The sequence below is a fragment of the Tachysurus vachellii genome, chromosome 10, assembly GCF_030014155.1.
Source record: "Tachysurus vachellii isolate PV-2020 chromosome 10, HZAU_Pvac_v1, whole genome shotgun sequence".
NCBI classification, from domain to species: domain Eukaryota; kingdom Metazoa; phylum Chordata; class Actinopteri; order Siluriformes; family Bagridae; genus Tachysurus; species Tachysurus vachellii.
This window is the reverse complement of record NC_083469.1, coordinates 20196716-20465292: the sequence shown is the minus strand read 5'-3', so window position 1 is coordinate 20465292 and position 268577 is coordinate 20196716. Positions and strand designations below refer to the sequence as shown.

Sequence of the window (268577 nt, the reverse complement as noted above, 5' to 3'; positions counted from 1 at the left end):
ATCATTAAGCTAGAGCTTTTTCTTGCAACCTTTTCAGTACGAGCTGAAAGGAACTGAGACCTAATGTGGTATTCCAGTGTACAAGCTCTGATAAGTATATCAGTGTGTGATAAGTATATCTGGCCCTGAGGAATGGCTGCTGTGCCTTGAGCTGAACTAATGAAGCTTCAGGTTTGAGTCTCACCATCTCAGAGCTTTCCCACCTTTCACCGGCGCTACCAGGGGAATCCGCTTGAATAAATATGGAACATATTGTCGCAGGCCTCATTGTGGAGCTAATTAATGGAGCAGACGCTTAAAGAAACTCTGAGTACACCAAGTCCCAATTATTGAGCGAGCCAGGCAGTAGCTGATTTGCCATTTGTTATATTAAGTATTTCAGATTAGCCAAGTCCAGGTGTAATTAAAAATTGTGCCACTTGCACCCACAACATGTGGAAACTTGCTAATTCCCAACTTTTTTCCCATTCCCTTGTGACTTAACAGATGGCAGTAGAATGAAAGAAAGGGCATTCTAAATAAATAAATTAAAAAACATGTTAGTGTTGAACGTGAGCACAGCATACCTTAATAAATTGGAATTTGGCAACACATTCTCATTTGACATACTGTACAGTAGAAGAGAGGGCAATGAATAAAATTCAGTGGGGGAAAAAAATTGCATTGTATCCTTAGAGCAATATGAAGGGTAAGTCAGAAGATACTGACTAATTATATGTTGTCTGTTCATCTGCATCTCATGGGTATGGAGATCTGTCTGGCTGGGTGGTGTTTCTTATGTGTTTGGAAGCCTGAAATCACTGTCCTTTCTAAATGTTTGGAAATTGCTCACAGAGTAGAGAGGATGTTTTGCCGTGTTGCTATGGTGATGCTCCATCTGCTATACAATAAAAGGCTTATGCCTTTACCTCTGAACAATCATAATTATGTGTAAACATTTCTGTGAATTGAAAAAAAACCTACAAAGCCCAAGGATGGAAATGGGAACACTCGCTATATAAGGCTCATTCATGAGCATCTATGTGTGTTTGTGTTTGGTCCTTCAACCTTGATAGGAAGCAAAACAGAGAGCACAGGCATTACACAAGCCATCGATCCACACATCCAGCAAGCTGGCAAGAAACAACGGGACATGCATCCCACAAAGCCGTGTTCCTTTTTTATAAGTCAGCATCTCTCAAAGTCGCCTCTGAAGACTGTATTTCATACTGTTCTTACCCATAATACACCCCCCAAACATTTCTTTGGCACTACCAGCACCCATCCTCCCACACTGCTTGTTCCCCTTCTTTCCCTTTCTCTCAATCTCTATTTCATTTTCTCTTTCACACCCAATACAATCTGCCCTGAAGCTACTGACACTGACAGTGGTGACTGGTTAGCATAATGGGAGTAAAAAAAGTAGAAAAATCCTTACTTTTGGAATAACAAGCTCCTTCCTACAGCAGTCCAGGTCCTTAGAACTCTTAACCAGTATTTATCTATTTCATTTTTCTCCCATCAATACATAATAATCCATTTCACATAATCCATATGAAATCTTTTTTTGGAATAAGAAGGTGAGTAGCCTAGTGTGCTGAATTGGCAGTAATCTCAATTCTATGTATTACTCAACCTTTTAATCACAGATTTCTTTTGTTATTGTCATTATTGTTATTTGTCCAAAAACACTTAAATAGGCATAGCCCTGATGGGGTGTTGTTTGGTTTTAATTCAAAATGCCTTTCTTCCAGACATATTAACAACACAAGGTATTAGGAAAGTGGTACCACAAACAAGTCAAATTAATGAGCGAAAAATATTTTGATGATGCATTAATGTGTCAAGGGATATGATTTCAAAAGATTTTTTGTCTAATTAGGTTTTTGCACAGAGACCAGCCTGAGGTCAACACACACAGAGAGGGGACCTGGGCATGAATCTTTGTTTAGCACTGCCATCTACAGGTCTCTGGAGATGTGGTATTTGTCCATACGACAGTTAAATGTTGAAATGTTACATTTATGACATATATATTTGTAGCAGATCAACCAATTTTTGGATGATGTATTTGTTTTCCTTAATGTCTGTGCCCATTGCTGCTGAGTTTCTACATTTGACTGCTGTTTCAGGGGTTATAATGGTGATCTTGTCACACAGCTTTTTAGTATTCAAGTTAAAAACAATGTTCTGGCTAGGGGGCGCTGTGTATCACACCTGACTAGGATTAACTGTGCATTTGGGGTCTGGTACCACATTTGTAACCCATTTGACACTGTAGTATTGTGTTAAAGCATGAAATGTTTCCCTATATATTGGCCTGTGTGTGAAAGTTCAGGTTGTGGTACAATTCAGGGGTATTTGGACATTTAACTCAGCACATCGATGAGGTGAATGTTTTTCTATGCCTCACTCAAAGATAAATCTTTCTGAAAATTAATTATCTGTCTGAGAAAAAAAGCACTATCACTAGCATAACTTTCCCTAGAGAGTTCTGCTAGCATGTTTTGCTAGCCATTATAGTCATCAAGGTCATGCAGCACATAACTCAACATGTGTGGAATCATGTGTGACTTCAAGTAGTAACCATTTTTGTTCACTTTTGTCAATGACACTTTTAGTCACATGACTACTGATGTTAAAATCAAGAGCCTCTACCTTGCAATGTATATAGATTACATTTAAGAATATCTTTCAATTTTTCTTGTCACACCAGAAACACTTTAATTCAGCCTACTGTTGACTGTCTTAACAGCAGGTGCCCAAAAAGTATTAATCATCTACTATAATGTTTCAACATTTTGCTATGTTCATCCATCTTTACTTTAACCTGGTCTGGTATATTCAGAACCTAAACCCAGGACTAAAAGGTCTATGGCATGAATAAAACCTGGATAGTACATCAGTCCGTTGCAGGACACTATGTAAATACACATTTTATGTTTTCAGGCAATCAGAAGAACCTGGAGAAACCAGAGGAAACCTGCTGAACTCGGCACAAACAATTCGATTAAATTTATTTGTATAGTGCATTTTTAAAATCCGCATTGTCTCGAAGCAGCTTTATATAAGTATGGAAACAAAAAAATAATAAATACAGTAATAATAATATAATAAAATAATAATAATATAGTATATCTCTAACAATTTTGCCTAATGTTCAAGCTGGAGGTGACATTGACAAGGAAAATCTCCCTGAGATGAATTGATCATGTAGATGGCTGAGACAGAGAAAATCTCCCTGAGATGAATTGATCATGTAGATGGCTGAGACAGAGAAGTGCTGTTGAATCACAAACAAGTGATTAGGATTGTCTAGTCGAAGGACCAATCCATAAACATATCTTGCACAGTCATAACAAAACTACAAAGAACAGTATGGAAGTAACATTTTTTTTCACAGATCATCAAGCTTTATTCGGTACAATTCTGGACAATTATTATTCAGTCTTGCAGTCTACAGTTTAGAGTAGAGAGTTAGTCATGACCTGTGCAAGTGAACTTTTTAATAATGAGACACTTGCAGCAAGTCGTCTTTTAAACAGATTAATATCATATAGGTACAGTAATTAGCATGAAATCTAGCTAATGAACTATCTTACTATTAGATAGACTCGTCAAGATTAGATAAACTTATAGATTATGTAATCTTCTTTAATCTTTACATCTTGAATTACAACACAGCTTTGATCATTGATTGATCATGGCTAAAAGGAAAGGAAAGCCTCTATCATTAATCATTTATGATATGGTTCTCTCTCAAACATTACAGCAACACTGTCAGATAGTATTCCAGGTGTAACCCCTTCGAGAAGCGCAACTATCTGAAGAACGCTTGAGGAAACATTTGTACTAAGAATGTACTGCTAATAGTAGTTGTAGCCAGTTATGTAATTAACTTTCCTCAATACTCAGTGTTTACATTATCAGACCATGCTGTCCATCTGGTTGTGCGTAGTGGTGTGAAATGCGAAGAAGGCTTAGTTGGAAATCAAATTCAATGTTGCTTTTAATTATACCAAAATAAAGTAGTTTGGTGGGTTATTGGGGAAAAAAGATCTGAAGCAGAAAGAACAGCTGACAAAATTCACAATTAATTTTATGCAGAAAAAAACATCTTACATGATAGGCCACAAGTACGTAATAAAACTAGCATGTTAGTGTCATGTCTTAGCGATAATGATCTGGCAACAACATGCATGTGAAAAGAATAAATCAAGAAAACTATTTACTGATTAATTATCAGGAATCAGCACAACGGACTTACAAATGAAGTTGAGTGGGGTTTGTATTTTGCAGATACAGAAGTGTGTGTGGAAACGTGTGTAGCGGACACTGCAAATTACTGTATGGGGTAGTGTGCAAAAATCGTATGCTTCGTATGTTGTTTTTGGGTGTAGCCCATGTAATATATGATCTATTAACGCTGGGCCAGTAAATTTTGTTCACTCATTTTACATGTGTGTTAATCTGCAGTTTAAAACAGACAGCTTCTCTGAGTTTGTGCTGGGTTGATAACAAGATTGTATTAGACCACAGATTTGTTGGTTTTTGGATTGTCGTAATCGACTTTACACTGTGTGTGTGTGTGTGTGTGTGTGTGTGTGTGTGTGTGTGTGTGTTGTTCATTAGCTTTTCATACTTTCGGTGGAAAAGTAGTGACTGCTGATGCCTGATGGTTCAGAATGGAGCAAGCTACAGCTGTGTGTATGTGTGTCCATTTTCCTTTTGTGTGTGTGTGTGTGTGTTTTCTGTACTGTACATTACATTTTCATATTTTTGGTGGAATAGTGACTGATGCCTGATGGATCTGAATAGAGCAAGATACAGCAGCTTCATGCCATCATTCTGTAGAGCTTACACAAATAGAATGAGAGGTCAGCAGCAGGCCAGCAGCAGGTCATGTGACAAGAAGGAATTACGCAACCATTAAAGGCATCTTCACTTGAATTCATACGATGTGCATTATCCTGCTGAAAGAGTCCACACTGGCACACTGGCTCTGCTGGCTAGACTTCTAGGTAAGTGAAGCCATGCACATTATGTAAAAAACAATATGATTAATCAGATGAAGCCACCTTCTTTTGATGCTCAGTGGTTGAGTTCTGATTCTCACATGCCCATTGTAGGTTTTTTGGGGCTTTCAGTGGTGGACACAGGACAGCATGGGTGCTCGGACTGGTCTGCGTCTACACAGCCCCATATATAACATGCTGTTATGCAGTGCATATTCTGACACATTTCTATTATGACCAGCATTACATTTTTCAGAAATTTGTGCTATATTAGCTCTACTGTGGGATCGAACCAGACAGGCTAGCTATCTTGCCCCGTGCACATCAATTAGCCATAGACGTCCATGACCCTGTCACTGGCTGTCTTTCCTTGTATAACTTTCAGTAGGTACTAAACCCACTGCATCCCAGGAACCCCCCACATGTCTGGCATTTTTTGAAGATCCTCTGACCCAGTCATCTAGCCATCACAAGTATATATACTGTACATATGTATATGCATGTATCAAGAATGTATACAAGTGAAGATTCCTTTGACGGTTGTGTTGTGGTTATTAATGTATATTATTTCATATATAACAGTGTATATCAGTTTCTTTGAGAGGGTTTTGTACATACAATTAGTCAATTAATTGAAGATAAAATAGTCTAATTGTTCTTATCTGTAAATACAACAATAAACCTTTTGCAGATTATTATCACTATCATAAGATGCATTCTCAACACGTTCTTTTGTCCTCAGCAATGTGAAAGTCGCACTTTTTAAGTTCAGTGCAAGAGCTACATTTTTAGCTCAGCACAATTTGTCTGTTTAAATGCTAATTTGTGTGGGAGAGCCTCTGCAAGAGCGCTGCGGGTTTATTTGCTCATTCGCATTACTTATGATAATTTTATGATATCTAATGTAGACCTATATATGTATACATAATGTACAATATGTTAATTTATATAAATAAATAAAGCATGCAAGCCACTTTGGATGTAGCATATAGTAATATTTGCTTGGCTATTCTTTATTATAAGAAAGCTGTAACAAGCTGCTTCTGGCAGTGGTTTTGCAAAGTAGAATTATTTTAATTGCTGTATTTTTTGGATTTTTTTTCACTGTCTGTCCACTGACCATTGCTTTTAATGGCCTTCTCACTAAAGGGAAACAATTTGCTTCTAAAAGGGGTAAAAACTAATAAAATGTGAATTAGCCCCTTCATTTTACAACTCATTATCCAGCTATTTGTCTCAATTTGTCTTATATCTTTCAGTAATTGCTCTGAAACTAATAAGAAAGGTTTGTTGTCTGGAAAGACTGGAAATGCCTATGGTCCTGAGAGCACAACAATAAAGTGAATGGCTATAATAGCACTTAGGAATTAACCTCATATAGCCAGGATATTGACTGCGGTTGGATGAGGATAAGGCCATGTAGGAAGGAATCTATCATAAGTTAATAGACAATGTGCCCAACCATGCACATAAACAAGGCCAATAAGGAAAAGAAATTTGATTGAGCCAATTGATGTCATAGTGTTTGGATGGTTGGGAGCTGTTGAGTGCCACCATAAGAACTACAAAGTCGACGTGTCGCAGCTTGCAGCATTAATATCTTCTGAAAAACCAAAAAGCATGCAGAAAAAAATGAAGTGAGTGAAGGAAAGAGGGTGAAAACAGCGTCAAACAAAAGTCCAGCTGTGAGCCTGTAGAACCAGCAGCTAATTGAAGACGGAAAAGATGGAAAGCCGAATGTGTCAGAATACCGTAATTTACATTTGAAATGCATCCACAGCGCATTACTTTCACAAAGCCTTTCATTGAGCCGTCAAATGAGTGTTTCTATGGATTTTTTTGTCTTGGTTATTTATTTATTGATGTTTTCCGTCATCACTGTGAATAGTTAGCTGTGTGAGGCATGAGTTTGAGCAGCATTGCAACAGCAGGTGGCAACTCTAGTGGCATAGACAAATTTGAACGCAGTTGAACAGCCTGCCAATCAATTCCTGTTTCCCCCAGAAGAGTGTAACATTAGTTTGTATGTTAGGCCTACCATGTCAGTGTAATCTTTTTATATGTGTGTAAACTTTTCTAACAGAGCTGTCTGTAGGAGCAAATGAGACTAGTTTAAGGCCAGATTTTATTTATATAGGCGTTTTACTTACAAAATGATTCAATGCACCTTACTTGAGGTTTCAGAGAATATTAAAAATGTGACCTTAGCTTCTTCTATTTTCTCATGAAAAATGTACGTTAATACCCTAAGGGACATCAAATAGCATATTCACTTCAAATAACTCAAACTGATGCCATATGTTCATGATGTATGATGCAGTTTATGCAAGGGGAAACATTAGTAGACAAATAACAGATCAGGCCTCTTAATCCACCTCTAATATTTATGTATTCATCACAGAATTTGAGAGTGTTGTCACTTTAAAGGAATTCCAGGAGTGTCAAAAATACAGCAAGCACTCTGCTGAAAAGGTCCTACAGCCTTACAACATGCTGCTGGATGCTGAGTGTGGTGGATTTGGTTCGTTATCGGAATTAACCAGACAAATCGCTCCACCAACTAAGAACCACCCACAGAATCGAGAAAGAGCTATCAATCTGTCAATCCTTTCCGTGTCCGGGCCAGGTGAGGTTTCCCGTGTTGGGTCAAATTAAGCTGCAGGCTCTACTCCTGGTGGTGCCCTTCCGCAGAGAGGGTATGAAGAGGAAGCTCTGAGGGCAAGAGAGCAGGTATATTTTCATATCTTGGTGGAGACCAAATAGAGGCCAAGCATTTCCTTTTGGTTACTGAGGTGAAGGGTAGGGTTAGGTGTGAGCATAGCATTAATAAATAATAATAATGTCAATGGGAGGCACAAGGAGGTGTGTGTGTGTGTGTGTGTGTGTGTGTGTGTTTGGTTTATATTTTTAGCTGTTTACAGACCAATATCAGTGCATAGCTCTGGAATGATTAACCAACTTTAAACTAGCCAATAACTAATTAAAACCTGAACACATTAGTCACACAGCAAACTTTGTTTGCATGGACTGCCAAAGAGTTTTGACATCAGTGTGTGACCAGTGAGGCCATCTATAAACACATGTCATACAGAAGACAATGTAGAAAGTGCAACAGCCTGTAGCGAAGACCAGGTGCACTGATCGAAAGGTCTGAGACTGATAGAGCCATGTAAAGATTAGCTCAAGGGTGTTAAGAGTTAAATGGGGATCAAAATGCTCTGTCAAATGAAATTGCTAATTACGACCTCCACCAAAATCCCACAGTGCAGTAGGCACTGATGGCCCCTATAATGGGATCCATTGGCATAATGAGTGAGAGCGAGAGAAGCCACATAAAAAAGGAGAGCTGTGCGTTGACTGACATCTTTGATGCCGAAACCAATTAGATTGGGCCGAATGAAGCAGACCTGATGCTAAGCCCTCACTACCACCACCTCCTCCTCCAGTCCACCACACCCCACCCGCCTCCTTTTCTCAAATTTATTATATTCTGTCACAGATGCAAGGCTCAATTTGTCAATTCGGTATCAGGATGTGTGTGCGCAGCAGAAGGAAAAAGGGGAACAAGAGAGATTGACAGGGTTTGGAGGGCCCAGGGAACAAATGAGGGTGTCTGATAATGGGCATTCCGAGCACCGTGTGACATTTCCTACCCAGCTGTCCGTGGGCCCTGTCTGCTGCCGAGAAGAATCGGGCCCTTTGTTCGGGCATGGTGCTGAATGGAGGCCCTGAGCAGTTTCCCAGAGAGGAAACTGAGAGGCTAATAGAGCGAGTGCAATGTGTTGCCAGGTTCTTTCATTATGGCCATATTTTCCGAAGGGCTGTGTTAACGAGGCGGCGCCTCAGGTTGAGAGTAACAAGCTGTCTATCACTCCACACACATACACACAGAGAGTGAGGCAAAGATGGAGAGAAAGACAGAGGGACATAGGTATGGTGTTAATGAGAGTCACAGAAAGCACAGGCTTTCCTTCCAAACCAGTCAGCGATGAGGTGAGTGTAGTGCCATGCCTTTATGGTTTGTAAGTGGCTTCAGACTTTTTAATAGTGGTAAAAGTGGAAGGTAAAGACATGAACCTTCTCATGCACTGAAGTTTGTAGGCTTTCAATTCAAATTCCTATGTTTAAATCAGACACATTTAGATAAAAATCTAATCTAAATGTTCTGCTGTGTAGGATTATTCATGTTTGTTAAAAAGATAATTATCTACTGAACATATAAGTACTAGTTACCTCCCTTTATTTAGCAGTAAATCTTACAAACAACTCAACATTCCTCTACTAGAATTCAAATATGCAGTGTGGAGGTGTGTCATTTGGTGTCCTGTCCGGTGACCAGTTTTAAAAAAAACTGGAAGCACATGTAGGTGGTAAAAGTGTTTTAAATTAGATCCTGCTGGTAAAAGAGCACGACAATAATCATGCTTTCCAGCTGAGACTGAAAAAACAGCTATGCGTTTAACTTGGTTTTAGCCTGTACAGTTTACTCCAGGTCAAGACATTTCATGCTAATTGGTGAAGTGCTGTTCTCAGACCATCGTATCATTGATATAATCATGTTAAGTTTACGTCAATTACATTTTTTAAAATAGAATATTTTTAAAAAAGGTGTCTGTCTCCTAATTTATTTTTTGGCAGACATCAGTAATTTGCATAGTTTTTCATGACCTATTTATTACTAGTTGCATATTCATTACTTATTATCATTTCATATATTATATAATTTATCAATTTACATATTTCATGTTAGTCTGTTACAGCTGAATTTAATGATCCTCTTATGGAATATTTGCTTGTTTTATTCATTTAAAAAAAATGTATTAGTTCATTCAGGACTGTATTTATTTACTTGTTATTTACACGTTTGTTTAAAATAATAATAGGAGCGTATGGTTGGTACTGTACTTTTGTAATTGTCAAAAATGTTCAGATCTATATAGCTTAGGCATGGAACATTGTATCATTAAAGTGAGGAAGAGTGAAGGAAAACGGTACGTGGGCATTCTGATTATTCCAAGACTTTTGCATTTAGATAGATAGATAGATAGATAGATAGATAGATAGATAGATAGATAGATAGATAGATAGATAGATAGATAGATATCAATTAGATATTTATTATCTTCAAATTTTTTAAATTATTATCTTAACATTATATTTTTATATTTATATTGTCATAAACTATATATATATATATATATATATATATATATATATATATATATATATATATATATATATATATATATATATATGTGTGTGTGTGTATATATATATATATATATATCTATGTGTGTGTGTATGTGTGTGTGTGTTTGTGTGTGCGTGTGCATGTACACATGCAGATCAGCTGTAATTGCGATTAGTAAGGTCTCATGTGAGCCTGTTATGGGATGACATATAATTATTAATAGAGCTTTTAGCTCTTACTAACACAAAGCCAACATTTTTGTGATTTTCTTAATTAAAATTTAAAAGTAGTAAATTATGCTTTATTTTATTTGCTTATATATGAGGTATATATCAAATATATCGAACTAGAAATTCAATTGTAAATGTATACAGAGAGCAGGAGGCATTTAGCACAGTCTTACATATTTTGATATGTGATATATATCGAGATATAGCTATTATTATGAACTTGCATTTCAGAACAGATATAGTAAATGGAGAAAGTGGTAGGATCGATGTTTATTTGCTACAGAAATAATTATCGATAGAAGGTCATCTCAAAGACATGTGCTAGTCTCTGTGCATTTATGTTTGAGTTTGTGAGGTACTGAAAAAGTTGAGGACGGTTATTGTCATAATCATAATCACTTGCCCTCGGCAATCAATTTATCCTTCTCAGGCTAGCAGTAAACCCAGAGCCTTTATCTCAGCTTACTGGCATGTTTGGGGAAGGTGGGAGGAAATCAGACAACATGGAGGAAGCTCATGCAGACACAGAGACAATCTGAGCTTAGGAGCAAACTGGGGATCCTGGAGATGTGAGGCAAAGCTACTTAGAGCACCACAGTGCTGACCTATGGAGTACATACAGAAACTATAAAAACTATATGGCTTCTTCATTCAACTGCTGCTCAACTTTAGCGTTTTTTTTTTTTTTTTAGCCACTGGCCATTAATCACTCTAGATGGGATGCTAGTCTACACTAGCCACACTTACAGTAGTGTAAATGGTGTATAAAATGTATTTAACTGTTAAAACATGTTATTCATTTTTTGTACAAAAATTATTTATTTATTTGTTTGTTTGTTTGTTTGTTTGTTTGTTTAATGAAGGTTTTATTTTGCATACCGATCTTCACCTCACCTTCATCAATGTTTTCTACAGTATAGGTGTTTCAAAACAATTAGCTTGATTATCCTGACATCAGTTTCAAACAGATATTCCAACTTATTTGGTGTAAAATAATGAAAATAACAATAAATATCTTTAATCGAAATAAATAAATAAATAAATAAATAAATAAATAAATAAATAAATGTATGTCTGGCCTTTTTGAAGAATTTTGAAGGGAGCAGAAGCAGTGGGGTGGAGTCTTCCTGCCATGCTCTCTTTACTCTGACCTTTCAGAACTTGCATACTTGTCACAACATATCACCTTCCGGCACTGACCTAATAAACTGTACTGGCCCAAGTCACTTAGCTGAACACATCACCATCCAAAATCAGTTGCATATGGTCTTCTTAATGCTTCTCCCAAAATGCCAGCTCATAGAATATATAAATAAACAAAGAAGGAAGGGATGATATAATACAAACAGTGAAGGCATATGATAGTGTATAAATACTGAAAGCACCATATCCTGATCTATAGATGACTGGCATTATGCAGGTTATGAAATGAGCTGTCATAACTGATACATTGAACCTCCGGTCATAATGCACTGTGATGTGTTTTAAAAGTGTGGGCAGACCACTGGTGGCTCGATCATGTGGTTGTCTTCTAAATGTGCCATCAGTGCTTAATTAGGTATAAATAATTATAATGAAAACTCATATTAATGTTAAACAATATACAATATTATTATTATTAGCAGTAGTAGTAGTAGTAGTAGTAGTAGTAGTAGTAGTAGTAGTAGCATTCAGCGTGAATAAATAAGTAAATAAATGAATAAATTAATTAATTTATGGATGGATGGATGGATGGATGGATGGATGACATCACTGATGCTCCAAATCTGTACAACGATGCTCCAAAATCTACTGGAAATCCTTCCCAAATGACCGAGGTTAAGATAATAGCTAAGGAGGATTGAATCTAAAATGGGTTCAAAAAAGTTCAAAAAAGCACATAAGTGTGTGATAGTCATGTACACATACCATTGCCATAAAGTGTATGTACTTTATCTTAATGACAGCCTCAAGTCATCTAAAACAATACACCACATCAATATTGAAATGTATGCCTTCAGTCTGATTATATTAAATTAATGAATAAATAAGTGAACTTGTAAATGGATGAATGGAGGGATGGAAGTAATGAATGAATGCCTGAATGTATCAGTTTATTTCTGATTTATTTGCCACTCTATCTTACTATCTATATAGTCATTTAAAAGAAAAAAAATCTTTGTTATATTAAACCTGGGGACATCTTTAAAAAATTCACCTAAAACTGTCTTGTATATTAGTAACTGACATTTACATGTTTCATCAAGATTCTTGCCATTACATTAGCATTATATCATTTTACAGAACATCTTGTTGTAATTGAGTGCTTTGTAGGTTCTGTTTAGTGCTAGTAGAAATCAGACCCTGGTCTGTCACTAATACATGAGTAACAGTGCGTTAATTCTCCCCTGTGTCTTCCTTCTCAAACTGCACGACTATTTACTCTACGCCTTATTTCCTCTTTATCCTGCATGTCAAAGGCTGTGAATTTAATATTGATTTAATAAAGTACTTTTACTGTAACATGTCATGCCGCATTAGGCTCAGGCAGCGTGTAGCTCGAGCAGGAAACCGCCTTGGCACGCGATGTGGCTCTCTGTGCTCGCTTTTTATTTATTAAAGTGACAGTAGTGGGCCGGGAGAAATCATGAAACCTCTGTGTATTCGTCGGGAAGTGGATTAAGGTATTGGTTTGTGGGACCTAAACAAACATCCTAGACTTATAATGCATGAACCCCTTGTGCTCAGGGTGCCCAGGCTTTGAAAAACAAAGGTGGTGAAAACGCACAGCCTTAACCACAAACCCCTCCCTGCTTCTCATCCATCTCTCCACTTCTTGGGCTTGCAGGGAGACGGAGAGGAGGAGGCCGCACGTGTCAGTTTGGTCATGGCCGCTTGTTCCTGCTTCGACAGTATCAACACTTTTATATGATCCCACACAAACATGCACACCCCAGGGGCACGAGCACCAAACCATGTAATAGCTTTCTACAAACGCAAAGAATCCTATAAAAATCCTTTTCATATGCTGGTAGTCCGAGTAGCCTACTACAGTAACACATTGAAAGATTTATTCACTTGATGTTTTCATTTGCATTCAATTAGCCAACACTAATCTCATTGTTTCTATACAGGAATCAAATTGAGGGTGCATTTTTACTATGCAAAATGTGTTATCAATTCTTCGTCAGATTCGAACCGTCTGAATGAGAGTTTAATTCAAGCATATGACATATTATTTTTGGTCAGAACTTCAACATCAACAGAATCTCGCTTGTCCCGATCATGGCTATGATCAGTCACAAGTGAGATCAAATGTGTGTTACAGTTATATAGCTATAAACTGAAATCATATTTGAATAACTTGGTTATTTGTATTCATACTAAAGAAGGAACATATTTACTTGGTCCTATTCAGTCAACCACAGAGTTAAGCTAGTAAGGTGAGTTAGTGTAAGCAGGGTGTATTTTTTTAATCAATTTCACACTTGTAATTATATTATTGTTCCTAACAATCATATCACACAGTTTACAATTCCCAAACTGAAATCTTTTTAAACTGAAGCTAAAACTACAGGAAAAATATAATTTCAACAATTATGCAAAAAAAAAAAAGACATCACATAGTCTACATCTATAGGCTGTCTATATTCTCTCCACTTGTATGAAAAATCTGTTGTCTGGTAAAATGTTTTTGATGAACTGTGTGTGAGATGAACTCAGAAAAGGCAGCATTGTGGGACCTTGCTAAATATTCAAGATGTATTACCTGAGATATTTATACGCTACAAAATGTAATTCATTTTGAATTCTTTTTTTATTTCTTTTATTTTCTTAATTGAGATGCAAAATGCTATTTGAGAAGGTTATCTGTAGTTGGGAGTCATAGTTACGCAGTGTGCAGTCAGCCCATCTTACTACTGTCTCTCACAAAAAAAAAAAAACACATTCATATTCACAGCTGTAGTATAACTCTGGATCTAGTCATGTTACAAACTTCACAGCAGTCCTGGAGTGGGACGCATGAGTAAAGAAATAATGGAAATAGTGTTTGACAGACATCCTCATATCAACAATGGTGTGCAGGTTGGGGGAGGGTAAAGAGAGATGTCCACATGCCCTTATCCTTGCTGTTTTGTGTCTGCATGGTGTGTCATAAATACATGTTCAAGATGATAAGACAGAAATGGGAGGAAGAATGATAGTTTGGACCTGGGAAAGGCTTCTGCATTCATTCCTCAATACCCTGTCTCTCATACTGTTTTGGTAGGGATTGGTAGAAGGCCCACAACCATCTAATAACGTGGGCACTGATCAGTTAAACCAGGCACAATTTTCAGGCAGAGGCATTAGAGGAGCTGGATAGCTCTTAGCTGGTGCTCCGAGCTGTGCACTTCCCATCATTAACTTGAGGCCAGGGAAACAAGGCAGAACAAATTATTCCACCTCTGAGACCCCACTACCACAAGGAGCACAGCCATCTTGACAGAGGCCATAATGGAAGGTGCATTAATCAAGATTTTGAAAAAATATTGAGTGCTTTTGCTTTGCTTTACAAGGCTAAATAAAGTTCCCATTTAAAAGTTCACACACATATATGTTACTTCTATTATTCATATAGGAATTTATGACTGCTGATCATGCAAAGTATGTAAAAGCTTATAAAAGCAGTTATGCTGATATTTAAATATGAATCATTCAATAAGCATTTATTGTACAGACATGTATTGTGTGAATTGTTGTAGTCCTAGCAGATGTTCTGCAGAACGATCCCTAGAACAACTGCTTTGCTTATGAATAAACATCAATGTGATTACATAAATGTGATTACTGAAGTGAATGTCACTATGTGAAAGGCTGTGTCAAATTTTAATAATTAATTGAACAACATTCAACAACTGAAACCTTTCAACATTAAATGCTGAAAGTATGACTACCTGATTCACAATCCGAGTATAAACATATCCAGAAAAAAACTTCACTGCCATGTTTTCACCTGTCCCATGAGTTAGCAGTCTCCCTATTGGTGGCTATTATGAGAGATTGTAGCATTGGTCACACTGAGGGTTTTAATATTTAAATAAATATCTGACACTACCAAATTTTATCATTCTGTCTTTGATCACTGTAGCACTAAATTGGCCATCGGTGAGCATGCCACATTATGCGTGCTTTAAGACAATAAGCCAATCGCATCTCACAACCATTGTTATTTTACAATGTAAAATGTTTATTTAAGACCGTTTGAACCAGGCTGTAAATGCCAGTTCATTAGGTACACCTACACCAATATACACCTACACCTATATGTTATCAGGTATCGTAAACATTTTTTCACCCCTTCGCCTTCAGCTACAACCAGCATTTGAACATCACTTAAGAGATAACTGGGTGAACCATTTTGACTACAGCAGTGAGGCTGAAATAACACTGTGTGTTGCACTGGTAATTCTGTATATAGAGCCATTATATAAATGACTGTAAAGCCATTATTCTAGCAGGAAGATAATAAGAAGGGGTACGAGTACGAGGAACTGTGTATATGTATTTAACTGTGTGTGTATATAGATAGATAGATAGATAGATAGATAGATAGATAGATAGATAGATAGATAGATAGATAGATAGATAGATAGATAGATCAACATTACATAAAGATTATTTAACATCTGATATTTTAGTTTAGTTTACATTAAAGTAAGACGTCTTTAATCTACCACTTTAAAGACTACTTGTGTTTTCTGTGACCAGTCATTTACAACAACACGTTACAAATAAACATGAGCTCTAAACCATTTGACCTTGGCTTGCTTGCAAAATATTCTTGCCTGAATGCACCAAATGCCCAGATGAGTTCTGATTGAGAAATCTTCTCATATTGTGAAAAAAAACCTCTTTGAGTAAATTACTTCAAATGAGAGGAGATCTTTTGCTGTTGCCAATGGTTACCACCACCAGGACAAACACATGCGTGTTGGGTTATTCTCTCCATTAGTTTCTAGGCAACATGTTTCTGGACCTTGTACTGTAACCTGTCACACTGATATTCCCAAAAGACAACAAACAAATACACATTCATGCTTCTAAGGAAGCTGTTCAAGGCTTTATATGCTTCAGTGTTGTTGATGTGTCTTAATTTGATAAAATGTTATGCTCTCAGAAAACAAGAGGATGATTTGGGGCTTTCCACATTTGAGGCAAATTAATGAGGGTGCTAAGGTTATATAATAATGTCTTTTTATTATCGCTTTAAAGCATATTAAATGAAACAAGAGTGAAATTACATGGGGTACACAATGGGCAGCTTGGAGGTCAGAGCAGCTTCGTGAACCATGGGGTCAGTAGGTCAGTAGAGAAATCACTGCTTCAGCTTTGCTCGGTGTAACAGCGCCATCTGCATACACTCTTAGAAAAAAATGGTACTGCATCTACTACTATATCTTTAATATGCATGTTTCACATGGATATAGTCTACAATTGGGGTTAAAAATGTCCATACACCCAGGCTAATGAGATGCAAACTCAATTTCTAACACCTGCACACCTTTCATGGTACCATACATTTTCTGTGTTCACTGGAGTATCTATTTCCTTTATGGTCATTTTAAAATCATTTTTCTATTTCAGATTTTCAGTAGTCAGATGTTTACATACCCTTTGTTAGAAGTTGGTGGCATTGCCTTTTAATTGCTTAAAAATGCTAACCTTCTACATGTTTCTCACAATACTTCAGGATTGTGGGCTTACATGAACAGACAGGCTTTTTAATTCAGTTCACAATTTTGGTGATTCGGGTCAGGGCTTGACTCCAATACTTTTACTTTGTTGTCTTTAAGCCATTTCATTACCATTTTGGAGGTATGCTTAGGATTATTGTCCTGCTGCAGGAACCAGTTGTTTTAACTCTCTGACTGATATTGAGATTTTGCTTCACTATTTTGTGATGATCCTCCTTCTTGCACAAGTCCCCCCAAAAAGAGCCCCACAACCATATGCTTCTACCCCCTTGCTTCAATGTTGTGAATGTGTTCTTCAGATTAAAAGCCTCACCCTTCTCTATTACAGACAAATAGTTCAGTTTTTGTTTCATCTGACCAGAAAACACTCCTCTAAAATGCTGTTGATTAAACTTCAATCTGGCTTTTTTCATCAATAGTTAATTTGTGCCTCCCAAGTGGTCCCAAGTTTTCATATTTACATCCAATTATTTTTACACATGCTTGTGGTACCTTCAGATGTTTGATTCCTTCTAAAAAAGGAATCAGACATGTTGAGGTCCACCATTTTGCTCAAGAGCACCGTCTCTAAATGTAGTCCCTTTTACAGCCACATGTGCACACCTAATTAACTCTTAGATATGACAGTTGCCAGTCAGAATGTCATTACACCAATAATAATTGATAAAGTCAGCTTAGTGTATGCAAACTTCTGACCCAATGGAATTCTTATACAATTAAATGAATCTGATATTAATCTCTGATTAATCGATTGGTTTAAAATGCCCGCTTATATTAACAGTATAAGTGGCCTCAAATGACTTTCCAAAAGACAAAAATAAAAATAAGTGTTGTTGTGGAAAGCTAAGATTGAATATCTTTAATGTAAACATCAAATGTAAACATTTGGCCTCAAATGTAACTTAAAATGGTTACCGCAGTCTAATTATGGACACCTTTAAACCACGTAAATCTTTTTTAAAGGTACATGGTGTGCACATTAGCAGGTGGATGAGATACATATCCCGCTCCTGCAACAAATAGCCCTTTTTTCTGTGAGAGCAGGAAAGCTCAGCTTGCTTACTCTTTAAGGCTCTGCCTAAGTGCCATGAATCTGATGTAATGTGACGTATTGTGAATAGTTCAACTAGAAAGTACATGCACAAGTTCACAAACACACACATGTGCACACACACACATACACACACTCGCCTCATGTTACTTTCAGTTCGACATGCTTACAGGCACTGGCTCTGTACTGCTTTTTTTTTTAAGTTTACCTAGTTTTATCAGTCAGTGATTGCTGTACAAAGGATACAGCTAATTTCCGTTTACCCTCCACAAGCACTGCTCCTCCCCAGTCCTAAGCAAATGCGCCAAATCAGACAAATCTTGACTATTTCAGCCCCAGTTCAGGCGGTTAGCAATTTGAATAACGACCCATCCCAGTCAATGTTGGTCACTACCACTGACTGTATACCTATTATTTGTACCAGCCCAATGTAATTCCCTGGAACTGGCCCTGACACACACACACACACAAACACAAACACATACACACACACAAAAAGACACAATAGATAGATAGACAGATAGATAGACCAGCATGACCTTCACAAGAGATGTGGGATTTATGTAGACAATCAAAATTACAGAGAACAGTTTTTATGATGTAATATTTTCCTTCTAGTTTTTAACAAAAAGGATAATAAACATTACTCATCACATTAAACTCTATAGCTTGTTGCTAACATAAGATGAACATGGCTGCATCCATGTTTTTCCTGACTTTTTAGTTCAAATGTACAGATGTTGACAATCAATGCACTACGAATGCAGCAATTATCAGATATCAAGTATGGGTTTAAATATAAATTGTGACACATGACATGTATTGCTATGCAAAAAAAATTGTTGATGTGTATTAAGGGAATGTGGAAGTCATCTCCTGTATCTCAGCATTCTATTAATTATGCATCTAATGCAGTTGCAGTGCTTGAACAGCAGAGGACCAAGTCTGCACAAGCTATGAATGAAAGCATGCTGACTGACAGCTCTACATCACAATGACAGACATGCATTATAGCTCATAAGGTTAGATGACCATGTTATAACAGTTATTCAGAAGCTTTTAAAGAACACCAGCCCCAGGCCGCCGTGATCTACTGTGGCCATGATGACGGCAGCAGGGTAACCAGGCATTTTATTCGAATTTGGAGCTCATTACATTTCCAACTATTCTATTTTCCTGAGTCAGAAACTTTGTTTATTAAATCAAATTTTGGGGAGAATATATAAATGTACATATTTGTTTGAAAATTTAGAGATCATATAGTCTTCTCTATAGTCTGTTTTTGTTTAGTTTTATATATACAAAACACGTATCATTTATTATATTAAAAAATATTTAGAGTATATCAGGAGTGAATCTTGAGTTAGTAATGTGAATGAAATCTAATCATGACAAGAGTGCATTGTAGCACACCTAGTATTCAATCATTCACTCTGCTTAAATATTACTAACATTGACTGCTCTATTTGTTCACCCCTAAGCAGTTGCCAGTCAATCTGAGCACCACAACTAATAATAAGAGCCCTTTACATATTGCAGTTTTGCTATTAGTTACTTTACACTGATAAACATTGATAACCATTGAAGAGATTTATGTCTATGGTTGAATCAGAGATGCTTAGAACTGAGGATTTGTAATACAATGAAAGGACATTTCATGTGCTTTGCCTGGAAGTAGTCAAATCTCTCTTTTGGATTAATTAGCTTCACCATTGGCCATGAGTTAAACATCTTGCTAAATGTAAATTAAAGCTGAAATTAGGCAGTAGTGATTATTGTCCTTGGTAACTATTTAACTCCTTTTCCTATTGGGAGAGTGTAGGTGGTAACATTAGCATCCTAATTGACTAAATGAACCAATTAGAATACAAAAAGGCGTTTGGGTGTTTTTCCTGCTCACAACCGTTCATCTGGGCTTCTCAGTGTGCAGCAAATCCCTCTACACAATTTACAGATTTTACTGAAATATATTTCTCTCTTGGATTTCTTGAGCTTGTGTCCTGCTGTTTGTCCACAGTTATCAATAATGACCTGGTCAGAAGAATTACACTCATTTTTGCATTTAAAAACAAAAAATGCTGGAACAGATTACATCTCTCTCTACCCACCTCATTCATATGTGGAAGAACCCTTGACGGAACCAGACTCATAAGGTGACACCAGAGAGTGTGAAACAATATACTGCATAGTCAAGTGGAATTGTGTTAACCAGGAATAACTTATTAAATATGAGCATCAGTATAATTTCTGAGTTCATTATTAACTTCTGTTTCTGATTCCTGAACACCAATTATTATGCAATTCTATAACTGTGGGGCTTTCTAAAAAACACAAAAGATTAAGTAGAAGGAAGTTAATAAGCATCCACTGTTTAATGTCCTTTACCCATTTACAAATTATTTTACCCATATGTAGCATATATAATAAGAAAAGCAGTGGGCCTAAAACAGAACCTTGTGGAACACCGAACTTAACCTTGGTATGTAGAGTAACTGTTTACTGTTATCTACAAACTGATAATGATAAGTCAAATAAGACCCGAGCCAGGTGAGGGCTCTCCCCTTAACACCAACAGTGTTATCTAGTCTATCAAGTAGAATAGCATGGTCAATGGTATCAAAAGTTGCACTAAGATCAAGTAACACCAGCTAGGGATCACAACTGTTCAGAGGCCAGTAACAGGTCATTTACCACTTTAACCAGTGCTGTCTCTGTTCTAAGATGAGGCCTAAATCCTGGCTTATAGTTGGACAGCTGACAGGGGTTGAGATCAGGTTTTTTATTTAGGGGCTTGTTTAATTTAATTGTCTGGTTTATAGTTAATAGTCGGACTTTTGTGCTTGATATTTTTGCCGTTAAAATGATTCAGATTCAAATAAATCAATAAAATAATTATAGTAAGTCATTGCTGCTCCACATTGATTGTGTGTGCTTTTCTGCAGTGGTGTTATTCCTAGTTAACTTTGCTACAGTTTTAAATAAAAATTTAAGATTAAATTAGAGTTGAGAGATATGTTGGTCTAGAAAAGATTTCCTGTAGCTCAGGATAGCAATTTAGTTTGATGCCATTTACTTTAAAATTTTCTAGTGGTCTGTATTAAGGTGCTATAGACTGTAAAATGTGATTATTTTCTATATTTATTTATAATGCTAAAATGAGATCAAGAGTTTGAACACCATTATTAATGTGTCCTATTACATTTTTGATTAATGGACACAACTGCCGTTCTCAAAAGGTCTTTTGAATTATTAAAATTAGTTTTGTCTCCCAGAATTAGTGCTTTGTCTTGAGAAACAACAAGGTTTGGAATTATATCCGCAAATTCACAGGGGAATTCTGAGTTTGGCCCTGGGAGTCTGTATATATCAGTTAGGAATCAACTTGATAAAAACCTTGGTATTTAATACAATACCCACAAATACCTTCTGGCTTTAGAGATTGTTTAAAATATATATTTGCCTTCAAATACAAAGTTTCCACTCATTTTTACTCATGTTAAAATAATATAAAAATAAGTACAAGCATGTTTATATAATCTGGTACTTAACTAGTAGTGAAATAGTAGTGATCACTGGTTGAAATGGGATTCATGGTGTATTATGCAAGATATTGTGGACTATTGAAAGATGACAATTTCCACTGATACTTTGGATAAGAGTACAAATTCAAATACTGTATCAGTATCTATCCTTCTCTCCAGTCTACTTCCATCATGAATTCAAATGTCACATCCCCTCACTTCCCCTCACAATGCAGGCTTCCTTCTGTGGTTGCTATGAAACAATATTTTATTCTATCTCTCAGGATAATTCATTTACCCTGGGCATGCAAATATATGGACAATTAACCCCCTTTGTTTGCATAATAAATTTGGATATTTAATGGGAGCACATCCAACATGCAGGCACACAGTGCGTCGCAGAGAAACACAAAGCCGGGCCGCATTGTTCCGGGCGGAACGCCCTATCCACTGCAATCATTTGCTGCTACCTGATTTCAGTGAGAGAGAGAGAGAGAGAGAGAGAGAGAGAGAGAGATCGAGAGAGAGAGCGCCAGGAAAGGGACGGTAAATTACCCCGAGCGCCATGCACTACTTTAATTACAGCCTTCAAGACAAGAGAAGGGCTCCATTGATGTGCAGATGAGGGTGGACTGCTGGATGGGGTGTTGAGCTGAAAAAGCCCATGTTTTGGTGATTCGCTGTCAAAAGAACAGCTGGTTTGCCATTTTTCTCTCAAATTAGATTTCAGCAAAGCAATGCAATGTGGAGCGTTCTGCGAGGGCGAAAATCTCAAAAGTTATTCCTCTTTTGCTTGTTCCCTCGCTTTTAACCATGAGCATTAGGGGAAAAAAAAGTCAATCCGGAGTTGTGTTAATTAGCCTAAGAGGAACGAGGAAGCAAACATCAGCATTCACTATGGGTTCAAAGGTTGAATTGAGATGTTCTTAGACAGGATGCCTTTTCAGATCTGGCTTTTCAGGTTTTTCATAATAGACAGTAATTCGGTATCAAATTGGCATATACCATTTTCATTCAATAATATATTCTAATCACTATTGGATATTCAAAATGAAACAACTAAGATCTGAATGAATAAATGAGTAGCAATAAAATGTAATAATACGTAAAGTCGATAACAGTTCCTATAGCAGAGAGGTTTGGTGTGGCTGATGGGACAAAAAGTCGAGTATAAAGGTATTAACTACAGCAGTGCAGAGCTCTGTGACATCAACAGCAAGTAGTGGTTCTGGGATAAATTATTGGTCTTGGTCAAGCACTATTTAATCAAAAAATTTGTCTGTCTTGCATTTTATTTCAAATGAAATAAATAAAAATAGTCTAAATTTACTGAATTAAAAATATTGTGTCTATGTATAGATAGATAGATAGATAGATAGATAGATAGATAGATAGATAGATAGATAGATAGATAGATAGATAGATAGATAGACAGACAGACTGACCTTATCTAAACTTCAAGCAGAGTTACGATGATACAGCCACTGTGTCTTTTCCACAGCCTCGTATTTCCACTCCTGCCCTTTGTCTTTTAACATTTTTCTGATTAGCAGCCACATTCTATCACTCCACAGACAACTCAATTTTCATTCAGAGGGGGAGGGAGATGGGATGGTGACATCGAGGACCCCAGCGGGCCGGCTGCCGAAGCTGATAATTAGACTCAGCCGAACCGCCAGGGTCAAAGAGGCAGAATTATTTGGCTTGTGTAGACAGCAATTTCCCTAAGCCACACGAGAAAAGCCATCGCAAGCTGTTGCACATGTGCACCAGGGAAGCCTTCCGCCTGGGGTAGGAGTCCATCCTGTATTCCCTACAGAAATTCTAGTATTGAAAGTAACAACGAAGGGGTGGGCTGGAGCATTTAATTTGATTCTTTCTGAGGGATCGTCCTGTCAATTTCCAGGACTAGTTCACAGCTCTGACACAGTTCAATAATCATGGCAGGCCTTTATTCTGTTTTTTTTTGCCTTCACAGCTCTTCATCATTTCTTTCTGAGGACAGAGCTGTGCATTGGGGTCACAACCTTCACTTAGCCTATCAAATGTGGGAGAATTTAATGATGAGGTTGCTGTCCCTTGTGCGTTGTACACATTCCAAACAAAAACTGGAGCAAAATGCCATCAGGGTACAATAGAGGGTCTTGGAAATAGGTGTAAGAAATATAGTGTGACGTGGCAGTTAGACAGAGGATTGTTCTATTCCTTCATACAAAATGCAAGAATTGAAGGGTTGCCAGATTATGGCTCATAAACTGGAAAATGCTTAATCCTTTTGGGAAATAACCTTGAGCTGATGGATATAATTTGGCTTGTAGTCAAGAAGGTTTTAAACTGAATGGTTTGGAAACAGTCCATAAAGTTCGACTACAAAATGCCAGAATATTTTTTTAACTTGTCTTTAAAACCCTTGGAATGAGAAACAGTTCCTGCATGCCTAGTCCAACCCTGATTCTGTATAGTTTGCTAAACATTACAAAATTGACACACTCAGATTTAATTTTCCCATCAGGTGCACAGAAATAATTTTCAGTGTCAGTTTACAGTGCTTAATCTGTGTAGCACCTAATGAAAAAAATCAGTACAATTAGTGCTATCGTGATTGGATTTTTTTTTAACTCAAGTGGTTCTATTTTTACTTTTACGAAGCCTGCTGCTTGTTTCATACACCTAATGGCGTTCCGATAAATATTTTATGTTCAGCTACATATGTGCCGTAACAGTGTTTCTTTGGCCAAGGTAAATTACTAAGTATGACTATATGCCGCAATAACGTGTTGTTATTATTAGGATTCCCCCTGGCATTATGAGACCTCAACTTGTGAATATTCACCTCTTGTCAGGTGCAACAAAACAAGCAGAAGTTGGGAAAGTTGTGGCAAATTCTTCCAGGCAGCCTTTCCAGAGAAGTGTTTTTGTGAGACAAGAGCTGTCGCAGTGGCAGTGGATGCAAACAGGGGGACAGCTGTGTAATTATACTATTTTTACTGCCAGCAGCTCAGTGTGTGAGAGGAGAATTAGCATCACACCTGTGCATAATTGGCTAAATTAGCTTGCATAATGCCAACGCAGATCAGCATTGGCCGCTAGTGGGGGAGGGAGTAGTACATGGAGAATCTCAGGAGTTGTTTGGACTCCCCCTGGAATTTGAGTCAGAGTAAGAAAAGCACGGCCTGTAATCTTATAGCTCAGGCTGAGGGTGCATTTGAGGACCCCCTTCGCAAATGTTGTCAAACAATAGGCAAGTTGAGGCGCTGATCTAGATTTCGTAGATCTGTTTGAGCAGGAAAAAGAAGCAAACAACCCAGCACTTATTTGCTCTAATCCACTTTTCTGCTTAACTTAACAGTGAGATCTTCAAAACAATTGCAATAGCTTTGAGAACAGCCCATAAACGCATTATAGCTAAGTACACATATGATATGACTAATGTGCAACGTAATAAAATAATAAAGTGACAAAGAGGATGCTGTAGCAGGCTGTATCGAGCAGGCTGTATCGTTCTACTCATTGTCAGCTTATGGACGGTTATCCTCTAACACAACTTAGTTAACACTGCTGTCCTCTAACATTGCTGTCCTCTAACACTGCTATAGTTAAAATCTAGAAGATCTAAAGCTTTCCTTATTACACATAAACTAACTTTGCTTACAGCATTGGATTTAAGATCTGGGCTAACAATCACAAAGTTGTTTTCAGCATCACCAAACAGTGCTAGAGAACAAAGGCCCCAAAACCCTTCAAATGCTCAGTTATTATCTATACAGAACTATAAGACAGTAAATAACAGAAAAATGAAAAAGCAGGCAAGCTGCACCTACACACCAAAATCCCAATGCCATTTAGCCCTGTTTCATTTTGAGCTGCAAAGATTCTTCCTCTTTGCCAAGGCATAACATTTAAGTAAGTTTTTGTTGATGGAAATGTTTGTGTTTCTCCAATTAGTTTATGAAGAAAGACATCCCAGAGTGAAAAGCTGTAGTAGTGTGACATTGTCAATGTGTGGAAAAGTAGTGCGGTGCTACATTTACATACCTGCATCTCATTCAGGGTGAAACTCTGCATAGGGTTTCCAGGATTCAACACAGTCCTGAGCTGAATAAAGTGGGAACTGAAAATGAATGAATGAATGAATGAATGAATGAGACGCAATACTCCCCCAAATGGTTTATAAATGTTATTACTGTTAATATCTTGCATTCTGAACACAAGCATACCAGATATTCTCTCTCTCTCTCTCTCTCTCTCTCTCTCTCTCTCTCTCTCACACACACACACACACACACACACACACACACACACAAACACACACACTGTGTCAAGATACACATGCTACTCCTGCAGTATCACTGTTCCTGACCACGTCTGCTCTCCAGACCTGTCTGATCCATTCTGATATCAGGCTTCTGGTTTATTGTAATTTCATCCATACATAGCTGTTCCAGTAGTGAAATAAAACATTTCTCCAGGACCATAGTGCTACATAAAACAACACAGCGCTCCACGAGACAACAAAGAGCTATGGACTAAAAAGTAGTTGTATTATAGCCACATAAAGTGCATTGTGTGCAACCTAGTGCAAGACAAAAGACAGTGCAAACTGACAATACTATACACTACAGGAGAGGTACATAAAATAGCCACCAACCATTATAAAGTCTGTATTGACCATTGTGCAAATAAGAGGTATTGTAAACAATAGGAGGATTTTTAAATCATATGTACAATTACAATAGCATGGTTTCTTGAATCTGGTTCCCCCAATAAATATGATTCTTTCTAATAATATGATTATTTGGGAGTTTTTCCTTGCCACATAGGGATATGTACATTTTAAAACAGTTTATATCCTGAATGTATATATTTCTGTAAAACCATGTCTATTTTTAAAAACTGCATTTTTTTTATTTTTTTCTGTATACATTCTGTACATTATTCTATTTCATTCACATTACATGTCTCTGTAGTCCACTTACTTTGTTATATGTTTATTATATTTAATTATATTCTATTTTTATTATGTATATCTTTGGTTAGGTTGTTGTTGGTTCTGTTTGCGGTTGCAATGTGGGAGCTAAGGAAACATTTCACTACATCACATGTATGTAAATGTATGTGACAAATAAAGAAGCTGGAATATCAACACAAAATGTTTTTTGTTTGTTTGTTGGTTGGTTGGTTGGTTGGTTGGTTGGTTTATTTCAAAATGGCCAGTCAACTTTATTTTGTCTTACAAATTCAGTGCTGTTCATGACCCCTGGTTGCAATTTTCTCTCATGGCTAAATAACAACACTCAGGGAAATTTCAGCAAAAAATGATCATAGAGAGGCTACAATTTTTTAAGGGCACATATTAAGAGAGTAATAAGTCTGCTGAACTGTTTCTGTAGTGTTCTGTTATAGTCCCAAAAGTTCTTTAAATGTTTCTTTTATTAAGCAGCATACTGTATATACTTTTATACTTTATATATGTAATTATATATTTATATTTTTTATACAGTTCTGGGCATTAGACATTGTGAGTCTGGAAATGAATTCATAAATAACTACAAAAGCTCTCTAGCTGGTGACTTCAATAAAGTTTGTTCCACAGTCACAACTTCCTATTTACATAAATAAAGGTCCATATATTGTTTTACCATGGGTTATTTAAGCCTACAGATAATATTCTCGATCAAATTTGCATTAAGCATTTTTAAACAGAGTAAATTTCCTCAACGGAAATTGGATTGACTCTGATGGTGACTGTGTTGTTGAGCCTGAGTGTGAACGGTGTGAATTGTTGTGTTTTGTCGCCATCTACTGGACGTTACTGGTAGTGCTGCAGATTGGAGGCATTATTCAATTCGACTGTTTATTTGTTTTATCTTGTATTTTTCCAATAAGCAATGATAAACTATTAAAAACAAAGATGTTGGAAAGCATTGACTGACTGGGTGTATGAAGGAAACTAAAAACTGCTTCATTTATTGGTGAAAAACGGTGAAAAGATCAACACATCAGCTTGTAGATCTCACAAAACAATCGGCTGATCACAGAGAACACAAGCCGGCTCTTAATAAATGATGAATATTAATAATTGTACATTATTGTTAATAGTTGTTTGTGCCTCGGTGCCCAGTTTAGAGTCTCTTAAAATTAATCTAAATAGTAAATGAACCAAAATGATCGATTTCGTTCTGATTATCAGTTTTTGCAGCTGTGAAAATCCGGAATGAATATTTAAAATTTTAAACCTTTATTTTGATATTTTGTCGAGTGAATTGTATCCAATTAAAAACAACGTGAGGCACCGCGCTTGTTCCTATTTGTATTACTTTTTATTTATTATAAAAAAAAATATATAAAAATGTTTCGCTTTAATAACAGATTGTCACGAAGTGTTAATTATGGTCCTCACGGGACGTATTAAAGTTAATTTACAATGCGTTCACACACACACACACACACACACACACACACACACACACACACACACACACACACACACACACACACACACACACACACACACACACACACACACACACACACACACACACACACACACACACACAAATCTTCTGCAGGACTTTTACTATGAATCTCTTTGACCCGGAAGCGGAAATAAGGACTGAGGTTTTTTTTCGTAGAATGTTTCTGTTTGAATGTAACCAATCAGAATCGGGCATGGGTTGGTTTTTCAAAGCAGAGGGGTTTTCAAAAAAAAAAAAAAAAAAAAAAATCTGTTACGATAGTCTGCGTCTTCTCCAAAAGAACGTTTTATTTTCAACACATACTTTTTTTCGTATTTTATTATTATTATTTTTTTTTTTTTAACTCCGTACTCGGATCCGTTATTGACGTCATTGTTCGGCTGATGAAAGCACGTCGGTTTTGTCCGTTAAACGAGTGGCAGGTATTTAAACAGCTAGTGTTTGTGTAAACAACCGTTACAAAGGTTCTTACCTCTAGTCTGTTATTGTTAATAAGAGACATGTAGTCAAATGTTTACTGTTCATTACGACTAGAAACTTCTTTTAAAGTAACGTTAACGGACATCAGGCTGTCGTACAAACAAAACATATTTATTACCAGACGGTGGAAATCTAACCATGAAGCCGCTGAAGAAGAACCGTGCTGTTGAAGAAGATGGCTCCAACAATGAAAGTACGTGTTGTTCTTGTTTGTGTAGAAATTACTGTAGAAAAATAATACACATCTTTCTATACGCTCATTTGGTACAACGCTTATTAGTTACGCTTCAAAATCGAAGACGATGAAGCTGAAGACTGAAAGCTGTTTTTTTTTTCAACATTTGGCAACCAATGTTTTGGTCTGTTCTGTGATTTTCTAGTCTGTGAGCTCTGCAAGCGTTGTGATGATTCCCCAGATAAATACGGACAGAAGATAACGCTGGAGGAACCTAAACTCACTGTGCACTATTTTTGTTTGGTAAGGAACGACATGTATGTGGATAGAGTATAAACATGTCATGTGTTTTGGTTTTGCTGGACTTATTCTCTGCTGTTAAGAAAAGAAGTAAACAGGTATCTCACAGCAGGACTGTCAGAGAGCAGTTGATTAGTAGTATAGTGCTAATGGCTCTGTGGTTAAAGGCTCTAGATTATTGTCAGAGGTTTGGTGGTTCACGTCCCAGCTCCACCAAGCCTCCACTGTCAGGACCTTGAGGCTCTTACACTATGTTCACATACGTGCTGCTGTGAGTAGATGTATGTGTGAACGTAAATCAGAGATCATTCCTTTTAAACAATACCTGGTGACGTGAGCATCAGTGACCGCTGATGACCAAACGTGTCCAGTGACAGACACGTCGATATGGAGTACTTGGTGCCACATATACGTTACAGCACAGTGGAATTCTTTTCTTTACTTATCCCAAACTGAGGAGGTTGGGGTCAGAGCACAGGGGCAGCTATGATACATGATACAGCACCCTGGAGCAGGGAGGGTTAAGACCCCCCAACAGTAGAAACTTGGCAGTGCTGAATCCTCTGATTTACATCCCAGAGCCTTAACCACTTGGTCCACCACTTCCCCATAAACCACCACTGCCACAAAAAACCCCTACGAATGGAAACCACAATAGAAGTTAATGCAGTACAGCACACTGCTTCTCCTTCAACTCATATATATGATTCACAAACGCACACAATTTTTTAAATACAAATGCGTGCTCTCTAAAATATTTAATATTAACCAGACGTGCCAGCCACTGATAAACATTATTATTATTATTATTATTATTATTACATGAAATCTCAGTATTTTTTAGCTTGGCTTTGACAGGGGTGCCATATGTCTGACCTCTTCTCTGACCCTGAATACTTACTAAGCTAATTTGCGAATATGCTAATTTTATTGCACTGTAATGTTTATGGGACATGGCTGGGTCCATGAGCATAAAAGCATGGTTCACATGAGAAAATACAAACCCTTGCAAATCATGTTGCAGCTGATGTCCAGTGGAATATTCCAGCGAGGAGAGGAACACGAAGGCATTCATGGGTTTCTTGTGGATGACATCAAAAAAGAGGCCTACAGATCTGCAAGGCTGGTAAATTGACATTCTTGAAGCGAGTATTTTCTTTATCTGCCATTTAAAGTGAAATGATTACTGTTGGAATATAAGACCATGGACAGAATCGAATGTTTCTTTGAATAAGGCTTTATTTATTTTGTTTTAATGCAGCGGTGTATGGGCTGTAAAAAGCTTGGCGCTTCCATTGGCTGCTCCATCAAAAGATGTAGACAGATGGTCCACCTGCCTTGTGGAATAGAACAAGAGTTTATTTTCCAGTTTACTGACTTGTTTCCGTAAGTAACTAGGCTTTATTTCTATCCGCAGAGTAAAAGTTACAAGCCATATTCTTCTCAATAAATTTATCTAATGAAAAGTTTTCTTTAGTGTTCTGGTAAACATGTAAATATTTTTCATAGCTTCTGAAGGGCAGTATGATGTGAATGCACCTTTTGTAACAGTTGTGTATGAGTCCCTCGATTGTCCTCGGTGTGAAAAAATAGATCTCAAAATCATACAGCAACAGTTAAAAAAGGGGTCCAATATGCAAAAGATGCTGGAAAAGCAAAGAATCTGCAGGACCTCATGATGAACGATCCCAAAACATAAAAACCAGGCAACAAAGCATGTGAGGGGATGAACTTTTGTTCATTTGTGTTCTTAATTTATCTTGTGGACTAAATGTAAACGCATTATGTGAAATAGCTTATTCAGGGCAGAACTAAATAAATAAATAAAACACTGCAATGTTTTTTTTTTTTTGTTTGTTTTTTTTTTTTCTCATTTTAAACTGCAGATTAAGCAAGGGGGATGTAAACATATTACCTATATTTTGTGTGTGTGTATACATATATTAATATAATTGCATTTTTATATATGACCCAAAACATCATCAGAATTTCACACAAGTCCCAAAAGCAGACAAAGTGAACCTGATCAAACAAAGTAGACTTATTATAGTTGGAAATGTTGTTATTCAGGAAAATGTTCCAATATTATATATTATAGAAGTTTGTATGCAAACTTCTAGGATTAGCATTTACTTTCATGGTCAAATTTGAGTCTATCTATACGAGTCAATGGGATTACAATCAGGTCTCCGTGAGTGCCCTATTTTATTTAAAGAACAGAGATAAATCAAAGTCTGATGTTCATGCTGCATGTTTGTGGAAGTGGATCATGGCAAAAACAATGGAGTTTTCTGAGGCCTTAAGAAAAAGACTGCTCATCAGACTGGAAAAGGTTACAAAATCATTTTGAGTGGGAATCAAATCAAGTGTTTTTGTACTCCACAAATCTATAGTCAGACAGATTCTGTACAAATGGATCTCGGGTGAATACTGATCAACCTTGGTGTGCAAGGCAGAGTTGCAAGGAGAAAACCACTACTCTCCAAAAAGAACATTTAGTTTGCTAAGGCTCATGTGGACAAGCCAGAGGACTGTTGGAAAAGGACATTTTTGTAGGAATGAGACCAAACTAGAACATTTTGGTTTAAAAGGAGAAGGCTTATTTTTGGAGAAAGGAAAATACTGAATTGCAGCATAAGGACCTTATACCTTCTGTGAAACGGTGGTGTTAGCATAATGCTTTGTGCCTGTATTGCTACATTTGGGCCAGGACAACTTGCCATCATTGATGGAACAGTGTATTCAGAATTATACCAGTGAATTCTAAAGGAAAATTGCAGGACATGTCCAGGAACTGCATCTCAAGAGAAAACGGGCCATACACCATAATGACATGCACAATCACTCAAGTCTGTTTACCAAAGAATGATTAAAGAGGAACAAAGATATTGTTTTAGAATGGCCAAGTCAAAGTCCTGAGCTTAATCCAAAAGAAAAATTGTGGAAGCAGTTCACGTGAGGACACCCATCAAAATTTGAGTGTTGAAACTGTTCTGTAGCTACTGAGGAATGGGATAAAATTCTCCCAAGACATTGTGCAGGACTGATCAACAGTTACTGCACACTTTACATGCAGTTATTGCTTCACAAGGCTTCACATCAGATACTGAAATCAAGGGTTCACATACTTTTAATGCTCACAGATATGTAATATTGGAACATTTTGGAAAGGTACAAGAAACATTTCATGTCTACTTTTACCGAAGTATTCAACAGCTTTCTGATGTGATTTGACTCACAAAACCCTGCAAAAATTGCATTAATGCGGACGTTTCCACCCTGGTGCATTATTAGCTTGAACTACTGTAATTACTAACCCTAAATCATTACTGGAAACAAATTTTGGTTCAAATTATGTCAACATATTTACTTATGTTGCTGTTTGGAAAGAGACATTTTTCTTTTTAATAAAAGTTTTTTATTCTAAATATTACATTAATGTTATAATAGTGCCTAATGAGTTGTGTGAGTATACTTGTTGAAATAAAGTGAAGGGATTTAAACATGTTGTGAATGCATTTGTCCATGTAAACATGCTATTTCTTTTTATCAGATCTTTTTGTAGAAAGCATCGTCCCACTCAGATCTGCTCTTCCAGCCCCACTCTGCCTCTGTCCTGCTCCATCTGCTTGGAACCCATAAAGCCTGTTCTCTCCTACTCTGTGCTTAAGTGCCCTGCTTGTCACGGAAGCTGGTTTCATAGGGACTGTGTTCAGGTAAACCTACCACAATTTTTAAATGCTCACTTATCAGTATTGTATTCCAGTCCGAGTCAAGACCGAGTCCAGAGAGGGTTGAGTCCGAGTCAAGACCGAGTCCAGAGAAGGTCGAGTCGAAGTTGGGTCTGAGAAAAGACTTAAAAGTAACCCTCAAGCATATGTTAAATTATTTGGTGGAAGCAATAAAAATGAGCAACAAGCTCAATCAGAAAAGCACATATACCATTAATACTGTATAATACTCTCACTGGTTAAAAAATGATGTCAGTTGAGGGCAAAAAGGAAACAGTTGCCACATATGACGTATAAAGACAATTTTATTACAAACAATTACAGCCAGTACCACCAGTACATAACACAACTGTACCACTTTACTAGCCTACATGACAATTCTAGTACACATAACATTACTGTACCATATGTTAAACTAAAATATAACAACTTTTAACTTTCAAAGGTTAACTACTGAATTTGCCTTGAATTACAGTATGTGCATTTAAAAAAAAAAAAGATTACAGATGGGTATAATTGCTTTTCAAATAGATAAGTGAGGACACCATCCTGTAACCCAGACGAGCACGATGTGGCCTCATGATTACTCCACCCCGACTAAAAATTCTCTCCACTGGTGCAGAAGAAGCGCGGGCTGACAGGTTTTACTGCTAATGTATGCAGTTGGGGATATTTGTCCTTGTTTTTAGACCAGAATACAAGTTCTGTGTCAGTACATGGATCCTGAATGTCAGTGAAGTATTTACTTATCTGATCAGAGACACTGGCATCCACTGTAAGGTTGCGCTGGCTTTTGTGGGCTTTGTAGCGGGCTACTAGCCGTGGCAATTTGATTGGTGGAGAATCTTTTTGTGAAGAATCATCTGCATTCGGCTGCTGAGAAGTGTCACTCTCTGCCATACTCTCAATGGCTGAGATCAATGTATCTAAAACAGCATAATACAATATTGCATTAGTATAAGCATGATATAATGTGCTGATAAAATAGCTTGTTTATGTTTCTTACTGGAATATATTTGTGACCCTGTCTCTGAAATCCAGACTTAAGTCCCATAATCTAATTTTGAGACTTTTTCCCCACCAGCATTTTTTTTTAAGTTGCCAGCCAGTGCCAGCATTTTTTATGATTTTCACAAAGGTTTAATGCCTTCCAGAAAATGTTCTTCTTTAAATATATAACCATATAATATATCAAATGAAAGAACAGACCCTCTGCTTTCAAACAAAAAAAAAGTGTCTTCATTTTTCTTCATTTGTTCTCTATTATCACCTCTCAAATATGGGTAGGTTTCTTCATAAATACCAAATTTTGAGCAAAAAGCTGGGATAATTGTATTTTTGTAAAGCACTTTTGTTAGAGATTTGTTAGAGTGGGGAAAGAGTTAAAGTTTGATTTCAATCATTAATTTTACTATGATTTCAATCTTTGACATGATCAGTGTTAAAGATAACAAGGTTATAGATGTATGTTCTTTACATTATGTAAGATGGTTTTATGTAGAAAACAGTAAATCACAAAAAATACTTTAGCTGGGTTTCCACAGGCAGGGTCACATAAATAAGTTTTAAATAATATATGAAATAATAGTGGCATTAAAATGTAGTGGAATGGAGAAAAATACTAACTGGTCAGAGTCCTCTTTACATCTTCTCTGAACTTCTTTAGTGGCATCATGGTTGGTAACATCTAAGTCCACCCAGTTAAGACCAAATCGTGGATCAAGCATTGCAAAAAGAAAGTACACATCTTGGTAAAAAGGCATGGGTTCTTCACACTCCATGGCCATTTTAGCTTTCACAAATATTCCTGAAAATCTTCTTTGTAGAGAGGTGTGAAGGGCCTTAATTAAAAGCTGGCACTGGGATCTTGTCTCTCCCATTTTCAGAAGATGTGTGTTTAGGTCCAAAACAGTAGGAACCACCATGCTTATAGTCACAGACTTTTCACCTTGTGTTAGGTCAGTTGCCTGTAAGAATGGTCCTAGAACTGCACTCAGCTCTTGAAGTTGGTTCCATTCACGGAGAGTAAACATCACATTTTCAGAGTCTTTAACACACTTCTGCCAGAATTTTGTAGTCAAGACCTGTAATGGCTTGCACCGTCTGACCTCGCGCCAGTCTGATGTGCGCAAAAAATCACCAATCACTGTTCATGTCAATCTTACATCAGTTTAAAGAAACAGTAATATATATATTTTAATAGGGACTCGTGTGGACTCGAGAATAAGTCCAATTCCAAATGTATTTGAGTACGAGTCGAGACCGAGTCAAATGTTCACGAGTCCATGACAAGACCAAGACCATTAAAATATGGTCTCAAGACCGAGTCCGAGTCTCGAGTACTACAACACTGTCACTTATTCTACCACTGCTGGGGACTTAAACGTTTCTAAGCTGATTTTACTTTCCACAGAACCAGGCACACAGCGCTGCCTTGTATTTCTTCAGATGTACGCTATGCAACAACTCCAACCAGTTCCAGCAGGAAATGCTCAGAATGGGAATACACATACCAGAAAGGTATACCGTTTCTTTATTCAGCAAAACAATCATGTTTACAAGTTCTACACATTTGAAATATCAGACTCTCACCAGCCTTTAACTTTCATGGAACCAAATCCATTCTGTCTTTTAGAGATGCATCATGGGAGCTGGAAGAGAATGCTTACGAGGACCTGTTACAGGTGTATGAGCACTGCGATGCTGTTAAATGTTTCTGTGAAAAAGGTCGCAGTTACAACGCGCAGTCAGGGTAAGCAAAAAGTAACTTGATTTTTAAAAAAAAACGACGAACCCTTTTATGTTTGCAGTGAAGCAATCTGGATTCTTTTGCGTTAAACCTGCAGTTCCAAAATGTTTATTGGCTTAAAAATGAATACATTTTGTACATTGTTTCGCACTGTATGTTTGGCACTGCAAAAGTGGCGCAAACCCTGCTTCAGAGGGTAGTTTTATTTTCCAAGGTCAACAGCTTTGCTAAGGGGGGCACGGTGGCTTAGTGGTTAGCACGTTCGCCTCACACCTCCAGGGTCGGGGTTCGATTCCCGCCTCCGCCTTGTGTGTGTGGAGTTTGCATGTTCTCCCCGTGCCTCGGGGGTTTCCTCCGGGTACTCCGGTTTCCTCCCCCGGTCCAAAGACATGCATGGTAGGTTGATTGGCATCTCTGGAAAATTGTCCCTAGTGTGTGATTGCGTGAGTGAATGAGAGTGTGTGTGCCCTGTGATGGGTTGGCACTCCGTCCAGGGTGTATCCTGCCTTGATGCCCGATGACGCCTGAGATAGGCACAGGCTCCCCGTGACCCGAGGTAGTTCGGATAAGCGGTAGAAAATGAATGAATGAATGAACAGCTTTGCTAACCCTGTTTCAAAATTACAAATGTGAAACGTCCCTCTACCCAGCATTAAAATCAGAGTTTAGAACAATGATAATTCAGCATTATGCACAGTATGAAAATGTTTTACATATTCTATGTATTTTTAGAATCATGTCCAAGGTAAAAAATCTTTCCAAAAGTTTAAGAAAGTTCTTATCTATGAATCAAGTGATTAAATTGCTCACAAATCTATCTAGCCATTCAGTAAACTAAGCACCGCTTCTTTCTTTGGTTTATAGGTTTTTTGTGATTGTACGTTGTACGTTTTGCGGCTCCAGTGGAACGCATCGAAAATGTTCATCTCTCAAGCTTTACGATACCAACTGGAGTTGTGATGATTGCAAGGCTGCTGTAGAAGGAACAGGTAACCTAAAGCAAACTAACAATCAGCCATATTGTGTTATATTCATCAAAATGCTGTTTTTTTTTCCCTCAATGGGGGATAAATAGTGTTTAGGATGAAATATTTGTTACAGCTTCCTAGTCTCTAACAATCTATAACTTCTAATAATCTAGCACTGGGTGATTGTCGTGTCTCACTTCTAAATAACAAGAGATTTTTTTTAACTTGAATGTAAACTTAATGACTACCTTTGGTTTGTAACAGTGTCTACATTGCCAAACCATGTTAAATCACCGCTAGCAGAGAGGCAAGAGAAGAAAAGGCTGATTAAAAGATGTCTCTCCAGCATTCGCTCATCGTTCATCTCTAAAAGGTAGCAGTAAAGCATGGCACTTTGTTTGATCTGGTTCATTCCAATTTGCTTTCTCAATATCTCAATATTATTTGCTCAGAAATAAATGTTATTTTTAAGAAACGACCGAAGGTTTCATAGTAGATTGTTTATCCACATCAGGTTCTGCATGGACGCAAGTCCCTCTGAGATCTTAAGGAATCTGGCATCTCAAATATCAACGCAGCAGATCACAGAAGTGCAGGTGAAAAACGATGGGGTGCTTGAAGCAGCCCTTCAGGCTGTGCGGCAGAGTGACTTCAACCCCTGCCACACACTGTCCGTGAGCTTTAACAGAGAAAAGCAGAGCCAAACAGTGGGCACACAGCGCCGCTTCCTCAGACTCCTCCTGCAGCAATTAAGGGACTCTGGGATCTTTGAAGGAACTCACAACAGCAAAATCCTGGCTCTCAACTCACAAGGTATGAGAACATAATAATGCATTCATGAAATGATTAGATTATTTTATTGGTATATCTCAAGTTGAATGTTAACTTCCTTCAGATTTCATGATTTCACATCACAACGCAGTATTTGTGCTCTACTCCTCAAGTTTAGTTTCAGTAATATCTGTGAACTGTTCCAGCCACCATACCTGTAACAGATTAGCCTAATTCAAATATTGAGGGTGACTGACTTTTATAATGCCAGCGATCTTGTGTGCAGCTCTGAGAGATGATCTGTATTTCGAGATTGGAAGTCTGCTGGCTTTTTCTCTCGTTCATGGCGGTCCTCCAGTGGCCTTCTTCTCTCGTGCACTCTACTATAGCTTGTTTCATTACCCCACTGACTACAACTTCACTGCTGAAGACCTGGTAGATGTCATGCTAAAACACACAGTTACAAAGGTACATCTTACAGTCTATCATTATAGGAAAAAACTTTCTAATATATACACCTTGGTGCTCTCTCTCTGTCTGTCTGTCTGTGTCTGTCTCTCTCTCTCTCTCTCTCTCTCTCTCATTTTATATATATATATATATATATATATATATATATATATATATGAGAGAGAGAGAGAGAATGTTTTTTTTTTTGTTGTTGTTTTTTTTGTTTTTTTCCCCCTCATGTATTAAGAAAGCTAATCTAATATGTTTCAGATAGCGAACTCGAGCTCTTTGAAGGAACTGAGAAGAGTGGTGCGGTCCATGATGGGCTATTTGCAAGTAGCAGGCTGCTGGAGAAAGATCACTAAACTGTCTGACAAACATCTGCTGATGGAGGACATTCTAAACTTTTACTTCATTGTGAGAATGCAGTTGCCTCTTCAAAGGTTGGTCCCGCAAGCAGCAAAACTATAAGTGGTTATAAACAGTTTATCAGTTTAACATTAACACATTGTTAAAGTTACTTTTTGCGTTTAATAAGTAATTTCTTATTCCACTCAGTCCTTGTGGGTCTACTAAAATAGCACATCTTGATGTGGCAATTTTATTCTACTCTTACTTGCAAAATTGCTCCAGATCTATGAAATTTCAATGAGCTTTCCTGTCCACACTACTCTAAGTCATTCCAAAGGTTTTCAGTAAGATTTAGATCTGACCTCTGAGCCCTTACAAACACCATCTTCTTCTAGAGCCATTCCTTTCTCGATTTGGACTTGTGCTATGGATTGTGATCGTGCCAGAAGGTAGTGTTAATTTTGTCACCTATTTTTAATTTAGTCTTAGACTTGTGCCAAATGTCCTTGTTAGTTTTAGTGATATTTAGTCATTCACATCTTTTTTTGTTAGTCAAGTTTTAGTCGACTAAAAGTCTCGTCATTTTAGTCTAGTTTTAGTCAAAAGAAAATTCAAGGTATCTTAGTCAAGTTTTAGTCGACTAAAAGTTTTTTAATTTTAATCTAGTTTTAGTCAAAAAATTGTAGACTTTTTTTTAAAATAACACATTATTACTGATAGACATTTCAGTAAAAAAGTGTTTCACATATGTTTCATTCGAACTTGACTGCACATCACATTTTTTACTTTTATTGATACTGCTTTTAATCATTTTAATCAACAATGAAATCATTTTCATTGTTTCTACGCACACACTAAACAGCGCAAATACGCAAACTCGTTCTGAATATTTTAAAGGCATAACAGCTGATGAAAAAGCAGAGACAATTCTAGACGAAAATGAAGAGAGATTTTATCTTTTTATTTTATACAAAACATTTCCGTCTTGTCTTTTTTCGTCAACAATAATGCATGTTAATTTAGCCTTAGTCAGCGTTTTTGGACAGTGGTGCAGTCTTGTCATCGTCCCGTCTTAGTCATGAAAAAAATGGTTGTTGACGAACATATTTCGTCTCGTCTCGCCTGACGGAATTAACACTACCAGAAGGTGAAATTTATATTCAACTTCAACTGTCTAACAGAAGCCTGTAGGTTTTTGGCCAAACTACTAGTAGATTTTAGTCCTATCCATGATTCCTTCTGTCTTGTTGACTACAGCCTCACTTCCAGAAGAAGAAGCCTTATAGCATGATGTTGCCACCACCATGCTTCACCAAGGGTATGGTCTACAGAAACAACTGATAAATTTTGGCAGTTCAACAGAATCACCTCATTAATGAATGTGTATGATGATTTCTTTTGAACAGGAGTCTGAATGTGATTAGTGTGTTCTGAGCAAAATCATATGCCCCATTATGTAACCAACCAGTATCATATCTTTTTTCTCTCTCTCTTTTTCTGAAACATTATACTATTAGGTTTCATGTAGACTTTCTTGGTTGCTATGTCATGTTAAAGGTGGAAAATTATCTACCACGATTTCTTGGACAATGGTTTCATTTTATTTCACAAAAAAACTGCAACATGTAAAATTTCAATGTCCACTATACGTGAATATTATAATACTTGGGTTTATAAATCAGTAGTTGATTGGGACAAACAGATTGTTCTTTTTTTTAGGGTGCAAATGTTCAGTGAGGTTCACAACAGGGTGATAATGGGTGTGTGCAATGTGTAAAATGCTAAGACTGTGTTTGCCCAACGATTCTGGAGGGCACCATGTAGCTAAAGGGTCTTTCCTATCAATAACTGTCGGTCCTGTGACATGACCTCCTGTCATACAAAGGGCTACAGTGCAATAGCACAAAAACAGTTGAATAAAATTTGTTGATCCTTATTTGTTGAATAATTTCAATATAAACAAATTTCTTTGCTTTGCTCTTTGTAGATTTCGTGAAGGCCTTAAAACATTAGGCGTGTTTGATCGAGTTCAGGCATGTCCAGAGGCCTTCTGTTCAGTTTTTTGTGGCCCAGAAGAACCGATGACTGCAGACACTGTGCTTTCCCTTTTCACTGCTCGTTTCTCTGAGGAAGAAGAAAAGAAAGCAAAAGAAAATGAGACACTAGGTTTCTGGAAGCAATACCTACATGAGTGTGAAGGTTTGCTTTTTGCTATTTGTTTTAACCTTTTGTAATTGGTGCATAATTGAGCTTAAACAATCTAATTTGAGAATTCATTATTAATCGTCATGTTTTATGAACAAAGACATTTAAATTGCATTTTTCTTCTTCTCTTTTATTCCAGATGGACAATGTGCTGCGTCACTAGAGGACGTTCTTATATTTGCCACTGGTACTGATGGGGTTCCTGCCATGAGCTTTGACCAACCTCCTTCATTATCATTTTTTGTGCCTCTGGAACCTTCCTTTGCTTTTCCTCAAAGTCGAACTGAAACAAGCCACCTCATTCTGCCTGTGCTCTCCTCTTATGAGCTCTTCAAGAAGTACATGGAATATGCTGTGTGTCAGATCTCTGTAATGCAGGGCATGTGAACTCTTCTCTGAACATTAATGACTCAAAATTTCATTTTTTTTAAATTGTATTTGTGCTTATAACAAATGTGTGTCAAAGCAAATGGTTAACAAGGACATATGGCCTAGACGAAAGGTTCTGGATGCCTGGATATTACACATGCTTTTTTTAAAATCCTATTCCAGACATAATTCCTATTACAGCCAAATGCTGTAAACATAGTCACATCTTTGCTTATAATATCCTACTTTTCTGGGAAAGTTTCCACTAGTTCGCTTGTGTATGGATATGAAGGGCAGGTGTCAGAAAGTGTATGTGTACAGTTTTTGTTAGTTTTATAAATAGTATAGGCCTTTTGATGTTTTAATCTGCTTACCTTGTAAAATAGTGTTCATATCTCAAGTGTCATTCATTATATATACCTGAAGAATTATTGCTTATTCGTTTGTGCTGATGATTACAGTTGAGCTTACAGTCATAATTTCAGATATTCTGAAGTTGATTTCATCATCCATACTTTTCATTCTTCTGAATGGAAGCCATTTCTCCCCAAGCAATATCCAAGTTCAGGTTGGGTCAGTGTTTAATTATAAGTAGCAAATTTAGGGGGTATAATACAGGCATTAAAGCTTTTGAGACTTACACAGTTAAAGTAGAATTGTGAAGGTTTACTGGATTTAAAACGGTATCTTGTTAAATATTTTTCCTTAATGGAAAAGTATTTACTATTTCTACAGTGTAAACACTAGACTGAATTCATGTAGCAAATCCAAGGTGAATATTTGACCTGATCATTTCCCTCAGCTAATAAGTATTGTGTAAACAGTAGCAGAAATTGGGATGTGCACTTCAGCCTGGTGTGAAAGAAAGAGTGGTCAGTTATTTACAGGTCAATTGTAGGAATTAAATAGTATGTTCTCAGCTCAACTCGGTGTAGTCTAAAGGCTAATTATAATTCTGGTTCACCTGTAGCAAAGCAAGGCAAATAAAAGCCTCATGTAATTTCAGTTACTTCTTTAACCTGGTCGTGCTGGTTCTTGGGTCTATCACTGAACACTGGCTGTGAGGTGGTGAATACCCTTGGATCATACAACAGTCAATTGCAGGGCATAATCCACAATTAATTTAATTCATACACATATTTGCATGTTATTGGGAGGTAGGAGGAAAACTAATAACCCACACAAGGCACATAATGGCAAGGGCAGCTCATTACTGCTTAAAAAAAAAAAAAAAAAAACATTGTTTTTTGGGAGCGAAATGAATTACAAGAAGTGTAAATTAAACATTCACAAATGCACTGATAATCGGTTCTGGACACTTGGGTGTATGGTTTTCTGTTTTCTTTAGTTTTTTTTTGTTTTGTTTAATCTGAAATCAACATTTGTTCTGCTTCTTCTGATGTCTTAAAGCATGTAAACAAAATTATATTCATGCCATTTATTTATTAAAGATTTCCATTTCTTATATTCAGTGTTTTACAAAACTCTTTGGTTCTCTGCAAGTATCAGAAAGATATATAATGTAATTATTAACAAAAGTACTAAAACGATAAGGTAGGTAAGAATTAGTTTTGTGTTGTTCACAAGCATGATGGCTTCGGTGTAGAGCTGTTTTTCAGTCTTGATGCTTTGGCTTTCACATTCATGTAGCGTCTGCCTGATGGTAAGAGTTTAAAAGGCTGTGCTGGGGTGACAGTTGATGCTGATGATGATAATGGTTATCTTGTAGCATAATAGAGGCTCTCAGGTGATGGTAAGGACATTCCAGATATGTTTTGGACAGAGGAGAGGACACTTTCAATTGCACATCTATAAAAGTTATATATCTGAAGCTTCTCACTCTCTCCACTTTTCTCTAACCAATATGCAGTGTTAAGTGCTTCTCCCTCCAACTCTGGATTGACAATCATCTCCTTTGTCTTGCTGACATTCAGGGAGAGATTGTTGTCCTGGCACCACTTCACTAGGTTAGCCAATTTCCTCCTGTATGCTGACTCATCGCCTCCTGTTATCAGTCCAATGACGATCGTGTTGTCAGCAAATTTGATAATGCTGGCATTGTATTTGGAGGCCACACAGTCATGGGTGAAGAGTGTGTAGAGCAAGAGGCTCGGCATGCAGCCCTGCAAAGTTCCTGTGTTGAACTAATATGATATTGACCTGAAAGTGTGGTCCCGAAACTTAACAGATTGGGGTCTGCATGTAAAGAAGTCCAGAATCCAGTTGCAGATCTTAGGTGGCAAACCAAGATTGTAGAGCTTGAGTTGTGAGCTTTGTTGGTATCACTCTGTTGAATGCTGTGCTATAATAAATAAACAATATTTAAACATAGCTGTCTATATTTTAAAGGTGAGTGTGTATAGTTGTGCTGATGCCACCCTCTGTGTTTGGTCTGTATGCAAACTGGAGAGGATCAGGCGTGGTTGTCTTGATGTAACTTGTGACAATTCTCTTGAAGCGCTTCATTACTACTGAACTAAGCAATTTCAGATCATTATCTCATCTTATTTAAAAAGAGATATTAGTAATATGCACTTGCTGATATCAAGTCAAGTCAAGAAGCTTTTATTGTCATTTCAACCATATATAGCTGTTGCAGTACACAGTGAAATGAGACGTTTCTCCAGGATCAAGGTGCTGCATAAAACAAAGACGGAGCTAAGGACTTAGTAAGTAGTTCTAGGTACATAAAGTGCATCTGTGCAACCTGGTGCAAACACTGCAAGACAAGACAAAAAAGACAGTGCAAGACAAAAGACAGTGCAAACAGAAAATAGAAGACATTACACAAAAGACATTACACAAAAGACAATACACAAAAACAGCCCGACCAGTGTATCAGGTCAAACATATATTCATGTAAGAGTTATCAGCTTTGATTTGATCACCATCTGCCCACACAGAGCTTGGCGAGGTAGCAAAAATTCTGCATTCCACTAGATAATGTATTAAAATTTACATTATACAGTATTATAATTAGAGAGGAAAAACCAGCACCCTGATATAATGATCACACACACATGTACACGTGTAATATGCATTTTCAATATGCACGTATGCATTTTCTCTACCCCAACTATTCACAAGTTAAAAAGTCAGTACCTATATACATGAAGCATGGGTTGATTATGATGGTTCAGCACAAATTGTTTTTTTTGTTGTTGTTTTTTTTTATTTGTTTTGCCTGCTCTGTTTTCTGTTAAATCATCATTTAAACAAACCATTTCGAATCATTCAAGTGGTCTAAAAGCTCTTTTCGGCCCACATGTACAATGCCAAAAGCACAAAGATCCCATCAGATAGTTTGCACGCTATGAATAAATTGTGTTATTTCTTTTACTTTGTTTGGATTGTAGCCGCGTGGCCGTTAGATGACGCTGTGCTCGTGTGTCTAGTTGCCACGTCACCCACCGACCTGTCAGTGCATAAACAGTAAAGATGGCGGCCTCCATCCGAGAAAAACAGACAGGTCTGATAATTTCTTATTTAATCGTTTAGGGAAGCGTATAGCGTTTATTAAATTTATCTTAAGGAATGTACATTTAAAATACACCTCCGTAGCCTTTTATAACCGTTAAGAAATATAGCGTTTTGTACTTTTAGCTGCCCGGCTAATAGCTAACATTCTGGTCTTGTTGCTAAAAAGCATAACCGGGTTTCGTTATAAGATAACGACTTCTGACATTTCGTTCAAATATTCAGCTTTCAGTGAGTATGTCGTTGTATTCTTAAAAAAAGTGTTTAAAATACAGGTAGCAGTATATATATATATATATATATATATATATATATATATATGTGTGTGTGTGTGTATGTATGGATACATTCACTTCAGTGTTACAAGGTTGGCTAGCTTGCTAATCAAAACATACGAGACTCGTTGTTTTGTTCGTTATGTTATAAATATCTCCAAATCTCATGCTATTTAAATGACAATCTGACTATTAGCTATGAAGATGAAGAAGGCTGAATTACGACTGGACTGTAAAGATGCAGCTGCAATATGTACAGAACAGGATATGTGACGTGTTTCGTTAAACTAAGCAATTTCCGGGAACAGTGTTTTGAAGATACGTGAAGAGGCGTGAATTCTGCTTTACCAGATATTCTATTCTATTCAATTCAATTCAGTTCAAGTTTATTTATATAGAGCTTTTTACAACTGACGTTGTCTCAAAGCAGCTTTACAGAGCGTAAAATTTAAACATAAGGTTATTATAAAAAATAATATAAAGATTAATATGATACAAAATTCAAGGTTAATATTAGATATATTTCAATGTGTGTATTTATCCCCAATGAGCAAGTCTGAGGTGACTGTGGGGAGGAAAAACTCCCTTTAATGGTAAAGGAAGAAACCTTGAGGGGATCCAGACTGGGGAACCTCATCCTCATATGGGTGACACTGCAGGGTGTGATTATAAATATACAGTACAGTCTGACAAATGTTGTATTGATGAAAAAGACCACATGGAGTTGGCATCTCCTCTTTAGTATAGCAGAGTCCAACTGGAGCTGGCAAATCTCTAGATGCCTCAGGATTCTCACAGAGTCGGCCTCATCTCAGTGGAGGTCCAAAATCTTCATCGCACGGAAGACGATCGGAGCTGATACAATAAAATATATTAAAGATAACCCGATGAGTTTAGGAATCGGCGACAAATGAACATTATCTTCCTTTCGGAATGAAATATCTAGCCTTTCATACGTGTGTCTGCAGTGATGTGGAATACTTAGCTGTATTTTCACTGTCTGAGTACACACAGAGAACTCACCTCTGATGAGTAAATAAAAATTAGTCATCGCTACGTATCTAGGGGTCTTTGCAGCACACAACACATCAGAATTTAATAGTGCTGTTTAATATAATCATTTGTATTTGTAAAGTCAACCTTATTTGGCTGACGCAGTCCAGAGTGAAAGAAACAACATTTCTCAACTATGGTGCTACAAAAAAACGACATAAAGCTACATAAAACAGCTTTATGTCCTAGCCGCATAAAGTTCAACGTGTACTAAATAGTGCATCAGTGCAAACAGACAATACAAAACACTGCAAGACAAATCTGATGGCTCGAGGGAAGAATCTATAGCACAGTCTGGTTGTAAGAGGCCATGCTGAGTAGGAATGGGGTGGCATGGTGCAGCAGGTAGAACTGTTAGTCCCTGCTTGGATCCTGAGGGGTTAATATATGGGTTAAAATTACTAGCTGTTTCACATGTTTTTTGTGTGGATTTCTTCTGTTCTGTATTCTCCAGTTCCTCCCACTGTACAAATTCCATGGAAATAATCGTTTTACGTAAACTAACCTGTGTATATGAGGTCCTAAGGTATAAGAATTGTGGGTATAAGTATTGTGGTTTATGTTTACATAATGTTTGTTTACATAATTGGTATTTTGAGTTTGATTTAATAACTAATTATGGTACTAATCTTTCCTTAGCTGCCTTGAAGCGAATGTTAAACTTTAATGCACCACCTCTAAAAAACACTGCAGCTGAGCCAGTATGGAAGGTAAAGTAATGAATATTGCTTCTGCACACTAGATGTTATATAATTCTTGTTACAGGAGTAACATGTTTTGCATTTAACTGCTGCTTGTTTATCTTTTCAGGTACTTATATATGATCGCTTTGGTCAAGATATCATCTCTCCCCTTCTCTCTGTGAAAGAGTTAAGAGACATGGGAATCACTCTCCACCTGTAAGAAGCTCACATAAGTATAAAATTTCTACTGACACTTTTCATTGATCACTCTTCGATAGTTCTGAGTGTCTTTTACTTTGTTTTCCAGATTATTGCACTCAGACAGAGATCCAATTCCAGATGTTCCTGCCATTTACTTTGTGATGCCCACAGATGAGAACATAGACAGGATATGTCAAGTAAACATTACTGTAACCATAAGGATAAATAATGTTTAAATTGGTCCGTTGTGGATGCAGAACTAGAATCTTTAGCACATACCAAGGCTTGTAATGTAACATGAATCATAACCATTTACTGATTTTATTTCGAAATTGCTTTGAAACTTACAGGACCTGCGGAGTCAACTCTATGAGTCATACTACCTGAACTTCATCTCTGCAATCTCCAGAAGCAAACTGGAAGACATAGCAAGTGCAGCTCTTGCAGCAAATGCTGTGAATCAGGTGACCAAAGTAAGTCAAATCAAATAAGATAGTACTATCCCTCCAGAGTTTGTACAGTAATGATATACAGGGTTTCCCGCAGAAAATTTGTTAGTTAAGGCGGTATTGTTGGGCGGGGGGCGGGGCCTGGGGGGCGGGGCTTCTTTGTGAGATAGACCACAGACTCTGTACTACGTTTAACAATTATTAAAAACAGGCATGTGCAACCTAGCTAGCAGGTGAAGAACTCAAACAAAAAAAATCACCAGTTAACTTACTTTAAATTTGCAAGAACTATAGACTAATACCATAACAGGCTTAAATAAACCCAAAACATAAGTCCACTTACAGTTCTCACGGACACGTGTTTTATCAACTGGCTAGTTATCCTCCAGACAGTGCCCGTTCGCGGTGCGAAGCTTAGGCGGGCCGCCCGAACTGCAAAGTGCTGCCGGAAACCCTGATATATGTGTTTATTTTATGGCTTCTTCATTTTTGAGTCAGTACACAAACATTTTTGGTTTCCAACAAACAAAATGTTGAGGCAATATGTTTGTCTGTTAACATATTAGGCATTACTTTTTAAACAAAAATTATAATGAAAGCTGCTGGGATTTGCATGCAAAAAATAATCAATTTGAAAATAAATGTCTCCAAAATAACTGATAAATATGTCCAATAACATGTACTGTACCGCCAGTTTATATCTAATACTGAAACTACTGACTTTTTTTTTAAGCAAAGGTATGTCACACCAAATATAGGCGTTGTTTACTTTTCTTTATACTATATTTTTATATAAAAGAATTGATTATTTTTGCTTATATATATTTTATAAGCACTTCTTTGTACACTCACTTGCACATTGCTGAATGTCTGCTGACTTTACTTTAGCTCTTCCTGCTATACACTTGATTTGACACATTGTTGACACATCGTAGTCACATTGTTGACACAGTCAAATCCCAATTTCATCACCACTATTAATTTGGTGAGTCTTATAAATTGGTGACACACTTAATAGTTGATTGGAGAATAAGATAAACTGAATGACAAGTGAAATCTGATACATGACTCCTGCCTGTTCGGACTGAAGGCCTGCATCCACACTGGCTGTTTTTGGATATGATTGAATACCCATGATTCCTATAAAAATCCACAGCAGTATTAGGTGCTTCTATGTAATAAGTTCAACCCAACACACAAGTATCTACTTTTTTACATCTGATTTATTCCTCTTATACCACAGAAATTTGCCAGTGAATATAAATTAATATAATATAATGTAATATAAGCATAATAGAAAATTAAGCATTTTAAATCATATTATTTAAACATAGAATTGTATAATAAGTGAGATTGTAAAGTTTGGAGACATTTATTTAACATTCAAGTCACTATTGGAAGGGCTTCACAACAGAGGACTCTTGATTCTTGGTAATATAAACACTTTTTTGTCTTTTTAACTTCCCCTCACCAGCCTCTATTAAAGTTAAAAAGACAAAAAAGTGTTTATTTTACCAAGAAACAAGAGTCCTCTGTTGTGAAGCCCTTCCAATGAATGTTAAATAAATGTCTCCAAACTTTACCATCTCACTTATTATACAATTCTATTTTTAAATAATATGATTTAAAACGCTTAATTGTCTATTAGGCTTATATTATGTAGAGATAAGTTCCTATGCTGCTAAATGTATGAGGCTGCTATAGAAAATTAATCAACACCTTCTTGTCAATCTTTTGATATATCAGTGTGCCTTGGTGTACATTAAGCTAGCTAACAGTACTTCTGTTGTTTTTTCTTTGTCTGTAGGTGTTTGATCAGTATTTAAACTTCATAACACTAGAAGATGACATGTTTGTCCTCTGCAATCAAAATAAAGAGCAGATCTCCTATCATGGTAAGCTATATTCGAGACATATATGTACCCATATATTCTCTGTTCTTTTGTAATCAGATAAAGTCAAGTCAAGAAACTTTTATTCAACCATATATAGCTGTTGCAGTACACAGTGAAATGAGACGACTGTTTCATCTTGCATTACTGTTAAAAATTGTAATAATTAAATATAATGTAGAGGCACACAGTACATGAAACAATATCCTATCACACTTACACAAACACTCTTTGCAAGGGTGAGCAAATAAGAATTTTAAGAGATCAGCAGGTGTAGAAATGCTCAAACTAGCCTGCCTAGCACCAACAATTATTAGCCTATACATATATATAGAGATAGATAGATAGATAGATAGATAGATAGATAGATATCTTCCTTGTACCATAAAAACAGCTCATTGAGACAACACTTCTGAAGGTGTGCTGTGGTACCTGCATCTGACTCATTTGTCCAGCACATCCCACTGCCATTCGACTTGACTGATATCTGTGTATCTAGGACTAACTTACTGAGTTTGCCTCCATTGTACACAAAGTGCATCTGTGCAACCTGGTGCAAACAGTGCAAGACCAGACAAAAACGACAGTGCAAGACAAAAGACAGTGCAGACCAGTGTAAATACTGTATGTTCAATCGATTTTGCATGTGCAGAAATACTGGAATAAACACATTAGTATTATAGCAGCAGTTACATGAGATATTGTAAAGTATTGTGCAAAACACCAATCGAGTGAAACACAGCATGTGCAAAGAGCAAAAACAGTGTGTAAATCAGCATGTAAACAGTTTCGAGAAGAATGTGTATATGGTGTGGGTCACTGGAGTCTATACAGTTGATTGTGTGTGTGTGTGTATATTGTGCTTGGTTCAGTTCAGTTATTGAGGCATCTGATGGCTTGTGGAAATTAACTGTTAGACAGTCTGGTCGTGAGGGCCCAAATGCTTCGGTACCTTTTTCCAGATGGCAGGAGGGTGAAGAGAGTGTGTGAGGGGTGTGTGGGGTCATCTACAATGCTGTTGGCTTTGCGGATGCAGCGTGTTGTTTAAATGTCCAAGATAGGGGGAAGAGAGGCCCCGATGATCTTCTCAGCTGTCCTTACAATCCGCTGTAGGGACCTGTGATCCAGGATGGTGCAGCTCCCAAACCAGACAGTGATGCAGCTGCTCAGGATGCTCTCAATGGTCCCGCTGTAGAACGTAGTCAGAATGGGGAAGGGAGATGTTCCTTTCTCAGCCTGTGTAAGAAGTAGAGACGCTGCTGGGCTTTCTTGGTGATGGAGCTGGTGTTGAGTGACCAGGTGAAGTTTTCCGCTAGACGAACAGGAATGTTGTCTGGTCCAGCAGCCTTCTGTCGGTTAACTCTGCATATAGTTATCCTCAAGTCGGCCAGGGATAGACAGAGTACCTGATCGTTGGTGGGGTGGGATGGTCTTCCTTGCCGCTACGTTGTTCTGCACCTCAAACCAGCGTAGAAGTCATTATTGAATCTGGGAGGGAGGCACCCTCACAGGCAGGTGAAGCTGTCTTGTAGTTCGTGATTGCCTGTAAGCCCCGCTGTATGCATTTCTGTTGGCACGAAACGAGGTGAGCCCATCTAGCTTAATGGCGGCATCCGGAACTCTGTTACTGATTTTGTTAATTGGTACGATTGTTGCCAGACTTTGTATGGCATGGCCTTAAGGTCAGACTGTCCCAGTGCTCACAGTAAATACCATAAGGCACCTTCACTTCACTGAACAAATCATCTTGAATAAATTTGAAATGATATGCAAATATTTACGGTACCACTGTGTTGATGGCTGTTTTTCCATTTTCAAAATAGATGCCATTGAATGACATTACACTTTATTAGCAGTGAAAGTATTAAATTATTTACATTCACATTCACATTTCCAACATTTGGCAGACTCCTTTATCTCTTTTTTTGTACAACTGAGCAATTGAGGGTTAAGGTCCTTACTCAGGGGCCCAACAGTGGCAGCTTGGTGGACCTGGGATCCGATTTAAGGTTTTGGATCATTTTCTGTAGAATAGCAGAGCTATTCCGTAAAGATCGTCTGTAAAATGTTTGGCAAAACAGCTTATTGACCATTACAATGTGCCAACATCAAAGACTCACTGATTAGTCTTAAATAATATAAAGCATCTTCTATCTGCAAGTTTGTGTGAATCAGCTGTTACTATTGAAACAGTAATAAATTAGAAAGCTCATATTAATATAAAACTTGTAATTTGCCTTGATAACTGCAACTAATATCAGAGCTGTACTGTTGTTTGAAAGCCAATGTTGATATTTGAAATCACAAAAACAAACACGCCCCTAACCCAAATGGGTCCCACCCCTGTATTGATAGCTCCGCCCATACATACATATGCAACCCAGGCAACTAATGGAAAGAAATGTCTTTATCATAGCTGAAGGGAAGAACAATACGATTGCAGATAAACAAACAAGCAAAAATGACACATAAACATGCAAAGGACGGCATATATTAGTTCTGTGTAACAAAGCGAAACCAACGTTACTCACCAATCGAGAAGGAAAAAGGCGGCTCGGTGTCTTAAGTAAAGTTGGTGCATATTCACAGATTGGAGTTTCCCGAGTCAATAACTCCTGAGCTAAACGCTGTTACTACACAAAACGTGGTTGTAGCTGCGTCTCTACATTACTACGATAGAAAAGAGGTGTTATTTGTGTAGTAACAGCATTTAGCTCAGGAGTTATTGACTCGGGAAACTCCAATCTGTGAATATGCGCCAACTTCCTGCTCCTTCAGTTCTCTCCAGCGCTGGAAAGCTGATCCTATATTAACACGTCCTACTTCTTGCCTTATCGTAAGCCTTTATTAGCTTTCTTTATTTATTTTTATCCTCCATGTCAATGTTAAAATTGCTTTCTGCTAATGTCACACATGCGCACTGAACACTCTCTCTGCCGCATATTGACAAGCCCCGCCCCTTTCTGCTCATTGGCTGCACGTTTGTTTTGATTTTTGTTTAGTTGTCGGCCCGACTCAGTTTTCTGAAGCATTTCTCAAAAATCAGAGACCCTACCTTTAATTATCTTTCAAGAATACCGGTCAAATTTCAACATCTCACATTTATGCAATTGAAGTAGTGTTGTTTAGTGGCTGACAAAACTACTGACCTTCTTTCAGCAATCAATAAACCGGATATTATGGACACTGATATGGAGGCTATTATGGACACCATTGTTGACAGTCTCTTCTGCTTCTTTGTCACTCTTGGTAAGTAGTATTTTAGATTATTTATTGCAACGACAGCTGTGCATGTATTTATACTTTCAAATACTTTATTCTTTATACTTTACACATACTAAATCAGTATGGGCTGGGGGGGGCAGTGATACTTGTCCATTGTTATATAAACTATCAAAACAGTTTAGGAATAATTGAATAAATAAATGTTGGAATTCTTTTCACATTGGGTATTTTTTTATATTTGGAACACACGTTACTGATATACACTAGTGCACAGATGTATTATTACTAAATTACACAGACACTATTATACTGATGCTACACATCTTGTAAACTGTTATTTTGGTAATCATTTCTAACAGAATTTGCGGTTATTATTTAATTATGCAGTTTTGTTTTTTGGCTTAAAAAAAGTGAGTGAGGGGATTTTCCTGTTTATTAATAAACTTTAGCTTGCACCATTTCTACTCTGCAATAAAATGTCGCATTTACCATTACCATGCACTTCTCTGATTAACTTGTTTATTATTATTATTATTATTATTATTATTATTATTATTATTATTATTATTATTATTATTATAGCCATTTGTTCCAAAACATATTTGACATATGGTGTCATTGTTAAATTATGGAAAATGGAATAAGTTTAGTTTACTTTTGAAACGATTTCACTATTATCTCTATATTTGAAATGCAAAAATAAATCAGCCCCTGGAACATTCTTGTGTGCCTTGGAAAATGTGCGCAAAGTCTAATGTGCCCTCCTTTTGGCAAGTGATTGGGATTTCCTGTTTCCCTAGGTGCTGTTCCAATAATCAGATGTCCAAGAGGAAACGCAGCTGAAATGGTAGCTGTGGTAAGCTGCTGTCTCACCTTTCAAGCCATGAAAGCTCGTCTAAGGAATCTTTGTCTTCTCTTTGCCCCTGAATAAAGACTCATTTTATGAGTCTTCAACTTAGAATTTATTTTGGCTGTTAAATGTTGCCTGTATGCAGTGGCTGTAGATCTATGAACTATATTGACCCCTACTCTCTGCATTGTTTTTGCAGAAACTTGACAAGAAACTGAGAGAGAATTTGCGAGATGCTCGTAACAGCCTGTTTACTGGTGATACCATGGGCACAGGCCAGTTTAGGTGAGAGACACAAACACACACACACATCTACACAAAAAATCACTTGAGGAGCATTTGTTCAATTGCCTTAAAGTAAAGAACTTAATATCTTGGGCATAATCCCCAAAGAAACTCCAGGAATCCATTAAGATGGTTCTTTGGCCACATACTCTCATTGGAGTTTCAGTATACCATGAAATTAAATAGAAATAAAAGTGCGGTCCATCCTCCTTGAGTAAACAGATCCCAATCTTATGAAGCTCAGGGAAAGATCCTGTAGAGATTGCATTCGCTGCTGGACCTAAGAACTGAAGCCCAGGAAGAGGACACATGAATCATTTACTATTTTCTCATTCTCTCTTTTTTTGCACCATATTTTTGTTCCCTTTCTTCTCTGTCTGCACTTCAATTCTCTTAGTTTCCAGAGGCCGTTATTTGTTCTTGCCGACCGCAACCTGGATCTTGCTACCCCACTCCATCACACATGGACCTACCAAGCTCTCATTCATGACGTCTTGGTAAGCAAGATGTCAAAGAATCTCATAGTACCCGTCATTAGCATTACACCATTAGTTTGTTCAAACAAGGCTGCCAGGTTCTCTATCTAATTTTTCCTCCCAAAATGGAAAATGCAATTTCGTCCAAGCCATATGGAAAGATGAAGCCATTGCCATTTGCAGTTATCATTTGTATGAAAAAGATTTCATTGAGTGTAGAATATAAGCACCAAGCTGTTGAAGTGTGCCAAAGAACATAAATACTTAATTTTTAGAATCCCTCTAAAAACACTTCTGTCTTAATGGGGTATGTCTCCAGGTCTGGATAGAGCTGTTAAAGTTATAATGGAGGTGGCATGCTTTTTGTCTGAGTTTTTTTTTTTGTCATTATCATGAATAGATGTGTTGAGAATGTTAGAATAACTATATTAGATATTATGATATGATAAGATGTGTGAGCAGGGAAAAAAATTAAGCATTTGCATTTTTTTTTCCAGTGTCTAAATGTCCTTTGACAGAATCATTATGTACAACATACAAGATTAAATAATGCTATGTAACATAGTGTGTGTGTCATGTGTATCAGGACTTCCATCTAAACAGGGTAAGTCTGGAGGAATCTAAGGGATCAGAAGTTAGCCCAGCTGGGGCACGGCCCAAAAAAAAGAACATAAAGAACTACGATCTCACTGCTGCAGACAAATTTTGGCAGAATCACAAAGGAAGGTGTGTAACCAATCTTGCTATGACATGCTGTAGCAGTGAATTTACATGCAGTTCTAGGGAATAGAAGAAAGGTTTGTGTTGACAGGGAAGGCAATGATCTATAAGTAATCGCTGCTGTATGAGCTGTAGATAGATTAGGGTACATTTTAAGTGACGGGCTACAAATTAATATTTTATTTTGTTTGTTTCAGTGTGACAGCATAAATTAAGATTTTACTTAAAATCTTTTGCTTAATTATCTTTAATTCATTTTGCCTCTTGTTTTGCCTGAAGTACTACTTGAAAAATATTCTAGGCCAAACTTGGCTTTATGTGCTGTTTAGTGTTTTGCTATGTTCATTGTTTCAGCCCATTCCCTGAGGTTGCAGAATCAGTGCAGGAGGAGTTGGATAAATACAGAACCCAGGAGGATGAGGTTAAACATCTCAAGAGCATCATGGTAGGCACACAAAGTTGCTTCTTAAGAAGACACTCCAGTATGAACATGGATTGTTTTTGCATTGACTGTTACACAGCAGGTATTTTGTTTTTTTCTAAAGGGCTTAGAAGGGGAAGATGAGGGAGCCATTAGCATGTTGTCAGATAACACTGCCAAACTTACCTCAGCTGTCAGGTGAGACAATGAGAAGTGCCACTCCAAAAAAAAATAGAAGTATAAATCCATACATAATAAGTATAAAATTGTCCTTGTTGTATAGAGTAAGATGCAGTATACAATTCATGTAACAAACACAGACCTAATATGTTGCCTAAAATATCTGTGTTCTTGTGTAACAAGATATTTCTCTCCTCAAACAGTTCTCTTCCTGAGCTTTTAGAGAAAAAGAGACTGATTGACCTCCACACCAATGTTGCTACAGCAGTTTTGGACCACATTAAGGTGAGGATTGCAAAAGACTAATGCTGTATTGACTGCAAAAGGAGGCCCAACACAACACCAATAAATTATTGCGGTCTAAAGCCAAGAGTTTTAGTTTCATGTATATATGTGATTACTGGCTGACCTTTATGTTCTGTCTGTAGTCTCGCAAGCTGGATGTGTACTTTGAGTATGAGGAAAAGCTAATGAGCAAGTCCACTCTGGATAAATCCCTGCTGGACATTATCAGTGACCCTGATGGTGAGCTTCTGTTAGATTAAACAATAGGCCCATCCTAGCTACTAATCTTTTTTTTGGCTGTGGTTTCCTTATATAATGATTGAGTAACTTAGGCATTATATCCCTTAATAGAAACTGAATATCTTCTTTTCATCTGGTCTTCATCTGCAAAATATATCTGTTCGTGAGTAGACGTAGTCAGCTTTAAAGATGTTGAGTTAAATAAACAGTGTTGAGTTTTTCTTTAGATTTTTCAATAGTTATTTTGATCTCTCCATGCCCTTTAAATTCATAGGGTTCTGATATGTACACAAGACCTTTAACTAACATAACCATAGTAATAACTATGTAGTTTGCCAGGTTTTTAAACTATACAGAGCTCCATTCTCCTGCACATGAAGTTTTTATTGGCTGTTTTGGGAATAATCCTGCTTACCTCTCACAGTCCATTCAGTTCTTAAAATAAATCTTGTGAATTATTACTGGACAGGAAACTTTCAATGATGGATTCTTAATTTTTGTTGGTAGCTGGAACTCCAGAGGATAAGATGAGACTTTTCCTGATCTACTATATCACCTCCCAGCAGCCTCCATCTGAGGTAAAATTACATACTTCTTATCCTCCAGTCTCCCTAGATTGTGTGGGCCCACAGCAACACAGTGTTTATTAAAGATGGCTTGTGGTATGCTCTCCTGGTGTGCACTTTCGGTAAAAGATTTATTGTAATTAGCGGTAGATGCATGGGTGCCTATGTGTAACACAGAACCAAGCCAAACACAGTATGTGTGCTCCATGCGATACCATTTCTGTGTTCTTAAAACCTATTTTCAGATCCTGCTCAAAAGCCTTGTTGTTCTTTGGTTCAGGTTTGAGGAACACTGACACCCTTTGATGTCATAGCCAGGCTTTATTACTCTTGTAGCCAATAATGCAGGATTGTTCTACTCATGGCAGGGCCTCTTCTGCTTGATGTTACTTAACCGGACAGAAGTATTACAGTGCAAGTTCTCTCCAGTCTTCAGATGTAGTGGCAGGAGCCAAGAGCTGGGATATGGATGACCTTATACTGGACAGTATCCAGACTCTGCCTTCACAACATTGACCACAGATTACCCCTAGAGCTTAGAAAGTATTCTGACCAGGGCTATGAGCAGAGACCCTGCTGTCTCTGATTATTATGTTGATTAATGCAGGCTACTTTAGAATGTCGTCTTCAAAAGAGGATGTTGTGTTTATAAGACAAACAGTCAAAGTTAAGCAGGAAATCTTGTCCCACATTTCTGATATCCTTCCTTTCATCCGAGTCTCTCTGAAGCTCATTGTTTTTGGCTAATACTTTGCTCAAACTCTGCCATTTTTTGTTTGTCTTCTGTGTTAGTAATGATGGTGAAATCAAAATGACTTTCTTGTTGATGTGGTGTAAACTGAAATGTTTCTAAAAGGGTTGGGGGTTTATCGTCATCCTTCATACAGCATGGTGCTGATGACCTTAATGACATTTAATTTAGGTCAAATCATAGCAGCTTTGTCACTTAAGCACTTTGTCAATAGCTTTTTGGATTTGTTTCCTGATTAAAAATGTTGAATAAATATTTTTAGAATCTCATTCTGTTTGTTCCTTGCAGGGTGACGTTGAACAATACAAAAAGGCTTTGACTGATGCTGGCTGTGACCTCTACCCCTTGAGCTACATAAAGCAGTGGAAGTGAGTTCTTGCTAGTGTTATTGCTAGGCAATACATAATAGTCACAGTTTTATAATAACTGCAGTAAATTCAACAAGAAAAATATAAAAACTCTTATTACAACTTGTATAATTCACTTTTCCAGAGCTTTCACAAAGATGGCTGCTGCACCAGCAAATTATGGTAACAGTGGAGTGAAACCAATGGGGTATGAAAATTTAGCAAATTATATAATTTATATTAAAGAAATGAAGTCATTTTGTAGATGCAATTATTTAAAGTAGCCTGTCTGTTATTTTTCAGCCTTTTCTCTAGAGTCATGAACACTGGCTCACAATTTGTTATGGAAGGTGTGAAGAATCTGGTCTTGAAACAGCATGTGAGTATAGGCCCACTGATGTCAGGGGGAAATCTCTTAGATTCTCAATAGCTTTTAGCTCCTAGAAAGAAATGTGATCGTATGCGTATCTTTTTCAATGTGTGAATCCAGGCTTATAAAAATATAAACCAAAAAAATCTATAAAATAATAATACAATAATATTAAATAATAATTGATTAATTAATACAGCCATGTTTTTATTTACAACACCACTGTTTACAACTATTTTGTTGTGTACTTTTGTGTGGTTTTGAGAGGCTTAAAATGAATATCTCTCTAGAATCTTGAGCAACGTATTATCATATTTCACTGATGGCATAACAACAACTTCCAGGTCAGCATTACACACACATTGGAGACTAACAGTAAATATTCCACCTCATTCAGGTTAAGGATCTGCAAAACTGAGTCTGGAAATGGCCAGCTGATGACATGTTATGCATATGTCAGTGAAACTAGCTGAAAAATATTAGAGCAAACAGAGATCAAATCCCAACTGGCAATGACAGGCTTATTACACTTAGCCCACAGTGTCATTTCATATCACTGTGTGTTTTTCTTATTACTGCTGGTGGTGCTCTTGTGCTCATTTCCACAAAAGTCCAATATAATTTGCTTTCAGGCTTTATGTTAACCACAAATAATCTGAATCTGAATCTGAATACCCCAAATTAAAACTTATGTTGTTATTGTTGGGATTTTGTCACTGCTAGTCCATTGATTGATAGTGGGGTTTTTTTTTTCACCCTTCCTAATCACCAGTTGCAGTGGAAAAAAATCTTCTTTTGTGCATGTGCACACATAGAATCCATCCACATTCCGACATGATATTGTTTGCAAAAATATATCACCTCCGTACATCAATCTTTCTCTTTTCTTCTTTTCTCATACTAAGCCATACTACATCAACACATTATGTATCTATCCACTTAGCAGCTGGAGCTTCAGCTCTTTATTGCTGAATGTGCTAGCTGGATTTCTGCAACTACCCAGCTATTGTAGTTTATTTTTTCCACTTTGCATTTCTCTTCATTTGTGTCAGAATTCCCCCTTAGTTCTTTCTGCAAAAAGAGAGTTATCCTTCAAAATTGTCATATATTATTGTGAGTATTTCTATTCATAATCTAAAACACAATGGATGAAATGTGTCTTTGTAGAAGGTAGCACTAGCTTGCTAGAAACCCAGGGCATTATTTTTTCTTTACTTCTTGGAAATGGTGCCCCAGTAGATAGATATAATCAGCAAGGATGCCTTTCTTACAAGCTGAGGAGCAGTGTGGTGCCACAGGGGGAATATAGAATCAGGACACATCAACCAGCTGGAATTGATTGTTTTCCAACTGCCAGTTCTTAGCAATTTGAAAACATTTTCACAATCTGTTCTAACCATCATCAACTTCTAGTAGCTTTGCAGCCCCAACCAGGTCATTTGTGCCTGTGAGTCTTGGTCTTCAGACTAGTTGTCTAGGAATAGGGTTGGGTATCAAGAAATTTTCCGATTCCCGATTCCGGTTCCAGTTCTGCCTTACGATTCCCGGTTCAGATTCTGATTCCATAATAAAAGAAATGTGAAAAATAATGCACAATACTTAAACAATTCCATTTGTGTTTATTAATCACTCTATAAATATTTTAAACAGAGCATCTCAATTCATACCAATTTAAATTAAAATAACTCCAACATCAATTTTAACATCCAGAATTACAACTTAGCAAAACAGTTAGCATTTTTTATGAAGAAAAATTAACGTCTGCTTTCTCTGGGAGAAGACGAGACCTTTCCTGGCTTATTGTATCTCCAGCTGTGGAGAAAAACCCCTCAGAGGGGGTAGATTTGCTTCATTGTTGTAGCTTTGGAAATGAATCCACACTTTAGACTTTTTTTAGACACGTTTAACACAAAGTGTACCTCAGCACAGCAGCGCGAGTGACTGATTTCTGTGGTAAGCTGCGTTAATTTGGTTGCACTGTAAACAATTAATATTCATGAGGTAAGACATGGCGATTTAAAGTGACCGCTCCCAGCGCTTTGCCCGTCTTCGCATCGGAACCTTCACATCGGAGTTCCTGTTAAACAGAATAAGAACCGGTTCTCGGTTCCCAAACCTAGCTAGGAAGCACTCTGGAATGCAAGGGCCACTAGCTCACAAGACTTGTCGAACCATAGGTTAAAGGTGTTCTGTGAATAGTATTTATCTCATAGGTTGGATCAGGTCCATTCTCTTATTTGCAAGATAGAAATTATTCTTTAGGTGTGTTATTTAGCCCTGTACAAGCCAATGATGTGTGTGGCAGTAATCATAGCATACCACACCACCATGGATGGCATCTGTCAGAGGTTTTATAAGGTTAATACTGTCTATCTGAACAGAACTAGGTGCATTTTTTTTTTTACAACTTTTTACAACATCTTTTTCCCTTGGTTGCCATCTTTATCCAGGTACTTTACACCATCTCTCATGGATAATCACAAACCCTGGATTCTCCCCAGTGTACCTTGCCAGTCTGAACCAGCTCTTACATCAAGACCATCAAGACAAGACTGTGTTCACAACGTGCAATATTTTAAGCGTAACAGCATAAACATAACAGTGTTCATAGTTTAAAAAAGATGGACTTTTTCCCTACTAGAACATCAGGTTTTTACATTACCCTAGTTCTTTGATAGCTTTACTGCATTATATCATACATACAGTTGTGCTCAAAAGTTTGTGTCCCTTTGGAGAATGTGCAAGATGTGTACCATTTTTTTTTAAAGAAAACCTGAGTGAGAAGGCAAAACAAATTTATTTTACTTCTTATAGGGCTCAAGTTAATATGTAAGGCATAACGTAATGGCACAATCCTCAAAACAAAACAACAAAAAAGAAAATAATTTCTGTTCAAAAGTTTGTATGCCTTTAGTTCTTAATATCGTGTATTGCCCCCTTTAGCATCAATGATGACATGCAGTCTTTTGTAATTGTGCATGAGCTCCTTAATTCTCTTAGATGGTATAGTTGCCCATTCGTCTTGGCAAAATTCCTCCAGTTTCTGTAAATCTTTTGGTTTTCTTGCACAAACTGCACTTTTGAGATCTCCCCAGTGTGTCTCAATGATATTGAGGTCAGGAGACTGATGCCAGTCCAGAACCTTCACCTTTTCTGCTGTAGCCATTAGAGGGTCAATCTTGCCTTGTGCTTTGGATCATTGTCATGTTGGAAAAGCAAAGAATGCAAATTGTCTGCCAGTAATTTCTAACATGCTGCATTTATCTTGCCATCAATTTTTACTTCCCTGTGCCACTGTAGCTCACACAACCCCGAAACATAAGAGATCCACCAACGTGTTTTACAGTGAGGATGGTGTACTTTTCACCGTAGGCTTAGTTGACTCCTCTCCAAACAAAGCGTTTATCAACCATAACCATGACTAAAAAGTTCAAGTCTCATCACTCCAAATGCCTCTGCTCCAGAAGCTGTGAGGCTTGTCTAGGTGCTGTCTGGTGTACTGAAGGAGGGCCTTTTTGTGGCATGTGCGCAGTAACAGCTTTCTCCTGGCAACTCAATAATACAGGTCATTTTGGTTCCAGTACCTCCTTTATTGTGCGCCTTAAAAACACCACCACCACTATTTTCCAGAGCAGCCTGTAGTTCTGGCAGTAGTGGGTGAAATCTTTCTTCGTCTAACTGACCTTGGCTTTATTTATTTATTATTAAACTCCACTTTACTTTCCACCTCATTGAACAGTATTAACTGGCATTTTCATGTATTGATATATCTTTTTATATCCTTTTCTTATGACCACTATCCTTAAATAAATTCCATTATCAGTCATATTTTCCAAATAATTGGCAATGATTAACAAATTATTTCAAGGTGTGCTTAACTTTTAAGCACAACTGTATTATCTCTGCACTGACTACTTTCAGTATGTCACTTTAATTAATTGGGAGCCATGACTAATGGGTTGGGGAGGAGATTCGCCTCAATGGCACTCAAAATGAGAACACCTTATATGTTCTCTCATGCTATCAGAGAACCAAGCTGCAAAAAAAATATATGGATGAAGTTGTTCTATTCCATGGTTTGAGGAGTCCCTATGTGTCTAGGTCAGTAGACCTCTGCACAAAGTAAGGGGCCAAGGCTGCCTTTCCAGTAGTCAAATTATTTCTGCAAGCCAATTCAGGCAGTTCTGAGCTTTCAGGATGCGTGGTCACCCTTGCAAAAGTTTCATTAGTCTCTCACTTTGGCCAAAGTGTCATTAGGGTCAAGACGGGATCAAATAAAGGTGAACTTGCAGGTGCAATCACCCTCCCTGGGATTCCCTGATTGATCAAGGAGTAATCAGAGCATACTGCATATTCGCTTTTTGGCAAATAGATCTGTGATGTCTTTCCTAAAGCACATCCATGTTGTGGCTCATCATCAATGATAGAAAGAGTGATCTGCCCCATGCTCAGTGCTCACAAGCTATAGCATTCTCATTGGTGTTCCTTTTTTCTGGGTGGGTGTAATTCAGTGTAGTTTGTGTCATTTATTGAACTGATACAATAGGCAAATTCCACATGGTCTAATGTGATAGGGAGCTTGGACCAGATCAGATTTCTAATATGCTACTCAAAGCACTTGCTAATGATGGAGATGAGGGCTACAGGTCACCAGATATTAAGATATGATAGATATCTCCATATTGGGAGAACAAATGATTTTGAGTGTTTAATACATTCTGGTGATTGCATTTTTTGGGTTCACATTTCTTTGCTTTTATCACACCCTTCAAGCTCAGTGGATTTCTGGTATGTCTTCAGTTGGCCAGGTTTCTGTTAGGCAGATTAAACTGCAATCTTGTGTTTCTCATCTGAGGAGAATCTGCAGTCTCAGTTCACAGTGTTTGTTGTCTAGGGATAACTGGATATTTGCTAGATCAAAACTAGGTGTGGAGTGGAGGGTTACAAGCTCATCATATGAGCCAAATAAGATCCAGTCTTCCAGTGGCATCTCCATGTTGGGGTACCTCATACTTTTTGATAGCGTACCCAGCAATGGGTTGTGTTCTGACAAACTAAATGCTAGTCTTCATTGGGGGCTCTCTAATGAGAGAGGCTCACAGAGCTTGCAAAAACCCATTGAGGCTAATTCAGCCTGGCAATATTGCAGCCTGCGACACAAAGTACATTTGAGGGTTTGTGCCTGCGATTTTGTTGCTGCATGGGAAGGTGAACGCATTTCTCTTTCTATTTTGTGTGGGGACCATATTGAAAAACTGCTATAGTGGATAAAAATGAGGTAGGTTGATACCTGGAGGTTGGGTTGTTAGTTTGTTTAGCCAATTATAAAGGTTAGCTCTATCAGGGTTCTGATTAAAGCAAGAATATTTAAATAATGATGTGACTGTGTGACTGCCTTTAACTATAGGGAAAGAGGATCTCCGTTACACATTGGCTTTCACTATAGTTGGCATATTGAATTTAGGGCTTCTGAGGACTATGTTGAGGGGCATATTCCTACTGTGAGATATCAAACAAATGCTTGAAAGAGAACTGTTTGAAAGAGAACTGTACCATTGACCACTTGCCCAAGCACTTAGAAGTTCTGTTGGCTTCAGTTTAGTACAGTCCACATTTTGGAAACCATACCACTATCACAGTGGTCAGTAATGGATTTATCAGGATCAAGGATCCAAAGCCTATTCCAGGAACACTGGGCATGAGGCTGGAATACAACCTGGAAGGGATGCCACTCCATTGCAGCTCACAATTCATTCACATATTCTAGGGACAATTTAGCTCAGTCAGTCCAACTACTGGCAAGTTTTTTGAAGGTAGGCAGTAACTGATGAAGCTGAAACCAATGGGAAAACAGGGAGAACTTGAACCGAAGACAGTGCTACCAGCAGTGCTAATTTTTTTTTTCGTCTTATTTTCTGCTCATTTGAGAAACAAATTGAAAATGAAAGCAGTAAAAACACAACATTGGTATTTAACAAGATATGGAACACTGAAAAACAGTATAAATACCATTATTTCAGATTCCTTTATCACACCATGTCATCATACTGCACAGCATAGCCATTCTGAACACTTTAACACTACACAGTTTTTTTGTCTTTGATTTGAATCTAAATTGGTCCAATCTTAAATTTTGTTGAATATTAATATTTTTCTTTATCTTTATTTTTATATAGAATTTGCCGGTTACTCGAATCTTGGACAACCTGATGGACATGAAATCAAATCCGGTAAGTTATTTTCCCCCATGTAAGATTGCTCTTTTGCTGCAACACATACAATAGAGTTTAAAGAACAATGAATAAAGACAAATGAATATTTCTGAAAAAATTGTGAATCTTTATTGCTCAAAATGTGAAGGAATATTTGGTGTGGGTACAATTTAATTCTGACTAGTCACAATTTCAGTTCAAGATATCTATAATCTAGTTTTGACTAGTTAAAACTGAGTTTAAGATATCACAAAAAGACATTATAGATATCTTTAATTGAAGGGAGTTGAGGATATCTGGAACTGGAATTGTGACTAGTCAGAATTAAATTGTAGATATCTCTAACCGGAATTATGGATAGTCATAATGTAGTTGTAGATATCCACATTTCACATCGTGGATATAAAGATATCTGTAAAGGGAAACTCCATAGACATGAATGGGAAAAGTGACCTATTCGTCCTAGGAAGAATGAAGTTGTGTATATCTGAAAAGACAGTTGTGGATAGGAGGAATGCCATTGTGGATATCTGAAATTTTCATTTTGACTAGGCAGAACTGAATTACAGATATCTATAATACATATCCAGACTAGCCATAAAATGTTAAAACGGCTTGCCATATATAACACTGTTCTACTAGCATGTTTTACAAAATAACCAAGGCACTTCAACAAAAACCTTTATATTCTGGAAAGTAATCAAAAATAGAGAATTGTTTCTTATCAATAACATACTTGTCCTAAGTAATCCCAACATTAACGTTTACCATATTTTGTGGTAATTGGATTTATTTTAATTTTATACCATGATTTGGCACAATTAATATATGTAACATTTAAAGGTAAAAAAAATTTTATTATGAAACTAGGTTTAATTAAACAGAAAAATGGAAGGACGTTTGTTTTCATATCCACCCTGCTTTTTACAGTTGCGTTGTGTCTCTAAATTTCGCCAGTTTGTCTTTGTCCGATTGGAAAGAGACCATTGGTGAACAGATTTTTTTCATTGACATTCTAACACATCTAGATTGCGGGTTTTGAGGCACTCCAGTGTAAGGTTGTCAGTATGATTAGTCATTGTCCTTTAACCCAGTCTTAGGTGCAGACTGTAAAGGACTGTATGGCTCCATTCATCTTGCCACAACCCTGCAGTTATTTACAAAACTGAATGCTTCCACCAGCATGCTTCACTGCGGGGATGTTGTTCTGGTACCATTATTACCAAAGTTCAGAGAAAAGTTTTCTCAGTAATGTCTTTCTTGCAACTCAGGGCCATTCAGTATCAACTCAGTATTATGTTCCTACTTCTAGGAATACATAATGAGTGGTGAATACTTATGTAATTATTAGGGCACAGAAAGAGTCAGAAAGTATATTCCAGTTAACATATGCCTTGCAGTCTGGGAAAACCAGTCAGATGTCTCAATTGCTCAATCATGGCAAACATCGAAAAAAAGAAATTCTGGGTTTTATAGAAAAGTTAAGCTTAAAATATTTTGAACACAATTTTTTATATAAAACCTAGAATGGCTGTTGGTTGTGATGGACTTCTGCCTAGACTGTCAGTCAATAGGCTTGGAATAAAGGTTATATATTTTATTGTTATAACTTATTTTGTGTTATTTATAACATATGATATTAAATGAAAACTATATTCATAAACAGGTGGTTCAGTGAAGTCAAAATGGAGATTTTTAAATGCAGTTCAAGTTTTGTTTTTTTTTTTACCTTTTTGGTGTTACCATTTTCACTTTTTGTTGTTGACATTTAAAATACTGTAAGTTCACATTGTGATTCAGAATATAAACAGAAATATATTTAAATTCAGAAACGTATATAGTTTTCTTATCTTTTCAGATTTTCTATATATTAGAAAATGCCAAAATAACACAATTTAAAGGTTTTCTCAGGTAAAAGTACCATATCTTTGTACAAACCATATTATTGTTTAATAAATATCTGAGTACCAAAGCCAACTAGTTAATGCATATATATTATGTACAGTATAGTACAGACACTATACTATACATGTCATTCAGAACTGAAACAGTAAGGTGAGAAGGCTTTGCATTTTCATATCACTATGATTCCTTAAATCCAGAAGCCTTTTGGACCTCATGAGCTTTTGTTGGTAGAGACATTCCCATTTAGCACATTGCTTCATTTTAAGTTATTGTTGGATTGTTTTAAAGGAAAAGTCTGCCTTTGAAAATGTCTCTAACTGCTGAGGTTGTGTCTCTAACTGCCGGGGGTGTGATTGATGCTAATCTTTTATAAATGTGGAATTGTGTACAGAGGATATGATGTGGCAAATTTTCAACACCCTTCCAGTAATAAGATTTCTAGGAGCTCCATTCAAATGAGTCACATTAGTCAAAAGTCATTGGTCATAAGTCATATCATAGTTTCCCAGAATGGCATTTTTAGAATAATTCTGATGGTTGAACCTTTGTAATGTTATAATTATGATACCAGGATTAATCTTCTTCTTGTGTCACCTCTCACAATTGTCATCTATACATATATAATACTAACTAGATTCTTGCTCTCTAGGTGACACAAAAACCCTCAGGTAACACACACTCAGCTTTCTTCTGCTGGTCCTCTTTCCAAAAGCTACAGATTATATTATTCCAGTCTCAGAATCTGTGCCCACATTGGATCAGACATAAGAATATTACCATTTTCTTAGCAGCTGACGATCAGAGCCCAATACAGTGTATCTCTTGTTGGGGGAAAACAGAGGGAGAGAACTGTCCAAGTCTTAATGCTTCTGCTCGCTCTTCAGATGAGAATCACAGAGACACATGTACTCAGCCTAGACCGACAAAAAATCCAATAGCGCTATGAGCTATGAATAGTGTTCCCCACTTAGTATTAGTGTTAGCCATCAACTGACAAAGGAGTAAACTGATAGCACAAAAATCTAGAGCATTTATCCATTTGGAAGCAACCATGGTGCTCCTCTTTCAGAGAGCTGATGGCAAAGTATTCCTTATGTGCGGGAGCAGGGGATCTGCCAGGCCACGCTGACTGAGGTCCTGTGGGAGAGGAGACAGGCTTGGCCTCAGCCAATTGGGAGGATGAGTGTGGGGGAGCAAAGTCATTGTCCCGTCCCCTGAGACACTTCACTCATATTTCGCAGACAAAATGGGACAGTGACGTCTGAGTCTAACTCTCTGAATTATTTGAAAGTCATTTCCCATAGATATCTGGCTAGAAAAAATTGATTCTGATTAGACCTGATGATTTGAACTAATGTATGTGTCTGAATTTACTGTGATCCTGTAGGAAACGGATGAGTACAGATACTTTGACCCAAAAATGCTTCGTGGCAGTGAAAGGTAGGTCCTATGGTACATCTGAGACATCTGTATGAACTTCATTCACAACGCACGCTGAAGCCATTCAATCATGGCAACAATTTGTCTTTCTTACCCATGTTTTTTTGTAATCAAATCAAGTCATGGAAAAAACAACCATGTATTGTTGGTGCTGTAACTGACTACATCAACATATTTAGAGTATGAGCAATATTTTATTTTGATAAGATACAATACATTATTTTAATGTTTCATTTACTGGCACTACAAATTAGAACGCTGTCATGCTAAATCATTAACTCTGCTTAATATCTAATCCTTCCAGTTCCATTCCAAGGAACAAGAACCCATTTCAAGAGGTAGGTTTGACCGTTTGCTGGTGCTTTACAAATAAACTGCAGAACAACTGTATCTGTCATTTCTATTTCTGTAAGCTATTATTTAAAAGAAAAACATATATACTACATATACTTATATATACTTATATACCTGGCCATTTCCAAAGCGCAGCTTATCTAGACATTCTATTAAGAAAAAATATATATATTTATATTTATAGGGACAAAATATTGAATCTTGAGGTGAATGTGCAACACCAGCATAAGAACATTTCTCCTCAGGTTCCTCTCCTGTCAGCCAAAAACAGGGATTTGAGGCTATCATGGGCAGAAGCTAATCCAAACTGGAGATTTAAATATTGAATCAACATTCACTTCAGTCTGAGATGCTTTTCTGTTCACCACAGTCATAAAGAATAATTATTTGAGTTCCTAATGACTCGTTTTGGTCATTCTTCTCTCATCTCAATCATCAACAAGGTGTTTCAGCCTGCAGACCATCTACCCATGTTCTCAGAAGCTAATGAATAAACCTGAAAAATTGTCACTCGTGGTCACAAATTTTGTCTCTTGGATTGTCACTGTTAGCACACAGTGTTTCTTGTTTGTCTATTATAAAACTTTTCATTTATCTAATATACTAATCCTGCCTTTTGTTTACAGGCCATTGTTTTTGTTGTTGGCGGGGGAAACTACATAGAATATCAAAATCTTGTTGACTACACGAGGGTATGTTCTTCTATTGTAAATGGATTTCTTAATAAATATAACTAGTGCTGATATTGAATCAGTGATGATTCTCTTCGCAGACCAAGCAGGGGAAAAAGGTGATGTATGGCTGCAGTGAGCTGTTCAATGCAGCTCAGTTCCTGAAACAGGTATTATTCCATTCTACATGTACATTCTACATTCAAAATCCTTGCAATACATGCAACAATAATGAATGTACATCAGTTTACATAATACATGAGTCTACAATGCATTAGGCATGAACAAAGAACATTTGATGAGAAGACAGCAGTTGTAGGTGTAACTGGTTCATATATTACACATTCATAGACTAAAAGCATGAAAAATACTCAGCGCAGTCTGCTGTAGTACAATTTATTTAAATGAAAGCCACACATTTTCAAGTGTGGCTTTATGTGCGTAAGGCTTATGTCTGCGTGACAGTTATGTATCCGTTCTACTTTATGGAACATTTTTGGAGGCAGGAGGTGGAAAAGGAGGTCCTTTATTCCTGGGCTTATCAGATGCTATAACTTGTGTTTGCAGTACATTTAAGACAATATACAATCCATTCCACACATTCTCAGACACACACACATTACTTATTTTATGTATTTTTTCTTCACAGCTCTCTCGGCTGGGGCAGAAGTAGGTCCAATATTGGGAATCCTGTTTTTCCTGCTTTCAGATCAGCTTTCAACCCTTTTCCATTTATACAACATTGTCATTCTAACAAATCAATAAGTCAATTGCTTAATGTTCCATATACTTTATAACTTTAGCATACTGTTATTTAATGAAGCAAATAATACAACTGTCAATAAAGTTTGAATCTTTCACAAAATAGACTACCTGACTGCATTTCATGTGAATTTCAGGCACTATGAATCTGATAAACATTGACAGGTTAATTTCATATGTACAGCTAGCTAGTACAGGAGCCTGTTAGTGAAATCAGTGAACATAAATCTCACTGTGATACATCTTACACAATAAATCTTTTGTGATTTGATAGCAGTGACGGGAAACACATTCCAGACCTTAGGGTTGGGAGAATAAGCGCATAAGAACATGTACACATGTACAGCCTGTTTTCTCTTATTCTAGCATATGTAAGTTGTAATTTACGGACTATGTGTCTGGTGTGGTGACTCACAGGAGGTTATGTTAGATTTCCAGCAATGTAAAGAGTTAAAACAGAGCTGAGTCCAATTCAGCACATTTTATTTAAAAAAAAGAAAATTATTTCTCACATATGTAAGTATGCTTATTTCAGATGGAGAAAAGTCAGTGACATGTACTCTCATTGAATCCTTTAGGTTTGTGATGTTCAAGCTAACTGATACAGACATTTTAAAGCTGAGCATTATGTCACTTAGGGATAAAGACTAGGCGGAGTTAAAGGATCCACTGTCCAAGAGAGCAGAAATATAGAGGGAATATCACAAGCAAACCACTTGTCAGCAGTAAGAATGTCAAGGCGAAAGGAAATAAGGAGCCGTAGTGATTCTGGAACCAGAATTTACATCTACAAAAGTTATAAAAAGTGTGAAAAAAAAATAATAATAATAATCTGCTGACTGTGGAGGTAGCGTCAAGGCTTCTGAAATGGGTTCACTCGTTTTTATTGAGGTAACTCATGATTCAATTCAACAATCTTTAAACAATGGAATCTTTCTCAAAGCAGCTTTGCAGAAATATAAAAATATGGAATAAAAAAATTTAAATTCAATTAATATTTGTCCCTAATGAGCAAGCCTGAGGGAATAGTGACAAGAAAAAACTCCCTGAGTCGATATGAGCAAGAAAGCCTGAGAGGAACCAGACTCAAAAAGAAACCCATCCTCATCTGAGTGGCAATGGAGCATGAGAATAATATAATGTCCTTTCTACAACTGTTTATAATCAAGTGGAATTGTGCAGCCAGGAGCTTCTGAGCAACTTCTAGGTCAGTGTAATAAGAGTAGCAGGAGATGAATTCAAAAATCTACATTCTGGCTGCCAACCTACAAAGAAATCTGATCGAATCTGAATGGAACAAAATTCCTCAAAAACCAAGACAACTAACCAAAACATACCGGCAACACAACTTCATCAGGGACTTCATCAGGTGGAAGGTTCTAGACTGGCCATGTCAATCACTAGATTTACAACCCCCCCTGAACATGCATGTGACCTCCTGAAAAGGAGTCTAAACCCCTCCAGAACTAACAGCATCTAAAAGAAAGTGGTACAAACCTGGAAAAGCAACACACAAAAAACTATATGATGTTATATAGTTATATAACAACTATATGATGTCAGTGAGTCACTGGTTTTATGTATTTATGCAAGCTAGGGAAATTTGCCCAAATATTAATAACAATTTTTGTATAAAACATTTTGTGTTTTATTTAGTACTAGTGCCAGTGCTCAGCTGAAGGTATTTATTGGCAAGAAAATGCTGGGAAATCAGTTGTAAGGTTGCAAAGACAGATTGTGGTTGTATTATATACTAAACCCTATGTCATATATTCACCTAGTGAATTTGTGGAAGCTCTTGGCACATGTACAAACAGGCACACAAGTGAGTAACATTGCTCATACTGAATATTCATTATTCATGGAACTTTTGTTAGACACATTTTGCAGAATAACAACACTGTACTGTAGTAATCACTGACATTAGAAAACTACAGAAGACATCAAATGAACTGGTAAAGTGAAAGTGTGGAGAACAGCAGTATTTTCTGAACCCGTTCCAACAAATAGGCACAGCTATCCTGTAACCTTCTTAGTTTGATCCTTAGGACACTTGATGAAGGCTGATGACATTACATTAGAGCAAATACTGCCTAGTTATAACTTTGCGCTGCGTTAGGCCAATTGATTGGATTCTTAAGCCTCATCATTATCATCAAAGTGCAACAGCTCTGCCAAACCCAGAGTATGGCAGTAAGGGCAATAAGACTAAATCCTTGACTTTTTAGTTTGTCTATCCCATTATCTGGATCCTTCACAATGTTCGGCCCTCTTTCTGATCATTATTGCAGTTATCAGTTCTTGCCTGAACTTCATTGTCAAACATACTTTTTTAGATCACAGACAGGACAAAATTCCCTTTTTCCTTTATCATTAATGGTTAAACTATTAATTAATCTCAACTTGAAACCCTTTGCATGTGCTAAGTCTAGATAAATTAGTGGATATGTTTTTTGGTCTTATGTTAGAAGATAAGATCGTATTTGGCTGAACAAACGGCAGATAAATCAGTATACGTTACAAAGAAAAATGCTGACACAAGAGTTTGGTTTTTCAGCTCATCACATCAACAAATATAAGCTTGGCTTTATAAACAGCCGCAGTCTGGTTTTTCTCCTTGTTCTAGACTGGGGCAGAGGTATGGTTTGAGAGGTAGAGTCTGATAGCGACTATCAATTTACTTGTATTCATTACAATATTTATAGATGTGTAAATACACATTTATAATCATAGAGAAATAAATTCCTGCAATTATGGAAGATGCGGAACTGCCTGGAAAGAGACACATTTTTGGTACTGTTCAAGTTCATCAGCATTTTTTTGTTTGACTTTTTTGTGCCAATAATGGTCACAGTATTCATGCATGTGTCCCACATCCACACATTTAATTATAGCTACAAAACTCCTAGAGGGTGATTGATCGCACATTTAATTATACACAATTAATTATAGCTACAAAACTCCTAGAGTGTGATTGATCACAGCATAACACAGGTAAGGTTATTTTATTATTTGTCATCTCTTGTTCTCTTTGATGGATATCAATGCCCCTCTGCAGGCATTATTCATTTTATGGTGGCAATCCTGTTGGCCAAGTCCCATTTCCTTGTGGTCTGCATGGGGCTACCAAGTAACTAAGTCAGCTAAATCAGCAAGTTTCCACAATCCTTTCATTTATACTGGCATGTGATCCAAGTTCCAGAAGGATCTCCAGGCTCTGTTTTGCTGCCTAAGGCCCAGTGCAGCTCAAAGCACTTCCCCAGAAAGCACACCCTGAAGATGTGCAGCTTCATCTGGACTAATTTATGAAGATTTTACCAGAGTAATGAACATGGCAGTAAGGCCAAAAAGGATAACAAAGAATCAAGAAAGTGCCATTTCTGCAGAAGAACGGCAACTCTGGATAGATTATTTTTCCAGCCGATGACACAACTTCATGTAAATCAGCTCCTAAATCAACACAGTGCGTTGCTGACCAGATGAATTTCACATAAAGATATCATATTATTGTTTAGCATTTGAATCAAAGAAATTACCGTTTTAGAGAAACAGAGTGATTCAGTGATTCAGCAAGCAAAATCTTACACAGGTTTTCATATGAATAGGAGGTGAGTGCAGTATACCTACAGCTGCCTGTTCTGCTCCAGAAGCCTTGAAGCATTTGATACATTAAGGTTAGCATTAGGATTCACTTTAATAGAAATAAAAGGCCCTAAATCTGTTCCATTTTGACAAGACAAAGGCCCTGCACACAAAGTCTTGTGTAAGGAGACATGATTTGCCAAGTTTAGTGTGAAAGAACCAGAATGGGCTGCAGAAAGACAACTTCAAACCCACTGAGTACCTATGGGGTGAATAAGGCCTTCTTTCCCAACAACAGTGCCTAATTTCACTAAATTCTCTTGTATCTAAATGAAGCATTTCCTAACAGCCTTGATCCAGAATCAAGTGGAATGTCTTCCCATAAGAGGCTGTGGATGGAGGGCATGTGAGTTTTTATAGCAGCAAGGAGGAATCCAACTCAACAAGCACATATGTATGTGATTGATAGTCAGATGTCCACATACACGACCCTATTGTGTATGCATCAGTACCATATATTTTTAATCTTTGTCCTTTATTTCTGGAAAATGGAAACAATGGAAGATTGTATCATCATGGCCTCATCCTTTTTCTCATTAGCTATATGTTTATTCATGATGAAAGGCAGAAGCAGCTTTGGAGGACAATATACACTGTACAGTATACTATATGGGAATCACACAGCATATGTGCTTGTTGTACACTGCATTCTGAATACATTAATATGGAGATGTCCTCCATTGCTGCTATAACAGCCTCTACACTACAGGGAAGGATCTCCACTAGCTTTTGAAACATTAATTTCTCCTTAATTTGATCTCACCACTTCATACCCACTAGCCAACTCTTCCCACCATGTGGCATCTATCAGCCTATGAGGGTGGGGCTAGCGAGTGCTTCGTCTGAGACACATAAAGTTAACCTTTATAACTTTAGGAAAGTATTACCTGCCTTGTGTTCCTGCATGAGCTCACACATAGCTACGATTGGCTAGTGTCCCTTTGAGTGACAGGGGAGACAGAAGACTCTGCCATCCCTTCCACTCTGAGAGCACGATCAATTTTGTTCCTTTGGTTCTCAGCCACAAATGGCATCTGTCCAAACTTGTGAAAGCTTTTTTGTGCCATTTGGGAACCACAAACATACTTTTAAATTCTGTTTATCTTGAACGTCCACCACAAAACTCCATGTGTAATTTTTAAGTTTAAAAAAAATTACATTTTACATGTGCACTGAACATGTGAAAAAAAGGTTCTTGCAGTCATTGTATATTGTTAGCCAGAATTCATGTTTACATAGGTGATGATTGCCTTAATGAGACATCCATTGAGATATTGGACAGCTAATGTAATATATTTGGAATAAATTTGTAGTTCATAAATTTTTTGGTAGAAAGCGATGGCCTTGTGGGAGCACAAACACATTAGGTAATGTGACAGTGAGGCTTTTGCCCATGTAGAAAAAAAATTGTCATGTATCAACTTAAACTCACACTTTCATCTGCTCACCGGCTTCAAATTCAAGAGTTTCCACATAATGACTACTGCTTTAGTAAACACTAAAAACAATTTACCTGGATTTATGCTCTACTCATGATTTAATGATGAGATCATCTTTTCATTGACATGATATATGACTGTAGCTATTTCTTATACTTTCTGATGATTCTTGCATGCTGTTGTTGGTGTTGTTTTTCTTCAGCGGCTCCCTGTTGAGTCGCCATAGCAGATTATCCATTCCTCATTATTTGATTTGGCACAGGTTTTACAACGAATGCCCTTCCTGATGCAAAGCTCTCATTTATTCCGGGCTTGGGATCGACACTGAGTGTTACCTCCTGACTAATGTTCCTGTTACATAATTTTACTATTAATTCTAAATGAAACTTTTAAAAAATGTTTCCTTTCTAGCACTGGTACACATTTTCATGCCTGAATATAGCTCATGTTAGCATTGTGAAACACAGCCAGAAACCTAAATGTGTATAAGAAAAAAAGAAAAAGAATTGCTTTACCTGAATTTTGATACAATTTCAGTCTACAACACACAGTCTAAAGGACTGAGCAATCTACAGACTAACCCTCACAATAATTTTGTTATTGAGGACCACTTTAGTCACAGACTTTCTGTGCCATGAAATCTGAGTCATTCATTTGGAAATTGGGAGAGTTCCCAGTCATTACAATAAGCAGTTGTTTTATTCAGGCCACAACAAATGGATCAGGTGTCATTCCTTGAAAAGCCCTCATTTATCTCTAAGAATAAGTGTCATGTCACAGACCACATTCCCCAATAAACTTCCTCTGTATTTAATAAGTACATGCCGGTATGTTTGGATCATTTCCCCTGTCTACCTAGATCATTTAACCACCTGGACTGCCCTTTAAATTGTATATGGCCACTTAATAACAGGTTAAATATTAGGAAATGTTTTCATACCAAGAAATAAATTATTTACTGACTTGCGTCTGATAACAATCACTGATCTGGTTGACTCTAACATAATTGTTTTGTGTTTTAGAAAATTAATGATTCTCAAATGTGGCTACATAAGTCCCCTCTGGAAGACAAACTCTGTTGTAAGATTCTTAAGAACCTTTGTGTTCCTCCAAAGGGACAAACCCAAAATACATTCATGCATCTCTTATCTAAAATTGTAAGAACAGCATAGAGGTTTCAGCAATAAAGTTATTTTCATATTTGTACATCCTTTATTCAGTTTCGTGTAGACTTTAATTTTACACCAAAAACACAGACATAAATTAGAGAAATTACTTTTTTATTGTTCTAAAAAGATTAGAAAGTGAATTTGATAGACATATCAGACCCCTTCACAGCTCTGTAACTGCACATGTATCTACAAGAGAGAGACGTGTTACGGTATTATTGGACTTTAGAGATCAATCGATCTGTTTCGTTTTTGCTCTTTCGGTTCTTTAGAACAACACCAAAGTTAAACTTAGATCCACAAATCTTAAAAGCTGGTCAGGATACTTCCGTGATTCTTAATTTAAAGGAACATCATTAAGCAGTCATTCAAAAAAATGCCTGCTGACTTGGGTTTCAGTGTATGGCACGATTTTGAGGTGTTGCATTCTTTTTCAGCTGTAATAACAGAAGAGTCCAAACAGAAAGACATTCAGCTCCTTTCCATCCATTACACAAACCCAGAGAGCCCAAGAGACCTTTCTTTCAAATATAATATTAATTCAAACTAATACTTACTAAAAATGACTTACGGAAACACAACTGGGGGACACTATCCTATCCTAATACTGGTGATCGTTATAGGCTTAATTCCAAAACCTAAAAAGGCCTAGGATCCAGTATATTGATGCGCTTTACACTGGAGCTGGTTGGTCCACAGGCTGTGATGTCACCATGAAATCACTAAGGCTTTCAGGGAGATTATATAAAGGACTTAGGAGACCCTCAAATTTTAGGCACTGCAGGAATATCATCCGCAAAGGATTATTTTTTTTTAATCTTACTAAAGCTTTTGAGGCTGGAAGCCCAAAGAAACGCCATCCTGTATAACACCCGTGAGCTTATATCTAACCCAAGGTTTGTTTATTCCAACCATTTTTATACTGAATATTTTACATCACAATATATGTTCATTCATTCTCTGTGTTTACTGCAAGATTAATTGAAGTATGCACTTCTAAATGAGCCTGTAGTAATGGATGTGTCTGGGAATTAAGGTTTTCCTGTAATATCTAAACCCTGTGTCAAATACAAATATTACAGTTTAATTGTAAATAGACTTTGTGGAATATTTCTTTCTTGTTTTCTTAGACAAGTTAATGTTAACTTCTTTTTTTTTTTATCAGATACTCTGCAATATAAAGTGTTCTGATTCTGTTTTCTTAGCTTGTGTGACTAACGTGGTGTGACAAATCTGCTATGTCCCTACAGATGTCTTCAGTAACTATGTCATTTCGGTTTGCATTTCTTCATGTCTTAGGTAGGTTAGTTATTGGTTATAATGATCATGATTATGTTCTGTTTGTTGTGTGTAATCTTTTTCTTTTGAACATTTCATTCATTGTTCTATTTTTTATGTCTGACATATGTATTTATTTTACACAGGCATTCTGTCTATGACACCCATCAGCTTTGGAGCTGATTTAGGTGGTTTGTCTTTACTATTCCTTTTATCCACATGTCCATATGCTTTTACGTTTAGTTTGAAATGAATGTTATAATCAATAATTAATCATTATAAAAAAAAAAAGAAGAAGAATTCAGCACTGATATTTTAACTGTGTAGCCAATGTGGTTTTCATGTAATCTGCCCCGTTGTTTACTAGTTGCGGTTCCCATTGAATGCGGCACGCGCGCGGCGGACTTGGAGGACTCCCCGGACTCACGCGCGATGGTGTTGTGTCCTGCAAACTGCGCGCTTTGGAAACTGTCAGTGTTCGGCTCCGGGATTTACGCCTCCATCTCTAGCGTCTGTGGTGCCGCACTGCACAGGTATGTACATCTTAGTAAATATTCATTAAAGACACACAGACACACAGACAGACACACAGACACACACACAGACAGACACACAGACAGACACACAGACACACACACAGACAGACACACAGACACACACAGAGACAGACACACAGACAGACACACAGACAGACACACAGACACACACACAGACAGACACACAGACACACACACAGACAGACACACAGACACACAGACACACACAGACAGACACACACACAGACACACAGACACACAGACAGACACACAGACACACACACAGACAGACACACACACAGACACACACAGACAGACAGACAGACAGACAGACAGACAGACAGATAGATAGATAGATAGATAGATAGATAGATAGATAGATAGATAGATAGATAGATAGATAGATAGATAGATAGACAAAGTTGATATACAGACAGATAGATAGATAGATAGATAGATAGATAGATAGATAGATAGATAGATAGATAGATAGATAGATAGACAAATTTGATATACAGACAGACAGACAGACAGACAGACAGACAGACAGACAGAGAGACAGAGAGACAGACAGACAGACAGATAGATAGATAGATAGATAGATAGATAGATAGATAGATAGATAGATAGATAGATAGATAGACCAATGCATATAAAATGAGTCCAATTCTATATGTACATATCAGCCACACATGTAACCCCAGGGGCGGTTCTAGACCTTTTTTAGGGTGGCTCCAGCCCCCTGTCTGTGATCTCAGCCACACTAAAACTATAAGTATCATTTTTTCTTTCAAAAATAAACAATAAAAATAACGTTAAAATGCAGGACGTGTCGTCGATGGGAAAGAAAATTATTTATCAGTTTGATCCAAGAGCGAATTTTTTTACTTTGCTTTTACTCACGTGAGTCTTTCAATAGTGCGTCATCAGCTGTCTGCTTTATTAGAACGGAGAAGCACAGGCACGCGCAGCGTGCACGCGCAGTCAGAGCTGGAGGCGTTTATCTATAACGTTAATCGGCGGAAATCCGCAAAGACGGCAACCAAAAGCAGTGAAATTTCACTATTCTTATTACCAGAGTTGTAGCACAAACAAAATATTAATGCAAACAATCCATTCAATACTAAATAAAAATAACATTTATTGATTTGGACTTTGTCTTGTGAATATTTTTTATTAATGACTGCATTGGACACACTGTTTGTAGAGAATGCACACGTACATGAACTGATCTGATTCAAGACTGGCATCATTACATCATGCATAAAATTTTGGTGTCCACTTTTGCCATTTAATAATACCATAACTTTTGGCTTACTATGTAGTCATATAATATATAATATAAAACTCTTCTTGTTTTAAATTCTCACTGAGGGCTAAAAAAACCCCTTATAGATGAAATCCTAGAACCGCCCCTGTGTAACACCATCATTATTCATGTCTATTATACATGGTAACTATATGTACACATAAAAAAACATCCCTTTATTTTTTAGTGTATCCCTTTTTTCACTTTATTAGAATAAACACATGCAACAGCTACACAAGCAAATTTAACTTACTGCATCACCGTGAATATTCCTACCTGGATTGTTCACACACCATGTAATTAAAATGTTCTTTTCTTAAAACGTACTGTTCCTAACCTTCCCTTTAAATGTGCCAGTGGGATTATAGGTGTGTCGGGAGGAGCTGTGGAGGTTCAGAAACTGGCTGGCAGGAGTCACTATCACAGCTCTTACGCACACGGCATCCAGACTCAGTCTCTGTCCAGCTGGAGTGCATCATTTACTGTAACCAGTAGGTGGCGATATTTCCAGTCTCTGCGGTTAGATCGCGCCAACCAGCACCCAACAGTCTCCATGTTTTAGATCTTTTGTTTCTATTAATCAGCGAATTACCTAATTAGCTAATCAGCTAATGGGCGTGTAAGCACAGGGACAAAAAGATGTACATACACCAGGACCAGGGTTAGAAACCAGGACTATGAACAGTAATTAAAAAAAACAAACAAATCTGAATTACTATATGTCTATCATTCACCCTGTTGAATATAAAGTGCAATATTTTTAAAGAATCAAACCGTGGTCAAAAAGTAATGTTGAGATTTTTTAGTGCACTCAAGTAATCCCACCATGCACTACGATGACTTTAATGTAGAGGTGTGCGGAACATACTTCACCATTCCAGAGAAAGTTTCAATATTTCCAAATGCTACCTGCTCACTTTTAAAAGACTCAAGAAGACACTTTCAGATTATCAGAAATTAGTTGAACTATGCAGTTATTTTGAATGATCATCATCAGAATGTGTTCTTCCTTCTCTCTCAGGATCAATCAGCTTGCCTATGGAAGTGTCCAGTCTAACCATTACTGCTGAGAACCCAGTGTCTGGACCAGGTAGGACTCTAATTTGGGCACATGTATTACTTTTATATACTGGAGGTTAACATTTAAACAATGTTCTTCTTCTTGCAGCAAAGAAAGCTGTCAAGAAACCCCCAAAGAAACCTCAAGTAGTAGAAAACAGAGGTGCATTTGTTTAATACCTGACAAAGCTCAAAGGAACAATTTGTCCTTTTTAAGAAGGAATAATTCTAAGGTAGTTTCATGTTGCCTTGTTTCAGATTGTCTTGTGGATATAGCTCTAATTATTGACAGCAGCTATCATATAGGACAGCGGCGCTTCAACCTACAGAAGAACTTCATTGGTAGATTAGCAGCAATGATGAAGGTTGGGCCAGATGGACCACATGTGGGAGTGGTGCAAGCCAGGTGTGTATTATGTCTTTCTGGTTTGTTCAGGATCACATACCAAAAGAAACATTTTTAACATGTTCGCGTTTATGTTTTCAGTGAGACACCTCAGGTTGAATTCTACCTGGGCAACTATAGCATGCCTAAAGATGTGATTTTTGCCCTCAAAGAGGTAGCTTTTGGTGGAGGCAACACCAACACAGGTGCATAATTCTAATTTAAACATGACATGTATGACGGTTAGTCATGCGACCAGCCTTGTGTGTGAACCTTATGTTTCCATCAAACCTGCATTGTCTGTGCTTCACATTTTGTTAATCTGTGCGCAGGCAAGGCCATACTCCATACAGTAAGGCACTTTTTCAATCCTGATTTTGGAATGCGCAGGGGTGTTCCACGGATTATCGTGGCATTTGTTGATGGATGGCCCTCTGACAACCTGGAAGATGCATCAGTAATGGCTAGAGAGTCTGGAATTAATTTGTTTTTAGTGAATGTGGCCAAACCTATCCCAGAGGAAATGGGATTGGTGAGGGATCAAGACTTCATGAAGAAGGTAGGTTTCACAAAGACAAACAGAATGGATTTAATTATTCAAAATATTTTGGAGCCTCTTTGTCATGTTGGAAGAAACTACTGGAAAAGATGAGTACAAATGTGTCTTACAGGCAGGCTGCAAAGACAATGGTTTCTTTACACTGACTATGCCAAGCTGGTTCAGCACAAGTAAGTTTTTGAAGCCTCTGGCTCAGAAGCTTTGCTCTGTTGACCAGTTGCTCTGCAGCAAGACATGCTATAACTCAGTCAACCTGGGCTTCCTGATTGATGGATCCAGCAGTGTGGGTGATGTCAACTTCAAACTTGTTCTAAGCCTCCTAAGCTCCATTTCTCGCAACTTTGACATTTCTGAAAGTGGCTCACGCATTGGAGCTGTGCAGTTTACATATGACCAGAGACTGGAGTTTGGCTTCAGTGATTTTACTAAAAAGGATGAAGCCTTGAAAGCCCTCCAGAGCATCCCATACCTAAGTGGTGGTACAGCCACTGGAGATGCCATCACCTTTGCTATGGAGAATCTCTTCCAGCCCCGTAGCATGGGTACAGGCAAGAAGTTTCTTATCATTGTTACTGATGGTCAGTCCTATGATGATGTTAGAGGGCCAGCCATAGCTGCTCAAAGGCAAGGTAAGTAAATAGACCAAAAACTAAGCTGCTTTCTTAATACAAGCATGATGACCAAATATTGAAGGCAAATATTAGAAGTGACCTAGAATGGCTATCCTAATATCTAAACCTTGTCCTTTTACAGGGATCACAGTGTTCACTGTGGGTGTAGCTTGGGCTCCAATGGAGGACCTGAGAGCCATGGCATCAGAGCCCAAAGACACGCACACCTTCTTTACCCGCGAGTTCAGTGGCCTTGAGCAGTTTGAGCAGCCCATTGTACGGGCAATCTGCAGGGACTTTACAGAGTTCAACTAGAAAAAGTTATATTGGGGAAGTAGAAAAAAGAAAGCAATAGAGAAAACTAGTTACAAATACCCAATGTTTTGGTTTAGATTGTCTGGTCAGTTTTTCACCTATTAGAGATTTTTTTTTAACCTAGGCATATTCTTTGTGCAGAGATAGCCCCTATAGTGTATTGTTTTGTCATGAGAGGAGTCTGCATGGTTGCTTTAATAGTATGATTGAACCAAAGGATTCTATGACTTATTGACTGTGTAACTTTATATTAAACTCATACTAATAATGGCAGATGTTATCATCAGAGACACATCCTGATTTCTGAGTATGAAAAATAGGTTTGCTATATCCATCTTTGGCTGCCCAAGAGAGTGTTGTCCCCGTTGATGATAAACAGCAGGTTTGACAAGGCTGCCCTCTTGTGCATATCATTGGTACTACAGACAGCCTAAGTTCTACAGGATAAAGGCCAAACATAGTATCGGCTGGTTTATCACACACCACACACTTACACAAGCACTGTAATGCACACAGCTTTTTACATAGTTCCATTTTCTCATAATATAATTATGGTCACATTTTATATTCATATTTCTCATTCTACATGTTCACAAATGAGATGTTTAGAATTATATTTGGATTATACGTACTAACATTCTGATCACACACAACTATCTGTTTCCTAAATTATGCTTAATGCTCAATTATTTTCTTACAATGTTTTTCTTATATAAAACACACATATGCATGCTTAAGTGCCTTGCAAACTGAGAAGCAACAGCAGAGTGATTGTACATTTCTGTTTAATTTATTACTTTCTTCTCAATAAAGGACAAGGTATTTTTACAAGCTAATTACTTATTTGTCTGAAAGTGTGCCAAATGAATGTAGAGACTGATTTCCTCTTGTTTTAATCTAAAACAATAGTATGATAAACACTTGGTATACTTCTGGTTATTAATCACTATAAAAAAGAGGCATGAGTTATAGTGAGAGCTGGAACAGGTTCAATATACAGGTACACCATTTAATATTTATTATAGACATTTTATATACATGACTTTTCAACAGGTGAATTTTGCTATGTGGTACAGTCTTTAAAATCTGCTAATTCATAATTTGTAAATCAAAAAACCTTAAAAAAAAAAAAAAAAAAAATCATCAAAACTCTTCAAACCGATCAGAACCTTTTTGGGAAGACTAGAAAAAATACTTTTTTTGTATTAACCATGCATTACACAAACAAAAGGTCTTTAGTTACAACCATAAATTGTAGTTTTGAAAATAAAATGGCTTATAAGATAAATGGTAGGGGCAGAATAACAACTCTGCTGTTTCACCCAATGCAAGGTGTCCAGATCCCTTAACTTATAAAAAATGTAATAAAGATAAATTTAAACTTCATCTTCAGCCAAGGACGAAACTGTACTTTAAAAAGAGCAAAACATTTCTTTTTGGCTTGCTCTTTTATCCATCTTAAAAGCCAAATCTTACAATTATTCTCAATTTTTACAAAAGAGGCTAAGACTAACCCAAAACAGTGAAATAAATAAGCGTTCAGTTGTCTAACCTGTGATAAATAAACTCAGTTACATTAAGATGTACAAAACCATCACATAGTGATAGGATGCTGCTGTTTACATGTAGATATCTAAAGAGCCTGGAGGACGTGTGCTTCTACTGTAGTTCCATGATTCAGTCAAATAAAGTTAATAACACTAGGAAGAGCAAGATGTGTAGAACGTCTTCCTGTGATGTAAAATGGATTGAGATGGAGGGTTTGAATGGGAAAATGTGTATTTTTATTTTTATTTTAAAAATGTCATCTTCTACCAGAGTCTTCAATTATATAAAAAAGGATTATAAAAACTATACTCATTTTTTACACAAAATTGCTAATGCAAAGGAGAAGCGATTGAGCTGAATCACATTTTTCTTTCCTAATTTATAAATAACGCTACATCAAGGTCAAGAGGGCAACTCACACACCTGATGCGGTACGAGGGATTGATTCCTCTGGAGCATCATCTTTGCCCTTGTTGTGGTCACTGATGACCTTGTAATGAACTTTATACCAATCCATGGTCACTGAAACATACCTAAAATACAATGTAATTACCTCATTTTAGACCCAATCAAAAAAATTAAAAGACAAACACTGATGTAACTCCAGCTCTGACTTACAGTTAGGTACAGTAAACCATTTTTTGTTCTAGTTTGAAGGGGAAAAAAACCATTAAAACTAAGTGGGCACTTCACCCAGGCTTCACTAAGCCAACAGTCCACTGCCTAGCCCCGGCATGTTCACGCAGGTGCTATCAGAGGCTGATGCAACATTAGCAGCTATTGCTACGGTTTTCACAATGGCAGTGAAGCAGTAAGATCTTTCTCTCGCTGTCTGATTGTGAGGGCAAGCTTGCACCAAATTTTGTGAATTAGGATTTATACGAATACTTTGGCCAGGGCATCTGCTCCGGCACTCCCTATGAATGCCTTAGAAGGGTGGAAGGCAACGTCGTATATGGACTCATCTGACTTCTTCCGGTGAGAGGTGACTTCCTGTACGCATGTCTTGCTGTCCAGGTTCCACAGCCGAATTGAACAGTCATGACCTGTGCAGGATTATAAAGTTATTCTCCACGTTTTCAGATGTTTCAAGGTGTTCTCAATCATTTCAGTGGTAAGTGAAACAGACCTCACACGGTCATGCAGTACACAGAAAATACGCTTAACTGCAACTTAACTATACATGACTCACATGAAAGCCAGGCACAAACTTCCTAGACAACAAAAATGTGGACAAACAGACTTGCCATATCCACCAAACCCTGTCTGAAAGGTTTGAGAAATAAAATAGACCAAATTAACCAAGTAAAAGAGTACTTCCTTACTTCCTGACATCAGGTAGATGCCATTAGGATCCACTGCCAGACTGGTGACAGCATCCAAGTGCGCCACCATTGCATGGATAACTTTACCTAAATTACAAATAAAAGCAAAGTCGAGTAAAAAAGAATAAATATTTCTTTTTACACAGCGAAACAGACAAAAACTATTTCTATTAAAAATGCATTTTCAAAGAATACTTTACTGTTATGACAAATTCAAAATACATTTAAAAAGGAGATCATTTTGTATTTTATTAAGATCAATAAGCTCTCAGCAGTAGTCTTGCATTACTTCAGAATCCTCTTACCTGATTTATTGTCATAGAATTTGATGTGTCTGTCCTCATGAGCTGTGATTGTGACTGGCAGTGTGGGGTGACTCACAACTTTATTAATGTGGTTACCAAAAGGCAGTGCTGAGGGAAAGAAAAAACCCACACACAAAGCTGAACAATGACTTTCAGCTTTAATTTAACAGTATCTGCACATTTATATTGCATTACATATCATTTGGATGTACAATTAAATGTGGTATCCACCTTTCAAGAGACTAACAGTTATTTGCCAATTATTTGCTCAGCTGCTACTTGGCCTGATGTGTGATAGTTACTCATTTTACCACTTATAAGCAAACAGATTACATTTCTAGCGTTGATTTCAAGTGTGACATTTGCATTTAGAATTATGAGTTCAGTAAACTATGCAGTCATTAGACTGAAAAATCCAAACAAACCCTTCAAGGACGGAGATAGAAAGAATAGTAAGTGTGGCCAAATGAACTAATGGTATATTGTTTAAGCACTGATTAGCTCAGGATGACAAAGACCACAGGAAAAAAAAATGGATGATTTTGAGTTCACTGATGCATGAAGGCATTCATTTCTTAAATGTGGTTGTAGTTTGGACTTTGACTTAGCAATTCCAACCCCATTTTTTCTTCCTAACCATTAAGATGGCGATTTGCTGGTATACTTGGTATCACTGTCCTGTTGCATGACCCAGTTCTGGCCCACTTTAAGCTGCTAGACAGATGGCATCACAGTTGTTGCAATAATATCCTGGTGTTAATGTTTATCGTTTCAAATTCTACAAGTTTCCCAGGTAACAAAATTGCTCTACCACCTTGTTTGACAGTTGAACTGAGTCCTGTGCATGTTGATCAGACAAAATTGTCCACCTAGGATATGTCAGAATGTTTGTGGCTTGTTAAGACGCCGATGCCCAGCCTCACGTGGACAGAGCGTGTGGCCAGTTTATGGATGTCAAAGGCATTGATGCCATTGACATGCCCTCAGGTTACCCATTCCTGAATCCAATTATGAACCTCTGGGTTGTTATATGTATTGGTGCAACAAAAGCCACCAAGTAGCACCCAAGACTGTCCTCACAGAGTAGCACACTGTTGCCCTAATCCAGGTCTTGGAAGAGATCCACCAAGACACCATCTCATCTGAAGCAGACCCAGATGTTAGCTGGTCTGTCTGTGTGTCTATCTGTCTCTATCCATCCCAAATCTGGACAGTTGAGACCGGAAAAGACCAAATTTTAAATTTATTACTCTGTTAAATAATAAAATAATCGTCAGCTGTTCAGTTTCGATGAGCCGGTGCCTGTGTGGCCCATCCATGTCAATGTTATGTGAATACAAAGATGCTTTTCTGCTCACTACAGTTATAAAGGGTGATATATTACTGTATCCTTCCCGGAAGCTCCCACACACACACCCGCACACAAACACACAACATTCTTGGTTGGAAATGAAATAGATGGTCTTACTGCTGTCCCTCTGTGTTGAGCACTCCATGATTGGCTGTGACGTCTCCAAATCATAGATGATAACTTTGCCCGTGTTGTAGGAGGCCACCATAAATGCTGGATCACAACCATTAAAATCAACAGATGTGGGAATGCCATGCTCTACAAGACAAAAAGACAGCTCTAGTCAAACGTTTGCTTCCCTTCACATTCCATCAAATTAATAAATAATTAAATTAACCATTTTTGATAGCAGGTAATGACTAAGATCATCTTTGCTTTGCCATAGAAACGCTTGACATTTCATTTGTTATAAAAAACAATTATATTTCCTTGGAATGAATATAAAAAAAAATACTGTTCTAAATACATTATCTTACACTCAGTACCTTTACATTATCTAATACTGTAATAAACTGCTTTTGCCCCTTTTCCACCGAGGCAGTTTGAGTGCTGGTTTGGAGCCGGAGCCTAATTTAGAACCAGTTCTTTCTTTTTTGACAGCCAAAGCACCGGCTCTGAACCAGGAAACGTTCTTAAGTAGCACCAAAACGTTGTTGGTCTAGACTTAAGAACCGCTTGCGTCAGGGGCTGTGGGCGGGGCTACTGTTAGCGCCTTTGATAATGTACCTTAAGTAGGGGCTGGGGGCGGGGCTACTGTTAGATAATGTACCTAAAGTAGGGGCTGGGGGCGGGGCTACTGTTAGATAATGTACCTTAATTAGGAGCTGGGGCGGGGCTACTGTTAGATAATGTACCTAAAGTAGGAGCTGGGGCGGGGCTACTGTTAGATAATGTACCTTAATTAGGAGCTGGGGCGGGGCTACTGTTAGATAATGTACCTTAATTAGGAGCTGGGGCGGGGCTACTGTTAGATAATGTACCTTAATTAGGAGCTGGGGCGGGGCTACTGTTAGATAATGTACCTTAAGTAGACCGATGTTTAATACACTTTTACTTTACCGCAATATGATCAATTATCAGCACACATGTTGTGTAGTTAGCTACATGCTAAGGCTAAACTTTTTTCTGTGTTAATGATAAAATAACGTTATGTACTTTCTCGATTACAACCTCCGTTTATACAAGTTACATGGAGCTGCACGTACACGTTGGAGTCGCCGCGTTTGGGTGTTAATGTAGATTCACAAAGCCATGAGCATTAACAGTAAAGTAACATCCGCCATTGTTGATGTGTTTGTGTTTGCCGCTGCTGTGCAGTGACATCAGACTCGGCTCTGTGATGCTCTCTAGCCGATGCAAAGACAAACCGGTTCTTAGAAGGTTCGCCAGTGGAACCAACTTTGAACCAGCACCAGCACCAACTCTGAACCAGCACACGGTTCTTTTTGGTGGAAATGGGGTATTAGTGGGCCAAAGCATATGACAAACACTTCTGGTTTGGTCAAGCAGTTTGATAAAATCATTTAAAACCAAATGAACAGGTCAATAAGACATCAACACAGTTACAGTCGCTAAAGAGAATAGTTACTTTACAGTGTGCCAAAAGAAGGAGCAAAAAGTACAAATGTGAAAATGATGTGCATGTGTATGCACCCACTGAGGCAACAATAAACTAAACATAACCATTAATCTGAACTGCCAGAGTTCTGACCTGGAGAGATGAGAGATCATTATATGGTCTCACACTAACCTCTCTCAGAGTTGAAGCTGTAGAGGCAAGGAATCTTCTCCTGAGGGTTCCACAACTTGATGGTTCCATCGGCCGAACAGGACAGCAGCCGATTCTTAATTCCGCTGTAAGCCAGTCCCCAAACTGCATCAGTGTGGCCCAGTAAAGTTCCAGCCAAAACACTGGGATCTGAGAAATGCAGGATGCTTTAGAGATACTAACCTGTGCAGACCTTTTTAATAAACAGCATATATTATGATGTAACACATGAAATAAAACTATAAGGCCAAAAACATACGGGCACTCCAAACTATCACAGTCCTGTGTTTGCCGAACATCCCAATCTATAACATGTCCTTGGCACAATAACAGCCATTACTTATCTCTGTAGGCTTTATGTTATATTATAGAATGCTGTCTCTGCAGACCAGATATCTTCTTCCACACCTGCTTTGGCTAACCATATTGTTATGGACCACTAATTGTCATAGACAAGTGTACCCTTAGGTCTGGTGAAAAACTTGATGGAAAATCAGGAAATCCTGATGCTACAACAAACAAAGACATCAAAGACAATTCTGTGTGCCCGACTTTGTGGTACCAGGTTGGAGAAGACCCAGGCGATTGCCAGATGCACATACTTTGCCATATAGTGTAATGACTAACAAAAAATCTACACAACATAATACAATACCATACAAGATATTTAACAAAAAAATTTTTTTTGAAAAGACCCAAATGTTGCATGTGAAAAAAGGCAACAGATACAAGTATTCTCACCATATGTGTCATAAGGGTCTATGTTAGAGCTGGGAATATTCCACCACTGTATCGTTGAGTCAATACCACCGCTGAAGCACTGCTCACCATTTGCAGTAATAGCCAAAGACAGCACAGGCCCACTGTGAAATGGCATAAATGGAAAAAATATCAAACATCAGGTGAAGTTTCACATCTCACCTAAATGAGCACAATGAGAATGAAATTTGTTGGTGGTTGTTTTTGGCTTAAACAAGCATTTACCATGGTGTTGTTATTAAAAAAACAAACAAACAAACAAACAAAAACACACTTACACATGTGCTCTAAACGTGTATATGGGCTCCACATCAAAAGAGGCACTTCTACAAAAAAGAAAAGATTTGTTTAGCACACTGCACAGATTTGAATTGATACAGTTCACTATAAGAAATTCATAACCAGCCATCATCTGGTTAAAATCATTTCATAATCATCACCCCATGACCTGCTAAAAACAAAGCACTTGCTTTTTGGCAGGAACTGTCTTCTGGAGGTTCCACAGTTTAAGGGTATGGTCTTCTGAGACAGTGACCAGCACAGGTTCTACAGGATGAAAAGCCAGAGCACGCACGCCATCAAAATGACTGCGGAGGGTGTATTTTGGATTCCACGTCTTCCTGAAAGCATCCTTACTGGCTGAAAGCTGAGAATAGAAGAGTATACGAAAAGGTGCATTTTAACAGCAGTGAAATGAAACCAGGAGGTGACGGATCAAATTCGTGCAATGTATCAGTATATAATAATGGCAGGCGCCTCTCACATCACCTTGCTTTTCAAGGTTCATTAATTTGCAAATTTCAGTAGAATACAGTGAAGTCGTAACAGGACAACAGAAAAGATACCTGAAGTACAGGAAACAGGGAAAGGGGAAAGTTGAATAAATTCAGTTCTGAGGTTATTGGCACCCTTATAGAGTTATGTTTAAACAAACACAAAAAAATAAAAATGTTAATAGGCTTGAGCAAACACTAAGAGAAATTTAAACACTTATAAATATGTAAGAATATTTGGACCACAGAACCATGTGCGATTATAAGGAGGGTGATTTTGAAGTAAAAAGTGCTTGTCTTATGGGCCATAAGGTCCCTGTATAACTGGAGCAAGAAACTGGACTGTATTATCAACATGAGCTCAGACTTGTTTCCAGTGTTCACTGAATGTGTTCATGATTTTCAAGGACAGAATCTCTAGGTGAAGCCAAGGGGGCTTCTGGTTAAGATGCCTCCTAGACAACTTCCTGCAGAGATGTTTCAGCCATGTCCAAAGAAGTGAAATCCAAAGAAGTGTCCAAAGAAGTGAAGGATTAGATAAAGAGATTATATGACAAGCTGCTTCAAAGAGGGAGGTCTGAGCGTTAATGCTTTGACTGCTGTCACCATGAAACTAATCTGAACAATGACTTCATGCTGTCAAGAACAGCTTTTACATATCTTTTACATGACTCTTAAATGTACAGAAAAAATAACAGTAATCTGCCTTTGAGTTTGCAAGTGATTTTGTTGTCATTAAAAATATCACTTCTATTTTTCATAAAAAAAAGTGTTATTTGTTCCAACGTGTTAAACAAATTAACATTATAACCAGTATAAATATAGTAAAATGGTACCACCACAGGTTTAGCCCACTATATACTAGTTAGCAAAGCTAAATCTCCAGAAAGACAGAAGGAAAATGCTTTTCAAAGTTAAATTAAGGAAGAATAAAGTAAATTAATACATTAAATACCAATATATACATGCCAGTCAGAAAAATAGTGTGTAAGGCTGAGGATAAGAATGAGCACATCTAACCTATTGTCCTCTTTGACTTATTTACATACAATAAAACCACATTACTCCATGTGGTGGCTTCAATCGGCCTGGTTACTGACAGTCCCATTACTGCAAGACTAAAGACTAATGACAAACGTCTATACCTTAGGGAGCATTAGGTGCTTTCACAGCTACTAACCTGGGTGCCAAGTCTGAAATAACACAAAATATACTTTTGGTTTGCTGCTATTTGCTTTTTTTTCTCACTTGTTTAAAACAAACTTCGCTGTTCCGCCTCACTTAGCTCTGTCCTTTTCTCAGTTTGCTCCCTGAAATTCATTTTATAAAACTAAAGAGGAAAAGACACCAGGGTTAGATCTGAATTGACTAAACATGAGTATAAAATAGCCAGAGTATACTTATGGGAATGAAATAAAACTATTATTCTATACTATTGTTCTTAGATGTATTAATATGTTTAAGCAGCTCATTATGATATCTGATAAACCTCTTTTCCAACACAGATCAATCTAAAGATCAAACATATTATATATTTTAAAGAAATAACCATTACATTTTACTGTTACTATAGTTTCTATAGTTAGAGCTCTGGGATGTACATAACATAAAGCTAATAATAAAGACATTCACGTTATTTAACAAAACACTATCTATAGAGATCTCAGACATGTTTTTAGAAGGAGTATTCGATAAGAGAGAGAGAGAGAGAGACAGAGACAGAGAGACAGAGAGAGAGGGAGAAAGAGAGAGGGAGGGAGAGTCAGAGAGAGAGAGAGAGAGGGAGGGAGAGTCAGAGAGAGAGAGAGAGAGAGAGAGAGAGAGAGAGAGAGAGAGAGAGAGAGAAAGACACAGAAGGAGTCTGGGGAAATAAACATTTATAGCATTATAATGTAAGGGTTGACAGGAACTTACTATCTTGACGATGTTACACAACATCAAGCTTAAGTCATTCAAAACTAAATAGAAATTACAGCCAAATTGCTATGCTTAAACGAGAATAAAACAGTTTGGGAGGTTTGGGCTACATCACACCACCCTTTCATGGGTTATTTTCCTTTTTGTTTTATTTATTCTAAATATTTTAAAAGAAACTTTCTGCAAAAGGTATTTAAACTTTTCTTTTTAAACTAAAAATTATACAGTGGGCTTCAAAAGTTTGGGCACCACAGGTAAAAATTTGTATTAATGTGCATAAAGAAGCCAAGAAAAGATGAAAAAATCTCCAAAAGGAATCAAATTACAGATTCAAACATTCTTATAATTTGTCAAAAAAAAGTTAGATTTTATTTCCATCATTTACACTTTCAAAATAATAGAAAACAAAAAAATGGCATCTGCAAAAGTTTGGGCACCCTGCAGAGTTAATACCTTGTACTGCCCCCTTTGGTAATCACAGCTTGTAAACCCTTTTTGTAGCCAGTCAAGAGTCTTTCAATTCTTGTTTGAGGCATCTTCGCCCATTCTTCCTTACAAAAGTCTTCCAGTTGTTTGAGATTTCTGGGCTGTCTGTCACGCACTGCTCTTTTAAGGTCTATCCATAGATTTTCAATTATGTTGAGGTCAGGAGATTGTGAAGGCCATGGCAGAACCTTCAGTTTACGCCTCTTGATGTAATCCACCGTGGATTTTGAGGTGTGTTTAGGATCATAATCCATTTGTAGAAGCCATCCTCTCTTTAACTTCAGCTTCTTCACAGATGGCATCAAGTTAGAGTCCAAAATTTGCTGAAATTTGATTGAATCCATTTTTCCTTCTACTCGTGAAATGTTCCCTGTGCCACTGACTGCAATACAACCCCAAAGCATGATTGATCCACCCCCATGCTTAACAGTTGGACAGAGGTTCTTTTCATTAAATTCTGTGCCCTTTCTTCTCCAAACGTACCTTTGCTCGTTCCGGCCAAAAGGTTCTATTTTAACCTCATCGGTCCACAGAACTTGTTTCCAAAATGCATCAGGCTTGTCTATATGTTCATTTGCAAACTTCAAACACTGATTTTTGTGGTGAGGACGTACAAGAGGTTTTCTTCTGATGACTCTTCCATGAAGACCATATTTGTACAAGTATCTCTTTATAGTGGAATGGTGTACCACAACTCCAGTGTCTGCCAGATCTTTCTGTAGGGATCGTGCAGTCAAACGTGGGTTTTGACTTGCTTTTCTCACAATCCTGTGAGCTGTTCTGTCTGATATTTTTCTTGGTCTTCCAGATCTTGCTTTAACTTCCACAGTTCCTGATGACTGCCATTTCTTAATTACATTCTGAACAGAGGATATTGGCATCTGAAAACGCTTTGCTATCTTCTTATAGCCTTCTCCTGCTTTGTGACCATTTTCAGCTTCAGTTTTCTAGACAACTGCTTAGAAGAACCCATGGTGCTGATTGTTGGGGCAAGGTCAGATGAGTCTGGGCATTTAAAACCTTTGAGATTGACATCACCTGGTCTTTCCAGACGAACAATCCATGACACTGTCAGGTCTCAGCTTTTCAAAGGGGTGGTGCATGCTATAAACTCTGCAGGGTGCCCAAACCTTTTTTTTATTTTCTGTTATTTTGAAAGTGTCAATGATGGAAATAAAATCTAACTTTTTTTGACAAATTATAAGAATGTTTAATCTGTAATTTGATGCCTTTTGGAGATTTTTCCATCTTTTCTTGGCTTCTTTATGCACATTAATACAATTTTTACCTGTGGTGCCCAAACTTTCGAACCCCACTGTAGGCATCTGTGTACCACGGTTTAAACCAGATAAATACCCGTTTAATCAGTGGAAACATTCAATTGTTTGGATCCCTGGATCATGACTGAATACCTTCATGTTCTCAGATCTATAGCACGTTAGACTGTGTGATGGAGTCAGGAGGCGCATCATTAAAAAAAATTCAAGGCATGCTGGGCCACTCACGTCATAGCCATAATCAGCTTCATCATTGGACACTGTCAGGTCAGCGAGGTCCCCAAGGCCTAAAACACTTTCCAAAACGTCATCCGAGCCCATGATAAAGGACTTGCCACCTCCAGAAGGAAACGGCAGTGGTTCAGCTAGGTTTGGGAGAAAAGAAGGGAAAAGTTTTTAACCTGCAGTTTGTTATGTTTTATTTATTTTACCTGAATAGCACTGTCTGATCCATCTCGCACATACTATATTAACACATACAGTATTAACACTGGTCGGTCGGCGCTGTTTCTGTGACCGTTTACTATTTATTGTCTTTTGTGTACTGCATTTTTTGTACTTTTTGTATTGTCTTGTAACTTTGTGTCTGCACTGTCATTGTCCTGCACTGTCTTTTGTCCTGCACTGTCTTGTCTGTCTTGTTTGTCTTGTCCTGCACTGTTTGCACCAGGTTGCACAGTTGCACTTTATGTGGCTAAGACTACTTACAAGTCTTTAGCCCTGTCTTTGTTTTTATGTAGCACCTTGATCCTGGAGAAACGTTGTCTCATTTCACTATGTACTGCAACAGCTATATATGGTTGAAATGACAATAAAAGCTTCTTGACTTGACTTGACTCTTGACTGATTGAGAACACAAGAGTGACTACACATTCAGTTCTAAGTCTGGTTTTCTCCAAAATGCTTTCCATTCTGTTTCACTTTAAGAGTATTTAGAATGCCAAGCTGACAAGGACCTAAAGGACCTGCACTCGAATAACTGCACCAATTTAAACTTTTTGGCCAAAATTTCATGCCCTACATGGGCACCATGTTTATCATTTTGACATAAACTGGGTCATATGGTGCAGAGAAGCCTGAACTAGCTGACACCAAAGGCCCAGAGGAATGCTGATACATTTTATGACCCGTGTGTAACTGTGCTAGGAGAGCAAGCCTGTAGACCAAAATATACAGAGAAGACACATACACACACATGCTTTAAGACAGGGCTAAATTAGAGCCTCTCACCCCACTCTGTACCGTCTCCTGAACTTCGAGCCTCACCGGCACCCTCTCCATCTTCTGCATTCACAAGGAAATCAAACTCCTTTAGCGCTTCTTCTGTGTCTGCATCGTCTGGCAGGTCTGACGCCAAACCCTCATTACCAACCTGAGGAAACAAGAGCTGTTTTAAATCTTATCTTATGACAATAAATATATAATAATAATAATAATAATAATAATAATTATTATTATTATTATAATTATAATTATAATATTATTATTATTATTATTATTAATAATAATAATAATAATAATAATAATAATAATATATAATTAAGATCAAGTAGGATGATTTGGAATTCCTGAGGTTGCATTTCACTGTGCCTCAAAAAGTCCTTTTTCAGGTCTAATTATTTTCTTAAGTAAATTAAGAGTTAGTGGATCTTTGTGAATCATTTTACTAGGGTGGTGAATCAAATTTTTACAGACATATAAATTGTACAGGGTGGTAGGATCATACAGTTCATGTATAATTTTATATTTTTAACAGACCATCATGTGTCTATAATAGTGAAGAATGAATCTATATTATCCTACTAATATAAAATTAAGTACAGAAAATGGTGGAACTATTAAGCAAACTCTGCAAATGTTGGAAGGCCAATATTAATGTTATCTAAGAAACTCTTATTTATAACATACTTTAATTTTATGCTTCTTTACTCTTTGTTTATCAGTCCTGTTTGAGACATCTTCCATTAGGTCGCCCTCTTCATCCTCCTCTTCATCGCTGTCATCAGCGTTTTCTAAGAAGTTAAATGTCTCCAGAACATCTCCTGCATTCCTGTAACACAAGCAAACAAGATGATTATATCAGCATATCACAAAGGTTTAATCCTATATTTTAATCCGTAGCAGCAAAATGTAGGCACTCTGGCAAAAAAAAAAAAAAAAGTAGCACATCATGATGGTTTTCAGGGTGGATCAAGCAAACTTATAACGATCATGTTTAAAACGTATGGTCATGTGGAAAAAGGAAGATCACACCAACAAACAAATAACCTCAGGTTACGACAAACAAATTCAACAGACTTTAATCAGAGATTCCAAAAAGTAAACCAATTTTCAGAAAGCAGATGGGGTAAAAAAGCACAACTTATAATTCAGCAACATGATGCCAAGACGTTCTGTAAGAGTGTCTCAGACCATGGCATTGTTTTAGAAATTTTGTTTAGAACATTCATTTATGCAGCGCTCTCAAGATTCCACCACATCATCTCACTGGGGCTTGATTCTTCTTTAACCATTCAGACGCTGCTGGTGTCCTGTTTCAGGACGCAATTTTGAGTCAGCTTAAGCTGCTGGACAGATGGCCTCACATTTGTCTCAAGAATATTCTGGTATAGTATTTTGGTATGTAATATTCAGGTGGAGGTCATCATTGCCTCAATAACTGCAAGTTTCTCAGGTCTTGTTGCCATAAAACAAGCCCCAATCATCATGCGTCCAAGCAAAATGCTTGACAGTTGATATGGGTGTTTGTTGTGTGCTGTGCATGATGTGCTGTGCTCTCAGCCATGATCTCATCCATATTCTTTTTGGGGCTTTTTTCTAGCCTCCCTTCTATGAAAGCAAGACTTGCTCAGTGCGCTATCATGAACATTTATCATACTTACAGGAGCCTGTAGGTTGCATGATGTAACTCTTTATATCTCTAAGAATTAAATTGTCTGACCTTGGACTGAATTTTGGGGGGTTTGTGTGTGTGCGCCTGTATATCTATATTATATATTTTTCCACTTTTTTTTGTTTAAAGAGAGGACCACATTAATCATAGTATAACATGCATAAGCAGGCAAGAGAAATCTGAGCTTATCAATTTTGACAAAAATCTGGAAAATATCTGTAGTAGAACTAGCAGAACAAATTTGGTTAAAGACATCTCTTCGTTTCATTTCATTTTTAATTGTCTGCAAGCTTTTGAGGTTGTAAGGTTTGTTTACCTGCTAGTGGCTGCTTGAATTGTCTTGGCATTTTTAGGCTCCGACCTATAAAACTTATACATCCATGCAGTGTAAATGACACTGAGAAGCAGTATTTGCACAGCATAGCACTTTTATCTTGCTCATACTGTAGCCATGGAAAAGCTTCCAGCCATTCCTTTCTGAACCTGTAGCATTTAGCCACAAAGGAACGTGTCTGTTTCTTACAAGCAACAGCAGAAGCATCATTTTTTCTTGCAACCCAGTCATAATGAGGAACAAAATTTTTAGAAGCTGCTTAAAACCTCTCAAACATTACGACTTGTATTACAGTGCAGACCGGTGCCCTAATGTCACTGTATCAGTATTTAAACCTTCCAGGGTTTACTTGTTTCCTCAAACACATTTGTTTACTTTAGAGCTGTTTAAGTGTTGTGTATTCACATGTTTTCACCCCGCTATCTGATCTTTTGGGTTCTTTTTTGTGTGTTTCCTCAATGTGCCAAAGTGGCCTTATTATTTTGCAAATTAATCACTGTCTGTAGCATGTGCATTAGGATTTCTCATGGGTGTCAGGGAGAATGTGAGCTGGACCAGCAAAGAAAGTAAGGCTGGTTCTTAAAACCTGTTGTGTCATATCTGATATCTGTTTTCAGCGCAAGGGACAAAATGTTTTTTTAATCACAACACATATCTCTCTATAAAAACAAAATTCACAACCTACAATAGTAATTTCATCTACTACTAAGCCAAGACATCATTGCGTACCTTTTCATGTCATGCCCCTTCCGTTTGGCTGGAGATTCTCCTCCATTGAGGAGCTGCTCCAGGTTCTTGGTTTCCACGGAACCATTCTGCTCTGAGCCAGACAACCCCAGTAAAGAGCGCACACGCTGGGACCGCACATCCAGTATTGTGTCCGTGTAACCTACTTCCTGAAGATATCTTACAATGACAGAAAGGGACCATTACTAAACAAGAACTATTAAATGTCACCCTTTACAACATAAGTCACTGCTAGAAGTGCTGTATTACAATAAACTTTAATAACATATAGCTGGCATGTAGGCTTGATCAAAGGTATGCAAATAAAAATTCATTTTTGTGTAATATTTTACAGCATCTTCACTGTAACGTGCACAACTATCTGAAAATTTCAGAAACTAAGTTAACTTTATGAGAAAACTCACTGTCTTAGCAGTTGCCGGCCTTGTTTCCAAGTTAACTGACTGTTCTGAGGTACACTCGACACCTCTGTATCTTTGGTATCTTCTGAAACAAAAATAAATGTGTGTTATAATTTATTTGTGTGTGTGTGTTGCACAGTTGCTCTCATGTAAGAGTACACTAACCTGATTCAAAGCTGGGCATTTTGACTTCACTTTGATTGAGTTCTGTGCCATATTTTAATTTATGGTATTTTGCTCTGAAAGAAAAAAAAAAAATATTTTTTTTTTTCCATTCTGATTTAACATGCTTGGTACATAGCATGTGGTCTGACTCAGAAGCTTATATACAGTCAAATGCAAAAATCGCACAGAATTAAAAATAAAAAATAAAAAAGACAGTAATGCACTAAATTGTTCAATCACTACAAACCTTTCTTGTTTTAATGCATATTCTAACATCTTTATTCTTCTAACCAGGTCATTCTTTAAATTTTCTTGACCCTTTCTCTCTCCTTGGAGGAATGCTATTCGAGCCTGCAAGACAAAAATAGAGGATATGAGTACACTTAATAGCCAGTAGTTAATTGAATAGTTAAGCTACTTAACATGGCCCCAAAATAAACAACAAATCTTTCACATAAAATTCTACTTAGACCTCTATAACGATACTTCCCAGTAAACGTGTACTAAGCCTTACTGACAAAATAAACAAATTAACTTAACAAAATAAACATGAAACAGTACATAAAGCCTTTATAAATGCACATCAGCAAATACTGCAAAACAAATTTGATATTTTAACGTACTCTATGGATTACAGTTAACAATTAAGCCATTAAATAGTCTTCAACCACCATGTGATCCTTCTGTAGCTGGAATACGCCCGGCTACATGTAAAATAAAAAGGACAGGAGAAGACAGGGGGATCGTACAACTGAATTTGGCCTGAAATAGGCGTACGGTTACAACACAAGTGTCTAGAATTGAGAAAAGTGAACAAGGTTTTGTCTTTAGTTTTACAGTTGTGTTTGAGCAAACCGGCCATTAATTCTTACCCTCTACACCAGACAACCCTGGTGATGGACATAATCTAATGTACATTATATTATTATTGTAACAGGTAATTTACAGATGGCAAGTTTGGTGTAAACCGATGTTTATGTTCTTTGAGATTTTAAAGGTTAAGCAGCACATGGCAGAGAGGACAGTAAACGATTGAGAGGACTACAGGATATTATTGAGACAGAGCAGCTGTGTAACTCAAGTCCCCATAAATGCTAGTGTGTGTGAGGCACAGAGGAGGGGTATTTATAGTCTAACACATTCCCAATCAACCCCCTGATAGCATCGCTCATGACTACACATACAGACAAAATTTAGAAATGACGCAGAACCTTATTTCCTCCATATACGCCTGAGGTTATGGACCCTGAAGACCCAACATTTGCTCTATGGCCTTGTTTGGATTTGAACTCGACCACTACCCCTGCCATTAAGATCACATTGTGAAAGTTCATTATACACGAATCTAAGAATAAAAAGATATATAAATAATTGTTATTCAAAGTTCAATCGCCACTTTCCTACCACAGCTACCAGTCTCATTGGGTGAAGACTGATGCTTTCCCTGAGACATGTGCAGCTCTACCCCCACAAATTTTTAAAATGCTTCTTCATTTTTTACAGGGCAGTTAAATGGTCTTGGAGAACAGCACCAACAACTAACAGCGCTCCCTTCACTATCTATCTCTCGATAGATCAATAGTTTGATAGATAGCTAGATAGCCATAGCCCTGTCCACTGCTGAAAGAACCTACATTCATGTGGATGGTAATTTCACAAGTACAAAGCTTCATGGAAACAATATACCCTAATGGCAGTGGCCTGTTTCAGCAGGATAATGCACCATGCTACACTGAAAAAAAAATTGCTCAAAGAAAGTTTAATAAACATGACAAGCAGTTTAAGGTCTTGAGTTTGCCTTCATTGTACACAGATATCAGTTGAGTCAAATGGCTGTGGGATGTGCTGGACAAATGAGTAAGATCTAGGTACCACAGCACACCTTCAGGAGTGTTGTCTCAATGAGCTGTTTATATGGTACAAGGAGGATATATATATATATATCCTAATAATTGTTGGTGCTAGGCAGGCTAGTTTGAGCATTTCTATACCTGCTGATCTCTTAAAATACTTATTTGCTCACCCTTGCAAAGAGTGTTTGTATAAGTGTGATAGGATATTGTTTCATGTACTGTGTGCCTCTACATTATATTTAATTATTACAATTTTTAACAGTAATGCAAGCGTGTAGAAAGTAATGCTGAGTGCTAGATGAGGGTGAACCCCTGACATTCAGGATTCCTTAAACAGCAAAAGCTTCTTGATTTGACTATTATTATTATTATTATTATTATTATTATATAGATAAAGGTAAAGAAACAGAGCAAAAACATTTTAATGGAGTATATTAAAGAAGAATAAGAAACAGTAAATAATAAATTAACTAAGTATAATCATGTAATAGAAGACAAAAAAAAGAGTTAGAAATCTTAAACACAGTGAATACTTCGCTTTAGCAATTATAAATAGCCAATTTATTATTTTTATTCTTATTTTTGTTTTTTCTTAAGGTGCAAGCTAACTTAGTATAAGTCAGTAACTTAGTATAAGTCAGTAACTTAGTATAAGTCAGTAACTTAGTATAAGTTTTATAATCTGAGGTCATCTTTTTGTATTAGACTGTTATCAGTCTATATAGCCACTCACCACTAAACACCATCTCATGCTCTTAGGGAGGACTTTATTTTGTTTCTGTCTGAGTACCTTCTGAAGCCCTTCTGGTCATTTGCACTCATTTCACAGCTTCGAAATTGCTGTCTAATGTAGCCAACTCTTCTTCTGTGTACTGCCAGGATCTGACAGCTGGATAGAGGAATGTGTCATGCATCAGAGAGGCTTATTCTTGCCTGTTCTGAAAAGCCCTCTCCTTTGAGACTAGTTTAGCACAGTGACCTCACCATATCTCCCTGGAGCTGACACACTGTGTCTTAATCGAGCTGCTTCATACTACGTCTGGAATGGCATATGCAATTTGAAATGCTGGCAGTAGTGTTAATTTAACAATGTCCACTGTTAAAAGTGATAAATAGATAAAACTGAGTCGAGTTATCTAGTGCTTTGATTAGGTATTGACCCCATCTAAAACCCCATCAATGGATTTAATTGGTGCTTTGAAACCCCTAAATGAATTCCTGCACTAGCAGATGCCATTAAAAAAAGTCACAGGATTAGATGATTAGTAGCTACCTTTGTGCAATTAAAGTGTAACATGACCCCAAAGTAAATACATCTGTTCCTGGAAAGCTGCAGAGTTTACTAGCTGAACACACAGGCTCACAAAGACCACAGATGATCACCAAGTCTTGGGTTCTTCAAAGTTCTGGAAAACTACCAGACAAGGTTTGTGTATAAATTAATTAACCCAATTTTGAACATTCTGCATTTGTGACAGTATTAACAAGTCACACCATTTTTCAAAAGAAATTTGAGCTCATATGGCCTGACATAGCATGGCCAGTTACAACTATTTGTGTACTGTCGCAATATTCTATGCCCAGAAAGCCTTTTAATTTAATTTATTCATTTTATTAACTGACATTTGCAACATACAGGTGATGGTCATATATCATGAATATCACCAAAAAGTTGATTTATTGCTGCTGACCAACTTTATGGAGATGCAGATTTCATTTTCCAACAGGACTTGGCACCTGCACACAGTGCCAAAGCTACCAGTACCTGGTTTAAGGACCATGGGATCCCTGTTCTTAACTGTCCAGCAAACTCGCCTGACCTTAACCCCATAGAAAATCTATGGGGTATTGTGAAGAGGAACATGCGATATGCCAGACCCAACAATGCAGAAGAGATGAAGGCCACTAGCAGAGCAACCTGGGCTCTCATAACACCTGAGCAGTGCCACAGACTGATCGACTCCATGTCACGCCACATTGCTGCAGTAATTCAGGCAAAAGGAACCACAACTAAGTATTGAGTGCTGTACATGCTCATACTTTTCATGTTCATACTTTTCAGTTGGCCCAGATTTCTAAAAATCCTTTCTTTGTATTGGTCTTAAGTAATATTCTAATTTTCTGAGATACTGAATTTGGGATTTTTCTTAGTTGTCAGTTATAATCATCAAAATTAAAAGAAAAACATTCAGTCTGTGTGTAATGAATGAATATAATATACAAGTTTCACTTTTTGAATGGAATTAGTGAAATAAATCAACTTATTGATGATATTCTAATTATATGACCAGCACCTGTACACCTAGGTCACTCAATAAAGGAAATGGTGTGTAACTGTGTCCCTCTGTGCTATATATCATCAGCGCCACCCTAACAGAGTAGTTATGCAGCATTACACCTCGATACTCTGGATGAAATCTAAATGTGTGAACAGATTGGCATGGCTTTGGTAAACAGTCCCTGTATGTCTGGTACTATAGTAGTTATCTTGGCTTGGTTTTATGCTTTTTGTTACTTAGCTTACAATTTTTCGTTTCCATTCAGGGCTCAAGATGCTGCCAGCACTCCAGGGTGATGTAGCAGTAAGATATTTAAGGATATTTTGAGTGTGTGAATTGTGTGTAAACCACCTAGACCACCTGTGCTTCACAGTGGCATGATGTAAACCACAATCCAGTACACTGATGGACTGAAACTGCAGACCAATGTGTACAGAGGAACTTCCTCCTAGTATTTAACTCTTCTAGTTTACTAAAGTCCATAATTGCCAGTATATACAGATATATTTATATAGATTATAGGAACTCGAGTGTACTTGGGCAAATTGGTGAACGCTGTTTGTGTTTTTGGCTTTCTATAGTGGTGTCTCTGTGGCTCGGTCAGAATGAAATCCTGCGGAAAAGACCGCGGCATTTTCACCTCACACCTTCACGAGTTGCTTTTTTGTTTAAGGAGAGGTGATAAAATTAACATGGAAAACATACTGTTTCATTAACCTCGTGTTCATAGTTAAAAGCAAAGTGTGTGCCGAAATCCAAAGAACATGTGGAGCTCATGTGAACCGCACCACAGCCTTATAAAAATGAGCACTGGTAAGACACCACTAATGCAATGACATTTTACCTGGAGAGAGATATAATAATCATGAAGATTGCTGAATTAAGGTTCTAAACATCTTCTAAATATAGTTGATTGTTACGAAGGAGTTGAAAATATTTTTGCAAACACTACCATCGGCTTTATACAGAACACAATAAAAACAAACACCACAACATGGACTGCTTATTTAAAAATTATACAAAACAATGCAAATCAACTCAGCTAATGTGTTTAGTATTTAAACACATTTAAATAATCACTTGTCTGACAGTCACTTTTTCACTTTTAGTGTTCATTTTTTTAAATACTGAAAATCTTATTTAAGGTGATGTACCTTTCTTTACCTTTTAAACCTGCTATCCATAAATGAATGTTTTCCTTTTAGATTTTTTTTTTTTACACATTCTGATGAAAAGGTGCCTTGAGTTAAAAGAAAGGTACCTAGAGAAAAGGTACCTAGGCTAAAGATGCACAATTCATTATTCTCTACTCATTGCATTTGTTTTGGGGGATAAATTAGAGCACTGACTTCAAATCAGAAGTCATTAAAAAAATATGATTGCCAATTGTCTTAATTAGGAGTTCATTTGGAGTGTATATGTGGCTCTAAACGGACAACCTTTAGAGACACTGCCTTTTTTAACCCTTGATACCATGGGAAAAATACCAGCAAATCAGGCTCTCCACAAATCTGAAGAATTCCTGGTTTTTTCCTGGAAAATTCTAGTGCACTGAAAAATACATGATATAATGAAGAAAGAGGATTATTTGAAAAAATACTGACACAACACCATCATCAGGCAGAAATATAAAAACTTGGTCAGAACAAGTGTCTTCCAGAAGGGCAATAACCCTAAGCATATCTCCAAAGTCATCACAAAATTGCTTGAAAACCACAGAGTGAGAGGTTTGGAATCCCATACGAAACTGAACTAAAAAAAACCAAGAAGTCCCACAAACCTGACTGAGTTGCACCAGTTCCGTCAGGAGGAATGGGCAGACATTCTGCAAAACAAGCTTGTGGAAGCCGACCCCCAAATGTCTGACACGATTTCAAGCATTTAAAGGCAAAGCTACCAAATACTAACAATGTGTATGCAAAGCTGATACAGTAAATAAAAGCTGAAATATATTACTCACATAGCTATTATTTAAAAATTACCTCTTAATGAAATTACGTAAACATTAATTGACTTAACAAGAAATTTTTGGTACCATGCGTGCAAAGTCGGGACAAATTGCGTTTGAATGCATGTAAACCGTATAAAGTCTCAACTGGAAGTTGTCCTTGTTCAATAACCTGCAATATAGTTTTAGGAAATATAAAAAATAATAGTGATGATATAGAGGATCAATGTGGATCCAAACATAATAAATTGCCCACCCCTAACAACAGCCTACATATTACAACCATTTTTGGCTCAACTCAGCCATGCTTCTATTATGGTACTAGCTATATGTCTTCCATTGCTGTGCAGTTCTGATTAGCAGAATGTGTTATGTGATTCATCCAGGGTGGCTTAATTTACAAATATTAAACAATGCACTGGGTTACTTCATTGGAGCGACAGCGAGCAGTTGTAATTTTACAGTGAGATAACTTTAAATAGTCCTTTCATCTGTGAACACAATTCTGGCACATATTTCATACCACCATTTGTAAAATATCATTTAAATGATATTAACGGTCTAGAAACACAGTTAAACGTAACACAGCAGATAATTAAGACTGTTTAATTTTGTCAACGGTGTTTCATATGCCTCACTGTTGAACAGGAATTGTCTAATGTTTAACAGCATCGAACATACCAAAGTTTACCAACTGGCTGTACCAGGTAAAGTATCTCAGCAGTCTGAACGAGTCTTTACCAACAGTGTAGCAAAACCGATTAACTTTGTCTAAAAATGGCCATAGTTCAATAAATCTGTTTCAATTTTTTTTCCCTTTAAAACAAACCAGTTCTGAAAGTATATTCTCTGTTCATCTTATCCAATCACATGAACTTAGGTCACTTTACAAATCACACGAGACAAGCTACAGAGTTGTTAGAACAGAGTTAGAGTTGTTGTTTTTTTTTTTTTTACCTTTTTCGGTCTAATTTGTAAATCGTGAACATTAAATTAAAAAGGCTGATGACAAAAAAAACGTAAAAAGAAAACGTGAGTGCATCAGGTCATTAAAAAGTAACATGGACGGGCGTTTTTTGTTTTTTTTTACTTTAATACAGAAGAACACACATGAAATTAGTGGGACACGAGCAAAATGTTCATTTGTTTTATAAGAAAGAACATGGCTTTTCTATGTGGCTTTTACAGATGTGACAAATATCACCTTTATTCATACCTGTAACTGATTTAATCAGGTCAGTCCCTGAGTCAGACACCTAAACATCTCATTATTTTCTATTTTGGGAAATAAAACTAACCAGAAAGTGTTGCAATGTAAAAACAATGTAAAAACACTGCAGGATCTGGTGGAAGTGGGATTAAATATGATCACGTTTCAATGGTAAAGTAAAGCACTACTATGGGGGGAATAAAACTTCAAACGATCTTATTTATAGTCATCAGTAACAGTGAAGGGTTAAAATTTCAGACTCAAACTCTTACTCAGTCCAAGTTTAAACGTTACACAATGCTCAGTATCCTGAACAACATTTATTATTTCGAATACATGCAAGACTCCTGTTTGCTCGGTCTCTCTTGTCTACTGTATCTGCACCTGTCTCTAACAAAACACTACAGAGCAACCGGCTGGACGATTAAAAACAAATAAAACTTTATATAATAATAACAATAATAATGCACATGCTCACAGTTATTGTGGCTTCATAGAACTGTGGTATAAACACTAACAGAAGTAGCCGAGCTAAACAAACTCAGAGGCTAACAAACTAGCTTCATCCGTGATCTACCTGGAAGAGCTGGCTTTTTAAATTAAACTCATCCTCTTGTACTATCAAAGTGAACTTGCTATATATATATATATATATATATATATATATATATATATATATATATATATATATATATAAAACCATAAGCACTCGCATACCATCCGTTCATACACTCTTGAGTAGAATAAAAGCAGCACTAACACCAGCCCGGACTGGCGCGCTAGCTCAGTGCACAGCCGAACCGTCCTGACGCCATGTTGACCAAAACAAAATGGCTGAATAGGAGATTAGTTGACAAAAGTCAGCTGGATGCGTTTACGGTTTCTACCGGCTGCTTTTCAGAGTCTACCGCAACGCCATCATATGGCGTGTTGTACGCTTAACAAGAAGACGCACAGTGCTGTTAAATACACAGGTAAGGTTCACTTATTATTGTTATTACTAATCAATCCCAGTGAGCTAAGCGAGGCCTTTTTTTTTTTTTTACAAGCTTGACCTGCTAGTCCGCGATGCTTCACTTCACGGCGCTCTGAGACGGTAACGTAGAGCGGAATAACGTTTAACCAGCCAACTGCTAAGGTGTCTGTGAGCCTAGCTAGCCGCTTAGCACGAGTGCTAACGCGCTGCGGCGACTCTATACCTGTAGTTCGGCCCGCTCGACTTCCCAGTGCGCCCTGTCCATCTCGAACCGGGCCCACTCGTGCTGGATGTAGTGTAAAATCCCGGGTATCGTGTACTGCTGCGGCCTCGGCGTCTCATCCTGCTGCTGCTGCCCCATCGCCGAGCCTCCAGCCCCGACTAGATGAGCGTTAACGTTGCTGTTGTTACCGTGCTGTGGGGACTGCTGCTGTCTCGCGGTGGCCATTCCTCCTCCTCCTCCTCCTCCTCCTCCGGGGTGTTCATCCATTTTTATACTAAATAAGAAAGGTCCTGGTAAAACAGAGCCCCCGGGTAACGAGAGTTAATCACAAATGTATTCCCTCTCACTGTCGGCGTCGTAGTAAAACGTCACCGCGTCGGCAAAATACGCAAACGACGCGTCCCTCGGGCCGCACGGTGTTGTGCCTTTTCTGTCTCAGCGCCCGGATTTGCCGGCCGCCATTACTCCGATCCCTGGATGTGGATGTGAGACACCGTACTGTAGAGGGAGAGACGGAGCCGCGCTGCATGACGGGATGCGCGCAGGGAGGGCTGCGTCCAAACACCACGCACTACACTTACACTACGCTCCCTAACAGGACGTCACGACCCGCGGTGGCGCGTTGTTTCCTGACGTGCTGTTTAGTGCGCAGTGCGCGGATTGGGACGTGGCCCCAAATCGTCCAACTACTGTATCCACTTCCATATACAGAACTCGTGCGTAAGTGGGAGTTTATAGACGTGATGTAGATAAATACACGTTTAGTGCTCAGGGATTATGGAAGACAATCAAGTCAGCACGGCCATCACAGTGTTTTTGTTATATTTCAGAGTCTAATATTTTATTTTCTTCTCCTTTATTTGTGTGCTTTCATGTTGCCTTTTTTATATATACATATATATAGGTGTTTTCTCTCTTAAGTGATCATGATCAAGTTCCTGCTGATGGTGAATAAACAGGGCCAAACTCGCCTGTCCAGGTATTATGAGCATGTGGACACTGGGAAGAGAGCTGCTCTGGAGGCCAATGTGGTCAAGGCCTGTTTATTCAGGAAGAAGGACGAGGTCAGTGTCTCTCTTTCATTTCTCATTATTGTTCTACCATTTGAACAGCAAAAGAACTTGTATAGTAACAAAACTATTTGCATTTATTGCAATCCAAACACCCCAAATCTCTGATTTCATTCATTTTTTTTTATGTGAAATATCATTTCTCTATTTTGGTTTATATACAAACACACAAGAAGGTGAGGTTTAAAACCATTTATCCATTTATGTAGTTAATAAACAGCAATGTTTTACTGCATGTATTAAAAAAAAGAAGAAGGTAAAAGGATATAAAGTGTGTTTTTAGATGACATTTTTATTTAAATATTTTCCCTTATAAGTGCCTGGTGATGATAATGCTGTGTAACAGTAAGTGGTGGTGTGCAAAAACTGTCTTGTACAGGAAAGAAGTACAACATCAACAAAATAATAATAATGAACATCAACAAAAGCTGCATGATATCTCTTAAAAGTAGTTATTTGTCCAGTTATGCCTGTTTAACTGTGAAAGCTTTTACTTTAACGCTCCTTTTTCAGTGCTCATTTGTGGAGTACAAAGACTACAAGCTGGTGTATCGGCAGTATGCGGCTCTTTTCATTGTAGTTGGCATCACTGACAGTGAAGTGAGTTATTTGGCTCCTGTTTTATCATCATTAAATCTACTGGGAAGCTGCCACAGAACGCAAACTACATGTAAATCAGTTGTTGTTGTTTTTTTACACAGAATGAACTCTCCATTTATGAGCTTGTCCACAACTTTATTGAAGTGCTTGACAAGTACTTTAGTCGGGTGGTAAGTTCAAGCTGCACCATTTTAATAATATTTACCTGGGTTGCCTTTATTGATAATGATTAATCCTATGAACACCTTAACAAAATGCTTACATTATGTGTGTAAGACATTTCTGTCAGGGTTTCCCCTAAAACTTAATTATATTAGGAATTAAAGATAATGAGTGCTAGGAAAATGATGAAGAACCTGGCAGTGAGATGCCACCTTGTGCAGCGTCAATGTTACCGTACCATGTGGATCATTTCCCAATAACAGCACATATTATATACACAATTTGTTTGTTGGACTCTGCTGGAACATTACAACATGGTCATCCTCCTGGACTTCTGCATTAGGCTCTTGTGTTTTCCCCTCTGTGGTGTTCTCCCATGGACCTCTAACTTTTCACCATGTGGATAAATCTCATTTTCCATATACATGTTGCTCTTTCTAAAATGCTACGAGTCCACAGCTGTGGCCTACAGATGAGACACTCATAGTAGCTAATACAGTCGCATAAAATGTTTTTATTTTATGCAGGTTATCCCATCTTTCTGTTGAAAAATAAATGTAGTATCATTCATTTTGCAGCAGTGTACATGGCACAGCAGTCCTGTCAGTAAATTTATCCAATCCTCTAAGCCCTATTTGGTTTTTCCTATACTCAACCAAATTGGGGATTTTAATCAGCTCTCGATAGCCCATATGAGGGGTATTACAGCTTGAAATATGTGCTGCCACCCCATGCGCCTCCCCATTGTGTCTTTAAGAGCTCTGTCACTCCTCTAGATTTTATTTTTAGACTTAAATCATAAATGAATAATTCCTAACTTGAGTTGGCTATTTCCTTCATTGAGAACGTAATGTTTTGTGGCCGTTTATTGTGCAGTTAGGAACAAATAAAATATTCAGCATTTGGTCATATTCAATAGACCAGAATACAAACTGGCCAAAGAATTTTATTTTATTTTTAACATAGAAAAGTATGAATTAAAAAGCATGCTGAAAACTGCAAAGTATTATTTAAAATACTTTGTTAAATAATACAGTAATTCAAGAAAATTCTTAAGAGAAGTGAATGAACCTTTTTGGAAATGCAACCCTGTTAATGTTAAAGAAACTCAATCTGTGTCATTGACGATGATTTATTTTTTTTTCTTTTCAGAGTGAACTAGACGTATCCTTTGTACACTTAATTTGCAGCTAGCACCATGAAAAGTCATTATGAGACTGTTTATATCAGTAGACAGCTGAATAAGTATGTGTAGACATTTCAGGCCTCACTGATACTTTCATTAACCAGCTTATTACAAAGGAAAAGAGTATTATTTACTGAAAGCAAAATACGTTTGCTCAGTAAATGTTGTTCGTTGCAGGTTATACAAGGTGGTCAATGGTTAAAAGTTGACAACCGTTGATTTAAAAAAAAAAATCTCATACAAATCTTGGTGTGTTTTAAAAATTTGTACTTGTTTTCATACATCAGTAATTTGTGTATTTAGGGTGATGGTGATGCACTGTTCCCCTTAATGTTTATATAGGTTTAATTTTTCCTGTTCAGCACAACCTGAGACTGTTGTGATTGTTCCTCAATTCCAAAGCAGATTATGTTTAATTTGGACAAAGTACACATCATTCTTGATGAGATGATCCAGAATGGACACATTGTGGAAACCAACAAGAATCGCATACTTGCACCACTGTTGGCCTTAGACAAGATGGGAGAAGGATAAATAAACAGCTCCAGGAAGAAAACTGTTTTCGTGCACAATTTATTTCCATTTCTGTACCCCATCCATCCTGTAACTAGACCACACAGTTTAATTGTATTTGTTCATAGCCTTTATAATACTGATATTACGCAGTTCTAATCATTTGTCATGTTCTACACACTGCCTTCTCTGGACTTCTCAACTCAGAGTGTGTCAAATACAAGTAACTGAATGGAAAACACCATAGTAATCATACATTGCAAACATTTTAATGATTATTTTGGAGCATACACATTTGAAAATATTTGTTTACTTCAAACTGCAACTTGAGTTAAATAAATGTATATAATATACAAAGAAAATACAAGGAGAAGCATAGCTTTTCATTTCCCCCCCACAGTGTGCCTTGCACACAACCAGTGTTTTTATCTCTGTAGCTTTATTGTAAAATTACACATATGCAGTCAGGGAATTTGATCCTTTTATAACAGGGTGATGAACACTTGAAACGTACACTAACAGCTAGGAGAGGAGAAAAAGAAAACAAAATAGAAGAGGAAATGCATGGGAAAAACAGCATGTTTGTATGATTGTGTGCTGAATGAAAAACAAAACGAGATGAAAGAAAAAAAAAAAAAACACAACCTAAATTTCCTACAAGGCAGGCACTAATAAAACTTAAAACCAGGAGAAAATGTCCAAACACTCAACAGTTAGCTCTAAAGAAGCAGGTACTTGTGTGCCCCCTCTTGGGGAAACAGGGCTGGTATGTGTGTGTTCAGTAATCTGAAAAGAAAAGAAAACCTATGCTGAACTTTACACACACGCTCAGTGCTGGGGTGTGAGAGTAAACAGAGGAGAACTGCCCTTGGCTACTAGCGGCTCAAGCCCTTAATGCAGTGCAGTCCCACCAAGATGTGTATGTGGGGTAACATGGGCTGCAGAAATGACCTTAATCTGTTTCAGGAAGTAGTGGAGCTGAGGTGGGCTTCCGTTCGCTTACAGAAGTAAACGTGGGTTCTTTTGACAAAAGGAGAGAAAATCATGGGCGAGCACAGCTTTTGTAAATTTTTTTTTTTCTGCAACAAAACATGACAGGCTTCATCAACACATGGAATTGTTCAGCAGTGCAGGAAGCATGCTCAGTTCAGGTGGAAGCCCTTTTCCATGGTGGCAGCAAGGAGGCGCTCTCTCATGATCTCTTCAGAGGAATATTCGGGCAACTTCAGATAGTGCACGCATGTGTTTACTGAGGGGTAGCTGGCATCAGTCGCATCCACCTACAGGTATAATTAAGCACATTAAAAGGGATATGACTGAAATCAGTAAAAATGTTTGTTTTCAACATTCCTTTTAATTAACAGAAAACTAAATTCTCAGTGCTGTACCTTGCGGACAATCGTGAGACGGGGATGTAAGTTGGCGAGACCCCCAGGGGGCAGAGTTGAGCAACCTGTTGTGAACTGGAGAAAGGCTTTCCTCTCATCTGAGCACATTCCACACAGCACCCGCACGAAGCGCAAGAAACCAGGGCTGTATATGTGGTGGAAAATAGGGTGTTAAACATTTCCATTTAAAGCGTTTCCATTTAAAATATATTATGAAAATGTATCATTGCTTTGTTAAATTTTATAGAATTTTTTTAACCCCATAAGTGAAGCAAATGGCACACCTGTCCCGAGTGTAGCCCAGTTTGGGCTCTGTGTAGCTGACAATGTCCTCAGCGGTCCAGGATGGAGACTGATTCCCACACAGGATCATCTGGACCTCTTTATGACTAAATGAGCTCAGTTTCTCCATAGGGAATACTCTGTTAAAGCCCTCTGAACCAAACACCACAACACAACCATTTAGCAATGCATCAGATCAAAGAAAGAGCATAAAAATATGGAGATGTGCAATGTAGCTGTAGAAACAGCCAATTTATATTTGAGCTTTACAGTATCATTTGGTACCAAAAAATTCTAATCATCTTCTAAGTAAAAGTGAATGTCGTCCAACAAATCCCTTGCATTTTCCCTGACCACCATGATCTCATAATTTCTCTCATATTTGACCTTAGAGCAGAGCTGCAACAACTATCTGCCCATAAGGAAAGTTAACTGGACAATACATATTTTTAGTTTGTTTTGTACTCTCGGGTTCTCTTAGACAGATCAATCTGTGAGAACATCAAACATCCACGTACACCAGGTTCAGGTAATGAAAGGCTGCATACATTGAAGACTTCTTACCTCTGAAGGCCTCCATTTGCTTCTGTATCCCGATGTGCATACAGAAGTCAAACATTAACTCCACATACTCCTCTGCATTGTCCAAGGTCACCATCTAATTAAACACATACAGGTTTTATTATGCTGCATAAACCTGTACAGAGTTCCCGACAAAGTCAAAAGCCGCTTGCCAGAATCCTTCATGTGTTCCCGTGTGCGCACCCCATATGGATACAAATGGATGTAAGATTCTACATAATGTTAGCATGCTAGCTAAAACAAAAGCTCTCTTCTCTTTTTTTAATCATTTCAATGTGCTACTCGTGCAGTACTTCAAAGTGAAAATACAAGCTGTCCGTGCTATTTGGTTCAAAGCCAACTGGAGTGCCGTCCCATTTGAGAACCAAATCGTGCAAAGCTATCAAAACGAATAGGTCAAACTGAATGACCTACCTCATCCTCTCCATTGGGTTTAAGGTCCACTTCGGAGAACCCATGCACTTTTGACGAAGGACAGAACTGAAAATTTAACCTACAAACAAAAAAAGCCAAATTAAACTTAAAAAGTTTTACTCTAAATACATTTCACAATAAACACATGGGCAAATGCAAAAAGCTGTGTTCTTAAGTAATTTCTGAAATTAATAACTTACCCCAGATCTTCCACACTCAACGGTGGGCCTGAGCCCACTGGGTTCTTCAGCATGAGTCCCTGTAGCCGTGTGTTCTTCTCATCCTCTGAGAAGCTCTTATTGCCCAGTATCTGCCTCCTCTTTACTGCCAGCTCCTTCATCTCCTTGAGGAAACGTGCTCTGTGAGGATTTACCAGCTCAAAGTCCTCCCAGGTTAGGATGCCATGATACCAGGCAGGTGGTTTGGGCTTTGGTGGGTCCAAGATGAATTCAGATTTAGAGTCCTCATCAAAGCTGCCCATCAAATATGGTTCTTCCTCAGTGGAGGCCTCTGAATGGATGTCAGAGAAGCGGCGGTCTGAATCTGAGCGTGTCTCATACAACAGTTTGCTCATGTTGCTCTTGATGTCACCCATACAGAGCAGCTTAAAAAAAGGTTGCGAGACAGGCAGGTCCACCAGCCGGTTGTCCTGTATGCACTTGGCCAGAAAGATGCCTAAGAAGTGGAAGAGCTTGGCAATTCGCTCCAGCTCATCACTATCTTGAGGAAAGGGTGCAGGAAAAAGGCCACACGAGCGCTGTACATAGTAGCCTGGTGGTTTTAGGCCACCACCGAGATCCACCTGACCAGCACAAAAAAAATAGTGAAGATTAGATTTCGGAACTCTGAGCCTAAATTCAGAAATAAACATGTGAAAAATGTTAAAAGTAACAGAGTGAACTAACTTGGCGGGATTCGTCATCGGGAAAATCGTCATCACAGAGCCAGATCCCCAATGAGGTGCGCTGAAACTCTGCTGCCACAAGGGCATAGAACTCTAGTGTGGGACCCAATCCAGTGCCTTCTTCTCCCTGGAACTCCACCTGTAGGAAAACCACAGAAAGTTCAAGTTACCGCTAGATACTGCCATTTTTGTTTTACAAAACAAGGCACTGAATAGGCTTTCCTACATTTTAGTGGGTAACATTTTAAATACAGACAGGTGACAAAGGAAGAGGCAGTTTGAATAGATGTGATGGTCCAGTGCACCTCGGCATACATTGTAACGCTGTCTGGAACTGTATTAGAGGGATCGTTCTACTGAAAGATATATTTGGGGTTTTAATAGTGGCAAAGAAAACTATATATATATATATATATATAATAATTACACTGATTCAAATTGTTCCACTGGGTGAAGATCTGGTGAGTCATTTATCAGAAGTTGTGTAGAAAATAATTATTATGCACATACTCCATTCTAAACTGATCTGCATACAAAATGCCCCCCTTTAATCAATCGCCTGTCTTTAAGGTGACAATTTCCTGCAACTATGGTCATTTTATTAGTTGTTTGTTAATGTTAATGCAGTGGATTCTCTCTACCTCAAGTACAGACTTCCGGTCAGCATGGATGTGCATGACACTCTCGGCCCACTCCATCATGCTCTCTCCGCGTGGTACTTTGACACGCTCATGTTTGAGGCGACCAACACGGAACTCTCCTGGTTCGTCCCGCCTCACTGTAGTGGACGGACGTGTGCGCTCCATGGTTGCCTCCCTTCGGTTTTGGAGCCACACTATTGCCCTGTTGCAAACACAAAGTAGAATCAGTTTACGGGAATATATGCATTTACATCTCTATTGTGCTGAAACTGAAAACCTACGGACCTCGAGGCTCCAAATGCTGTGCAGGTGAAGAAGAGCTGCCGGGTCTCAAAAGGGATTAGAAAAGGGCACTTGCTGGTTAACTGTTCACACCAATCTGGAAGGGCTCCACTGGCCAAGGCCAGAGGCTCCTGGACAGACATGAGTATTAATTAATGCTTTTGTTGATTTAATTTTTAGAAGAAATAACATTTAGCAAAATTTATGCTGACTATAAAAATGTTCATAAGTCAGTGTTGGCTGTCGTCTGTTAAACACGTTTTTCAGTGTCCAAATACAAGACAGATTAAGTGCTAGCATCAGCATGGCGATCGGTAAAGATGTGTTTCATTTCCAATAAAATCACAAGACTCTTACCTCAATTTGTTGCAGTATTTTGGTTGTAATTTTTTTGCTGGTGAACTCCTCAGGTGATGCATTGAACTGTAGATCATCCAAATCTGCGTAAAAGATTTTCAAACAAATAAAGCATAAATCGGTCGTCTCATGTAGAATTGATCAACATTTTGCCTTCCTGCAAGTTTAAAAAAAAAAACTCTCTTTCTTTAAAATTAAACACTCCACCAATTACAGACAGACAAATGAATTATGCTTTCCTTATTGAATCCACTCTCTGTTGAAATCCATATTCAAAAGGAACTAGAATCTCTAAATACTTAACAGGACCACACTAAAAAGTCTGTGTACAATGCTGCTATTGTACTCTGTGATGTCAGGGAGATGAGATGAGGCTTACCCTCCTGCAGTGTATGGCCAACCGCTGGCTCACCTCCGATAATGTAAAGGATGCGCAGCAACTGCAGCACATCCTCAACACCACAGGCGCTCTGGGCTGAGCCAGCTTTGGCCTGTGGCTGCTCACGTGCACCACTTAAGATGTCACAACTCGGTGTGGTTGCCAGAGAACCTGACCCAAGTCCCGAAGACCTGCATCCCCGTTCACAGAAATCCTGGGGAGAGGAGGGGATAAAAAAATAAAATCAATCATAAAGAGATCAGCAATCGATCTCCCCCACCTATTATAATCTAACAGCTACCACTAAACCAGCAATACCAGGTGAATGTACAATGCACTTGTTGCATTCTCAAAATATGAAAAATGGTAACTGTACAGATACTGTAACAAGTGTCTAAACAGAAAATGCAAATACAGAATAGACAAAAGTACCTACATACACACACACACACACACACAGAGACACACACACATATGATGCCATTCTATACCTTGTATGCAGCTATGAGCTGCGAACAATTTCTGTTTTTCCTAATACTTTTATTAGTGCCGGTTAATTTCCAGTGCCGCAGGAAAGTTGAGTCTGCATTCTTCTGCATGTAGGTTATCAAGTCATTCTTTGGTAATTCATCTGTGCCAAGGTACTGTTCCACATGCTCTACAGACCAGCAACCCTACAACAGGAAGAACCAAATGTTGGTCTTTCCTGATTGTAAGTCTCGCGCAATACACATGCATTACAACAGGCCTAACCACTAAAAGGACCGTGCAATTACCAAGAATTAGTCACTCAGGTCACTATTTATTCCCTTTAAGAGGCTCCTAGCTACAAGGTTAGTAATGACTGAGACAGTCTTCTGACAGCCACAGGGAAAAAAAAGTCACAGGCAGTTTTTTAATGAATTGGAGAGAACGAGTGAAAGAGATAAGGAAAAGGAGAAGGTAAAAACATATTATTACCATCTTCCCGCTTTCTTTGTCTTTGTCAGAGTCCTTTAACTCTCTGTACATGATCCTAGAAAAAAAATAAGCATATAGCTATTGTAAATGATAACATTAGATGTACACAAGCAACATGGTACACAAACAATATTGTGAGAGTACACAGACGTAAGGTGAGTGCGTAACTCACGTATACGTCGGCTCCCAGATGCGCCGAAGCTTGTCGGATTTGATGCTGCCGTTACAGGAGAGCTGCAGCAGCTTTTGGACATAATAGAAAATGGTGGATTTGTAGTTATTGAGAGGTAGTTCAACTTCCCGTGTGGTTCCCAAGCCTGCCACCTTCAATATAAGAGCCAGATGGGGGGAAGGAGCACATTCCACCTCCTCCAGCACCTCTGAACGAGGTGTACCTACAAGACAAAAAAACCCCATAATGAACTTGCACAATCATACAAGCAAGACACCAAGAGGGGGGGGTCAGTTACATACCTGTAACAAAAGGAAACACTCGCATGTTAATGTTAAATAAAAAGTATACTTCAGTCATGCATTCCGTAATACATAACGTTTTCAATTAGAAATGCACAAAAAGTTAAGGGGTAATGATGAAAATCAAACGAGTCGCTTTAAAAAAAAAAAAAAAAAAAAAAAAAAAAAAAGCATGCACAACAAAGATCGATGCTGTAAATTTTACTAGAAAAAGATGGGTACCTGGTGTAGGGATTTCCAGATCTGTGGTTTGCTGGACGTTTGTCCGGCCTGGTCTGGGGTCAAACGCGGGGACTAGAGCAGAAAACTGTCGTTTCAGCACAAAGTCATCATCCCATGTTCTACGCCGACCCCCTTTGGTTTCATATTCCTCTTCTTCCTACCAGGCCACCATTACAAATTTGTGTTGACAAGATGCTTCAGCATAACAAACACAAACATGCAATATAGACCTTTTCATCTCACCACAAACATGCTTTTCACAGGAACCATGCTGACAGTCAATAACATTCATTTGTATAGAAGACAATCATTTCCCAAAAGCAAGAAAATAATTAAAATATTTCAAAAACAAAATGTACTTCCATTACCATGAAACAAAAACAAAATTTCAAGAACTAAGGAGTGGCACTGTACTATTATCAAAACTACAACAAGTTTTACCCTATGTATATGAACGTGGTAACCAAGGTTGACCCTGGACCGTACCAGAACTTCCTCATACTCCTGGTCCTCCTGATTGTCGTCCTCGTTCTCATCGTCATCGTCGTCCGGTTCAGGTAAATCTTCCTCATCGTCCAGCTCTGCAAGCAATGTGTTTGCCCTACAGCTATCCAAGAAATCTGTGGAAGAATTAAGAAAACAGGGAAAGGGAAAACATTCAAAATCTAATTCTAAAGAGAAGTAGACAGAAAGCAAAACCATGCAATAAGTAAGTGTGTTTAGAGGTAAATAGCAAAATGAAGGCAGGGAGCATCAAAATGGAGTGCAACATAGATAAGTGAGCAACAACAGAGGCAGAAGAGGAAATGTTTTGGTAGGTGAACAAATCTAGCATGGCCTACCATAGAGTGAAAACTCAGCCTCCTGACCTGTGTCGCTCTCGCTAGATGTGGAGGTCAGGCTGGTCGTCAGCGTGTTACTGAGCAACTGACCAACAGACAAACCTGTAGTAGTGGCTGTGGCTACGTTATTGCTGCTGGTTACTATGGAGGTGGACATTGTAACAGTGGAAGTGGTACCAGTGGTGGTAAGGTTAGGAAAGCTCTGTGCACCCATGAGAGGAGAGGCTGCAAAACACAAAAGCAATTATGCTATTAGTTTATTAAAACAAACAACAAAAAAGACGGCGTGTTTAAGGCCAAACTGGTTCACATGCATATTCCTTTCTTTGTAAAGCAGCAAACAAAATAAACAGTTAACGTGTCACTGTTTGGTTCACTTCTGTCACAAATAGCAAATCCGAGGTCAGAATTGTATTCCTACTGCAGTTAACGTGCCATTAATAAACTTCATGTCAACCAACCAAAAGTTCTGTTTTGTCTACTAATCTACAATACTCCGTTAGACTGGTAAATCATTTTGAATGTAAGGAACAAGTTTTGATTTGAGATGCAGCCCATGATAAACAATAATCATGACCATGGCAAAAAGTTTTAGGAGAGACAGAGCTCAGTGTGTTTAAAGTTGATGAAATATTTTACAGTTCAACTTGAAACCTGATGGACAGGAACGTACTGGCTCTGATGTGCTATCTAGTGAATGTCACTCTTAAATCTTTTGGATTCGGAAAAGAATCCAACACGTGTGGGAACGAGGCTGCCCTAATTGCTGCTGCACTTCCCTTCTGCACATGCACGCTAAATCAGGCATCGAATACAATCCAGACCCCTTTAGTTTGAATGGACTGTTTCTATGACAACACAACACACTTCCTGGTAGACTGGTAAGTCAGTGGAAGGAATAAGCCTTTGGTTATAAATTACATTACACATATGCATATTGCACACATGATAAACATGTTCAAATATATATCAGTCCAATAATATATATATAAAAAAAAAAGTTTAGGGGTTGCAGATATTATGCATGGCTTCAGCAATTACACACAGTCAAACAAGCTTTGTACATCTAATGATGTCAGAAATGTAGTCATGCATTTTTAGCATCAAGCAGTTTTATCATTAAATTTCATCAGCTTTTGCCAGTTAGCTTGCTACAAAGTTAGCTAGAGGGGCAAGGCCACACTATAGCTGCATGGCTTGACAGCGCAGAAACAAGCTAAATCGTATAATAGTAATTAATCAAATTATTCTAGTACCACTTAGCAACAAGCTGTGCCCGTCAAACCCACCGTTACACATCCCTGTTATGAAGTTGTCCGGTCAAAACAGTGCAATTCCTCAGGCATAGTTTTCCCTAGTTTCTAACATCAGTGGAGTATAGTGAAACTATAGTGACTAAAATGTGATGGAACAATACTAGCAGCCTGGCAAGCCATGGCTACTCACCGGACGCAGCTGCAACGTTGCGGCCAATTGTGTTGGTATTGTTGTCACTGCTGCTGCGGCTCAGGTTCATGTTGTTGGTGGCGTTGGTGCGTGCCATGTTGGGAGCGCGGCGAACAAAGGATTCCATGAGACTGGCTTCACGCGATGACAGGTTAGGCACACTGGCACTAGAACTCATAGGTGCGCCAGCTGCAAGCAGTGAGCTGACTGAAAGGCGAGCGCCAGTGCCTGGGCCAAGGGGCCTCTGAGACACCGCAGCCTTGCCAGATGAATCAGAGACGGAGCTGACATCAGGTGAACTGACACTAACTGGCCCCACAGAGATGGCTGTTGATTCACTCTTAGGCTCAGCACTCTCACTGGAAGCAGAACCACCTTCGACCGTGGAGAGAACCACAAGGGGCTCCTGTCCCTCCGTGCCCATAGGTCCACCCCCCTCAAGTGTGCCCTGCTCAGAGAGGCCCTCAAGCCTGCGAGCAGAGCCAAAGCCGATATCGCTGCATGCTGAGCTGCTGCTGCCCTTGCGACCAGAAGATACCGATGAAGGACCACCCCTGTCCGGACAGTTGTTTTTGGCCAGGCTGCTCCAGGGAGTCGGCGGGCCTGCAATAGCGCACGAAACAGTTTTGGGTGACGGTGCCGACTCGGGGTCGTACCCCGGAGCTAACTTCAGGTCAAATTTCCCTTCCGCACCCATGCGGTAGGAGTTCGAGCCACCAGCATCCCAGGTGACATCAATCCAGCCTGGAAGAGGATGGGAGGGAGGGGGTACATGAACAAGTGAGACCCAGTCAAGGGAACCAAGAAAGACAGCAGTGAGTCCAAGATGGCAGCACTGCTCCACACTACAGAGATTGAACACTACTCAATTTCAACCTCTTCTCCTTTACATTACAACCATTTTTGATTGTTTGGATGGGAATACTCAAACTACAGAGTGTAGTGTCAGTGACTACAGTTGTAGTCTTGCAGTATAAATAAAATGTAAAAAAAAAAAAAAAAAAAAAAAAAAAAAAATGCAATAGATGTGTAAAACGAAGCTAAAATGTCCTTTTCCATCAAGTGCAAATCACCCTGACTAATTTACCAAACTTAAAGACTCGCAGTCTACTGGGGCAAGAACACAAAGTAGAAGATTGCAGGAGATTCATGAGTGATGCCTGTTAGTTTGGAGGGGGGGGAGAGTTGCAAATAAAAACAAAAATTGACAGGACACGGCAACCTGAATAAGAAATAGAAAAGTCGTATAGTTCCCCAGGAGTTAAAAGACGATGGAATAATTTGTATTTTAAATTGATATGCTGAACGGTTCAATTGAATGGACAGCACAAGTAAGGCATGTTACGCCCAGTAAACAACTCTCAGAAGCTCTCATATCACTCTGTTCCAGCCCCTACTGCCTGGAGGTCACAATGTTTTAGTGAGGAGTCATCCTACATTTTATACCCATGCAACATAGACAAAATCTTCAAAAAGTGTATACGGTCTAAGCAACAAATACACAAAACTCAAACTGGATATGATTTTCATATAGCGGCGCCTTGATTCGACACATTTGACAGCAGAAATAATACAGGAATGTATTATTAGTTATTACATTTCCTACATAATTTAATAAATTAACAAGAACAGGAACTTATGAATAGAATTTTTAATTATTAAACAATAACTTCAAGAGGTTGTACGATCAATTCAGACTTTTGTTAGTTACACACTGCTACGAATTTGAACTTTGGCTTAACGTTCACTGGCGCGACTAACAAGATGCTTGACTGAAACATGGAGCTTTTCCCATTCAGCTGGCCTGGATGCGCTTTTGAACCCTGTGTTCTCCACTAACCAGAGCAGCTGTGGAATTAATAACCAATGAAGACCATTCACTATAAAATATCAATCACCCAATCCTCAGTCCTGAGTAAGCCTCACCAACACTTCCCTCAGACAGTCCACACTCCCTGTACGTCCCTCTACAAAGTACATACATGCTCAGTTAAAATGTAAAATCTCACCAGGTTCACCAGAGGACTAGAAAACTCAAAATAAAATCTTAATGCAAGCATGTACATGCTGGAATGTTGAAAGCCGCAGGTCCTTAAAACTAAAGGAACAACTACTATTCGATATAAGAGGCGATGTTTATTAATAGTTTTAAAATGTGGAGTAACTCACAGTAACTGCTGCATGGTGTACCTGTACTACACCCTGTAATATTCAAATTTAATCACAGTATTGTGCACAAAAATCCAGCAAATATTACCAACCGGCGTAGCTGAGATCATTACAAACAGCGCTGTTTTCAGTAGGAAAATAAAGGCAACCTACATCCTGTGTCCCAGGGCAGTGGAATACAGAGGAAAATACTATTTTAGCTAATACTTTTAATCATACATGAGCTCACAGAAGCCCATGGCTAGTTTGTCTTGTCTCGAACTGTCTCAGGAAGAAAGAATACCTTGATTGATCTGCTTAAAATCATATAAACATGCAAACGAGTTGCATTTAAAAGAGTTGATTTAATTTTTTATCCCTGGTGTTATCCCTCATATTAGTGGCATTAAATAAATATTAGACTGTCACAGTTGTGCATGCTTTTTCATGACCGCATTACTGAGCACGATTATCTGAAAAGGCCTAAATATGGATGAAAAAATATATACTCAAATAATTAAAATGTAAACATAAGTCTAACGTCACAATGAACACTTACAAAATTAAGGAAAATGTACAAAGGATAAGGTACAAAATGAAATAAAATGTAAGAAATGCTTAATAAAGTGTAATAAAATAGTGCCAAGTGTTAAATATAAAACATACATAAATGGTCTTGCATGATTTGCAGACGACATTGGTCTGACTAAAAAACTGCCATACTGGCGAGCTGACTTTTCCTCTTTTATTTACAATGTCCTCGCTCGCTGCGGCTCATTTTCTGCTCATCAGTCGTCGGTTACTAAAGAGGAATCCTGCAGACCAGCACGAGACAACGATATGGCGCAACCAAACATGATACTGTTACATGATTGGCTGTTAGCATGTCACTCCCTAGGTTGCTAGGTTACCAGAGAGCAAGTGCTCTCTGGTAATTTTAGTCGAACGAAAGCATTTTAGTCGAACGAAAACTATACACACTGAGGTGCATGACCAAAGACCTGATTCAGCCTTGCAGCTCAGATAAGGAGACTGATACTTTGTCTAAGAGTCAACACAAGATGGACATCACTAAATAAAGCCCAGATCTCAGATAGTACACTGGGCCACTGAATATCCAGATAGATTCTCAGTTATCTTACTTAGCCAAGTAGTCCAACGGCCAGCGTCAGCTGAAAAAGTCTGATCCTCTACTAAATTAGTCAGAGTGATGTTGCATCAGGGAATTCAAATGTGGTTAACAACTCCTAATGTAGACGTTTAACCACCATCCACTAGAGGCTGCTTTATTAACACAAGAGCTTCTGAGAATTATGGAAAGGTGTACCAACAGAAGGATGGAAAAGAAAAAAAAAAGAAAAAGGAAAAAAAAAAAAAAAAAAATTGTATTTGGGTCAGTCTCTGAATTAATTAGTTGCAGTCTTTCTCATACCGGCATTTAACAGTGCAGGTTAGTTATTTTGAGACATCCTCTTAGCCAGGCTGGATTCATTCGGATTTTAAAGCAGTCCAATTCGATGGCATATTTTGAAATACTGAACAATTAGAGTAACAGGACAGATGGCTGTACCGTGTTCATGTACAACATGGACAGTTTTGCTCAGAAAGCTCCACAACAAAATGCATTAGTCACAACTTATTTTCTTTAAATAAACTGGTGCCATATTTAAATATCCTGCAAGATGTTCAGTGCAGTGAAAAGCATTTACTATATACACCACAAACCTTAGCTAGAATGTAAATCTATACAAAATATTTTGTTTAGCTATGTTTTATTGTGCAACGAACAGATCTAATATCTGCTGCTCTAACAGTATATTCAAACTAAAGCATCCACAATTCTCACCATTATGGGCCTCTCCAGTCACAGTGCCCTCTCCAGAAGGGTTGCCATCCTGATCCCGCCACTTCCAGTCAATGCCACGCACCACCCGAGCCCCTGGGACTATGTACTTCATTACCTGAGAGCGGAAGAGGCGGCGTTGTCGACGCAGATTAGCTTCTGCCTCCTTCACAGCTTTACCTAATCAGCAGAGATAAGTGAATTTGGGCAAATGCACAGTTCAATACTCATTTCTACTTTTTCAAGACACAAAACAAACAAAAAAAAGTTACATACTGCAGAATGCACCGATTTTCTTGTTATAATGGCACATCATATACACATGGATATTTTTACATATTAACAGAAAAATACATTAAACTCCATCAGTTTCTCCAAGCCTGCATTTATTATAAATTCGGTAAGCATATGTATCGGAGCGCCAAGCTGCGAGGGCTAGACGACTGGGTCAGAACGTCTCCTATACAGCACGTCTTGTGGGTAGGTCCCAGTTTACAGTGGCCAGTATTTATGAAAAACGATTCAAGGAAGAACAACTCTTGAACTGGTGACAAAGTTATGGGCAACCAAAACTCGCTGTTTATGGGAAGTGAAGGCTCGCCTTTCTGGTCCGATCCCAAAGAAGTTAAGGTGACAAATTGCTGAAATATGAATGCTGGCTATAATAGAAAAGTGTCAAAACAATAGTGCGTTGCACCTTGCTGCATATGGCTGTGTAGCTACAGACCAGTCAGAGGGCCCATGCTGATCCCTCTCCACCACTACAATAGAGACCATGAGCATCAGACCTAGACCATGGAGCAATGGAGGGAGGAGGTCTGGCTTGATAATGTTTTCTATTGGCATCATGTGGATGGTGTAGCTGCCAATTTGAAATGTACTACCTAAACATTGTTGCAGACCATAGCAATGGTATTCACTAATGGCAACAGACTCTTTCAGCAGGATAAAGTTTCTAGATGTGCTGAACAAACAATTATGATCCATAGAGCCCCTACCTTGCAACTGACAGGACTTAAAGGACCTGCTGCTAACATATATTGTTATCGGTTTCTCTGGCAAGAACACTGTAGAACAAATGTTTTGTAACAATTAATTTAGCTGTTTCACCTAACTAGAGAATTAGGAACAACTCAAGCAATTTGGCGGACAAAAATGGCCATTTCTTACCAAGCTGGTCTTCACAAACGCCAGTGACCGTGCCGTAGATCTCCAGTCCTGACAGAGAGAGGTAGTGTGTTTGTCCACTTGCATTTTTCCCCATCTGTTTAATACGAATGTGTCTCCAGCCATGCTTCTCATCTTTGGATGGGTCCAAAGGCCATGTAGCAGTTGACCTAAGATGAATCAAACACACATGCCATTAACACAGTACAAGAAAACACTGCATCAATCCAAATTGGACACAATTTGTCCAAACACAAAGCAACGTTTAAATGATTTAAACAGCATTTAAGGGTGATAACTATGTGAAAGAGTTTGATTCAAATAGTCTAAACTAAAACGTGCCCCAAAATTAACTCCTGAGAAGCCTGCAAGATGATTTAAAAATGAGGAGGGCCAGTGTGAAACCTGACTGTCTATTGTGTTGCAGTTTTTCATCAGGTTCCTAAATGGCACAACTCTGAATCTCCCAACATTCGAATTAAATATTTAAAGTTTGAACCCAAACAATGCTGGATTCAGAATAAGGAGTCCAAAAATACATGGCCCTGCTCTGTGGGCATAGTGACCCAAAAGTCTGTTACCTTTTACTACCTATACATATGGTCGCTGTCGGGCGAAAACCTCCTATGTCCAGATTTTGTCAATTTCATATTTTTTCACATATCGATGCTATTGGTCAGTGCCCACGTGTTATTTTAAGTTATTAACCAATCTAAAGTCTTGAAAATAGCTTGAGCGCAAATCTCTTAACTCCATTGGACACTTCAACTGTCTGAGAAATCTCGTAAATCCACCTCTTCTTCACTCCACGGGAGAGCTTCGCGGCACTGCATTATGTGTATTGCATCACTTATAGCTCTTAAACCTTTAAAATAGAGTTTAGGAAGATGTATGTAACTCCAGTCATTAGCTTTGGTTAACTATTGAAGCCTTGTCTCTTGTCAAAAGGCTCAATGTGACCGCAGACTTTATTGAACACCGCTGGCAGCAGCGACGTCTGTGTCCGTACCGTTCTTATCGATGACAGCATAATCTCGTATCTCCCTGCTCCCAAGTCATAAAGCTTGTATCTCCGATAAAACGTGACTTTGGGAAAATGTTGTGTTAATGTTGGTACACAACAGTATGATAGCAATATAAGGTAATAACTTTAACGATACAATGTTTAATAACTCAAAAAAAAAATTAATAACTCAAAAAATAAATTTCCTGAAAAATAATTGTTTTGGAGATACGAGGATTCCGCCCAAAAGCGACGATATAAAAGTATAGCTACGACTCCACGCCATGTAGATATACCCACTTGAGGCATGAACATCAGCTCAAAAAGATATTGTGGCCTGTTTCAAAAGGTTCTCAGTACAAACATAACCACCAGAACAGTATGTAGCATATTTCCGTTATATAGTTCATGTTTTGTCAACACCTGTAACACAGCCTTTAACTTGACAAGTGAGCAAAAAAAAATAGAAAAAAAAAAAAAAGATGAATAAATAAGTCACCCTACCCTGGCTCATTGAGGCTGCCATCGTCTACATGGGTATAAAGTGTCATCCAGTTTTGCCCGTCCTTAGACACCTGGAAAACCCAATTTCGAAGGGCAGAGCGACCGTAGCCACGGGCATGCCGTAGTGTGTAGGCTGAGGGAATAACCCAGAGGCCCAGGTCAACAGCAAACCAAGCATTTTTGTCATCATTGGTATGGCAGTTGAGGGCTGAACTGTCTCTGCTCAAAATGTCCTCTAGACGCCCATAAGGAAGATTCCTGCCCTCCGATGAGGTCACTACCACCAGCCCATAAGCTGCAGGGTTCACCCACTCATATGCAGTCCTGAAAAGGAAGCGGTTCAAAATTACACACGGCTCAGGATAACGTGTACTGGAGACTTCAAACACACAATTCTGAATTTACCCTTGACTGTAGTTTAGCTCTTTTTATTATTATTATTATTTTTATTTATATAAACTAATATTTGCACGGAACAGCTACACACGAAAATATCCTTAAAATCATGTGACAATATTCGAACCTATTAATTTATTGACAGAGTTGATTGTAAGTTTCCTTTGTTATAACACTGAAGTTCTTGAAGATATGAATACTAAGGCAATTATATGCCCGGGTTTTTCACAAAAGGCAAAAATTTACCCCCTGTGAATTACATTTTTATGCAAACATTTTAAGGGTTCTTCTACCTCCCTTTTCCTTGGCACATGTAGAGGAGTTTTTTTTCTCAAAAGAAAAGATTTGAAAACAAAGTGCTTGTTACAGGCTAAAAATAAAGTGGTAGATTAAACTGGTAGATTAAATGCTCCTAAATTTCCAGGTGTTTTATATGCAGTATATACAAGAATACATGCAACGCTTCTTCCAGCAAGGTAGAAAAATGTTCCAAGCTCTATGCTTCATTTATTGAATGATCTTGAATGAAACGAATGCAACTTTCCACTTTCATTTAAGGCTATTTACATCCAAATTGAGAGAGCAGTGTAGGAACTGTAGCAGTGTCATTTATAGATAATATGCCATAATCTATACGTATTAATATTACCTGTCAGCCATGTTATCTGCATGGTAAAAGTGACACTACTATGTTTATTACTTAAGAACATTTCATTCATTTCTGTCAAATATCCTGGGGTGGAAACTCATCTCTCACTGTACTAACTACACTATAATTTACCAGAAACGGCAATATTTCAAAACAAACAAAAACAAAAATGCATCATAGCACTGAATGCAAGAAGATTCTCAGGAAAGGTTTTAAACGAGAGACTTACTTTGCATTTGTGCCGATCCAATACACGATGCCGTTCTCATCAAAGTCATGCTGGTGTCTAAAGGTGAAACTTTGGCCTTCTCTCAATTTCCTAACAAATATGAAGGAGGCCCTGTCGAAGTCGTACCACTGCTTTGCCACCTATTAGACCAAAGAAAGAGGTTTATTTTAAAATGCAAAAAAAAAAAGCAAAGCTAATAAAATATGTGAAGTAAAAGGACCCAAAAACAGCCTGAAATCCCATACCATCTTAAGAAGATACTGCTCCAGAGACTCCACAGTAGCCAGTGGCTCCATCTTGAGCATCCTGCCAGTCCGATCGATTAAGGCCGTCTCACCTGGAGCCCGCTCCAACCGAAAACGCAGCCTCCTGGTCAGGATCTTAAATCACCACATTAAATTACTTATTAAATTCACACACACACACACAGCACAGGGTTTCATTGTGAATGTTTTCATTATTCTAATGCATTGGGTGATCAAGATCATTTCTATATTATTTAATTGACACAATTATGCCATTTTGTCACTTTTGTGATCAACTCATCTATTCCTTTTAGGTGGTAGAATACGAAAAAGTTCACCTGCAAATTGTATGCTGAGCCAGGTGTGTCATACAAGTGAAGAGGTAGTCGTTCTATAGACTCGAGCACTGCTATCAATTTACGGATTAAGGCAACTGCAGGTCGGCTGAAACAAAATGTTATACACGTTTGGTAAAGCATATTTAAAAAAATAAGGAAAAAAATGGCTGTTTTTTGGGTTTTTTTGTTTTACCCCAAAGATTGTTTCCTACCTCTCATCATCTTCATTTTCACTGAATGCAGTTTTAAAGACATTTATCCTCTCCACCAATTGCTTACAATCATATTTCATATCAAGGTCCACACTCTGTAAAGCAAAAAAAAAAGTTACACACAGCACAGTAAAAGAAAACTAATGTAAATGTAGCCATATGTACTGCATACAGTCATCTGTAATCCAAAAGACTCACATTATTAAGAACAGTAAAAAGTGCTTGCACGAGGCCACTGCTGCACATTTCATAGGGAGAGATGGTGTTCTCATCCTTGAGAACCACGATCAAATTTTCTAAAGCAGTTTTCATGAGGTCTCTCCACGTGTTCTCTCCCTCGATACACTGCAACAGAACAGAGAGAAAAACATTCAAATTTTTTACATAAGCAACTAGGGTTGTGACAACAGCAACAATATACAAAAATTCTTGAAATATCATTAAAATAGATGCCAACAAAATGAGTTATTAGTTGGGTTTAAGCAAGAGCTGCTATAGTGAAGCATATTATTAAAAATCATGCTGTGCTATGTTTAGAATGGACATCTCAATGAGCTGATAATGAACAATGAAGTAATTTCTCTTTTTTAAAACTTTCTTCTGCTATCAACACTAATGCTATCAATTATGTACATTACAGTTCTTGGCAGTAAATATGAAATTATCTTTCTTTATTTCATATTCACCTGGTTTGGAATAAAAAAATAATACAAATATATATAAAATATTTTTAAATATATATTAAATAATTACATACATATACACACACAATATATATATATATATATATATATATATATATATATATATATATATATATATATATATATATATATATATATATATATATATATACATACATACATACATACATACATACATATATACATACACACACACACGCACATCTTGTCTGATTTAAGCATTTGATAACATACTCATGCTGGCCATTTATTTATTACACACAAAATAATTACTCAATAATGGTAGATCACAATAGTTGCAGCACTACAAAAGGCAAATTAAATACACAAACTCTTGCTCAAATGTTGTCTCAAAACATTGTCTCGTTGGGTTTGAATTTCAAAATTTAGTAAAAGAAAAGTCCGAAAGCCTGCCAATTCTGTTCGTGGATAATTTATTGTGATTAGAGAACATATTTCACTAGCAAAGTGACATGATCTTCTCACCTGTCTGTTAGTATGCAGCTCCCAGGCAGACTCAAGCTGAGTGGCAATGTTTCTCAAGGTGACGACGACTCCCCTGGGCATACTTTCTACCGCCTTAAAATGATCATCATACAAATCTCTTGCCATTGTCTTCACCTAGAAAAAAAAAAAAAAAAAAAAAAAAGACATCTTAAATATCACTTATACCTCAAAAGATTTGACCTTAACTTTGAATCGGGAGTACATATTCAAAACATATTCTCAAATGATCTTCTAGGCCGGTTTTTGGCTTAGAAGGGTTATAAAGGGAAAATTCTCCCGTGAAACCAGTGCCTTCTCAGAAATATCAGAAACACCACAAGCAAACAAGGACTGGCAAACGCCTACCTTTTGTTTTGTTTTCTCCAATTTAGATTTGAGCTTCCGTCCACGTTTTCCAGTCCAGCCAGTCACAAATTCTGACCCTGGAACAAATGATCAAGAGAATCATACATAATGGCCAAGAAGCAGAACTTAACTTAAACCACATAACTTATTACAACAAGGGAGTAGATATTTGCCCCAAGCTCACCAAGGGAGGTTTCAGCGGTGAAAGAGTGCTTGGTGCCTCTGTTGGACTCAAACACAAAGCCTGGCAGATCTTCTTTCAGGATGGTGGCCTGCTGACCATCTGAGTTATGAATGGCTATCTCACCCTCCTTTAGGCATGTGAGTGACCAGTTGCCCACTGTGAGTTTTGTTGGGCCCACTGTTGACAGAATGGGTTGGCTAGCTGTGACTGGCTTTACCTGACTTCTGGCACGCTGGAGCTTCTCCAGAAACTCACTCCGACTTTCTATAAAATCACACACATGTTCATTTAGTCAAGAGCTTTAAAAAAAAAAAAAAAAAATTCATTAACATTCTACTTGTCAATAAAGAGCATTAATACAAAAAAAAAAATCTCACCTGAACTGTCAGAGCCTCCCTCTGGACTGCCACTGGAGTACATAGTAGCCAATTTCCCATCCAAGATGAAGCGAAACCACCCGTTGCTCCCGTTTGAAAGCTCTAGAGCAGCAGCATCACTCCATATATACAAACAATCCCTTCCTCTTATAATGGACCAGTCCCGCCAATGGTATGGCTTGCCCTGCTGAATCTCTTTGGCATCTTCCTGGGGTTCATCCTCCTGAAATAATATATACTGATTTTGGAATTCAAGACCATTTACAACCAGAAAAATATTTTACTTTATATTTCTACAAGACAAAAGATTTAATTTTGACAGATGGCTGTTTACCTTCTCTGGTTTGGCTTCTTCCTCATTCTCATCATCTGAAGTAGGTCCTGCCAGAGTCGACACCTTATTGATTACCCCGAGTCTGGCCAACTGGTCCAAGAACACATCTCCTCCTTTATCAACAAGATCCCTTATGATCTGCAGTGCCAGCAAATGACCATCATCATCATCCTGTGAGGAAAAAGACAAGAGATTAAAATCATTTCCTCGTGCAATTTTCTAAATCAGCCAATCGGGTGGCAGAAGCACAATGGCAAATATTTTGCAGATATGGTCCAGCACGTAAGGCTGAGAAATGTTCAGACCAACCACCAGAATGGGAAGAAAATGTGATCTCTGATATTGTCTGTGCCAAACAGGCTGGTCTGATTAATGTCTAAAACTGCTGATATCCTGGGATTTTCACATAGACAAAATCCCTAGAGTTTTCTAAAGTGGTACAGTACAGAAAAAGAAAATCCAGTTAGCAGCAGTTCTATGGATGGAAAAGCTTTGTTAAGGCTCAAGTGGGCACAAGATCACCAAAACTCGATTTTCTGATGAATGTTGATTGCTGCTGAGGCACAAAGACAGTGGGATGAGAATTTGGTGTCAACAACACGAATCCATGAACCCAAACTGCCAACAGTCCAGGCTGGTAGAGGTGGTGTATTGGTGCAGGGAATATTATCTTGCCACACTTTGGGCTTATGAACACCAATAAGTAGGGTTGGGAACCGAGAACCGGTTCTTATTCAGAGCCGGTACTGTTTTTTAACAGGAACTGGAACCGTGCAGAATTTAAGTTTCGGTTCCAAACGCGGTTCCGATGCGATGACGGGCAAAGCGCTGGGAGCGGTCACTTTAAATAGCCATGTCTTACCTCATGTATATTAATTGTTTTACAGTCATGCAACCAAATTAACGCAGCTTACCACAGAAATCAGTCACTTGCGCTGCTGTGCTGAGGTACACTTTGTGTTAAACGTGTCTAAAAAAAAGTCTAAAGTTTGGATTCATTTCCAAAGCTACAACAATGAAGCAAATCTACCCCCTCTGAGGGGTTTTTCTCCACAGCTGGAGATACAATAAGCCAGGAAAGGTCTCGTCTTCTCCCAGAGAAAGCAGACGTTAATTTTTCTTCATAAAAAATGCTAACTGTTTTGCTAAGTTGTAATTCTGGATGTTAAAATTGATGTTGGAGTTATTTAAATTTAAATTGTTATGAATTGAAAAGCTCTGTTTAAAATATTTATAGAGTGATTAATAAACACAAATGGAATTGTTTAAGAATTGTGCATTATTTTTCACATTTCTTTTATTATGGAATCAGAATCAGAACCGGGAATCGTAAGGCAGAACTGGAAAATTTCTTTTGATACCCTACCAATAAATCAATGAAAAATTCCAAAGCCTATTTGAGTATGCTTGCTCTCCGTATGTATTCCCTTCTTGGCCACAATTTCATATCATGATAAATATAAATAATAATAAATAATCATATGATGGCTACCTCCAGCATGATGAGGCACGAATTTTATAAAGCCAAAATCATCTCAAACTAGTTCCATAATCATGACGAGGAGTTCGATGTTTGCACTGGCTTTCTCAGTCGCCAACTACAGGCTGTGGGCTATGGTAGTGCTAGTGTGGGCAACGTTAGGGGCTATGGTAGTGTCAACAGGGACCGAAATCTAAAAAGGAATATTTCCAACATCTTGTGGAATACAATTCTTCCTAAGGTAAGCATTGTTTAAATCAGCTCCAAAGCTTAACAAGTGTATAAAACAAGACCACAATTAGCACTGACCTCCTGATCCAGCACAGTAGCAGTTATTTCCACCAGGATAGTGGGCAGATTGTGTCCAGCATCAGAGTCACACACTTCCTTAAGCAGCACTTCAGAACTGTAATGAACCATCTTCCTGATCAGAGCCAAACTGGCTTTCCTACAGAGGAAGGACACAGAACTGTTATTGTCACTATTCATTAATCACAGACAAGAAAAAAAAAACCTTCATATTTAGCTGTTAGCTAGTTGTGCTGTCAGAGTTACATAGCTCTCTGAAATAAAACGTGTATTTGAAACATGTTTTCTCCAACGTGCAATATGAATTTACAACACATCACGTATGCAAGTGGTATTTTATGTTCCTACTTTATTATGCAGACTAATGACTGCATCAAGAGCCTGGTTTTAAAGACTAGCAACAAATGGCACTAGTTTCTAAAATTGTGGTGGCTCATACAAGTTTTGCTCAGCACAAATATAGAAAAAAAGCTGGTATAAAGTGTATATTGAATTCCAGGATGCTCTGATGGTTACTAAACGATGCAATTTTAACCTCAGCCCTACGAGAGCTTCACTTCATAGCCCTTCAGTATAGCGCAATTAGATTATAAAGGCGTATCAAACAAATGAACCTTATTGAAGGCAGCATGGTGTGCTGAAAGGTTTGTGCAAATACTGGAAGCAGCCTCTTCAAATAGATGGGTGCCATCTCAGGGTCCCCTTTTGGTTCAGTGCCCTCCTCCTCCTCCTTGTTCATATCCTTCTTTTTCTTGTCGTCCCCCTTGTTCACAGGACACATCCAGTCTCCTAGAGAAAATGTGTTCCAAATAAATGTTCAAAACAGGATAGAATAAAGAGAGAGAGAAAAAGCAACTGAAATAAAAAGCTTGGGGATTACAGTGTACAATAAGAGAACTCTAACTACTGCTCAGAGAACACAATCAGTCAGATGATAGGACTAAGGTGAAACAGGCAAGGATGCCGTTTCCTCTGTTCAATAAATTACTGACGTTGACATCTGACTATTTCCAATACAGTTATCAGGTGTAGTTCACATAATCAGTCCTTGTAGTTTCTCATAGAGTTAAAAAAAATTATTTTTTTTCAAATACATGACAAAATTGTGGCACGCACCAGGAGACTGGAGAATTGCTACCACCTCACTATGTCCCCTCTCCCTGGCCTTGTCCAGGGGCGTTTTGCCGTCTTCATCCCTCAGATCAGGATTGGCTCCATGTCGCAGTAAAGTCTTATAAAATAAATAAATAAATAAATAAATAAATAAATAAATGAATGTCTGAAAATATGGACAGAAAGGAACTTTCTAATTACAGCTCTTTACCTTGGCTACTTGAGGCCGTCCAAAACAGGCGGCATAATGCAGGGATGACGATCTTTGGCCTCTGTTGACATCTGCACCTCTCTCACACAAGAACTCCACCTACAGCAGAGCAGAGTTAAGCACCTGACATGTACCTGATTACTCTGGACTAATGCTTTATCCTGTCCAAGTGCCGGGTAGTATTTTGGTAAGTTAGATCAAGTTAAGAAACCATGCTGAATTAAGATGAATTATATGGCTGATATCAGTTTCTATATTAATAGCAGTTATCATTGTTTTACGCCACTGATTGCTTAATTATTTACTTGAGAAAGAGAGGATTCTGTCACATATACATTACAGCGCAGTGAAATTCTTTCTTCGCATATCCCAACTATGGAGGTTGGGGTCAGAGTGCATGGACAGCCATGATACAGCACCACAGGAGCAGAGAGCATTAAGGGCCTTGCTCAGGGGCCCAACAGAGGCAGCTTGGCAGTGCTGAGGCTTGAACCCTGAGCCTCCGATCAACAACCCAGAGCCTTAACCACTTAACCTCATTGTAGGGCAGTGGTGGCTCATCGTATGCAAAAGACTGCCAGATTTAAATGAACCAGATCACTTGTTATTGGTAGTGTATGTGACACAAAACACCGTCTGCTTTTTTGTTTTTACTTGCACACACCAAAAACGTGTTAATTTTTCAAATTGGATTCATCTGCATCATTGCTGATCCTCATTTACACTTCAATGCCCCTCTAATAGTGCATCATGCTACACACAATGCTTGTAATTTGCACATTAAAAAAGGAGTATCAAGCTAATTTTCCACAATATTAAAGATTAAAGCTATTCAAATAAAATTCTCACCATTTCCTGTGTTCCAAAAGCCGAGGCCCAATTCAGGAGTGTCTGTCCCACGTCATCCATAAAATTAACTTCAAATGCTAAAAGAAAAACAGGTTTCGTTTAAGTGTAAAAAGATATGCTCAAAACTGCAGTGAAAATATATAATTAAAGCACTGTATTGCTTGAAGTCAAAGAAATATTGTCTCACCGCCAGTGTCAATGGCATCGATGAGTGCATCTGTGTCTTTGCTACGAATACAGTCAATGAGCTGGCGATGAGATCGTTCACCAGAGCTGTCAAGGCGCCGTAGGCCTGGAATACGCCCACCTGAACCAGCTGTGGATTTGGGCAGTGCCTTACGACCCTCAAACAGCAGGACTAACAACAAGTCAACCAATCGCATTGTATCCAGCACACAGCGTTCATCGCCTTGCAGCGCACTCTCCATGGAGTCAGGCAGCTCTGAGCGCAGCAGATCCTGAGAAGACATGTTAAAGGGTTTTGCTAAAGCTCTAAACACACAATGGAGTTACTTGATCTTACTTGCATATCAGCACAATCAAGCTCCACTGTAAGTCCTGATCGCTCACACTTACAATCCCCTCCAAAAGGATTAGTATTTTTATTCTAGCTATACACTTAAGACATTTGTGTTTGAGATCAAACACTGAATATATATCTATTGGTCAGAATATAGAGCACTTTCTTATGAAACCCAGGGCTCAAAGTAAAGGAAAATAAATGCTGCTATACAATTGGAGGCATACAATTGTCTGTATGCTGTAGAATTATGATTTATGTGTTTCAATCATATTCATAATTCACTGTTTTTATTATAAATTATCATCCAGTATACAAAATGAGGTCCATGAACGGAGCCTTGAGCTCAACCCCAGTGAATGCCATTGGAATGAATTAGACCTCAGATTCTGCATGTAATCTGATGTAGTGGACCCCAATAATGTACAATAATAATGTAATAATAGTGTAAAACTTCATTATTAAATTTTGAAGTGACAGCACTTACGTGGGTGACGAGTGGTGAGCCCCTGCACAGGGTGGACAGCAGGCTGACAATAGTGGACACTTGGTTGCTAAGTTTAGAGTCAGGGGCAGACGGGGCACCTCCTGTAGATGTTCTGCCTGGTTTGCAGGTGGAGGAAGGACCAGCAACTGAACCTCCTGCAGCAGCCATGCGTGATAGAAGCTCCTCACTCAGGCCGTGCTTGGCCAGCGGAGCTGGATCAACCCCACGGCGTGTGAAACGATCAGCCAGAGATGCAAAGCAGCGCAAGGCGCCATCAGAAACCTGCAACATCATAATATCCTTTGGGTTTTACATCTGGACACATTCTGAATACTAAAATTAGGTTTGTTGCCACAATAACCACTTAAAGTCTCTAAAGTTTATATGCAAATATATGTCTGACTCAAAGAAATCATTCAGAGGTTGTAATCAAAATAAACTTAGATTTTCCCCTAAACTCAACTTTAAACTCAAAATGTAACCTGGAAAAAAAAATGTTATTTACACACTAGGACCAACACTCAATGTTAAACGTTACCATAAAAAAAAATAATAATAAGTGTGCGTGTTTCCCAAAATATAGGTTTTCTTTCTTTCTTAGGTTATCTTTCTTGAGCAATGTATATTTGCTGTGCTCTTGCACAAATGATGAAACACTGAGCCACATTTCCTACGGTCAATTGGTATTAAACATGTATTTTAAAATCAAAAGCATAATCATGTCATGTTTATGAATTTAAAAGAAGTTCAACTCCAAAAGAACAGACCGTGCGACACGCAGGACAAATTCAACACCAGAACTGGAAGAGCAAGATATCAGGTTTGAGGGCAAAATATGAATATCAAACTACAGACAAGAATTTCCACATATTTACATCTAGTTTTATTTGAACCCACCCATCTGTTACCCAGGTGTGCCCTGTTCATTACCCAGTTGTGCTTGATGTTCTATATTGTTTAAAACATCTAAATGTAAATGAGAATAAAAAGCTGACATCAGGGTCTACAATCCCATTCATCTTTTGATCTTAAACCCCAAAGCCTTCAGTGTATATCAAAGGGGCTTTTTACACCTGGTCACTTCATGCGTTTTCTGTGATCAGATAACTATCCGATCATAAAAAGACCAGGTCTAAATGCCCTCCGAAACGTTTTCGAGACAGATATAAATCCGATCGTTCAAACCACTTCAGGAGGTGGTCTGGGACACATTTCAGATGAAAATGAATGTGGTTGTTCGAGCCACATGTCAACGCTATACTCCTCCCAAACAGAAGTACATGACTCGCGAGTGATCTTTCACCCAGGCATCTCGTTGGGTCTTAAAATGCACTGCTGCTGCCAGCGAAAATACAGCAAGCAGTAAATGCTGTTTTTTTGTAGCATAACCGTCGTAACAAGTTTTTTCGTCTTCTACACCAAAGTGTGTTCCATTTCAATTACCCCGGAAATGAGGTCAAATATATTTGCATTTTGTGCGGGAGTAGAAAGACCGGATTGATATCCGATTCGCCGAGACACATTTATGTGCCCTATAAATAGTTTCAACAAATCAGATACCTATCGGATCAGAGAAAACACACGAAGTGACCAGGTGCAAAAAGGCCCAAAAACAAAAGAACTGGACGTGGCAGTCCGTTACTTTCAGCAGAAGCTGTGTATGTGTGTATGTGTTCACACACACGCAAAACTAACCAATAGATTACAGCAATTGACAAATTAAGTGATAGTTGCAGCACCTTTTAATGCTTCCATGCAAAGTTTCCATTCATTCTCGTTACAGCGTTCTTACGGTTATTTCTTATCAGCATGATAAGCTGAACTCTCTGCAGACAACCTTCATTTAATATGCATGTTATATGTTCTGCTCCAAAGTCAATCTCATGCTGGGGAACATAGTAAAGTGTCAGTGTTACCATACCAACACATTACTCCAGCTTCAGCTTTTTAATCACGTTGCTTGTATTTTAATGAGTTCTGAAAACCAGTTTATTTCATAGGTACAGCATTAGCTTAAATAAATATTAAACGTGGGGAAAAAATAAAAATATAAACAAGAAGAAAATAAGTCAAGAACAAGACGACCAGTTAATCGTTAAGATGAAATTGTACTGTATAAAAAGGAGATCAGTTTATGGCTCAGTATATATTTAATTGTTTCTTTTGGCACAGCATTTTCTTTTAATGCTGTGCAACACTTTATTAAATGGAACACAAGCGACAAGTAAGCAGCTGATTTGATACAAGCATAGCTGCAGTTTTACCTTAGATTTCATAGTGCGCTGCAGACCTGTTTATCTAACACACCATAGGGGAGCTTGAATAAGGTTTCTTGCTTAGAAAATTTATACCATTAGATTATCCAGCTGATGTTCAATGTAATGTCCAGGGAATCCCAATGCCAATTTACACCTCGGGTCATTTATTAATAATTTAAAAAAAAAGGGGCTAGACTGCCTAAAAAGTGCCTCCTGTTCATATTTGCATATCTATTCAATGCAAATCATGTATTTGTATTTGGTTACTGCATCCCACATGCATGCACAGACACAACTATACTGTACCTTCCATCACTGGGCTTTAGGAAAACAGAACAATACACCAGCTCGTAAGACAAATCAGACGTACAAGCTTAGTTGTTCAGGTTTTACTTGGACAAACAAGAACAGCACAGCACTCTCTCAACTACGGGTGTCACAGCCCTGATTACAAAGAGGACCTTTTTTTTGTTGCTACATTGGTTAGTGTGTTCTGACACAAAAAAAAAAAAAAAAAAAAAACACAGGAAAACAAATGAAAAGGAATTGGTTATGAGGGCTTACATGATACTTATCGCTGTTCTATTTTCCAGGCTATTATAAGGATTACCTTAATTGTGTTATCATACAGAAAAGTCATTCTGACTGGCCTTAATCTTTTAATCTATTCTGATTAAGGGGTACATGAGAACATTTTTCAATCTGAGGCGGTCATCAGACGGATTACAAACAGCTTAATAGGCTGCGCAGAGCGGGAGTTAATATGTTCTGTTTTCATTTCTATCAATTTACTCAGCACAAGAGAGATAAAGCACAAGTCACGTTACCTGGTGGTCTTCGTGTTTGAGAAGACTGGATAAGGACTCCACACAGGTCTCAAGAGACGAGTCTTGTGGCTCCATTTTACTGCATAGTCGAGATACTACTGCCATGGCTGAGTGCAGTGTATCCTTATGCACCAGGTGACCACTGTCCCTAATGAAACTCAGAACACAGTTCAGCCCTCCAGCCTCGAACACAGCACCAGACTCTCGTGTGCAGATCAGCTCCAGCACCTAAGAAGATAAAAGGCATGAATAAAAATCGAGGCATCGAAATCCTACAATTCCTTTCATGTGCCTTTCATGCAGATGTAGCTCAGAATGATTAATCGAGTATCAAGTGCTACTCAACAACATTTACAGCTTCCAAAATGAACTTAAATCTTACGCTATTTTTTAAAACTCTATGTAAAAAGCTGTAGAGATAACAGGATGTACCTTTACACACTGCTCTGCTAGATCCCTACTGGTCCTATTGTTGAGCTCTACCACCACCAGTCGGTTACAGAGGGCCTTGATGGCTCCATCCACTCCAACGATCCTGCGCGTGCACTCAGCGGACACATCTAGGTAATAGGTGATGGCCCTGGCTGTCACTTCCAAAACATTGTCAGGGGCACTTTCATCCAGGAAGATCTTACAAAGGGCTGGAAGAAATGTCCTTGGAGGACACCTAGAAACACATTGTGAAATGCATAGACATACAAATGTAAAACCACACAGTCAATTTACTGCCATTCGGAAAATATACTGGTAACGAGAACAAATCATCATCTCCGGACAATTTAGATTTCTGGACAAAATCTAATAACACAAACACAATAAAATAAAAACAAGAATTGGATTAGTTGGATGCCCAGGTTATGCACTTAAAAGAACCTTTTAACAACAACACATCAGCAATGATACTGATAATCTGATTCACAGCTAACTGTAACAGATAGTCTCGATTTACACTCACGTCTCAAAGCAGCGGTCCACATTATCTGACATAAGCAGTAACATGCAGAGCTGCTCTAGGGCAATGAGCTGCATGTCACGCTCATCGCCCTGCCCCATCTGCAGCCATTCCAGTAGTGTGTCCGGGTCCACATCAGCCATGACACAGCTTTTACCGGTCAGATGAAAGAAGAGAGTATGAGCAATCACTAGTCCTCTTGCAGGTTCATGAAGTCTTCACCTTGAATTAAAGTGACAAAGTCTATATTAATAAAGCAAAGACAGACTGGCTTCTGAGCTAATAGAAGCAACAGACACAGATGGACACATTGAACTTCTTGTGGTTGAAGAAGATTCACACTGATTTGATAGGTTGTAAACAAAATAAAAGTGTATTGTCTATAAAGCAGTAGGACACTCAATCAAGATTCAGCCGATGACCTTAATTGGGTCAACAAAAGTGGTGGTCTGCTAAAATAAGAACTACTCAAACTATTGTTTAAGAAAACTTTGACACAAAAAAAAGCCACAGAACCTATTACACTAATTACTTGATAAATCATTTAACAGTGTTCTACCATGGCCTGGTTAAGTGAGTGCTCAGGCAGGCACAGCCATGTACAAGGTGTTTGAAGGAAGACGGTTGGGTTGTTTTCCTCATGTGCAGGAAATTAACCAACTCTGCATTTGCTATAATGTCAAAAGTTAAAAAATAAAAATAATCTGGCAGTAATAGTACTTCTACCACTTCTGGTTGTTACAATTTTTAGATAATTGTTCACAGAAAATAAAATTTCACAAAATATACAAAATATAAATAAAATATCTGCTGCCAAACAACTTAACATGGGTCTATCAGGAGTGAAAAGGTTAGGCTAAATTTAAAATCGTCAGATATTAAAAACCTGAGAAAAATATAAACCAGACAGAATCTTTGTACACTAGATGACACAGATATTTACAGTGTGTTCTGCTCAACGAGGCTCCTGGTAATTAAACACACACTAGCAATTAAAAATCATCTAAACAAGCAGCAGGCCTAAATCTGTCTGATAAAATTTCAATCCGGATATATAAAAAGAGGTTTTTCTTTTTTTGCATATAGACACAAAAACAAACAAACACATAAATGCATAGTTGTATGAATTTCACAGACTTTAAAGCCCTTGTTAATTAATATGCTTAACCTTCTGCATGAATATCCTTACCAGCTTGGCCTACAAATACATTTCCTTCATTGGGACACTTAAGTACAACATCCACAGTTGAGATTAAAAGGTTGCTTTAGAGAAAGAAAAAAAAATAATAGACTAGTTATAAGAAATGACAATTTTATTAAATGTTAAATATTAAACTAAACAAGTAAAGTACACCAAATCCAAAATGTGCTCAAAGCAGAATTAAAACGCAACAATTAAGTAGATGAGGATAGAAACAAACAAACAAACAAACAAACACTTAACTCGCAGAACTAATACAAAATTCGCCATGAGTGATGTGTACGAGACAAATCCCAAGTAATATACACCATAAAACAGAGGAATGTTTATAATTTGGAGTCTAATTTAAACTAATGTCTATGGATGAGTCACAAACGCGACTTTGCACATTGCAGTCGATGTCATCATGGTAGGAGTTAACCAACACCAGAGACTCATCTAGTCTTATCTTGAGAAGCCTTGATTCAACTAACCAACTAACAATGCCATGTTTGTGCATCAAAAAAACAGGCCAGGCTTAAATGAACCATGTACAAACAGTTCGACTCTCAGTCTGCCAAACAATTACTTAACACATCATCAACTTCTTCCAGCCACCAGAGAAGAAACAGTAAAATGATCTACGCACCAGTGGGCTGGATGGGTTTAGAGCTTACTTGTTGTTGGCGATGATGTTAGAGGCCCCACGTTGCTGTTAGAATCAACTGTAGCTTAGTTACAGGGTCGATTCTTCTGAGCCGATTCCTAGCGGCTGTCACTCGATACCTCCAGAGTATCTGACGCTAACTAAGCTCACTGCCACTTAATCGTGTCCGAATACGACTACGTAGATTCAGCAGCTGGTATCTAAACACACCTAACGAGCCAAAGCTGCTAGATAAACAAGCAGAAATATAAATAAACTCGTTAAACAGATTCAGCACGGAAAGCTATGTTAGCTTATGTTAGCTTAGCCACACAAGCGCGTCTTTCTTTATGACTCCCACTTATCGTGTAAACACGTCAATTCTCCGAGATAGTCGGTTTAACTAACGTTTTATAGCCGAGTCTATTGGGATTCGTTTTAATTTGGTTTCCGACGAAAGACGGGCCACAAACATGTTAGCTTGTTAGCATGTCCGGCTAACTGAAGCTAGCTGAAAGGATCAGGTTTAACATCCAGTCGGATAATAAACACAACCACGAGCCTTGTTCATTAAACCTCACAAATAAACATTAAAGACGATACTAGGTGACTCTCTGAAGACTGAAACGTTATTACTACCGGGTATGACACGCGGCGTAGCTTTATGTGTCGTAGGTTTGTGTACAAACAGTGAAGCTACACAAACACGGCCCGTGTTTACTGACAGATCCGGGGACATAAAGTTCTGCGCGAGCGCGAGGCCCGGCCGCTTCACCCCGCCACGCGCACAGGGAAACTGGCCGGCTTTTCCCTCAGAGACAGAATCAAACTCACCGTTTTTCAGCAGACGCCGAGAAAAACCGAAGCGGCTTTTAGACCAGACCGTAAATATGACAGCCAGGAAAAAAAAAAACAAACAAAAAAAAGTTAACGTTTCTTCATCCCCTTTTCTGTCATATATATACACACAAAGCTAAAGGTCAAAGTGAACGGGGGAGAAGCAGCTGACTGATCGGAGCGAAATGGAGCCGTCGAGGGGAATCAGCGTGAGGCTCCGCATCACGAGGCACAGCGCTGCACTTCCGAAACCGGCCGCCGGGGGGAGCTCACGAACATAAATGCGTGTTTTAGTTTAAGCCGAGTGACTTGTTTATTTGGTCGCCGTTGTTTACTAATATAAACACTTGTATTTAATTTTTAGGTCTCTGTTTCCACGTAAATGTCTAAAAACGTCATAGAGTCGATCCACCGAACTGAATTTCGAATCGGTGCTCTAAGTTACTATCGTCTTTGTGGATTCTAATCGAACTGAGAACGAAACGAGCCAGTGTGTGTTTTATTATTATTAGGGGTCAAGACCCGAAGGGGCCTAAACACCTATTGTTATCGTTAGTTTTCTTCTTCTTATTATTATTATTATTATTATTGTTATTCCTCTTCCGCCATTGAGGTCAATGGCAGCCCATAGAACCGTACGTAGGAAAGTTATGTAATTTGGCACACATGTAGAGGCCAGTCTTAGAAGTTACTATAGCAACTTTGGTGTGTCTAACTCAAACCCTCTAGCGCCACCAACAGTCCAAAAATCCAATTATGTTGCATATTTTGGATCCTTTGCTCATCAGAATCAGAAAGGTCTTTATTGCCAAGTATGTTTTCACATACGAGGAACACACACACTTACACAAACACTCTCACTTACACACACACACCCACTCACTCACTCTCACACTTACACACACACTCACTCACACTCGCACTCACTCACACACACTCACTCACTCACACTCACTTACACACACTCACTCACACACACTTACACACACCTACACACACACACTCGCACACACTTACACACACACTCACACACTTACACACACTCACTCACTCACACACATAATGTAAATGACAGACAAACAGCTTAATACACTGAGCTTGTAAAGTAAACTAATAATAACGATGAATAATCGAACAATTATGAACTTGTCGGTGATGTTAAATTTTATTCTTCTGTGATTCCAGAAAGAAATAAAAAATATAGCTGCAAGCAGCGATACCGGGGTCAAGCTGATCAGATGCGCTCAGAACATGTCGCTGATGAACCATACCAAGTGTGCGAGTGTGAGTAAGTGTGCAAACACTTACACACACACTCACACTTACACACACTCTCACACTTATCACACACACTTAGGGGCGTAGACACCTATTGTTATCGTTAGTTTTCTTATTATTAGCATGCAACACTCAGGACACACTGGGTGACAACCGCACACACTCACACTCCAGAACATTTAGAGATGGCAATCAGTCTAGAACATACATATACATCTCCAGAGTAACAGGAAAAAACTACAATGAGGGATCTGCACAAGATGCAGAAATTGAACACCTAATACCAGAGGGATGGAGCAAACATACCACCGCAAAACAAACCACTAAGCCACCATGCCTTTTTTATTTTTTTTATCTTTTCAATTCAATTTATTTCTATAGAGCTTTTAACAATTTCCCATTGTCTCAAAGCAGCTTTACAGAAGTATGGAACCCGAAGAGAGAGAAAAAGAAAGAAATATATAATAATAATAATAATAATAATAATAATAATAATAATAAAAAGAAGAAAAAATAAGGATAAAAATAAATATATGAATATATACAATTAAAGTTTAAAATGAATTGAAAATACTATATATCTATCTCTTATGAGCAAGCCGGAGGTGACGGTGGCAAGGAAAATCTCCCTGAGATATGAGGAAGAAAACTTGAGCTGAACCAGGCTCAGAAGGGAATCCATCCTCATTTGGGTCACACTGAACAGTAAATAGTGTAAATATAAATAATGTCCTTTCTACAACAGTTTATAATAGTGCAACCGAGAGCTCCTGAGGAACTAATGGGTCATCGTAAACTGTATTGCTGATAAAGACCAGACCATACAGCTGACTGACAACATTGGTTCAGAAGAAGGCATGACAGTCTCCATCTTTTAATGTGTTATAAGAAAACAACGGGGTTTTTTAAAAAAAGTTTTAAGTTATACCTGTTTATTTTTTACAGATTATTAGCTGTATTAGACTAGATACCATTCTTTTACAGTGCAATATACATCAGTATATTAAAGTACTGTATTTGAACAACAGTTGCACCAGCAGCATTAGTGAAATACCTTATTCAAAACATACTGCAAAAAAGCGAGGCAGAAATGACCATATATTTGCAACAAGGGCTAATTTTTTTAATGATCAAAATTCAACTTGTATGTACATCAGTCTCCAGTGACTTAAAATGTTTTATTTCAACATTATAGACAAATTTACACAGTACAGTTAATGTTAAAGCACGATCCCCAGATGCTACTTGTGTATGTAATCACTCCAGGAGTGGTTCACAATAGTCTAGTTATTTATTTAGTTGCAAGCTACCAAACAATGAGGCCGGTATTCAGCCTTTGTCTCCATATGGCAACAGAAAACATATCGTAGCTGTGGACTACACTTTTTTCAAACATCATCTGCTGTCATACCACTGACATAATACATTAGCTAAATAAAAAGAATTCCCCTTCATAATTTAAAAAATATGCTTTAGATGTGCCAGGATTAGAAAAAAACTGGTTTGGATGTATAGAGGTATTCAAATATTCTATGTTCAGCGTCTACATTGTGTATCATAATCTAGTTTCTCTGCTCCCCTTGCATGGGATGGGTGGTCGTTGCTTAACAAAACTTTTTTACATCTTAGACTTTTTAAATCCTCATAGAGGTTGATGCGTTATAACAAAAACACACATTTGAACAATGCAACAATGAACTAGTATTAAAACCATACTTCGGTTAAAATAACTTTAATCTTGCGCTGAACTCATTAAAATTTACAATAATGCCCTCATTTCACAAAAAGTTGGTCTTCAGTTTGATGCTGGGCACCTGCCTCTTGTCAGGTAACTGAGTTGGTGTGGCCTTAGCGTTTACAAGCTCTTGGTTGCCCTTTATGGCTGCCTCAAGTCGTGCCTTCATTTCTGGTGCTGACGCCATAAAGGCTTTAAAAACACCTGGATGCTGAGGGCCAAGGCGCATCAAGTCTTGCAGCGCGGATTCATGCAGAGAACATGAGGCTTCAGGAGCCGTGGCCAGAGCGTTTTCGTCCAGCAGGAAGGAGACTAGGATGGGTAAATGCACTGCCACCAACTTGGCACCTATATCACAACACACCACAGATATTTTGTGATTACAGCACAATCCAAGTTTTTAATTTTTTTTTTTTGGTAAATTCATGTTAGCTGAACTAAACTCAATATGAAAATACTTACGTTGAGTTTCCTGAGCAGCAAGCACTAATGCCTCCATGGCTCTGACGCCATCCTGCACAGCCTGCAGCTCGATGGCAGTCTGAGGACGTTTTTTCTCCACCTGCTGCAGCTGAGCCACCAGCTGAGTGCCCAATCCCCTTATAAACAATTCTGCCACTGCTGCTGGGCCCTGAAACACTGATGCCAATAACTGGTAACACCGGCTCAGCAACTAGAGACACATAAGTAGATACACAAGTTAAAGCCTACTAATATCCAGAAGCTATCAAATAGTAATTACATATAGCCCTTAGCAGTAACGGTCACAAAGTAAAGATCTATTGCTATATTTGAAGTTTCGTATAGCAAACACATACAGACAGAGTGATAAAAACAGTGAAATGTACCAGTGCTGTTAAATAATAGCTTTTCTCGAATGCTGCTTATCCAAACAAATTGGTGGACTGACATTAACTTTAGTACTAAATGAAATATATGATGCTTTTATAACATTGATTACACTGACTACATATTTGGTGAATATGCCTGTTTTTACTCATCTAGGTGATTTGTTGAGTTTCTTTGGTAAGAAAACGAAATAGCATACATAGAAACAATTTGCTTACCATTGGGTCTTTGGATTCCAGGCCGGCCAGGAACTTGCTGATGCACAATGTCCTTAGTGGCTCAACATTTGTGACCTCAACACTGGCTTCAAGCAGAAAGATTGTGAGTGCCATCAGCAAAGTGATCTCATCCACACCAGATTCAGTTGAGTCTACAAAAGATGTACAACAGATCTAAAGTTTTGAGCCCAAAAAAAAAAAGGTTTTATTCTCTCTTTGTTTACGAACGCTACAGTCAAACCCATATGAAAATAACGTCACTCGTACAGATAAACATTTTAAGAGCTAAGTTCTGCTAATCAATAATAATAAAACCAACAACACTGTTGAATTCTCAATTCTAATTGGTCAGAAGGTGTTCATTAATTTTCCATAATGGTTTATTATATGGTTCATAAATGATTTTTTCTAAAAGCTTACAATGATTCCGTTATCAACTACTGCTGTTTTCCTTGGCTGAACGGTCTGGTTGTTAGAACACCAGTAGTTACTTTCATTTTGAGGCAATTTCATTATGCCTAATGCTTCTTCTTTGGCTCTGACTGATTTCCCACCTTTATCAGCTTCAAAATAGGTTTCTTTTCTCTTATATACAGCTCCCTTCTATGTCTTGTCTATGTCAAGTTATTTTACATAAACATAAATTCAGGTTATACATTTTAAATTTATTCCTAATTAGCAAAGAAGAGGCAAAAATGGCAAGAAAAATCTCCCAAGGAAGATATTAAAAAGAAAGCTTGAGAGGAGCCAGACTTAAACGGGGATTTATCTTCTTCTGAGTCTCACCAACGTAAACTGTTCATTGATCGACAGTTGAGTGCAGAACCGTTAATAGCAACTGCAGTCCTAAAGCTACCACAAAATAGAGAGAGAGAGAGAGAGAGAGAGAGAGAGTTGTTAGGCCAGCGGGGCCAAACTGTCCCGAGCCATCAAAGAAGCAAAGTGCGCACATGCAAGGAAGACCAACCCACCCCCAAACGATCAGGTACTCTGTCTATCCACGACCAACATGAGGAGAACTCTTTTCAGAGTCATGAGGCACATCAGGACCCAGTTACCACCCTCACTGCACAAACCGCTCCACAGACGATGCCATTGCCACGGCCCTTTATTTAGCCCTCACCCACCTGGACAATAAACTTGCATACGAATGCTGTTTATAAACTTTAGTTCAGCATTCAACACAATCATTCTTCAGCAACTGATTGAGGAGCTAAACTTGATGGGATCGAACACCTCCCTCTGCAACTGGTTCCTGGACTTCCTGACTGGGAGACCTCGGTTGTCCGAACAGCTCCAGCACCACCACACCCACTGGTGTTCACCTCGCTGACTCACGACTGTGCAACAATGCACAGATCAAACCATATCATCACGTTCGCCGATGACACGACCATGGCGGGTCTCATCAGCAAGAATGGTGAGTCAGCATACAGAGAAAAGGTGCAAAGCTAACTGCCTGGTATAGAGCCTACAACCTGTCGCTGAATGTTAATAAAACTAAAGAGATGGTTAACTTCAGAAGAGCACAGAACGACCACTCTCCGCTGAACATCGATCCTCAGTAGAGATCGTCAAGAGCACCAAATTTCTTGGTATTCATCTAGCAAAGAACTTCACCTGCTCAATCAACACCAGCTCCATCACCAAGAAAGCCCAGCACCGTCTGCATCACTGTCTGGTTTGGGAATTACACCATCTCTGATCGCAAGTCTCTGCAGCGGATAGTGAGGAAAGCTGAGATAATCACTGGAGTCTATCTTCCCTCGATCACAGACATTTACACCACAGCATTGTGGATGACCCCACACACCCCTCACACACACTCTTCACCCTCCTGCCATCTGGAAAAAGGTACCTAAGCATTTGAGTCCTCACAACCAGACTGTGTAACAGTTTATTTCCACAAGCCATCAGACTCCTCAATAACTGAACTGAACCGAGCACAATACACACACGCACAATCAACTGTATGGACTGCACTGACCTACACCAAATACACACTCTTCCAATATACATCCATGTTTTTGCTCTTTGCACATGTTGTCCTGCACATTTCAGTCAATTGCTGTTTTGCACAATTCATTACAATACCTAATATAACTGCTGCTACTGTATTAAGTGTTCATTCCAGTAATTCTTCAGGTGTACAACAGAACATACAGTATGTACACTGGTCTGTGCTGATTTTGTGTATTGTCTTTTATGAAATGCCTTGTATTGTTTGTTTGCACTGTCTTTTGCCTTGCACTGTTTGCACCAGGTTGCACAGATGCACTTTATGTGGCTAGTACTAACTTAGCTCTGTCTTTGTTTTAGGTAGCACCAGGGTCCTGGAGAACCGTTGTCTTATTTCCCTGTGTACTGCAACAGCTATATACGATTGAAATGACAATAAAAGCTTCTTGACGTGACTCTTGACATTAAAGCATGCATTTGAGAAAATGGTGGTACTCAGGGTGGGGCAATGCTTACCTTTCCCCATTTTGCTATTATTAGTGAAGTGGGACACTTAAACATGAGAAAATATGATCCAGTTGTGTCCACCAAAAGAAGAGAAGGGAAGGGAAATGAAGGGAAGTGGATGACAATGCATTTCCATGTGGCTCATTATAACTGCATGGCAAATCACATTAGGTTGGATAAATAACAAGCCTGTTTATGACTCTTTTTTATTGGCCCAGCATTCACGGTGATGTATGCAGGTGATTGGCATCTTGCCTCTAATGTTAGCAAGTGAATCCACCATCACAAATCCACAATTACCCCCTCTCATTCTTATCTAGATTTGAGCCATTAGAAACAAATTAAATAAAAGTGCTTCAAAACAAACTTAGCTGATGCTGACCAAGCAGTAAACTTGGGAGAAACTCACTTGTTTGTAGCTGTTAGTTTGTAACTGATCCCACTGTTAGCTTTACCTGAGTTCCAGCATGTAAGCAGTGTAGTAAGAGCGCAGCGCAGCAGCTGGACCCAGGCACGATGGCTTTTCTCCACTCTGCTCATGGGAGATGAGAGGACTGTGCGTAGTGCTTGAAGTGTCCCAGGGACCAGTGTCTCTGTGCCCACTCCTCTATGTTCCCTCACTAATACCCGCAGCACCCCAAGCAACAAATAGAGCACCGTGGGCAACACTGACACACTGCCTGGAGGAAAAAAAAGATTTTTTTTTTTACATGAGCAGAATTACAGTATGTAGAAAAACAAAACAACATTTTTATATGTAAGCTGATTCTGTCTTTAATATAGTTTACACTGATAGACAGTTCTCCATTATTATATTTTTATCGTGAATATACAGAGCCTGGGCAAAAAAAGAAAGTCAGAAATTCTAATATTTTGTCAGATTGCCTTTTAATTATTTGACATTTGACAGATGCCTTTATCCAGAAAGACTTACAATGTTTATCTCATTTTATACAACTAAGCAATTGAGGGTTAAGGGTCTTGCTCAAGGGCCCAGCAGTAGCATCTTGTGCCCTCTTTCCACCAGAAAGAACCGAGTGGTGGTTCAGAGTTATTGCTGGTTCAAAGTTGGTTTCACTGGCAAGCCTTCTAACAACCGGTTTGCCTTTCCAAGGGCTAGAGAGCCATCACAGGGCCAAGTCTTACGTCACTGTATACAACATTATACAGCAATGTTAGCACAGGAGCGGCAAACACAAACACAGCATCAACAAAGGCGATTGTTGCTTTACTGTTAATGCTCATGGCTTTTAATCCTGAATTAAAATTATTTAAAAATGGCCCTCACGATATAACGATGTCTCTTGTTGGTCACAGTAACCCCGCTCCACAGTAAGCGGTTCTTCAGTCAAGACCAGCAATGTTTTGGTGCTACTTAAGAACGCTTTTCCTGGTTCAGAGCCGGTGCTTTGGGTGTCGAAAAAGAAAGAACTGAGGCCATCCTTAAAAATATTTTGGTTTGAAGTAACCGTAAAAAAAAAAAAAAAAAAAAAAAAAAAAATGGTCGGTAGGTAGGTCTATATTTTTTCTATATAAGATATATCTATATCTATATAAGTTTCGATGTAAAAAAAGTACAATTTTGGTGATGGTGATTACGTAGGTATGACTTTAAACAAATTAGCATATCGTGACGTCACTGACGTCTTAACGCAAATTTACAACCGGCAAGTCGGTCGGACTTAAAGCAAAAAAATTAAATTTGAGTCGGTCCTAAATTGACAGGGTCGGTTGGGTTACGGCAAACAAGAATATTTTTAAGGATGGCCTGATTTTAAATTAGGCTCTGGCTCCGAACCAGCACTCAAACTGCCTTGGTGGAAAAGGGGCATTGGTGGACCTGGGAACTCACAACACAATGTTTCTTTCATTTACGTTGACATTTAGGGCATTTTTTAGAAGACACCATTATCCAGAATGACATTTATCTCGTTTATACAGCTGAGCAATTAAGGGTTAAGAGTCTTGCTCAGGGGGCCGGGAGTGGCAGCTTGGTGGCCCTGGGGTTCAAACTCACAACATTCTGATTAGTAATCCAAAACCTTAACCACATTTACGTCCAGAGCTGCATTAATTTCTCATCGAGATCTTGTATTGATGATGGGAGAGTCACTGAGTAAAGCTTTCTTTAGCACAACCCAAAGATTGTTAATATGGTTACAGTCTGGAATTTCCAGATGTGTCTAGTCCATGTGTGAAATTATGTCTCATCAGAATCAGAATCAGAATCCGGTTTATTGGCCAAGTGTGTTGACACACATAAGGAATTTGGGTCAGACAAGGAATTTTGGTAGCGACGTAAATAACACTGTACTATACATTTAGCCTTGACTATTCAAGACAAGACAAAACAGACTATACAAGACACTACAGACGATGGGAGACACTGTAGACAGTACGAGCATTAAATAGGAATACAGAATACAGGACAGATCAGTTATGTACATAAAGTATGTGAGTGCTTGGTAGTGCAAATAACAGTATTGCGCATTATTATGCTTTCGTACAATATACAGCAGCAATATTGTGTGTGATGACTGACAGTTCTGATAATGCAGTACTTATAGATATGAAGCGGGGAATATAATTATGGTGAGTTGTTAATCAGGGTGATAAGGGACCTGGGGAAAGAAACTGTTCCTGTGTCTGGCAGTTTTGGTAAACAAAGCTCTGTAGCGCCTTGCCAGAAGGGAGGAGCTGAAAGAGGTTGTGTCCAGGGTGTGAAGGGACAATAGTGATTTTTCCTGCCCGGTTTCTGATTCTTGTATGGTACAAGTCCTTTGGAGTGGGCAGGGGAGCACCGATAATTTTTTCTGCTGTTTTAACTGTGTGTTGCAGTCTTTTCCTGTCCTGTTTTGTTGCTGCTCCAAACCCGATGGTGATGGATGTGCATAGGACAGATTCAATGACTGCAGTGTAGAACTGCATCAACATGCACCCTGAACATACACACACATATACATATATATATATGATCTGCACGTAACAATGTGCTGGATGGATGTTGCTTTTAAATGAACATTTTTTTTTATTTATTAATGAAACAATGGTTCTTATTTGGCCAGATTATGCTACATTTTATTAATAGTATAAACACAGGCTTTATTCCCTTTCAGGCTCTAACCAGAATGTCACCATTTCTATCAACTTTCATAAACTTTGTTTCCTATATTTATGTAAATGTAGACAGTACAGTACCTGGAAATAAACCTGTTCCATAAATTATGATTCAGATTCGGAAATTCTGAACTATAACTGTAAATCACTAATGGGTGCATCACTTCATCTACCTCTCCTGTAACCTTGTTAAATCCATATGATGACCTTTTTTGGTCAGGCAGTGCATTTCATCAAAAAAAAAAACAACACACACATTTGTTAAACACAACTGTTGGTAACAATAAAAAAAAAGAAAAAAGAAATGAATTTTTGATAAAAAAAAATATTTTTGCCAACATGTCTAAACCAATTGGTTGGTGAAACATAAAGGTGTAGGTTAGTCTGTGCTGAAATGTGTTAGAAATTAGCCAAACAAGCTAGCTAGCAGATATGATAAACTCGTCCTGTACCAACAACAATTCATAATAAACTAAAGCATAATCGTAATCAAGATGCAACTTTTTATTTTTCAATTTAATATATATTCCCAAAACAATTCTAAAAAGAAATCATTTTTAACTAATCAAATTCTTTACTTTGCAAATGATCTAAATAAACAGGCCAATACTGGTTCTCTAAAAAAAAAAAAAAAAATATATATATATATATATATATATATATATATATATATATATATATATATATATATATATATATATATATATATATATATATATATAAAATTAAATAAATATTGCTTTAAAGCATTAACATTAGATTTACATTATTTGGCAAATGCCCTTATCCAGAGTGACTTACAGAACTGCTATAAGTCCCTATGTGAAGTGTCTAATGAATAAATCGATACTGTTTCACAAGGTCACGATCTAGTACCATTTTTCAGGAATACCATCAGTCTAAAAACTCTGTTGGTATGTAATTTAGAAAGAATGCACACAGACAACTAAAGAAGTAGGTCTTTAGACAACTTCTGTAGGAATGTAAAGTGAACTTTTTACAGTTAACTTACCCTCAGGAGAGCAGATGGAGGGCAATTCTGAGAGGATTCCTAAAGCCAAAGTGATCAGTGTGCAGTCGCTGTCGTTTAGGGAGGAGACGATACTCCCCTGTCCACTGGAACTGCCTGCCAGTCGAGGACTGAGCTGTGGAAGTTTCCGGAGTAGTGCACAGAGACACAGTTGCAGAGCTCCAAAGACCAAAGATTTTCCTGGTACCAGACCTCCAGTGTCCCTGCCCTCACCGAACTCCGGAACGGTCTCCTTTTCAGCTGCACCATCATCTACTGCATACAAATAGTGAAAAATGTGTCACATTAACAGCAAACCCATTTCTATTCAGGTTCTTTTTTCAGCTGCATCAGCATGTGATGAGGCGTGCGGATGGATATTGTACGAGATGGATAGTCCAGGAGTGGCAGCAAAGATGACTTCTGAATACCAAAATAAAAAAATTTTAAAAAAAAAGAGTATGAAAGAGGAAAAAAACATTTTTTCCCCCCACAAATCCTGTAGGCTGACAGTACAGATACATGATTACCAAATATTAAAAGATGTATTAAACTGATTTAACTACAAGCTGCAGAAATGTTTGGATAAGCTTTCTTTACGTACTTGTTACAAAATAAACAAGCGTGTCAAATGTTTGCATTTGCTAACCTACCTACAACTAAAGTGAAATATATTTAATGTTGCTCAACTGACGCATTTATAACTACATATGAAAATGTGTCTTTTCACTTTTGTTAATGACACTAGGCACTTTAACAGGAACCCATACCACAGCTTATTCATACAATTATCCAATCTGCAAATACAGTAGATACAGGTTAAGGGTTTCAGTTAAAGTTAACATCAAAGATCAGAACAGAAAAATGTGATCTCAATGACCATGGCAAACAAGGTATTAGCTTCCACTGTTATTCTGATGTCACAAAGTATGTGTCAACATAGATATATGAGAGGCACAAGCTTAATACCCTGTCCTATTAGTTCCTCAGGAGGTTTGCACAATTTCATTCAACTACAAGCTGTTGTAGAAAGGACATAATTTACTGTCCAGTGTCACCCACATAACAAAGCTTCCCATCTTAGTCTGGTCCCTCTCACAGTTTCTTCCTCATATCATCTGATTATTGACTCCAGTCTTTAATTTTTAAGCTCAAATAGATAAAATTTCTAACATCATTTTATATTATCATTAAGAAATATTGTGTCATTCCATGATTGAGAAAAACTAGTTCATGTTCTTATTGGTTAGATTATTATAATACAGTACAGTCTGGATTTTCAAGTAAACATGTCATAAACAAGCTCCAATTAATACAGAATGCAGAACTTTTGGTAATTTATGATCCTTTACACCTACCTAGAACAAAAAACAGGCTCTCTTTTGGTATACAGAGTACAGCATGGGGCAGAGTTTTCTCTCACAAAGCCTCACAGTTATGGAACAGCCTTCCAATTACTGTTTGGGACTCAGACACAGTCTCAGTGTTTAAGTCTAGGTTAAAAATATATTTGTTTGCTCAAGCCTTTTGTGAATAGTTTTCACAAAAGGCTTGAGCAAACAAATATATTTTTCCTGGCTGTTTAATGTCCCTGGGCACCTCCAAGTCTGCATCAATGCATTACTTTTACATAATCTTCTACGTAAGATTACTCTAGATGGTATCACTTAGAAAGGAATCTGGACTGCAAATGGTATGAAAAAAAATTGTTTTGATAACTTAGGATAACAAATGTTATGACAGCATTAGGACTGCAACTGCCATGAACAGTTTTGCATCCAAATGAACAGGTGATAATTTAAAGCTGAATTTCCGGGTTAAACACTTTGTTTGTGACCATATAGTAGCCAGTTTAAAGATTTTTTTTATAATCCGCTACCCGTCACACAGATGAAGAGGAGTCAAGTTCCTCTCAAGGTTTCAAACTACTAGCGTCTCGGAGAGTTTTTAAAGAGGGATAAAATTATAAATTAAAAAAATATATATATCCTAAATGAATATATTTCTGAAATGCTGCTATGTCCATGACAGGCTGGCTTAAATAACTTTTATAAACTGATGATGATGTTGGATTTTCATGCTGAAACTTTTCTAGAATTCACACAGAATGGTGCGAATAAAAACATCCAATTCTGTGAAGGTGGCAGAAACACCTTCAAAATGACAAACCCTGTGGTTAGGCTGCAACAGCAAAAAAAAAAAAACTTGACTCCTTACTTGACTTGGAGCCCCATCAGGTTTTACTCCTTTAAAACAAGAACAGGAGTCTGAGGATACAGTGGGCACACAGCTGAGAATCTGAAAAATCCAGGCAATGTTTTTCCAACACAACAATATCTATACAGTCGGAAGGCAGATTTCCTCTGTGTGTTGTGTTGCCTTGTGATGAGGCATCAACAGCAATTCAAAAAGATGTAGGTGGCTTCACGCGTGTTGGAAAAAGTCAAATGACGCCTTCCCACAACTTGACAGGTGTACAAAAATCTGGAGAAACTTTCACATCCCGTGTCATTTCCCCATTTGGTGAATTGGGATTTCTGCCAGTCCAATACTATCATCTCTAAAACTTTGCAGCACATCCAATTATCTACTTCACATTTGCTAAGAGAATAGAGGATTTAATCATTCATTCATTCATTTTCTACCGCTTATCCGAACTACCTCGGGTCACAGGGAGCCTGTGCCTATCTCAAGCGTCATCGGGCATCAAGGCAGGATACACCCTGTGCCAACCCATCGCAGGGCACACACACACACTCTCATTCACTCACGCAATCACACACTACGGACAATTTTCCAGAGATGCCAATCAACCTACCATGCATGTCTTTGGACCGGGGGAGGAAACCGGAGTACCCGGAGGAAACCCCCGAGGCACGGGGAGAACATGCAAACTCCACACACACAAAGCGGAGGCGGGAATCGAACCCCCAACCCTGGAGGTGTGAGGCAAACGTGCTAACCACTAGGCCACCGTGCCCCCCTAGAGGATTTAATATTTAATATAAATATAAGTAATGGCTTTGGTAGTGTGACTATTTTTAACTGAAATATGTTCAATTATTAAATGTTAAGTATTAAATGCTGAAATGTAACATGCTCTGTGAAAATATTGCCTGATTTTGTTTATTAGCATTTGTACAGTAATGTTAGAGTTGGAGCATAATCAAGGTGTATTAATGTTTCTTATCTTCTGTCTGTGTGTGCACAAGTGCTCAATGCTCACCTTCGGCGCTGTGTCGTTTCTCTTTAACGTGCTCCTGAGTGGCACACACCACCTGTCGCACCAATTCTAACACTGCTAACTGGATCTGCGGAGACTCTCGTGTCACGATCAGCCTGTGCAACACATTGAGGAGCTCCACACTCAGTGCCTAAATAAACAGAGCCCAAAAGAAAGAATCCACCTTTTATTTCGGTTTATATATAATTCTGGCATTAGCACAAAACATTCAGGGGACCTAACAGAGTCAATTAAAGATCTACTCCAACCATTGTTGCCATTGTTTCCATTTCCTGTTTGAAATATGTGCAATAATTAGATGAGATACTACAAGTTTTTAATATTTAAAGGGTAAATGTTTTAAAAATCTAACATGTTTAAAGCGTTTGTTGTGGTTATGCACACCCTGGTTGGTTAATAGGGTGTTGCTCCATGGTGGCTATAAATACATGTGTGTGTAAAGGTTACAGTGCTAAAGGCAATGTAAATCATATTTACATGTCAAGCCAGCATATTCAAACTGGTTGTTATGTTGTTGCCAGCTAGTTGCTATTTTAATCCATTTGGTTGCATGGGTGGTGCTAGGTGGCTGATAGGATAGCACAGTTGTGCCATTTGTGCAACATGTGTTTACTAGGCAAACTTAGTTGGCTGGTAGAGTGTTTCTTGGTGGCTGATATGACATTCCAGATGGTTACTGGTGTTGCAAGATTCCCCATGTACTACATAACAATAATACTACAATTAAAGCTTTTTAGGGGCCAAACGTTTAGACAGTGAGCCACACATTCACATGTTTGCTACAACTGACATTTAACCAAATCACAGGAAAGCAGAGACTAACTTTAGGCAAAGAGATTCAAAAGTGATTTGAAGTTTTGTGTGTGTGTGTGTGTGTGTGTATGCTTTTACCACAGACAATGGTGGAATTTTCACTACAAAAGGGAAGGTTTAGATGAAGAAATAGGAATTATTTCGGGAAGAAGTGGGGCATGTATTTCACTCAGCCACTGTTTGCTGGACTACCTGATCATTACCCACTTTGGAACGGGACCAAGGCACTTCAAGTAAGGCTTGCAGTGCATGAAGGCATGAGATGATGTTTTCCATTTGATTCTCAGAGTGAGGGGAGCACAGAAACTCTACACTGATACCTACAAACATCAAAAGCAGAAAATATTATTAATAAGTATTAAATAATTAGGCAAAACTAAAATACTCCATTCCCAAAGGACAGTAATTAGTCAACATAAGTAATAATAACGTGTAGATTAGTAGTGAAATTTCCATTCTTTGCCAATTCCTGACCCAGTATGAGGTGGAGATGCTCCACACTGATGTCCTCTTGGGACTTTTTGCTGTCCCGGGTGGTGGAATGGCCCATGGAGGTAGGGGTAACTGGTCTAGAGAGGTTGGCTGGCCCATCATCACCCATAATAAACTCATTGCTGTTGAGCCAGAGCGCTGTGCCATGAAGGATGGGAGCCCAGGAGCTGCAGTAATACTGACGTGCCTGGTCCAGTGCTTCTGCTGTGTAGAACGTGCCTCCTGAGACAAGAGGAACACAAACAAACAATGTATTTGTATTTACTATCTTTTAATACTTCAGCGTTTCCCTCCTATCATCATGTGTTAACAGAGCTCTCTACAGCACAACTAATGTGGCTCTACTAGAAATAGCAATAATTCTTAATATGATCAGGTTTCCTCAGATTTTTGTCTGGTACGTACATATCATTTAAATCTCTCTTAACATGTTTCAAGTACGATTAAAACGATAGAACAATTAAAACTATTATGATATGTAATATGTTTTTTAATAGTAATTACCATGATAGGTCACAACCTACAATATCTCTAACCCTGAATGCAACAAAACCTAACCAAACTGAATATTAAGTTTATCACTTAATCACAACTCCTGTTTCTCAGGGTTTTCAGTCTCTTCTGAACTGTGACAAAGCCTGGTGGTAATGGAGCTGGTTCTATCAAATTAAGCACCTCTTTATTTTTCTTTCTTCAATGACATGTGATTTGTTGATGGTTACCTGTGGAAGGTAGCTGTTTTGCATAACCTGGAGGCAGTGTGAGCAGTGCGTGGTCCTGCAGTGCCGCCAGCCACAGGCAGCTAAGTGTTCCCAGCTCACCCTGCACCAGTTTTAGCAGCCCTGCGGCTTCACCTTCACCTTCATCAGCAGGCTCAGGCTGCTCTCTGTGCCTGCTTCTTTCCACTGCTATGATATATACCTGCAATGACATGGTCACAGAAAGAAAAATACTCTTTACTGGGACAAGATAAGCAAACAGTACAACAACAAAGCAATTTCCATATCCTTAAACTGTAAAGAGTACATTTCAATAAAATCAAATAAATAGAAATATGCAAATAAAGATAAAAATTAATAATCATACAAGCCTTCACCTTGTATTAAGAGAAATCAGTATGTCTTAAGGCTTAAGGAACAAAATATGAAAAAAAGAATGTCTACTTTAAACATCCAAACCAGGCCAAATGCTGATCTGAATTTATTTTTGAGTAAATTGAGTAAAAATGTAAAGTCTTTTCATGAATAATTCATTCATTCATTCATTCATCTTCTACCGCTTTATCCGAACTACCTCGGGTCACGGGGAGCCTGTGCCTATCTCAGGCGTCATCGGGCATCAAGGCAGGATACACCCTGGACGGAGTGCCAACCCATCGCAGGGCACACACACACTCTCATTCACTCACGCAATCACACACTACGGACAATTTTCCAGAGATGCCAATCAACCTACCATGCAAACTCCACACACACAAGGTGGAGGCGGGAATCAAACCCCGACCCTGGAGGTGTGAGGCGAACGTGCTAACCACGAAGCCACCGTGCCCCCTTCATGAATAATTATGGCTGCCTTTTTATAGACTTGAAGGTGCATGCTTGCTTACAGCTTGCAAGAACCGTATTTGTTATACACGGCCCAACTGTAAATGAAATCTTGATCTCAGTAAGCTTATTCTCTGTATAAATAAAAAGATGAGTACAAAAATAGAATACCAAAATGAATACCAAGAAAATCCTGGAGAAAATTCATAGACCTTTTATACAGGGAATGTGTAGAATGGATTGAGTCAAGTGAGAAGACTCCAGCTTAGCTGCACAATGAATCTCACCTCTGCCCAGGCTTTGAGCACCGCTAGTGACTCCATGGTTAATGTGCTCTCATTGTATAGAGGATTAAGCACGTCCCTCCCTGCCTGAACTTTGACTAGTGAAGATGCCAACAGCTGGTAAACCCTCCTCAGATCACGGAAGTCACTCACAACCCCGCTGGCCATCCATGCACTGCACACCTACATGCCCATAATAATGAGAACCACCATGAAAGACCAAAAAAAAAAAAACTGTATTCAAAAAGTAAATGTGAAGGATAGAATAATTTGTTATAAGTGGAATTTGAAGAACCAGACCTGACAGGCTTTGGCAGTGACATCAGGAGGAGCATCTGCACAAAATGCTGGCCTTAGAGCACCTTCCACCTTCACACAAAATATTTCTTACACTTTAAAAATAAGCAACAAATAAAATGTAAAAATCCTGTCACAGTAACAAAATATGTCCAATACAAATAATTCTGCATTAATATGTATATTAGTGTCAGAAAGCAACATTAAGCCAACATGCTACTTTAAACCTACTTCATATATTAATTTCTAACCAACTAACCAATAAATAAATGAATAAATCTGCATTGATAAATTCCATTCTTATTTTTTTTAGGTCATAATAAGAAGATTTTGACTTCTAAAATGTGAGTTACTGTCACCTGCCATTTCCTGAGTTGCTTTGTAGCTACCAATTTACTTAACAATTGGAGAGAATCACAGAATCTTTTAATAACTGCATAAATCTGTATACAAATAAACAGAAGCCTTAAAATAGCTGCCATTATTTAAATATAGAACTAACCATCACTTGTACCAAATCTGTGTAAAAATGGTTACAGACTTGCTGGTACACAAACTGACACATGATCTAGTTCAATGATTATTTTTTTTTACATCTGAAAGTAAGACATCTGAATAACATCTTTACGTTGGCCTGATACTGCTCCAGAATGACGTGGCCGGGGAACTCGGGTTCTGGGACGCCTGCGAACTTGCGGATGATGAGCAGCAGCATGTGTAAGCCGGCCAGTCGGAGCTGCTCACTATGGTCTGTTGCTGCCATAAACGCCATGCGCACCAGTTCAGCCAAGTGGAGAACCAGGAAATCTACAAAACAAATGGTGTAGGGGACAATTAGACACTTCTTGCATGACAAATTACTTGCCAGTAACGCTGGAAGGTTTATGAGATATCAGAATTCTATGACTGAAGAGGAAAATCACTGACAATTACAGCATGTCCCATAATGTTGTGATTGAGCTGTTACTACATTTAAATTTCCAGCATTTGACAGACGGCCTTATCCAGAGCGACCTACATTATCTCTTTTTCTTTCTTTTTATTTTTTTATAGAATTGAGAAACTGAGGGTTAAGAGCCTGGCTCAAGGGCCCAACAGTGGCAGCTTAGTGGACCTGGGATCGAACTCACAACCTTCCAATTGGTATCCCGAAACCTTAACCACTAGGCTACCACACGCCCTGCTAGCTACTGAATGGATAGAAGGACCACATTACTATGAATGACTAATATATAAATTATAGCTGAAACTACTGTCAGAGCTGTTGTTATAGAAAAGTTATCAACACCTGGTCACCATACTACAAATTCAACAGAGCTGTTGTATAAATAATTCTATACGTTACAAGAGACAAGGACAAATGAACCACTTATTTACTTATTCATCACACTGCTACCACTCCATAACTAATAAATTATTCAGCAACTACAGAGAAACTAATAAAAAAAAGTTAATGTGAGTGAATGGGGTTAATTCTCAGTCATCTCTTGTGACTTCTGACCTGTAGATTTATGCAAACGTTCTTCTTGTGCCAGTCCCATGTCAAAGTGAGCCGGGTGCCCTCTCTCACACTGCACTATGATGTGGCACACACATTTCACAGCAAATACACGGCTGGACCAGCGCAAGTTGTTGAAGGGCCCACTGTATGCACACTTTGCATGAAAGAATGATGCGTCATCATAGCTGTCTCCATCCTCTTCCTGATTCATCTCCACCGGTGCAGCAACTACAGAGTCCATAACAAGATAGTAAACAATAGCCTTAATTCCAATGTCAATTTATTCCAGTAAAATGTATCTGTATTGTCTGTCCATTTTGGGTTGAATACTCTAATCATGGACAACAGAAAATTCCACAAGCACAATAATTCTCCAGCAATTTGTCCCTAAAATGTGTGTATGGTGGCATTCAAAGCCTCCAGCTCCACTGTAAAATGCAACTTTGATGAGAATAAAGCAGTTACAGAAGAAGAATGAAGGAATTTCTAATGTCCATATGGCATAAACCCACCTGAACAGGCAGAAGAGATTACATCCTTGCAGAGCTTGAGCCAGTGAGCCAGCTGGCTCTCAGCGGCTGAGCTCATCATGTGGATGAGAGTCTCTTTAATGTCTTGGCAGAGTCTGGCATCCCGCTCGCGATCTAACAGACTAAACAGAGCTCCCTCCAAACCCACCTCCTTAATGGTCACATCTATGAAGCAAAATCCCCCAAAGTAGTCAATTGTCCAGTCAGAATTTACAAATGTACAATAAAAATATTTAAAACAGGGTTTCTCAGGGAAGCCCTCTCACTACAGTATTATGAGCACACTCCAGCTATGCAAATATTGGGCACAGTTTCTAACTGTACATCAGCGGTGTCCAATCTTATCCACAAATGGCTGGTGTGGGTGCAGATTTTCATTCCAACCAAGCAGAAGCAACACCTGATTCCACCTGTTTAATCAGTTGTTCTTGGCTTTTAGTAGACTCTAGTGTAGCTTCTGCTTGGTTGGAACGAAAACTTGCACACACACCGGCCCATTGTGGATAAGATTGGACACCGCTGCTGTACAATAACAGTTTGCTTATTTATTACAGTGTTTTATTTTTATACCACATGGTTCAGTGTGTGATGCACAGACCACAGATTAAGCCCAATTCCTGTGCAAATCAAATCTTGCAGTACTGCTGTGTATGAGAATGTACAAGCTACAAATGAGCCAATTACAGAACATGAGCCAATTACAATAGGTGTGTGATGCAGCCTCACCCAACTGTATGTTGTCTCTTCGTGGCAGTTCCTTTACCAGGGCCACAGCATGCTCAGACATCTCCAGTGCCTCCCGCTGGGCAACCTGACACAAACATGCTACCACTGCCCTGCGTAGATACAGGTATGAGCTGCATAGGTTCATCTGCAAATAAACACATACTTAATCAAATACAGGATTGTGGTTTTTGTTTTTTATTTTATTGTGGGGTGGGGTGGGGGTGTTTTTTAAGTTGGGGTCTGGACTATCAGCAAGATAGGGAAAATGTTGTCAGCACATGCTGAAATAGGTATTATGACAAATAAAGGAGAAAAAACATAAGAGCAGTGCAGTTATATGACAGATCTGTGGTAACCAAGATACATTCAATCCTGTAATAATCCTGTAATCAGTCCCTAAAAAAGTTAAAGTATGAAAGTGTACGACTATTGCCAAAGCTTCTTCAAGCAAAAAATAACCTCAATCAGGCTACATTTACTTTTGCAAGTGACAAACCAAAAACGACCTTTAATTTTTGATGTACACTAAATGCCTCAGCATTCCAGATCTATCCCCCCTGTAAACATTGAAGACAGGGAAAAAGCCTTGGGGAAGTTGTCATTCCAACTTATCCCAGAGTTGTACAGTATTGATTCCTGTTTAAGACATGCCTAAATGTACAAAAGACTTAAAACCATAGTTTCTTCTTGTCCCATATACAATCTAATACAGAAACCTGAACTAAGCATATACACAGTTATTTACAGTATAGAGAGAAAAAAGTGACAGGTTAACACAGACAGGTGAACAAAGTGGAACTATAATGTGACTTATGTTGTCATGCTACAACGTGCTTTATTAAAGAGCTTTTTGTTATACAATTAGCATTTTATTAGGGTTATCAGTGCAGCTACTCCACTATCAGAAAAACTGATTCGCTCAGTCCTCGCTTTATGTGTATCTGCAGAAAAAAAGCCCTGAAAAATCCCAGGCACTGAACCCATAATGAAAGACTGTGTGTGCAATAGATCATGCTTAAAACCAGAATGCATGTTTAGGGTTAGCCTGCAAAACAACTGAAAGTCAGTGAAAGATTGCGCGAAAGATAAGAAAAAAGAGACAGGAAATACAAATTAGCAAATAGTGAGAACTTCAAACTGTAGCCGAGCAGTGAAGGAGATGAGACGTACCGATACAGAATAATCCAACAAGATCCCCTGTATGAGAGAGCAAAGCACAACACTGTCATATAATCAATAAAAGTCATCTCAAGAAAGAACTACTCAAGGTCGTGAATGAGAACTGGTTAATCTACTACACTGACCAACTAATGAGGGAACTCGTGAAATATGCACAGTATTTCCAGTAAGTCAGTAGTTTGTGTGTGTGCACTGTTCAGATTGATGAAGTTTCACATGGGCAGAAGGGGGCTGTAAACATTACCAGAGCATCTTTTGGAATTTAGTCCCGTCCAAAACTGTCTTGAAAAAAACTGCACATTTCATGAACTATGATTCTATGAACGTCCAAGTACAAAAAAACCCTGGTAACAGGGTTTAAAAAAAAAAAAAAAAAAAAGTCTACAAATTCCTGTTAAAATGACAGGATTTAACGTTTAAATTGATAATATTTTTGAAAATAACCTTGTGCAAACCACGTTCTAATACTTTGTTAAAGCCCCTTTGTTAATTAGTTACAGCACAGCCTTTCTGGGTAAAACCCAAATTTCACATTTTGATTTGGCAATTTTATTAATATTTTATCCTAAGGGAAAAGAGGTGTTTGTTTTATTCCTTCAACATCCAGACACTCCAGGAAGCAGAATTTCAGATAAACAAAGCTAGTAATGAACAAGCACAACCTGCAGCAACACATACACTGCATGTGCTTATAGTAAAGGACAAAATGAATCTCTAGTAAAAATGTAGAGTATGGTGATGTAAATGTATGGTGAACACAGAATTATTAGTGTGACATCCATCCATTAGATCCGTTAGAATTTCACCATTAAACCTGAAATGCTGATCTCATGATCTTTAAGGTGGCTCTCAAATCGTGACCCTTCCCATCAAGAGGAAGGTGATGACAATATATTTTTTTTATAAACTGTTCACTAAGAGTTACTGTAGTATGTTTGTATTCTGATCCAAGTTGTAGACCAATAGGAAATGTCTGCTGGTCCACAAAAAGAGAGTCAGCCTAAAATTTTTTTTTTTTTTTTAGGGAAAGGAGAAACAAATTATATTCATCTGAATCTTGTTTTAATTGTGACACTGATTCCGGGATTAAATGTGTATACATGTGTTTATACTCACACAGAGGCTGGGAACCAGATTGGCCAGGTCGACGTGGCGAGGTGAGAACATATGCAATTGTTGGAAGCACGCTATGGCCTGAGCCTGTACCAGGCAGTCTGGATTGTCCTGCATTATGGAACAGGCCAGCAGACAGGAGTTCCTCACTGTACACACCCCCACACTCTCACCTGTACACAACAAAAAACACAATGTGCATATAAAAGATATGTGACATGAACACATTTTAGTTTACAAGTCTAGAGCACCTATGTTAAAGTATACACCTGCACATGTAGGAGTCTTCAAAGTAAAGCGTTTTTGGAAAGTGCAATATAAAGGGTCATATCATCTATGTCTGACCATCCATGGCCATAACATATGGAATTGTTTACTTCAGAATTAATCATATATTAATCAATTTTTGAAAAACATGGAAAAACATGCATTGTATTGTTTGATGTATAATTTACTAAATCATTTCATTCACAGATGATAACATTTTAGGGAAACTTGTTAAATTGTCAAGTAACATTATGATGCTTTAGTATAAATATACAGCGGTAAGATAAAGTATGTGAATCCTTTAGAATTAACTGTATATATGTCGAAATGTGTCTTAAACAGGGTTCCCACTCTTTTTCAGAGACCATTTTCCAGGACTTTTCCAGGACATTTCAAATTTAGGAAAAAAAAACAAGGATCACAGATTCACAGCCTAAAGTAATATGTTCTTCTCTCCAGAAGTCTTAAAAACAACTTCATGGCTATTACTTAACTATAAAATTAGAAAAACACCAGATACACACACAGAGCTTCTGAAGTTAAACTCTTCACTTTATTATAATGAACACATTATAACGACTGCCGAGGCCCTTCTTGTTAAACGTTCCCTTCCCTCTTCCCCAACTGCATTCTCAAAAAAAAAAAAAAGACGGCATTATGAAAAATAACTGCAGAAGCATTCCCAAACGGAATAAACAACATTTAATTAGCATTAAGCTCCAATGAACAGTATCCTTTTGAACTTTTTAGTGTAGTTGCTTCAAACTCTCTTGCATGTTTTCCAAACTTTGTTCTAGAGCTACTAACTCCTCACTTGTCTCTGTGACACTTTTTCGAAAGGCATTTGATTTTGACAAGGTAAGGTGAAGTCATGCTTTCTCTCTCGGTATTTATGAATGTGTCAATGACTCACTTTCACAAACGATTAGTTAATAAACGCATATTCAAAGAAACGCCACTGTATTGTATGTTGCTAAAAACTGCTCCGGCTTTGTTTGGAACTACTATGGTTAGTGAAGGATAGAAAGGGAGTCACTTAACTTCTTGTTTAGTGAACTGTTGCAAAAATCAATATCACATTTGCAAACGTGTTTTTAAGTTTATATTAATAAACCTATTATATGTTACCGGCCTTCGCCTTATGTTTACAACACTAGTCTGTGCTGCACTTTGAGCATGCAAATAATTGTTCAATGTATGATTCGCTGTGCATCGCGTCAGTAGAATATCTAATTTTAACTTCTTACATCGCCCATAAAACAGGTTTGGGGACTGTCAATTTGTCATGTGAATGAAATTTCAACATTTATAAAATAAAAAAGACCGCACATATTAATACCCTTTCCTTTCTCAGGCCAATGGCGTCATGCATGCTTTAGTTTGCTGTGAATTCCCCTTGCACATGATATTCAGATTAACAAGGTTAATATAACCTGCTTACCCGTCACCATTTGATGAAAACATTCGAGCACTTAAACCATTCCTAGCACCTGAAACCGCCAACACAAGACAGCGTCATCCGTCACAGCGAGATTAAACAGCATAACAAAAAACCCGTCAAAACTCGGCGTCCCTGAACAGAGCGCTTTCTGTTACTAACGTTAATTGTTTCAAACAGTTGTAAACTGTTCTTTAAATGATCAAGAACATTTAAAAATAATAATTTTCCAGGCCAATTTATGTTTTCTCTCATTTTCCATGTGTTTTCCAGGACTGGAATGTTGGTCATTAATTTTCCAGGATTTCCAGGTTTTCCAGGGCACGTGGGAACCCTGTTAAAAGATGCCTTGTCAATGTGTCTTAGCAATGCCTTCCAAGAAAAAGAACTCTCAGAAGACCTATGATCAAGAGCTATCAAAAATTGGAAACGGGTACAAGCGTAGCTAAGACGAGCTTAGAGATTCGTCTGTCCACTATTAGACAAATTGTCCATAAATGGAGACAAGAAACTTCTCTGTTTATGAGTCTATTATCTGAAAAACATTAAACAGGCACAATGTCCATGTCAGGACATTAAGAAGAAAGCCACTGCTTTCCAAAAAAAGCATTTGTGTGCATTCAGTTTGCCAATGAGTCCTTTGACATTCCACAACACTACTAGGAAAATGTTTTGTGAACTGACAAAACTAAGGTTGAGTTGTTTGGGAAGAACAGGCAGCACTATGTCTGGCAAGAATATCAGCAGCTTTAGGGCCTGGACCAGTTGCCATCATCAAGGAAAATATTAACTTTATATTTTTCAAATATAGCCTACAGGGTTGTATCAGGGTTGCTGCGCAGTGGCTGACGCTCATGTAGAATTTGGTGATACAGCAGGACAGTGATCCTAAATATCTAAGTAATCCACTACAGAATGGCTTAAAAAAAAAAAGAATATTCACCTTCTGGAGCATTCCAGTCAGGGCCAGAACTTAACTTAAAGGTGTAATATTTCATATAGATAAAATGCTGAGGCATGCCAAACTGCATTAATTATCTTGAGATAGCTGTAGAATATGACAAGAGTTCACTTGTGGCAAATTCAACTGACTGCACATGATTTAGAAAGACACCTGTGTGTATAAATTCCCATTATTCACAGCGCCATGCCAAAAACCAAACCACAAAATCTCTGTAGACCTCCACTATAATCCTGAACAGAGACATACAGTCAGGTCCATATCAGTAATCTGTTACTTTAACCATCTACCACAGCATATTGTAGTTGAAATTTAAAAATGAATCTGACTTACAGTTTAAATGAAGCAGAAATAAGGGTATTTACAAACAAATCAGGTGAATGGTGTAAAAATTACAGCACTTTTTTATGTATTCATATGTAGTCAGTGGAATAAGTTGTATTGGCACAATTTTGAGTCATCACCCAAAAGTGATCCTGGCTGCCAGGGCAATTATTATGTTGGCTTTGTAGAAGCCAACATTCTGTTTTCCCATTTCAGCTTAGACAAAAATGTATAAAATTTAATGCGGCCTAGGGCTTTCGAGCCACATGCAGCAAATTCAGATATGTTGTAGACCCTGGTCTGACGTTCGTTGCCATTACTTTTCTAAGCGATCCGAGTACCGGTACTTCCAGTTCCGGGTTTCAAAGTGGCCTTTCCCCCCCATAGACTCCCATTATAAACTTTGGAGGTTTATAACTCGGCAAGCTTTCGAACTATCTACACCAAACTCGGCCAGCTCCTTTAGGGTGATACTCTGAACAAACTTTTAATTTGGTGTCCCGACTGGCCTTTCGGTTGTCCCACAGCCCCGCCTCCAAAATATGCAAAATCAAAAAACTTTGTACAACATGGACATGTAACATATCAACACTCAGAACAACGAGGGGAACTTCCTCACGTGTATTCTGATGACGTCACGTGAAAATAAAAAATTAGCACAACATGAACATGTGACATATCAAAACACTCAGCCCAATGAGGGGAACTTCCTCAGGAGTATTCGGATGACATCACATACTCGTCTCCACTTGTCTCCAAATGTTTTGGCACCCTATCTTTCTGTCCACTTGCCTCCTAAAGTAACACTGACCCTTATGTCCACTCGCCTCCAAAAAGCACCGGCCTTTGCAAATACTTGCCTCGTCAAAGCCAACATCAAAGTTTGTCGCAACGAACTTTACAAATCTAATTTTATTTGTTCCGCATCAGCTGCGAACAGTAGTTCAATCAAATGGTATGCGACTGATCCCTGATTGTGGCTATCTTTTAATGAGATCACACATTGTGAATGTCAGTAAATTAAGGGATATGAAAAGAAATTGGAATTGCAGTTGACAAGGATGTCTGTACCTTGCAGATCAGGGCCCAGTGATGTGATGAGTGCACTGAGGTAGCGACCCAGACTCTGCTGCACCTCCACATGAGTGTGTGATGTGGTAAGAAGCAGATGCAAAATTAAGGTCAAGCTGGCTTCCATGTGACTGTGGTACAGAGGTCCAGCCTGGTCCACTACCATGGCCAAAGAATGAAGAGAGCAGGTCTGCCACACACACAGAACATAATTCAAGTGTTAAAGCCTCCACTAATTAATGTTACATCACAACTGACAGTTAGGTCTTAAGGAAAATACTGGATTACGATATACAAAAACACCCTAAAAGAAAACAACAATAAATAAATATTCTATAAGACTAAATTTGAAGGTCTGTCTAACCTGGACCTCCGGTGAGCTGCTGTCCTGTGAGAGTGTGAAAAGAACCCCCACACAAGCACTGAGGTGTTTGGCTGAACTAATGGCCCCCTGGTAGCGATAGAGTGCCCCAAGCAACAGGGCATGTCCGGTCCGCAAGACAGCCTCCCTTGCTGTCTTCAACCTGCAGAAATAATCAGATCACCTTTAACTGGTTCCTTTGCTGGTTCAGAAACCCAGAGAATTAAAGAGACCCTTAGATGAGTTAGAATGCTATTATGATATATGATATGATACAATACTTTATTGTCAGAAGATGTCTGACATTTTTCTTTCATCACAGTATATTTTCTATGTTTGCAGCAATCATCTCTTACACAACATCACTTAATCCACAAACTCACTCTTACTACATCCCACTACACAACACAGCACATTTACAATATTCTTGATTTACGATGAAGTGTCTTATTTAGCTCAAGGATCGCCTGATGCACAAAGGAGTATTTCAATTTCAATTTTTTTGAATCTTGGTATTCTGTACCTCCGATTTGATGGTAATAGTTCAAACTCATTATTCAGAACATGATTAGGATCAGAAATTATATTATTAGCCAGTCTTAACAAATTATTATAATAAGTTGAGTCATATAGCTTCTCTAGAGGCATGCCAACAATCCTTGAGCAGATTTTTAATTGATTAAACAACTGTGTTTTTAGCTTAACAGACAGGATTTTATACCAAATAGAGTTGCAATATTGCAGTACACTCATTATTACAGACGTAAAGAACAAAAGAAGAAACTTTTTGCTTACGCCGAAAGACCTAAGACGATGAAGAAAATAGATTCTCTGCTTTGCACTTTTGCAGAGAGCAACAATGTGATCTTTACATATTATGTCATCAATCGTTACACCTAAAAATTATGTTTGAACTTGTCTGATTTTACTATTATGAATAAAAACAGGCATTATAGGAGTATCACATGAAGTAATTTAAAACCCTTGGTCTTGTTCATCGAATGATTCTTGGTTTAGAATCTTTATTTATTTTTTTTGTATGTCTTTTTGTTTTTTTTGTTGATGCATGTTTTCCTTGAATCTTGAGAGATTGTGGGAAGTTGTACTAGATGTTTGAAGAACATGATACAGAGTGGGGTTTAAAAAAAAAAATGTAACAAGAAATCGATCATTCCAAAAACACTCACTTATCAAAGCTCATCAGGCTGAGGGACAGTGTTACATTGTGGACACCAAGAACCTGTGCAAATCGTGCTAAACCCTCAGCAGCCACACAGCGCAGTAGAGGGTTAGAGCTCTCCAGTGCTCCCAATAGGAGAGAGAGAGCTGGCTTCTGCACCATCTCTGAACCAAGTGATACATTACCCAATGCCAAACACTGCAGAGAGAGACAAACAGAGTTTGCATACATTAGGAAACTTGATGAATCTCAGTGTTTATCTGTATACTTAGCTGTCTAATAACAGACAAGGATGTTAAATGATGTGTGCATGTTTGAACTCACTGATATTAAGAGTATAAAATTAGTGACATGGGATCTTTTAATCAAGCACAAAACCTGCAGACCCTTGTAAATGTTCACCTTCCAGCACTATAACAATCCAAATCCTATCAAAAACTATTTTTTAAATCACATGTGGTTTAAAAATCCTATTCATGTTGGAGGTAGTTCGATCAACTCTCTCCAGCACTGATGCACTATATGGCCAAAGATATAAAGACACATACTCCAAAGGTGTGGTGTGATTATAGAGCTTGCTCCACATTTGCTGCTATAACACCCTCTACACTTCTTTGCACTAAACTTTGGGATGTTACTCTAAGGTTAAGGCCATTCATCCACAAGAGGACTATTGAGGTGGGGCGCTGATGTCAAGTGAGGAAGCGTGATGTACAGTTGGTGCTGTAATGAAACCCAAAGGTTGGTGGAGTTCAGGGCTTCGTGAAAGCAACTTGAGTTCTTCCAAACCAACTAAGTCTTTGTGAATTTTGCTTTGTGCTTAAGTGCCCTGTCATGCTAGAAAAGGTTTCAGGTACAACCCTTAGTTCCAATGAAAGGAAATAATAATGCTACAGCATAAAAATACATTTGTGACAATCCTGTGCCTTGAAATTTGCAGCACAAGTATGGCGATACCTTTTACTTCTTTTGTCCAGTTAGTGTACCAAGTGACAGGTATTCGAGCATCTTGATGACATCATGCAGACATTTAATTTGCACCAAGATGACAGAGCAAATGCAACTGTGTTTTGTACATTATTATGTCACGCATGTCTAATATGATCAAAATGATAAGTAAAAAAAAAGTGTGAAATTAAATCAGGTGGTGTTCCATATAGGTTGTCAATATACCTTCAGACTTCTGCAAAAAGCAGCTGTTACATGGATTTGGACCATCTTTTGCCGAGTCCCCTTCAGCTGCCTCACACACTCACAGAACTGCTCAAGGATCTGAACCCTGCAAATGGAGATCGGTAAGTGCTATCGGAGAACAGCTCACAAACTAGATAATCCCAGCCAGAAGTTGTGAGCAACATGAAGAAACCCACGTTGCAATTGGAAACCGGGCGACAGTGATCAGGTCCGTGTAATTAATGCAAATGTTTATTTTTTAAAAATATATTTTATTTATTTTATTAATCTTCAAATAATAATATTTAGGGGGGCACGGTGGCTTAGTGGTTAGCACGTTCGCCTCACACCTCCAGGGTTGGGGGTTCGATTCCCGCCTCCGCCTTGTGTGTGTGGAGTTCGCATGTTCTCCCCGTGCCTCAGGGGTTTCCTTCGAGTACTCCGGTTTCCTCCCCTGGTCCAAAGACATGCATGGAAGGTTGATTGGCATCTCTGGAAAATTGTCCGTAGTGTGTGATTGCGTGAGTGAATGAGAGTGTGTGTGTGCCCTGCGATGGGTTGGCACTCCGTCCAGAGTGTATCCTGCCTTGATGCCCGATGACGCCTGAGATAGGCACAGGCTCCCCGTGACCGAAGGTAGTTCGGATAAGCGGTAGAAAATGAGTGAGTGAGAGTGAGTAATAATATTTAGACAAAATGGAGGTTATCCAGTCTAACATATTAACCACCATTTGCAGCAGTTTCAAAAAGTCATAATTATTTATGACTAATAAAATGCTTAGGATATATTTAATAAGCTCAGTTTAGCTTTCCTTATGGGACTATTGAACCAGCTTACTGCAGATTTTCTGCATTTCATTTCAGTGTAAACTCTGGGTAATAAACTAGAGTTGTGTCGTGAGAACAAAGATGCTAAAGAGGACATGGAACCAACAGATACAAATAAATCAGGAAACTCAGCGAGATGTTTTTCACCTCTGATGGACTGCCAAATGGAGAAACACGACTCCAAACAGCTGAACTGAATTAATGGTGAGAGCATCAGCTGGGGCAAGAGGTGTGGGTGCCTCCGGAGATTTTTCACAAATGGTGAAAGGATCATACTCTAATGTTCCTCCTCCCATCCTGCCTCCAGGTAGCTGTGGAGGGACACAGCAAATTTGCAGTTATGGGTATAATTAACTCAGTTACAGGTATTAAAAGTGTTAAAATATATAAATATTAAAATGATTAAATATTATTTAAGAAGTTGCCCTTAGTTTTCAGTAGTCTATCAAACAATGAATCTATTCCGTTTTTTTTTTTTTAAACCAACCAAAGAGACTACAGTCCTGTCTTGTTTTATTCCTAATGAATTAACAGGTCAAACTTCACCTAAACCTACTACTGAAAGTCATCAAAGCAAAAGCAACCACTACAAGAGGGAAATGGGCAGCTTTCCTTTCCCCTTCTGGCAAATTTTATGTGTGTTTAGTCTAAAACAAAAATAAGGAATGTAAGAAATCAAACGTTGAAAATGCAGTAAGTAGGCCAGCTTTGCTCATGTTAGTTAATTAGCATGATCAGATCCAAAGTGGTCCAAGGAAACATTATCAACAATTACACCAACTCCACCAGTCTGGTCAGTTGAAATCAGGCAGATTGGGTCCATAGATCCAGTTGTTGCTGCCAAATTCTGACCACACCATATGTGTGGTCAGACCAGTGATTCATCAGACCAGTCTACATTTTTCCAGTCTTCAACTGTCCAGTTATAGTGTGTATCTTCAAAGCTGCTGGCCTGTTTCTACATTTTCTACCACCACACTTTTGGCTGATTAGATGATTACAAAATGAAGGGGACGCTTAAATCGATCAGACGTTAGATCTCAATGAACATCATAGTTAAAAATAATTTACTTATATACACTGTGTAATTCTTTGATAACAAAATAATAATGCAATTGTTAATGGAAAAACCATGCAAACTGGTGGATTTACTTCCTTGTCACCTACTGGATTTTTCCTCATCTGAAGAGGAGTGGCTTCAATGTGCCTGGTTCATGCTTTATATCATTATACAAAACAAAACAAAAACCATTAAGGAAAAGCAAACAACTTTGTTTCGTGGGCTGATTCTCATGGCATAAACCTATTGTATGCCAGTGCCTGTCTCATTTTGTGGTGGAAGCCACCGTATTACGTTCTAACAGCATGAAACTTGAACCTCCAGGCAGTCTGAGGACCCAGTCTAACACAGAAATTCTTTTTTCTCATACTCAAACAGCAGTAGGCCACAGGCTAAGGATATAATACACATACATATCTTGTATTGTATCCTTAGCCTGTGACTTAATGAACCAGTATTGATACCTTATGAAGTCTAACATCATTTGCTTGTATCTGCATAAACAATATATATCCATATATCTTGCTGCTTTCGGCAGTAGTCGCATCTAAAAACATGAAAAAGTGAACCGGCTCCACCGGCAGCCACACATGCCCATGCCAAAATATGATGAGGATGATGATATGTTGATCTTTGTCTCACCTGGTCTCAGAACATTGATTCAGAATGGTACTTTTTGAAATATTTTGTCAAACACTGGCATTCCCCTTTTAAAAACTCACTAATGTTATTAATGTAACACATACTGTTCAGTCTATCTAAATAAAAATAACTTTAGATTAAAACTGTAATTTGAGCTCGTTCATAATTTAACTGCAATTCCAATATACTTTGGTAGACCCCCACCACACATAATACATACAGGATAAGTAACATTTTCTCTGCAGGTTTATTCCTGAACTGGGTTTGTAAAGCAGTACTCTACATTTTTGAAGATAAATAATGATTGTTATTATATAGCAATCTTTGATAATGGTAAATGGTTAGAAACTGACCTGCTCCTCGATGTAGCGCTGGTCCATTTCATGTAGACCAGGCCCCAACAAAGAAAGGTCTTGGTTGTGACACAGTGGCCAGAGCAGGCTGACCTCAGGACACGTTGTGTTCACCGGATCCGTGAGGTCTTTCACCAGTTGTTTCAACACAGTGCCAAAACTCTCTGTTCCAATAAACCCAACAATTGGCAATTACCACCAGTGATATACTAACATTATACAGAAAAGAAATAACAAAAATATATTGTTTTGGAACCTCCCATATTTTTGCCTACTTACCATGTATTAACACCCTGACCACATCTCTTTCTCATAAATCACTCAATAATAGCTTATTAATTCATTAATAAAAAGGTCTGCTCCTGTCACACTCCCTCTTCTGGCCTTAAAGACTGACTGTTTGAAATAGGTACAATAAGATTCAGTGGCCATAATAAGATGAAATGGACATGTTAATGAAAAGTTTGTTTTCTAACAGAAACAAGCTTATATTTATTGTGGTAATGGTATTTGTATAGAGGAGACTGCTATGGTTTCTTTTTCATGAACAGATAGGAGAAGAAATCATTTTGCAAATATATATTGTGTTCCAAGTTGCATTATCATCCATCAATACAAGTTCCTTCTGTTCTGACGTCACTGCAGAAGTACAGTAGCTGACTTCGCTTCCACTCCAGTGAAAATAAACAGATTTTTCAGTAATGAACACATTTCAGATGTATCTGGGATAATATATAAACTCGTATTTAATTAATCCCACCAGGTTTACACATACTCTTTTTAATAAACGTGAAAAAAATTTGGACATTTCTCAAAAAACCTACATAAAGCAATAGCAACATCCACTATACAGTACACCCACTTCTGGTAGCAACTTAAAATAGTATTGCATTTTTAAAGGAGTTTTTAAAAGGCATTCTTTGAGCATGTGACTGTTCGTTGAACCCAGTGTTTGACAAATCTGTTTCTGGAGTATAATATATGCTTACTCATTACATTTTGCTTACTCATAACCTGATTCAACTAATTTACAAAAGAAGCTTATACTTTATGCTGAACTGGGTGAGATAAAGAGAAAACTCCAAACTGTGTGGGGATGTGCAGCACTAGAACTGAAAGACACTACTTTTAGCCATTTCTCATACTTAAAAATGCAGATCTGCATAAACTATTCAACAGTTAATCATTTTAACAGGACAGTTCTCACAGAGAGCTTACCTTCATAGGTTTTAGGTGGCAACAGTGCAAGGACTTCATACGCTCTCATTTGGAAAATACACACAGCACTTTTGATCTGTTTTCCATAGGACTTCATTAGAGAAGGTAGCCTTTATTACAAAGAAACAGAAAAAGAGATAGATATATCGTCGCTGTCGGGCGGAAACCTCGTATGTCCAAATTTGGTCAATTTCATATTTTTTCACATATCGATACTATTGGTCAGTCCCCACGTGGGTCTGTTATTTTTACAAGTTATTAACCAATCTAAAGTCTTGAAAATAGCTTGAGCGCAAATCTCATAACTCCATTGGACACTTCAACTGTCCACCTCTTCCTCACTCCGCGGGAGAGCTTCGCGGCATAATTCTCCTTAATAAGTCGCAACGAATCAAACATATATATATTGTTTCTATACAAAAGTAGCTAATCATTTTCTGTGTCTTAAGCAAAAAAAGGATAGATTGATTTTTAAAACTTAATACAACACCTTTGTTAAACAAATAGATTAACCCAGAAAAAGAAGGCAGAGCCACACCATGAAAAACTTTCCTTAAGAAAGGGACACAATGGATGCAGGTCTTCTGGGGTGTGAGCCACAAGCATGCAGTCATCATCATGCTACAATATAAGTATACAATTGCTACTGCTTAGGCCTTGGTGGTTGCCTGGAACCTTTGGCTAAGGATTCCATGCAGCCTGAACTTACTATTGTTTTCCAGATTTTTGTGACACATTGGAGGAAGACGTTGAAGAGCATTGGTGCCAACACACACCCTTGTCTTGCCCCAGTGCATACTTTAGAAGGCACCAGATCCTGTCCCACCATGCATGGGCACAAGAGCATCTTGTCATGGAACTGTGACTGGATATTCCCAAATTTTCCTTGACAGCCAGATTTTATCGGTAGCTCCCAATACTAAATGCTTTGGAATCAGACCAACAAATGCCTTGAAAAGGTCCTTATGTTCACTTCACTTTTGTGTAGCTGTCTTACTGTGAAAAACATGTCCATTGTGCTCTGATTCTTCCTGAAATCACTCTATGATGCCGGCAACAGATTATGTAAGGTTCCCCACCAGCTAAGCCTGACTTTCACCAGGACAGTTTCTGCATGTATATAGTCTTTTTTTTTTACCCTGTTACTTGCAGGTTACCACCCATAGGTCATCACTAGTCTAAGTGTAGTTTAAAGAGACTTATACCACCATGACTGGTCTAAATCAGTGTGGATAATTTTTAAACAGTAACATTTATAAATTTGTAAAGCACTCACAGAGTCAGCAGGCCCACAGCACATGAGAGAACAGCGAGCAGTTGACTAATAACATCATCGCTGAGGTGATCTCTACAGTTAATTACCAGATTCTTCATTGCTAATGTGGAAAAAGCATGTCCAAAGATAAAAACAACATGACAGCAAAAGTGTACAAAACAGTATTCATATTCAGTCTTAAAAACAAAAATCAAAAGTAATCTATTGTCATTTGAAAGCACTCATAGTTTGAGTATATGATATCTGGTTATTTTCCTACAAACAATGCAAAGATAAGATTAAAATGCCAATTTCATGGCGTTTAAAGTCACCACTCACCAAACAGTGCTCCAGCCCGGCCCTCCAGAGCTACCTGCCATGTAAACGAGTCTCCACGCCTGAGTTCACTCTCCAGCTCTTTAACAGACTGGGGAAAGGCACATTTCCACAGCAACAGCATTCTAGGAAGGTGATGGTTCACTACTGTGGGTCCTAAAGAAAGGTTGTGGTGAGAACATGGCTGGGATAATAATATTATGAAATAATAATATAAATAAAAAAAAATAACGTTTTTTTTATGTTATAATTGTTTTTAAACCAATAAAAACCTTTTTTGTAATTAAAATCTAAATCTTTATGTTAATCTTGTTATAATCATTATGTTACTCTTTACTTAATGCAGCACTACTGTACATATAAATAATTTTATTTGCTGTTTATATAAATAATTATGACCATCTGCAAACATTTTTTTAGCAAGTTTTAGGGTGAGTTGAACATTACTTGATGTCCAGTACAAGAACATTATAAAGTCATATATTAAACACCTTAGACAGATTAAGTTTTTCCAATTACTATATTTAATAACAAAAAATATTGCATATTTCCTGCAGCAATACAGTGCATGTTACTGCCCTACTGTAATGTGGAGTGTGTCATATAATCATATAATTTTGACAGACATATTGACAGGTGCGCTTATAAGCCACAAAAAGACATTTAGACATACATTCTTTGTCCAGTAGGAAGCCCCATAATAAATTGTTGCCACTATTCTCTTTTACTAACAAAATATCAACAAACAATAAATGGCATTACATTCACCCTATTCAGAAAGGTTTAGCAGTGCTTAAACTAATCTTAGGTAGCAATCCACTCAGTCCAATATCATGTGGGACAGACCAGTCAAATGGGTACAAGACCAATAGCACTGCAATAACTCATTACATGTTTATTTGTCTTAACTTATCTGAACAATAACAGATTAAAGGTGTCACGTGCAAAACACAACAGGTATGTGAACAGTCTAAGAATTGCAGCACTGTTTTGAGTGATGATAATGACAACTGGACGCTACTAAAGAAATACTTCTTCCATGACTCCATGAATACTTGAGAACATACATAGAATACATGATTACCTAAGGTGTTGAGTGCACTGAGTATTTGCCAGCCTCCCTGAGTTCGCTGGATGGAGATTTTACTATTCTGGGCCGCCGAGCGCAATAAATCTTCAGCCAGGCTCATCACCACCTGTTCCCACATATATACATTTAGTCTTCTATACATGCAGTAAAAAATAATGCACAATACAGTGTTTTAAACAAAACGGCATATTTTTGAGATGTACAGCTCTGGAAAATATTAAGACAATTGCAAACTTATCAGTTTCTCTGGTTTTTGCTTGAGGAAAATGAGCATTTTTTTGGTTTATTCTATAAACTACAAAGAACATTTCTCCTAAAGTCCAAATAAAAATATAGGCTTTTAGAGCAAATATTTGAAAAAGATGCAGTGTTTTTAGCTGCCGTTTGCCATTTTTTGTAGGTCTCTTGATGTCATCCTTCGATTGTTTAACGACATTCAAATTAATTTGCACTCATCCTGGCCAGTGCACAGCTGTTATTGCCCTCTGCTGATCTGTAGCTTTGTTGTCTCCAATGTCTGCAGCTTGACCTTGTTCTTATGAACCATTGTCTGACATTTTAAGAATAGAAGCAACCTGACGCTCTCTGTATCCCACGGTCAGTAAAGCCAAAATCGAACCCTTCATTTTCACACTAATACTTTTCTTTTTAACTCTTCTGGCATGGTCAGCTGGGCCTTCTCCTCAATTAAATAAGATTTGGTTCAGATGATCACTTAAACAATACTTCGTTAAGCAGAATGAGGTGTGCCTCAACAGACACTGGAATGGAATGACTTATGATTTAAAAACAATTTGGAATGCTCTCTTATTTTTTTCATTGTTGTATGTAGTTTACTATAGAGAAAAACCTAGATGGAGGTTTAGACAACAGGTCTGAAACAAATTATAGCTAACAATCCAGGCTGTAATTGGGCCAGACCATTGTCAAACGAGTAGACCAATAGCACTGCGACAACTCCTTTCAAATGTGTTCATTTATCTTCAGTCATCTGAAAGGTACATTCTAAATGCACAAACAGATTTAGACGTACGTCACGTACAAAACACATGGTGAATATGTAAGTTTCTGCATTTAGTTAACTGTCAGGAATCTACACCAAATAGCTCATAATATTTAAGTGAAGGGAAACTCACTATAGTGTGCTAAATTATTTAAAAATAAAAATCTGTTAAAGGAAATAAATTTATTGCTCCATTTTGTCCCTTTGAGGAATAACAGAGTTTAAAATGTTGCCATTTAAATACAACTATACTTGATAAACCTGATATAAACAATTTGTGACCCTCTAACTGTAATAAAACCTTTAACAAAATCAGTGCTGTTTATTAGGACAGAAACCGTTTAGTATTTACAGTGTAGAGAGTAGTTTGTTATCGAAAAGTGCTACTCTGGGAAGGTCCAACCATGTAACAAAACTTCTGTCATGACAGACGTCTCTGAATTTGGCTTACCTTGCCTTTAGAATGTGGTATTCCCAATGGGCAGTGTTGTACTGCACCCAACAGGGCAGCAGTTGCAGCACTATACCCGGCTACAGCCTCAGGACAAGATTTCAATGCATTAAGTCTCTCTAAACAACGATCGAGCAACAGAACCAGCTGAGCAGGCAGCGCAATGGCTATGCAGCGCAGGCACCAGGCAGCTGCCAGCCGTGCAGATAAGCTGGAGTGAAGGAGCACAGATATCACAGTATCCAACATTGCTGAACGGGAGAGAAAGGAAGAAAAAATACAAGACAGGAACAATAAACTACCTTGCTTTGAAGTATTGTGTCTTTATAAAGCTCAAATACAAAAGCTCAAATGCCACTATTATCAATACAAGCTTTTCTGACACACAATCAGGTCCAGAAGTATTTTGACAACTTTGAAGTATATATATTAGCTGTCTACCTCAATATAATAAAGTTTAAATCAAATAATAAATAAGAGCTCATTGCAGACTTTCAACTTTAAGATCATTGTATAAGCTTCTGAATTGGGTGAATAGAACCCAAGAACCCCGGCACCTTTTTGAGCATTTGGCTAAACCTGAGCAGATAAGATAGCCCTATACACGTCAGAATTAATACTACTGCTTTAGTCATCATTTACATCACCAATAACTTTGATTTTGACTAAATTAATATACATATTAATATATATATATATATAATATGTATATTAATTATATATTCATCATTCGCCATTTCTACAGAGGAATATTTATTCTAAAAAAATACATAGCAACATGGATGAACAATTCGTTAAACGTTATTTTGTCTTACTTCTCTTGGAGCACCAACAGCTCTTTATGTTTTCTAAGCAAGCAACTTAACCTTATTAATACATGTTTATTGAAGCAACATTTACCTATTATGGAATCTAACAGTCTGAGAGCTCTAGAGAAACTGCATCTACTTTAATAAACTATTTTCGAACAATGTGTGAAAAGTAGAATCTTGAAATATTAACATGAATTTCAAAGTATATTCGCATTTGGCAAGTCCCCTTTTTGCTTTAATGAAAGTCTGGACTTAAGTTGGCATGGACCCAACAATTTTGTGCACAACTTATGCGCCATTTTAAATCAGATCCATTGTAGTGTTGTCTGAACACATTCTCCATTGGGAAGGGATTAAGCCTGAGGGAAATCTGACCCTTTGTAAATAAAAAAAAAAGTTAGCATGGTCAGTATCACAAATCTGCTTACATTTAAAAAGGAATCTAGAAATAGTACAAAATACTGAATATTACATATTCAAGATACAGAATATTTACATTCTTTGTTTTTTCTTTGATTTTTTTTTTTTTTATTAAAATTCTAAAACTTTCATTCTTTACAGTTTAAAATTAAGACAAAATGTGTCAGATTTTCAGCATGGTCTCAGACCTTTGAGCCCACTTTATAGCAGTGAGCCATCTTGTGTTTTCCTTCTAAGCATTTCTTCTTCAGATCAATAGTATAAAGATTTTCACTTTCACAATCATAAAGATGGTCTTATGCTTAACCCAGTTCTATTGCCTTTTATTTATACACTTTAACAAGCTGCTCTTGTTAAAGCTGCTCTTGAGGAATTTACATCTAATATACATAAAGTTTTGTAACTTTAGAGAAATGCTCTACAGAACAGTAAACATGTGATCCCACTGAGAAAAATAACATTTAGGCTGTAATTGCACATTCTTTGGTCTTTCATGCAGAGCATTTGTATATTGGGGCTAACTGACCTGTGCTGCTGTCATGCATCAGTGGTGCAGCACAAGACCCCAGGTCTTGTATCACACTTCCCAGCTCCAGCAGGACACACACCAGCATGTGTGGATTGGCTGCCACAGCTATGCTTCCTTCTTGCACCTCCATGTTCCCCCCTGTATCTGACATACACAGTCACATAATAGCCTCAGTTTAGGTGGACTTCCTTGCATGAACCGCTGTAAGGTCTTTCCGCAACAATTCTATTGGGAATAAGGTCTGGACTTTGACTTGAGCATTCTGGCAAAGAACTTCCTGTTTAAAACCTAGAATTCATAGGTCCATCAATAATGGCAAGCTACCCTTGACCCAAGGCAGCAAAGCAGCACCAATCCATGACATTACCACCACCATGCTTCATGGTTGGGATGAAGTTTTATCTTCAAATGCATAAGGCTTTTCATGAAAACCGAAAATATTAATCATCCTTCCATTAGGCTTCTGGGTTGTTCATGCAGCAGTGTTCTTTTAGGAAAGTTGCGGCTTCCTCCTTGCTATCCTGTCAAGCACACCAGTGTAGCTCAGTGTTCGTCGGATTGTGGAACATTCACATTTCTCAATGCGAGAGTGACTTGTACATCCCTAAATGCAGTTTTTAATGACTTTCAGTAATGTTAACCATTCACCGTGCTTTTGAAGTGATTCTTGCTGGAATTTCCTCCCCTGATTCACAGTGGATTTCTGGAGGCCAAACCATTTTAGAAATGGTTTTGTAACTTTTTCTAGCCTGGTGAACATTGATAACTCTTTTTCTGGGTTCTCAGGAATCAAGGCTTAGCATGTCATGAAGACTAGACCAAGTTTTAGTTCTTGAAACATGGAAAGGCCTGGTAAACTTATGGATGATTGCTACCCTCTTAATTGAAACACCTGACTTCAGTTAACCCTTGAAATAAAGTAATTCTCCAAAAGGTTCAAATCCTTTTTTTTTTTTTTTTTGGAACAAACATATTTATTGTTGGAAAAGCGTTGTAGATTTTACATTTATTTATTGAAAATCTTTTTTCCATCATTTGTTTAATTTGATTATTTATCTAGATTTAGGATTAAGATAAGGATCTTTTAACATTTCTACAAAATGTATGCAAAAGTACAGAAAATACTACAGGGTTCACACACGTTTTTTTGAGAGTCAATTTTAATAATAAACAACAACTTGCTATGTTATTTGTAATAATTATTTTTCTATGGTCTAGTACAGGCATCCAAAAAGGGTGGGGCAGCTTCAGGTTTTCTTTTTCCAATTAAACAAGACCCACATCAGATTTCACTTGTTTCATCAGTTCATCTTAGTCTCTATATCATATATCAACTGTGGCTACAATTTGGCTAAAAAAAAAAAAAAAAAAAAAAAAAAAAGGAAGCCACAGCAGCCACAAATAACACTGAAAACCCCTGGCCTAATAGACGGCCTCAGCATGACGAATACCAGGTCTGCGAGGGTTGTTCAAAGATAAAACTGTGAGCTTACAAGCACACACACTCCTTGGAGTTCTATATTGAGTGTCATGTCCAAAGGCTTTTGTACTAATGCTATAAATACTGATAATTCCCATGACTACAGGAAAAAATTCCACTCCTCAGTCATCCATCTTGGAATTAATCAGTTTGGGTATGCCTTATTTATAATGAATAATCAAATACTTGCTCACATATTACTCAGAAACTGTTCCTGCAGCTTACCTAGAGTCGTCTTCTGTTTGCTGATGGCCAGGCAGAGCTCCTTGGCCACTGCTATCTGAGCTTTCTCTCCCAGTAGGCTGCCTACAGAGGCTCTGAGGATGTAAGAGACACATCGTCGGCAATAGACAGCTTCAGCCAGGTTCTCAGTAACCCGTGCATCACACACCAGCTCCATGAGCAGGGAAAGCAGGTTGGGGAAATTGGCTTCCAACCATGCCCCACCCAGAGTGGAGATAAACACGACACATGCCTGAGAATAAAAAAAATAACCACACATACATACATACATTATCACGTGTAAAATCAAAACAAGAATAAGCAGATCTGGATTTGCTGGAACAAATACAGCAGCCACATCACACCTAAATAATATTAAAGCAATGGCTGATACAGATATAATTAATTATTTTAATAAACCTAATTCCTGTTACAAAGCTACTTTACAAAAAGTCTACCCTTATTTACACTAAGCATGTCAATTTCTCATTCATTTTTTTAAATAATAAGTGTAATTGGAACTCTGTCCTGGCTTGAAGGCAGGCACACATAAACAAGTGTAATAGAAGATTATCCATCTGCTTTGTGCTCTGTGTAAATTTCCCTTCTCTATCCTGTAAAAGCAAATACTGACTGACGTGTGCAGTTTGTATAAAATAAAAAAGTTATTTAAAAAGTTCCCATGAAGAAAAATGTGAAAATTGTCAAATACCGAGAAACTTGTGCAGAATAGAATGTTTCAATATACAGTATATGCAACAGACAAAGGCCAGTTTTGTTTTTGAAAAGTTTTTAAAACAGATCAGAATTTCAGGTTTGGTACAACAACTTAGAAGAAAGCTTCTTTTTTTGAACCCAGCTATTTTTTTTTTCCAAGTTATCAAAATTGGAAAAATTGGAATATGTGACTGACAGGTATGCCATGTTAGACTGAATGTTTAAAGGACTACTCTTGGTTTTAGGCCTGGGTTTCAGACTGTAATTGCTTTGAACCATCACAAAAGACAAAAAGTCTTCAAAAAAATAATAAAAAGTGATGGAAAGCCCAAAAGATGGAAAATGAAAGGATCTGCTCATGATCCAATACATACAAATTCTTCGGTCAACAATAAAGGAGGTAGTGTCTTGGGCTTGGGCTTACAGTACATGGCTGCTTCAGCAACAGTCTCACTAATCTTTACTCATGATGTAATATCTGGTATTTATGATGGTAGTAGCACAATGAATTAAGAACTCTACAGAAATGTTCTGTCTTGCAGCTTACAGAGAAAGAGGAGAGGAGACTGAAGGCAGAAACCAGATATTTGTGTAGTAAAAAATAAATAAATAAATAAAAATTATATATTATTAAGATAATATGTGTGGTTTCTTCTACACTGTTTAACATATCTAGACATAAGTACCAGCAAATGAAAGCTGAAATTTTGATCGATTGTCTCATTAATCTTTTGGTCTCAAAATCAAGTGCCTGAAGTGAACGGCAAAAAAAATAGAATCAGCGTCAGCTAAATCAACTGATTTAGCTTTTCCTAGATTCCTCACCTTTCACCTATGACTTGGAAAAAGCAGGCATTTGAAAAGCACAAGCTATTGAACTGCACTGAATTATAAAATCCATCTGTGTCATGCAATTGATCTTATTGACCTGTGTGATGCCCACACGCAAGTCTCCATTCACCGAGTTGGTACCCTTCAGCATGTCGCTGCTGACACGCAGGAAACCTGCTCCACGTCGTAGGAAGCCACTGGACACCAGTTCCATCACGTCATCCAAGGTGACAGGCCGAGAAGCTGCAGCAGGGGAGACAGGAACACAGACAAATAAGAAACCAACAGCAGTACAAGGAGAGCAAAACCTACATGTGGACAAGCCAGGTTCTGAGGACAAGTTTTATGTATATGAACGAGAATGGACGGAAGCTCGAGTAAAATGTCCTTGCATATTAGGCCCGTTAGCCATTTTCCATAAACAAGGCATTCAATTGCTCTGCAACAATTTTAAACCAGACCACCACTGTCCTAAAACTTTGTTTGTGTGTGTCTGTGTCACTCACTGTTTACTTAATATGACATAAAAATAGCTATAGTGACCTTAAGTAATCATTATAAACAATTTGATATTTGTGTGCAGGATTTTTAAAAAAAACCTGTGCATTAATAACTAAGTAATTCATAACACAGTCAAAGTTTAATAACTTTCATAGTCTTTGAATTTTATCCATTGCCATAGTGAATGCTGCCTCATTCAGGCTTACGGCTAAAATATTGACCTGATATTCAGTTAATTTCAGGTTTCTGCACATATTTCATTTCTGCTCATTTTTTTTTTTTTTTTTTATCAATAGTAAACATGGATTATGGATAATCATACACTATCATGTTTAATGATTGTTACGACCTACGTTTTTGTATTTTGGTATGTGTTTGCTTTCTTTTCTCTTTTTTTCTGTCATGGGACTAGGTCGCCCCATGATTTCCCTTCTCTCTCTATTGGTGGTTCAGAAGAGGCGTGTTCCTTATAAGGGCGCTTCTGGCGTTCAACATGGAGCTCATTTTTGGTTCGGCCGCGTTTGGGTAGAGAGCTCCGGGATCCCTCCTCCGGGCGATGATCAAACTTGCTATTCCCCAGTGAAAATGTGCCTTTTGAACAACTTGTTGATCCTGTACTTTTGTCCTTAAAGTGACTTCTCAAGCACGCAGAGCGTAGGGGTGTCCAGCCTATTTATTTTGATATCTTGGTTTGTACTTTGTTTTTCGTTAAGGAGTTAGGGAAGTTAAATGTATTTTATTTTGTGTTCATTTAGGTTACTTAACCCCTTTCTCCTTTTGCTTTCGAGAGTCGGTTTGTTTGTTGTTTTGGCCTTTGGTCACCCCGAAGAGATGCTCCTTTTCACCTGTCATATTTATTCTTAATAAATTTAATCCTATCCCTTGATTGGTTTGGTGAATGTGTTTGATTATCGGCCGGAGTGATTTAAAACTGGGATTCCACTATTTTAAACTCTGTTCCTTTATTACGCCTCTTGGAGGTTACGATTTCCCCTAGACTCGGGACGTAATAATGATACATTCGCATTCAGACCCCTTTTTTATATTAACCTCCACTGTTCTGGGAAGACTTTCCACAAGATTTCCTTGACACCTCGTTTATAGATTGTTGTCTGACAGTCATAAGCCCCATCAAAAAAAGCTGTGTTCAAGCTATTCTAAATAAACTAACAATGTATTACTAATATAAAATACACCCTTACCTAAAAAAAACCACTACAGTAAATACAAATACTAGAATCATTCATTTACTAATTCCAGGTATTGAAGTATCCAGGTATCAACCCCAAAACTGGGTTTTTCTTATGTCCTGATTTGTTTAAATCCTTTAAGAAAAAAATGAATGCAAGACAAATAGTGTCTAGAACCAATAAAAGTGTACAGAATACTGACATCTGTTCGGTTGTCTCATTTGGTTTACAAATCCCTTCATTATATACTCATGCTGTGACAAATTATCTGAAACATTAGTCAGTAAATTGTTGTATTGTAGTAGTATTTGTGCTGTAGTATTATTTAAGTTCATTAAATAGCTGCATAAAAATACATTATATATGCAAAGGATTGTGCAATAAATATGTACATTTATTTAAAAAAGGTTGCAGTCCAAAACAAACTAAATTGTTGTAGCCTTGAGAGGAAAATGTGTTTTTAAAACCCTCTCCCTACTCAGGTGAAGGAGGTAATGCAACCTACCTATGCTTTGTTTGGGCTCAAGTGCTGAGGCGAACAAGGTGCCTAACAGTTTGGACACGGTGACACGCACGTCATAGTTGGAGCCATCAAATGCTCTGAAGCACAACAGGGCCATGTTCTCCAACTCTGTAGACCACAGGAATACAGCTTCTCTCTGCATCTCCAACAGGCACTAAAAATAAACATCACAAACACACACACACAAAAACCACTTCAGATAAAAAGAATGCTATCACTTTTTAGTGTACTTGCAAAATGGGATAACGCAACAAACTAGTACATCAGATAAAGCTGTCTGGTTTAAGTGGAGTTTAAGTGGAGTACCTGTACCACTCTGTTGGCTCATCCCATTATTGGCTGCCAGAAAATTACATACGTAAGCAAAAAGTGACAGAAAATGTACTGTAATAACAGATAGCAATCTTATGTGCAAATTTTGTTTAAACATGTACTATATGACCAAAATATCCTCAGGTGGCAGACAAAAAAAAAAACACACACACACACAACCAATATCAATGTCATAATATTTTCCTAAAAACGTAAACAAAACACGGGAAAAATAGCCAAACATTGTTTTGGAGAAGTTTTGTCACACTCTTTTCATAACATTGCTTACAGTTTATTGATGTTTGAGGGCATACATTTATTCACAGCTCTCCTATGATCCTGACAACATATCTCAATGGGGTAGACTTCTAGACTTGGACATTTCAACACCTTTAATTATTTTCTTCTTTTGCTATTTAAATGTCAATTTGCTGGTGTATTTGGGACTGCTGTCCTGTTGCATGACCCAATTTCAGTTTAGCATAAGCTGCTGGAGGTGTCTCAATGACAGCAAGTTTTCCAGTTCCTCTGACTGCAAACCAAGCACAAATCATCACTCCTCCACCACCTTGCTTGTAAACTGTTATGAAGTGTTTTTAGGTGATGTATTGTTTTCAGTTTTCACCAGACATTGTTCTGTGCATGACGATCAAACAATTGTCTCACCAAATCTAAAGTATATTTTTCATCAAATGATGATGTCATGATCATAAATATTTAATGGACTTATAGAGGTCTGGAGTTCACATGATGCAGCTCTTGGGGTTCTCTCTATATCACAAGCATTAATGGTCTGACCTTCGACTAAGTTTCTGGGATGCCCACTACTATTAAGACTGATGAATTATGATGAATATTGTGATGACTGATGAACTGATGAACTGATGAATTTCAAATTGTTTATAGATTGGCTTACAATCCTTCTCTGCTTGCTGAGCAGCATTGAGCTACACTGCGCATTTCTTTTGTAACAATGCTAATTACTCTCTTAAATATTATACAAGTAAGAATGGTTTACTTCTTGAATGACTACCAATCTGTTTGAGTTTTTATAGAAGCAGGTGAGGACCACACAACTGTTAAAAGAACATTTTTCCCTTGACTTAAAGTTTTAAATCTATGACTTTATTTATTTACTGTGCATCCTATGGTTTAGAAAAAAAACGTATTTGAATAAAACAATAATATACTTACTAAAAAAAAATAGTGTCCAATAAACAAAATATTTATCATTTTTTTCTAAGATATAGTTATCAATATTTATCAACAGACAAAAAATACTGAAGATCAAGAAAAAAAGAATAATACCTTAGCAGTAGCACAGCGAACTGCCATAGAGCGGTCAGTAAGGCAGGAGCGTGTAGCTTTGTAGATGTCTCTGTGACAGGGCAATGCACTCACCCCCAGACCCTTTAGGATCTTCTCTATACACTGCATGATCTCATAACGCCCCTGTGACTGTATGGGCACACACACGCATGCACACAGCATTTTATTATCTATATTGTGGAGCTTACTGACAGTTGCATAGCATGAGACACGGGAAATTTAATTAAAATGAGTATTACAGAACATTTCATCACATTGGGTTTTTTTTGTTGTTAAATAACATGTTTTCAGAAACATTTGTAGGATTAGCCTTAAATCATGTGTAGTGTATACTGTACAAGTCCCTTTACTATAGAAACCATAACTCACTGGGATGAACTTAATGACACAGATCAAATCCTTTGATGTGATCTATAGCTAGATCTACTGTCAGAGCTGCTGTTTTAGAAAATTATTTAACCTTCAAAATGATATAAAATAAAAGCATCTCACAGCCAAACAGAGAGAGGCCTTTTGCCTTTATCCACTTACATCGACTTACATTTTTATCTTATTTTATGCAACTAAGCAGTTGTGGGTTAAGGGCCTAGCTCAGGGGCTCAGCAGTGGCTGCTTTGCAAACCTGGAACTCACAACCTTCCTATTAGTAGTCAACCTTAGCCCCTAAGCTACCACATCCACCCATTACCACTTCTTATGTAGACTGTTCTGAATGTTGAGTACTTATTCTCTCTCTCTCTCTCTCCATGTATTTATTAATGTCTGCATGTGTTTTGGCCTCCTGACCAACTCAACTTACTTCTGAGCTCTTCATGGATTTCAGAAGAGTCATCACTGTCTCCTTAAAGGAGCTGATGAGAAAACGGCCGAGCTGCTCATACATTGCACCCAGACAGGCCACAGCTGCCCTGTCAGGAGACAAGCATCACAGAGATGGAGATTATACTCAGCATCATTTATAGCCAGATATGCTTGCATTGCCAACAGGCTTTTTATTTTATTTGTTTTTATACTTACAGGCTTTTTATTTTATTTGTTTTTCTCAGATTTATCGAGAATAGAGATAATGTGACATTACAAGAAGTAACAAACTTCTAATTACAAAAGTTGTGTGTGTGTGCTTTATTCGTCACAGAAAAGGGTGATAATTGATTGCAATCTGCACTCACAGACGAGTTGGCAGGAAGCTGGGAGAGTCATCCTTGCTTTTGATAATGTCATGGCAACGGTCCACAGTGAGGCTGGAGGTAAGTGATTCACCTACGCAATAGACCAGAGCCACACAGTGAGCTAAGAGGTAGCGTGTGGGGGGGCCAGGAGAACTGTTCAGAACAGCCATCAGCTGCTCCACCAGTCGCTTCTGATTCTGCTTCACATCCACCTGTCAAGTGGAAACAAGCGTGATTTAATAAACTCATGATCTTTTCACTATACAATTCTGTTCATTTAATAAAATATCAAGTACTGCACATGAAAACCAGCAATTTCCCATAATGCACCAAATGTAAATGTTTTTTTCTGAAAGGTAAAAAAATATATCAGGATATACTGGACCAGTATGTTTTTTTGATTTGTTTTTTTTTTTAAATACATTTTTTGTACCATTATATAAACGGCATTTATATCTATAGATTTTAATACAAATTTTATTCAAAACCTTTGAACTCTCTCCATTACCAAAACATGTTTATGAAACCTAGGATGGGGTGTCAGTTGCACACACAGAGAGACAACCAATCACACACACAATCACAAACTAACAGACAGACAGACACACACACACAGACAGACAGACAGACACACACACACGAAAATGGTGGACATGCACAGGAAAGATGAAGAACAGTATCATGATGTATCTTGCCTGAAATTGCACATTAAGCCTGTACTCCTTGTTCAATTGACAAGGCCTTGTAGACACAGTGGGGTTCAAATGTCTGTGATCACACTGAAAACCTTGGATATTGTTTTTCATTTTAAAAAAATATTGGAAATAAACAGAATATTTTAGAATTTAAGTATTTAAAATAAAGAACTTAAATGTTTCCCGTTTTGAATATTTAATATTCATGATTCTGCATTATTTCTAAGTCCCTATTTAAACTTAAAAACATTTGAGAACGAAAGACACCTAACGCAACTTAACATCAATTAAATAGGCAGAAACCTGGTGACTTGAATCATTTATTTGCATTAAGACAGGAAATTCTTAAAAAGAGTTCTTTTCACTCTCCTTGCGCCTCTTTCATAATCAAAAACATTCAATAGGAACTGAATGGTAGGCAGAAAAAAAATGTTTTGCACCACTGAGATATGAACACACCACAATTCATATTATTACTCAAAGTGTTAACACCAAATTGAAAATATGAGAAATGGTATCAGTGTCAAACGTGTCGAGGTACAAAATTCTTCTATGCTGGTGCTCTAGCAACTTGACAACTTTGAAAAACTTTGAGACACGTCTTGTCTCTCTCACAACATCAATTAACTTCGATTCCTAGACATACCCGTTCAGCAGCAGGCAGCAGCTTCTTCAGAAAGCGTAGCCACTCAAAGACAAATTCGGTCCTCTGCTGTTCACCCAGTATGCTGCACACATCTTCGTTCAGCAGCAGGCTGTGTGCCTGCTCCATTCTTCCTTTTTGCTTTCTTCCTTTCTTCCCTCCTTCTCTATGGCTGGGACTGGAGCAGGAGAGTCAAAGCTCCTGGCTCTAATTCTCACTCCTTCATCCCTGCAACAGGCCACAAAAACAAAAACAACATAGAGGGAGAAACTGCTTGCTGGAACATGATCGGGAACCTTAGTTCCAGTGAAGGGACATTGTAATACTGCATACAAAGACATTCTCGACAACTTCGAGCTTCTGAATTTGTGCCAAGAGTTTGGGGAAGACCCTCATATTGCTGTCGCTGTCAGGTCCACATGCTTCAGCCATATAGTGTACATTTCAAGAAAACCAACAATACTGAAAAATATAGAGTGAGACTCAAAGAAGTTGAGTTCAGTCAATTCACTTTTATGTGAAACACATTTTTGTAACTGCTTTCGTCATGTTTTCAAAAAACAGCTTGAGTGAGACATCTCATCTTGCTCATCTCTTAATAATGTAAATGGTCATTTAAAAACAAAAGTGACTTTTTTCCACCATGTAAGTAAATGTACCAATGTCACATTCTGCATTACACATCAACATCACTTCATAAGTGTGTCCTATAGTAGGCCATCGAAATAAACAGAATATTTTCCACCTCTTAATGGCTACTGAGTTTTGAACAGGCTGCTATGTACGTTCAACTGGACAATGAAGAAATATAATTTCAGATAGGTGGGCAATATGGCGTTTCTTAAATACCCCATTTGTATCATCATAATACAGCATATTCAAACATTCTTAAAACAAGGTCCACACGCAAGCGCAAATTCGAGTCAACAAAGAATCGGCTCCAGAAGAAGAACATTTTAATCTAAAGCTGTGGAATGACTTGAAATTTGCACAGGAGATCCCCTCACAAATGGATAAATCTGAAGTATTTTTGCAAGGAAAAGTAAAAATTAATTTTCAAAATCAAGATGTGTCAAGGTATGAGTTTTGTTGCTATATCTACTTTAAGGTAGGAAACATCTGACATGATTTATCTTAGTTTCATTTTTACACCACACCAACCTGCAAATTTAACAAGGACTTTTTATATCTACTGCTCATTATATCTGGATTTCAATCGTGTATAATCGTCATTGCAGAAACAATGCTTTAAATGACACGAATCTACGAAGGAAGTATGAAGAACACTGTTCCTAACACTCCTCAGGTAAACCTATATGACACAGCTATGAATAATGCAGTCTGCCATGAGGATTTTGTTCTCTGCTACAGTGTCAGCAAACGCAATAGCACCAGAATCGGGTTGCATTTTAACCCAGGCATAAATAATATGACACATTCATAGTGCTGTAGGTTTTTCCATAAGTTGAAAGGCAACCTGTGACAAAAGGAATAAATTCACCAAGATTAATCTCAACACTTCCATGTTGTACGGGCATTACAGGAGTTATTTCACACACGTATTGGATTGCAGTCTGTAAGAAACATTACTATCTTACAATCTACTTACATTAAATGGTTTGCAATGCTAAATTGCGCAATGCAACCCACATGATTGTGCAATCATTTTAACCCATGCGTTGTAACTTATATTGAAGCTGAAACACAAAACTAAAGACACAAAAACAGTACACTTGGGACAAATAGACGAGAAGTCGATATCTCTCATGATGTGTTGCACTACACAGTGTGAACTAGCACTAGGTTGGAAAATTTTAACAATGCAAACAAGTCTATTATTTTAACCCGTGCAATTATCTTAAATGGAGTTTCCCGAAATTAGTCTCATGTTTGTTTTGGACATACAGTGAATTAGCGAATAAGCACTCGTTTAGTAGGACATTAGTTTGGACCCAAGTGCTCGTCTTACTGGTGAATAACACAGAGGATTAATGCACAGGATGTAATTTTGTACCATAGTATAAAAAAAAAACATGTCCGGCTATGTCACCTAATAACACGGTTATAGCGGTCTTTCATGATTTTTCGTGTCATTTTGTCCCCTGAGACGCCCACGCTGGAGGCTAAGCTAATTAGCTCTGGTTGTTATCCAGCTAAACAGAATGTGCAACCGGTAATGACACTTTAAGGAAGTCTGTCACAAAACTGAAGCTCATTTATAGCTTAACTGCGAACTGTTGACACTATATTTGATTTCTTGCTCTAGCTTGACGGGCAATGGAGAATGCTAATCGTTAGCCGTTTAGCCGTGTCAAAGAATTCGCTAGGGAGCTTTATTAATGAAAAAGGGGGAGAAAAAAAGTGATACCTACCGAGAAATACTGCTGTAACACACCGCAAGATTTAGAAAAGTTCCGTTAGAGAAGTTAGAAAAAGTTCCTCGCTGTTGTGAAACCCGTCCAGACCTCACAGCCAGACTGAGCATATGTACGGTGTGTGAACATGCGACTCAAACTGTGGCAAGAAAACAGCAACCACAAACAAAAGCCACTGATCCACGACCAGGGGCACAAATTTCATTACCAAGCAAAAAAAACATCAACCTTTTCAAGTGTGAAGTCAATAAAGATTCTTAATTACTGTAAGATACATGATACAGGGATTTCAATAATCACTCTGACAGCAAAAAATATTTATTTCAACTATATAAATATATATATATATATATATATAGAGAGAGAGAGAGAGAGAGAGAGAGAGAGCAGTATATATATATATATATATATATATATATATATATATATATATATATATATATAATTTATTTATTTATTTATTTTGCTTGAAAGTTTGTGAACCCTTTAGAAATTCCTATATTTCTGCTAAAAACATTATCCTAAAAGTAAACAAATGGAACTCAATAAAAAATAATAAAAAAAAGAGCCAAAAATATTATACTTCTTCATTTAATTATGGATTAAGCATTAATTATGATCCAGCATTACATATATGTGACTTGATTTCAGTATCTGATGTGAAGCCTTGTGAAGCAATAACTGCATGTAAAGTGTGCAGTAACTGTTGATCAGTCCTGCACAATGTCTTGGGAGAATTTTATCCCATTCCTCAGTAGCTACAGAACAGTTTCAACACTCAGGTTTTGATGGGTGTCCTCACATGAACTGCTTCAACAATTTTTCTTTTGGATTAAGCTCAGGACTTTGACTTGGCCATTCTAAAACAATATCTTTGTTCCTCTTTAATCATTCTTTGGTACACAGACTTGAGTGATTGTGCATGTCATTATGGTGTATGGCCCGTTTTCTCTTGAGACGCAGTTCCTGGACATGTCCTGCAATTTTCCTTTAGAATTCACTGGTATAATTCTGAATACACTGTTCCATCAATGATGGCAAGTTGTCCTGGCCCAAATGCAGCAATACAGGCACAAAGCATTATGTTAACACCACCGTTTCACAGAAGGTATAAAGGTCCTTATGCTGCAATTCAGTATTTTCCTTTCTCCAAAAATAAGCCTTCTCCTTTTAAACCAAAATGTTCTAGTTTGGTCTCATTCCTACAAAAATGTCCTTTTCCAACAGTCCTCTGGCTTGTCCACATGAGCCTTAGCAAACTAAATGTTCTTTTTGGAGAGTAGTGGTTTGGTTGATCAGTATTCACCTGATGGCAGACTCATAAACATTAACATTAGCCCTTTAGTTGCTTATAAGTTACCCTGTATTCCTTTCTGAACAAACAGACTATTGCATGTCCTGCTTTTGGAGTGATATTTGTTGGTTGACCACTTCTGGGAATGTGCCAATTGTCTTAAATTTCTTCCATTTATACAAAATCTGTCTGACTATAGATTCGTGGAGTACAAAAACACTTTCGAGATGATTTTTTAACCTTTTCCAGTCTGATAAGCAGCAAAAACTCTTTTTCTTAAGGCCTCAGAAAACTTAGTTCTTTTTGCCATGATCCACTTCCACAAACATGCAGCATGAACATCAGACTTTGATTTATCTCTGTACTTTAAATAAAATAGGGCACTCACGGAGACCTGATTGTCATCCCATTGACTGAAATCAAATAGACTGAATTTGGCATTGAAAGTAAATGCTAATCCTAGAGGTTCATATACTTCTGCCTCTTAGATATATAATATTGGAACAACTATAATATTTGTGTCTACTTTGTCTCCTTTTGGGACTTGTGTGAAAGTCTAATGAGGTTTTGGGTCATATTTATGCAGAAATATAGACATTTCTAAAGAGTTCACAAACCTTCAAGCAACACTACTTGTATATATAAATATATATGTGTGTATGTATAATAGTGTATAGTATGAGAGCAAGTGGGGGTGTTAAGATTTGTAATAGTTGTACCCTCATACTACTCATGTCATGTGTCTATGACTTGTGTTATTATAATTGGAAGGATGCAAATAAAAACTTCTGGTTCCAGTTCAGCAGTAACTGAATGGTGTGCATGTTATTTTTCCCTTGTGTTAACAGTTTATGGGCCCAGAAGAGAAGTAGGTAACTAATGGAACAGATTGTGTTTTGATGGAGATGAAAAGAATTACAAACTCTGGGAGACAAAGATTTTAGGACACATGCGTTTGCTAGGGCAAAGGACAACATACGGTCGGAGAGTCCAAAACTGCAGTCAAAAAGGACAGAGATGATTGACACTGGTGCAACATCACATTATTACGGACATTGAAAAATTGAGAAAAACAAAAACAGTTTGACAAAAACCTTTAGCCAGAAACACACTGCATTGTGTTGTCAGATGGGGCCAGAGCAAGCAGAGTACTGCTTGACAGCGAGGGACATCAGGTGAAGGTGACACTGAGGAGTGCGCTATAGGAGTGCTGTTAAAGCAGCAACAACAAATGAAACTTTGATCAACTATAAACAAGTACATGGTCAACTTGTTCACAAGAATGGTACCAAGTTTCACATACAAGGTTACAATAGACTATACTATCTGAACATCGTAAACAACAACAGTGATAATTGGAATAAATGTTATGGCATTTAAATCTGCCATGAAATCCTTGGTCACTGCAATTATGGTGATTTTTCAAATGGCAAACTATAGTTGAGAGAATAAGAATTAACAGTTTAGAGGGATGTACTGTAAGTGAAAGACCTGGCTGTTATATTAGACAGCAACTTGTCTTTTGGAAAATCATATCGGCCATATTACAAAAACAGCCTTCTTCCACCTTAGAAATATTGCCAAGCTAAGAAACATCCTATCTGTATCTGATGCTGAGAAGCTAGTTCATGCATTCATGACCTCCAGACTGGACTATTGTAATGCGTTACTATGTGGTTGTCCTGCATCTTCAATAAATAGGCTACAGTTAGTCCACAATGCAGCTGCTAGAGTTCTTACCAGGACAAGAAAATATGATCATATAACCCCAATTTTATCATCTCTACACTGGCTATTTGTTAAGTTTAGAATTAATTACAAACTTCTGCTACTTACTTGCTCTAAATGGTTTATCTCCCATGTATCTAACTCGTCTTTTAACATGTTACAATCCTTCACAGTCTCTGAGATCACAAAACTCCGGAACTTCTGGTAGTTCCCAGAATATGAAAATCTACTAAAGGCGTAGAGCGTTTTCTCTCAAGGTTTCTTCCTTGACCATCCAAGGGTTTTTTCCCTTGCCACAGTCGCTTCAGTCACCTCAGACTTGCTCATTGTGGATACAACACATTCAAATATATCTAAAATTAATCTTGAATTTTTGTATAATAGTCATCTTTATATAAAAATTTTGTTTTTTGTTTATGTTCTGTAAAGCTGATTTGAGACCATTTCAATTGTTAAAAGCGCTATACAAATAAACTTGCCCTTGAATTTGAATTTATTTTACCATAGACAATTATGTACACTTTCTCTTATCTCATCTTAGGGCTACAGACTGCATAAAGGAGACTCTCAAATGAAGCTAGATTTATCCCTGTATAAGTGTCTGTTAGATACATTTTAACAGTACAAGTCTGATTAATAACCACAAAGAAATAAAAGGTGACATTCTTCACTTTTGCTTCGTTCTTTATTTACTGTTTTTGCAGGTCGAAGCTGCTCGATAAAACAACAGCAAAATGATTTTGAAATTAACAATTCAAATACCTTCAGGGGACGTTGTATTATAAAAAGCTGCTGCTCTTTTCTTCTGTCATTTTCTTGTAACCTTCTTCTCTATTCTCTCACATGCTAAAGTAATTAAATAAGTAGCTATGTATAAAACTCTGTCTATAAACAAGTAGCCATCAGATTCTTTAGAATTCGCCTCAGGCACCCAAAAGTAAAATAAACGTAATTCCCAAATGCATTTTGTATCTACAAAGAGCGTTATAAGTCTTCTGTTTCCCTTTCTGTATTTCTTATACTAAAAGAACTCCAAGGCTCCCAGATTAAAACTGTAAGGTAAATTTCCATTACAGCAGGTCTGAGGACTTGAAGAACCATCCCACCCTCATACCACCACAGTGTTGCTGTAATTATAAAAAGTCTAATAACCTTTTCTTTTTTTTTACATCGTCTACATTTTACCCGCAGTAATCACAGTCAAATGGCTTTTACAAGGGCATTTGGTCACAGCAAATATATCCCCAAATCAAGCTTAAATACAGTGGAGTCGGCTTGATCGAAAAGGTTCCACTTTGAGAGCAGAAAGTGCAGAGGAACGATGATGGACCATTTAGGCTTTGAGCTGAAACTGAATCGTTAACTTAGTAGTTGTGAATGTTGCAGCCAGGAAGTGTGCAAGCGTGACGCAGTTCGTTAAAAAAGGTGGTGAAATGGTCAGGCAGTTACAGAAGCATGTGTGTTTAACAGATCAGACAGATTACTTAATGTCATCCCATCGTTTTGCCAGCAGATGGCGACAAAGGATTCTTGGATTTTTATTTATTTATTTGTTTGTTTGTTTATTTATTTATTTTTTACAATTTCTTTTACAGTCAGTGACCTGCATTTATGAGTACTGTGTGCATATTTACAAATCTCTTCACACAGTTAGCACAACAACGGTCTATGTGGACTGAAGCACCTTTCATTGCTTTGAATTATGCAAAAGCATTAAATAACCTCAGCTTTCAAACTTCATGAATTCTTATATCATTCAAACTCACCATTCAACAAAACTAAACGTATCTACCGAACATTTTTCACGTTTTCATTCTGTTTTAAAAACTAATCAATATAACTAAAAAAAAGTCCAAGCAAATGTTTTTATTATTATATTTAATTTAAAGTTTTAATAAAATAAATAAACCAATAGACTAAAATAACTAATAATAAAGTATATTAACTAATTAAGTAAGGGCATTATTAATATATTAAGTAGTATATATTAATATCCAAGTGTAACTGTAATGTATTAAAGTATGTGTTACAAAGGTAAACATAATAATAATAATAATAATAATAATAATAATAATAATAATAATAATAATAATTAGATTTGTAAAGTTCGTCGAGACAAACTTTGATGTTGGCTTTGACGGTGCAAGTATTCGCAAAGGCCGGTGCTTTTTGGAGGCAAGTGGACATAAGGGTCAGTGTTACTTTTGGAGGCAAGTGGACAGAAAGATTGTGAAAGCTACTGGACCGCTAGGGTGCCAATACTTTTGGAGGCGAGCGGACATGAGCATGTGATGTGATCCGAATACCCATGAGGCAGTTCCCCTCATTGTGCTGAGTGTTTTGATACGTCACATGTCCATGTTGTGCAAATTTTTTATTTTCACGTGACGTCATGTGACATCACGTGACGTGACCATAACACACGTGAGGAACTTCCCCTCATTGGGCTGAGTGTTTTGATATATGACATGTCCATGTTGTGCTAATTTTTGATTTCGCTTATTTTGGGGGCGGGGCTACACGTGACATCACGTGCATACCCGGTGGGGTGCCAATACTTTTGGACAAAAGTGACTACTAAGTGTTTTGACATTTCATGTCAAAACTGCAGTCATTATGGAATTCTACTTACTGCATAGAACAGTATTGCATAGAACAGTATTGCATAGAACAGTATTTTGGGGGCGGGGCTACACGTGAATACCCGGTGGGGTGCCAATACTTTTGGACAAAAGTGTACTGACTGGGTGCCAATACTTGTGGAATCATTGGATTGATAGTGTGGAGTTGATAGTTACATGTATTGAGAGTGTGCTTTACATCTACAGAGAGAACAAAAGAATTTTAAGAATTCCCCATTCAAGTCTATGGGAAAAAAAAACCCATTTGAGCTTCCATAGCGGGAATTCCGGAATTCCGATCGCTTATAAAAGTCATAGCACACCTCTCCTCAATGAGCCGGTCGATTTGACACCTCATTCATGGGTCTAGGACAGGGGTCACCAACGCGGTGCCCACGGGCACCTGGTCGCCCGCAAGGAGCACTTAAGGCGCCCGCGAGGCATGTTCTAAAAATAGCACTGGTCAAAATATAGTTCCATTTAAAAAAATTTTCTTGCTGTAGTTTTTGGAATAAAAAAATGCTTGCATTAATGTAGATTTTAAAATGACTATATTTCATTTCATTTTATTTAATTTAAAAAATTTGTAAACAAAAATGTTTTATGTATATAACAAACTCTGGCCTTTTCTGAAGTGTCAAATGTCAATATTGCGCGCACGTCACGTCCGACTCCTGACACAAGGAAGCGGTGCAGCAACAATGAGGAGTCAGTTGTGATTTACCCCCCAAAAACATGGCAGAAAAGCGACAGAAAACATACCATTTTCACGGTATTTGGGAGGAAGGGTTCTTTTTTACGCCAGTCAAAGAAAAGTGTGTGTGTCTCATTTTCGGGACGACTGTTGCGACGGCAAAGCGGCACAGTGTGGCAAGACACTTCAGTACGTGTCACAAACGTTTCAATGCTAACTACTCACCCGGAAGCGCATTAAGGACAGAAAAAGACGTTAAAAATCCTTTCATGCAAGTGGACATGACATGCACTGCTGAGCAACTAAGTGCTCTGTTCAACTTGGATGCTGGACAGGTAAAGATCCTAACGTTGCAAAATGACCTTCACCTCAAAGCCCATCAGTCTGCATCAAACGTTTTGTGCCTTGTGGACACAGAAAAATACAGTGGTGTACGGTACAGTATGCACAGCAGCTATGAAAGTTGCCTGCCTTTTTGGTTCAACCTATCTCCGTGAATCAGCCTTTTCTAACATGAACTTCATCAAGAACTAACACAGAACACGACTTACTGATGCACATTTAAAGACTCACTCAGACTTCAGTGTCAAATTATTCACCAGATTACAGTACAATGGTGAGCAGAATGCAGTGCCAGGCTTCCCACTAACAGACATTTACAGACAAAGAGATAACATGTGTTCATTGAAAACACCATAACATTAAACTAAAAATGATGCACAGAAATGTGAAAAATTGTTCAAAAAAGACTAGATAACTTGTTGTGACTTGATTAATGATTTCCTTGACATTACTTCCTGACTTTCAAATGTTGGAACAGATAAACATAAATAAATGTTGCATGTTTAAATATTCCTACCGTCATTGTTGTATAAATAATTGTTAATAATTGTAGGGAATAATTAACATTGACATGTGAGCAGTCTCTTCACCATATTATTATTATTATTAGTATTATTATTATTATTAGTATTATTATTATTATTAAAAAGTAATCTGTGCAATTTTGCTATTGAGGAAGTTTGTATCAAACAGGTAGCCCTTCGTACTACTCAGTTACCTTGAAATAGCCCTCAGTCTTAAAAAGGTTGGTGACCCCTGGTCTAGGACAAAAGCTGCGGGACAAGTTACGCGCCGAAAAAGTGTCCGGAAGACGGAAGAATAATAATAAGTATGCAAGAGAACAATAATGATGCTTTGCAAGCACCATTAACTAGATTTGTAAAGTTCGTTGCGACAAACTTTGATGTTGGCTTTGACGATGCGAGTATTCGCAATGGATGGTGCTTTTTGGAGGCAAGTGGACATAAGGGTTAGTGTTGCTTTTGGAGGCAAGTGGACAGAAAGCTAGGTTGCCAAAACATTTGGAGGTAAGCGGAGACAAGCATGTGACATCATCCATGCCAACTTCCTCCTGAGGAAGTTCCCCACATTGGGCTGATTGTTTTGATATGTCACTTATCCATGTTGTGATAATTTTTGATTTTCACGTGACATCACGTGACGTCACGTGACGTCATCAGAATACACGTGAGGAAGTTCCCCTTATTGTTCTGAGTGTTTTGATACAACGTGGCACTGCATTCCCCCAGTTAGAAATAAAACTTCTGCAGCAGGTAAAACACTTCCAAGTTACATTCTAACAAAAAAAAAACAACAGCATTTTATTGTACATATACATATATTCCTATATTTTAACTAACATGAAACCATTATGTAACAATAACCCTTTGTTTTTCCACATTATATATATATATATATATATATATATATATATATATATATATATATATATATATATATATATATATATATAAATATATTCCTCTAAAGACTCAGCTTCAGTGTGGAAAGGTCTGAAAGCCATCACCAACTACACAACACCCCCAGCACTGTGGTGAATCAACAACTATCAGACGACCTGAACGAGTTCTACTGCAGGTTTGAAAAAGCCCAATTCACACCTCCTGTAACCCCCGACTCCAACACACCTAAAATTCAGTTCAGTAAAGATGATGTGTGTCAGGTCTTCAAGAAGAACAAAAGAAGAAAGGCACCAGGCCCAGACAGCGTTTCACCAGCCTGTCTGAAAGCCTGTGCTGATCAACTGGCCCCCATCTTTACACAGATATTCAACACATCACTGGAACTGTGTGAAGTCCCCTCATGCTTCAAAAGCTCCATCATTCCCATCCCAAAGAAATCCAAAATTACCTGACTAGATGACAACATGGTCAAGAAATCATTTGAAAGATTTTAAAGGTTTTGGCTTATCTGAAGGACATCACTGGACCCTCTGCAGTTTGCCTACAGAGCAAACAGGTCGGTGAATGATGCAGTCAATATGGGACTGCATTATGTTGTCCTCCAACTCCTCCAGCCCAAATTAACGCAGCTCTCCGTGCCCTCCTCTGTCTGTTAGTGGATCACCTTTCTGACAGACAGGCAGCAGCTAGTGCGACTGGGAAAACTCAAATCCAGCACCCGCACCATCAGCACTGGCGCTCCTCAGGGTTGTGTCCTCTCCCCACTGCTCTTCTCTCTGTACACAAACGACCTCTAATGACCCCTCTGTCAAGCTCCTGAAGTTTGCAGACGACACCACACTGATCGGCCTCATCCAGGACGGTGACGAGTCTGCCTACAGACTGGAGGTTGAACGGCTGGCTGTCTGGTGCAGTCTTAACAACCTGGAGCTGAACACACTCAAGACAGTGGAGATGATCTCCCCCCACTCACCATCATGGACAGCATTGTTACAGCAGTGGAGTCATTCAGATTCCTGGGAACCACAATCTCCCAGGACCTGAAGTGGAACATTCACATTGACTCCATTGTGAAAAAGGCCCAGCAGAGGTTGTACTTCCTTCGTCAGCTGAGGAAGTTCAACCTGCCACAGAATCTGCTGAAACAGTTCTACACTGCAATCATTGAATCCATCCTCTGCACCTCAATTACTGTTTGGTTCAGCTCAGCCACCCAATCTGACCTCAGAAGACTACAGAGGGTAGTCCGGACTGCTGAGCGAATCATTGGCACAACTCTCCCCACTCTCCAAGACCTGTACTTCTCCAGAGTGAGCAAAAGGGCAAAGAAAATCACTCTGGACCCCCCACATCCAGCACACTCACTCTTCGAACCATCAGCACTGGCGCTCCTCAGGGTTGTGTCCTCTCCCCACTGCTCTTCTCTCTGTACACAAACGACCTCTAATGACCCCTCTGTCAAGCTCCTGAAGTTTGCAGACGACACCACACTGATCGGCCTCATCCAGGACGGTGACGAGTCTGCCTACAGACTGGAGGTTGAACGGCTGGCTGTCTGGTGCAGTCTTAACAACCTGGAGCTGAACACACTCAAGACAGTGGAGATGATCTCCCCCCACTCACCATCATGGACAGCATTGTTACAGCAGTGGAGTCATTCAGATTCCTGGGAACCACAATCTCCCAGGACCTGAAGTGGAACATTCACATTGACTCCATTGTGAAAAAGGCCCAGCAGAGGTTGTACTTCCTTCGTCAGCTGAGGAAGTTCAACCTGCCACAGAATCTGCTGAAACAGTTCTACACTGCAATCATTGAATCCATCCTCTGCACCTCAATTACTGTTTGGTTCAGCTCAGCCACCCAATCTGACCTCAGAAGACTACAGAGGGTAGTCCGGACTGCTGAGCGAATCATTGGCACAACTCTCCCCACTCTCCAAGACCTGTACTTCTCCAGAGTGAGCAAAAGGGCAAAGAAAATCACTCTGGACCCCCCACATCCAGCACACTCACTCTTCGAACTTCGAACACACACCATTTTCACACAACAAAAATAATTATTAATTCAGAGAAACAATGTGCCTGTAATTCTGCTGATATGTGTAAAGCTGTTAAAGAGAAATATTATATTATGTGTGTGTGTTGGTGTGTGTTGGTAAGGGAGTGTTGGGGGTAAGTAAATAATGCTTTTTGATCACATTACTGATAAATCACACACAGGAAAGACTCTAATTTTACAACATTGAAGTTAAAATAGTTCTTACCTCTAAACATCTTCTTCTTTAGAAGTTCTTATGAACACAACAATAAAATAATTAACATATAAACATGTCTACTGCAGACCAAAAATACAAACCAATAAAGTAGAACTATATTTAAATGACCAGAAACACGTTCCTTCAGTAGATATTTTCTACCTAATTTATTTTCAGAATTTGTCTGCTTTAACTAAAATATACATGAGAATGTTTCTGCCTTTTGCCCCAAACTGCATCTTCCTGTGAATCTTCACCATGTTAAACTGTGTAACAGCCTTCCAGTTACCTTTATGATTTAACTCAATTATATAATCATTACATAATTTAAAAGCACAGAGTTTATTCTTACCTGCATATTGCTTCTCCTGTTGAAGTTCTGAGACTAAAACAGATAAAAAGGTTTTGAGTGTTTTGTGTAAATGTTACACAAACAAAACTAAAAAATAGATTCAGCAGTATAATGTAGTGATAAGGTGAATAGGCAACACAATATAATGTTAAATCATGTTATAAAAGTATTGAGAATTCTGGTTTAAAGTTTTGTTTACTTATTTTATTATTTATTTGAATGATTTAGTATACTATTAGGTTTTGGTGACTCTGATTTCACTCCATAAGCCTCCTTAGTGTTTACTTCCTGTAGGACAAATCTGGACACATGACCTGAGCTGCTTAGAAATTGTCGGCATTCGGTGTGAAAATGTAGTGTCACTGATGTGTTTCAATCTCTAATCTTGTAAGGTGCAATGACAATTAATGTGTTTTGCCCCCTTGGACAATGACGACCACACCGTTTCGATTTTTTCTGTAGATTTATTTGTCCCGTTCGTTCTTTTATTATTTTCTGCCACAGATTCGGGGTCAGAACACACTTTCATGTTACAAGATCCGCATACATACACTGTTTTTTCTTCTCTTTTTTTCTACACTCTCGTGTTTTTTTGTGTCTTCCACGCCACCACCAGTATGGGTTCATTATATATATTTTTTTAACAAAATTGTCTAACAATAAACATACATGAACAAGTATAAACAAATTAAATAATTATCTGAGTTATTTGAGCTATTTGAGGTCACTACAAATGCATTCATTTCTGAAAATGATAGAAATATTACCTTTCTTGTAGCCAAAAAACACAGTTAGTATCAGTCCAACAAGAAAAAGACATGCTACAGCTGAAATGCTGACAGCCCACTTCCAAACACCAAAGACGCCACCTGAAATGAAAATAATGTCTCTAGGTTATTTTTAAGAAACATTACAATAGTTATTTAATAACTAAAAACACACTCTTACAGAAAGAACTGCAGCCAAATCACCAACAGATGTCATAAAAAAAAAAACTGCAGTAATGATTACAGTAGAATGTTACAATCTAAATCTAAATGTTTTATTTGTAGTCACTTACTACTGATGATAATGTCTGTCTCCATCATGTGATGTTTTTGCTGAAGTCTGCAGTAAAACCTGTTAGAGTCGCTATAATCATAAACAGTGATGCGGCTTTTCACACTGAAGCCCTCAGTGTCTCTGTGTATCTGTGTATCTTCAGCAGTCAGAGTGACTCCTTCTCTGTCCAGCCACAGAACATCAGGTTCAGGTTTCCAGCCTCTGGACTCACAGACTAGATTAATCCCTCCTGAGTTATCATAACTCTCCATCATTATCACTGGGTGGCTTCCTAGAACTGCAGGCAATAAACAAAAAAAATTGATTTTAGTAGAGTGTAAACATGTTAAACTGTTAAATAGAAGATACATAAAAAAGTGTGAGTATATACATATAAATAAAATTTTAATTAATATAAATTTATACAAATGTATTATATAACCATACCCCAGACTGTGATAGCATGCGGTATTAGTACAGAATATTTTATTCTGCAAATATGTATACATTATTTTTAATGACAACACCGCTATGTGAAAAACCATTTGGAAATCTGCCTAAAATTGGAAAATGTACGTGTTTTCTGTCCAAAGTGAAATAAATAAATGCTGATCCTAATACTATAGTCAGATAATAAAATGGAAAGAATGAATAAATTGAAATGAATTAAATTGAATGAAAAAAAGAGCAGATGATTTCTATCCTGATCTTTCCTGCAGGTTTCCTCTTATCCCAATACAACTAATCAGCTAATTAACAGCCTTTCCTGTAGGGCAGGGGGTCTCTAGGATCAGGGTTTTAAACCTTTGATTTAAACAGTCAGTGAGTGAAATATTATAAACCCCTCTCAAATACATAACAGATTTTACTACAGATTTTAAAACTGGTTTATGAATGCACAAACCATTAATTATGTTAAGTATAAAATTCACTATTTAAAGCTTCACTGCAGAAATGGATCTTACCCTCAACAATAACATGAAGAGTGATGTCATCATACCAGGATTTGTCCTCAATGAGGCACTTATATTTTCCTTCATCAGCGAGTCGGAGAGCTGACAGTTTGAGTGAAGCGTTGCCTTTCTGTAGCTCCTCTTTAAAAAGTGATGTTCTTCCTCTGTAGGACTGCAAATTATCTTCATTTCTGTCTTCATGATCCCTATAGAGATGCACTAATGAAGCCACTTCCTCTATTCGCATCCACTCCACTGTCATGTCCACAGCACTGGTGTTGGGTTTGATAAAACAGGGCAGAACCAGATCTTCACCAGCTACAGCAACAAGAGGAGCTTCTGGACCAACCACCTGTAATTGTTCTGTGTTTTCAGAAAAGAAACAGAAACTTAATACCAATAATCTATCTATCTATCTATCTATCTATCTATCTATCTATCTATCTATCTATCTATCTATCTATCTATCTACAATTTGAATACTGTCAACAAATTTATATTCATAAGTAATTTTATTTATTATTTTAAGGTCCCATGTACTACTAAATCTAAACTAAAAACATGTTTCCTAAATCGTGGCTAAAATAATTTTTAAAATAAAAAGAAAGTCAAGAAAAAGAAAACAGTCGAAAAAATGACTGTTGTGTAAATAAATCATCTAAAGCAAATCTAACACCAACATTTATAATGAACTTAAAAACATTACAATTTCTACACTTTTAAATATTATGATTTCTTGTAATATTGTAGCGTACAGTTTTATTTTATATTACTCTTATGGTGGGTATCTGAACGTTCTGAAGTGATGTTAATTTTTGATGAAATCGACACCTCCAGTGTGAACATTTGCAGATCGCCCGTCTTTTTACTCAGTTTTCAATTGACAAGTACTGTGATTTTTACATTTAGAAGAAATTTGTCTTGGTGACCTGGTGCATAACAATATCAAGCTTTATATAAATATGAAGAATCTATAAAAACAATGAGAAGAAACATAAGAAAAAAAATCTAAAATAAATAAATAAATCTAACTGCATAGTACAGAGTGTTCAAAAGTGGAAGAGTGCAAAGGCTAAACTGCAAATGCTACATGCAGTGCTAATGAAACATTAACTGTACTTTAGTGTAGGATTTGCAAAAAGTGGACAAATGCAATGTTCACAAAGTGCAGGTGCAATATAGCAGTCTGGGTTGTGTGTGTTAAAGTAATACAAAAACAGCAAAGTGGGGTAATTCATTCATGTACAAGGAGGCGGTTAAGAGACCATAGTGGGTATGTATTATTGCTGATGAAGCCAGTTGCAGATGGAAATGAGCTGTTTTATGGTGTGGAGTTTTAGACTTGATGGACTGTGACCTTCTCCAGGAGCGGAGCACCTCAAAAAGAGATTCTACAGCTTCAGAAACACTTTGCTTACATTGCTGATAAAGGACCTTTAGTCTGGAAAGTTACATGGTGTTTTTACTCTTCTTTAACACGTAACGTAAGGTCTTTGGTTGTGTTGTGGATACAGACATACATAAATCATGCACATCCTTAAACATCTAAATCTGTATCTAAAGTTCCCTGTACTACATTTAACTTACAGCTTTTTTTCAGCAACAAAATGTATTTGGGTCTGGACACAAAACATTCGGAGTTTTCACACACCAAGTTTCTTTTAAACCGAGTCTCACTCATTTGTTTTCAACAGGATTTTTTAATCTTTAAACACACACACATGCACACACACATACACAAACACATGCATACACAAACACACGCATACACACGCACACGCACACACGCGCGCGCACACACACACACACACGGCGTAGGTGTGTTACCGGATTGAGATTCCATAAAGTTGTAGACAGTCAGAAGAGTCACACAAATCCACGTCGCTGAATGAATGTTGATCATTATTCCTCAGGTCTGTTTCATAAGCTACATAATATTATACCAATTACACATTTATCTAATCTCATCTAAACTTGAAAATAATGAATGATTATTTGTTATTTACTTAATAAAACGCTAAATTACGCTGAGAAAGCCAACAGGTGTCCGACAGGTCTGTATGTTGCTGTCGCTTTCGTTTTCTTGCGCCACACCTTTGTGCCCTAAAAGTGTTTTCCTGTTTTAAGTGTAAACATTAAGGTTTTGAGTGTAAACATTAAACATTATGGTTTAATTTTATTTGGTTTACCCACATTGCTACTGAATGTGAGTGAGATTTAGATCTTCTTTTATCTTTTCCTAAAGAGAGAGAGACAGAGAGCAGAGTTTTAGTCCCTCAGTCTGTCCAGCTCTGATTTCCTTTATAAGCTTATTATTATTATTATTATTATTATTATTATTATTATTATTATTATTATTATTATTATTCTTAGCCACAAATTTATCAAGAGTAACTCGTCCTAGGGCTTTCGAGCCACATGCACCAAATTCGGATATGTCGTAGACCCTGGTCTGAAGTTTGTTGCTATTACTTTTCTAAGCGATCGGAATTCCGGCATTCCCGGTACGGAAGCTCAAAGTGGCCTTTTTTCGTATCCGCTTCCATTATAAACTTTGGAGGTTTATAACTCGGCAAGTTTTCGAGCGATTTACACCAAACTCGGACAGGTTCATTAGGACGTTACTCCGGACAAAGTTCCGGACTCGGCGTTCCGACGGAACTTTCGGTTTTCCCGTAGTCGACGATGGAACGTCCCATAGACTTGAATGGGGAATTCCTAAAATTCCTCTAAGTTTTCACACACGCAGCGTGCGCAGAGCTCAGGCACGGCTTCTCTCCTGTGTTCTATGCAGTATAATAATAAGTAGAATCCCATAATGACTGCAGTATTGACATGAAATGTCCAAACCCTCAGTAGCCACTTTTTGCCAAAAGTATTGGCACCCCACCGGGTATACTGGTGACATCACGTGACGTCACGTGTAGCCCCGCCCCCAGAATAAGCGAAATCAAAAATGAGCACAATATGGACGTGTCATATATCAAAACACTCAGCCCAATGAGGGGAAGTGCCTCACGTGTGTTATGGTCACGTCACGTCACGTGTCGTCACGTGTCGTCACGTGAAAATAAAAAATTAGCACAACATGGACATGTGACATATCAAAACACTCAGCACAATGAGGGGAGCTGCCTCACGTGTATTTTGGTCACGTCACGTGACGTCACGTGTAGCCCCGCCCCCAAAATAAGCGAAATCAAAAATTTGCACAACATGGACATGTGACATACCAAAACACTCAGCACAATGAGGGGAACTGCCCCACGTGTATTTTGGTCACGTCACGTGACGTCACGTGTAGCCCCGCCCCCAAAATAAGTGAAATCAAAAATTAGCACAACATGGACATGTCATATATCAAAACACTCAGCCCAATGAGGGGAAGTGCCTCACGTGTGTTATGGTCACGTCACGTCACGTGTCGTCACGTGTCGTCACGTGAAAATAAAAAATTAGCACAACATGTACATGTGACATATCAAAACACTCAGCACAATGAGGGGAACTGCCCCACGTGTATTTTGGTCACGTCACGTGACGTCACGTGTAGCCCCGCCCCCAAAATAAGCGAAATCAAAAATTTGCACAACATGGACATGTGACATATCAAAACACTCAGCCCAATGAGGGGAACTGCCCCACGTGTATTTTGGTGACGTCACGTGACGTCACGTGTAGCCCCGCCCCCAAAATAAGCGAAAACAAAAATTTGCACAACATGGACATGTGACATATCAAAACACTCAGCACAATGAGGGGAACTGCCTCATGGGTATTCGGATCATGTCACATGCTCATGTCCGCTCGCCTCCAAAAGTATTGGCACCCTAGCGGTCCAGTAGCTTTCACAATCTTTCTGTCCACTTGCCTCCAAAAGTAACACTAACCCTTATGTCCACTCGCCTCCAAAAAGCACCGGCCTTTGCGAATACTTGCACCGTCAAAGCCAACATCAAAGTTTGTCTCGACGAACTTTACAAATCTAGTTATTATTATTCTTCTTAGCCACAAATTTATCAAGAGTAACTCGTCCTAGGGCTTTCGAGCCACATGCACCAAATTCGGATATGTCGTAGACCCTGGTCTGAAGTTTGTTGCTATTACTTTTCTAAGCGATCGGAATTCCGGCATTCCCGGTACGGAAGCTCAAAGTGGCCTTTTTTCGTATCCTCTTCCATTATAAATTTTGGAGGTTTATAACTCGGCAAGTTTTCGAGCGATTTACACCAAACTCGGACAGGTTCTTTAAGACGTTACTCCGGACAAAGTTCCGGACTCGGCGTTCCGACGGAACCTTCGGTTTTCCCGTAGTCGACGATGGAACGTCCCATAGACTTGAATGGGGAATTCCTAAAATTCCTCTAAGTTTTCACACACGCAGCGTGCGCAGAGCTCAGGCACGGCTTCTCTCCTGTGTTCTATGCAGTATAATAATAAGTAGAATCCCATAATGACTGCAGTATTGACATGAAATGTCCAAACCCTCAGTAGCCACTTTTTGCCAAAAGTATTGGCACCCCACCGGGTATACTGGTGACATCACGTGACGTCACGTGTAGCCCCGCCCCCAGAATAAGCGAAATCCAAAATGAGCACAATATGGACATGTCATATATCAAAACACTCAGCCCAATGAGGGGAACTGCCCCACGTGTATTTTGGTCACGTCACGTGACGTCACGTGTATAGCCCCGCCCCCAAAATAAGCGAAATCAAAAATTTGCACAACATGGACATGTGACATATCAAAACACTCAGCCCAATGAGGGGAAGTGCCTCACGTGTGTTATGGTCACGTCACGTCACGTGTCGTCACGTGTCATCACGTGAAAATAAAAAATTTGCACAACATGGACATGTGACATATCAAAACACTCAACACAATGAGGGGAACTGCCCCACGTGTATTTTGGTAACGTCACGTGACGTCACGTGTAGCACCGCCCCCAAAATAAGCGAAATCAAAAATTTGCACAACATGGACATGTGACATATCAAAACACTCAGCACAATGAGGGGAACTGCCCCACGTGTATTTTGGTCACGTCACGTGACGTCACGTGTAGCCCCGCCCCCAAAATAAGCGAAATCAAAAATTAGCACAACATGGACATGTCATATATCAAAACACTCAGCCCAATGAAGGGAAGTGCCTCACGTGTGTTATGGTCACGTCACGTCACATGTCGTCACGTGTCATCACGTGAAAATAAAAAATTTGCACAACACGGACATGTGACATATCAAAACACTCAGCCCAATGAGGGGAAGTGCCTCACGTGTGTTATGGTCACGTCACGTGTCGTCACGTGTCATCACGTGAAAATAAAAAATTTGCACAACATGGACATGTGACATATCAAAACACTCAGCACAATGAGGGGAACTGCCTCATGGGTATTCGGATCATGTCACATGCTCATGTCCGCTCGCCTACAAAAGTATTGGCACCCTAGCGGTCCAGTAGCTTTCACAATCTTTCTGTCCACTTGCCTCCAAAAGTAACACTAACCCTTATGTCCACTCGCCTCCAAAAAGCACCGGCCTTTGCGAATACTTGCACCGTCAAAGCCAACATCAAAGTTTGTCTCGACGAACTTTACAAATCTAGTTTAACCTTGTTTTTTTTCTATATATTATAACATATTTTTATTTTATCTTTATAGAACCACAACCAATAAGGGAAGTGATTTTAAATAAACTTTTCATTGTTAGATCATTATTCTGACCTGACAACCCTTCAGCCAATCAGGGACTAGCAGTGGATTTAGCATTCAGTAGATTTTAAATCTCTTATGCATTGTTGATACAGACCTGTCAGCTTTCACTAATTAAAAGCCTAGATAAGCCCAAGTGTAATTAAAAGGCAGAGCCAGAAGGTAACACAGACTTTCCTGGGAATATAATTTGCCAACAAACCTAAGAGTGAATGTGTCTAACATCTAAACACCCCAGTTCACCAAAACACTCTAAACCCATTAACACCTCAGATCTGTTTATACCTAGAAAAAAAAATCAGAAGAGCTTCACTAAACAAATGTGTTTTCAGCCTAAACTTAAATAAAGAGACTGTGTCTGAATCCTGAACACTAATTGGAAGGATTTCCACATTATTTTTATTAATCCTGTGCAATAAGAGTAGACAAATTACTGCTTCATGACCTGATGCATGTGGTGGAGAGTCTGCCCCAGGTGGAGGAGGTCTATCTCTGGGTGAAATTGACCATTGGCTGGGTTCAGCATCTGCAGTGATTTGGACACTGTACCAGACTGTGGTAGAGGTAGGGTTGCCACCTTCAATACAGAAAAATAAGGGACGCCTGACGCAGCGGGGGCCACGATGACCACAGTCCCGATGGCGTGCCAGTGGTGGTATATCATAACTTAAAACATGTATTCATAAAAATATTAAGATTGATACCAATGGACATTATAATAAGATATCTGCTATTGAAATCAGTGTGAACAGATGCACTCAGTCTCTCACTATCACAACTTAAGTGGTCATATTGAATACACAGCTATGACAATAATAAATATACGCCAACAAAGTGTGACTGAGAACACAAAAAATAAGCTTTTGGAGGAACTTGTGAAATGTGAACCATATTTTATTAACTTATTATTAAATTAACAAATCCATAACTTAGTAATTATAACTTGCAAACTTGCAAAAGATCTTCCATGAACATCATGAATATAATAACATCAGTGGATGTATATCAGTGTATCAGTGAATTTCAGCGGACCAGAAGTAGTAGTGTGCAGTATTGGAGCATGTCAGGCCTACTTTCTTTTATAAGTGTACTTCTTGTCACTCCGTGCAGCACTGAGAAGCTGTTTGTCTTTCAAACAGCTACAGTAAAACTCTGAACAGGACTGCTCAAAGTTAAAAGTGATCAAGAGCTCACTCCTAATGAGCTCCACAGAGCACCTGTTCCTGCTGTCACTCCATTTGTTGGCCAGTCTAGAAAAGATCCTTTCCACATAACCAGTGGACGCTGGGATGCTTAAGATGCGGCTGATGATGGACAGCATATTAGGCAGATTAGCTACTTGAAAGAGACGTCTCACGTCTTACGTCTGTACTTCTGCATCCGCTTTCGTTTCAGCTCTGAAACCTTCAGAGCTGGAAGCCGGGGGTATCTGGAGATGCCATCGTTTCATATGGATTTTCTGTCACTCTGACTCTGTCAAAAGAACCGGCGAGGCGGCGTCCCGCCCTCCTCTGACTCTGATTGGCCGTGATTCACGGCCCGTAACCCTAAAACAAACCAATCAAACTAACGATGGCAACGAGTATTACCCAATCAGGGGCAGAATAGGACGTGTCTCCACAATGCGGGTGGGGTGATTTGCATGGGATGCTGTATAATGTGGACCTATGTAAAATACGGGACAAATCACGTCCCATATTGATTTGATACGGGACGCGTCATTTTGCCTGTAAATACTGGACGATTCGGGCGACGGGTGGCAACCCTAGGTAGAGGGAGAAGTTCATAAGCCATAAGACAAATATACGTTTGCATCAGTGTGACAATACTATTTGCTTACTTTTAAGCCATGAATGATCTTAATGTTATTTTTATTTCTTCAGTACTCAGCATCAGTTCTGAGATACATGATACAGTTCTGAGATTTGGGACTATATAGATTTTTACACAACATGTGGGTGGGCGGACAAACAACTTGGTGGACAAACACAAACTGAAATATAGCTGCAAGCAGCGTTACCGGGGTCAAGCCGATCGGATGCGCTCAGAACATGTCGCTGATGAACCATACCAAGTTTCGTAGCGATATGGCATTGCATTCGTAAAATACTGAACTTAACGTGAAAATTCAAAATGGCCGACACAAAATGGCCGTCCAAAATATTTGTGTGTGTGTGTGTGTGTGTGTGTGAGAGAGTGTGTGTGTGTGTGTGGAAACTTGGTATGGTTCATCAGCGACATGTTCTGAGCGCATCTGATCGGCTTGACCCCGTGTGTGTGTGCGTGTGTGTGAGTGTGAGTGTGTGTGTGTGTGAGTGTTTAATGGCAGAATATCAAGGAGTTCTTTGATCAAACAATCGTTTGACACACACCATGCAAATATTGCCAACTGAGGCTTGTCTTGTATGTCACAACTCTCATCCAATGCGACACTAAAATACTCACATTCTTGAAGGTCAGAGTGCAACTGTGATTCAGTAGCCTTGTTAATGTCTGATATTCTGTGTTCAACAGTGTGGCGGGACAGTTGGATGTCTGATACCATTCGTTTTAGTTTGTCATTTTCAGGAGACAAGATTTCAACAACGTCACCGAGGCATTTTTTAACAAACTCCGCGTCATTGTATGGCCTTTTGGCCCGTGCAATGTTCCAAGCCAGTTTATAGGACGCAAGCATTACAGTCTCTAAGTGCTTCGTAAATTTTTGGAAAAACTGTATTTGCTTTTCTGCCTGACTTTTCAAAGTGACCAACTCGTGCTTGCGAAGTTCAGTCCCTTTTGGAAATTCCTGGTCGATGTTAGCATGGAGTGAGCTGAAGTGGCGCTGAAGATTTGAAGCTTTGAATTGCGCTAATGACGCCTGACATATAAGGCAGAATGGCTTGCCATTACATTCAACAAAAAAATATAAACTCTCCCACTCTGTTAAAAACGTCCTGTGTTCATCTTCATATTTTCGTTTTGCTGTGCATTTTTTCCCTGCCATTTTGAGAGCGAACTTGACACAAATAGTTTACTCAACTGATCCTACTGGGAAACTTTGAAGTATTTTTATCCCATGCACATGTGCATTTGATGAAAATACTTCAAAGGTTCCCAGTAGGATCTTTTTGTTTTTGTTTCTACACTACAATCATCGAGTCCATCCTCCGCACTTCAGTGACTGTTTGGTTCAGCTCAGCTACCAAATCCGACCTCAGAAGACTACAGAGGGTAATCTGGAGTGCTGAGCGAATCATTGGCACAACCCTCTCCACCCTCCAAGATCTGCCGGACTCATACTGATCACGACACCACACTGATTGGCCTCATCCAGGATGGTGACGAGTCTGCTTACAGACTGGAGGTTGAACAGCTGGCTGTCTGATGCAGTTTTAACCACCTGGAGCTGAACACACTCAAGACAGTGGAGATGATCGTGGACTTCAGGAGAAACCCCCCTGCTCTCCCCCCACTTCCCATCATGGACAGCATTGTGACAGCAGTGGAGTCATTCAGATTCCTGGAAAACCACAATCTCCCAGGACCTGAAGTGGGACATTCACATTGACTCCATTGTGAAAATGGCTCAGCAGAGGCTGTACTTCCTTCGCCAGCTGAAGAAGTTCAACCTGCCACAGGATCTGCTGAAACAGTTCTACACTGCAATCATCGAGTCCAATCTCCGCACTTCAGTGACTGTTTGGTTCAGCTCAGCTACCAAATCCGACCTCAGAAGACTACAGAGGGTAGTCCGGACTGCTGAGCAAATCATTGGCGCAACTCTCTCCACCCTCCAAGATCTGTACTTCTCCAGAGTGAGCAAAAGGGCAAAGAAAATCACTCAGGACCCCTCACATCCAGCACACTCACTCTTCAAACTGTTACCATCTGGTCGATGCTACAGAGCCCTGAGCACCAGAACGACCAGACATAGGAACAGTTTCTTCCCTCAGGCAATCCATCTGATGAACACTTGACATACACAGAACAAACTCTATTCTTACATTATTTAGTTAAAACACTCTCTCTCTCTCTCTCACTCATTTTCTACCGCTTATCCGAACTACCTCGGGTCACGGGGAGCCTGTGCCTATCTCAGGCGTCATCGGGCATCAAGGCAGGATACACCCTGGACGGAGTGCCAACCCATCGCAGGGCACACACACTCTCATTCACTCACGCAATCACACACTACGGACAATTTTCCAGAGATGCCAATCAACCTACCATGCATGTCTTTGGACCGGGGGAGGAAACCGGAGTACCCGGAGGAAACCCCCGAGGCACGGGGAGAACATGCAAACTCCACACACACAAGGCGGAGGTGGGAATCGAACCCCCAACCCTGGAGGTGTGAGGCGAACGTGCTAACCACTAAGCCACCGTGCCCCCCTAGTTAAAACACATACTTACTTATTTATATTTCAATTTGCACATTTTTCCACTGTACATACAACTGTCTTTATTATATATGTGTTCATGTCTTATCAATGCCATTCTGTTTACACTGTGGAGCTCCTGTACTAAAACAAACTCCTCGAATGTGAAAACAAACCTGGCAATAAAGACCTTTCTGATTCTGATTCTAAATCTAATTCTAGTCTGATTCCTCATACTTCTCAGGATCATTGATACTCCACAAGGTAAGATCTTGCATGGAGCCCCAGTCCGAGGGAGATTGACGCCTGCACTGGTGTGAATCAGAAGGCTGTAAAATCCTGTCTGGATTGTGGTGTGACTTTCTGTTCGTCTCATTTAGAGCCTCATATCAACGTTCCGAGATATAAGAAACACAAACTAATAAACGCAGTAAAGAATCTGGAGATATACATGTGCCAGAAGCACAAGAGACCTCTGGAGCTCCTCTGTAGAGATGATCAAATGTATCTGTGTCAGTTCTGCACTGAGGGAGAACATAGGGATCACAATGTTATTCTGTTAGAGGAGGTCAGTGATAATTATTTTCATGAAGAAAATAAATGAATTTACATTTTGTAAATAAACTGCTATGTGTTTTTGATTTCTGTGCACAGATTCAGCTGCAGAAAACACAGACAGAGCTGCAGCAGATGATCCAGGAACGACTGAAGAAGATCCAGAAGATTAATCACTCAGTAGAGCTCAGCAAAGTGGGTGAAACATGATGTAGTTCTTATCTGCTGCATTCTGTACATTTGTTTTCCATATTTCATGTCACAGGATATAACACTTTTTGGTAAATGTGAGAAGTTCTGCTCTTTAGAGAAACATGGAGAAAGAGAAATCAGACAGTGTTGAAGTTTTCACCGCTCTGATTCGCTCCATTGAGAGGAGTCAGGCTGAGCTGCTGGAGGTGATGGAGGAGAAGCAGAAAGCAGCAGAGAAGCAGGCTAAAGTACTCATTAAAGAGCTGGAACAGGAAATCGAGGATCTAAAGAGGAGAGACACTGAGCTGGAGCAGTTCTCACACACTGAAGATCATCTCCACTTCCTAAAGGTCAGAGTTCCTCTCTCTATCACTCTGACACTGCACTATGCAGAAGATCACAGAACATCAGCTGAGGGATTTCTATTCTCTCATGTTCTACTGTAGATTTACCCATCACTGTGCATAGCTCCACACACCAAGAACTGGTCTGAGATCAGCATCAACACTGACCTGAGTGTGGACGTTCTGAGGACGGCTCTGTCTCGGCTTCAGGAGACTCTGAATGAGAAGTTGAGAGAAACAGGTGAGAAACTGAGAAGTCTGTAACAGATGAATTATTTTGTCAAAGGCTGTATGAACATTGCTAATTAGTTGTTTTATTGGTAAATAAATGAATGTAAATTTGTGTTACTAAATTTTATAGCTTCATCTGATTCCAAGTTTATATTAAAAACATCTCTGATCTATTAAATATTTTTGTTGTGATTAGTCTCCACAGAACTGAAGAGGATTCAGCAGTATGCAGGTACACTGCACTTACTGTATTATACATTTACATTATATTATTGATACTTTAGTCATTTTAATAAAGATTTAGAATGATTCCCATTATGAAATTAGCTTCTTACCCCAGCTCTCTTACCTATTATGCAAAAATATGAATATAAGAATATATAACCCTCAATATAACTGATCTTCTACATTAGAAGATTCGTGTCTGCAGATCCGACATCTCTGATTGGTCAACAGATATTTGTTAAATTGTTGGTAATCAAATTAAACGTTATAAGCTTTAAAGTTTAGTAAGTTTAAAATGTTTCCCGTTGTCCAGTTTTTTCTCTTTAGTCTTATATCTGTAAAATAAACTGACCCTTATATAAAAAACATGATCAGAAATACATATAAAAACATTTAAATAAAATAAAAAATAAACAGGTTAAACCATAAACTTTATACACACTGAGCATTTTTACACTAAATTTGGCCCATATGTATGTTCCACAAACCTGCTTATAATTTTGAAATGATTGTGTTTAATGAATTTGTGTGTTATATTCAGAGATGGGGGACTCGAGTCATATGACTTGACTCGAGTCGGACTTAAGTCGCACATTTGAGACTTGAGACTTGCTTGACAAATATTAAAAAAAGACTCGATTTGACTTTGACTTGACATTCATGACTTGAGACTTGACTCGGATTTGAGTTAAATGACTCGAAATAACTTGTTTTTTTGGTTTTTTTTTAAAATCTGTTTTTAAACGCACGCAAGAGCGTAATCTAACCACGTGACGCAGCAGGCAAGCAGAGGGAGCGCGCGCACTGACTAATAAACCTTAACAGTCGTGACGAAACATGGAAGGCGCTAATAATTAAGTTCGGGTACCGGGATTTTGTGCAAGATGAGAAGAGAAGTATAGCAGAATGCGACCACATCGCTCACAATTGAATGACACAATTGAAGTTCTATGAAATTAAATTTTTTGCAAGCGCAATGTAGTGTAAATAGTTGGTCACTGTTCATGTGGAAAGCATTTTTGCAATAGCACTTATAATTGGTCTTCAGTGTTAGGCTTTGACTGAAAAGCGTATGGGGATGCACACATATATAAAAAAACCTAAATATAAATATAAAAATAAAAAACTTCAGAGTTGCACGCACAGCCATATTCTTGTCTCGCATGCACACGCACACACATTCAATTTAAAGGGATAGTTCACCCCCCAAAAAAAACCTCATAATTTTCTCACCCTCGTGTTACAAACCTGTATAAATTTCTTTGTTTAGATGAACACGGAGGAAGATATTTTAAGGAATGTTTGTAACCAAACCATTCATGAGCCCCATTCACTTCTATAGTATTCTTATTTCCCCACTATGGAAGTGAATGGGGCTCAGAAATGGTTTATTTACAAACAGTCCTCAAAATATCTACATGTGTGTTCATCAAAACAAAGAAATTTATACAGGTTTGTAACATCATGAGGGTGAGAAAATGATGAAAGAATTTTCATTTTTAGGTGAACTATCCCTTTAATTAATAAATTACACTCAAATAATCTCTCTCTCTCTCTCTCTCTCTCTCTCTCTCTCTCTCTCTCTCTCTCTCTCTCTCTCTCCCATAGTTAATTCACTTCAAGGTTTGTGTGATTCAATAATTTACGTTTTTTGGTTGACGTGAATGATTGTTGTTGTTATTCTGTTGTTAAAAAGGAAGGATCTAATTTAAGGATGTTCATGTCCCATTAAAAGGGAATGCCTGTTCAAAAAATGCCATTTTGTTGCATAGAAACCATTGTACTTTTTATATATACTTTTCCATGGTCTTCTGCCATGTTTGAGGCATATTGAAACGTTTCATGATTTTATGTTGGCCTTATTTCAGTTGCATTTACATCTTAGGCTTTGTAGTTTTGATTTTTATTCATTTTAGATTTTTATTGTATTTACAACTCACCTGTATGTGGACACCTTTTAAAAATAAATGCATATAATCATTTTTTGGTGCAAATAAAACTCATAGTCCATAAATACTGTAGATTTAACTTTGTTTAATATATACATTTAGTTAAATCATCAAACATATGTATGACTTGCCAGTGACTTGCTTTACTCAAGCTACGACTTGACTTGAATTGCTTGACATAAAGCAGTGACTTGACTTGACTTGACTTGACACTCACAAAAAATGACTCGGACTTGCTTGAGACTTGAAAGTTAAGACTTGAGACTTACCTCTGGTTATTATTATTTACATGTACCTGATTACTCATCACATTCTGTTTGTTTTCCTGTCAGTGGATGTGACTCTGGACCCTGATACAGCTTCTCCATATCTTGTCCTCAATGATGAAGGAAAACAAGTCATGTGTGGAGACACAAAGCAGAAACTCCCAGACACCCCGAAAAGATTCACATATTACATCATGGTAGTGGGAAAGCAGGGTTTCTCCTCGGGGAGGTTTTACTATGAGGTGCAGGTCAGAGGGAAGACTGAGTGGGATTTAGGAGTGGTCAGAGAGTCTGTTAACAGGAAGGGGAAAATTGATTCATGTCAACCTCAGACTGGATTCTGGGCCGTGGTTCTGAGGAACAGGAACGAGTATAAGGCTTGGGATGATCCCTGGGTCTCCCTCTGCCTGAGAGAAAAGCCCCAGAAAATAGGAGTGTTTGTGGATTATGAGGAGGGTCTGGTCTCCTTTTATGATGTTGAGGCCAGGTCTCATATCTACTCTTTCACTGGTCAGACCTTCACTGAGAAACTCTATCCACTCTTCAGTCCTTGTGTGAATGATCGGGCATCAAGGCAGGATACACCCTGGACGGAGTGCCAACCCATCGCAGGGCACACACACACTCTCATTCACTCACACAATCACACACTACGGACAATTTTCCAGAGATGCCAATCAACCTACCATGCATGTCTTTGGACCGGGGGAGGAAACCGGAGTACCCGGAGGAAACCCCCGAGGCACGGGGAGAACATGCAAACTCCACACACACAAGGCGGAGGCGGGAATCAAACCCCCAACCCTGGAGGTGTGAGGCAAACGTGCTAACCACTAAGCCACCGTGCCCCCCCCTCAAATCAATCAATTATATGAAATAACAGGAATGAAAGACACTGTATTTTATTTATCAGGTTTAAGTTGTGAAAATGTTTTTGACCAAACCAAGAAAACATTTCACTGCTCATAAGCATATAATGACACCAACAAAACTCTTTAAATGGTCAATCCCAGAGAGCTAAATAAATGGCAATAAATCTGCAAACAGGAAAATACTTTTCTCAGTGTCAGAAATGAAAGTTTATAAAATATAAAAAATATTAAAGCTGCAAGCAGCATTTCCCGGGTTCAAGCGTTTAAGGCCTTTAGGGAGTTTAAGGCCTTAAAGGATTTTCACATACACAAAGTGACCCACAAGTTACAGAGGGTGGCACCCGCTCCCGCTCGATTTCGCTAATTTTGGGGGCGGGGCTACACGTGACGTCATCAGAATACCCACGAGAATCAGAATCTTTCTCAGAATCAGAATCTTTGCCTTACGAGTCAGACAAAATTGGGTTTTTGGACTGTTGGTGGCGCTAGAGGGCTTTTTTTAAAAAGGGCTGTTTTTAGTGATTTTTCCGTTATCGTGCCACCAAGTGGCCAATCGCCGCGGTTTTTGAACTGTGACCTCAGTTTGACCTCTTTCAGATGTGTCACAAGTTTGGTGTTGATAGCTCATTTAGTTCTTGAGTTATTGACATTTTAGTAAAACTGGCTCCTCACAGTCCGAATGTTTTGGGGCCCTTTAAGGACCCTGAATCAAAATTTCGACTTTTTTTCCATAATTATTGACAATGAGACTCCAGAGAATATTACTGCACTGGATTGGTCTCGATCAGGCGAAAAACCTAGGACTAGTTAGCAAAAGTAGGTTTCAGACAAAATGCGCTATAGCAAAAAAACGTAATGGCAGAAATGAAATCGGAGATATACGTTTTTTAAGTCATGAGCCAAGGATTCCAATGATATAAAGCACTTGAGATTTGGACATACGGTTTAGGAGTTATGGGCACAAACGCGTTGAGGGGCGCTGAAGCGACCCAGATTGGCCGATTTCATTGAGTCCTTGGCCCTGATTAACTGTGACTAGTACTACCATCTGACCAAGTTTGAGCTCTCTAGGCCTTACGGTTTGGGCTGCACGATCATTTCTAGGGCGGAATAATAATAATTAAAGCTGCAAGCAGCATTTCCCGGGTTCAAGCGTTTAAGGCCTTTGGATTGACATGACAATATATGTCATGTCATGCCACATATGTCATGCTACAGAGGGTGCCACAACATATGTCATGTGAAGTACTCACCCGTCCAGTTTTCCCTAAAATAAACAGTCATATCCATTAGAGATGATCCGGATACTCGGCTGAAACGAGTATCCGGTACGGATTAAGCACTTCTGCCGAGTACGAGTATTATACGAGTAATACGAGTCAATATCTGTGCTCGGATTGTATGAAAATCATCATTGGCTAGCTGATTGTGTCAGCGTTCTGTGATAGGCTAGTCACAGCGCCCCTCCCCTACAGTGATAGGCTATTCACAGCGCCCCTCCCCTACAGTGATAGGCTAGTCACAGCGCCCCTCCCCTACAGTGATAGGCTAGTCACAGCGCCCCTCCCCTACAGTGATAGGCTTGTCACAGCGCCCCTCCCCTACAGTGATAGGCTAGTCACAGCGCCCCTCCCCTACACACATACAGATGTATTGTGTTGCTGTGTCTCGCTCTGCTCACTCACAGTCACACACAGAACAGCTCTCTGTCTCTCCCTCAGTCACTCGGGTTCGCGGGTCTTTTCCGTTAACGTTTAGGGTTTCTTCAGCTTTTTACTTCGGGTTGTAACGTTTATAATACGTACTTAGTAACCAGTAGAGTTCTGGTAAACGTGGGTTCATTCAGACGTGGTGCTTGCTTGGTAGAATGCGACTTGCATTGCGTCTCTGCCTGTCGGAGATTTTTTTTCTTTTTTAAACCTTCAGCTGTCTCTAACCAGTAACCAGACACTGAGTGTCTGCTGTATTTCATAAAAACATAAAGGTAGTAAGCTAGTGTTATAAATATTACAAATTAATTATTACCGGTTAAAGCCCCGCCCATTTCAAGGCAAGCCCCGGGTTAGGCCCCACCCACTCCGAGTCAGAACCAGAATCAGAATCTTTGCCTTACAAGTCAGCACAAAATTGGGTTTTTGGACTGTTGGGGGCGCTAGAGGGCTTTTTTTTTTAAAAAATGGCTGTTTTTAGTGATTTTTCCGTTATAGCACCACGAAGTGGCCAATTGCCGCGGTTTTTGAACTGTGACCTCAGTTTGACCTCTTTCACATGTGTCCCAAGTTTGGTGTTGATTGCTCTTTTAATTCTTGAGTTATTGACATTTTAGTAAAACTGGCTCCTCACAGTCCAAACTTTTTGGGGCCCCTTAAGGACCCTGAATCAAAATTTCGACTTTTTTTTTGAAAATTATTGTCTTTGAGACTCCAGAGAATATTACTGCACTGGATTGGTCTTGATCAGGCGAAAAACCTAGGACTAGTTAGCAAAAGTAGGTTTCAGATAAAATGCGCGATTTTGGCCCTGAGTAACTGTGACCAGTACTACCATCTGACCAAGTTTGAGCTCTCTAGGCCTTACGGTTTGGGCTGAACGACCGTTTCTAGGGCGGAATAATAATAATAATAATAATAATAATAATAATAATAATAATCCTAACAAAAACAATAGGTTTCCATCGCTTCGCGCTTGAACCCTAATAATAATAATAATAATAATAATAATAATAAAAATCCTAACAAAAACAATAGGTTTCCAGCGCTTCGCGCTTGAACCCTAATGATAATAAAAATCCTAACAAAAACAATAGGTTTCCAGCGATTCGCACTTGAACCCTAATTCAAGCTGCAAGCAGCATTTCCCGGGTTCAAGCGTTTAAGGGCTTTAGGGAGTTTAAGGCCTTAAAGGATTTTCACATACACAAAGTGACCCGCAAGTTACAGAGGGTGGCACCCGCTCCTAACCTAGTGTCTCTAATACAGAAAAGCTTACCAACGTGTTGCACAATATATGTCATGTGAAGTACTCAGCTGCCCAGTTTTCGCTAAAATAAACAAAGTCATATCCATAAAGTGAAGAAACACAAGCATCCAGATGCAGAACGAGTGACCCGCAAGTCACATACACAAAGTGACCGGCAAGTTATAGCGCCACCAAGTGGCCAATCGCCACGGTTTTTGAACTGTGACCTCAGTTTGACCTCTGACACATGTGAAAGAGGTCAAACTGAGGTCACAGTTCAAAAACTGCGGCGATTCTCAGAATCAGAATCAGAATCTTAAGAATTCGATTCTTCACAAAATTGGGTTTTTGGACTGTTGGTGGCGCTAGAGGGCTTTTTTTAAAAAGGGCTGTTTTTAGTGATTTTTCTGTTATAGCGCCACCAAGTGGCCAATCGCCGCAGTTTTTGAACTTTGACCTCAGTTTGACCTCCTTCACATGTGTCACAAGTTTGGTGTTGATAGCTCATTTAGTTCTTGAGTTATTGACATTTTAGTAAAACTGGCTCCTCACAGTCCGAATGTTTTGGGGCCCTTTAAGGACCCTGAATCAAAATTTCGACTTTTTTTCAAAAATTATTGTCATTGAGACTCCAGAGAATATTACTGCACTGGATTGCAGTAATTGGAGATATACGGAGATATACGTTTTTTAAGTCATGAGCCAAGGATTCTAATGATATAAAGCACTTGAGATTTGGACATAGGGGTTTTAGGGGTTTAGGGGTTATGGGGTTACGCTGAAGCGCCCCAAATTGTCTGATTCCGCTGAAACCTTGGCCCTGAGTACTACCATCTGACCAAGTTTGAGCTCTCTAGGCCTTACGGTTTGGGCTGCACGATCGTTTCTAGGGCGGAATAATAATAATAATAATAATAATAATAATAATAATAATAATAAAAATCCTGACAAAAACAATAGGTTTCCAACGCTTCACGCTTGAACCCTAATAATAATAAAAATCCTAACAAAAACAATAGGTTTCCAGCACTTCGCGCTTGAACCCTAATAATAAAAATCTGAGCAAATACAATAGTGTTCCAGCGCTTCGCGCTTGATCCCTAATAATAATAAAAATCTGAGCAAATACAATAGTGTTCCAGCGCTTCGCGCTTGATCCCTAATAATAAGCTTAAGTAGGATTTCAGAATGTTGGCTTCTACAAAGCCAACATAATAATAATAATAATCTTCATCATCATCATCATCATCCTTGTTGTGACGTGGGGTCGCAAGCTTCCTGAACCTGTCTATCTTTGACGTCATCTGCGTGTTTGTTGTTGTATAATTGTTTATTTATATTTAAACTGGCTCCATCGTGATAATAGTTTAAATTAAATCACTGCTTGTTCGCCGATAAACATCGTCTCGATTATCAGCACTCTACAACTTCTGACACAACTGAACTCTACAACTTCCGACACAACTGAACTCTACAACTTCTGACACAACTGAACTCTACATCTTCCGAAGACACGATGGCTGTAAGAGGATTTCTACCGGACCTGTAGGTGAGACTGGACTGTAGGTGAGATCGCTCATGCTGCGGGTCTCGTCGCTTTCTCTGCCTTTGCGGGTTACTGCATTTACCGCAGCCTACGGAGAGAAAGAGCTCCTCCGGACCGCACTCAGCCTTCTCACGGTAGGAGGAGCTTTATCCTACCATGTGACTTTAATGTTTCACTGGTTTTACAATAAATCCTGTTGATGTTACAGTGTTACAGTCTAATGTTATGTAGCTCACAAGCGACCTCGTCTATGTAGACAATTAGCCTCATGCTAGTTATCGTGCTAGTGAACTTGGCTACTTGTTTAAATTACACTATAAAATCCTTACAATTTGCTCAACAAGTTATTTTATTTCCATTATGAATTATTTTATGTATTTCATATCATATCTACTTGTCTGTTTTCTGTAATTATTACACAATTTATTGGTAAATATAATATAATCGTTAGCCTAATGTTAGCTAACCTGCTAGCGACCTTAGCGGTCAGTTTAAATTACATACTAAAATCCTGAAAGGAGTTGATGAACGTAGCTCACGAGAATTTAGTTTATTTCCACAATATAATATTCAAGCCCATTAAAAAGTGACTTCACAACCCTGACTACTGGATTTACACTAAATCCTACTTAGACTAGTGATTAGTCAGCTCTAAAGGGCTTGGTTGTCTACCTAGAGAACTTCACTAATCATTTCATTTACACATCATAGTGAGTATAAAGGTAGTTAGTTTGCTGAACTCAGATTTAACAAATCAGGATGATTTTTTAACAGATTTGGGTGGTGGACAGGGGCAGGAGGTTTTAGAGAGTTTAATCAGGTCACATCAAATGTACAGTGAATTTATACAAGCTGACTACAAATGTTACAATTTGTCTGTTTCTTCATAAGCTAATTAATAATACAATTCACAGGGTTTTTAACGTTTAAGCATTAATAGGAAACTTTTATATTGTGTAGTTAAGTTGTAATTCTGATTCACATAAAACTCATTGCAGATCCTGTGGACGTGCTGAGGGAATCATTAGATACTCCCTCTCTCCTCCAGGTATGTATCAGGTGTGTGTGTGTGTGTGTGTGTGTGTGTGTGTGTGTGTGTGTGTGTGTGCGCGTTAAGGTCGTTGAGCCAATTCTGCAACTGCTGCCCACCGAACCTCAAGGCGAACCTTCAGCCGTCATTCTGGTAAACAAATCTTTCCTTTATTTGCTAAAGCCGATCACTGGATTTTACCAGATTGCATTTTCTGTAAAGGATGTTAGTATGAATCTGCTATGATAAGCAGCTCTTATGATCTTCATGCGCTACATTTCACAACCGCTCGATGCTGGTGAACTGAACAGCACTTGCTGCGATGTTCAGTTCGTGTCTGCAGACTCCTCATCCTCCCAGTCTGAGGTATTCTACAGTGCTGCAGCTGAGATACAAACACACAAACACCCTTCGCTACAAGTTTTAATGTCTAGTTTTGTTTCACTATTTCTAGCGAGTGGACATCAGGAGAGACATCCCTGGAATGATAAGGGGTCTAGAGAGTCGGCTCTGTGGGCTCGAAACTGTAGAGACGCACCACTCGACTCACAAAGTAAACTTTTCCTTTATGGAATGAAGAATATTAAACGAATGAATATTTAGTGATGAAAATGTACATTTTTGATTTGACATTTTTAGAAGAGCACATTTGTGAAACGTGGTCATAGATCATGAATTTCGTCTAATTTACTTTTGCAGGGATTCCCTTATTATACCAGATACGAGGAGAGTTTCCCTGGCATTCAGCTAAGTGATTGTTCATTGAAGCATCAAGAAATGTTATTAATTGCAGTGACTAAATTGAGTTTGTGTGTTTTAAGGTTGTTGAGCCACATCTTCATTCGCTGCCCAACGAACAACAAGAAGACCCATCACCTGTTCTTCTGGTAACCAAAGCTTTCGTTTATTTACTAAACCCACTCACTGGATTTTACAAGGTTCTTTTTACTGAACAGAATATCAGTATGAACCTGCTATGATCAGAAGCACTTATGATCTTCCTGCTCTAATTTTCACAGCCACTCGATGCTGGTGAGCTGATCAGCGCTTGCCAAAACATTCAGTTCCTCTCTGCAGACACCTCCATCTCCCAGTCTGAGGTATTCTACAGTGTAGCAGCTATGATACAAACACACAAACACTCTTCTTTACAAGTTCTAATGTTTAGTTTTGTTTCTCTATCTCTAGTCAGTGAACATCAGGACATACCTCTTGTGGATGATAAGGGGCCCAGAGTGTCGTCTTTGCTGGTTTACAACCACAAAGACACAATCCATCAATCACATGGTAATCGCAGACCTAAGTACTCTGATGAAGAGAATTGACCTTGATGCATTTTAGATACGCACCTTTGTGAAATAGATCTTGAGTTTCAGCTATTTGTCATTTGCAGGGATTCCCTTATCATACCACCACAGAGGATTGTTTCACTGGCATACAGGTAAGGGCTTATTTGTTGTGGCATCACAAAACTTTTGTTAATTGCAGTGATTAATTGTGTTCATTTTAATTTGTTCTCTTCAGGTTGAATCTGGGAGGGTTACAGAATTTATTTCCTGTAACCGAGTGGAGACCGACATCATCGTGCCAGGTTTTTATTATGTGGTAAGTTTATTGCACTTTCATAAAATGTGTAAAGTAACTTTTTGACTTTGTCTGCAGTGTCAATGTTTTTTTTTAATTCAACAGCAAACCATTAAACAGGTGACCTGCACTTACCTGTTTGTGGGTAAAGATGGGCAAATGGACACCTTCACTTGGGAGAAGGAAGAGGTTCCCGTTCCATATGCGGTAATTCCATGTTTCACACCTGATGTGTATCTACATTTGCTGCTATTCACCTGAACGGGAGGCTGTAAAATCTACTGTGCAAGTTTTAACGATTCATTGATTTGGCTTGCAGGAGAGTGCCGAGAGCTTTAACCCAGAGGAGATGGAGGTGCCCTTTATTTGGTATGAAACTCTTCACTGTTTAATGGTGTAATGTTGTATTGTGTGTTTAACATACACTAAGTATTTACATGTCCTGTTTCTTAGCTGCCATCTTTCAGACAGAGGGGTTACTGATGTCAGCCTGAAGCTGCCCGCTCTCCGTGAGGCGTTCGCTGTGAGTAAATCCTTTTTTCGGCTGCTGTTGTTGCGCAGGTAAAGTCCACTCGGCTTTAATTTATATTGTGTGCTGTCTCATGTTCAGACTCTGCTTGACAGCATCCACAACCAGAACTTCTTGTTCCTGGTGGGAAAGAAGATCGTCATGCGTCTGGCAGCGGCTAACATCCAGGTGACTTAAGGATGATGAAAGAGCGATTCGTTTTAGTGACGAAAATACTTTGTTACTCAGCCAATTGAAAACCATAGCCAGTGAGTCACAGACATGTTTTGTTTGTTTTAACAGGACGTGGTTGGGGTGAAGTTGGCCTATGAGGCCTTGATTCGATTCCTGAGGACGCCTTCTCATCAGGATTCGATTGAAGCAATCTCCTCCTGTGTAAGCTAATAATTGCCTGTGTGAAGTAACATGTTTAAATATAGTAGATTTGTATAATATAGTAAACAGGACTCTAATATGTAATGCTAATTTCTTTTTGTATCTCTTCTCCTCTGTGCAGGTCCCCCACTACAACTTCCTGGATGTTTTTTTTGAGCTGATTCTGTTCCGCCATTTCAGAAGTGGCTCAACACTTGAGACAGTAAGTGACTGATCAGGAGATTTATAAGCGACGTTGAATGTAAATTCAGAAGATGTAACCTTTAACCCTGATAGGACATGGCATTAATGAAGCATGTGGGATGTGGAAATGTGGGAGCCTGCAGCAGAGCTGTACTTCACAGTGCTTATCGTAAGTGTTTGAATATCTTCTGATGCCACGATACACAAATTCACAGGATTTTATCTTAAACTCAGTGACACTGTGTTGGATGTGTGTGTGTGTGTGTAATTTGTCAACAGGATCACCTAACACAGCTTGCTGAAGTACTGTTCTCTCAGCCTCTGGAGCTGTACAGTGACCCAGCAGCCTTAGCCACCACGGTTCAGCATCTTCTCAAGAAGCACGTCCAGCAGATGATGGACATTTTGGAGAAGCTCAGCAATGTCTTTTTTATCACTTTATTTTTTCTTCTTCTGATTCATTTTATGTTCGTTCTTTTCCCTCACTTCTTTCCCTACATTGCTCAAGCTCTCCACAGGTAAGTATGAATTCATTTTATTTCTATTATTGATTAAGATTTTAAAAATCACTTTTCTTTCTTATAGGTGTGTACAGTCAACCCCAGGACTGAAGACGGGCTTAACCCTAGGATCCATCATCCCTTAATAATCATCCAATATTAATCTATCCCTCTATTCCTATCCCACTCCCCTATTCCTATAGATACTAAATAGGTTAATAGATTCTTTTGTAAATATCAAAAATAAAATAAAAAATGTATTGTTATATAGTGCTTATATTATTTAATAAATGTTTACATTTGTTTCTATTAAAGTCTGATTCTGATTATTTTTTTATTCATCATATGATATACATTTTCCTTTTAAAAGCACAACACAAAATGAATGTTCATTCATCTAAAGATCCTTTTTAAAAACAAATTCAGAACCTTTAAATGGTTTACTAAAACGTGAGAAATGACAAATAACAAAATTCAGATATTTATACACTTGGATCATTAGTGATGTCCCCAAACTGTGGAACAATATTTAACGTTTAAAGAATTGCATAATTGTAAATTATTTTGCTATTGATATGTAGGAATTACAGAACTTTGTATGTCTTATGCATATATTAGCCTATAGTATTAACAATAGGCTGTTTTTTCATCAAGTTGGTTGTTACACAAAGCCAGAACTCAAGTTTAACAGCAGTTCTTATAAGAATCTCTTAGCTGAAAGCCTTACAATACAGAATACAGTGACTAGGGTGTAATATAAATGAAAAAAATGATGATCATAGTAATGTAAATAATAGGATAAGGCTTTCAAACCCACCTCTCTTAGTGCCAAGCTGTTCCCCACAGTCTACTGATCATGATCTTTGTGTCAGCGGTAAACACAAGTCAGTGTCATAGGAAGTCTTTCTCTGTTCGCATCCTCTGCTGTGTTCTCTACAGCCATGGTAATTAAATGCTCTCTCTCTCTCTCTCTCTCTCTCTCTCTCTCTCTCTCTCTCTCTCTTTCCCATTCCTTTGTTGTTCAGCAGAAAAATATATTTTACAGATAATTTCCTGTTTTTAAATGTTTGACATTGATTTTCACAGAATTTGTTGATAGTGGAGCTGCCACCACTGACACCCCAACTGCCTGACACCCCAGCTGCCTGACACCCCAACTGCATGACACCCCAGCTGTGTGACACCCCAGCTGTGTGACACCCCAAATTCCTGACACCCCAACTTCCTGACACCCCATCTTCCTGGCCTGCCCTTTAGATACACCTTTACTGTGTAATTTGAGTAATACTTTATTATCTGTGTAATAAAGTCTTCATGTAAGGAGTAATGTAATGTAATCTAATGTAAGAGTCTTCATTGTACATTGCAGTACAAACCCTGAATAAATACATCCAGGGACAACAATCACTTGTGTATTATGTGTAATTATGTGTTAACAGTTTGTAAAACTGTTACTCAGATCATAAAGAAGAAATATTTGTCCATTTTTTAAAAGTTCGTACATGTTCTTAATTTTCTGTCCTTTTGAGTAATGAACCAGTATTTTATAGGATTGGTTTCCATTGATAAGAGCTACAAGATGCATTTACAGCATTTGCTCGTTCATCATTAGTAACTGCCTGGTCAAGGCCATGGTGGTTATTTAGCTACTTGTTTGTTTATATTTCGAGAAATAGACCCAAATATTATTGGTGATGCTATAAAATATAACAAAATGTAATAGCATGAGCAAGATTTCCCACCTAATTCTAGCTGAGATAACGTAGTGTGCACAGGCAGGTAAATGCCACCAATGGTACAGAGAAAGTAAAAGTCCCAAATGCAAGATTCTAGCATGCTTGGTTTCTTTTATTACAAAAACATCCATAGGTAATCTAGCTACATGAACATGTCTACTTGACACAATAACTAAGCTAGACAAAACATGATAAGACATAAGATAACATGAACCTGGTGCTCACATGTTTGACAAACCCGGAGCTCACATGGCTAACATAACAGGGCATAACAATGAACTCATTCGGCTAGACATGGCATGGTTATCCTACACATGCTTACACATACCAAATTCCACTCCAAGGTACACATCTAAAAGAGCTGATTCCTAAAAAGGTTTAAGTATCATAAGGTAATATGTTTAGGACTCTAAACGTATAAACTTGATTCAATTATAAATATGGGAACGGCAGCAGGACATTAAGCGTCACCACAAACAAAGGGTCTACGTGACTGTGATTACCATTTAAAGTGACCATTTGGTTGATAACAACTGTAACAATACCAAGCCAAGGTATACGTGTAAGGACTCTGCCCGGACTCTGGCCACGTGCACTTGTTTATGTTTCTCGTCACGTGTCTGCCCCGCCTTCGTCTGCTCCTCCCTGCCATCACACCTGATCCTTATTGTTCTCATTGTCTTGTGTATTTAACTGTGCCGCGTTGCTTTGGGCAGCGCGGCATCTACTGTGATTTGTCCTGTCTAGTCTGCGTCCTGTTTCATGTTTTCAGTTATTAAACCCTATTTTGATTTATGCTATCCTGCGTTTGGGTCCGCTCTGTTTCCCGTCGTTACAGAAGATGCCGCCACATGAGGACCCAGCGGGATAGCAGCAACCTGGACCGGCTGACTGAGAGTACTTTTTTTGTGTTTTGTTTTGTTTTATTTTTTTTTCCCCCTGGACTTGGCTCGTTTGGCGACGTGGGTCCGCATTTTTTCGGTGAGGGACGCCGCCTCGCTTTCGGTTTTTCCGCGGGGGGCGCCGCCTCACTTCCTGGTTGCGGACCATGTCGCCAGCCCAAGGTTTGTTCTGTTTTTCAGTGTCCTGTGACATCGCCCCGCACTTTCCGGTAGGGGGGCGTCGCTTCACTTTTGGTTTCTGTGGAGGACGTCGCCCCACTTCCTGTCCGCGGGGGGTGTCGCAGGCCTGCGTTTTTTCCTGTTTTTGGACTTCCCTGTTCTGTGGAGGATTTATTTTTCTTCTCCCTCCCTTTCCTGGACTCCGGGGGTGGATCTGGCCGGGGTGCATCGGTGGACGTCGCTCGGCCCTTCAGCTCGGCTGTGGACGTCGCTCGGCCCTTCAGCTCGGCTGTGGACGTCGCTCGGCCCTTCAGCTCGGCTGTGGACGTCGCTCGGCCCTTCAGTTCGGCTGTGGACGTCACTCGGCCCTTCAGCTCGGCTGTGGACGTCGCTCGGCCCTCTCTGGCTGCGCCGCCGTGTGCCTTGCTCCCCCCACCTGCCTCGCCGTGTGCCTTGCTCCCCCCACCTGCCTCGCCATGTGCCTTGCTCCCCCCACCTGCCTCGCTGTGTGCCTTGCTCCCCCCACCTGCCTCGCCGTGTGCCTTGCTCCCCCCACCTGCCTCGCCGTGTGCCTTGCTCCCCCCTCCCGGACCCGTCGGGACTGCCTGGACGGATTGGCACGTCGGGAGCCGCGCCTTGGGGGCGGGCCTCTGTAAGGACTCTGCCCGGACTCTGGCCACGTGCACTTGTTTATGTTTCTCGTCACGTGTCTGCCCCGCCTTCGTCTGCTCCTCCCTGCCATCACACCTGATCCTTATTGTTCTCATTGTCTTGTGTATTTAACTGTGCCGCGTTGCTTTGGGCAGCGCGGCATCTACTGTGATTTGTCCTGTCTAGTCTGCGTCCTGTTTCATGTTTTCAGTTATTAAACCCTATTTTGATTTATGCTATCCTGCGTTTGGGTCCGCTCTGTTTCCCGTCGTTACAATACGTGACCGTGATTAACATTTAAAGACATCTGGCTAAATAAGGTGTGACCCAGCCATTTTGGAGACACTCAGTTCTTATGCTCAATACACATTCAAAGCAGAACCTCATTTAATCTACAAAGAGGAAAACAGCATAAAATGCGTGAGCAGGATTTGCTCTGGGTTCTTATTGACTCCGATGAACCCGATGAACGTCATGCATTTTGTCACTGCTATGCTGGAATAAACTTCTTGTTCTTCATTAAGATCTTCACCATCATCATCTTATTTTTACACAACACTTTTATTTCTTACAAAACCATCTACTATCCTCAAACCTAGCCTAGCTAGACTAGCCTACAACCAGAGTACCCTTTAACAGTTCATCAATGGATCGCCCAAAAATTAATACCAAATTAATTCAATAAATGGGGTGGGCAGGACAGAAATCGTCCATCATAATGTCCATGGCTGGGCCATAGCCGGAGGAAGTCCATAGCAGACAAAAGTTCTGGGGTCAAGGAGGGAAGCTTACTCCGCTTGGTTCGCAGAGCAGCGTCCTCAACGAGTGATGAAGCCCCACTTCCAATAGGGCTATGAAAAATGTCCCCCACTGAGCCAATATGTGGAGCAATGTCCCCGACTGAACCTAAAGTGGAGGCATCCCTATGGAGACAGGAACAAGGGGTCGACCTCCTCCACCTGATGAAAAAGCAGAGCAGTGCAAATATGCCCCAACCAGGTGAATGATCAGATGTCCTTGCGAAATCCACAGCTTTTTACACTGAAAAAAATATGTTGAATTTAATTTTATTACGTCAAGGGGTTGCACGAAATAAATTTATCTAAAATCCAGATATATTATTTAAGTTGGTTGTACGTTTATTTTTTAAGTAATTTCAGATTAAATTATATTCATAATTTTAGCTAAACTATTTTAAGTAGAATTTTTTTTATGTTCAGTACACTAAAATTAATTATGTGTGTGGCGGGAGCGGTGTGGTGCGTTGGGAGGGACAAGTGAGAGCCATACACCTAAGCACACAACCCAAGTTTATCCATTTGTAACCAATTCGACTACGCCACCCGGGAGGGTTAAACCCAGGAAATAGAAGTAAACCCGTGTTTGTTATCAGATCACACAAGTTCGATTCTCTTAAAAATAAGTGTAGGCAAGAAACGTGGGCATCATAAAAGTACAACGTTTATTGAAAACTGGCAATTTAACCAAATGCGGATAGATAAGTTCACGAGGATCAATTCACCGCTCAGGATACGCAGCCCTCAAATAACCCGCTGTTAAACTGAAGTACAAGGACTGCACATTACTCATGCCACCCGACCCGCTAAGAGTGCAATAAACGAGCCATTAGTGCAACGAGTAAAGATAAAAAATGAATTAGCCAACGCTACATGCTAACAGCACATACCTGAAACCGCTATAGTAACAGAAAAATCGTATCTCGTTCGTCCGGTCACATGTGCAACCAGATCAATTTAATGGTTTAATTTCTACATACTAAAATTAATTTCAATCCAATAGTTTTTAAATCTGTTTCTTAACTTTCATTAATATTCAGAAAAATAAAGCAAACCCAATATTTTCAACTCTTAACTTTACTTTTCTGATCCAAGACATCAAGAGTGCCAGTAATGTAACTCAGTAGTCACCATTTCTCAAATTGCTTTCTTATAAAAAAATGCCCTAGTCATCCATTAACATAAAATACATTGTACCATTCGTAACAAAAAAAAAACCAAATGAACCAGAATAGCTGGAAGACAGCAAACACTGAGGAACTTGTGTGAGATTCCATTAAACAGAACAAAAAATACTATACTAATAATACGATAGTACCAGAACCGTCCACAGAAACATGTGACATGAAACATGTGACTTAAATGTCCACTGAAACTTAAGCTCTTAGAATAATGATGTTCACAAGAGCGGCTGAAGAAATCCTACAGTCCAGCAATGATTTTGTTCTTTAGTCCAAGGACTTTGGGGGAAAGCCTTTCTCCATCCATTTTCAAGAGCACTTTTTGAATGAATTCATAGAAGTATTTCAGCTCTTCGGGGTAAGCCATGTTCAGTACATAGATGACTCCCAGCATCATTGCACATGCTTGGGCTACAGATCCAATGTTGTAAGTAAGTAAGTAAGTAAGTAAAGTTTATTTATATAGCACATTTATCACAGCAGAGCTGACCAAAGTGCTGAACAAAGTCAAAAACTAAACATAAAATAAACAAAACAGATGATACAATAAAACAATAGAACATAGACAAAATCCAATTAAAATGCCTGGGAATAAAAATATGTTTTCAACTTCACTTTAAAGGTTGTACTGGAAGGTGCAAGGCGAATGTCCAGTGGAAGTTGGTTCCAGAGACGGGGGGCCGCAATAAAAAAAAGCCCTATCACTCTTCGTTTTTAATCGTGAACGAGGGACAACCAAGAGAGCTCTATCAGAAGATCTTAGAGATCTGGTGGATGAAGAAGGAATAAGATGATCTGTGAGATAAGATGGGGCTTGACCATTAAGAGCTTTAAAAACAAACAACAAAATTTTAAATTGAATTCTAAAATAGACAGGAAGCCAATGAAGAGAGGCTAAAATTGGTGTAATGTGATCTGTTTTCTTTGCCCCGGTCAAGAGTCTCGCAGCTGCATTGTGTACCATCTGTAAGCGTGCAATGGATGACTGAGGAAGACCCATATATAATGAATTACAGTAGTCAAGGCGGGAGGTGATAAAAGCATGAATGACTTTCTCCAGGTCATTAAAAGTTAAAAAAGATTTCAGTCTCGATTTCAGTCTCTTTTATCCGTAACTGATAAAAACTGTTCTTGACAACTGTATTAATTTGCTTAGTTAAGCAAAGTTCAGAGTCCAGAATGACACCAAGATTCCTAACCTGGGAGGAGACTGAGGGGAAATGCTTGCCAAGCTCGTTTATAAGACCATTTCTCAACTTAGGGGGGCCAAAGACGATTACTTCCGTTTTATTTTCATTTAGTTGAAGAAAGCTATTGGACAGCCATTTCTTGATGTCCACAAGGCAGGCCAATAAGGGTTGAATGGTATCACCAGCTTTCAATGGTATGTACAACTGGGTAGCATCAGCATATACATGAAATGAAACATTGTGTCTCCTAATAATGTCCCCCAAAGCATATATAAATTAAAAAGAAGTGGCCCTAAAATGGATCCTTGAGGCACTCCACAGGTAATAGGAGCAACAGACGAAGAAAACTTACATAACTCAACAGAAAAAGACCTGTCTCTAAGATATGAGTTGAACCACTGCAAAGCAATACCTCCAAAACCAAACAGATTTTCTAACCGGCAGAGAAGAATATCATGATCAACTGTATCAAAAGCAGCTGTAAGATCAAGAAGCAGCAGAACTGAATTCTTACCACTATCCACTGCAAGCAAAATGTCATTGAATACTTTAAGCAACGCAGACTCAGTGCTATGATGAGCAGAGAAACCAGATTGGAGAGGTTCTGTTAATTTAGCTGTATTCAAAAAGGAAATCAATTGTGAATATACAACTTTTTCTAAACGTTTTGATAAAAATTAAAGCTTAGAGACAGGCCGATAATTATCAAGGCAATTATCGTCCAAACCCTGTTTCTTAAGCAAAGGTTGAACTACAGCATGCTTAAAACATTTCGGGACAACCCCAGCACTTAGAGACAAGTTAATCAATGACTGAATGGAAGTACCAATTTCAGAAAAAGAGGCCTTAATAATCTCAGAAGGAATGACATCAAGTGAAGAGGCAGTTTTCTTCATCTTATTGACCAGATCACAGAGTTCCCTCAAAGAAACATTTTGAAAACAAGAAAAGGAAGCCGGACTTGCCAGCGAAAACAGTGACAGATCTGATGAGTGCAAGGTAAAAGAGGATCGAATAGCTAACACTTGATCTGAAAAAAAAAGCAAACATTTTTCACAGAGTTCAGTTGAGGGTTCCACATGAAACTGACAACCTGGATTTATTATTGAATTAATCGTGGAAAACAGAATTCTAGGTCTATGAGAGTGTTTATTAATCAAATCTGAAAAATACTTAGCCCTAGCTGATGTTGCAGCTTTCTGAAAGTTAAGCAAACATTCTTTGAAAAAATCACGAGACACAGGCAACAAATCCTGTTTCCATTTCCTCTCCGCTTGACGACATGCCCGCCTGAGAGAGCGAGCATTATCGTCAAGCCAGTAATAAGATTTCTGTCTGGGTGACTTTAACTTAAAAGGTGCAATAGCATCTAAAATATTAGAACAAGATGTATAATGAAGAGAAGTCAGTTCATCAGGCCCAATGGAAGACTCAACAGCATTCAAAATAGATCCTTCAACAGCGTTAGCATGATAGATTTCACTAAACTGAGGAGAAATAGATGAATTAATACAACGAGAGTAACGGCCCAGATGCTTTTCCATAACTGCAGAATTCTCAGCATGGACATTAAAAACAAGTGATCAGAGAAGGAGACATCTTCTATGGTTACATCTTCTACAGCAACACCATTTGACAAAATAAGGTCCAGTGTGTGACCATGGATATGAGTTGCTCAATTTATATGTTGCATAAAACCAAAAGATTCCAAAATATTACCAAATTCACTGACCAAGGGTCGACCTGGGCAGCACACATGTATATTAAAATCGGCCAATAATAACAGCTGATCATATGATGGCATGATAAGAGTTACAAATTCACAAAACTCTCGTATAAAAGCACTTTCAACATTAGGTGGCCTATAAATAAGCGCACAGAACACTGCAGTGGAATCAAACTCAAGCACAATACATTGTAACTCAAATGATAAGATGCTGTTCATAGACTTTAGTTCAGCATTCAATACAATCATCCCTCAGCACCTGATTGGGAAGCTGAGCCTGCTGGGACTAAACACCTCCCTCTGCAACTGGATCCTGGACTTCCTGACTGGGAGACCTCAGTCAGTCCGGATCGGGAACAGCATCTCCAGCACCACCACACTGAACACTGGAGCTCCTCAAGGCTCAGTCCACTGCTGTTCACTCTGCTGACTCACAACTGTGCAGCAACGCACAGATCGAATCATATTATCAAGTTTGCCGATGACACGACCGTGGTGGGTCTCATCAACAAGAACGACGAGTCAGCATACAGGGAGGAGGTGCAACAACTAACTGCCTGGTGTAGAGCCAACAACCTTTCTCTGAATGTGGATAAAACTAAAGAGATGGTTGTGGACTTCAGGAGAGCACAGAGTGACTACTCTCCGCTGAACATCGACGGATCATCTGTAGAGATCGTCAAGAGCACCAAATTTCTTGGTGTTCATCTAGCGGAGAACCTCACCTGGTCACTCAACACCAGCGCCATCACCAGGAAAGCCCAGCAGCGTCTCTACTTCCTACGAAGGCTGAGAAAGGCACATCTCCCTCCCCCCATCCTGACCATGTTCTACAGAGGGACCATTGAGAGCATCCTGAGCAGCTGCATCACTGTCTGGTTCGGGAACTGCACCATCTCAGATCGCAAGACCCTGCAGCGTATTGTGAGGACAGCGGAGAAGATCATTGGGGTCTCTCTTCCCTCTATCACAGACACTTACACCACACGCTGCATCCGCAAAGCCAACAGCATTGTGGATGACCCCACACACCCCTCACACACACTCTTCACCCTCCTGCCATCTGGAAAAAGGTACCGAAGCATTCGGGCCCTCACGACCAGACTGTGTAACAGTTTCTTCCCACAAGCCATCAGACTTCTCAATAACTGAACTGTACTGCACTGAGCACAACATACACACACATCATCTGTATGGACTGCATAGACCCTCACAAAACTCACACACTGACACATCATACTGTTTACATGCTGCTTACAATCCAGCAAACTGTTTAATGCTTTTGCACACCTTTTCTGCTGTTTCATTTCAGCCGTTTTTGCACATATTGTACAATATCTCAGCCATTTAGCACATACTATATAATATTTCAGACATTTGCTGTTTTTTGCACAATTCTATATATTATCCCATGGACCTGCTGCTAAGAAACTGTGTTCATTCTAATGTTACTGCACAAAGTATAGTTTGAACATTCAGTATTCACATACATGTATTGTCTTGTAACTTTGTGTCTGCACTGTCTCTTGTCCTGCACTGTCTTTTGTCCTGCACTGTCTTGTCTGTCTTGTTTGTCTTGTCCTGCACTGTTTGCACCAGGTTGCACAGTTGCACTTTATGTGGCTAAGACTACTTACAAGTCTTTAGCCCTGTCTTTGTTTTATGTAGCACCTTGATCCTGGAGAAACGTTGACTCATTTCACTATGTACTGCAACAGCTATATATGGTTGAAATGACAATAAAAGCTTCTTGACTTGACTTGACTTGATACATAACTCCCAACAGAAACGGGACGTATGTTAAGGGTTTGTTTAAAGACCATGGCAACCCCACCACCCTTGCCAGTACATCGTGGTGTACTAATAAAACAACAGCCCGGCGGACACAGTTCTTCAAAAACTGACGACTCACCGGCAGAGGCCCACGTCTCCGTCAGGAAAAGGATATCCAAGTTGCGTCTAGTATAAAAGTCATTTAAAATATAAGTCTTGTTGCACACGGACCTAGCATTGACTAAGGCCATGTTAAGATGAGACTGTAGTTCCGGGTTCCGATCCAGCCGAACAAAATCCAGTTGGCAAAGATTTAAACGTTCCACTCCTCTCCGGCTAAGTCGTAAACGTGGCAAAGCGGAGGTAGAAGAATCACCAAAAACTGGAAGATGAAAAGCATGTAAATAATCCCAAGAGCGTCGCGCCAGATTATGCCCCTCCAAATATGGTGTATCCAGGGAAAGCTGGGTTGAGAATTTTAAGGTGGAAGCAATCACCCGTCTAATTCTCACTCGAACACCGCCACGACAACCTCTCTTTCTGCGGCGTTTCCGCAGAGGATGAACACAGCAAGGTAACTGGTAAACGCACTCTGGCGCAGGTGGATTGGAAGAGGATTGAGAGCAAGAGTAGAGAACTGGGCTGTTTTCCAGGTAACCAGCTTCCATACAACACCATCCATCCATCCATCCATCCATCCATCTTCTACCGCTTATCTGGGGCCGGGTCGCGAGGGCAGCAGTCTGAGCAGGGACACCCAGACTTCTCTCTCCCCAGACACTTGCTCCAGCTCCTCTGGGGGAATACCGAGGCGTTCCCAGGCCAGCCGAGAGACATAGTCCCTCCAGCATGTCCCCGGGGCCTCCTCCCGGTTGCACATGCCCAGAACACCTCCCCAGGGAGGTGTCCAGGAGGCATCCGGAACAGATGCCCGAGCCACCTCAGCTGACTCCTCTCGATGTGGAGGAGCAGCGGCTCTACACTGAGCTCCTACCGAGTGACCGAGCTCCTCACCCTATCTCTAAGGGAGCACCCAGCCACCCTGCGGCGGAAACTCATTTCGGCCGCATGTCTCCGGGATCTTGTCCTTTCGGTCATGATCCAAAGCTCATGACCATAGGTGAGGGTAGGAACGTAGATCGACTGGTAAATAGAGAGCTTTGCCTTGCAGCTCAGCTCTTTCTTCACCACCACAGACCGGTATATCGACCGCATCACTGCTGAAGATACACCGATCCGCCTGTCGATCTCCCGCTCCATACTTCCCTCACTCGTGAACAAGACCCCAAGACACTTAAACTCCTCCACTTGAGGCAGGAGCTTTCCACCAACCTGAAGGGGGCAAGCCACCCTTTTCCGGCTGAGAACCATGGCCTCGGACTTGGAGATGCTGATTCTCATAACCGCCGCTTCACACTCGGCTGCAAACCGTCCCAGTGCAAACCGTCCCATCTGCAAAAAGCAGAGACGAAATCCTGTGGTCCCCAAACCGGACTCCCTCTGGCCCCTGACTGTGCCTAGAAATCCTGTCCATATAAATAATGAACAGGACCGGTGACAAAGGGCAGCCCTGCCGGAGTCCAACATGCACCGGGAACAAGTCTGACTTACTGCCGGCAATGCGAACCAAACTCCTGCTCCGGTCATATAGGGACCGGACAGCCCTTAGCAGAGGGCCCCGGACCCCATACTCCCAGAGCACCCCCCATAGATCACCACGAGGGACACAGTCAAATGCCTTCTCCAGATCTACAAAGCACATGTGGACTGGTTGGGCAAACTCCCATGAACCCTCTAGCAACCTGGTGAGGGTATAGAGATGGTCCAGTGTTCCATGACCGGGACGAAACTCGCATTGTTCCTCCTATATCCAAGGTTCGACTATCGGCCGAATTCTCCTCTCCAGTACCCTGGCATAGACTTTTCCGGGGAGGCTGAGGTATGTGATCCCAAAGTAGTTGGAACACACCCTCAGGTCCCCCTTCTTAAACAGAGGGACCACCACCCCAGTCTGCCAGTCCAGAGGCACTGTCCCCAGCCGCCACGCGATGTTGCAGAGGCGTGTCAATCAAGACAGCCCCACAACATCCAGAGACTTGAGGTACTCAGGGCGGATCTCATCCACCCCCGGTGCCTTGGCACTGAGGAGCTTCTCAACCACCTCAGTGACCTCAGCTTGGGGAATCGATGAGTCCTCAACTGAGCCCTCTGCCTCTGCTTCCTCAGTAGAAGACATGTCGGTGGGGTTGAGGAGATCCTCAAAGTACTCCTTCCACCATCCTAGAATGTCCCCAGTCAAAGTCAGCAGATTCCCACTCCCACTGTAAACAGTGTGAGCAGGGCACTGCTTCCCCCTCATGAGGTGCCGGACGGTTTGCCAGAATTTCTTTGAGGCCAACCGATAGTCCTTCTCCATGGCCTCACCGAACTCCTCCCAGACCCAAGTTTTTGCCACTGCAACCACCTGGGCTGAAGCTTGCTTGGCCCTTCGGTACCTATCAGCTGCCTCCGGAGTCCCCCGAGCCAACCAGGCTCGATAGGACTCCTTCTTCAGCTTGACGGCATCCGTGACAGGCACCGGAGACCTTATGGCCACAGCTCCGTGCAGCCACGTCGACAATGGAGGTGGAGAACATGGTCCACTCAGACTCAATGTCTCCAACCTCCCTCGGGATCTGGTTGGAGGTGGGAGTTGAAGATCTCTCTGACCGGAGACTCTGCCAAACTTTCCCAGCGGACCCTCACAGTATGTTTGGGTCTGCCAAGTCTGTCCAACTTCCTCCCCGGCCATCGGATCCAACTCACCACCAGGTGGTGATCAGTTGACAGCTCTGCCCCTCTCTTTACCCGAGTGTCCAAGACATACGGCCAGAGGTCAGGTGAAACAACCACAAAGTCGATCATCGACTTCCGACCTAGGGTGTCCTGATGCCATGTGTACTGATGGACACCCTTATGCTTGCACATGGTGTTCGTTATGGACAAACTGTGACTAGCACAGAAGTCCAATAACAGAACACCACTCGGGTTCAGGTCGGGGGGGCTGTTCCTTCCAATCACGCCCTTCCAGGTGTCACTGTCGCTGCCCACATGAGTGTTGAAGTCCCCCAGTAGAACGACGGAGTCCCCGGTCGGAGCACTTTCCAGCACCCCTCCTAGAGACACCAAGAAGGTCGGGTACTCTACACTGCCATTTGGCCCGTAAGCACAAATAACAGTGAGAAACCTCTCCCCGACCCGAAGGCGCAGGGAAACGACCCTCTCGTTCACCGGGGTGAACTCCAACACATGGCTGCTGAGCTGGGGGGCTATGAGCAAGCCCACACCAGCCCGCCGCCTCTCACCGTGGGCAACTCCAGAGTAGTAGAGAGCCCAGCCTCTCTCAAGGAGTTGGGTTCCAGAGCCCAAGCCGTGCGTGCAGGCGAGCCCAACTATATCTAGTCGGTATCTCTCAACCTCCCGCACCAGCTAAGGCTCATTCCCCCCAGCGAGGTGACATTCCATGTCCCTAGAGCCAGATTCCGTGTCCGGGGATTGGGTCGCCGAGGCTCCCGCCTTCGACTGCCACCCAATCCACATTGCACCAGCCCCTTACGGTTTCTCCTGAGCCCGGCCGGGCCCTGTGGGGTAAGACCCGGCCACCAGGCGCTCGCATGTGAGCCCCAACCCCGGGCCTGGCTCCAGGGCTCCAGGCATGCAAACCCCTCCACCACAATACGGTGGCGGTTGATATTAAATAGGGCTAGGCGATTGTAGGTCAGCACTGAGTCTACATGATACCAGTGCAACACCACACAGAGAACAAACAGTACAGGTAACATTACTACAGACTGAAACGCACAAGAGAGACGGCAGAATGATTTCTCCTTCAACATGAATGCCAATGTCATCATGTGCTCCAATTTCTCCACCTTCCTTGTTGATGACATATACACCCATGGTGGATTTCTGCAGGTCTCTCTGAATGTCATCTCCTGGATGTCCTGTATATTTGTAGAATATAGGTGACAAAAAAAACAGATAAATGACCTGAAAATTCAAAATTTATTCATATTTACAATATATAATTACACTGGTCAGTAAAACTATTGAACATATTTTTGTCAGTTAAATAAAGGTTCAAGTGAATTAACAAATCACAGATTTTTGTTTTTATGGCATTGTGGAAAATATCAAAATCTTCTGCAAATGGAGCAGAGACACAGAAGTCAGAATGCAGACCTGCCAAGCTTGGAAAAAATTTTTGAGTAGCAACTTACTGCAGCGACGCAGCGCGAGGTCAGGCACATTTGCTGGTCAGTGTTTATTAAGTTCACATGCTCACTCATCACAACTTTTTACTTAGCACATAGTTCTCACTCACCACCATATCTAGTTATTCAACATACAAGTAGACCATGAAGAACTCTTTTATTGAAAAGGCAACATAAAAAGAAAAACATGTCTCTTAAACATTACTTAAATACATGGGACATTATAAAAAACAAAAGTCAACAAATAGCATACTGTATAAAAATACTGCATAAATAACAGAAAAAACAAAGGGCTTTCGAAAGGTCTTTTAAACTTCATAAATAACTGAAAACTGCTATGTCCCTTGAACACATATCAGACAACAAAATTAATAAAATCTCAAAACGTGTGATATTTTCACAGCAACCTTGTCATGTCCTTTTAAGCAAATATATTTGCCTGAGAATGAGATGCCATTTTCAGTCATTCATCACTCCTAACAGCTGTGGCACTTCTTGATATTTTTGCCTCATAGCCTGCTGACTTGGGCTTTCTAAGGAGAGCATCACTGAAGTTTTCCATGTGACAAACCGCTCCCTTTGCAGCCAAACTCACCTTTTACAACCTTTTACCTTACAACATTAGTGCCCATGCTAGCTCTGTACTGGGTCTTGTTTTTGCCCACAAGAATAAAAACTAGAGATGAGCCGGATACTCGGCTGAAACGAGTATCTGGTACGGATAAAGCACTTCTGCTGAGTACGAGTATTATACGAGTAATATGAGTCAATATCTGTGCTCGGATTGAATGAAAATCATCATTGGGTAGCTGATTGTGTCAGTGTTCTGTGATAGGCTAGTCACAGAGCCCCTCCCCTACACAGATACAGATGGATTGTGTTGCTGTGTCTCGCTCTGCTCACTCACAGTCACACACAGAACAGCTCTCTGTCTCTCCCTCAGTCACTCGGGTTCGCGGGTCTTTTCCGTTAACGTTTAGGGTTTCTTCAGCTTTTTACTTCGGGTTGTAACGTTAATAATACGTACTTACTAACCAGTAGAGTTCTGGTAAACGTGGGTTCGTTCAGACGTGGTGCTTGCTTGGTAGAATGCGACTCGCATTGCGTCTCTGCCTGTCGGAGATTTTTTTTTTTTTTAAACCTTCAGCTGTCTCTAACCAGTAACCAAATACTATGTGTCTGACACGTTTTTGCTGTATTTCATAAAAACATAAAGGTAGTAAGCTAGTGTTATAAATATTACAAATTAAATATTAAGCTACACACACACACACACACACACACACACACACTCACACACACACACACACACCTGGTGTGGAAATAAAAAAATAAAAAAGAACCAAAAAAATATAAAAAAAAAATCACACTGATCATAAAAAAATTAAAAGTTAAAAAAGAAAGTTATGTTGTTCATTACATTTAAATTCATAATTGCACTGCATTGTTTTGTTTTCATTGTTGCAAAACTTGTTCTGTAATATAGTTAGTTTGCTATCGTGATCAAAACCATTATCTGAAGCTCAATCCTGATGCTGTCCTGTAAATATTTTTCTAATCAGCAATAAATATAACAATTTCTGCTCAACCCATATCAATTGCATGCTTAAAATAACATACCGGTTAAAGCCCCACCCATTTCAAGACAAGCCTACTTCCGGGTTAGGCCCCACCCACTCCGAGTACAGATACAGATACAGATAATTCATATGGTTTACAGATACAGATACAGATAATGCTGTACTCGCTCATCCCTACTAAAAACCCTCTCACAATCAGCATTGCTATGGAAAATTACCAATATTCCAAGCATGACTGCTGAAAGGTTGGAGAAGAGTTGCTGATACCCCCTCTTCAACTGGCCAATGTCTCTCCAGGCCTCATCAATGCGCTTCCTGAGGATGCTGTCCTTGAAACTGGTGGTTTGATATATCTTGAACTCATCCTCTACCTGATCCACCGTGACCTTTTCTGGCAGAATAGAAGGAAAGCGGCTGATGAAAAACTTCAGTGAAAGGAATTTCACAGACTGCATAAGCATAACTGCAACAGCATGCATAAGCAGCACATCCCCAAATGGAAATTTGGAAATCATGTAGTCAGCTGCAGAAAAAAAGAACTTCCTGACATCTCTGTAGAATGACCTCAGTTCCAAGTTACCCTCGGAACTCGGGTATTACGCCCCAAGTCTAGGGGAAATCGGAACCTCCAAGAGGCGTAATAAAGGAACAGAGTTTAAAATAGTGGAATCCCAGTTTTAAATCACTCCGGCCGATAATCAAACACATTCACCAAACCATTCAAAGGATTAAATTTATTAAGAATAAATATGACAGGTGAAAAGGAGCATCTCTTCGGGGTGACCAAAGGCCAAAACAACAAACAAAACAACTCTTGAAAGCAAAAGGAGAAAGGGGTTAAGTAACCTAAATGAACACAAAATAAAATACATTTATCTTCCCTAACTCCCTAACAAAAAACAAAGTACAAACCAAGATATCTGTCATGTGCAATGAACCACCGTGCGAGCGTCGCCATAGAGACGCGTCCCCGGAGTACTAGCGCGCTTCCGGACTACACTTCCCATCAGCCACCCTTCCTCCTGATTACCGCACCAGCTGTTCCTCATTTCCCATTCACATAAAACCACGCCTGAACTTCATACCTGTGCGAGGTCTCGACTTGTCATTGTACAGTCATTCTGAGCGTTTCCTGTGTTCTGTCCTTCGGTTTTCTCATCTGTTTTCCCTCTCTGACTTTCTGACTGTTTGCCGCCTGCCCCGACCTTTTGCCTGTCCCCGATTCCGATTCTGCCTTCTGTCTTACATAGTGGTTTGCCGATTCTGATCTTTGCCTGTCTGACTTTGCTTGTGTTTATAAAATAAACTATTACTGCTGCAAATGGATCCACAGCCGTATGCCTCCTCCTTATTACAATATCAAAATAAATAGGCTGGACACCCCTACGCTCCGCGTGCTTGAGAAGTCACTTTAAGGACAAAAGTACAGGATCAACAAGTTGTTCAAAAGGCACATTTTCACTGGGGAATAGCAAGTTTGATCATCGCCCGGAGGAGGGATCCCGGAGCTCTCTACCCAAACGCGGCCGAACCAAAAATGAGCTCCATGTTGAACGCCAGAAGCGCCCTTATAAGGAACACGCCTCTTCTGAACCACCAATAGAGAGATAGGGGCAATCATCGGGCGACCTAGTAGAGCATGACAGAAAAAAAAGAGAAAAGAAAGCAAACACACCAAAATACAAAAAACGTAGGTCGTAACACCCTGGCTTTGGATGAAGGTGTTGGTGTCATGGCCAATTGAGAGTTCCTCATTAGGGAGCTGCATTTCCCTTGTGATGGATGGTCTGTTACCTATGGTTTACATAACGAAAGCAATATCTTTTGCAGTTGCAGTTCTAAAGTTGGCAGCAGGATATGTATGCATGGCTCCTCTTTCTGAAGCATCTTGATGCCAATATCAAAAATAGATATGGCCCTCTGCAGAAAAAGTGCATAGACCTTTGATACAGGGTTGATGAGGAACTGAAGTACCTTTTCAGGTTTTGTTAGATCAGCTTTTTCTTCTTTCTTGTTTTTTTCAGACTTGGACTTTTCTTTTTCTTTCGCAGCTCTCTTTCCGATTTCTTTTTGCTTGAAGAGGAACATTGTCAAGTCAAACTGTGGAGCAATGTGTGCAGGAGCTTTAACCTTTGGTTTTATAAGCGGTGTTGCCTTAGACCTCTTGGCAGGACCAGGAGAGGATGTGGGCAGCATAGGTAGGGTGGCAGAGAACACCTTGGGCTGCACTGTTGCAGGTAAACTGGTGGAGGATGTGGCTTTAGATATTTTAACATGACCAGCAGCAGACTTTGGCATATTGTAGGAAACTGAGGACTTCTTTTTCTTCCCTGCATTCACCTCATTTTCAAAGAAAACTGTAAGAGCATTCCACTGTTGCAAATACGGTTCACACACTGCCCCAGAGAGAGCCATCTGGTTGAAGCCATCTTGAGGATCTTCCTAACCTCTGTATTACACATGACCTGAACATCACGCAGATTTGACTTCCTCTTGCTGCTACTATCTGGATGAAAGCAGCAAGAGGAAGTCAAATCTGCGTGATTTTCAGGTCATGATGTGCAGCTAGGTGTATCAGGTGGCAGGGACAACCCATTAAATAGATGTGCGGATGTTGAAAAAAAAAAAGCTGCTACACCTTTCCCCAAACCTTGCATGACAGCAGCATTGTCAGCTGCAAAGCTGATGCAATTTGACCATGGTATGCCTCTTTTTTTAAGCTCTCCATCAAGTAGATCAAATATTGCTCTCCCCGTAGATTCTCTCGATTCAGAGATCTTAAGTAGCAAAATGGTCATTTATAAAAAGCAGCTGCAGCTTATATAGGCACACATAATGGCCTAATTTTGTAAATAAGAATGGCTATGTCTATGTTAGTAATATTATTACCTGTAGCTCCTTGATGGCTTACGTCAAAATCATAATTGCACACTGTGCAAAACGCATGATTAGGCAGTTTAGAGGGGCAGAGGCATGGCCATTGATCCTGATACTTTGTCAAGAACTTCTGAGGGGCATATACTCGCTTCATTTTAGATTTGCTTCCCTCTCCCTCTCTGTCAGTATCCTCATCTGACATGTGTATTACTAACTGCAAGGCACACACAACACACACACATCATCATCATTCTCATGTTTTTCATAATAGGTTTCCACGCGCATTTGCGTGAAAACACTTTGTACATTATTAATATGTTTTAAGGCACAAATGGCATGTAAGAAGATTTGCATTTTACAGTACTGATGTACAAAATGTACAAAAACAATACTTGGCTGCTACTAAAATAAAGAGTATAACGTTATGTGCATGATCGTTTGTGTATAATATCTGCATACTATTTTAACAACTCTTTATGCATTGCCATAATTTAGATCTAATGAACTAAACAGTAACTTCATATCTGACAACACATACATGTGTTAATTTTCTCAGCAATAATGCAAGACTCTAGACTTCACTATGGTTTTGACTGGCTGATCATATAATAATACCTCCCTCATCATTTCTACGTACTTTCTAGTTCTATTTCCCTGCTTTTCACAAAAAAATCTGATGTCATTTATTTTGTAAATTATTGGATGTGCGGAGTTCTTGAATGCACCAGGGTGTGTTTAGAAAAATGGTACCTGCTTTGAAAACTGTGCAGCAAATTGTTGATTTTTATACAAATATTCTCAACCTTAGCTAGTTATAATAGCTACTTATATGGTTAAAATAAATTTTCTAAAATTGATGCTTTGGAAAATGGTCAGCGGTAATGTTAATGCATTTGTCATCAATGGGCTAAAACATAAAAACATCAGTATGATCCTTGCGATCATCTGTAGTGACATGCTTTAGTGGCTAGAGCATTTTTCAAGTTTTGCATTAGTTGGTTTAAATAAACAGCAGGATTCCACAATATAATAAATCTAGACCCCAAAACATGACAGCGTGTAGACAGTGCTAGGACTACAGCTGCCATAGTTTTGGTGTCAACACACTGATTTTGTTATGCATCGGGTTTGTTTTTGGTGAGTGCCCCTTTAAATCACATTGTGAAATTTTCTTCTAACTAGTGGGTTAGTGACATTAGGATCTTAAAACATTTTCTATAATACAAGACAGTACATCTGACTGACAAATGCAATTACAACGACTTGCCTTATACTCCCGAATGAGATGTCCATCATCCTCACCAAGGTAGATGCAAAGTGCCTTGAGGACTGAGGCCCTTTTAAGATTGATGTCACTTGTAGCCTGTGTGAAAGGATTACAACTATTAAAATACAATAAATAATAAAAATGTGTTGAAACTGTAGAATATTTCAAACCTGTGGTAACCTCAAACATACATACACAATGACCTCATTAGACATTCTGTAAATGGACTGCCCTCTTTAGCTAAAGAATTTAATTTTCATAATATATCAGGTCTGAGTGTGTAGGGCGATAGGGTGACAGTTCAGTCTGGACGGTAGGTGCAAATGTACCAAAAAGTCTCTGTTTTAAAACAAAAATGTAGTAGTGTGGATGTAGCCTTAGGAACCTTGCCCCTTACAAATAATCAAGGCTGGCACTAGACAGGTACATTTCAGGTTTCTCCACAGTGTATGTGATATGTTTTTACTACAATGTAAAAACATGTTTACCTCTTGCAAGATCGCCAGATGTTTGGCTAGTTTTTGGCCAGAAACACCTCCCTTATTGTTGAAAATAGATGTAAGCTGGGGTAAATAGTGTCCAACTGAGCCATGAAGGTTGTTTCAAGTGGGACTGTTGTTATGCGCTGGAATTCAGCATTTATCTATTACACACACACACACACACACACACACAAAAACAACAACAGAAGACAAAGAGCACTGATCAGCCATCGGTGTAATGATATTTTCTAGTTACTATATCATTAAAAGATATATTCTAATTTTATTATATTTTATATTCTTGGTGTACAGTGTGTTCTAGCCAGATGTATTGCTATCAATCAAGGGTAATGGCAAGAAATCAAAACTGGACCAGCAGCCTGCATCCTTATTTAAACCTTGCTAATATTTTTTTTATTTTTACAATGGGTCAAAGTGCAATGTAAAAACCCAGGGAGCAAGCATGTGCATACCTCATCAATATGAAAAAGTGCAGGCCACCTTGCTTTGAACTCTCCGGCAGCTGGATTTTCTTGCACTACCTCTTTTCTTCTGTAGGAGAATGTTATTGATATCTTCTTTTTTACACACAATGCACTGTTTCTTTGTCTGACATCATTCAACAGTTCAAGTCTGACATTTTCTAAGCTTTCATCCGTTTCGCCAGCAGGGTGTGAAGGACTAAAGTTGACTTCAGCCTTTTTAGGCTTCTTTACATTTTTGGCTGGGAGGCAGTCATCACTACGTTTGTTTTTCAAAGCATTTACAGTCACTTCTGGAAAGCCAATGTTTCGCATCTTTGTTCTGTAATTAGCCATTTTATATTTTAGGCTAATCATCCAGCCATAGTAACCAGTGGCAGATGGTTCCTTCAAACAGGGAAATTTTTTGATGAGTGCCTCTGCTACATCATCTATTTGGTAATTTTGTGGATATGCTGTATACTGGAAGATCTCCTCGGCTACAGTAGCTTCTCTAAGATGTCAGACTTCAACCCTGGAGTAATCTTCAGTTGAGTGCCAGTTTCTCTAAAGCTGTCATTTCCACGTTGAAGCTGCACTTCTACATTGTATGGAAAGCGAGGAATGGGGAATTCACGTGGCCATGCACATGCTCTCAAGTCATTGTCTGAATGTGGCAGAATGATGGTGTCATCAGAGTCTGTTGAGGGCAATGAGGCCTGTGAGGAAATGGGAGATGTTTGGTTGCTCACTGGTGCTCCAGATGATCCAGAAGTGCTGGGAGCATTCTGCACTAAAGAAGATAGACTCAAACCCACATCATTTATGGGGGTTAGAGTTAGGGTTGCCATGTACACCAACTTGATTGTACTTCTGTCCTTTATATCGTGTACTGATGTAACATTCATGAATTCATTGTTGAAGTCAGGATCCATGAATTGAATACGAAAGTCTGTTTCAATTCCAAATGCTTGGCAAATTGTATTGTTGAACTCTGCCAAAGTTTCTGGCATTCCTGAATCGAGATCAAGTCTTCTATAGTCATCGTTGCCCACAATGACTCTCAACTTCAGATGCTGTGCCATTCTTCAATCTAATTGTTTAAGAAGAGAAAAAAAATGTTAAATCAGCATTTTGTACTATTGTCACTTAAGTATAACTTTTTATGAACTGAATTAGAGCAGGAACAGACTACCACACAATTCCAATCTGTAATGTTATTCTGCACTTGAAAACACAATGAATTTTTACCGTTACTTTCTTTGCGTGGAATGAAGAATACAGATATTTTTTTCTTTGTTTGTGGTTGTGTGGTAGTTCTTCCTTTGAACATGATATATTTGAACTGACAGATTTGAACACTAATTTGTATTATTTTAGTCACAAATGTTTTCCTTAACATGTAACATTTATATAATGGCAACATGAGGTTAATTAAGTACAGGGAGATGTCAGATGATTGGATTTCCCTAAGAAAATTATTTCTATCATTACTAAAAACACAATTATTTCTATTGTAAGAAATGTTAGGCAGCCCTCTTGTTACCATATTTAGTGTATTAGTGTATCAACTCATGCAGCATATGAACACAACACAAACTACCATAATCCAACCTTGTATCTGTATGAATCTTTTAAGTGTCACCATTCGCCGGCCTCCAATCCTGTAATCTGCCAAGGGGTACAGGTCCAACAAGGCACCAAGTTGAATGAGGGAGACTTCTGAAGTGGGACATAACTCAAATGCCCTAAAATGCTCCCTATACCATGCATCACATTTTTTAACAATAAAGCTCAGGCTTTTCTCCACTACAACCATCTGGATAACATCTGCAAACTCTGGTAAGCCACCTACAGAACCATGAACAACAACCATACCTTCTCTGTAGTTAACTCCATTAACAGACGCATTCTTTGTAAGCTGAATGTGAGTAATATCAGGGTATTCCAACTGCAGAACCTCCTGCACATCCTGATGCAAAATGTCAGCAGAGACAGTTGAGACAGCTGAGACAGTCAAGCTAGAAGTTTCGGTTGTGGTTGACGGCAAGTTATATGCAATCATGAACTGATGCTTCACCGCCATGGACAAGAGTACGTTTTTTAAAGCAGCGTGTGTGACGGACCACCTGCTTAAAAAAACCGTGTTTCGCCTCAAACCTCATTGTCCACAACCCAACTAGTGGACCAAAAAATCTGATCATCTGTGGATAATGTTCCACAAAATGATGTTTCGGCAACAGCTTTAGACCAGGAAAAACCTCTTGTAACCTAGCTCTATGGTCACAAATCTTGGCTTCAAGGAAAGCAATGGATTGTGTTGTGTGCACTGGTGCAACAACTACAGTAGCTCAACAATATCTTTAAGGTCCAAAATGACCTGCCAGGCTGGTTCATCTGGGGGCACCAAATGTCCGATCAAAAGTGGAAGCAATCGCAAAAGACTCCAATTTTCATGAGCATTTCCTCCAATACTTTTCTTCAGCATGAATGTCCTGGGAATAGCATGAGGACGATTACTTTTGTCTGTCCACTTGTAAGGAAATTTCTGAATGGACTCATTGAGTTTGTCAAGTGTGAAATACTTTTCTGAAATGAACAAGTTGAGGCAGTGTGCCAACTCAACTGGTAATATGCCTTCAAAGATGTCATGTGCAACATCTGGAGGGTAGCCTGTGCAGACATTGAAATGAGAAAGATATGAAGAGAAAACACACTTCCTTTTAACACCGTAACAAGGTTGTGCATTGTCCTGTGCTGATCTAACATGCATTTCATGCATCTCTTTGCTTCGGAGAGTAAATGTTCCTGAACTCACTTCTCTCTCCTGAATTTCCGACTTTTTTGCCACACAAAAGCGGCAAATGTATTCACCTGCAAAACTTTCAATAATCCAGCAATTCCATGTGCCCCCAAATTGTCTGCTATGACACACTGTATTGTGCCTTTAACAAAATCTCCAAGCTGAGCAATAAAAATACCTTGACTTTCCAAAATGGCAAGATCCCTCAACAAGGGCTCTAGTACCTTTTCATAGCCATATTTCCTCACATCATCAGATCTGCAGAGTAAGGCCAAATAAATTGAAGGCAACGAAGAATGACAACCTGGTGTTAAATTGCTGAGAGTCCAGTAAATGCCACAGATCTTGTGCTTTTTAACGAGATGTACCAAGTGGATTACAAATTTCAAAATCATCAACATATAAATTCAACAACACTGACAAAAAATGGTTATCCTTGAAAAACTGACCATCTCGAAAAGACTTGTATTTCACTTCTTCTCCTCTGCCCTCTGATATGAGGTGACTATCTAATGCTTTGTTAAGAATGTGACCATTTGTTAAAAGCTGCTGTAAAAACTTTAATAGTGGAACATACTGCAGCGTTCTTTTATCTTTGTCATCCAAGATATATTCTATGGGTTCCACAACTTGAAAATTGGCTCTGTAATATTTTTTGCGCTTAAAGGATGCTGCCAAAGGGCAACCTTTGCCAATTGACTTATAGACAGGATTAGATGTACACAGGGCAGATGCAAGTTCTTCAATGACTGACTGGTCAATTTGCAGGTTGTAACTATTCAGTGTCATGTATCACATTTCTTGTACTACACAAAGATGCTGTGCTCAACAAATATTGAAATTCTTCCAACAATTCATCAATTGCAGCACTTGGCACATGAAAAATATTTTCCAGCTTCAATGACACTGCAGCAATTTTTTGTTCTATTATCTCTGGCTGATCCTTTGACTTATCTAAATCAACGTCCCCCCCCTTGGCACCTTCAGAACAAAATGTGTCTGCACATGCGGAGACCTGACAGTATATGGAAATTAAATTCAATGTATTTTTTTCTAGTTACTTTTAATTGAATGAAATTAACTTGTTTTAAACAGGAAGGTGAAGCTACAATTAACGTTAACATTCATAAAACTGTTTTGCTTTTAGTCGGCTTCCACTCGCTCGGTTTGTGAAAAATATCGAAAATCTGTACTCAAGTAAAAACACAAGTACTTAATAGTTTAATAACTCAAAAAATACGCGTTTTTTTAATTTCCTGAAAAATAATGGTTTTGGAGATACGAGGATTCCGCCCGACAGCAACGTTGTGCATGTGTGTGTGTGTGTGTATTGTGCTCAGTACTGTTCTGTTCAGTTATTGAGGAGTTTGATGGCTTGTGGAAAGAAACTGTTAGACACTCTGGTCGTGAGGACCCGAATGCTTCGGTACCTTTTTCCAGATGGCAGGAGGCTGGAGAGAGTGTGTGAGGGGTGTGTGGGTTCCTCCACAATGCTGTTGGCTTTGCGGATGCAGCGTACTGTGTAAATGTCCATGATAGAGGGAAAAGGGACTCCAATGATCTTCTCAGCTGTCCTCACTATCCAAGGGGTTCCAGTGAACAGTGTGGTTCCCGATCTGGACTGACTGAGGTCTCCCAGTCAGGAAGACCAGGATCCAGTTGCAGAGGGAGATCCAGCTGCTCAGGGAAATGTTGAAGATGTTAGTGAAGACATCCGCTAGCTGTTCACCCTGCCAGGAATGTTGTCTGGTCCAGCAGCCTTCCGTAGGTTAAATCTGCATAAAGTTCTCCTCACATCAGCCGTGGATAGACAGAGTACTGACCATTGGGGGGAGGGATGGTCTTCCTTGCCGCTATGTTGTTCTGCACCTCAAACTCAGTGTAAAAGTCATTCAGCACATCTGGGAGGGAGGCGTCACTATCACAGGCAGGTGAAGCTGTCTTGTAGTTTGTGATCTCCTGTATGCCCTGCCACATGCGCCGGGTGTCTCCGCTGTCCTGGAAGCAGCTGTGGATTGTCTGGGCATGTGCACGCTTTACTTCTCTGATGGCTCGGGAAAGTTTGGCCCTTGCTGTCCTTAGGGCCGCCCTGTCACTTTAGCAGTCATCCATGCCTCCGGGTTGGAGAGTGTGGTGATGGCCTTGAAGACGGTCATGTCATCAATGCACCATCAAAGGAGGTGGCTCCTGCTGGCCTGAGTAGCTGAGGTGAGGGCGGGACTCCGCACGATACGTGCCGGGAATGTCTGTGTAAACATAGAGTTCACATAGAGCATCTCCAGCATTAGCACTGGAGGAATGTACACTCTGACGATGAAAACCGTAGTGAATTCCGATGGTAAATAAAATGGCCTGCATCTAAAGTCACAAACCCCACTAACGATGAGCAGTATCTAGAAACAAGCACAGAGTTCTTGCACCATTCATGTCAGTGGTCTATCTAGTGGTCTGGCAGGCAACCGACAGTTCACCTAACAGATCTAGCAATGTAGCCACAGTTGATAAAGTGTGAGAGGCAGAATTCGCAAACCATGCTATCTCTGAGGTGTTGGTTTTTTGAGGTGTCTGGTCTTTATCAGAAATCAGGTCTGTGCTGAACTTAGAGTTTACGATGACCCCATTAGTTCCTCAGGAGCTCTCGGTTGCACTATTATAAACTGTTGTAGAAAGGACATTATTTACATTTACAGTATTTACTGTAGAGTGTGACCTAAATGAGGATGGGTTCCCTTCTGAGCCTGGTTCAGCTCAAGGTTTCTTCCTCATATCCTCTCAGGGAGTTTTTCCCTGCCACCGTCGCCTCCGGCTTGTTCGTTAGAGATAGGGATAAATATAGTACCATAAATTTTAAGTTAACCTTTTAAAATTCATTTTAAACTTTAATCGTATATATTCACTTGTTTATTTTTATTCTTATTTTTTCTTCTTATTATTATTATATATTTATTACTTTTTCTCTCTCTTCTGTTTCCATATTTTATAAAGCTGCATTTATTGATGCATTTTTTTAGACATTAATGATACTGCTCTTTATGAAGTTTGCAAATAATACTATAGGGCACATTTGTGTATGCCATGTAAACAAGCCAAACCACTTCTGTCTACAGTGACCGTACATGAAGGCATGATTGAGCCACTCTGAATTCAGCTCTACAATATACAGCGATATTGATATAAAATTCCATCAACACAACCAAAAATGAGACCTCAAGCATCACCCGTTCTGAGTTGCGGTTCTGCAGTCATGGAATGGCTGAATGGAAGCAGCTGAACAGCTTAGATTGTAATTGTGTAATAAAGAGCCTTCTCTCCCACAGAGCTGTGAGAGCTGTTATATTATATAACACAGCTTTCTGTCCTTCTTTGCATTTCAGTGAAAGGACAAATAACATAGCCATGCTGATTTCAGTGCTCTCTTCGTCAGAGATCTTCTTTTCTTACGTCACAGAAAACCACAATGCTTCATTCTAAGGTTTGTCATACAGTATATCTCATTGAAATGAACGAAAATAAACATTTTATTGTTTAAAAGAGCCATGTTAATGATAAAGAGGCAACGGAAACAGTCTCTGATACTGTAAGTGATTATTATCAGTAGGCATTGGTAATATTGACCTTTGGTTTTATAAAAATCAATACAATAATCCGTCTTAATTAAATTGTATTGATTTATCATAAATCAGTACAAAAGTGTGTATCATATTAAAGTGAGTGTGTATTAAAGTAAACAATTTCCATAAGTATGTGCATAACTATCACCCCCTTTACTGTGAAACCCCTAAATTAGTTCTGGTGCAATCAGTTGGCATCAGAATTCACATATTTTAATGGGGTCTACTTGTATGCTAATGGGTTTATGGCTCTCTCCATCCAGCATCTCCATTCCCCCAGATGCTGCTTGCATGGTTAGTTTCCCAAATCAAAATTTCTGCTGGAGGAGAGCTTCTAAAAAAAGAAAGCACATAGGTCTGTGCAAGAGAATTGCTCTGATTCCACTTTCAGATGCATCCACCTTCCCACTGAACAGCAAAGTCTTGATTGAGATGATTTGGAATGGGTGTTGTCTTAAATCTTCTTTTTAGGTCATCAGAGGCTTAGATGCCGGCATCCATTTCAGCTTAGGAGTGGAGTTACCACAATACTGAATAGTGTTAATTTCGTCACCTATTTTTAATTTAGTCTTAGTCTTAGTCTTGTGCCAAATGTCCTTGTTAGTTTTAGTCATATTTAGTCATTCACATATCTTTTTTGTTAGTCTTAGTTTTAGTCGACTAAAAGGCTCGTCATTTTAGTCTAGTTTTAGTCAAAAGAAAACTCAAGGTATCTTAGTCAAGTTTTAGTCGACTAAAAGTCTTTTAATTTTAGTCTAGATTTAGTCAAAAAATTGTAGCTTGACCACATCTGGAATCTATTGTAAGAATAAATACAACGAGGCCTCATTAAATGCAATAATATCAGGAACACAAGTGTTATAGTGGAAATAAATAACTTAATGAAAAGCCTAAGATCATAACTGTAGGTGTATATATATATATATATATATATATATATATATATATATATATATATATATATATATAAATTACCGACTTAATGCAAGTTATACATGGTATTGCACACACCATTATTGATGATATTTGGAGCAATATTACATGTAATTGTTAAACTTGATTCCCTTACATATACATTTGCTTTTAAGCCTAATTATTAATTTTGATTATGATGTGATTGTGACAGGGCCGTGGGAAGAGGTTTCAGGTTGGAGGTGCTGAGTTTTTTCTGTCACCACTTTTGAATAAGAAACAATATCAAGGCTATAAAACTTGTCAAAACTCCGCGAATCACAAAAGTATCAGTGAGAAGTTGAGAACACTCGTTTAAACGGTGCATACACTCGAACTTGACCGCACATCACATTTTTTACTTTATTGATACTGCTTTATTAAGCCTGCCTAGACCTAGGGTGGACTTGCGCTCAGTATTTTTTTTTTATTTATTTATTTGATCGGCGTGTGGACGAATTCTTTCTACACACACACTATTTTATTTCTTGATAACAGACCGCTGCGAACTATAACACACCGTTGCCATGAAAAACAGAGCGTTGCCATGGACACACAGGATTCTAACCGTAGAGACGGAGCGCACTATTTTCTTTAGAGGAAACAATAAAGTTGTTTTTAAATCAATAAACTCCTTTTTAAATCATCATTTTGAGTCAAATTACCGACTTATTTGGTAGGTAGCAATATAATAAGCGGGATCCGCTTCGCGGACCTGTAACTTGAGCAACAGCGCGAAGCCGCGAACTCGTGCTGAATATTTTAAAGGCGTAACAGCTGATGAAAAAGCAGAGACAATTGTAGACGAAAATGAAAAGAGATTTTATCTTAGTTTTTATTTTATACAAAACATTTCCGTCTCGTCTTTTTTCGTTAACAATAATGCATGTTAATTTAGCCTTAGTCAGCGTTTTTGGACAGTGGTGCAGTCTTGTCATCGTCTCGTCTTAGTCATGAAAAAAATGGTTGTTGACGAACATATTTCGCCTCGTCTCGTCTGACGAAATTAACACTAATACTGAAACTGCTTCTATAGAAGTTCCAGAGAATGAGAAAATGCTGAATTTCTTTCACCATCTTTGGTTGCCAGGACATCACCACTTCCACCTTGCTTTGATACGTCGCAACTCTTTTATAATATAACCTAAGCACCTAACTAGTGTTATTTTTTTGATATTTATTTTGTGCTCAGGGAGGCAGTTCAGAATGGCATGTACATGAGTGATGCATTCTGCCTCTGTCCTGGAATATATCAGAATGACATGTACATTTTGACACGAAGATTCAATCCATGCAATACATCCATAATGGAGAAACACTGGTAAAACATTTGGAGAACAATGGAGAAACATTTATAATCCCATACAGCATTAACAGATACCTATAGCATCCTGTGTTGGTCACGAAAGCAGTCTTCCACTATTTGATGGCTACATTTGTAGTATTTGGCAACCAAATCCTGAGAGATTTACATTTATCTTTTTTATACAACTGAGCAGTTAAGGGTTAGGGACCTTGCTAAAGGCCACAGCATCATGGCAGTGCTGGGGTTTAAGTGACTTTCTGGACAGTAGCAACATCATAGCCACCAAGCTACTACTGGCCACTGGCAAGTGTTAGAATAAAAGGTAGCAATTTTTCACTATGACTAGGTTCTCTGTAGTCAATGCAAGGCCTGAGCCCTCCCCTGTTCTTTTTCCATGAAGAAGAAACTGGTGGCAGATGGGGAGGTTGAGGGACGGATACAGTATATCCATGAGCTCAGGCTCCTAGGGGGAGTAGTGACTGCCAGAAATTCAATGGAACATGTACAGGGTCTATAAGGAGGTAACTTGAATGTATTGTATGGTGCAGGGGTCATACTTTGTTCTGGGCCTTAGGACTATGTGGTAGAGTGACAGGAGAATGAGGAACCCCAGGAGATGATCTAACCTCTTTCCCAGGAAATAACTGGATCATATGTAGACAACCAAGGGGAAATTAGGACAATAGAACTGTGATGGATGCAATTTCATGATCATAAATGAGATATTTTCAGGACAAAACAAGGGACTCATGAACAACTATCACAAAACATAAAAACAATGGTTGATCATCCAGGAAACAATTCACCCTATTAAGAATCAAGCTTTAAACTGTTTACTTGTATAAATTCACTTGTTATTGCGTCTTGTCGACTATATGTAAACATGTGTAATGTGAAATAGATTATTCAGGACAACTAAATAAAAAGAAATACTTTTTTTATTAACATTTTCCAGATTCTGCAAGGTGTGTGTAGACTTACAAACTGCAGCTGTATCTCCATTAATCTTTATGTAATGTAATCTACCTAAATTATGAGCCTTTTATTAACAAAAATAAACACACACACACACACACACACACACACGGATGATTAAGCACTTTAAGCAACCAGTTTTAAGAGGTCTTCAATCTTAGATAATTTATGTATTGTGAAATTCTTATTACAACACCTTCGTCACAAACACGTTCATGTCAAGGTTACCTGGCTGATTTTGGTGTTTCTTCTTAGGTGTTTAATTTTATTGTTTTAAATGTTCCTGAAAAGGAACTTGAACTGAGTTAAAAGTACATCAGGTTTGTTATTGTGGAAGATACCTGCTACAATGAGATGAAGCTGAACGAGATAAAGAATTAATAATCAATAAGAGTTACACATGAAAGGTCTGGAACAACTAATATAATCGGGATAAGCAATAGATAAACTTGCTAATGCAAAATGTACTTAAGATAAGATGTTCAGACTCAGGTTGGACCTTCTGGAACATAATCATGTAGTAAAGAGGTATCAGGTAGACTGTTAGTGTTCAAAAGCAGTTCGAAGTCCCTGCGCTGTCCTTGATATGCTCAAAATGGAGCAGGGTGAAGGACATGGGAGTTCAGTGAACCCTGTTTGGGGCACTTGATTCAGAAACCTGATTCCAAAACACATAAAAACAATAACAATAAGGGATGAGGTAGTTCAGTAGTTAAGGTGTTAGACTACTGATCAGGAGGTCATGAGTTTGAATCCTAAGTCCATCAAGCCGCAACTGCTGTGCCCCTGAGAAAAACCCTCAATTGCTCAGTTGTATAAATTGAAATAAATGTATGTCACTCTGGATAAAGGTGTTTACTAAATGCCAGAAATGTAAATAACTCTAAAAATGATGGATTGTATTCATGTCTTTTCATTGTAGCATATCATGATAAATTTATCTTGATAAAGATTTAAATCATCTCAAGAATGATCATCTAATCAATCAACACTGTATCAATCATGATTGGTACTGTTGATCAAATGATACTGATCAGAATGCTGAATGACAATCAATACCTGATACCTGATATCTGATACTGACCAGAGACTTCAGTTTTAACCTTAAACAAACTTTCTTCCTGCAAACCTCTGGAGTCAAGGCAAATAGCCCTTAATGTTATTATTAGAAGGAAATACAGTTCCTCAAGAAACACAGTACGACACGTCAGATGAAGAATGAGTAACACAATGACTGAGAAAGTCAACGATCACAATAACTACAGACAACAGACAGACAACACATTCATTCATCTGCTAAAACTGCTAAATTTTGGTCAGAGATGCTGTGGATCCAGAGCCAGTGCCAGTCTTGATCAGCAGTTTATGAAACACACAGTTCAGCAAATCACAGAGATCACACTTCATCTTATTTAGGTTTTCTAGCTTCTTATATTTCTTGTTTCTCCATTTCTACAAACCATCTGGTTCCTCTCGAGGTTTCTTCCTCATATCATCTCAAGGAGATTTTCCTTGCCACCAGCTTGCTCATTAGGGAAAATTAGAGATATATAGTAACTTAAACTTAACTTTACAATTTTTATTCTGTTCCTATCCTTATGTAAAGCTGCTTTGGCGCAGTGTGAAGTGTTAAAAGCCACATACAAATAAATTGAACCGAACTGAATTGAGTTCAATTTTAAAGGACGGCATGAAGAAACCACCGCTCAGTCAAAACCCAAATGAGGAGCACACTCTATAATTCTGTGATTTGTTATGATTCATTTAGTGCTGCATGATTGCCTTTCTTTCTGTAAGCATTCTGCAAGAGAATACTACTTGTGATAATGAATTCTTAGAGGAGGCCAGGGAGGCTTGGCATGGAGAGAGTCTTGGCTCTTTGCCCAGATGATTTGTGTATCATATGGAGCGTGAATACAAATAAACTCATAGTGACTGATATTAGAAGAGTTCTCATGACTTACATTACTGGCTGGAAACATCAGGCACTTTTTACAGCACGGATGTCGATATTTCAGTGTTTAACTGTGAAACGATAAACTGATGTATGATTTGTGGATTTAGTGTTGAGTCATTTCTTAATTGAAAAAACCAATAGAATCAAATAAAAAAATTAATAAATAAACTCAATAAAAATCTGTTAGAAATGACTATTAATTAATTATTGGTATATTTTCCAATTCCCATATTTTTCCCATTAAACATTCTATAGCTGTGTCAATATATAAAAGTGATTCAATAGTGATTAAATATAACATTTAAACGACTTTATAAATTTTAATCAGCCAAGTTCATTTAGGTTTTAGGTGCTTTCTGAAACACAGTAATGGATACTTTATTATTAACAGATTTATTGTCAATTTGAGCCATTCAGAAGACATAATTCTATAGAAAGAATATTTCAATAAACTCGATTTGAACATGAAGAAATAAAAAAAAAGACGCACACAGGAGTTTTGATTTAGCTGAGTGTTGAAGATCCAGCAGGATTATGCTGAGGGGACGGCATAGTGACTGTGTGCATCATGTGATTGCAGAGTTCACAGCAACAGCATTGAAAGAAGAAAAAAGGGGGAGTAGAGAATGTGTTAGAGAAGAGTAAGAGTGAGTTAGTTAGAGTGAAAGAGGGAGAGAGAGAGAGAGAGAGAGAGAGAGAGAGAAAGAGAGAGGGAGAGATTTTTGAGGTGCATCACATGTGTAAAATAGCTTTACACAGAATAGCACAGGTAAGAAATCCTTTTGTTGTATTTGTAAAGTTAATGATTGTTGCTTTTTTTAATATACTTTACCCCTTTTATATAGATACTTATATATATATATATATATAAATGATCTAATATATCTAATATTATCTCAATTGAAATGACTACTGATCTTTCACTCTCATGAATCCTTTCTATCCTGATTTGATTTTTTTTGATCAACTTTTAACACTTTAACTTGTTTACTTCAGAATATTTATTTATTTATTTATTTTTTTTATACTGAGGCTGTGCTGTTTCACACAGAGGGATCCAGACTGCACTCTTTAGCCCCGAAATCTTTACTGCTTCACTAACATTTTTGAAACTGAAACTAAAAATAACCTGCAAAATGTGTAGCAGAGTTATTGTTGTTATCTCTCCTTACCAGTGGGATGATTGTGTTTTGGCTTACATTCCTGTCAGCTTGGCTACTAGAGAGTGCTTTAACCTCCTTTTTAGTTTCTTTGTACTACTGTTTTCTCAGAAACGCTCGGCCAGTGAGCCTTCAGCTGGGTAACAAAACTATAAAGAATAAAGTGCCCACAAACAAATAAATGCCTTTTTTATGTAATTCCTGGCCAAGGACACAGTAGACAGAAATAAAACATGTACCAAAACACTGCTCTTATAAACACTAATATCTAATAATGCAATTAATTGATTATTAATTATAATAAAAAGATTGATATCATTTAGTTTATTCCTTTAAATGAGGCCCAGGGGCTATTTTCTCCTGAAATACTTAAACTAGCACTCAAAAAAATGTGTCTGTGTTCTTTTCTTGCTATATTTCCTCCCAACAGAGTTTCAGACTGATATTCTGGTATTTTCAGTCTGTGATTTAGTGAACCAGTATCGCTGTAGTCAGGGATACTTAAGACTTCCGTAAGTCGAACTAGATAAGGGCCAAATTCTGTAAATGTGAATGTGAGATACCATGGAAGGAAGCTCTGAATAATTGCAGGGCTCTCAAGTTTTGAAGACAGGCAAGAGTGACATCTCCATCACCACCCAAAAAAAATGGGGGTGTTGTGTTTGCTAAGGATCACTGAACACAATTTAACGAAATACAAAGTATTTATTCAATTTCCATTTATTGATTTGTTTGTGAGTGTGTGTGTGTGTGTGAGAGAGAGAGAGAGAGAGAGAGAGATTATGGTGTTGTTTATTGTAAGTGTTTGTTGCCTTTTTGGACTCCTTTATCATTTGTAATGTTGCTCCCATTTAAAACAGTTCGGCCCAAGCCCAGCCATTTTTAGGGTCATGATTGAGGACAATGTCCCGTCCAGAGACAAGCTGTTTCGTGTTGAGCTTTAGAATGTGGAAACACTAAAACCAAGGCTGCTTGTTCTAAACAGGTGTTGTCAGTGAACCGGGGCCCCCGGGCACCATCTCAGGGCCCCCAGCTTGAGAACTACTGGCCTAGATTACTTGTTCTGAGCAGGTGTTGTCAGTGAACAGGCTGTAAAACTGTTTGCTAAGTTACAGACACTCATGAAAATCTGATGTTGATTATCTGGGAAACATCTCTAACAGCAGTCAAACTGTCATTTCCTAATCCTGTCCAATCTTGTCACTGTCATTGTGTCAGACAAGTTGCAACATTAAAACAGGAGATCATGACTTACTCTGTGCTCAAAGTGATGCTCGCAGCTCCAGTGGTTTTCTCTGTGGGTGAGCGAGGATGATGCTGAACAATTCCAGGATCTGCTTTTTTTTCATTGGTTGTTGCGTTAAATCTTACCCAGATACAATAGTGCTATTTTCTGATCGGCTGATAAGTGTCAGGCTCGACTAAGAACTCCAGGGGAGACGCACTTTATTCCTGCTCGGTTCCGTAGAGACAGCGGTGCGGACTGATACATTTTGGGTGCTGCGGCATAATTATATATATGATAAATAGTAAGTTTTTCTGCGTGACAAAAGACCCAAATGAGTGACTCTCTCAATACGTTATACTCGTTATACTTGTAATTGTGAGGATAAGAATGTAAATTGCATGTAAATTGTAAATTTTCATGCTGGGTGAATTGGTGGACGTGGTAGCTGTGTAGTATAAAATGAGATTAAATGCAAGTTGCTCTAGATAATGGTGTCAGTCAAATGCTGTAAATGAATAAATTCTGTACAAACATAGTCCACTATTCCATTTCTTGGCACTGAGGGCAATCAGGCACCTTTGTTTGGGGATTTAATTACTGCTGTACCTGTGTTTGGAGTTTGCATGTTTTCTAGGTGCTTTGGGAGTTTCCTCTGTGAACTCAAATTTCCTCCCTACTCCAAAAACATGTGTTGTGTTGATTGGCATTTCTAAACTGTTCTGAGAGTGTGTGTGTGTGTGTGTGTGTGTGTGTGCCCTGTGATGGATTTGCATCACATCCAGTGTGTCCCCTTCCTTGTCCCCTGAGTCCCCTAGGATCGACTATGGACTACTGCATCCTCTTTTAGCATAAGTACAGAAAACAGATCAATGGATAAAACAACTGACTTTTACCTAGTAATCACTATGTAATGCAAAATGTATTTAAACAATGGCATTAATTCTTCTGGTCTGCACTGTGACCTGTGTACTGTATATTTGAGAGATCAAATGTATTTATTTATTTATTTATTTATTTATTTATTTATTTATTTATTTATTTTAGAAAGATTTTGCATTTGATTTTCATTTATTTAATCTATATTTTAGATTGTGCTGTATGGTTGCATTTCCTATTCTAAGATCTGACATTGTCTCTGCTAGAGATCAGGCAAGGTAACAGGGCCATCAGTATGCAAATCAGAATCAGAACTATTATTGCCAACATTATTATATATGTCTAGATTGATATCAATATATCTAGAGTGATTAACAGAAGCCATAAAATTGAACCATCAATTCTCATGTTATCAAAAAAAAAACAGAAACAAAAAAACGTTCAGATAAATATTTACTATACAAACTGGCATCTACATCATGTACAAAGTGTCTTCCTATCGAAAGCTAAGAGAATCCTTCAACATTTAAATCACTTTAGTCCAACATTTTTTTTCTTTCTTAACCTTTTTCATGCTTTCGTTATCTTATTATAATCGGATTATAATGGAGCTACAGCTATTTCCATGACCGATGATTTTTCTTTTTTTTTTTTTAAATATATTTGTCTATTATAATTGAATAGATTTTTTTTACCAATTCAAAAACTATTGGAAGGAAAATTAAAGCAATATTTTTACACTCCTGGGAATATTCTAATGCAGCGATGAACACGACGGAAGAATACCAAAGACATGCCAGCTACAGCTTTAACTACAGCCATGACAATGACACATCAGGAAATGGCACTGTTGGAGGTTTCCAGTCTCCCTTCTCTCCAGTCATGGACAAAGCCATGAACGGCATCACAATAATCATCCTCTTTATCACTATGATTTCTCTGGGCTGCACCATGGAAATAGATAAGATCAAGCAGCACATTGTCAGGCCGAGTGGAGTGGGCATTGCGGTGTTGGCTCAGTTTGGAATAATGCCTCTCACAGCCTTCTGTCTGGCAAAGCTCTTCCAGCTGGGGCCCATTGAGGCCATCACCGTACTCATCTGTGGATGTTGTCCTGGAGGAAATCTCTCTAACATTTTTGCTTTAGCGCTCCGAGGCGACATGAACTTAAGGTAATTTACTCTGGTCTACATTTGGGGTTTCAGTGGTGATTATCACATGTCCTTTGCACACAGAACTGCATTTATTGAGATTTAAATAGTAACAAATGGCTGATTCCATGATTTTGGAGTTAATTATTTCCCAATGAAATCCCAATGAAATTACAAATACAAATATTTAAAGTAAAGAGAAATAATTCAAATCTAATGCTGCACAAAAACTAACAATGCATAAAAGCCAATGTTATTAGTAATCTTTGACATTTCCATGACTGTAATAAGAAATCCAGTTCACTTATTTTTAAAAGTTAAAAATGTCATTTTGTGTAATGTTATGCAAATGTAAACATTTATACATTTATTTATTAACATTTATTATAACTTTTTTTTGCAAATCACTAATTAATTTTTTTTGAATAGTGTGAAAAGTGACACAGAAACTCTCTTCTAGTATTGTGATGACCACATGCTCTACAGTTTTGGCACTGGGTGCAATGCCCCTTCTCCTGTATCTGTACTGCCAGGGGTTCTCTGGTCTGGAGAAGGCAGTTCCCTTCACTGGGATAATCATTGCGCTCCTCATGACCCTAGTGCCCTGCGCTGTAGGAATCGCCATCAACCACTGGGCACCACGATACTCTCAAATCGTGATTAAGGTATACTGCAACTCAGGGGCACATTTTTGTACATGTAGCTCTAAAAAAAAATTGAATCTATACAATCTTATACAGCTACAGTCTGACCTGCTCCTAATCTTTTCCATTACTTGATTCATGTTTGCAATCTTTTGCATTTTATTGTCCTTCATGTTTGCAATCTTTTGCATTTTATTGTACAGTCGTATGCAAAAGTTTAGGAACCCCTGACAATTACCAGGATTTGGATCAGCAATTTCATTTTGATCTACCAAAGAACTGAAGGACACAGTAATATTTCAGTAGAGAAATAAGGTTTATTGGATTAACAGAAAATGTGCAATATGCATCAAAATGAAATTAGACAGGTGCATAAATTTGGGCACCCCAACAGAAAAATCACATCAATATTTAGTAGAGCCTCCTTTAGCAGAAATAACAGCCTCTAGACGCTTCCTATAGCCTGTAATGAGTGTCTGGATTCTGGAAGAATGTATTTTGGACCATTCCTCCTTACAAAACATCTCCAGTACAGTTAGGTTTGATGGTTGCCGAGCACGAACAGCCCGCTTCAGATCACCCCACAGATGTTCAGTGATGTTCAGGTTGGCCAGGTTGGACTGGGATGGCCATTCCAGAACATTGTACTTGTTCCTCTGCATAAATGCCTGAGTAGATTTTGAGCAGTGTTTTAGGTCGTTGTCTTTTTGAAATATCCAGGTATTCAAATCAACTTAATGGCAAGGGTGCCCAAATTTATGCACTGTCTAATTTCATTTTGATGCATATTGCACATTTTCTGTTAATCCAATAAACCTCATTTCACTACTCACTGCATACAACTGTATATTAGACCTTTAGTGTAATTTTCAAAAACAATGTCCTACAATGAACTAATAACAAATCTGGGAGTATATTGTCTATAAAATCAAGGATTCAAAACTAAACGCAGCGTCAGTGAAAGATCATTCAAAAGCTGCTGCTAGTATTAATGACCATCCTGGAAGTGGCTTTGTATTCAGTGTTACCTGCATCTGTTATTATAATACTGAGAGATGCTTCTTCTACTAATCACAACACTGCATTTAATTCACTACGACTGCGTCATAATTCTGACGCTCATCGTTTCAACAGGCTGGTCTTAGCATCTTGCTAATAGCCACTGTGGCGATTGGTGTGATGTGCAGCATCGCCTTAGGAGCAACAGTATGGATTGTGCTCTCTCCTCAAATACTGGCTGTGGCTTTTCTCATGCCTTTCATAGGCTACCTGTTAGGCTACACCATGTCCATCATCTTCAAGCAGAATGGCCCGTAAGTAAGCTTCGTTATTGTTATTTTTCTCTCAGATGCTTAATGATTTTTTTTGTGAATTTTACACATTGACACATTTCTATAAGAACTCATTATAAGGAAACAGACCGATGTGTTAAAATTCTTCTTCTTCTTTTTCCTCTTTTGGCTTTTCCCGTCAGGGGTCACCACAGCGAATCATCTCTCTCCACCTATCCCTATCTTCTGCATCCTCAACACTTGCACCCACTAGCTTCATATCCTCATTAATTACATCCATATACCTCCTCTTTGGCCTTCCTCTTTGGCTCCTGCCTGGCAGCTCCATGTCCAACATTCTCCTACCAATATACTCACTCTCCCTCCTCTGAACCAAACCATCTTAATCTGGCCTCCCTAACTTTGTCCCCCAAACGTCACACATGAGCTGTCCCTCTGATGTACTTTTTCCTAATCCTGTCCAATCTTGTCACTCCCAAAGAGAACCTCAACATCTTCAGCTCGGCTACCTCTAGCTCAGACTCCTGTCTCTTAGCGATGTGTTAAAATGGAAACCTAAAATTAACCACTCATTAGACAAAGAGACCACATCAGGTTTTATGTCTGTCAGCCAGGAGTTGACCTGAGGTTACAGTGAGCACTGAAACAACAAACACCAAATTTCACCCACACTTCATCCCAACTTCGTCTTCTGTCCAAAAAATGATGCCACAAATGAAATCTAAATATAAAGAACTGTTGTTGTATAATAATAATTGTTGTCATGTCCCAACATGTCCTCCCCTTGTGATTTAAACATGGGGGATGGAGAGTGTTGAAGATGGTCCAGCTGTAATTACAACATTGTTCATCCAGATCAATCAATCAATCAATCAATCAACTTTTATTTATAGAGCACCTTACAACAGCCAAAAGGAGCACAAGGTGCTTTCCAGAGAAACAACAATAAAAACAATAAAAATCAATAAGAACACAAAGAACATAAAATAGCAGTTGAAACAGGGTCTACATGTTAAAAGCTTGTTTGAATAAATGAGTTTTCAACTGCGATTTAAAAACACTCAGTACAGTGATGGATCGTAAGTGTGCTGG

The 268577-nt window shown here is 38.7% G+C and overlaps 10 protein-coding genes across 26 annotated transcripts in view; 6 read left to right on the top strand and 4 right to left on the bottom strand.

The window, feature by feature from the left end:
* The first annotated feature begins 28463 nt into the window (after positions 1-28463).
* g2e3 (G2/M-phase specific E3 ubiquitin protein ligase) lies at positions 28464-42157 on the top strand. Of its 2 annotated transcripts, XM_060880222.1 has the most exons (15): positions 28464-28601; positions 28781-28852; positions 29040-29137; positions 30159-30260; positions 30396-30520; positions 32688-32850; positions 35279-35385; positions 35501-35617; positions 36479-36603; positions 36847-36955; positions 37097-37395; positions 37640-37821; positions 38074-38246; positions 40142-40353; positions 40499-42157. In XM_060880222.1, exons 2-15 carry the CDS (start codon positions 28798-28800, stop codon positions 40744-40746), a joined length of 2115 nt encoding a protein of 704 aa, XP_060736205.1. In that variant the 5' UTR covers positions 28464-28601; positions 28781-28797; the 3' UTR covers positions 40747-42157. The 2 variants fall into 2 exon arrangements, with proteins under 2 accessions (XP_060736205.1, XP_060736204.1); XM_060880221.1 differs by lacking the exon at positions 28464-28601 and having other exon boundaries at positions 28608-28852.
* Positions 42158-44098: 1941 nt separating this feature from the next.
* scfd1 (sec1 family domain containing 1) lies at positions 44099-68925 on the top strand. The gene is made up of 25 exons (XM_060880220.1): positions 44099-44197; positions 46173-46243; positions 46344-46432; positions 46524-46614; positions 46768-46890; positions 48674-48761; positions 51918-52007; positions 52784-52839; positions 53033-53118; positions 53516-53615; positions 54181-54320; positions 54669-54759; positions 54860-54933; positions 55119-55200; positions 55344-55440; positions 55948-56018; positions 57046-57125; positions 57250-57312; positions 57408-57483; positions 63651-63704; positions 66979-67031; positions 67336-67369; positions 68012-68077; positions 68158-68226; positions 68706-68925. Exons 1-25 carry the CDS (start codon positions 44167-44169, stop codon positions 68727-68729), a joined length of 1899 nt encoding a protein of 632 aa, XP_060736203.1. The 5' UTR covers positions 44099-44166; the 3' UTR covers positions 68730-68925.
* Positions 68926-75841: 6916 nt separating this feature from the next.
* coch (coagulation factor C homolog, cochlin (Limulus polyphemus)) lies at positions 75842-81951 on the top strand. Of its 2 annotated transcripts, none has more exons than XM_060880213.1 (12): positions 75842-75964; positions 76274-76367; positions 76493-76534; positions 76714-76879; positions 78549-78682; positions 79213-79281; positions 79360-79413; positions 79509-79656; positions 79738-79841; positions 79968-80194; positions 80307-80823; positions 80948-81951. In XM_060880213.1, the coding sequence occupies exons 2-12, from the start codon at positions 76307-76309 to the stop codon at positions 81118-81120; spliced, it is 1695 nt and encodes a 564-aa protein (XP_060736196.1). In that variant the 5' UTR covers positions 75842-75964; positions 76274-76306; the 3' UTR covers positions 81121-81951. The 2 variants fall into 2 exon arrangements, with proteins under 2 accessions (XP_060736196.1, XP_060736197.1); XM_060880214.1 differs by having other exon boundaries at positions 75848-75964; positions 76319-76367.
* A 157-nt stretch (positions 81952-82108) lies between these two features.
* strn3 (striatin, calmodulin binding protein 3) lies at positions 82109-106149 on the bottom strand. Of its 2 annotated transcripts, none has more exons than XM_060880211.1 (16): positions 105659-106149; positions 97417-97520; positions 97170-97243; positions 97008-97089; positions 96586-96762; positions 94538-94679; positions 93860-94001; positions 92858-92994; positions 88647-88822; positions 88455-88502; positions 88159-88280; positions 87400-87567; positions 85767-85907; positions 84299-84406; positions 83994-84080; positions 82109-83714 (listed from the first exon to the last, which is right to left on the bottom strand). In XM_060880211.1, the coding sequence occupies exons 1-16, from the start codon at positions 105923-105925 to the stop codon at positions 83545-83547; spliced, it is 2145 nt and encodes a 714-aa protein (XP_060736194.1). In that variant the 5' UTR covers positions 105926-106149; the 3' UTR covers positions 82109-83544. The 2 variants fall into 2 exon arrangements, with proteins under 2 accessions (XP_060736194.1, XP_060736195.1); XM_060880212.1 differs by having other exon boundaries at positions 97008-97086.
* ap4s1 (adaptor related protein complex 4 subunit sigma 1) lies at positions 105265-109833 on the top strand. Of its 4 annotated transcripts, none has more exons than XM_060880215.1 (6): positions 105265-105433; positions 106580-106722; positions 107242-107328; positions 107430-107498; positions 108643-108654; positions 109082-109833. In XM_060880215.1, the coding sequence occupies exons 1-6, from the start codon at positions 105328-105330 to the stop codon at positions 109208-109210; spliced, it is 546 nt and encodes a 181-aa protein (XP_060736198.1). In that variant the 5' UTR covers positions 105265-105327; the 3' UTR covers positions 109211-109833. The 4 variants fall into 4 exon arrangements, with proteins under 4 accessions (XP_060736198.1, XP_060736201.1, XP_060736200.1 ...); XM_060880218.1 differs by having other exon boundaries at positions 106563-106722; XM_060880219.1 differs by lacking the exon at positions 105265-105433 and adding an exon at positions 106220-106378 and having other exon boundaries at positions 106563-106722.
* Positions 109443-141439, bottom strand: hectd1 (HECT domain containing 1). 8 transcript variants are annotated; one of them, XM_060880203.1, is made up of 43 exons: positions 141214-141438; positions 140411-140624; positions 138557-138775; positions 138034-138268; positions 137602-137829; positions 134517-134798; positions 133697-133967; positions 133510-133586; positions 132661-132759; positions 132453-132567; positions 131951-132125; positions 131337-131475; positions 129548-129718; positions 129214-129436; positions 128837-129100; positions 128653-128729; positions 128287-128421; positions 127295-127441; positions 127097-127191; positions 126885-126990; positions 126547-126681; positions 126302-126441; positions 125028-125351; positions 123524-123690; positions 122357-122533; positions 118363-119106; positions 116917-117141; positions 116516-116694; positions 116075-116231; positions 115551-115773; positions 115379-115433; positions 114910-115092; positions 114419-114632; positions 114040-114122; positions 113686-113813; positions 113401-113602; positions 112761-112898; positions 112056-112657; positions 111856-111934; positions 111424-111517; positions 110862-111012; positions 110578-110722; positions 109443-110469 (listed from the first exon to the last, which is right to left on the bottom strand). In XM_060880203.1, the coding sequence occupies exons 3-43, from the start codon at positions 138694-138696 to the stop codon at positions 110332-110334; spliced, it is 7662 nt and encodes a 2553-aa protein (XP_060736186.1). In that variant the 5' UTR covers positions 138697-138775; positions 140411-140624; positions 141214-141438; the 3' UTR covers positions 109443-110331. The 8 variants fall into 8 exon arrangements, with proteins under 8 accessions (XP_060736186.1, XP_060736187.1, XP_060736185.1 ...); XM_060880204.1 differs by lacking the exon at positions 140411-140624 and having other exon boundaries at positions 131951-132122; positions 141214-141439; XM_060880202.1 differs by lacking the exon at positions 140411-140624.
* A 2154-nt stretch (positions 141440-143593) lies between these two features.
* Positions 143594-190132, bottom strand: heatr5a (HEAT repeat containing 5a). 3 transcript variants are annotated; one of them, XM_060880197.1, is made up of 36 exons: positions 189999-190132; positions 188658-188869; positions 188288-188396; positions 187468-187617; positions 185830-186001; positions 183731-183876; positions 182089-182338; positions 180381-180527; positions 178623-178873; positions 177163-177274; positions 176082-176234; positions 175764-175863; positions 174488-174597; positions 173270-173433; positions 171362-171525; positions 170387-170492; positions 169221-169411; positions 168037-168196; positions 167673-167862; positions 163615-163784; positions 162490-162516; positions 161320-161464; positions 160576-160758; positions 160064-160291; positions 159191-159369; positions 158566-158634; positions 158269-158448; positions 157160-157358; positions 156420-156659; positions 156138-156265; positions 155115-155262; positions 151892-152164; positions 148218-148442; positions 145297-145448; positions 144692-144902; positions 143594-144577 (listed from the first exon to the last, which is right to left on the bottom strand). In XM_060880197.1, exons 1-36 carry the CDS (start codon positions 190122-190124, stop codon positions 144273-144275), a joined length of 6075 nt encoding a protein of 2024 aa, XP_060736180.1. In that variant the 5' UTR covers positions 190125-190132; the 3' UTR covers positions 143594-144272. The 3 variants fall into 3 exon arrangements, with proteins under 3 accessions (XP_060736180.1, XP_060736181.1, XP_060736182.1); XM_060880198.1 differs by having other exon boundaries at positions 151892-152161; XM_060880199.1 differs by lacking the exon at positions 162490-162516.
* On the bottom strand, positions 190090-207063 carry LOC132852780 (butyrophilin subfamily 1 member A1-like). Of its 2 annotated transcripts, XM_060880201.1 has the most exons (7): positions 206904-207063; positions 205089-205439; positions 204143-204421; positions 203850-203951; positions 203083-203115; positions 202740-202766; positions 190090-190223 (listed from the first exon to the last, which is right to left on the bottom strand). In XM_060880201.1, the coding sequence occupies exons 1-7, from the start codon at positions 206977-206979 to the stop codon at positions 190210-190212; spliced, it is 882 nt and encodes a 293-aa protein (XP_060736184.1). In that variant the 5' UTR covers positions 206980-207063; the 3' UTR covers positions 190090-190209. The 2 variants fall into 2 exon arrangements, with proteins under 2 accessions (XP_060736184.1, XP_060736183.1); XM_060880200.1 differs by lacking the exon at positions 190090-190223 and having other exon boundaries at positions 201881-202766.
* Positions 207064-215807: 8744 nt separating this feature from the next.
* Positions 215808-219740, top strand: LOC132852246 (E3 ubiquitin-protein ligase TRIM39-like; the record flags this gene model as incomplete). Its single annotated transcript, XM_060879326.1, has 5 exons — positions 215808-215907; positions 216021-216254; positions 216351-216489; positions 216676-216711; positions 218986-219740. Coding segments are annotated over exons 1-5 (1224 nt in total), but the record flags the coding sequence as incomplete, so codon positions are not given.
* Positions 219741-261737: 41997 nt separating this feature from the next.
* LOC132852778 (hepatic sodium/bile acid cotransporter-like) overlaps positions 261738-268577 on the top strand; it is a 10065-nt gene continuing 3225 nt past the window's right edge. The window contains exons 1-4 of the mRNA XM_060880196.1: positions 261738-261903; positions 265162-265570; positions 266010-266214; positions 267328-267506. Of these exons, the coding sequence (XP_060736179.1) occupies positions 265164-265570; positions 266010-266214; positions 267328-267506 (791 nt within the window). The 5' untranslated portion in view covers positions 261738-261903; positions 265162-265163. The remainder of the gene's footprint in view (positions 261904-265161; positions 265571-266009; positions 266215-267327; positions 267507-268577) is intronic.

Excerpts from the sequence above, each read along its gene's own strand:
- hectd1 (XM_060880203.1), bottom strand. The coding sequence starts at position 138,696 with ATGGCTGATGTGGACCCGGACACACTACTGGAATGGCTGCAGATGGGG. Across the intron at positions 127,192-127,294 it reads TTTTTACTGTTCTTAATAAT|AGTGTGGACCTTGATATGAA; the intron begins GTGAGTCTTTTG and ends TTTGCTTTACAG. Across the intron at positions 113,814-114,039 it reads AAATACTGCAACAAATTGAG|GAGCCTCTGGCCTTGGCCAG; the intron begins GTAAGAGTCTTG and ends ATGTCTGTCCAG.
- heatr5a (XM_060880197.1), bottom strand. The coding sequence starts at position 190,124 with ATGGAGCAGGCACACAGCCTGCTGCTGAACGAAGATGTGTGCAGCATA. Across the intron at positions 188,397-188,657 it reads AGCTTCCTGCCAACTCGTCT|GGCAGCTGTGGCCTGTCTGG; the intron begins GTGAGTGCAGAT and ends GTCTCCTGACAG. Across the intron at positions 170,493-171,361 it reads CATTTGGCAGTCCATCAGAG|GGTTCAGATCCTTGAGCAGT; the intron begins GTGAAAAACATC and ends CTCCATTTGCAG.
- LOC132852780 (XM_060880200.1), bottom strand. The coding sequence starts at position 206,979 with ATGATCAACATTCATTCAGCGACGTGGATTTGTGTGACTCTTCTGACT. Across the intron at positions 205,440-206,903 it reads CTTTATGGAATCTCAATCCG|AACAATTACAGGTGGTTGGT; the intron begins GTAACACACCTA and ends CTGAAAACACAG. Across the intron at positions 204,422-205,088 it reads TCTTCATGTTATTGTTGAGG|TTCTAGGAAGCCACCCAGTG; the intron begins GTAAGATCCATT and ends TATTGCCTGCAG.
- strn3 (XM_060880211.1), bottom strand. The coding sequence starts at position 105,925 with ATGGATGAACACCCCGGAGGAGGAGGAGGAGGAGGAGGAGGAATGGCC. Across the intron at positions 97,090-97,169 it reads AATGCCCAGCTTTGAATCAG|AAGATACCAAAGATACAGAG; the intron begins GTTAGTGTACTC and ends TTTTTGTTTCAG. Across the intron at positions 94,002-94,537 it reads TAAAGAAGCATAAAATTAAA|GTTGGTAATGAGGGTTTGGC; the intron begins GTATGTTATAAA and ends TTGTTTCCTCAG.
- ap4s1 (XM_060880215.1), top strand. The coding sequence starts at position 105,328 with ATGCGTTTACGGTTTCTACCGGCTGCTTTTCAGAGTCTACCGCAACGC. Across the intron at positions 105,434-106,579 it reads CAGTGCTGTTAAATACACAG|TGATCATGATCAAGTTCCTG; the intron begins GTAAGGTTCACT and ends TTCTCTCTTAAG. Across the intron at positions 107,329-107,429 it reads TTGGCATCACTGACAGTGAA|AATGAACTCTCCATTTATGA; the intron begins GTGAGTTATTTG and ends TTTTTTACACAG.
- scfd1 (XM_060880220.1), top strand. The coding sequence starts at position 44,167 with ATGGCGGCCTCCATCCGAGAAAAACAGACAG. Across the intron at positions 52,008-52,783 it reads CTGCTTCTTTGTCACTCTTG|GTGCTGTTCCAATAATCAGA; the intron begins GTAAGTAGTATT and ends CTGTTTCCCTAG. Across the intron at positions 57,313-57,407 it reads AGTGGAGTGAAACCAATGGG|CCTTTTCTCTAGAGTCATGA; the intron begins GTATGAAAATTT and ends GTTATTTTTCAG.
- coch (XM_060880213.1), top strand. The coding sequence starts at position 76,307 with ATGTCCCTACAGATGTCTTCAGTAACTATGTCATTTCGGTTTGCATTT. Across the intron at positions 79,282-79,359 it reads GAACCCAGTGTCTGGACCAG|CAAAGAAAGCTGTCAAGAAA; the intron begins GTAGGACTCTAA and ends TTCTTCTTGCAG. Across the intron at positions 80,195-80,306 it reads ATCAAGACTTCATGAAGAAG|GCAGGCTGCAAAGACAATGG; the intron begins GTAGGTTTCACA and ends TGTGTCTTACAG.
- g2e3 (XM_060880222.1), top strand. The coding sequence starts at position 28,798 with ATGAAGCCGCTGAAGAAGAACCGTGCTGTTGAAGAAGATGGCTCCAAC. Across the intron at positions 35,618-36,478 it reads AGTTACAACGCGCAGTCAGG|GTTTTTTGTGATTGTACGTT; the intron begins GTAAGCAAAAAG and ends TTTGGTTTATAG. Across the intron at positions 36,604-36,846 it reads GGCTGCTGTAGAAGGAACAG|TGTCTACATTGCCAAACCAT; the intron begins GTAACCTAAAGC and ends GGTTTGTAACAG.